This window comes from Musa acuminata, chromosome BXJ3-6 (assembly GCF_036884655.1).
Source record: "Musa acuminata AAA Group cultivar baxijiao chromosome BXJ3-6, Cavendish_Baxijiao_AAA, whole genome shotgun sequence".
NCBI classification, from domain to species: Eukaryota; Viridiplantae; Streptophyta; class Magnoliopsida; order Zingiberales; family Musaceae; genus Musa; species Musa acuminata.
Window position 1 is genome coordinate 4,821,796 of NC_088354.1, and position 239,071 is coordinate 5,060,866.

Genomic DNA, 239,071 nt, shown 5'->3' on the forward strand with positions numbered 1-239,071 from the left:
GACAACATGCAACCGAGGAGCATGACTCAGGCGGGTAGGCCACGCAGAGGTAGTCTCGGGCAACACACAACCGAGGAGCACGACTCAGTCGGGCAGGCCGAGCAGAGGTGGTATCGGGCAATATGCAGTCGAGGAGCACAACTTAGGCGGGCAAGCCGCGCAGAGGTGGTCTCGGGCAGTATGCAACCAAGGAGCACAACTTAGGCGGGCAGGCCGCACAGAGGTGGTCTCGGGCAACATGTAGTCGAGGAGCACGACTCAGGCGGACATGCCGTGCAGAGGTGGTCTCGGGCAACATGCAACCGAGGAGCACGACTCAAGCGAGCGGGTCGCGCAGAGGTGGTCTCGGGCAACATGCAGCCGATGAGCACGACTCAGGCGGGCAGGCCATACAGAGGTGGTCTCGGGGAATCTGTTCGGTGAGGAAGGTCGTGTGCTCTTGGTCCTCGGGCGCCCTCCTCTTCTATGAAGCCCGCTGCTAAAAGTCGCTCCACCTCCTCACGGCCATCCAGGCCTCCGCCACGATGTACTGGTTAGCCCGCTGGAGCATCTCTAGTACCGCGATGGGGGGTCGCTCCGCGAGGGACCAGGAAAATCTGGAAGGTTGCAAGCCTATCATAAATGCCTGCATTAACAGAGAGGGATGAGCGTCCAACAAATCCCGGATTTGCGTGGCAAAGCGATCCACAAAATGTGAGAGGGGCTCGTCCTCCCTTTGGTTGAGTCCGAGGAGCAGTGCAACGGATGGCTTCGGCCGGGCATAGGCTAAGAAGTTAAGCTCAAAGTCCCTGGCGAGCTGATCGAAGGAAGTGATCGCCCCAAGCTTCAGACTGCTATACCATGCACGGGCTGGCCCCCTTAGAATCGTGGGGAACGCCCTGCACATCAGGGTGTTTGAGGTTCCGTAAAGCGCCATTTGGGCACAGAAGGCAGCTACATAGTCCGTTGGGTCGGTAGCGCCGTTGTACGCGTCGAGAGAGGGGAGGCGAAAGTTCGAGGGGACTGCCTGATCTTGTATCTCAGGCACGAACGGAGACCCTTGGTGCGCGTTCTCCCCGAACTCTCCCTTTGACCTACGAACCTCCTTCTGCACTTCGTCGAGCCGACCGCTGGCTGACAAGTACAGAAATCATTCTCCACCGCTGGCTGTGTCACCTCCTCGTGTCAAGACTGAGTTAATCGCACTGGCCTCGTCAACCTATGAGGGTATCCATATGTCTCTGCAACACCCTGTGGAAATGATAGAGCCAGAAGCGAGCGAGCATGTCATCGCAAGTAGTGGCGGGTAGAGAAAGATGTTCTTAATCTCGATCAGTGAGGTGATTGATTCCCTCGTTGACTTGTAATTGGAGGATCGCTAGAGGAAGGACAAGCGAATGGAGTTGCCTACCACTCACTAGTACTTCGCACTCATGGTGATTCGCACGCGTTGACTTCTTGTCGTAGGTGGATGCCTACCTCACATGGTGGCTTCAAAGAAAAAACCATGAACAGTGAGAAGAACAAAACTCGGTGATCCTAAATGCGCCACTGCCATTCCTAATTTCCGCCATGGAAACCATGGGAAACTTAAGGTTTCGAATCATATGTGTTCTTCTGTTTTCATGACATCAATCCGACAAACATGAACGTGCAAGCATATCAACACGAGACTGATTATTTTGAGATCTATCGGACCTTTTTACTTCCGCCAGCAAAGACTGGAAGATTTTATATGAACACTCCACGACCATCTCACTGCTCCTTCACCCTGCAGGCAACTACGACAGCCACAGATGAAACGTCGGCTAGTTGTGCAAAGGGTTTGGCCCTGTCGGAACAAGTCGTTTCTCCACGCCACACCGGGGATCGATCTCGCCACCATCAACCGATAGTGGCGAATCCCGGCCATGACTGTGACTGACATTTTGATGAATTCTTGCATGAGGAGACGCAGAGAGATCAGCCTTCGTCGATAGTAGTATCTTCCTGGGGACCGAGGAAGGATGCTGGCTCCGACCGCATAGTAGTAGCAGCAGCAGCAGCAGAGTGAGGCATAAGAAAAGGAGGGATCTCTTCATGGCAGCGGCGGACTGACGGAATGAGAGAGATCGATCATAAATGGCAGCCGAGCGGAGCCAATCCGTTTGTTGAGTTCGTTGCTGTTATTGCGGGGAGGAGGAAGATTCCTTGACCGTGAAAGACGGCACAAGCAGCAGACGACGACGCGTGCGATAAGCAACGGCTTTGTTTACAGATCATGTGGAGATCGACATTGTTGTTTGCTGGCCATCTGTCTGCTAAAGAAGGACAGGGACGACGTGAGTTTGATCAGCATATATGCGCAGGGAACCAAAACAAACACTAGAAAGAAGGAAACAAGATTGCGAAAAGAGATCCACAGAAACTTTTGATGAAATCTTGAAGACACAAGGATGTTGAAAAAATAGAAACTTGTAGCAAAAGTGAGAACAATACTCGAAAGAAGGAAACAAGATTGTGAAAAGAGATCCACAGACTTGATGAAATCTTGAAGACACAAGGATGATGAAAAAAGAGAAATTTGTAGCAAAAATGAGAACAATGGGAGGGCAGTCTGTACAAAAATTTGGATCAACAAAACGAATGACAAAGTCTAGAAATTCAATGGAAAACACTCGAACCTAATTGGGAACAGAACCATTGGGTCGATCTTCTTCATGGCTAAGAGGTGGTGTTAAAGTAGATGAATTTTTATTGAAGATAATCAACAACAGAGAGCTATCCATATCCAAAACTTGAACAGAATATGAAAAATGCCCCAACAAATGCCCCAAATGTAACTCTTCGCTATTGATCATAATTACTCGGTGAAATAGCAGCTTCTTTGCACATCACAGGACCTGAGCAGCTGTGTTCAGCTTTTCTGCGATGCCCAGTTGTGCCCGAATGAGGCTTGACAAGTAAACCAATGCAAGGTTGTCCTGTAACAAAGGGAAAAGGGTGCATATTAGCAACAAAGAAAGCTGCTGCAGATGAGCATTACAGATGCAAACAAGCATTCACCTGAACTCTGTCATTGAAGACCTTGTCAAAAGCTATTGGAGACATTTTTGGAACTGAAGCCAAGGTGTCAGAAAGAAATCTCCCGATATCGTTATCCGGGTTCACCCGTCCTTCCTGATAAATCATGGAACACTTTGAGTCTTGGAGCAGGAAATCGAAAGGTAAAAGGACCATGGAGAGCCATACCACAACATCATCAACATATTTGTAAGCATCATCAATCAGAGCATATAATCTCTCCATTGAGGCTTCCATTCCTTCCAAGTCATTGGGGAGCTTGTCAACAGCAGTTTTCTTAAAGATGTCAACTGTCATGGTCGGAAAAAAAAAAAACAAAAAAAACAAAGCAGTTGGTTTGCATCATACTTTGACCCTCCCTAGAGCATTAGCTCATACATTGGACCATCTTTTTCTTAGTTAATTTGCAGCATATTAACTATAGTAAACTAATTGCAATTTCTCAACATTAATTTGAAAAATGAAACTACAAGAAATACATCGCGTATAGTTAATATAAGAATATATAAAGCTAAAACATCAAAGGTAAATTAAATTTGGTCGATAGTGCAGAATGAAAGCATCACATTTATTAAAAAAAAATGCTTAGCTTGTAAAGGAAATCATATGAATGAAGCTAACTAATTAAACTTCAATATGCAAAATATTTACTAAGGGCTTGCAGAGACATACATGCAGGGATGCTGCAGCACATCATTATCAATCAAAAAGAGATGAAAGAAAAGATAATTACCGAACTCAACCACAATTAATTCTAGAATCTTTTGAGGTCAAGTCCACTGCCATATGATTTGCTTTGATGCACTAGTTCAAAAAGCATACGTATGTGTGTGTGCTCGTAAGTGTGTAAAAATATATAAATTAGTCTACAGAAGATGTAGCTGACCAAAAAATTTGATCAGGCAGAGACTAGATGTCTTTAATTTTATCTTTAAGTGAAAACAAACATGATATCAATGAACCTATTCGTAGAAAATAAATCTTAGATTAAAAACAACTTAAACCCCTCAATTTTAATCTAGCCTACATGAATTTACCATTAATATTACAAAATGATTTACCAAAAGTTAAGACATTCCACTAACAGCCTGTCATAAACAGACTTTTGGCCAAACAAAGGTTTTGAAAGATCAAAAAAGGCCTACCAGAGAAAGTGCGTCAACAGAGATAAAAGACTTATCCTATTAGTTCCGGAACATAAGCTTGTATGAAAAACAATAACAAGAAAAGTGGAATGTCAAGAGTATTCCAAGTGAAAGTCTTACATCCAACTCGCTCGGCTTCAATCATCCTCAAATCAAGAGGAATTTCTTGAAATTGTGCTGCAAGTGACCTATCCCCAAGAGACAAATTAACAGACATATAAGCTTTTATGGAAGCCTCTCCATTGCTGAATACAGTGTCAACAGTAAGATGAACAGGTGGAACAGAATTCTGTGCTTCCCTGATATCTTTTGTGGAATCTTTAAGTTCTTTTACATAGAAGTCGTGTATTAATGCACTCCCACCAGAAACACCAAAGCCAGTTGAATACCTGCACGAGGTACATTATCAAGGTATATCAGCATGTGCTTTTTAACACCCACAAACATGACAATATTATCAGCAACTTGAAAGTTAACACCCACAAAGTATCTACTATAAAGGAGAAAGTATAAGATGCAAATTGATGAAAGTGCGGGCCAAATCAATGGAGATCCTCTAGAGATCAAATCTTAGCTAATTTACAATTAAAGGTGATGAGATTGGAAGAGAGAAGACAAAATCCACTTCAAAAAAGAAAAAGGAACAACTGACAACTTGCTGATGTAAACTTAAAGAAATAGGTGAATATTCAAGCTATATAATCATTGTATTCACCACCATTGCCAAAGAAAAATGTCTCTGTATATGTCAACCACCAAGTTACAAATGTGATTCTGAGAACTAAAAAAAACACTTATCAACCAAGATTAATTCAGTGAGTGTGCTAGTTCAAGATAGCAAATACTTCACAAAACCCAAACCATTAGCAACCAATATACTACCCTTGGGTACTACTGTAAATTGCCACCTTGAATAATTTTTGGAAGCAAAATTAATTGCATAATAAGCATGTTTTAAATTAATGTAGCAATAACAAAGTCATAAACATGTAAGCCAAGATAAACAGAGTATAAAAGAAATTATTGCCACCCATTTGATTAAAAAAGCCAACCCAAACACTTTATTACTCATAGAAAGTAAATCTTCTAACAACATATTTACCGACAGATGAAAAAAGACTGAGAGACACCAAAAAAATCATGGTAAAATATACAAAAGTACAAGGACATATCGAATGCAGCTGTGTGAAATATTTATATATACATATACAACAAAAAAATGCAGAAAAACCAAGGCAATTCCAAAATATTGAGGTACTTACCATCCAACCAGTACTTCCTTGGGATTCACTTTTAGGTGGGACATATACATGTTGCGATGGTACTCAACATCCAGTGCAACCTAAGCATGTGGCAACATTAAATATAAACACAGAATAACAGAAATATGCCAATGCACTGCAAATTCTTAGACAGTATCAACATACTGATAAATATCAGAAATCAAGTTGAAATAACACAAAGCTATTATAACCACCGTACCATATCGTTTAAATTCCAATCAAAGCTAGACTAACCTTGTGGAAATCGTGATAATTAAGAGCAGCACCAAAACAGATATTCTGCTTTTCATTATTGTGATATCGATAAAATAAATGTGCTGTTCATGGACTACCAAGACTACTTCAGAATTTCAACTACAAAATTCACCTACCCTAAGAAGAGTTTCCCTAAAAAATTTTATTAAAACCTACTAAAATTATGAATTTCTTGAAAGAAAAATATTTAAGTTTGACGAAAGGAGATTAAAACATCAAGAGGCCCAACTACAAAACTATAAAAATATTTAGCAGATATATTATAAATATAGTTCAGAGAATAATATTGTCTGATGATGGATGTTTCTTCAAGAACAGATGACCACAACATATTGGAGAGCTTATAATGGGTATGTAATGGAGCATACGATGCTTAACCACCAAGGTGCATAACATGTGATGATCCTTACTGAAGGTTAATGATGTAATGAGATGCATAGGTGAACCGAGGATGGGAGAAAGACCCTGTCACAGACCGCGACTTACCTGGTCCGCGGACTCGTTGTGGGGGACGGCGTAGGAGTTCTTGATCTCAACGACGCCACCGGAGACGGTGCCGAGGAGGGTTCCAATGACGCGGTCGGCCTGGTCGGGGCGCCGGACGTAGCAGTCGCAGATGCTGAAGAGGACGACCGGGTGCAACCTCGCCGACACGACCGGAGACGACGGCGGGAAGAACTGCAGCACCGCCATGAAGTCGGGACGCGGCAAGCCTAGGGTTTTCTGAAGCGGGATGACGTCTGAAGCACGCCCCTCGTCTTAGTGAGGTAATACGCTCGGCTCCTACTAAAGATTCTGGGCCGGTCTGGATTAAACCGGGCCTCATTGAACCGAGGCAGACCGAGCCGAGCGGGTCCTTTGATCTCGGATGACGCACGTAACGATATTGACCAAACTTACGAAGACGTTACTGCACGTACCCACAAACTTCACCAACACCCGACTAACTCTGTAGGCATCTAATCTTCACTTGACACTTTTACCCATCTTCGTACCCCATTCCGTCCTAAACCAATGCGTGCTTCCCAGTTTAAGTGGGCCATAAGATTAAATATAATATTCTATCATCCTCTGAGAGGAGATGTTTTCGGGGTGGACCCATCGTTGTTGTCGTGCCGGGCCCACCGATGCCAACGTCATTGGTCCACGCTTACACGATCTGAGAAGGAACAATTTGAAAGGGTGAGATTGACTCAGGCCGTTCCGGGATCGATGACGTCATTAGAAGCCGGGCAGATCCTGTTCCTCGCCTCGGGCGAGACAGGGGATCCTCGGCCCGCCCTTTCTCTCCGGCCGCATGACGCGGGCTGTCGGTCAATTTGGCAGCTCCGCATCGGCCTGCTCGAGTGGGGCCGCATTCCGCGTGGTCGTCGTGGCGTGTTGCGTCCACCTCCTTCCGAGTCTCCGCATTTCCACGGTCTCTTTCCACACCGGTTCATCCGTCACTCATACTTACCAGAATTTTCATTGGCCAAATTCATGTGGGCCTCACAATTACGAAGGTGGATGACGACGGGTCCACGAGAATCAGGTAGGAGAGTGTTAGTCTCTTTCATATCGCCGCACCTGTCTCACCCTAAATAACCCGGAAGGCGATGGCCAGGGAGACAGAGGAACCCTAAGCATCTCGTTTCGGTGAAGGGTACGTCTCTTCTCGCCGTTGTTTCTTTAGATTCCGCCGTGTGTCGCCGATATAAGACTCGAACAGTTTCTTCATCTGGGGAAATTCTTGTGATGATGCATTTCGGCATATGATATCTAATCTAGGTTTTGATTTCTCTATGTTGTTTCATGAGTGCTTTCTTCGTTGAGTTCGTTGATCGAGTCACTAGGAACGAAGCGACGGGTAATTTCGAACAGTTTGATCGAGGAATTTTAAGATCCCTTCTGATTGATGGATACTGTGGAAATTGTTCTGTGCGAACTTCTTTCCTTTGTAGTGTTCTCTTGATTTGGGGCCTAATATTCTTGATGTCGATCTGTTCATGCTTCGCCAGAGAGGGATTTCTTGGTAGAGATCTAACAAAATGCCTCCGGTGGAGTCGCCCCGCGAGGAGAACGTGTACATGGCCAAGCTGGCGGAGCAGGCGGAGCGGTACGAGGAGATGGTGGAGTTCATGGAGAAGGTGGTGAAGACCATCAACGGGCAGGAGCTCACCGTGGAGGAGCGCAACCTCCTCTCCGTGGCCTACAAGAACGTGATTGGAGCTCGCCGCGCGTCCTGGCGGATCATCTCCTCCATCGAGCAGAAGGAGGAGAGCCGCGGCAACGAAGATCACGTCGCCTTGATCAAGGAGTACAGTGGAAAGGTCGAGGCCGAGCTCAGCAAGATCTGCGATGGGATCCTGAAGCTGCTTGATTCCCACCTCACCCCTTCCGCCACCAGTGCAGAGTCCAAGGTGTTTTACCTTAAGATGAAGGGTGACTACCACAGGTTAGCTGATGTATATTTCTCCCAGAAAAAGAATGTAGTTGTACTAAAAATGAAGAATAAATTTGTGTATACTACTACTGGATTTGATTAACTATGATACTCTTTTGTGTTGTGCTTAGGTACCTTGCGGAATTCAAGACTGGAGCTGAGAGGAAAGAAGCAGCTGAAAGCACTCTTTTGGCATACAAATCTGCGCAGGTGTGTAACTTTTATTTATTAATCAATCTTCTTCTGATTCTGCCTTTTCCCATCTTTGTTTTGAAATAACTCCTTGCAATGCTGAGAATATGCATTTCCTTTCAAGAATTGAATTATTATTCGAGGTAGATCAAGGAAAGAACGAAAGGATTTTGAGTCCATGATTCAAGCTTCGGATCTTTTATTTTGTGCAATAGCATTATATCACATTCAGTATTATCGATTGCAGACAAAAAAGGGGTCTGTTTACAGAAGAAGCATGGCTTTCGATCTTTATTTACTGCTTATGTTTATCTTTATTTTCAGGCACTGCTTTGATCTCCTTCTTTTCAGTAATTTTCTTGGTTTGGTAAAAAACTTTTTCTTCTGTAGATATCATATAAATATGTGGATGTAATACTGATCATTGTAAAGATCATTTTTCATGTTTTGCAAATTCATTACTGGAAAATTATCCTTTCTGTCTCTTTTACAAGTCAGTTTTGTAAACTTTGCTTCAATTTTTGTACATTTGGCAAAACTTGCAACAGGATATTGCTTTAGCTGAACTGGCTTCCACTCATCCTATAAGACTGGGGCTAGCACTCAACTTCTCTGTGTTCTATTACGAGATTCTTAACTCTCCAGACCGAGCTTGCAGCCTTGCCAAGCAGGTTTATCTCACAGATCCCACGTGTCTTTTATTCAGAGCAATGTTATGTTCAATTGACATTCTACAACCATTTATTGCATTGCTGACTTGTATTTTCATCAGCATGTCAAATCTGAAAATAATTACTTTTATGAGGTGCATGAATTGCACTTCATCACTGTAATGGTGACGGGTGCTAACTAATCTTCAACAACAACAGTCATGATAAATTGATAAATTTATCATATGATGATGTCTTTGTTTGACACTTTGAGTATAATATGATAAATTTGGTCAGTCAAATAATAAAGGGTGAAGTTAGAATTAGTTGGTGTTTATAAATGAGACAAAAGAAGAGTTTTAGTTTAACAACTTTATACAATTTATTCCACTTTGTGCCATTTTATTTATTAGATGTATTATATTGGTTTTGATGTATACTCTGAATTTGGAGATTGCTTGTAAAGCTTTGTCATGCCAATACTTCAGAGTTTAGAATATAATATTGGGTGTTCAATACATTAGCATACTTGCATTGAACCTGAAATAGGAGATTGATTTCATTATTCTGCCAAAGAGTTTGGTGAAGCATTTTGTTAATTTATCTTTATTATTCTATAATAATAAACAAATAATTTTTTTTATAATTTACTGTTACAAGGAAACTTGATATTCTGAAAGGGAAACAACCAACAAATCTCTACATATGAAATTGTTTTGGACTTTTTCTAACTATGGCAGGTGAGGCTAACTATTCAGATGATCTATATGCAAAATTGATGAACCCTGATATTTCTGTATTCATGTTTCTAGGGAGCTAATTCAGGTGAACATCTCGATAGGGTTGGTTTTTATTAGTGGTCAATTAGTCATAAATTCATACAGTATTTTGAGATTCTATATACATCAGATATGATGCTTAAGATCCCATTGGTTGGTTCTAAGTGTCTTCTTAAGAAGTTAGCATTCATGTAACACCCCGATTAATCTCACATTGGAAGTTGACAAGATTAAGATTGACTTATAAAGGTCTAATATATATATTATTATCAATTTTAGCCTAAACATTTTGATCAGTGGTTTGAGTTTAATAAAGTTGATAGGTCAGTTAGCCCATTAGACTTGGTTGTGATAATTAATATGGCTTCCAATATCATCCAGTCAATAAAAGCCTACAAAATGCTTTGTGATAAGAGTTTTCTACTTTGGAAATGATACTTGTTCCACTTACATGAGTAGGTTAATAGTTGTTGATATCTTTCCTTTTTATGGTTTTGATCGATACAATGACTGTCTGATTGGTTATCAGACTAGGGATTGTTCATTGTTATTTTAAAGGTATGATTTTACGAAGTCAGATATTTGACATTACTGTGAAAGGCTGCAGATCTTTTGTCCTCTCTGTTCCCTAAATTCAATGCATCATTGCTGCTGTCGTGTCATATGTTAGGGTCGAAAAAATGTCCCATGTGAATCTGACCATGGTTGTAAGCTCCATTTATGGCAGGATAGAATTCCATTGCAAAGCCCATGAATAGAATCCATTAATTCAAACGGTACCATGTTTCCTCGAAGGTTCCTCACTGAGAAACTTCCAAAAGTTTGGTAATTAATGAAGCAAAGTGAACAAACCATGATGAGTCTATTTGGTATGTCTCAGCAAATAGTTGATTTGGTGTGTGACTGATGGAGCTTATTTTTGTTTAGTAGACCTGCAAATACTCTAATCAACTTGTTGCACTTTCTATTTCATATGTTGATTCCAAGCATTGTTTATTTGGCCAGCAAACTACAGACTACGTGTGGTCCTGTTGCTGATTAATTAATAAATTGTGGAACTTTGGATTGTTACTTGTAGTTTGGCATGCTAATGGACAGATAACCAAAAAGCACATATAAACAATGGGATCACTAACCAATAGAAAAGGTTGGTAGAAAAAGAGTCAAGTAAGATTGTGGTGATAATTCATCAGGTCATCTCACTTGTGCTTTGAGTCGTTCCAAGTTGACTTTAAGCTGTGTTTTGCCAAACAAATGCTGCTTAATCTGACAAGACTTTTGTCTCTTTTTTCATCTTCTTTATCTATACATTTTAGAAGTCAATCTAGAAAGCTAGATCGCTTGATGAAATTTGTTTCTATCTGGGTTTTCTAAGACATGACTGATGATGGTTTGTTCATCGTTTACCAGTCCAGTGGTTTGATTTGATCGACTCAACCGGAGAATCTTTTGGTTCACTTCTTGAAACTTTGAAGTTGGTGTCAATTGCAGGCATTTGATGAAGCAATCTCTGAACTTGATACCTTGGGTGAAGAATCATACAAGGACAGTACTTTGATTATGCAGCTTCTCCGAGATAACTTGACATTGTGGACATCTGACATTACGGTTGGTTTACTTACACGTTTGGTGGCACTGTTATCTTTTGTCATTCTATTACCTTTATCATCTAACTAATGTTGCCTGACAGGAGGATGGAGCTGATGAGATCAACGAAGCCCCAAAGAAGGAATCAGAAGAGGGCCAGTGATCATGAAAGTGTCACTTTCTCATGCTGATGCAGGATCCACCTTTCAAGTAGTAGTGAGAATGTTGTGCTTGTTGATTGTCCTCCCTTCTTTTGCATTGTGGGCAACGTAAAGCAACTATTACTTCATAGATTGGATTTTTGTATATCTCCATTTTGATTGTTTTAATGGAAGATCCTTAAGATGGGACAAAAAAAATGATTGTGGATGGTTAATCATCGACAACATGTTAATTTTAAGGAAAATGCAGGTGGGCCAAAAGGTGTCTTGCATTATGATTTGAGTGTTACCGGTGAGCTGGATGATATGCACCGACAACCGGGAATCTGACCGACGATCTCCTTGGTTCCATGGCAGACTTAGGTGAGCAAAGTATATTTGGATCTTTCTTCATATATTTTATTTTGACATGCCTAAATGTTTGCTAACGGAATGGATTATTCTATTATTTTAGAATAATTCTTTGGTCTGAGACTCGATGAGGCAATTATTATTATTATTATTATTATTTTGATATATAATTATTCTATTATTTCAGAATAATTCTTTGGTCTGAGACTTGTTGAGATAATTATAATTATAATTATTATTATTATTATTATTATTATTATTATTATTATTATTTTGACATGCAATTATTGTTGGCATGGGAGTTGACGGGGTAAATGGACCATTAGGAATTGTAATTGATAATAAGATAAAAGATTTTAATTTTGAGAAATTTTTAAAAAGTATCTTTATTTTCAAAAAAGTGTGTAGAGTTTTTTCTTTTTAATGATAACAACATATCAATCGGGTCTTGATAGCGATGGGTCTGATGGGGGTCAAGGAGATGGTGGTAGTCCTTACGCAAGCTTGGTTAGATGGAGCAAGAGGGGGAGCGGCGGTGGCAGAGGATGCGGCAATGCACTGCGAATGACAAAAGGGTAAAATAAACTTTTCACTAAAATATTAAAAAATTAAGATACTCCACACAAATTTCTCAAAACTTGTATGAGAGAGCCACCACACGTGTTTTTCGTTACCGATGAGCCCACGGGATCAAGTTCGCCTCCCAGGTCGAAATATCTACTTAGAATTTGCAGATGAATCGAATTATGGAGCTCTTTCCCTACCTTGATTCATATGCATTTCCCTTCATCGATAACTTCATAGATTCTTGAGAGATTGATAGTGTGTTCATCAGTAACTTCAGCGATTCTTTAGAGATTGATAGGGTGGCAAAAAAGAGAAAGAGAAAATAAAACTTTCTTCTTATCATTCATGACAAGAAAGATAATTACTAACTTCTTTTTTGTCATTTATGACGAGAAAGACAATCATGAGTTTTCTTCTTGTTATTTATGATGAGAAAGAGAGAAGAAAAAATAAAGCTTTCTTTTTATCATTTATGGTGAGAAAAACAATCACTAACTTCCTTCTTGTCATTTATAATGAGAAAGATAGGGTGACAAGAAAGAAGGAAGAGAAAATAAAACTTTCTTCTTATCATTTATGGCGACAAAGACAATCACTAGCTTCCTTCTTGTCATTTATGGTGAGAAAAAGACAATCATAAACTTCCTTGATGAGAAAGATATAGATTATTTAAAGAGACTAATAGGGTGACAAGAAAGAGGAAAGATAATATGCTTTCTTCTATCATTTGTTGTGAGAAAAATAATCATTAGCTTCTTTCTTGCCATTTATGATGAGAAAGACAATCACAAGCTTCCTTCTCAACGAGAAATACAATTAACAAGCTTCCTTGTTGTTTATGATGAGAAAGACAATCATAAACTTTCTTTTCGTTGTTTATGACGAGAAAGATAATCACAAGCTTCCTTCTTCTTGCTATTTATGACGAGAAAGATATTTGCAAGCTTCCTTCGTATCCTTTATAGCCATGTATAGAAACTGGCCTCTAACATAGAAAAAGAGGGACTTCCTTGAACTATTGATGCTCACACTCTTATACCTTGAGTTACTAACTTGAGTGTCGAAGAGACTAGGTCAGAAAACCTCTCTTGACATCGATCTTCATACAAGTGGCACCTCGAGAGCTCGACGTTCTCATCTCAGATAATCTTATGCATTTGGATCTGAATCACATCGAGCTGACTAAGACATTAACGGTATTTTTTTCATAATATTTTGGTGTTAGAAAGAGGGCATGATATCATAAAAATGTCTACCTACTAACCCTCTAATGCTTAAGCGACAAGGGCCCATCGTCGAACCATAGTATTTTCATTCGAGGGGCGCAATAGCCATCCTTTTCGTGCATGGACGTATTTATCTCGGCACAAATACTAATGAAATATTGGCATTCGTTCAATGACCTAAGGTCGACCTGGAGTCACCTGCTTGTCCCTACTGGGACATTTCTAAACCTCACCCAACAAGTGCAAATACTAATGAGTATAATGCAAGCTATTATTCTGCTCTTGCCTCAACTCACTCAACAAGCAATGCCACTGCCTCAACCACCGCCAACAGCTTAATCGACACCGACACTAAAGCTCGTCGAGGTTCCCCCACCTGACACAATGCTAATATCTCAAAAGCGTTGAGGCCTGTCGAGCAAGCATCTCATTCCCTAACTATGGAATTCAATGGACCAACATACCACCATCTTATGCCACCTGAATCCTAAACCCAATCTATAGATTTGATAAATGATTCCTTGATAATCCAACTACGATAAATGGACAAACGTAGAGGAAATGCGGTGAGAATTCTAACAATCCAGAGAAGAAGGGTCGGCTAACCCCACCTCAGGATGATCGCTATTCACCAATGACATCCAAGAAGAGTCGATCCCAACCAACTTTCGTCTCCAATTATTGAAGGCCTTCGATGGTAATACCAACCCGTTTGAGAACATTGCTGCTTTTCAAGCCTAGATATCGTTATATGGCACCTCATATGTCCTAGATATCGTTACATTAATTTCGTCTCCAAATTTTTTTTTCTCGCCATTTATGGCAAGAAGGACAATCACTAGCTTAAATGACGAGAAAGACAATTTCAATTTTCCTTCCCATCGTTTATGGCGAGAAAGGCAAATCATAAGATTTTTTCATACCATTTACAATAGGTATAAAAACTTACCTCTAACATAGAAAAAGAGAGATTTCCTTGAATTATTGATATCCACACTTTTATACTTCAGGTTATTAACTTAGAACATCAAATGGACTAAGTCGAGAAACCTCTCTTAGACCTCGATCTTCATGTAAATGACATCTCAAGAGCTAAGTGTTCTCACTTCGAAAACACCTCGAACAATCTTATGCATCTGGGTCCGAATCACATCAAACTGACTAAGACGTCAATGATATTTTTCCTTAAGATACAAGCAAGAAATGAGTTGGTTCGATTATATGTGCAATTTCTACTAAACTACAAACAAGAATACGAATGACGAGAGATCCGAAGATCGCATACTTTCTTAAAGAAAGAGACGTGATCCGACGAGCTCTGGGAGGAGAGGGAACAACTCAAAACCTTGAAGTCTTTCGAGACGAGAGAAAGAGGGCGAGAGGGTAGAGACTGAAGTGGAATGGGGAGAGTTTGAGAAAGCTATCATTGGTATAGATCGGGAGATCGAGATCAAAGGTGGGAGGAAAGAAGGCCATAAAAATCGAGGGGCGGATCACATTGCGTCGAGTCGAGACAGATACTTCTCGTGTCGCTTGTGAACCGACACATTAGGGACCACATTTCTCTGACCCGAGATGCCTGAGACCGCACCCTGGTTGAACCCATGTGCCCTATGACTAATTGATTGTGATGTACTCTGCAACATCCCCTGCTACTGATCTAAAAAACAGAAGAAAAAAAAAATACCAGAAGTAATTTCTTCAATTAATTATGATAAGAGATATATTAGTCTTTATCACCAATGTGAATGACAAAATTATGTCTTCCAAAGAAGCAAAACACACTCCTAATTTCGATCTATCCACCATGGGCCATACCAGAATCAATGATTTGGGATTTAGGACTGTGTATATTGATTTGAATTCGATGCATGAAAAAGATTACCCATGTAAGAAGCTGCAATGATCAGCCAACGGAAGCTTACTAGCCTAGAAATCTTCATGTTGGTGCTCTTCAATTCAAAGGAATAACAAAACTTGGAATTCATTCTTTCAGCTCTGCTCCTCACCATCTCTGCCATCTTTCTCCACTGCTGCTACTGCTGCTGCCGCCGCAGCCATCAACTCATCAAAATTTTCCATCTTCCCCAACAATATCTCAATCTGGGAATGGAAACACACATCAGAAACTACTACAATTTGTGTTATTGTTCAGTCAAATCATACCTTTGCTTTCTGCATTAGCCATCCCGTTGATTCATCCTTCACATCAAAGGTACTTGTTGTAATCTCTGGATATTTTTTATTGAAAGAACAGCTAGACACCAACTATGTCAAATATATAATTCAAAGGGTAATAAGATAAACTAGTGTTATATCTTACTCTTCTCAATAGCAAGACCATTGTTTTTGAGAATTTCTGCCATGGTGACTACAGTTGCAATGGCTGAAGAAACAATTGTAAAGAAGTGATCAGTATGAATGCAGTTTAAAAAAACTATAACAAGATTTGTAGGCTGTGTATGTGTGTGTGTCAGACAACCAGGAATTATGAATCTTTAAGCACAATTGCACAGCTAAAAACAAAATTTTATCAACTTAGCAACAACATATTCCACAATATTGATGCTACATGTAGTGTGAAAGATACTAATTTTACCACAAAAAAGTTAGGGTAAAAGAACCATCAATCAACAAAAACAAGACCGGATGCAAGATGTGAAATTCTGTACTAGCTTTTTGCTCACTTTCCACTACCTGAAGCTTTTAATCGGTCCAAATAACATAGGCATTCCACAAGCTCCCTAATTAATGTGAACATTCAAATCAAGGTTTTAAGTTTCAGGTACCCAACCCGCATTGGTCATTGGCTGGAACAGCATAGGTCTGGTATATCTCATACCATATGTTCTTTGCTTTTACTTGATTATATTTCTTTATACATTTTAATATCAATCATGCATCTGCCTGCGAAGGCACCTGAATATCTCACATGCCCTATCTGGTACATTTTTATCCCTATTCCATTGCACCCTTTAGAACATTGTATATGCAAGTACATACATTTAATAAAACATGACAAGGTAAGAATGAAATCAATAAGAAAATAACTGAGTTGCAAAAGCATGCAGAAAACACTACAACTTCACTTTTATTCTCTTTGTCGTATACAACAACAGACATATTATATGGTGTAAAGGTTAAGAATAGTATAACAAAGTGAGCACAAAAATATAATCAAGCATAGAAGCATTAAAGAAAAAAAGAAGTACCAGAAATAATGAGATTAAAATCAATAAACAGGTCCAACATTTTAACCAAAGTTGTAAAGCAAAGAATAAACACAACTTCAACTGATTTACACAGCGATGAGTTGATCAAAGTTAAGTACAGATGTTGAATGAACAGGCAGAGAAAAGTGATCCTAGATGAAACCAAAAAGCAAAATCAATAGCAAATTTGTGTAATGATCTAGTTGCCCAAAATCAAATTGAATGAAGAGACTCGATAAGTTGACATCCACAAACGAAGTGAGGTCTTACGAATGCTTTCAGAAAGAACAGTATGTTCTCGAAGCCAATGCAAACCAATAACCATAGAACTGAAAAAACAGAATCATTGAAGACAAGATAACAAGAGAATGACAAGAAAATTCAGAATTTGTGGAGCACTTTGGCTTACTTTTGTGTCAAATATGGCATTCTTATACTTATGCCAGTTCGACAAATGATTGCAACCATCAAGAAAAATCATCAAGACAATGACGAAAAGATATAGACTTGAACGGTTGTTATATAGCATGATCGAGTGGGGAAGAAAAGAAATCATACCCATTCCAAGAGCCGAAAGCTCCACTTCATTGTGCTGCTGCATGTATCTCTGCAACCAATAGTGCAATAGCGTTACAAGACATACAACGAATAAATCATACATGGAACATACAAGCACATGAAGCAAACACCACAACGTCCGAGCCCCAATCGCGGATTAAAGAGCAATGGATATAACTTGGAACCCAAGATTGTTAAGTCGATGAATTTTACCCCAAGAAAGGGGAAATTAAAGCTAGAAACGCAAACAAATTTCTTCTCGCCAAGCCACCACATCAACCAAACAATATCGATGACAGCACTGGGCGTTCCGTACCTTGGCGAGATTGACGTAGAAGAAGAGTGGCTTCTTGGTGTACAAGACCTGGATGCGGTTCTTCTTCTGGGAATCGGCGGCGACGCTCACATTGTCAACGCCGTCCGCGATCTCCATTGATGCGCGCTTCGCCTGCGAACAGAGACGATTCGAAACAACCCCAACCCTAACCCGCAACCCCAAAAGAACAGCACGCGAAACGGCGTTACGGAACACCAGAGGCGTCAAGTAATCGGATTCGGATCCATTCCACCTAAACTCCGGTACCGTATGTAGTAGAGACACCATCTGTTCGTAGAGGCATATGTAATCGGATTTGGATTTGTTCCACCTAAATCCAACCCGATTTTGATAAATAATAAAGGGTGAAACATTTATCTTTTGATGTGTTACTGAACCCAAATCACTGATACAAATAATTAGTAGAAGTAAAAGATGTTTTTGCTCATCAAATTAATGACATGAAGATCTTCATGATGAGAATAAAAAACTCATCCAACAAATTAAATTCAGATGGAAAGAGTGCACAAGCTGTTCCTTGACACAAAAACCCACAACATTTCAATCATAAATGTCTTTCTTTTTCTTTCATGGACCCTTTCACCAGGGTCACTATGAGATTACAACAGACTTGTTGGTGTGAGATCTCAATATCCAAAGACAGTGTGGTGTTTAGAACAATTCTCTACCTGCCTTCCTCATTGGCACCAATATTAGATCCTCTCCTACAAACAGTAGTGTTTTTCAGGATCTGCAGGAGAAATAGAAGTTGTCAGATAAGTTTTCATTTCCTGAATTAAAATGTCTTCAAGCAAAGTAACATAAATCCCAGACAACAAACTCATGAATAGCTTACAAACACTACTAAGCATCAGAGAAGCATGAAGTGGAGTGTAAATTGGCAAACATCCACTACACATCCAAAGAAATTGAAGGCCCAGTGGCAGAGTGTTGTTTCCAAAACAGAAATTAGGTGTCATTGTTAGAGAGAGTCATGAATGAGGCTTCACAAAGCCAGACAATTTGGCAAAGATTAGCCTTATGTCATACAAGATGTAAGCTGGATTACTGTCCCTGCCAAATCAGGCAGGTTGCCCGAATCACGAGGAATATGTAAAGATGTCCTCATGGATAAGAAAAAAAAAAAAGTCCACCATACACTATCATAATCTTTCCTGCTCTTTTATTCCTATAAATATATATACACACACAACAACAATGAAACAATAATAAATGGTTTTGGTATATGACAAGAAGTTGTGGCAAGATGAGAACAGTTTGGTTCTTAAAAAGACATCTTTTTGTGTACTCAAACCAGTGGAGGTAGATTCAAAATCTTTCAAGTTCTAAAACTATAGATGATAATATCTCATTTAATTCCTTTATTACACATATTTTACCCTACTTAAGCCTATGTTTATACTTTTTAGTTACTTTTGTAATCTAAAAAATTATAAGATTTCATTTGAATTTATTGTCCTTCGATGTATTTGTGTATGAACACTGTATATGCCCCCTCTGCACATACTTTGTGGCTTTATCCCTACTCAAACTGTAGAAACTCAATATCTACATTCAGTTTTACAAATATGGTCATTAACTTCAGAAACATATATCACGACAGTCGCAAACTAATAGCTTTAGGGAAGCAAAACTCTAGATTCAGGTCCCTTGAAATCTCATCCGAAAATTTTGGTTTTGAAATTCTGATACTAAAATGGTCACTTCCATCCAAATTCTACCCTCCAAATCCCTCCTCCATTCAATTCCAAACATATTTAGTGTCATAAATTTTTTAGATTTGAGAAAATCCCCTCCAAATTCCACCTTCTAAATCCCACCCTCTAGGATTTCACTCTCCAAACTTTAAGATCTAAGCTCCAATGGAGCCACAAAATTGTCAAATCCTAGGATTCCCAATCCTGCATGAAATCCTCAAGTCCCCCAAAAAACAAATATCCAATCATTACCTGGAATTTGGATAAGTTTCATTGAATAATTTGGATCTATACTAAAAAAAAACTTCTGACAAATTCTAGGATTTCAAATCCTCGTACAATGATGGAGTGTCAACGTTTGTAACAGTGACCATGACAAGGAGTGAATAAGACGTACTTGTCTCAGCATGTTGTTCTCATTCTGCAACGTGGACAACCTCTCCTCCAGTTCTGTGTTCCTGGCCTCCAAATCCTTCGCCTTGGCCTCCAAATCATTCAGGTAAGTTTTCTTCCTCTCCCTTGCTTGCTGAGCTGACACTCGATTCCTCAGCAACCTTTCGTGGAAAAAGGCCACATCAAAAGCAGTCAAACGGGCTATCACGTCAATAGATCCTTTCCGAAATATCCAAATGGAGGGCAGAAGAGGAACCATGTTCCAAACCTCTTCAACCGAGTGTGCTCCTTGTCGGCGGGGCGCCTTCCTCTCCGCCGCGGGACGGGCTGGGCGGCGGACTGGGCCCGGTCCGAACCAGCCATCGAAGCGGCCTCCCGGCCGGAGGTCGACGGGCCGGGCGGCTCGAATCCGAAATCCGGAACTCTCCTGATCTCCTCGTCGCTCTCCAGTCCTAAATCGGAGCCATAAACACCCCATTTCACCGACATCCTCGCATGAAGAGATTAAAAATCCAAAATGCATCTCGAAACTCGAATTAAGATACAGTGAAACTCCCTCATTTACCATAAAGCAGTAATATCGACGAAGCAAAAGCAACAAATTGGCACATTGATCAAATTAAACGAGAAAATTCAATATTTTGAGAAAGAAAAACAAGATTGCCAAGCAAAATAATGGATCAAACAAGTTATATCAGGACAAATCAGGCAATAAAAGATGAGACTTGCCTTCTTTGACTTCCATCTGAGGCGGGGGGCTAGAGGACCTCTCGCTGCTCGAATGAAGGGAGCTGGTCGCCTGATCCTGCAGCATCCTCCTCGTCGTCGGTGAAGAAGAAGAAGAAGACGAAGAGGAAGGAGGTTGCTTCGAGTACTCGGCTTCACTTCTTCGGTTCGGGGAAGAGCGGGGAAGGAGACCGAGCGAAGAACATCAAGGTGGGGGTTCGGGATCCAGAGATGCGCTTCGTACCGTCCGATCATAACGCATCGAACGGTGCCAAGCTAGTGAGCGTGGACGAAGGAGGAGCCGGAAACCGGGTGGGAATCCAAAGGAGCGGAGAAGGCGAGCGTGGAGGCTTTTGAACCGTTGGATGAGTAGCTGATCCGGTGGCTGATGGTTCCTCTCCTTTTGACTATAATAAAGGGAGCAGATGTCTTTTTTGCTTGTGATAGTACTCATTGAAGGTTTTGAGATATATTTCTTTTAATTTTTCTTATAGAATTTTTTTTTTGATCAGATAATTATCTCCCACTATATTCATGTTAGAATTCAGGACAAGACAAGATAATCACTATCATGAATGATGATGATCCAGGGGATGAAACCCATTTGAATTCAAGTATAAATGGTTTATGTAGCAAAAAGAACAGAATCTTTCATGACTTAGATTATGGATTGTGCATAGCTTAGACTAATTAAAACAAAGATTTATTGAGTCTGTGACACAATCTTCTTACCTGAGGTGAGGACATTGTGATCACCTTGACACACTCATAGGCCCTTTGATCAACTGTGGCTACTTGACAACTATCAAATTCTTTTACTTCCATCACTTGCTTGAATATTAAGAACTTTGATCAGCTGCAATGAAGTCTTGCAGTGAGCCTTGCCATCAGAAGCTTCAGACTTTAAGTTTGTTTAGTTTGCATCAACTCGACTTCAGTTTCTATATATTTATTGGATTTTTCTCATCAGAGAATGGGTAGCTCTCTGCATCTATATGCACTTGGAAGTATTCTGGGTAATCACAAAGGGGAGAGACTAATTCTTCTCCATTAGAATGCATGCAAGCCAAGAACAGAGCATGTAGAATAGATGCATCGTTTACAGATCCTCCAGATGAACAGAAGATAGTAATTGTGTCCAAGATATGTCTTCAAAAGTGCAAGTAATGGAGGTGCTAAGTAACAAAAGAGAGCAGGGAAAAGAGTGCTGCTAAAAGTGCAAGTAATGGAGGTGCTAAGAAATAAATAATTGGAGGTGCCATGGACTTTTGACCAGATCTATTTCTTAGCTGACATGCCACAGCTCATCTTAGGGAACCTTAGTTAGTAAAGCTGGCTCAAAAGCTAAAGAGAATCCAATGCGATTTAAAGAGGATAGATTTTGGCTACAAATGTATAAGCATGGCAAAAATGGCAGAACAGCATTACTGCTGTTATTGTTTTTTGTTAAGGTCTTCTTCTTATCTCTCCATCATGTATCTATCTCTTTCCAGATTCATCCTTTATCAGATGACAATGGTGCTTTTATATGCTTTAGATTAAAACTTCCAATCCTTGGACCACCTTCATTATGAGTCTGAGAACATATCCCACCAATGGAGATGACAGAATCGAACAGAAAAGATTTTGTGCTAGAATATATATATATCTTTCATTCATAATAAGATAGAAAGGGACTTCCTATTACCTATTTCAAAGATCACCATCCTGTCTTACAAGAAGCGAGGAAGCCCTTTTCCAACAAGACTCACCAAGACACTTATCCAAGTAGAAGAGGTGCAGCAACAAACTTCTGAAGTATGAGAAGGATGAAGGACACAGGACTTCAAAAGAAAAAGGAAAGACACTCAACATAGAACATGGGCTTTAAAGCCAAAGGCAGAAAAATAAGTCTGAGAGGTGGCAAAACTAGTACAACAACTTGAGATTACTATTGTATCATAAGCTCTCGTTCATCTCTTTTGGTCATCTTCATCTTCTCCTTAGACTTCGGTGCCTGCCATGAGGGGCCAAAGATGATCTCAGTTGGTGGTGTCATCAGGAATTAAGTTCAGAGCAAAGTGTGATTAGTGCAGTGGCGGATGGGTTACCGGAATCCCTCGGTGCGTTGCAGCGGAAGCATTCCATCCTGCTGGCGAAGTTGTGTTCATTGCAGCCCGACCTGTAAAGATGCAAGTAGAGATACTAAGACCGTTTTGTTTGGTTCTATCAGCATAAATAATGTGCCGATCATGCAGCAGTTTATGGTGCTAATGATGTAGACCAGACTCTAGTAAAAGGCTTGTTCATGAGAGGTAATAGTATCGCTTACAGATAGAGACATGCCATTTGGATTTCATGCCAAAGAAGTAGAGTTTCTTGGTCTAATCTATCGCCTTGGGTTTCTTACTGCTGCTCTGACTCAAACAATGAAAAGGAGAGGGGGACGTGAAAGACACCTGTTGCAGATCCAGTCGCCGGACTTCCACCCGGCGCGCCCACCGCCACCGCCACCGCCACCGACACCGCCGAAGCCGTAGCCCCGGGAGCGTGGTATGTCGCCGTCGAAGCCACCGCCGCCGCCGACCGCGGAGTCTTCCTTCAGGGCACAACACTTGAAGCAGCTGGAGCGGCTGGCGAAGTTGTGGGCACCGCAGGAGCAGTACCAGTCACCCGGCCGGACGTCGGAGCCAGTGAAGCTGAAGGAGGACCCGCCGCGGCCGCCGAAGCTGGCGTACTCGGAGCGGTCGCTGCTCGGCCTCGGGTCGCCGCACCGCTGGCACGAGTCACGGCGGCTGAAGTTAAGGTGCTGGCAGGACCTGCAGGTCCAGTCTCCCGGCTTCCTGTTCATCTTGCCGACTCCTACGCTCCAAGATAGCCAACAGAGACAGATCAAGAACTCATTTTAAGGATAAGAATCGACAAACATTGCAATCATGGAGACACCTCCATTAGAGAAGAGAGAAGGTACAGCGGTGGTGGTGGAAGGCTTACCCTGACTCAGGAGAAGCGAGTGAGTGCCGTATGTGATGTCGGCTTGGTCTAAGATTGCGAGGTGGGGGGTGGCCTTTTATACTTGCATGTCGGGCTCAATAATTGAGAATCTAAATGGGGTGTGGAGGCCCGGCGATGTTCCCACTTTTCTTTTCACTGCCACTTCTTGAACACTGCAATCACAGGAAGAATAAGAAGCATCAGAAGAAATAAAAATAAACCCCCTAAAAGAAAAAGAAGAAGATAAAAGAGCACTGTGAGGGATGCCAAAAGACCAGTAAAACATGGATTACTCAGCAGCATCTTTCAAGACATGCACATATCTTTGTTCAAAGACATGAGATAGATTTCAATTATTATGGACAAAATAATGCCTGCTAACTATGATTTCCTGTTGTGCAGCAATCTTTAAGATAGACATGAAGAGTACTGCGGCAGCATTATCTTATCAGCCCATTTACATGCTGCTACTGTTCCATCAAATATATATATATATATATATATATATATACTTAATGATTTATTATCTTCCTTTGGCATATCAGATGTACAAAATAGGGAAAAGTAAGAAGAGAAGGATAAAACAAAAGGATAGTTATGGATGGCTTTATCTTTTTACTCATAGTTGAGAGAGACTGAAGGAATTTTTGAAGAGGGAGAAAGCATCCTTTCAATGTTTTTCATGCACCAGTTAGGGATTTCGATAAAGAAAGTGGTCTCGGAGGAAGGTCTTGACCATCTTTTCACTTGCTTCATGTCCCTCAGCTTCTGCTTCCCTTGATTGTTATTTTGCTATCCAAGTTCAACCTCCCTTTTCTTTTTCCTGACCCCCACCCCTCTCTCTCTCTCTCTCTCTCTCTCTCTCTCTCTCTCCCCTTTGGTGTGGTGTGGTGTGGTGTGGTGTGGTGTGTTATATGTATGAGTGGGTCTGCTTTTGCTTTTGCTTCCCCCTACTTTCTCATGGAGTTAAGTGAAGAGGAGCCTCAAAACCATAGGATAATATGTCCTCCCTTGTGTTGGGTGAAGTTAAAGGGCAGTGGTGAACTGTGAAAAGAAAGCAAAGTGCTTGTGGGCTGATTCCATTCTCCTAGGGAAATGCTTCCATGCAATGACCATGACCAAGAATCCACCAGGGATCTTGATGTCACAACTTTGCCTTTTGGAGGCAAGTGAACACCATACTGCTGTCCTGTAGGGTTCTCCCCTACCTCATTGGACTGCACATATCTTTATCTTTCTTTTATTGCAACCTATTTGCACATCAAAAGGTGTATACACAGAATGTACTTAGACATGGGTATGATTCGGTTGATGCATTCTAGTTGGGTCTAACATTCATATTAAAACTGTAACTCACGTAAACCAGCAGAAGCCGTAGTCAACACAGGTTTTTGAGGATAGGCTATGATGCCATATGAGATTACTTTTCAAAAAGTTATTCTTTATTTATCTTTTGAAAGCTTAGTGTTTGTCAACTAGATGTGATAATATTTCGCCCTAATTATCCTATTTGGAAGAAGAGATAATTTCTTTCAAAGTAAATATATATATATATGATCATTTTGTTCCCACTTCAAATTATTTTTTTTTGTAAAATATGTATCAAAAGTGTATCGGATAAGACTCCTTCAATAATTAAATTAATATTTGTCCATTACATTTTGTAAAAAATAACTCAAGTGTTCATTTTTAATTTAGCAAGCTTGGAAAAAACACTCTTTATTTAGCAAGTGTTCATTCTTAATTAAAGAGAGCACTTCTTTTGTTACCACAGTTACTGTACTAGGATACTAAGTGCTCTAATAGAATATTTTCTTTAAATATCATATTAACATAGTGTCTTCTGGGAATTGACTGTCAAATGCTGATCACATTTATCATTCTTAGTGGGAAAGAAATAGTGAAGGATGAGAACATAGTTGAGATTTCAGATCTGGAAGCTCAAACATAGAACACAACATTGGCATATCATCAGTCATGTATCACATTTCCTGAAATAGCTAGTATACAACACCAAGAATTCAGTTCCCAACAAGGCTGCAAGGCTTAGTTTGGGAACCAGCATGCTGGAAAACTGAAGCTGCCTCTCTATAGTATAAACATAACATGGATTTACAAAGTAATTTCTTTGCTGCTCCTCCCTCCCTTCTAGCAGTAGAACATCACCCTCTTCACCTTGTCTTTAAGGGCAGGCAGGGGCTTCACAGAGGATCCATTTGTCTGGTGCATGCTGCGTGATGCGTTCTCGGATACCTCTGGATCCATGTAGAACCGAGCTCGGAAGGCAGCTAGATGAGCATAATATGCAGGTGGCACTGTTCAATAATGAATTAGATCAGTGACATCAATGTGCCATGCTTCAACCGAAACCGAAGGAATTCAAAGACGAAAGTATCCATCTTTTCTGATTCTTAGAATTCTAAACTAGATGGAAGAAACAAACAAAGAGTATCCATCTTTTCTGATTCTTAGAATTCTAAACTAGATGGAAGAAACAAACAAAGGCATTCAAGTTGCACGAAGCACTAGACTAGGTGTCCACTTGGATTAAATGTACCATATAACATTATTATCTTCATTTTACAAGGATTTTTCAGGGAATTATTCTGTTGTTGGAACAAGTTTGTTTGTATAAAAAACATGAATTTGAGCTGCCCTATTGTTAGCAGGGGCATAGAAACACTACCCAAAATTGAGAAGGCCCTGCTAACAGATTGACATGTTTATGATCAACAGCCAACTCATAGATTACAATTAATGCTTATGATTTGCTAGAAACTGCAGAAATGGAGAGGTCATTTTTACCGGTCACATTCCTGTTTCACAAAGTAAAAGAACTAAAAGAAACAAACTACTGTAAATATAAAAAAGGAGCAGGTCGTACCAATAGAAACAGACCGGGTGCACCGAGCATATCTGCAATCAGAGAGTAACCTTAATAAATAGAGCTAGTTATTTAAATCATATATGAAATACGTTGTCATTTGAATGACTTTACGTGTAACAGAGATTGTTTGTCAGCGTCTGCATTTCATCTGCCGTAAAATTGTTCTCATCCCATAGAACATGGTAGTGGGCTGGTCGACTAGTACCCTGCCAAATAAAGCAGGCCAGAAATTATTATTACAACAATCAGAAACTAAAGCACTTGTAACATGTCACTGAATGTAGGAAGATCATGTGCTTATAGTACCTATCTTTTCTGTTTACTTTTGCTTGGCCATTATTTTGAGGGCAAAGAATGTGCATGAAGGACATCACATATTATTTATTGATATATCAACAATCATTGTTCATTAATTTCCAGCTTAAAGCCTTAGTATAAATGAAAAAAAGAATTGTCAATTCTTACCACTACTATCTTTCAGTTCATGTGTATGACTGTCGAATATTTCTTTGAAACATTCTTTTGTCTTGCTTTACATGAATCACAATGCTAATATGGACATGTAGCTCCAGCCTCCAACAAATTTACCATCGTGCAATGCAAGCATGAATTGTTCAGGTAAAGAAAGATACAAGCTTTTGAAATTTCTTACCTGTATTCCTGCATGACTGCATAGGTAGAAGTCAAACTCAGCAGGATGACATATCTTAGTATCAACCACAGTTCCTGCCACACAAACTATCAGTCCTGAACCTAGTCTAACCAATGCAACTGTGATTACAAAATATAGCCAAAGTTTCCTTGAAAAGTAATTACAAAAGTTTCTCTATTAACTACAAATGTTCAGTAAGGATTGCCATAATTACCGGGTAGGATATTTCCACTCTTGTCTGTGCTACTTCTGTCTTTGTGATTGTTTGCAAATAATCTTGTATGATGGCGTTTTTGCACCACCACAAAAGTCACAGGAGGCTGGTAATTTGGTTCTAAGGATGCGCATGCCTGAAAAAGTGGATCAATAAGCAGCAGTATTTTGAGAGACAAGGTTCAGTTAAAACACTGAATCTTATTAACCTTGCGAATAGCATCTAGTTCATATAGCAAGACTTGATAGAACTGCCCTTCACTAACACCATCCCTGCAGAGAAAGTCAAAAAGTAAACAAGATTAGAAAGCCAATAACCTCAAGCGTTTGGCATTAGGCAAACCAATATCCACTAGGCTCCATAAAATAGACAACTACCTATAGAAGATTATCCTCAATGGCTTTTGTCCTGTTGCCTTCCGGAAAGATATCAGTAGTTCCCTGCAGAAGAAGATGAATGAGACATGTAAGCTCTTCTTGTTTAACAATGATATTTGTCTTGCTTCCTTCTACCAGAAGCTCCGAAAGATCTGCTAGACCAAATGAACGTCGAGCAGATATTTATCACAGGAGATCTCAGCACCACACTGAAAAGCAATTAATTAGACTAGGAGCATCAACCTGACATGAATTCCTAAGAACAAGGGACCACTCTTTTAACAAACTTTGGTGTGGGACTCTGTGAAATGTTATGCTTAAAGGAAAGAGATGCAAACCTGATCATGCCTCCTGTAACTGTACCCCGTTGAGGATCATGCCATGTCTTGAAAAGATCCTGAATGAGCTCTTGTCGATGTGCTTGAGCACAGACCAGTCCAGCATACTTTGTAACTTCGGGCCAGTCCTGAGAGGCAACAACCTGAAATCAAAAAATTAGACAAGGTGAACGGATGCCACAACCTGTAACGTGATGCATGCGAAACAAGTAATGCAGAATCTTTTTCATTACAGCAGCAATAGATGGACTAGAATCTTCTCCAGTCTCAGGATGTGTTACATCTGCTCCAAAAATGATAGTTGGTATATCGCTGACCAAAGGAATTCTCCAACTTATGGCATCTAATAGCACAGTGTTTCTTCCTCCCATCTGCACAAGTCGGAAAGATAAAAGCTGCACAAGGAGTTTGATAAATGGTACTTGGAGTATCTAGCAGTCCATTTCATAACACGGAAGATGACAAGCAGCTTCAGAAAGTACCTTGACATTTATTTTGAGTGAGACATTTGCAAGGTATTGTTTGCTGATCTTAAATACATGCTTTGTGAGGCAGCACTGGGAGATCAACCCCAAATCAGTTTCACATATTCGTTTAAGATCACCTGTAGATGGACAAACATAATTTTAAATCATGCTTTTGGCAAAAAGCAAACACAAATCCAAAAAAATGATGGATGTAAGATTTGCAACACACCGTATAAAGAACCATTATTATCAGGGAGGATGGCTATAAGAAGCTCTAGCTCTTTTCCCTTCAGTTTGTTGGTTGCTGCATTATATACATGCCTTAAGGCCTTCTCCACTTGGTCTGGCCTTGCAGAATATATTGGGATAACTGGTTCATGGTCAAATTCCTGTAAAGTGTGACCATGAGAATTATGTCCATGTTTCCTTGAATCTTTTCGTAGATGTTATGTGTTTCAAGATTAAATATATCATAATTGTATACTGCAATTATAATATAGCTAAGATATTTGAAAAAGAAATTGAAACATGAAAAGTTACCATGCCAGATACTTGGCACATCTGTGCTAGCTCCTGACAAAAACTACGAGCAGTATTTTCCTGAACACTCCGAGAAAAGTTAATGCAGGCCCAGTAATTTACTGTGCATCCATTGATCACTTTCTGCATTTGATAGCAAATACCGATGGGGTTAGATATGAAGACATTCTAGTGGGCAAGAACAATTTTACTTGGAAAATGTGGGTGACAATCAGCCCCAATAGTACTTCTGATTGTCCAAATCTCAGATCAAACCATTCACAGATGCAGACACCACTTCCCTGTGTGTCTGAACATTTATCTGAATGTAGCTTGATCCTAATCGGAGCCACAGAGCAACCGAAGATGAGGCAGTTAACAACTGCAACAGAGTTTAATTGGACAAGTACCTTATTCATCATATTCCACTGACCAACTTGAGGCAGGCACTCTTTTTCCTTCCCAGTGTCATTATACTTAAGCTTCATAATGCACATAGCATAAATCAAAATATGCTCAAGGACAGTTGACTACATAACAGTTGAAAACAATAATATCTCTTTGATTTCATTAAGTTGCTTGAACAACATATTACCCATGGAGCAGGAAGTACTCGAGCTTCCACTGAGGTTAGCTTCTCACTGATGTTGATTCCAAACTCCTTTGCATAGGGATCATGCCCATAAGCATTTTGACGAACTGTCTGAAAGGGAAAGATGGATGTGTAACAATTTCACATTATTTTACAGATTCAATAGAAACCAAAGAAAACATAGCATGACAGTAGTCTAAATTAAGAGAACACATTTTATTAATGTCGTAACCATAGACAAAGTCATCAACACTCAATATCTCACTATTATTATATATCTTAAGATCATTAATGATTAATATGTATTTCTATGCCTGACCAATTAAAGGTCAGGTAGCTTCCAGCATCATAAGCAGAATACAAGATGTCACGACCCAACTTGATGAGCTAAATGGCCCAGATGATGGACTCACTCTAGCCATATAAACCAATTCAATGCCTGGATGTGTGTCTACCTCCCATGAAGAAGACATGCCAAAGCATTTGAGAACATCTAAAATGACATCATATTGGACCCTGTAATTGACAATGAAGATCCTTAGCAAACAAATTAGATATGTGGGGATGAAAATTTTTTCCACCAGGAGGAAATGGCAAGCAAGATTCCATGATTAGACGCTTCATTCAATGCTATAACATACCCCTATATGGTCAATTATGCAAACAACCAAAAGAAAAGAAAACACACTTATCCAAACTGAAACTAAATTTGTGTCCTATACTTTTGACTTTCTAATACATCCCCGCCCTTTATTGCACCTTCCACCCCTGCATTTACTTTTTCGTGTTTGCTTGCTTCCTATTTATAATGTTAATTGTACTTGTAACCTTACTTTTAGAGCTACAAGCATAAAACCATATAGATGCATACCTAGTACCTGTGCCCTCATAAACAACGATAAACAGAAGTCCCCATGGCACTGAGGTGATTGTAGACTTTAAGCATATTTTACTTACCTGCAAAATATCAGTTTCTTGATCTCTGGGTCTCTGACATGTAACTTTTAGCAAGGAAGTAATTTGCTTCTCATTCAGCCTCTTTGTATATCTCTGTCCCTCAACTATCTTGCAAGCCTGTACGTAACATAAAATCAGATCTGAAATTACTTGATTAAGAAATTTGTTATGCTTGACCAATCTCACCTCCATTGGAAGATAATTTGCCTTCTTCTGATTTCCTACCTGAAGGCAAGGAAGATGAGCATACTGAATTGTAAACCCATACATCTCTTTGAAGTATTCGACCACAGATTTCATATTCATCTGATCATCAATTGGGAAGCTGTTGAGATGGTAGAGTCAGAACACTAGCAGCAAACATGATTACAATTTCAGCATAATAATTTTGCACACTGAAATGACACAGCAGGGAAACCCTCAAATGTTGATTATGCATCAATTTTGTGGAAAATTTACATATGAAGATTAAAGCAAACCTCATCAAGACATGTTATTAGCAAGCTGAGGCTTTCCTGGTGTATAGGAAATTCTAACTGACATTGTATTTTCTAGAAAATGCATTGACAAAAATATTATTAGAATAATACACTCACATCAGTTCATGTGTAGGTTGTGACGTTAGGCCTGAAACTCGATATTTCCTCCGCACATTTCCCCTGTGTGTGACCTCAACTTTGACACCTCTCAAGGCCTTCTTGATCTGCTTGACATTACCAACTATGCATGATTGATCTTGGTTACACTAGTACTAAAATTATGTTGAAAATAGCCAGAAAAGCAGCTGAGCAAAGACATAATTATTTGAAAGCAAAATACAAAGTTACCTTTGCATCATATCTGGAGCAAATTGTATGAAATATTAAACACCTAGTAAGCACTAAAGTCCAGATGTAGAAAAACAAGGAACTGTAGTTGTATAATCTAAAATTACTCTTTCCCTGATGTATACCTTTATACGATCAGCATCTGATAATGGTCTAGACAATACATCTTTGCCTAGGACCTGAGCTACAAACTCAATCACAGGAAGAGGATCGATGAAAGCAGTGGATGACGGATCTGAACATTCAATATAAATCACATACATTCAGAAAGCCAGATACAAGAGAAATATAGATTCAATTTATTTGTGCCCTATACTACAGTAAAAGGAAAAAAACAAATAGATACCGATATTGAGTGAGAGACCCATCTGGGTTGGTCTGATACTCTGGTAGAATCCACACCATGACTGCAAGCCATCACCCAGCCGTTGTGGTTTTCTGATATCTGGAGAATAAAAGCATCTTCCGACGGATATGTACCTACCAGCCATCACTTTGAACAATTACAAAGCATTCATACTCCTAACAAGATGAGTGTGCGTCTTGCAAGAAATGGCACCTTTGATTTGATAATTCCCTCAGAACAATATCAAGAACCTGAAGGGCTTCCCGGGGAGCATCAGTCTGCTGTCCAGCTATAAACTGGCGCAAATGGTGAAGGTCGGCACGGGCTACAAACTTGATCCCAACTCTGTACTCCTTTTCTCTTCACAAGTCACAACAAAATTGGCACAGGTAAGAGCCTCCTCAGTGCAATATTTCAAGTACCATTGAGAAAATAAAAGAAAATAATACTAATACAAATGACATGAAAATAAAAGGCAATAGTCAGTAAAACCTAGTAACCCCCATTCCATCATCATCCTCCACGAGCCTTATGATGAACTCCTTCGAATTAAAGGGCAAACTCCCTGCTGTATAAAGGCTCTTCCTTCCATCATAAGCCGGAAGCCTCGTTCCCAACTCGGTCTCCCTATACAGTCTCACCAATTCTGCAATAATAGCCCTGTTCATACTCCTACAACTTACTTCCGGTATAATTGTCACCTGCAAATGAAGTGCCCCAATAGAACAACATGTCATATGCAATACCATTACCAACACCAATCGATGATGTGACGAACAAGTATAAACACTTACATCATATTGATTTAAATCCTTATCAGGCAACTCGGCAAGGAAATGATTGGCCTTAACAATGCACCTGGTGCCTTCCTGTCCAAATCCTGGCCGCCGGCAGAAAACAATGCCCTTGCTTGACACAGGAGGAGCAACTTTTTCGAGTCCGGCTTCCGCTTCCAACTTCACCTGCCGCCCCGCGGCCTTGCCTCTCGCTCTCCCCCGACGGCGGCCCATGCTCTTCACTTCCTGTGGCTGGCATCCGTTGTCGAGCTTCTGCTGGTTCACGCTGTTGTGCAGAGGCTTCTTCGAGACAATGTGCTTCTCGCCCTTGAGTGCACTCGTCATCTGCCGGCTGGGCATCGGGGCGGTGTACGGCGACGGCGAAGGACAGAAGCAAGCACCTCGTCTCTCTACATCAGCTAACATTGCAAGCCAGTACGAACCCACATGTATTTATCGAGCCTTCTGAGGGGCGCACCAGCAGAAAGACAGCGAAAGGCAAAGGTAAGCTCAGCTGCAGAAGGTTTAAATAAGGGGATATAATGAATGCTTTGCAGCGATAGCAGGAAGAAGAAGCAGCAGCAGCAGCAGTAGCAGAGATGTGGTATAAACAGAAGCATTAATATCTCATGCAGAGGTGCAGAGCAGATCTACAGTACGCAATGTTTTAGGAGCTCAATCTAAGCAAGAGGAAAGAGGAAGGAAGATGGTTAAAGCACAGCAGAGATACGTTGCAAGTAACGGCTGCCACGAGATGCAGAAGCAAGCAGAAGACCATCATCATGACCCACCTTCCACAGGCCATGGGACTGTTTGCATCAGCTCAACAAACAACCCAACCCCCTCTCTCGTCTAAAAACCCCATAAAAGGCTTGGTTCAGAGCATTACAGACATGGCCACAGGGCAAAGCTCCATTCATGTAACGCCGGTAGCTGCAATAACACAAGCTAGTAAAGTATTATAGTGAGATGGCACCGAGTTATTACAAGACAAAAGAAGGATCCACTGGGAGTATCAACAAGAAATGGCTGATCTAAGAACATTGGGGTGGCTTAGTCGCAGTCACACTGGGATCCCGACATGGGAGCCTTAGGAAAGGAACAGTGAGTGCGTGTATGTGTGTTTATGGTGGAGGATTGGGATGGGGACAGGAAAAAGGTAGTGTGGGGGATGCTACTGCAGAGGTGTCGTTTGCGGTGGGCTCCGATCTGGGCTACAAAATGGCTATAAGGAATATAGTGGGGAGCACAGTAAGGACAAGCGACTCGCTTCCCTAAAAGCCCATGGGACAAAGCGTAGCATTCAGTAGTCAGCCCGTCGTGCTGCAGCGGCAGCAGCAGCAGCAGCAAAAGCAGAGGGGAGAGAGAGAAAGAGAGAGAGAGACAGGAAGAGATCTCTATAGTTTATTACTGATGTAAGGGATAATGGTGGCAACGAGTGCCTTAAGTGGAACACGAGACACGCAGCGTCCTCAGTTCGATGTGTGGACTGTAGCCTGATCACCGTACATGACCAAAATAAATATCGTTCTGATGCAGAGGAGGAGGCTTGAAGAGGGTTTCATGGCGATTTATGACCGCTTCCGCAACGAAGTAGCTCGCTCACACCTTCATCACATGAGGAAGACATGTAGTCATTTGCTCCTTCGTCCAAAGTAAGAACATTGTGCTTGCAGAACAATCACATCAAGTTCACAGCCTCGTTTGCTGAGCCTAATGGGGGAAGAACAGCATCGTGTGGTTTCTCTGAGCTTCTCTTTTGTCTTTGCAGCGTTACCTGAAGCCGATCTAATAGGTAGCGAGGTGTCAGGCTAGAGTTCATGAAAGCAACCAAGGTGGGAGGCATGATGTGATCGGCACAGGGGAAGACATGTATGTAAAGAGAGCATTATAGGGCAACCGGAAGTTGCTTGCTGCAGTGGCGTGAGCAGGATGAAGGTCATATCAACCCCATTTCTAAGACAACTACGTCGGATGAGGTGCCGAAAAGGGCAAGAGTGATACGAAGGATCCAAAAGAAACAATCACCACCAAGGCAAAGAAGATAAAGACAGTGGTGATGCGAAAGGCAACAGCCAGCCAAATGACAGCAGAAAGACCCTCAAGAAACATACTAGTCCTGGAGAGGAAATGGTGGACGCCAAAGAAAGGTTGTTTGTGATGATGACGATGATGGCTGATGACGAGATGAGACGAGACCCACGAGATCTCCATGCTCCCACGCAAGGCGGATGGAGTTTCACGTTTGCAGCGAGGCGTGGGGAAAAGGACAGCTACAGGACTGCAGGGGCAATCATGAGATGTTATCTCTGTGGATTTGTGGTGAGAGAGAGCACAAGTGTAAGAGGGAAGAGAAAGAGTAGGCCTGAGAGGAGAGAGAGACCGAGAGAGGGGGGCATGAACAACCTTTTGCTTCTTCACACTTTACTTGCAGGCTGCCTTGCCTCCCTACCGTTCAAACAAGAAAGAGAAAAGGAGAAGCCTATTTCTCTCCCACCTCCCTCTTTGTTCTTCTGAACCACCGAACACCAACAGAGTCACAGAGAGAGAGAGAGAGAGGCGCAGTGGCTTTTAATGCCGGTCGTCTGTGGGTATCATTCATTGCCAAACATCGGCATGCTTGGAGGTATGGCTATGTGATAATGACTACCGCTATTCTCCAAGAACAGAGACCTAATCACCGCTGGGAATTGCAAGCTTAGGCAGCCAAAGAAGCAAGAAAACTAAGAAAACACACACACCACTTGCACTGCAGAACAGAGCAAATGGGATGGCGAAGGAAGGAGGAGAGAGAAGAAGCAAACCTGCTGGCTGCGACAGGATCTCTCACCCTCCACTGCTGCTGCTGCGACTGCACCACCGATAAAGAAAGAGCGAGGTCTTTTGAGGTGGGAGCGTGCGATTGCAAGAAGCAACCTCCTCCTTGGTCGCGTATTTTTATAAGCTCGCCTCCACGCTTGCCGACTCGCGCGGTGGGATTATAATAAGGCACACCCCATCCGTCGCCAAAAGCAAGAAGGGCTTTCCGATCTCCTTTCTCGACACAGGTACGTGCTCTTTTGCTGGTGCGCGCCTTCCTTCCTTCCTCCCCCCTCTGTCCGTGGCCCTCTGGTGCGTCGTCTAGGGTTGAGAGCTAGACAAAGAACCAAGGCGAGGAAGATATGGGGGCGTCCATACCGACGCAGCGATTGCAGAGAATGTGCGTGGGACGGAGGAGCGAAGACCGCTCGGGAAGCATGCGCGATGAGGGAGACGAAGAGCAGTGTAGGTCATAAAGTGCGCGTCTTTGCTTTTGTAAGCATACCAAAGCTATGACCATACGTTCCCATAGCATGCGCGATGAGTTGATGTAAATATACTTTTATGTCTCGAAAAATTATATGTATCCTTTTATAAATGTAAATATACTTTTATACTCCTTTTTATGTCTCCGATACGGGAAGAAAGTAATATTATTTTAGACGTAAGCAAAGAGTTCTAACTAACGAGAAACGGTGGATTAACTTTTGTACTACATTTCTTTGTCTCCAACGGATGCAAGTAAAATGTTCTCAAAAAAGGGTAAAAATAATCCTCCTATTTTCACTTTTTTACATTAACATCTTCTTTTCATTTATTATCATATTTTTTTAATTTTTTTAAAAAATAAAATTATCCTTTGTCTTTCGACCATAATCGTTATTGCTTTCGCTCATATACGCCCACACTTGCTTGTTTCACATCTCCTTTCCAATTACGTATTCTCTTTCGTTAAATCTTAGGATCGCTATTAATAGACCAAAGTAAGAGGGGAGGAGAGACGAGGATGACGACAAGAGGCATGATGACTATGGCAATAAAATAAAAAATATAAAAAAAAAAAGAAAAAAAAAGGATGAAAGAAAAAAGAATGGGAGATGAGGGTACATGATCTTCATAATGGAACAAAGACGACAACGAATGTAGAGGCACTACAATGAATTGACAAGATGAGGATAAAAAATAAACCAAAAAAGATGACACCAATCGGAAAAAAAAAAGACTTTTTTTAAGAATTTACCATAAATTCTTTTAATTTATTAATAAAAATATCATGATTTAAATTTTATAAAAAAATCATATTTTAGGAATGTACTACTTTGTCAAGTTAGTAATATCACCATATATATTTTAGACAATTTTATTAATTATTTTTACAATATTTTAAAGCTAATTGTTTATATAAATATAAAGAACAGTAAATTTGAATTTTATATAAATATAAAGAATTGGGAAGGATGCACATAAAAACAAAATATTTTGGGGATTAATATATGAAAAGCCAAAATAAAAGAGTTTAGAATTGAAGATCTGAATGTGAATACTAATTGGGTACTAATATTTTTTTTTATTTCATTTGCTTAATATAAATAAATACAACGAATTTAAGATGAGCACAGACATGATAATTAAAACTAATACGATGCATCGAGATAATATGTTCCTCTGACCCCTGTAAAAGTATAATTTTATAGTAATTAAAAAGAAATTAAAGTTGCAAGCTTTTTCTCTCTCTACTTTCCTTAAAAAGAAGAAGACAAAAAGGTTCCTATGCACCGGCAAATGGAAGAACTCATCCTATCCTCGTTCGACAAATATGGGTGACAAGTTTGACATATCCTACATGAAATGAGGCGCAATGAAGAAAGATATGAACATGTTGGGATGAAGAGAGAGAGTAGCAAGTCAGAGAGGGAGGTGACCATGCCACCACTATCTGAGTGAGGATCCACCACTGCAAAAGAATGAGAAAGGAAAAGCTGTTCATGGTCAGTGGTGTCAGTCCACACAAAAGGGGATTAAAGTGGTCTTGCTGCGTGTTTCTTCAATAACACAAGCATCTCATCTCCTCCACTAAAGCACTTGACCCCTCCTTTAGGGGCAGGAAAATGGAGTGCTGCTTTGACCGCTCTTCTCATGGCCAGTTGCTTTTATCATGCATGCATTTCTTGGGGGCTCCTTTATATACATGACCGGCAGCTTTGGCAAAAGCCGAGCACACAACTGTTTGAGTGCGTCGCCAACGCTGCTGCAGTTCCTCATTCATGGCCGGCCTGCCTGCCTGTCACGCCACGCCCTCAGTCGCCTCCACGTGATCCCATGCTTCCAAGCTTTCTCCACCGAGTGAGTGCCCCTCGGCAAGGGAATGTTGCCTTCGCCCTTTTATTTGGGTCTGTCAAATCAAAGGGATGCAGATGGAGTCGTCGCCTTCCTTACGTGTATTGGGAGGAGACTATGGTGGACATGTAAAGGTGGTGATGAATCAGCCTTCTGGTGCAGTGCTGCTGCATGCTTTGGGGTCTGCTCAAGCCTCTGATGGTCTGTTCGGTCACCAGCTTGTCCCCAACGAGGAAGTGGAAGGAAGGGGGTGCAGACATGATTGCCTGAGGAGTCCCCCCTCTTGAAGCCCAACCTCCCTACCACACTGCACAAAACATTCAAGCGCGAGGTAAGAGTTGTTTTTTTTTTCTGGCTTATAGACAAGAAAGATCAGCAATGCAACTCCTAATGCATTGATTGTGTTGCTTCAGATTATGGCACATATGGCAAAAGGATATTGTTGCCTGCACCAGACCTTTCAAAGAGGCCATGAGTACTCCTCAAGAAATGGGTAACTTTTGTCAACAAAAGTTCAGCAGCAGATAATTGTTGTTTCATCTGACACAAACTTTAAGTTTTGTCATAGTTCCATTAAAGTTCATATGATCTCATTCTTCCCTTGAGTTGGCTTATCAAGGTCCAATTGCAAGGATACATGATCTCAGTCCAAATCTAAGCTGATCTGATATGAGTGCTGATTACTGAGATGAGCACTTTTCTCATTGCTTTAGGACGAGATGAACACTTTTAAGTAGCAAGGTATTGTGAAAATGTGTGTAACCTGTCAGAGCTCACTATCAGCTGGCAGAAATTTATATTTCAGATGTGATCTCAAAACTTGTGCCACATGACTCACATAGGATGCAGGATTCTCCTCTTCCAACCAAAATGATGTCATTTGGACTGATGTTTTGATGTCCTGCACAGCCAAGCACGAGGAAGAATCAGTACTCTATCATACTGCAGGGATTGTGTTACTTGTAAGCATGCACAAGAATCAGTACCAAGGATTCATCAATGACTAGCCATGTCTAAATAGGTCAAGGGCTGGTCGAAAGCTATGCATATGCTGCAGGATGTCACAAGAGAGGCCACTATTTGGATCGGAAATTTATGGAAACACTTTTGACTATTGTCAATTGTCACTTCACCAAAAAAGTTCAAGTGTTTGGGCCATATATATGTGTTCTAGAAATATTTATTCAAAATGTGTAATTGTGTTAACAAGTATTTCTCACAAAAATGCAGTTACTGTTACTTTCACCATATATTTATCTGTATGTGTTATGTAAAAGCAGAAAAATATAAAAATATCTAATCTAAAAATGATTCTATCATTGCTCTTCAAAACAATTTTTTTCTTGCCAACATGCCTTCTGTTTAGTTTCAGCAGTTCAATATTAAAAGAGCTCTGTTACCAAGTCAAAAGATCAGAGTATCCTTCTATACCAATCCTTACATAGTTATGTATAAGAGTTGATATTTGGAAGTCATTAGTTTTGTTGGGTGTGAAAACCTAAATTTAAGAGAGTTTTTTTTCTAAGATTATAAAGGATATCTCAATTCTCAACCACTTATCATGTCAGACTCAACTTAATCATAGATTAATCATGGTTTGGTTGCTCTTAGGTAATGACCTGTAATATACATTGCCACATGTGTAGCGTGTGATTATGAACACAACAAAATTGTGATTCAAAACCTGATCAGTGACCTGATAAGGATGTAATCCATTTTCTTGTGATCTATACTTCATTTTCCTTAATTATTTTAACAATGGATGCATTCCAGTGTGATCTAACTCTTGTTGTTTTAATAATCCTGATTCAGTGATTTAAATGTGAATATTAGAATCATTTACACTCAAAATAAAGCAAAACAAAGAAGTGCAGTCAGGTTCTACTTTTTTTCTTCTATCATGGATGATACCAACAGGTGGCAAAGTGCAGCAGTTTTTACCCTTTCTGTTGACTGGTACATCAATGCATCAAAAAGTGTTACTTTGGAATGCATTAGCTTCTGCAACATAACATTTGGAATCAGAAGCAGAGATATGGCAAGCAGCAAATACAAAAGACACTGGCTTGGTTCAGGATCTCTTTCAGCCTTTCAACTTATCTTTTTCTCATTTATATCTTGTTAATGTGTCATCCAAGAAGAGAATACATGATTCACTTGCACCTGCCGTACTCTGGCAGATGCAATAATTTCTGAAAAGGATGCAGATTCTTGGCTGCACTACACCAAGGATTGCAATCAACATCTATTGTTTTCTTCCTCAACTATGATGTTTTGTGGTGACTGTCCTGTCTATGACCAGGATCAGTCTGTGTCTTATCTGAAGGTAAACATCTTGACTGTTTCTCATTTTTACCTGTGCTTCATGAGCCTGAGAGTGTCAAAACGAGCAGTTGACTGATAGAAGATAGTAGATACATAAATGAGTCACCTTGAATGGAGATGCTGTGTTATTATGCAAAGCGAACATGATTACGATCAAAGTTGTTTTATGAAATTACTGATAAGACTGTATAGAAGGGAATGGAGAACATTTGGCAAGTTGAGAAGCCCCACAGATTGAGAATGAACTTGATAAAGAGTTCCACTTTCAGACTGAAAAGATGATGTCCTTGAACTCTAATAGAAAAAGAAGACTTTAAAATTTTCTGCGGCTTAAAAATCCAGAGATAAGAACAATAAGGTTTGAGAAATACTAAGGAAGATCTTGTCCCAATCTATCAGTATAAGACCTATTAAACTGAGTTTCGTGAGTTAAAGTCATCATGATAAAGCTGGAATATAAAAGATAAAATCTTCACTCAGTTATTTGGTTAATTTGTTAGGTCGACATACATATTTGCTATAGTAATACTGAATTAAAGATCTTATGAATCTGAAAAATACCTCAGCAATCTTCTTCTTATTAGGGTTCGGTGCAGGGATAGGCCAGGCTTACTTTGGTGAGTGACCCAATGGGTCACACATGGGTCAAGCAAAGATGAACCTATTGGGCTATTAGGGCATCATTAAGCCTTAACATAAAGGCTCAAATGAGAAGCAGCAGAGCCAATCAATCAACTTACACATGAGAGTAGCAAACGGCTTAAGAATCTTAACTATGCTTAACTATACTTTGACATCAAGATTTTTCCAGCTTAAGAATCTTGTAATGGTAACTCATCCATTGATTTAATTTCCCGGCAGAATTTAGAATCCTTAAAAAGGTCTGACACCTAAACCAAATAAGAGTATACCGGGTACGCGATTTAATTATTTCAGCTTCATTTCTGCCGAAATGATCGTTCTGTACAGTTCAACTTCAGACCAGAGTCCTTGTTATCTTGTCCATAGCTTATTTTTTGGGTGTCAAGTGTTTCTATCAAAATTCTCTTCATTATATGAAAGGAAATTCTAGATGCAGGAATTGTCTTCAACAGCTGTGCACTACAATCTAAAAAGCAAGGCTTGTATAAGGAATCTCTTAAACTCTTACCTGGCAGCAAGTTGGAGAAGTCATATTTGACCAAGGTTTTGTCCCTGAAAAATCCCAAAATTCTATCCGATCTGCTTTGTTCTTTTCATGGCACGTTATGGATCGGCTCTTTGCAGCATTTGTGCAGGTTCTAGTTTCATGACCCATGTGAAAAAGGCAGCCGAAACTACATTGGAGAACTTGATTCCAGCTGCAATGTTGACAATGCATCAAAAATCAGTCATCACAAAAAAAACTTTCTGTATAAGAATTTACATATATTCTCTACTGGGTTGCTTACTGGTAGAAGTCACAAAATAAACAATGCATAGAGGATTGCTCTCCTATGCTTAAGCCTTTCAATCTATATATATATATCTACAGAACAACCCTCCATTCTAGAACCAAGAAAGGTCATGTAGACAGATGATTTGAGTTGTAAGCTTCCTGCAGATGTGAGGGCTGAAGATGTTGCATACTCTACGGGCAAAATGTATCACAATGTGTTGTTCAAGCCTAAGAACCTGTCCACCTTTTATTGTTGCTCACACAGTCGAATGATTCCGGTCTAGGTTTTTTTTTTTTTTTTTTTTTTTTGTGCCTGATACGAAATCTCTAGAACTCCGAAAGCAACCTACATGATCTCGGTCGGCCTCTCCTACACAAGAAAAAGTTCAATGTTCTCAGTAATCAATGCAGATACATAACTTGATGCACCACCGGAGATGAATCTGATCCATTCCAATCATTTCCGTTTTTCAGATCAACCTCCCACGGCAAATGCTTTAAGTACCTCTTAACTCAAATACTTTAGCCCCTTCACAAGTAATCAGACTTAGAACTTGCTAATGAAGGGAAGTTATTCACTTGCTTCCTCTTTGGATGATTAACAGTACATCAGGATAGTCTAAATGCTTCAAGAACTGCCCAGGTTCACCTATCTGAAGAAAAACTGAAGTGTAATTTACATACTATAAGCAATTAGCAATTTTCTTCTAGTGTTTCCATAATCAAGATAAACCTGTTGAACATGACCTGGGGCTATGAATAACTATCATATTAACATAATGCACTGAACTATTGATCTCAAATTTTAAGCTCAAATTACATGAGGTATACCTATCTAACACTTGTTGTGATACTCAAGCCTCTTTCTAGGTCACTGGTGAATCCATGCCATGATGCATATTTACAAGTAATCCTTCCCTATTCGGATGAGCCTAAACCACTGTTTTTAAATGTCTAAGTGCAATTTAATGACAGCACATTTATTTAGTCCCTCTTCACAGAGACTCAAAGTCTTCTCCTACATCCACTGTAAGTGAGCCTAAACTGAGGTAATAGAATTGCTTGGATCTCCATATATAAGATTGTCATCATAATAAAGAAAACCACCATTGATACTCTGAGAAGAATGGGCTAATGCAAAAAGACAGATCAATAACATGTGAGGAGACAACATGGAAAAAAGAAGAAAATGTAATTTTGACTTCTAACCTAACTTGCAAGCAAGCATATGACATTTCAACCCCTAAATCCATTTATATATATTTATATATATATATATATATATATATATATATATATATATAGGTAATAAAAAATACTTACAAACAAGTAACTGACTTGCCAACTATCAAATGGACCTTTAGGACAAAAAAGGGGCAATCTTACTTTACCAGAAAGAACTTAACGAGCACAAAAGCCTCAATTAGCAAACTAACATATCAAGGATTCCACACAATGTCAGGGCCGTTCTTTTTCTTCTTGGCTTGCCCTCACCTTTCCAAAGGCAGGGAATCATCCTCGTCTGTAGATAACTTGAGCTTTAAACTAAGGAAGAAGATAATTAGAGATCTAAATGCAATCCTATCTCCATGGCCCAAAGGGAATATTCCCTGCTCGCATTAGACAAAAGGTATATTCAACAGGAGAGATGCTGGGGAATATGGTCGAGAGACACAAGGAGGGAAGAAAAAAGAGAGGAAATTAGAGGACAAGTTTAGAGAGAAAGCTTGAGAGAATCCACACAAAAGGCATGGGTTGGAGGCTTGTACCTGAAGACTGATGCAGAAAGCGACCAACCCTCATAATTGCACAGCGAATTCGATGCAGCTCTTCTCCTTCTCCCCCCTCCCTCAATGCATACAGGAATCTACTTACCTTCCTGCCCACTTCCTCTAAAGCTAGCAGTAGTAGCAGGATGGAAGATTCCCCAGCCCACAGCACTCTTCCCTTTGCATGCTTTGGGGGTGAGTGAGGGGTGAGTTGAGCTGCCCCCTCCTTAAAGCATATTTTATGGACTTGTGTGTGTGTGTGTGTGTGTTGGTCACCATTAATATATTCCTTGCTTATGGAGGCCCCTATGACAGTAATATTCTTTTAAGCATGCATTACATATCCTGCCTTTTAGCCTTCCTTGCATTCTTTGTGAGTGTGAAGGGTTACACAGCCAGTGTATACCTTTTGAATACAAAAGAAAGAAGAGGAACCTCTCTTTCCTTTCAAATGGACTCTGTGTGTGTGTGTGTGTGTGAGAGAGAGAGAGAGAGAGAGAGAGAGAGAATCTCTGCATAACTTGTTTAAATTATTTATGTGCAGTATATGCTCCTACAGCTTTACTGCTCATTTGTTAGTTTAATCATTGCAGAATCATGGTCTCCTCCAAATATTACTTTGACATATGTTGTCTAGTTGCTGTAGATCTTTTACACAAAACATGGTTAGACCTCAAGTTGTGTGTGTGGATTTGCTCACCAAAAAGGACAAGGAACAGAAGAAGAAGAAGAAGAAGAAGAAGAAGAAGAATCTTTTTTGATGCAGTTGATTTGAATTAGTACAAGGGGAGTCCGAGGGTACCAAAACCAGGGCCAGAGCACATGACCCCTTGGCCACCTTGATTCCCTTCTCATGAACCTCTACAAGCTTTTGCCTTTGTTCTTTGCAAGAAGTTACCATGCTTTATCTCCTGCTTTTTCTTTTCGGCTCCTCAAATCTCACTTTATTCTCCCCCCTCAAACTCACCCTAAAAAAGAGGGTCATCCCTCCTGATTCCTCTTGCGCAAACAACACCATCATCATCACCATCTCCCCCCTCATCTTATCTTCCTCTAGGAGAGCTGGCATTAATTAGCAGTGGCCCTGGACATGGCTTCACCAGCTGAGCTTAGCCTAGACTACAAGCCCAACAGTTACACCATGATCCAAAAGCAGATAGGAGAGCAGCCTGACCAGACCCAGAAGATACAAGACTTCCTCGCCCGCCTCGAAGAAGAACGGCATAAGATCGATGCCTTCAAGCGCGAGCTGCCCCTCTGCATGCAGCTTCTTAACAATGGTAAGTAAACATCATGTCTCCTCAATGAATTGTTCGTGGCAGACTGATTGGTTTCAGAATTCTCCGCTGTCCTCCAGCACTCTGCTGTAGTGGAATCACAATGGTGCAACCGATGCTGACCTACAATGATTCATGGCTTACATCTTCTTTCTTGTCACAACAGCGATCGAGTGTTACAAGCAGCAGCTGGAGACATATCAGACAAACCAGGGGCCGAGGCCGGTGCTCGAAGAATTCATACCTCTTAAACACATGAACATGGACGGGTCCGACAAGGACCCCAGCGCGCACTCTGAGAAGGCGAGCTGGATGGTCTCAGCTCAGCTATGGAGCCCGCCAGTCGACGCCGCCAAGCAACAGCCGGTGCCGCCGCCGAAGGAGACAGAGCAGGCCTTCGATGTCAGCCCCAAGCTCTCACTGGATACCAAGCAAAGGAATGGTGGCGCCTTCCTCCCTTTCTCCAAAGAGAAGAGCAAAGCCGCCCGCTCTGCCTCGCGCGCTCTTGCGGAGCTCGCACTCGCTTCCCCGGAGAAGGTGGTGGTCGAGGACAAGAAGTGCGTGGAGTTGGAGAACGGAGGTGTCATCACTAGAAGAGAAAATGGCACCGGAGGAGGGGGAGCAGAACATGGCAAGGGAGGTAGCAGCAGCGCAACCGAGGGCCAGGCGGCCGCGCCACCGACGCATAGGAAGGCCAGGAGATGCTGGTCACCGGACTTGCACCGTCGCTTTGTCAATGCTCTTCAGATACTGGGAGGCTCCCAAGGTAGGAATTGTAAATATATGCAGATGTTTGCGAGAATATATGTGAAGGTTTTCTTCTCTATAAAGACAAGTTTGGACTGTGGCTTAATTCCTTTCCTCAAATATGTATGAGTTTAACCTTTTGATCTGAAACTTGGAACAGTTGCCACGCCAAAGCAGATAAGAGAGCTGATGAAGGTGGATGGATTGACCAATGATGAGGTGAAAAGCCACCTGCAGGTGAGATCTCAAGTCCATTTTGCCACCATCTCTCTGTTCTCTTTCTGGCTGTAAAGTGACAGGTTTCCTTTTCCTTTACTATGTGTGACAGAAGTATCGTCTTCATACGAGGAGGCCGGCCCCGGCGCCGCAGGCGGCAGCGGCAGCTGCGCCGCAGTTGGTGGTTCTGGGAGGCATCTGGGTCCCGCCCGAGTACGCCACATCTGCTGCCGCCGCTGCGGCAGCCGGCCCTGCCATCTACGGTGCGCACGCGGCCCCCGCACACTACTGCGCCGCCACGCCCGTGCCGCAGGAGTTTTACCCGCCGCCCCCACCGGTGGCGCATCACCACCACCTGCACCCTCCCCTCCACCGCGGGGTCGCGGCCTACAAGGGGAGGTCCTCCGGCTCGCCGGAGTCGGAGGTGAGGAGCGGCGGGGAGCGGTCGGAGAGCATCGAGGAAGAGGAAGAAGGGGAGGAGAGGGAAGAAGACGAAGAGGAGGAGGAGGAGGAAGAGGGAACTCCATCGACGGAGGAGAAGGCGCTGTTGCCGCTGCCGGTGAAGGCAGAGGACGGGAACGGCGGCGGCAACGTGGCCCTCAAGTTCTGACCGCTTCCGCCTGTCGGAGTACGTCCTACATCATGTGGTAGATAGCTTGCGGAAAGTTGAAGCAGCGGTAGGGGGACGGAGATGGAGAGTTGGTTGTCGTGTTGTGCCACGGAAAGAGTGCGAGAGTTGGAGCGTTTTGGAAAGGATGAATTTGTCGTCGTCTTAGTGGGAAAGCTTGGGAAGCCGACGAGAGCCGCCTGTGAACCAACTGCTTAATTCTGCACTTGATATAGTATTGATATATGAACTGAGTAAGTTACTGTGTCGACTTGTTCTTCGAGTCTCGACCACCATTGCTACTATGTTGAGCTCGAGCTAGTAGGACTGCGGTTCGAACTCAGAGGAAGAGTTAGCCTTCATCTGGACCCAATCTCAGCTCCAACAAAGATTTAAGACAGTATTGACCTAATTAATAATTTATATAAAAATAAAAAAAAAATATTCATAAATTCATAATGATTACCGACTTAATAAGTCGTGTTATAATCTTACTCGATCGTATATAGAACAATCAAATATCCTCCGAAAAATAAACGAATACACAAGTAAATGATCATGATCGAAAGTTAGCTTGTATACAATTATATCCTCAAGCATGGTGTCTATAGATTATAAAATCAAACTTATTTTATAGTCTTATCAAATCATGTGTCATCAAGAGTTTTAAGATATTGAGATGAATTACAATATTTTATTTCCATAATCGCTCATGAATTATTGTAGTGGTTGAAGTAATCTAGTTGGGATAGAATTAATCGAATCCATACATAATAATATAATTAAATTAAATCAAAAAATAAAAAAAAATATATTTAATCTCTACATAAAATAAAAGTAAAAATAAAAATTAGGTGGGAAAGCCATTCATATTTCAGATTTTATTTGTTGAGAGATACTAATTTTTAGCATCTTTTTTTCCTTTTTGGTCAAGTTAAAGATATTAACAATTATTTCCATTCGTATCGATTAGTGCATTATAATCTTAGGTTCGAATTCACATACGAACTTAACGATAAATTAAAATAATATTTACATCAATTAATTATCATCAATAAAATAAAATAACTATAACTGGTTTTGATGTCAGAGTCAGTCACTAAACTGATATATTTCTTTTTTTTCATGAAAAAAATTACTAATTAATCTAATCAATACATAATAAAAAAATGATAAATTAAAATCAATACGAACTTAACGATAAATTAAAATAATATTTACATCAATTAATTATCATCAATAAAATAAAATAACTATAACTAGTTTTGATGTCAGAGTCAGTCACTAAACTGATATATTTCTTTTTTTTCATGAAAAAAATTACTAATTAATCTAATCAATACATAATAAAAAAATGATTAAAGCACACGCCGTTGCCGGGGATCGAACCCGGGTCACCCGCGTGACAGGCGGGAATACTCACCACTATACTACAACGACAAGGTTGTCTACACTAACTCTAGAAAATATATATACATAATAAATGAATTTTTCTCAAGTCATTTTTCATGCATTAGAATTGATGGCTTTAAATTTATTGTTGCAGTTGACCTTTTTAGTCTAAATTTCTTTAAGAAAATATCTACTATTGTATTATATTTTAATCTCTTTAATCGTAATCAAGGATTTGAGTCTTTCATGGGACGAGGGAGAGTTTTTCTTTTCTTTTTTATTTTTTACAAAAGAAACATGCTATGTCTTAACTCAAAACTCAAGTAAGTATGGGGTCAACACTACAAGGAGCTAAACAATACCTTAGCCAATCCCTATTTCATATACCATCAAATATATGTGCATAATTAGAGAAAAATATTTTTTTTATTATGTTTATAATTTAATGCTCTAAAGAGACAAACATATAATTAGAAAACAATATCACCGAATGGAACAATTTTGATCTAAAGAGCATACATCTCGGAATTGAGGTTTTATTGCAATATGACAAAGTACAAAAGAAGATATAAAAATGTATCAATTTATGATTATTTTTATTTCTTTAAAACAAAATGCATAGCTTTATTTTACTATTCTAAAAATCTTATGTCATTCGTATCAAGTTTTTTATAGCCATATATTTTTTAAAATTATTTTTTATGAAAATATGAAATATTGTTTCTTTATCTATTCTAATAACTATCAAGTGCTAAACTAAATTAACTAGAGAACAATGAAAGAGGAGAGAATGAATTATCTTACTTTTAAAGAGTAATTAGTTTATCTAAAAATGCGCTCTTTTGAAAAATGACTTTTTTTTTGGAAATTTGCTATATGTATGTGTGTGTATATATATATATATGTGTGTATATATATATATATATATATATATATATATATATATATATATATATATATATATATATATATATATATATATATATATATATATATATATATATATATATGTGTGTGTGTGTGTGTGTGTGTGTGTGTGTGTGTGTGTGTGTGTGTGTGTGTGTGTGTGTGTGTATGTATATTGTTGCAATAATCCCTAGTGTACTTAGTCCAAGCTCATGTACAATAATGATATGGATATCCTCCCACGAGAAAGATGAAGGCATCATTGGCCAATATGAAATTGAAAAGGCCACAAAGAACCCCTCTTGTATTCCCATCTATCACTGCATGATATGATCATTATTATTAGCATCAACATGAATTATACACAGCATTATTAGCCTGGGGGGCACCTTCGTTCATCGTCGTATTGCTCGTAAACAAAGCAAACCACGTACGTCCACATCAGAAGACACCAAATGCAGTATGTTTCATCCCTGAGATCCGCAGTGTATATATCTTACGTTCATCATGCGAGCTCTCAGTCACCAAACCATCGCAAGTTTGTCTGCAACATCTTCATCCATTTCCAATGGGGCACCGTTGTGCACTCCTATTCCGATGCTACGTCTTCTTCCTGTTCTTCCATGGTTTCGCTCTTTGGGTGAGTGAAGGCCAGCTTCTTCCCATCGTCGATGACCAGGGAGGCAACCCTAATGGCCTGCAAACCTACATCGTTCATGTCGAGAAGCCCGAGGGAATAGAATTCCTCAGCAGTGAAGATCTTCAGCGGTGGCATGAGTCCTTCCTGCCCAACACCACCCTCGACTCCGGCGAGCCGCGGCTGCTATACTCGTACAGGGAAGCCATCAGCGGGTTCGCTGCGAGGTTGACGGCGGAAGAGGTGAGGACCATGGAAGCCATGGATGGGTTCGTGTACGCGCGGCCGGACAAGGTGCGGCGGATCCAGACGACGTACACGCCGGAGTTCTTGGGGTTGAGCCAGTGGAATGGCACATGGCGGACGACCTCCTGGGGTGAGGGAATCGTGATTGGGGTGATCGACACCGGGATCTTCCCCTCCCACCCTTCCTTCAGCGACGACGGCATGGCGCGCCCACCGAAAAAATTTAAGGGGTCCTGCAGCAGTAAGAGCGGGGTGAAGTGCAACCATAAGATCGTCGGCGCGAGGGCGTTCCAAAAAGGCAAGAAGGTCTCCGCCATCGATGACGACGGGCACGGCACACATGTGGCTAGCATTGCGGCGGGCAACTTCGTCTTCGACGCCGAGGTACTGAGCATGGCGCTCGGCACGGCCTCGGGCATGGCTCCCAGAGCTCATCTTTCCATCTACAAGGCCTGCTTCCGGGGCCTTTGCCATGACTGCGACATATTGGCAGCGATAGAGCGCGCCATCAAGGATAAGGTCAACATAATATCCATGTCCATCGGCAAAGAAACGCCGGATAACTTCACAGACGACCCCGTCGCGCAAGGCTCGTTTGCAGCGCTGCGCCACCAGATATCCGCCGTCACTTGCGCCGGCAACTACGGCCCCAAGAACAGCTCGCTGTCTCACGAAGCGCCGTGGGTCCTGACCGTCGGGGCGAGCACGACCGACCGGAGGATCAGTGCGATCGTGAAGCTCGGCGACGGCACGGAGTTGGCTGGCGAGTCGGCGTACCAACCGAGCTCCTTCAATTCCTCCGACTTGAAGCCGATCGTGATCCCCGGCGCAACAGGAGGCTTTCTAGCCAGATACTGCGTCAACGGATCTCTGGACTTCATCGATGTGTCTGGCAAGATCGTCGTGTGTTTTACTGGTGAGATAGAGAACATCGAGAAGGGGAAGGTGGTCTACAAAGCCGGAGGCGCCGCCATGATCATCATTAACAGGAAGAACGAGGGCTACACCACCGACGCTGAGGCTCATGTCCTCCCGGCCAGCCACCTGACATATGAGGACGGATTGAAGGTCCTGGAATACTATTTGGCAGCCATGGACTCGGCCATGGCCACGATAGTCTTCGAGGACACCGTCTTCGGCCAGCGGCCGACTCCGGCGGTCGCCTGCTTCTCATCCAGGGGACCGGCAGTGACAAACGGCGGCATCCTGAAGCCGGACGTCCTCGCGCCCGGCGTGAACATTTTAGCCGCCTGGCCGTTCAAGGTCGGGCCATATCCGACGAATATAGTAGACCCGACCTTCAACTTCCTCAGCGGCACGTCCATGGCGGCACCTCACGTGAGCGGGATCGTGGCGCTCATCAAGACCAAGCACCCCGAGTGGTCGCCCTCGGCGATACAATCGGCAATCATAACGTCGGCCAAGAACCTCGACCTCGACGGCAACTACATCGTTGACGAGTACACCAACACGACCGCCGTCATCTTCGCGGTCGGCGCCGGGCAGGTGAACCCCTCGGGAGCTGTGGATCCGGGCCTCCTCTACGAGATCAACACCAATGACTACACCGGCTACCTCTGCGGCCTCGGCTACAGCAACAAGGAAGTCACGGTGCTCGTCGGGCGCAAAGTCAAGTGCTCCAACGTCCATCCCATCCACGCCCAGCAGCTGAACTGCCCCTCCCTCGCCGTCCGTCTATCTCGCAACAACAGGGAGGTGATCACCCTCAAACGAACCGCGAAGAACGTGGGCGACGTGGCCGAGGACTACCGTGCCCAGATCACGGCGCCGCCGGGGGTGACGGTGGAGCTCTCCGCGTACGAGCTTCGTTTCTGGAGGCCCGGCCAAGAGGCGAGCTTCCAAATCAGAGTAAGCGTCAACTCCACAGAGTCCGCAGGAAACAGCTCCTTCTCCGGAGGCAAGCTCGAGTGGATCTCGGACAAGCACGTGGTGACGTGCCCCATGGCCATCTCATGGACGTGAAGTGCATGCGCTCGCCATGCACGTACGAAATGACTGCGCTTCCATTCCTTGCAATAAATGTCGAATAACTGCAACAACACACTGCTGGTTGCTTACACTTCCTGTGAATGTTACTTCATTTTGCTCATCTTTTCTATGGATTAATGCATCATCATGGTTGATATGAGATACTAAGCCTCAATTTTCATGGAGAATTTAGTATATTTACCAGCACGAGCAGCAGAGAAGTATAAATCTACTCTTTTGAAGTTTACTTATCATGTTCCTTAAAAGTTAATGACTCGATAAACTATTTCTTTGAAGCTCATGTTGCCTAAATCTGCTTGTGTCTGAAAATATAGTAACCACAAATTAAATGTATGAAACAATGAATTGATAGGAAAACAATCTCAATTCTCCCAGTGAGGTATATTCTTACAATGCATGTCAGGTATCAAGACAACAATGTATTTAAGACTGTATCCATGTGGTGTTTCACAAAATCACATAAAAATGTAGTGCATCAATTAACGTAGCTGTTAAAAGCCTTGAAACTTTATAGCAAGATTTTATGGATGGTGGCTAATTTTAATAATCTTTAACTGATATAACATAAAGCCGTAATGTTTTAATTATTTCGAATTCAGTTACATGGGTCATTTATTATTGATTTCTTATTGATATTGTCATCCTAATTCCTAAATATCATTTTTCCCGTTATAATCCTTATTATAACGCAACGATCTCCACTATTCAACCGGGTTCAACTTCTATCGTCCGTAGGATCTTCTTGCCGTACATGGAATCACCTCCCTCCGATGTGGATCCAACGGACATGATCTGGATGATCAATGTAGTGCCTCGGATACAGGTTAGGTTAAGATGTTCCAAGGCCATCCGCAAACGTCCGTGGTTTGGAGTCTGGCCTCTCACCGGGTGTCATCGGTTAACCGCGGTCCTACCTCGCTCACAAGATAAAGATATTTGCTTGACGGGTTCTACTTTAACCCCATCATATACCTGTTTGTTCAGTGGTGATTTGTCCTTGGTTGTGTGGGACCCGGATGAGTAATCTCAAATGATCCATGACTTAGGTAAGTCAATCGGTAAACGAAAATGAATAAGCGAGTATTTTTATTATATATGTGGAAAATAGACGCTATCGTGGTGGCTTCGACGACGTTATCTGTTTACCCTAATCTCACTCTTTACCCGTTTGCCGTCGCCCGGCCTCTTCGTCTCCTCCTTCGACTGCTCCCTTTCTTGCATCGATACCCTAGAAATCGATCCTCTTCGTTCCGATACTCTGGGATTTACTTCTGGAAATCCTTTCTCATCATCATCCTGTAAATTTTCTTGACCGACCACCCGTCGCCGGCCTTTGCAATCCCCGTGATTCGATTTCTTCTGATCTTTCCCCCAGTCGTAAATTTGGTTCCCTGCAAAAAATCTCGCTTTTTAGGAGATCTCATCAGAACTCGTTGCTAAAATCGAACCATTTGGTTGATTGTTTGTTACACTTCATCGAAGTGTGGATCTTGAGAAACTCGATCCCTGTTCTTTGATTTGTTGTGTAAGAGGTTATATAGTTCCGGGGTTCTTGAATCCGTGAGATTTGGGAGCTTCTGCGGATTTTTTTTCCATTGAGGTGGTCTTTTGCAGAACTTGAAACCGTAGGTTGGATCTGTATTAGCGTTGCGCAGGGAGAGATGGCTGGCGGTGGAAGCAGGAGGGACGATGGGCCCTTGAAGATTAACAGCACCAACGTTTTCGCAGCGCTCGAAACCCTTAAGAAGAAGAAGAAATCGAACAAAGAGACTAAGAGCAAGGCGGGATCGTCCAAGAGCCAGGCGAAGGAGCCGGAGCCGCAGGTGTTTTGGACTCCGACACCATTAACGTCAACATCTTGGGCCGATGTTGACGATGACGATGATTACTTTGCGACCACAGCGCCTCCCCAGTCCGTCTGGGGGTCGTCGGAGCAACAGCAGAACAAAGAATCTGTTGCAGTCGTAGAGGAGGTTTGTGCAATAAACTTGTTTGTCCATATGGCTACTTGTGTTGTAGATTATAATTGTCGAAGTAGTTGTTTTTTCAGCAGTTTTTTCAACTTCATGACATGAATTATAATTTTTTCGGGTGGTTCAATATAAATATGTTTGAATTATGAGCTTTAGAATAGTTGAATACAAATTTATCTGATATACGAATTCCCATTTCGGGACTTTGGTGCGTAAGTTATCTTCAAAGTCAGTCTCCTAGGGAGATGGTAGAAACGACTTGACTTGGTGACTTGGTCTGGGCCTGAAGGAGGTGCAGGAACTGAGATCAACCCGAACCTGAGTCTCAATACCGATGGAAGGAGTAGAGGGTTCCCAAAGTGCCGAGATGCATTGCTGTGTGCCTCCAATGCCTCTGCGAAGAAAGATTGTTGGATTTTTTTGAATCGCGGTCCCAATGCCTTAGTAGCCTTAGATGGTAGGATTCCAAGGTGGAGAATAGAGAGAGTCTCGATTGAGAAGGAAAAGAACATCCTTTTTATAGTCAGGGCCTCTTTACTAGTGATAAAGAAAATATTCTCTAAATCATTCTTGATTGGTAGAATATTTTTTTGTCGTTTTGGGTGATGTGGCATATTTGAAATGACTGATTTTGTTGTTATCTACCACATCGATGTCCACATGTCTGTGTTCCCAAAAGATAATTTTTCCCTAATCAGTTTAATATCTTAAATTCATGTAAGAATGATTACGATTAAGAACCTTTTATCAGATTAAATACTTGCTGCCTGTATAATATCTATCTTGCAAGCTGTTTGTTTCTGCATCATGTTCACAATATTTTATTCTTTCCAACTGCATGAATTATTCTCTTCTTTGCAGCTTAAATGTGGTGCCGTGTTATGTAGCAGATTAAGTTGTATATTAATTTTGTGATTTCATTGTAATTTCTTATTTGTTAATATATCCTTTTGGTTAATATTGAATTTTGTCATAAATTTTGATTTATAACCGGATTTTCATTATCTATTCTAAACTTCTCATGGTCAAGTCAGTTTTGTTGTACTTTTACTTAACCCTTTCATGAAGAATTAATTTGTTTTTTTGTGTAAATTAATTATTATTTGTAATCCAAGCACAACTCTCAGTTGGAAATTGTAGATCAATGTTTTAGCATATTTTTCCTATCGAGTGGAGAGCTGGTGGCAGAAAAAGGAAGGCATATTGTCACATCATTCTAGTTAGTTCTGCTTATCTAGACAAGGTTGTTTGGTAAATATTATCTATGTTTAGTTTTAGGTCAAATTTGATATCTCATTTCATGAGAAGAGATGAACATTATAAGAATGGACATGATTATTGCTCGGGGGATTTCTTCACTAGTGATTAGAGTTAATGATTGTGAAGTTATACCTGGAGAAAGCTTAATTAGTCTACACAGGTTATACCTGGAGAATTCACTAGTGATTTCTTAAGAGTATTTGATGCCTTGAGAAAGCTTGATTAATCTACACAAGTTAATAGTATCAGATGTATGTTTTGGGAAATGGAAGGGGGAAAACAGCAAATAGTTATGTAATAATTAGACTGTGGAGTTTCAAAGATGGTAATATAAGGTTTTCTAAAGTAGGATGGAGAAGGAAGCCATGTGGACTTTGAAGTCTTTTAAGATTATGCTCATGACAAACTAGATTCTTGGATAACTGAAGGTAGAGGTGTAGTCTTTAAGAGAGAGTTGGTGATGGAGTGTAGAAGATTAAAAAGCAATCACTACAAAAGGAACATGTTAATATTTGCAAAAGTTACAAAAATAAGGAGAGGTTTAGAAAATTAGTAGCAAAAAAAAAGTGAGAGAGAGAAAGCCATAAGTTTGACAAAATCCTTGACTTATAGTTCTTATAGTAATCTAGGTTTTAAAGATGAGAAAAAAAACATTTAACTGAATTGATAAAATTAGTGAAAAGAAGAGATTTGGATAACTTAAGATGTAAAAGGATGAAGACTTTAAGGTACTTGTTAATCATATGAAGATTAATAAGAAAAATATGTATATAAATTATTTAACAATCATTTTATAGTTAATTTGATTTTAGATATAGTGAGTAGCGGTAAAATTAAAAATCATAGATTGGTTCCTAAAACTATAATAAATGAGATAAAGGAAGATTTAAAGAGGTTGACACTAGGGAAAAATATAGGGGTTGGTGGCATCCCTTTTGAGGTTTAAATGAGACTAGCAGATCAAGAGTGGTTTAAGTGAGTAGTTTATTTTAGAAAATTGAGGATTACAAAGGTGTTGGATGAATGAAGAAAAGGTTTCTTAGTATGAATTTATAAGAATAGGAGAGATATATACCAGGAAGTTTTGATTATGAAGGGATTAAATGAATGAGTCACACTATGAACATTTGGGAAAGTGTGACTGAAGAAAGAATAAGATGTCGAACACGTATTGTCGAAAATCAATTTGGTTGTGTATCTCTAAGATCAACTGTAGGTGCTTCTACTTTATCGAGGTAATCAATGACAAAAAATACAGAGATAAGAAAATTGATTTTTTTGCATCTTCATAGACTTGGAAAACCCTACAATACAGTTATGAGTGATTTATTGTGGTGATTTTTTTTAAAAGAAAAGAGTACCTAGTATTATGGGGATGTTCCAAAGAATATATAAGATAGACTAGTCAATGATGTTAGAAATATAGGGAGTGTTTCTGGTGGGTTTTCATATAATTATAGGATTGAATCTAGGGTCACCTTGAGTCTTTATTTTTTTTCACATTGGTAACGGATAAATCTACTATTTGTATACAAGATATTTGAAGTAAGTTAAGTTGAGATTAACTTCAAGCCTGATTATGGAGGCAAACCATTGAAACTAAAGGATTTAGATTGAGTAGGTCTAGGATTGAATAAATGAAATGTAATGTGAACAATACTAAGAAAAAATTGAGGATGTCACAAGAATGGATGATGTAGAAGTTTTGATAAGGAAAAGTGTATATCTTGGATCTTTTGTTCAATAAAAATGAGAGATTGATGAAGACTTTATCATGGAGTATAAACTAAGTGGTTAATCATCATGTTTTCCTTAGACTAGAAGAAAAATTTTGTAAAACAGTTATAAAACCAACTATATGGATTAATGTGTTGGATAGTTAAGAAATAACATGTACAAAGTTATTATAGTTGACATAAGAATGTTGAGATAGATGTATGGAGTTATGAGAGAAGATAAAAATAAAAAATTGTTTTCATCCAATAACAATAATAACAAATAAGTGTAGCCTTAGCAGAGGATAAAGTGAGGAAAAATTGTCTAAGATGATACAAAAATGTTCAATTGAGACCTTTAAATCTGTTGATAAGATGATATGGCAATTAGGATTAGTGTTGTAAGGAGAGGTAGGAGGAGACTTGAGAAGACTATTAGAAATAGTAGGAAGATTTGCATGCCCTTGATTCACCTAGAGATATAATATTATATAGATTGCAATGGTAGGAAGAGATCTATATAAATTACCCTAAATAGCTGGGACATTACAGCAACTTCTTGTTGTCCAAAGCTTTTGCTTCATGGTCTTGAGAGCTAAGCAAGCCCTTGTTACAATGTTGTCACATCTATTACATGGTTATCCGTATCATGGGTATAATTATGTGTTGTTCTATTTTGTCTAATTTCTCTCAACAGCGTGATGCTTTATCTATTAATTTAGTTCCGGATGTCTAATATTAATGTTGTTGGATATGAACACGCACTTAAATACTTAATGTTCTTTTTCTTTTGCAATTAATACAAAGTCTACCATATGAGTGAAATATGTTATGCAATTGTAAGGAAATTTTGAGTACACCGTTTTGTGCTTAAGACAAGTTTTTCTTTCGAGCCTTGCTTCAATGAGGCCTGTTGTGGGCCTGTGCTTTTGGTTGTGCCATGCCCTTTGGCTCCAAGAGAACTTAGCACATCAATGCTCCTCATACCATTTTTAATTGTGGATATCTATGGTTTACAAGTTTGATTGCAAATTTATTAACAAATTATTGTTTATAATGTAATGTTTAATAATGTGTTTTAAAGATTTTTTTAGTTTAACTGTCATTAATTTACTTTAGAATCTTCAAGACTTGTTGTCTTTGTGGATTTGTTTAGGAAAGTGAAAGCGAGGATAATGGTCTTGATAGCGGTGAAGATGACGTTGAAGAGGAACCTGAAATTGAACCTGAGATTGCTTTTGCAAGTGAGCCAATAATAGAGAAACCTGCGCCTGTTTCAGTACCTGCGAAAGATGCAGAAAGGCAGCTATCAAAGAAGGAGCTTAAGAAAAAGGAAATGGAAGAACTTGATGCAATTCTAAATGAGCTTGGCATTTCCGGCAAAGACGGCAATTCTGCACAAGATGAGGCAAATGGTAGACTTTTACATTCAGTAGAATGAGATATTACAGTATATATGAAATTGGTTCATGCATATATAATATACATCTATATACATACACATGCAGTCAATGTTGTCTTGTTTAACATGCATATATATACCTCTTTTAGTTTGTACAAATGATAATCTAGTAATTGTTTCTGTGATGAATGTGTATTTCCTGCTAAAATTTCCTCGATCTGTCAATTTTCTCAGATAAGAAACAACAGGAGCATAGTGGTGATGGAGAGAAAAAGGAAAACACAGGTGCTCCTTCAGAAAGCAAAAGTTCAAAGAAAAAGAAGGCCAAAAAAGATAAATCTTCCAAGGACACCAAGGAACAAGAGGAACAGCTTGCAGATCTCAATAATAACAAGAAACCAGATGAAGTCGCTGAACCTGGAGAAGAGGATACACCTACGGTTGATATGAAGGAGAGGCTAAAGAAAGTGGCTTCCTCTAAGAAGAAGAAATCGAACAAAGAGATGGATGCTGCCGCAAAAGCTGCTGCTGTCGAGGCAGCCGCGAGGAGTGCGAGGCTTGCAGCTGCAAAGAAGAAGGAGAAGAGCCACTACAATCAACAGCCAGTGCGGTAATGTTCCTCTCTTCTACTATTATGAGAAGCCACTACAAATGTTTTCGCCGAACTCTAAAAAATAAGTAATGGGATGCCCGTAAATGACCTGATCATATCACTACCGATCTCTTTTGATTAGACTGTAGGCTGTTCCGATCCTTTTTGTCGTCCTTATATCTCATGTAACGAATTGTTTTGGTATTTTAATGATCAGTATCTCATGGACATTTGCGATTTCAGCTAGTTTCCAATGCTTGCGCCTTTGCCTCCGGTTTCCTTTGACGGCCGCAAAAAGAACCAGTAGGTTGTGGGTGCCAATCTCTTTTGTTCTCTTAGCAGAGGCCACCAATTTGTTGTTCTTCAGTACATGGCCATCATATCTCATGATCATAGCCGAGACATTCCCATACTTGTCTTGCTGACAATTATTCTATCTGTGGTGGTCACTGAAAACTAGTTTTTAGGTTTTTTTTAAATATAAAATTATTATATATCTAAAATATTTCTATTATACTCATTCATCAAAACTCTCTACTTCTTATCATCACGATTTTAGCGATGAGCCACTAATCCTTGGATAATACTAACAATAGTGGCATAGAATTTGTTGTTAGAGATTCTGATGGGAGGTGTAAATTTATTATTGCATCTGATTCCAAGTTAACATTTTGACCAAGAATGTTTTCTGAACATTCATTCATCCGATCATGTATCATCCGAAATATTCTAGTCTAAGATGGTTACACGTATACAATCTGTATTTTCAAGTTGTATGTTCTATTGGGCGATGACATCATACAATATGTGTTTCACAAGCCAAAAGTGATCATAAAACCTAACTAAAAACATAAATAAACTAAAGAACATAGACAATACCAAAAGTGATCATAAAACCTAACCAAAAGCATAAATAAAACCACAATCATAAATAAACTAAAGAAACAATACCAAAAGTGATCATAAATAAACTGAAGAGCATAGACGACATCAAAAGTGATCATAAAATCTAACCAAAAACATAAATACAATCATAATTATAAATAAACTGAAGAACATTAAACTAATATACATACACGACATAAAAAATGATTCAAACCAAAAACATACATAAACCGAAGAACATAGACGACAACCGATATGTATATTGGTATCGAAATTTATAAAAATACTAATAAAAATATTAAGACTAAAACTCATCAAAAAAAAAAAAATTGATTATATGAGAATGAATCGAAATTATTCTACCATATCAAATCTAGAACCTTGATTCTTCCCAGAATTTGTGTTACATTTTGATGTATATAAGATTAAACCGTGGATCATACCAATCAAATTATTTCTTTCTAATATTTATTATGAAAATAATAATAATCAAAATCAAAATGAAAATAATATTAGTTAAAATCAAAATAAAAAAATATTAGTCAAAATCAAAATAAAAAAATATTAGTCAAAGTCAAAATCAAAATCGATACATGTGCTTGAATCGAAAACGTGGAGGAACAAGCAAGAAACCTGCCGTGGTTCACGTGTTTCACATCAGTTACTCATCGATTTCGTAGCACCCTCCACCTTTCCCAGCGAGCCAGCCGATTCAACTCAGTTCCTCACTCGGAAGCCACCACCTTCCCCGGCGACCCGATTCAACTCATACTCCATCGACTCCCTCGCACCTCAGACACAACCAATTATTATGCGGGAGAGAGTTTGATTGCACATCAACCTATTATTATTGAATTATATCTGTCATCATTTTTTGCGTATATCTTTCTCATATGCATCCATATCAATGAGTTTGTAAATTACACAAATGACAATTTTATTGGTGACCCCACCTGTTACACGTGACCGATCCAAAACCACATCGATTGCACATGACCGACAGGGCCACACGTGATTAATACAATTGAGTTTTCAGCATATATCGAGTCGATAAATGTGGGTTCCCGAATCGACGTACCCGAGAATGACGTATGACCATCCTCACAATCATCGATGATCCTAAGCCAAAGGGGCTTTCTATGTGCATTTCACTCACCGAAAACTCCTCGAGGGGTTTTCTATTTGGATCCTTCCGGACGATTAGAACTATGATAAGATTGACACTAGAAAAATATAGATCGGATGTGAAATCGATTCAAGCTCGTACAATCAAAAGTATTATAGTGTTCCACAGTCAATAGCACAGACTCGTCTCTCTTTTAGTATGAAATGAAGACAAAGTAGTTCCGTTCTTCCCACGTCGCAGTTGCAGTCCGCAGTGTTTTATCTTTTGGCGTGGGTGATCGATGGTTTCATTTGAGGCTCGCGATCTCCTCCACGAACGCCCTCAGATTGCGATCCGACGACCCGCCTTCGCCTACCGCCTCCCGTGCCTTCTCCTTCCACATCTCCGCCCTCCTCCTTATCTCCTTCCCCGTCTCCCCTTCCCCCATCACAGTCTCCACGCACCTGCTCAACTCTGCCCCTTCCAGGACTCCTTCTCCGTCGAGCTCGCCCCTCACACCCGTTCCCCACAGCTCCACCAGCCTCGCGTTGGTGCTCTGGTCCGACCACTGCGGCGCGGACACCGTCGGCACCCCGCATACTATGCTCTCCACCGTCGAGTTCCAGCCGCAGTGCGTCACGAAGCACCCCACCGCCGGGTGCGACAGCACACGCACCTGCGAGCACCACTCCACCATGATCCCTCCCTCCTCCTCCACCTCCCCCTCCAGTTCCCTTCTGTTCTCCTTCTTCAACACCCACAGATACGGCCGCCCGCTCTCCTTCAGTCCCCGGACTATCTCCTCGGCCTGCCGCTTCTTGATCACCGCGAGGCTTCCGAACGACACGTACACCACCGACTTCTCCGGCTTCGAGTCCAGCCACTCCATGTACTGCTTCTCGTCGAGCTTGAAGAGATCGGCTCCTGTGCTCCCCGTGCCTCTTGCGGCCTCGGTGCCTTCTAACAGAGCAGACGGCACCGTCGGCCCTATCGGTATCAATTTCATTTTTTCGGTAGCCACAAGCGCATCGGATTCTAATTCGTCGAACGTGTTCGCCAGAACCCTCGCCGTCGAGCGAGCTTTTTCGCTGTCCAGCACATCGAACGATTCCTTAAACATCTCGATGACTATGAAGTAGGGATCGTCGGGGCTCGTAATCCTGAGAAAGGAAGGTAGGTCGCAAATCCTGAACGGTGGCAGCCCAGGCAAGTTCACCTGGAACAACGGGTCTTGTCTGTGCGACGCAATCAGGCCATCATAGCCATGGAAGTAGTGGTAGTAAAGCGCGAAGACGGTGGCCGGCTGTATCCAGTAGAGAACAGAGGGGAGGCCGTGCTCATGCGCCACATCGGCGGCCCACGACAGAAGCAAGGTGTAGATGACACAGGTGACAGGTCGGCCGCGTTCCTCGAGGGACCGGATGATGGCGGAGAGGGTCTTGGAACTGACGGATCTGGTCCGAAGCGGGTAGGCCTTGACGTCGTCCACGTCCGGGTTGAAGCCGTCGTCGTAGCCATCGGAGTGAGGGACGTAGGAGATGAGGCCGTCGTCGACTTCTCCATCAGCCGAGCTGGGAAACATGCGGCGGTGGCCGGACAAGGCAATGGAGAAGGTGATCCTGGCGCCGGCGACGCGCGCGAGGCGCCGGGCGAGGTGGAGGGCAGGGTTGATGTGCCCTTGAAGCGGGTAGGTCACCACAAGGAAATGCTGCTCCATTGAACTGAGCTGCCGGTCGCCAAACCGTGAGGAGGAGGGCGAGGAGTTTGTGGCCCTTGGTGGATCCACCGTGGGATGGGCGAGGTAATATAGAGGGAGTCGAGGCCTTGCTGTGACGTGTGGTCTTACCCGGAGAACCCCTGCTCGGTGGTGGTGACGTTTGTGGTGACGTACGAGGAGGCTTTTTTATTTCGTCTATACCATCCGCACGCGAAAGACTGCTCGAAGAGTCGTCCTCCTCCGAATAATATTTGAATTTTTTTGGCTTTTCTCAAAAGATACCTTCGTTCTTATTTTTTTTTATTTTGATATATATATATATATATATATATATATATATATATATATATATATATCTGTAATACCATAAATATCTCTCACCATCTCCACTGACAATTCATCTCTACAGTTTATGACTCCGTCCAAAGATATATTCGTCTGAATCGTTATAATATTTTGAGATGTCATTGTGGTATTTGATTCCTGACTCCTAATTCGTGTCTTAAGTTTAACATAAGTTTAAAGCATTATAATGATGTTTTAAAATAGTATTATTGGCTTTTTATGACTTGAATGCAAGTTATGTTTATGTTATTTTATCAACATTGTATGCAATGGAAAGAAACGTAAAGATTTGCATCATTATCTCTTAAATAGTGTATTCCTACTGAGATATAATGTTTCTTATATATGAATGAATTATCCCTGCATCTCTATTGTGATATAATATTTTTATATATAAATAATTTTTTTATAACATATATAAAATACCTTAATATGAATTATGGTATATCCATTGTATGAAAGGGAAAGAATCATAAGAATTTATATCAAATATCTCAAGAGTTCCAGGTTATAATATTTTTGAATAGATTTAAGTGTTTTTCATATACTGTAAGTTTATTAAAAATATTATAAGTTATAGCCACCTTCATATTTATTTAATTTTATTTATAAATCCGTAAGAATATATTTTTGAAACTCTTTTTTTTTATTGAAACTAATTTTGATTAGGTTTTGAGTTTTATAATTGCTTCTCATAATGGATAGATTTATAGTGCTTTGATAAAGGTATCAAAAATATCACAAGATACACAAAAACATTATAATCGACGAGAAGTTATCCTATTTGATTGATATAATTTTTAAACTAATAAGGATAATAATTTTAAATCTTATTTTTTTATATAAGTTAATTTCTATTAGGTTTTGATTATGAAAAGAAGAGGACTTTCTTGAAAATTTTGAAGAGCTAATTATAAATTACTCATGTAGTTAGTTACCTTCAGTATCCTGATCATTATACTTTCAAAAGTTATATTGAAATCCTTATACTTACAAAAATAAAATATTTAATCTTGTTTCTTCTCTCGTTGTCGATTCTATTGACTAAAATACTTCCGAGTGCTTCACTTTCGAACAAAATTTCTAAAGACGAGAGAAAAAGTGGAGCAATTGAATAGTAATGTCTCGTTTTGTTCGAAAGTGATACGTGGAGCAATTGAATAGAAATATCTCATTTTGTTCGAAAGTGAATAATTATTTTGTTGCCCTACACAAACAATTCGAAAAATATGAACAAGCAAGGTTGTGACAAGTTCCCATGTGACATCATTATGACACCGAGCATATGTCATCCGATCGTATGTCATCTGAAATATTAAAAACATAAATATAAAACCTAATTAAAAGCATAAATAAACCAAAGAAAACGACACCAAAAGTGATCATAAAACTTAACCAAAAATATAAATCAAACCATAATCATAAATAAACTAAACTAAAGAAACAACACCAAAATATCATAAATAAACTGAAGAAAGTAGACGATATCAAAAGTGATTATAAAACCTAAACCAAAGCATAAATAAATTGAAGAACATAGACAACAATTAAATGTGATCATAAAACCTAACTAAAAACATAAATACAATTAAAATTATAAATAAATAGAAGAACATAAACGACATAATGAGTGATCATAAAACATAACTAAAATCATCAATGAACTGAAGTACTGATACAAAAAATAATCCAAACCAAAAGCATACATAAACTTGAAGAACATAAATGACACACGACGATACACGTGCTTGAATCGAAAACGTGGAACAAGCAAGAAACCTGTCGTGGTTCACGTGCTTCACATCAATTTCTCATCGATTTCGTAGCACCCTCTAATAGCATATAAAGAGAAATAAACTTTTATATACGAACAAATACAAGTAGGCCGAAACACACAGCGAAATTAAATGGAATTCACAATAAAATAGGATGTCAAGATTTACGTGAAAAACCCCTCCGACTTTAAGGGTAAAAACCACGAGATAAACTAGAGATAATCCACTATAAGAATAATGAATATACAAATCTCAGAGTCTTTTGCCTAAAACCCAAACAACAATCTCAAGAGAATAATTAGGATACAAGGATTATGTTACTGTGCATAATATCCAAATTCTCCTCAAGTAATCAGAATCTACTTTAGATTTGATCTAACCTGAGATGAGAATACTGCCTTAATGATTGAAAACAATCTCTCTATAGTCCTTATTTTCTTTCCTTTTCTTCTCTTATTTTTCTGCCCTTTTCTTCTCTTTTTTGAATCAAGTTGCTGCTATAATTTTCTGCCTCGTTGTTGCAGCTTTTTTTTTTTTTTATTTTCGTAGCCACACCATACCGCCCTTATTAGATCTAGGATTTTAGTTAAAAGGGATGTGGGCTATGAGCTGTTAAAGCCCACTATAGGCTGAACTTATGGGCTGTCAACCCAACAACCTCCCCCTTCAGCCCATAAGGGAGGCTGTCCCATTACTCCTAAATATGAAGCCATGTCGACCAGCTATCGGTATATCTACTGCCTTTTTTTTGGTAAGGTTTTTGTCAACATGTTTGCTCCTTTGTCATTTTTGTGAATTTTCTGAAGTTGTAACTGTTTTTTTTCAAGTACATTTCAAATCTAGTAATATCTGACATTTATATGCTTTAACTTGAAATAAAAAGTTGGGTTCTTACACAAATTGATGACACTCTAGCTATCACAATTCACCATATAGGTTTCCTATTTCAGTCTCAATTATTGTAAGAATTCTTTTATCCATAATATTTCTTTGCAAACCTATATATCATCAATATATTCTACCTCTGTGGTAGAGAGAGCAATACACTTTTGCAATCTGGATTGCCATGACACAGCTCCCTCTATAAAAGTAAGTACAGAACCTAATGTATATTTCTTCGTATCAATATCTCTTATCATATCTATATCTATGCAATATAGGTAGCCCACCTCCAAAGCTTAAACAAACCTTAGAGCTCCCTTTGAGATATCTAAAGATCTACTTCACTATTACCCAGCGCTTTTTGCTTGGATTTGTAAGAAATCTACTAGTAACACACATTGCATATGCGATGTCCGGTCTTGTATATATCATTGCATACATTAAACTTTCAACTACTGAAGCATAAGGAACATTTTGCATTTTCTCCTTCTCCTCATCGATAAACTCTGTTTTGAGCACAACTTGAAGTGGCCTACAAAAGGAGAACCAACTGGCTTTGCATTACTAATACTGAACCTTTTCAATACATTCTCGATGTATTTCTCCTATGACAACCAAATCTTCTTCGTTTTTCTGTCACGGGAAATCTGCATGCCCAATATCTATTTTGCTAGTCCCATGTCTTTCATTGCAAAAGACTCACTTAGTTTTTTCTTCAACCTATCAATTGTAAACATATCTTTCCCAAGAATAAACATGTTATTAACATAAAATAAGAGAATAATAATTTGATATACATATAATGATCTAAAGTCATTCTTTTATATTCATTTTCAGTCATAAATGAATCAAACTTTCTATACCATGGAGCTTGTTTCACACAAAGTTTTCTTTACCTTTAACTTTAAAATTTTTGATTACTTCATATAAATTTACTCCTCAAAATCATCACGAAGAAAAATTATCTTCACGTGTAATTGCTCAACGTCCAAGTCTTTAATAACATTAATACTAACAGCAACATGAATAAAAGACATTTTAACCACCGGAGAAGAAATCTCTTGACGAATATAAGCAAAAGGGGTTTTTTATTCGGCTCCTTCCGGACGATTAGAAGTATGATTTGAAACAAGATTGACACTAAAAAAAAATATAGATCGGATGCGAAATCGATTCGAGCTCGTACAATCAATAGTACTATAGTGTTCGTAGTCAATAGCACAAGTCGTCTCTTTTTTAGTATCAAATGAAGACAAAGTAGTTCCGTTCTTCCCACGTCGCAGTAGCAGTCCGCAGTGTTTTATCTTTTGACGTGGGTGATCGATGGTTTCATTTGAGGCTCGCGATCTCCTCCACGAACGCCCTCAGATTGCGATCCGACGACCCGCCTTCGCCCACCGCCTCCCTTGCCTTCTCCTTCCACATCTCCGCCCTCCTCCTTATCCCCCTCCCCGTCTCCCCTCCCCCCATCACAGTCTCCACGCACCTGCTCAACTCTGCCCCTTCCAGGACTCCTTCTCCGTCGAGCTCGCCCCTCAAACCCGTTCCCCACAGCTCCACCAGCCTCGCGTTGGTGCTCTGGTCCGACCACTGCGGCGCGGCCACCGTCGGCACCCCGCATACTATGCTCTCCACCGTCGAGTTCCAGCCGCAGTGCGTCACGAAGCACCCCACCGCCGGGTGCGACAGCACCCGCACCTGCGAGCACCACTCCACCACCATCCCACCCTCCTCCTCGACCTCCCCCTCCAGTTCTCTTCTGTTCTCCTTCTTCAACACCCACAGATACGGCCGCCCGCTCTCCTTCAGTCCCCGCACTATCTCCTCAGCCTGCCGCTTCTTGATCACCGCGAGGCTTCCGAACGACACGTACACCACCGACTTCTCCGGCTTCGAGTCCAGCCACTCCATGTACTGCTTCTCGTCGAGCTTGAAGAGATCGACTCCTGTGCTCCCCGTGCCTCTTGCGACCTCAGTGCCTTCTAAGAGAGCAGACGGCACCGTCGGCCCTATCGGTATCAGTTTCATCTTTCCGGTAGCCACAAGCGCATCGGATTCTAATTCGTCGAACGTGTTCACCAGAACCCTCGCCGTCGAGCGAGCTTCTTCGCCGTCCAGCACATCGAACATTTCCTGAAACAACTCGATGAACATGAAGTAGGGATCGTCGGGGCTCGTAATCCTGAGAAAGGAAGGTAGGTCGCAAATCCTGAGCGGTGGCAACCCAGGCAAGTTCACCTGGAACAACGGGTCTTGTCTGTGCGACGCAATCAGGCCATCGTAGCCATGGTAGTAGTGGTAGTAAAGGGCGAAGACGGTGGCCGGCTGTATACAGTAGAGAACAGAAGGGAGGCCGTGCTCATGCGCCACATCGGCGGCCCACGACAGAAGCAAGGTGTAGATGACACAGGTGACAGGTCGGCCGCGTTCCTCGAGGGACCGGACGACGGCGGAGAGGGTCTTGGAGCTGACGGATCTGGTCCGATGCGTGTAGGCCTGGAGGTCGTCCACGCCCAGTTTGAAGCCGTCGTCGTAGCCATCGGAGTGAGGGACGTAGGAGATGAGGCCGTCGTCGACTTCTCCATCGGCCGAGCTGGGAAACAGGCGGCGGTGGCCGGACAAGGCGATGGAGAAGGTGATCCTGGCGCCGGCGACGCGCGCGAGGCGCCGGGCGAGGTGGAGGGTAGGGTTGATGTGCCCTTGATGCGGGTAGGTCACCACGAGGAAATGCTGCTCCATTGAACTGAGCTTTCGGTCGCCAAACCCTGAGGAGGAGGGCGAGGAGTTTGTTGCCCTGGTGGATCCACCGTGGGATGGGCGAGGTAATATAGAGGGAGTCGGGGCCTTGCTGTGACGTCTGGTCCTACCCGGAGAACCCCTGCTCGGTGGTGATGACGTTTGTGGTGACGTACGACGAGGCTTTTTTTATTTCGTCTGTACTATCCGCACGCGAAAGAATTCTTGAAGAGACGTCCTCCTCCCAACATATTAACTAATAATATTTGAATTTTTTTGGCTTTTCTCAAAAGACACCTTCGTTCTTTTTTTTTATTTGATATTTTTTTTTTCTGTAATACTATAAATATCTCTCACCAACTCCACCGGAACAATTCATCTCTACACCTTATGACTCCGTCCAAAGGTATACTTGTCTAAATCATTATAATATTTTGAGACGTCATTGTGGTGTTTGTTCATGATTCCTTATTCATGTCTTAAGTTTTTCTATGACTTGAATGCAAGTTATATTTATGTTCATTTATTAATATTATATACAATGAAAAGAAACATAAAGATTTACATCATTTGTTGAGATATAATGTTTCTTGTATATGAATGAATTACCTCTGTTGAGATATAATGGTTTTTTATATGTGAATGAACACTATAATGGCATTCCAAAATAGTATAGTTAATTTTTTATACATATATAAAATACCTTAATACAAATTATGGTATATTTATTGTATGAAATGGAAAGAATCATAAGAATTTCTATCAAATACCTCAAGAGTTCCCCGTTATAATATTTTTGAATAGATTTAAGTGTTTTTCAAGATACTCTAAGTCTATTAAAAATATTATAAGATATAATCATCTTCTTATTTATTTAATTTTATTTATAAAGCAGTAAGAATATTCATTTGAAACTATTTCTTTTTTTATAGAAATTAATTTCGATTAGGTTTTGAGTTTTATAATTGCTTCTCATAATATTTATGAATAGATTTATAGTGCTTTGATAAAGGTACCAAAAATATTGTAAGATACTCAAAAACATGATAATCGACAAGAAGTCAGTTGATATAATTCCTAAACTAATAAGGATAATAATTTAAAATCTTATTTTTTTTTATATAAGTTAATTTCTATTAGGTTTTGATTATGAAAAGAATATATCATTCTTGAAAATTTTGAAGAGCCAATTATAAATTATCGATGTAGTTAGATACCTTCAGCATCGTGATTCTTATGATTTTAAAAGTTATATTGAGATCCCTATATTTATAAAAGTGAAACATTTAATCTCGTTTCTCATCACATCATCAATTCTACCAACGAAAATACATCCGAATACTTCAATTTCGAACAAAACTTTTGACGTGGAGAGAAAAGGTAGAGTAATTGAATAGCAATGTTTCATTTTATTTCCCAATAAAACCTCTCTCTCTCTCTCTCTCTTTTTAACCCTATTTTAACGTCATTTTTCGTATACGACAGCACATGCGGTATTTCTATTAACAAAATCGATGACATGAGAAAAACTAATATTAAATATTTTACATTCGTATGTATATAGATTTCAATATAATTTTAAAAAATATAGAGATCGAGATGCTAAATGTAACTAATTATATGAATAATATGTAATTAACAATTAACCAAAATTTAAAAAATATATCTTAAAAAATCTTTAAAAAATAAAATTTTATCCTCACATATCTTAAAATCTTAAAAATAATCTTGTAATTGGACAAAATTTTTGTCCGGCATAATTAAGTATGTCACACTGCCGTGTAAGTGACTGTCTCACCAAAAACTCGCCAACCTGTTCCCTTCTTCTGGCATGGATCACATGCTGAATCAATAATAAAAATAATTGAAGACCAATCATCTTGACTACCCCAACACATAATACATGGAGGAGGGAGGTTGTGGCTCGTTCCATCCGCTGACCATTCCTTCGTCAAAGACATGGGAAGGTGCAACGGATCACTGCAAGTAGACCACATCCATCGAGGTTCCATGTCACCGCAAGGTGCACTCCATCACTAGCCTGAGCTAGCAATCCTCCTCGTGGTCCGGTGTTGATGGTCTTGTTGCTGTCACCAGTAACGTGAACAGTAGCAGTGGTAAACGAAATAATATATATATGTATATATATGTGTCAGACCTGTCCCTGCAGCTTACAGCTGGTTTCTCTCATCCCTCTCCAACCTAGAATCTTAATAAAATTGAGGACAGTCATGATTCATCTATTATTGTGAAACAATGCCTAATCAAAGGCTCTCTTCCTCAATTGATATGGCACTGCTACCAAAGGTTCTCAGTAAGCACAAGCGTCTGTTTCTCGACACTTTGGCTTGTGGTCTTCATAAAAGTGGGTTCGAAGGAGACTGCAATTGGTTTGGCTTTATGGCGACTGCGCCATTGAACACTCGATAGCTTCCAATCAGTAAGCGTCCGTGCTGTATCCGACATCTCGATTGGTCAAATATGTGGACTGCGTTGGATCGTCAGGACAGACGTCACTTACGATGTGGATTACCATCCAAGCCTCCGCCCCCTCGCGGTATTATATCGCCACCAATGACTTGTGAAGCCACGCCGTAGAACAATGGAGCCACACTTTCTTGTAGTCACATACGCCGCCCAGGGCCACGTCAACCCTGCTCTCCAGCTGTGCAGGCGCCTCGCGCGTGTCGCCGGCGCTAGGGTCACCTTCTCCACCTCCATCTCCGGTCACCGTCGCATGTTCCCCAGCTCGGCTGACCAGGAAGTCGACGACGGCGTCGTCTGCTACGTCCCTTACTCCGACGGCTTCGACGGTGGCTTCGACAGGGAGACCGGCGATCGCGACGAGTTCCGTCTCCGGGTCAAATCCGTTGGCACCAGGACGCTTGCCGCCATCGTCCGATCACTCCAGGAACGCGGCCGCCCCGTCACCTGCATTATCCAAACCCTGCTTCTGCCGTGGGTCGTCGACGTGGCTCGCGACCACGGAATCCCCTCTGCCCACTACTGGATCCAGCCGGCCACCGTCTTCGCCATGTACTACCACTACTTCCATGGCTACGATGGCCTGATCGCCTCCCATGGCCACGACCCGCAGTTCGAGGTGAGCTTGCCCGGGCTGCCACCGGTCAAGATCTGTGACCTCCCTTCCTTCCTCAGCATTACGAGGCCTGACGATCCCTACGCCGCGGTGATCGATATGTTTCGGGAAACGTTCGATGTACTGGATCGCGAAGAAGCCAGCTCGACGGCGAGGGTTCTGGTGAACACCTTCGAAGAATTAGAAGGGGATGCGCTGGCGGCAGGTGCTGGACAGGTAAGGCTGATACCGATAGGGCCAATGCTGCCGTCTCCTCTGCGGCTGGAAGGCACGAAGGAAGCAAAAGGCATGGCGAGCGCAGGGGCCGATCTGTTCAAGCCGGACGAGAAGCACTACATGGAGTGGCTGGACTCGAAGCCGGAGAAGTCGGTGGTGTACGTATCGTTCGGGAGCCTCGCGGTGATGAAGAAGCGCCAGGCGGAGGAGATCCTGCGGTGGTTGAAGGAGAGCCGAAAGCCGTACCTGTGGGTGGTGAGGAAGGAGAACAGAGGGGAACTGGGGGACAAGCTGGAGGAGGAGGGGGAGGGCGGGATGGTGGTGGAGTGGTGCTCGCAGGTGCGGGTGCTGTCGCACCCGGCGGTGGGGTGCTTCGTGACGCACTGCGGCTGGAACTCGACGGTAGAGAGCATGGTGTGCGGGGTGCCAGTGGTGGCCGTGCCGCAGTGGTCAGACCAGGTGACGAACGCGATGCTGGCGGAGCTGTGGGGCATGGGAGTGAGGGGCGATCTTGACGGAGAAGGAGTTTTGCAAGGGGCAGAGCTGTGCAGGTGCTTGGAGACGGCGATGGGAGAAGGGGAGAGGGGGAAGGAGGTAAGGAAAAGGGCGGAGATGTGGAAGGAGAAGGCACGGGAGGCGGTGGGCGAAGGCGGGTCGTCGGATCGCAATCTGAGGGCGTTCGTGGAGGAGATCGCGAGCCTCAAATGAAGCCTTCATCCATATGGTCTGACCAGCGAGTAAGAGAGGAAGAACCTAACGTGTTATGTCATTTAGTGAATCAGATAAGAGGTTGTCTCGGCGGAGATTGCACTGTCATTTTACTGTATTGATTGGAACGTAGATGTGCCATGTGGATGAGCCTTTAATCATGGGGCCATGACAAGGAATTAGTGTGGCCAGGTGAATGAATGCTGTGAAGACAAAATTGGCATGTCAGTCCAAGATAAGCTGACGGGCCTCGAGCATTATCGGTCCACTTGAGGGAGCCATCCGTAACATGCGGATTACCCGAGGAAACTACTAATCAAACTTGGCCAAGCCTGTAGAGGTACAATAGAAAATGCCAACAAAACTAAGTACACGCCCAAATCCAGTAACAATAGAGTGAAAAAAAATCTTGTATAACGCTACGAAAAACGAGTTCTTAACTCAGAAACTCTACATAAAAGAATAAACCAAATAACACTTGGAAGAAGATAAATTTTCTAGGGGTAAGGGTAGAAAGCTACAAAACCTCGAGAGGCATAACGCTAAAATATTTGCTTTCACTCACGGTGGCAGTAGGAGCGTTGGACCCTGTGATCTCAGCTTAGTCGCCTACCACAGCCTATTGGATCTGATGAATGAAGACCCATTCATCAAGAAGAGAGGGACATGACGACACATTTACAGGACCACCAAATTTCTTCAAAGCAAAAAATAAAGAAAATTAAGTTTAAGAGAACAGTCAATAGGAAATCATGCAACATTTAAGCGAATATTCTTTCATTTGAAGGACGTTTCTCAAACAATAAAACAAAATCAAAAGAAACAGCAGAACTTCATATATGACAACTGAATTCAATAGCTTGATTGAGATAGTGTTGCCTGCTAGGCTGGGAAAACCAAGCATCTATACTTGTACCAATATTTCTAGGAATGCAGTGTAAAGGCAACCTGTAGCTTTCATGCTATTTCATGGACCTGTTTATACGGATTGACATTTCTAAAAAGACAATGAACCACGAGGAAAACATCTCAGGGCTGGACAATGGCAGAGCAAGCACAGTTACCTTCTAGAAAATTTTATAGATAATTTTCCTTCGTTTGACAAGAAAAAAAAAGAAGGAAAACACAAGCATTGGTGTCAAAAGCTGAATTTATCAGTGAAGCAACATGTTAGCTACAAGCGATGAAATTTGACTAGTTACCATAACAAACACACTTTAGATTCTCAATGACTGCACAAACTTTATCCAAGATCACATCTAGATTTCCATATGTAGTTGGAATGACAAGAAGCTATTGTGACATAAAATATCTAGTGACTAGGCATATGCTGATAGTACATGAAAAATAGCATCAGACAATTGACACAGATATGCAGGTAATGCGAGCAATAATCTGATGTATTTTACAAACGGAAACCATCAAGTACACAAAAACCTGGTTGGAGTTATATTATCTCTCAAACAATTTTCCATCCTTGGGCAAATACAAAAAAAAAAAAGGCCCAAACATGCTCTCAACAGTGCAACTACAGAGCTGAAATTAAAAGTTGACTCCAGACTAGCAACAAAGCAGTTTACACTACAGATGAAGATTAAACTTCTGCAGCAACTGTCAGACAATATGGAGTAATCAATTGGAACATGGTCGCTACAGAGACATGATTTAGTAATATAACTTGGTTGAGGCTCTAATCCAACACTTCAGGTTAAAAAACACCTTATTTCTCTAATACCAGCAGCAATGGAACATTTCTATAGAAAATGTGAAAGTTGAGGATGGGAAACAATAAATCACCAGACAAAATTTCAATTTTACAGCTGCTCAACCAAAAGCGTTTAAGCTGATGGATTCCCTTCATTACTCATACCCCACTGTTCCTCATTCTCGTTCCCATTGACAAGGACAGCACTGTCTGTAGAATCATCTACATCAACTTCGACGGGATCCTCTTGACCCTCCTCCACTCCATCCTCTTCCATCACCTGCAAATTGTTTATCATGGACATTGCATTACATAGCAGCGGGACGAGAAAAGAAATAGATCAAAACAAGTGTGAAATCAAAGAACATATCCTGGGAAATGAAGAGAAATTTTCATTTACTTCGAGGGTTTTCAAAATCCCTAAAATACAATATTAGTAGAACTTTGCACAACTGAATGATATGGAGTTGTTGTCATGAATTAAAGCATGGTGCAATGATGCCAGATTTGGCAATCTATATATAGTTGATAGAAATAATTGTTTTACTGTATATCATCTCATAATTTAAGTTTAAACGTTTTTCAGATAAAAAGACATATGACAGAGGTCTTATTTTGTCTGGATTCCGAATAGAAGGTAATATATGTTCACTGTCCTATAAATAACCAACTGTAAGGTGTACCATCAAAACTGTGAAGGAAAGAATGGATAAGTGATGCCAGGCTTGACTACTGTCATATGTTCACTGTCCTATAAATAACAAACATATGTTCATTGTCCTCTCCAATATTGTCTTTTTATTCAATTTTGCCATATTCTTCTCTTTTCTAATGTTCTGCTTGAAACACTTCTGTGACAACAGCTTTGCTTTGCTTAAATCTGATACCCATCCTTCTTGATATCTTTATGTTGTGATCTATTAAAATTTACTTCCCACTTTTATTAACTTCTAAAAAAATTCTTAGTGTTTCTCCCTGCCGCAGCCCCTGCCCTGATCAGTTTTGACATGATCTGCCTGAGCCATACAAGTATAATTCTGCTAACTGGCTGCTCTAAATAAAGTACTTGGATCGATCGAAACCTATATCACCTGTTTTGGCATTCTCTATATACATGCTCTAATTAAACTTGCATAAGAAACAATATGCTATTGCAGGAAAGATTAAATGCATCCATACCATGTGGCCAGAATCACCATTTTCAACAGGCAGGCTCTCTTCAACAACTTGCATGCTTTTGAATGCTTCAACGGGAATAATGTTTGATTTTTCAACATAGCTCAAGTATTCCTCAGCAGGAGGATACTTACCCCTGTTATTGACAATAGCATTTACAGTAACTAAATTCGTACCATTTAATTTGTAAAGCAGTAAGTCGACTACAAATTGGGTCCAAACAAGCAAGACATCTTCAGAAGCATTAAAAACTAACCAAAATATGACATGAAAACATAACACTAAAATTGTCAGTTCATATAATTATGCTCTAATGTCTATTTCCAGCGTGCAAAAGATTTAAGTTAAGATTCTTGCATAACCCTCAAAATCCATATATCTTTCCAACCTTAAAACCAAAGTTTCAATAAGAATCATAAAATTTTTAGGTCTATTTACCTAGGCTTCCACCTGTCAACCAAAGCTAAACACCCACAGCCACTTCTCAAAAACTATTATTCTAGCTTAATTTATGTTGCCAACAAGATAGAATATAAAACACAACAAATAATGGCACCTCTTCCCGCCACATAAATCAACTTCTAATTCTAGAATCATGAAAAAATACTTATTTGTTTCATAATTTGACTTGCATAGCTACTTCTATATAATGAGAAACAAACGAGTTCACAAAACTTATTGGATTTGGTGCACATATAAGAACAATGAACTAGTTAGACATCAAATTCTGGACCTCTAGATAGAAATTTCTCACACATTCAGATAGAAAGTTTTTTTCAGGCATTTCCAGATGTAAATCCCATTTGCAAAACTGTGTTTTTGGTGAAAAATAGTAAGAAACCCACAAAGTTACCTCATGTGATTAGTAGGCAATAAAAGATTTGAAACAAAAGTATCTCCTTTCTCACTGATGCAGATAATCAATGAGCTTTACGACCAAATATAAAAATGTTTTTTACTTGTTTACTTCTATATGAGCAAGTGCAAGGATTGAACCATCTTATTCTAGCATCCAAAGTCCAATCAAACACAATTGTTCTTGTTGTGGACATGAGCAAGTTATATAATTAGCCTGATCCCAAATCTATATCCATTATCATATGACATAGATGACAATGTTCCTAGTCTTGCAAAATCATAGTAGCTCATACACCTTATATATACAAAACAAATGCCTTTTGGCTATAGCAAACTAATCAGAAATAAGTACTTTTTCACATGCAAAGAAAGCTAGAAGAAATACAACATGATAGGGACCTGTTATCTGCAAGATTTGACTCAACAGCCAGAGCAACCTGCCAGTCCTCGAATAAATTAGGGTATTCTTCTGGATCAGCCAAAGAATCTGCAGCTTTTGTATTGACCTTTAACAAAGTGAGAGTAAATGTTATGAGGATCAGCCCAGGTCATTTCAAGTAAACTGTGATGATTCTAACCACCGCAGAATGTTATTCACAAAATTATTTAGTAGAGGAAAAATGAAACATGCCTTGCTGAGATCTTTTTTCCAAATTGATACAATCTCTGAAACTTTGCTTGGAAGATAAGACCTTGCCATCAGTGCAGCTTCTGGAATACGGTTACTGCAAAACATGACAATTTAATAATGCAGTAGTGAACAAAATATCATACAATATATTACAATCACAAGATAATAAAAAAAAGATTTTGCTTAATACAAGTGTAAAGCAAAAGTACCTCTCCACCAATAACTGAAGGCAATCCTCTAATTTACCTAGCATGAATAGACAAAGAAATGCAACATTATTCTTTCCTTGCTCCTTTGCAAGAGATGAAAGTTTTGTTATCCCTTCAGCATCACCAAGAGCTGAGTAAAGAAGCAATAAGCCACTCAAATCCATAGCGTGTGATAGACATTCCTCAGCCATCTCTAACTGTGAAGCACGAAATGAAATATAACTGAACAAGTACACCAGATAATTCAGGAAAAGAACTTCACAATAATTTCCAGGGATGAAACTTCTCTAAACTTAATATGCCGAGGTGACTATATATCACAACTTGAAAGTCAAACACGCAAATTCAGCACCAGTGTAACTGTTAACTGTATCCTATACTGGAATTGGTAAAACTTCAGCATAGTTGAAAGCAAATAGGGCCTAAATGCTCTAGTTTAAAAGATGTTGGAGTTTCAATTATTTCTCAATATACTGTCTGAAAAACATCAAGCCAGCCCACTATCAAGACCCAAGGGATCTTATACTGTGAACCTGCTCATTCATAGGGCCAACTTGGCCTTTGTCATCAGACTGCAACTAACTCCTTGCCGCTCCGACAACCATATTTGGGGACCAATAATGGGAATATGGGAGATTGCTGGAGGGTCCCATTTATATTTGTTAATGATAATTTTAATCATTTAAAAAATCATTTTTATGTCAAAGGAAACCCCTTCTCAGCATCACAATTGGTCATGCTATAACTATGTCATGTACCATGCCAGCTGCTGACTGAAATTAATGGCTTTGCTGGCACATTATTCCAGGCTTGTAATATTTGATCTTCTTCAATCAATACTTTTTCCCTATAATCTTCTCTAGCTATACATGCAGGCTAGACAATGATCATAACATTTCATTGAGTGTATCTTATAAATTTACAAAAACATGAGTACTATTAAAAGCATAATAGTTGGCACATGATAGTTCAATGTATCTGCACATAATAATTTCAAATAGCAGGCAAAAATTAACCAAAATTGTAAAAGGTTACAGATTTACTTTCCCAGTAGACATAGCCAATTCCCCCAACTGCTTCCACTTTGACTCACTTTGTACTTCCATGGCAATCGCCTGCAGAACAAACTTTTGCCTTCAAATGAAAAAGAAAAATAGTAGACCTAAACAATCACTCTGGGATGGACCTAACATAAAGAACAAGCATGTTGGAACTGCCTATAGTTACATGATTATACATTGTCTGTATACCTTTGCAATCTCCAATCTACCAAGCTGAACAGCTAAATCAAATTTGTAATTAGGATCTGTTGCTACTTCAAGAGCATCCTCTAGCATGCCCCGAGATTCCAGGAAATGAGCCACACTAGCAAATTAAAATTTCCAATTAACAGCCAAAAACAAACATAAAATAATATGTTGACACATATATGAATAGACAATGGTACACAATATGAATTGCAAACTCTTTTAAGGAACATGTACCTATTATGATGTTCCTTTGGAATTGATGGCAAAACTTCACTTGCACGTTCTAAATCCCCACGCATAACAAGAGTTTTATACTCGATTAAACTGAGGAGTAAGGTGTAACCTATAACACTGAAAATGAAAGAAATTATTCATAAATAAAAATTATGAAAAAAGGAATATTCAGCAATCAACTATGATGGCAACTCACTTGAACTCCTTGTCAATAAGATACACCCGACTTTGACTAGCAAGATATCCCAGCAAGTACATAGGCCGGTCCAAATGGAACATGGTGGTGACCTGAATTTGACAAACCAACAACCATAGACACTGTAAAATACATTAATACATGCATCTATATCAAGATAAGAAAATATGAATAAGTACCTCTCCACCAACGCAGTAATTTAGTCGCCAAGAAGAATTATTATAAATGAAACAGTCACCAACCCATATCCCAGTTCGAACACGCTCATTTACTTCATGAAGAAGCTCAAATGCATCTTCAACACCTTCGTCATCTACCGGTTTTCCACTTTCTAGGTAAGAGGAGACGATATCTCTCTGTGCGAAAAGCAATATAGTGAACATGCAAATGGCATGATTTTTTATGCATGTTTACGAGAAAAGTGAAGCACCAAGCAGCAAACATATATACTGTAACTATGTTGCTTATACATGTAAAAGGATAGATATATTTGCCAAAGGAAAAAATACGTAAAACAACTTACATTGTACTTCAGAATGTAGAAGGATGTATCACTAGCTATAACCAGTAGGTCACCACTATCAGCCCAATAAAGATTCTGCAACACTCAACAAAAAAAATATTCCAGGAATCTGCCTAAAGCCTGGCAACAAACTACAAAAAAGAAAATCATGAACTTACTTTAACATTGACATCAATCCGACGTATCAATCTGCACTCAGACCAATCATAAAAACAAATGAAGTCATTGGAACACATTGCTAACAGTGTCCCACCATAAATATGCTCTGCAGAAAAGGTTGGACGAATACTTTTTCTCTCCTGAAAGATGAAATAACATCAGAAATCAAGGGACAACTCAGTCTTCTGGTGATCATAAACCATAAAGCATCATGCTTCATAATAAGATAAGAGCACAGGTACTGCACACATGAAAAACCATTTCTGTGGATAAGAACTTTAGAAGTGAGACCAACAGAAGAAAGATAATTTCAGCAAATTGAGAATTCTAAAATCAGAAAGCATAATTTTTTTGTGGATCAACAATAATAGGATTTAATATATAACTTGTTTTCATCCACACCTACGTATATGAACTTAAAAAGCATATTCCATCTGACATGATTACATTATATAAGAATATCATTGACTATATTTTTAAGTAAAGGACATATCTACGCAACTAAATATACCCATAGAGCAAAGACTTATAAAGTGCCAACAGAAAAGTGAAGATAAAGGACAGACCTGGAAGGTCTTACTAAAGATCTTGACTCTTGATGTACTTTCCCTGATCGCATACTCTCCGTCAGTGGACCAGACAAATTCCAGAGCAGATCCAAATGATCTATTCCTCCATGCCAATGCAGTATATATAATGTATTCTCCGTCTCCACAAACGACAACAAATCTCCCATTTGGATTATGCTTCAAGTTCTGAATAAATAGAAGAACAAATATTATAATGCACTTTAAATAGAAAGCAGCAAGTCAAATAAAAAAACTACAATTGACAAACATGATCCTCAAAAGAGTATTGTATCAACTTATTTAAGCAATTCCAAGAGCAGGTTCTGGTAGAGATAATCTCCTTACTAAAAGAAGCATTGATTAACGCAGAAGAAATAGCACTTGGGTGATTTCAATGATAATTGACTAATAGCCAAAAGGATTTGCTTCAATCTCTTGGTGAATACACAACTAAAGTAGTCAAAATTATTGGGAAGTCACTACTTATAGGTTGGAAGTCATACGATCTTAGAGGAATTTAATTAAGAGAGCAAACACCAAACAGAACAAATGGATATGAAGCAAGGATTTGGGTGCCAATATATACTATGAAACATAGCAAGCAGACCAGTTGTACAGCTTAGCCATATAGGTTCCAGTAAACAAAGTACTTCCAAGAGCCCAAGACATGAAGCATGTTGAATGCATTATGTCAGTGGTAGCTCCATTGCATAACAAGGTTCTGCAACAACCAACAAGCAACTCCAACCCTACTTATCCCATGATTATCCACTTGGGCACACACACACAAATATCATAACTATTTCAACAATTATTGAAAGAAATTGACTTCACTCCCAAAATCGAGAACAAATATTCAGCATGGTGGTGAGTGGTGACCACATCTCACATGGGGGTAATTAAGCTAGTATTAAAAAACAATGTGGCATATGATTCCAATGATAATTCTATATGCACTCGATAGCTCACATTCGCTACTACAAGATATCAACACTGGTATCATAACTAAAATGCTTATCATACATACATGAAATATTTGAATATTTGGACAGTAGTATGATTAGTATGTACCAAAGGATACACAAGCAATCAACCTACGAACCAATGCTATGACTTAAAAACTAACAAAAAGTTCCTTGATATGTTGTATATGTAATCCAAGCAACAAAGTCAGTGTTCCTGCCTGGTAATTCTTACAAGTTGGTAGCTTTTCTGAATTCTTTTGAGTGAATTTGTCCAATTAAACTGACAAAAATCACTTATCTAAAATTGCTGAATGGCAAATTAGAAAAGAAAAAGAGGTATTTGCAAAACAATTGCTTCTAGTTAAACTCACTTGAGGGTAGAGATCACAACTACCTAACTCTTTGACTGCCAAAGGTAACCTTTCGCCATCTGTCACCTGTGAACAGAATGAATTCCATAACCTTTAACATTATGCAAAAGTTCCATATCTTTTTTAAGAGCACGCTAGAGCTACCTAACCTCAAAATCTGCTCCAACTGTCTTAATATTAACTGTCTGAATCTCATTGTGCTTCGCCCATATGATTTTTCCACTGCTCTCCATACTAGCAACTGGTATTTCACGGCCAATCTTCACCATAATGGTTCCTTCATCATATCCTATAACAACCCTGAATCATAATCCATATGCACAATTTAGTAAAAAAAAGCAATATTCATCAGGAGCTGACAACAACATTTTCCAGAGAAAATTTTGAATCCTCAAGTAAACCGCCTACAACTTTTATAAAGTTGCAAAGACTTCCTAACTATCACATTGCCAATTAATGTTGTATCAAATGCAACTCTAACAATTGTTACATTATTAAAAAAGAAGACAATGTTTGTCCATACCTCCTTGATCCTTTCATGTATCCTACTGCCCAAACTCGTTCCAGACCGTAATTTAGAGTATTTTCAAGTCTGTAAAAGTATAGAAAAAGATCCTGAATGAAGAACAGAATTTTAACTAACTACAGAATATGAATTGGTGCAAGCTCACTCAATAACAAGTTAACATACAAATTAAATTATTTAGGACTGAATTAGGTCCATGAGTTTTCCACCACTAAAGCTATACTTCTTTAGAAAACAAAGATAAAGCACATGCCATAAACGTTGGGTGAAAAACAGTCAAATACAAAATTCTATGTATCTTGACTACCCAACATCATTAGCTGAAAACTGTTTGTTGAACAAGTAATTATAGATTGTTTATCCATTTAACTTCCTAGGAAACAAAATTTGAGTTGGCACATATGCTATAAAACTATAGACAAAAAAGTTTATGAAAATAGAAACAGCCAGACCTGATAAAATGTATAAAGATATATAAAGATTCCACATTAAATAAATCCTTTCGATCAGCTTTCACAAATCACCAATACACCACAAAAGGTTTGACAGCAAATGTAACAAAGATTTTTATCTTAACAAATCTATGCAAAACTTTAAAAATAAAGGATCTTGTTGCTGATTGAGCAGTCTGACTCTGCTCCTTCAACTTTCAAGGTCTTCCAAAATCGTCAGTCCAACAATGGCAACATGAGACATGGAAGAAGAGAATACTGAGGAGTTTATTATCATTTATTAAAAAATTTGCATCACAGTTCAAGACACCTACTAGTGGCCTATGCGAATGGGCATACATCCATATTACTCATAATAGGCCACTCAAGTTCATAATTTACATTAATAGTCAACCCTTCCCTTTTATCTGATTTAAAACTATTGGGTCACCAAAAATCCTCCCACTTGTATCCCTGAGGTCAATCAGATTTATAGGAGACCACACCAACAATATCAAATTATGGAATAATTCCAAATATAGGACTGATCTAATTCAAATTCTTTTTTTTTTTTTTGCTTTAGTGATTCATAAATTTACTTCCAATATTCAAGATAGAAGTTAAACCCAAATGGAGTTAGTTTCTAAAGAAAAAGAATCTTCACAGTTCAAATGAGCAAATACATATAAGTTTAACAGAAAATGATGCACATGCAGTTTAAATCTATGTCCATAACACTTACCTATATGTAGTTGCATGCCATATTCTGACAGTTCCATCCTCTGAACCTGTTATTATTATTGGAAGTTCAGGATGGAAACAAACAGCTGAAACATTATGCGTATGGCCTTCAAGTGTTTGAACGCAACTCTTGGTTTGGTAATCCCACACCTGATTAAACAAAACTTATTAACATAAAAGTTCAGAATATAACATGGACAAAGGACCACCAGAAAGCACAAGGCAGACCTTTGCGGTTTGATCATCAGAACCAGTAATCAAATAAGGCCTATCACCACCAGTAAAATAATCAACACAGTTTACTCCTTTCGAATGAGCATCTAGAGTAAAATTTGGATCAGGAGAACCAAGATTCCATATCTGGAAAAATCGGAACAAGCAGTGTAAGTTACTCGGAAAACCACAGAAAACTTAACGCTACAACACCAAAGATCTCAGAACAATACCTTTACTGTGCGGTCCAAGGAGGCACTTGCGAAAGTATTAGTGTCCTTTGGATTAAAGGTCACTTGCATCACATAGTGAGAGTGTCCTTCGAAAATTTGGGTACACATCCAACCCTTGTCCCAGTCCCAAAGCTTTATCAACATGTCATCTGATGATGACAACACACAAGGAAGCGTAGGATGTACAGCCACACACCTTATGTAATCTGTATGTGCCTCAAATACTTTGATTTTGTCCATAGTATTGTAATTGTAGACACGAATAAACATATCATCTGCACCAGCCACAACCCACTGCTTGCGTGCTATAAACTTTGCTGAGCGGACTGAAATTCAAGCACATAAATGTTGAGAATTTACAGCAAAAACTCTGAGAAACAAGAAAGTTTAGATAAAAGCAGTTTACCTGGTAATTCAGTTACTTCAAAAGATTTTACCATGGTCTGCAATCAACAAAGTCTTAGTTAAATTGTATCAGATCAAGCCAAACACCAAAATTTTAATGATGCAAAATGCATATCGTATTATTAATTTCAGAATTTAAGGGCAAAATGACATCAAAATTGACCAGCACATGTGATGTAGAATGTGCCTTCAGTCTCATAATGTCCCATTACTTTCTTCACTCTTAATGATCAACCGAGTTCTCTAAACTCTGTGGAAACCTAATTACTTTAGGATCAGTCAAAGATCGTCATTAAGGTCATGATCTTGAAAGTTAAAAACAACATAACACAATTTCAGTCCATATGTTGGTGAAGATGTGTACAACAAACTGCCAGCATCCCATGTCTGCTTGTTAGTACAGTATGTAAAAATACTATCATGAACTACTGAAAGAATGTTTTTCAAAGTTAATCACACCAAACAAGAATACAAATACCAATGCAACATATCAAGAACAAGTGACTTGCCTGTGACTGATAGTTCCAGATACAAACAGTACCAGAATAGAGACTAGCAAGAATCCTGCAGGAAGAAGATGTTGCAGGATCACATATCATAAGATCATATGGAAACTTGCATCATCCATATCCATAATCATTAGGGATTGTTGCACAGAATAACGCATACATCCTTACCATGGCTCTGTTGGATGTAGATCTACCGATTTCACCCTTTCCGACCTTTGAGAAAGTTTCCTCTGATCCACAGATGACCATAAACATAATTCAAGACAAAACCAATCAAACGTAGCATGCACTCGGCATTACGAGTCAGCCCAAACATAAGATCTACTAGTGTTCCACATGCATCAGTCGAACTTACCTTGATTTCCAGTCTCAGAGGCTGCAATTTTCGCGCAGGTACCAAAAAACAACAAAAAGAAAAGTGAAGGATCATCAGCCACGACTTAGAAAATCCAGATCTCAAGATAATTGAAACATCTAACGATGAGAATCACGAAATCCAAGCAACAAGCCACCAATCGAACTACTCCAGTCGAATCAGAGGTGATTCATGCCAGATCTAATATTACTACGAGAAAGACCGCGATCGATAACACAAAATTCGAGCGAACGTACCATCTTTAGACCGCAGACGGAGCACGAAGTCGCGAAGTGGGGTAAACCTGCGAATCAGTGAGCCCGAACCCTAGAAAGCTAGGGTTTGAAAAGGCCGAGATCGGTGAGGAGGGAGGGGAGGAACAGCTGCGATCCGGTGAGACGTCGGAGAGAATGGATCGGGACGAGGAGGATGGTTTTGGCTCTACGGGATCTCGAGACACCATCAAGAGCGAGGACATATAGAATCGGGAGATTGCTATTTCCGTGGGCTGTGTTGGGCCTCCTAACATTGGGTTAGTGTTGAGCTTCGGAGAAGTGGGCCGTTCAAGGTAAGAGAAACGCACTTCGGGGCCCTACTTAACACACGAGTTGCTGATGTGGCATGCGTCCAAATGAGCGTATCGTCTTCCTACGTTAGCTACTTGTAACTTCAGTCGTCGTGTAAGAGGTGCGTGCCACTATCGAACTGACGTGACCGGAACCTTCTTCACTCGTATACCACGAGAAATATGTCGACATTATTCTTTGAAGCAGATATTTAACAGAACACGGCTACATGTAAACCCACGATATTATCATTTAAAGAAGTTGTAGCTTGTAATTTTGACGACCGTTAAAAGTTACAGCATGTTTTATTAGGTATGGTCAAAATTTAAACATTTAAAAATTATGGTTATTAATTTGAGTATAGAAATGATCGAGAAACCTCTCTCGATATTAGTTTGTGACATCTTGGAATTTCAATATTTTCATCTCGAAAATATCTTGGATAACCCTATGTATACGGGTCCAAATCATGAATAACAAAATGTCAATAATATTTTTTCTCGTAAGTGACTATTCTAAATTCTTTTTAAATCTTCCTATATAACAATATTTTTGTGATAGAGATCAAATGCTTAATAATTAAATTATATTATTTTCTTTCCTAACTCCTTAAATAATTTACTTAGCGGTTTGTACCATAACGAATAAACAAATATAGATAATTAAAAGTGATTTCATCCCAACAATCAAAATGATACGGAGAGCATCACCAATCAATCTTCACTCAATACATGACCTTTTATATAGTGTCTAGGTTGAAAGGAGAAAATTAAAAACTATCCTCCATCTATCTGTCCACGTGAATAAGAAAATAAGAAAGATTGTTATAGGCTATCCCTCCTTCTTATCACCCACATGGATAAAAAGTCAAAGGAAGGTTATTAGAAGTTATTAAAGGCTACATTTGTATGAAAATCTATGGGTGACATCACATGCGTAGCGAAAGAACAAAAAATAAAAATCTCAGATTTTTCAAAAAAATATTCGTCGTCGTGCGAAGATTTGTGTACAAAAACCCACAAAATTAAAAATCACGTATGAGATAGTTGTGTTACTTAGGGAGATCATATATCCCTGAATTCCTATAGATCTATGGGAGAGGATGAAGGAGGTTAAGCATCATCCTCTTTAGTAGTGATCCACATTGTAGGGACCGCGAAGACGCTCCTCAAATCGTTACTCAAATCTCCATACCTAAGGAGGAGAAAGAAAGAAGAGAATATAAGGTGGTAGCCAAAAAGGCCTAGCCTATGGCCCTTTAGTTCCCTCTTATATATAGAGGTCCCCTATCGATTTAATCCTAATTGATCCTACCATATTGGGTATTAGATCTCTATCCAATTACCCAAGCCTCTTAGATTAGTGAGTCTCTACCCAATAATCTCTTATTAGCTCTTATTATATCTTATCTATATGATCTAATAATTCAAGGGCTTAATGGATATCCAATATGATAGGGGCTCCGACGGATATCTCATAACCAAACTTATACTAGTCGCAATACCTATCATATGAGTATGACCCTCTAGGCTCAATATCGAGCTGGTCATAAGTCAAACATGTCAAAACTCCTTTTGGCTTAGTGAATTACTATCTCAATAATAATTTACTTGACTCATTGATTGTGGACCTACTAGGCCACTACGTCATAGTCCTCAAACGGAGAATTCAATTATTTAAATATATCTATCCTCAGTTATCGTGTATCTATAGTCTCTCATTCATCTAATATCACAGAGACCGTGTACCGGGCATGGTGTTGTCAGACCCATATGGTTTCTCCTCGAGTCTCGCTCTACTCAGATTCTCTCGGAGAACTCTTTCTCTCTTAATTCGAATTACCTTGACCAATGATTTGTTTGAGCAAGAATACATATGATATTTCTCTTATGATACTGAGAGGGAATGATCCTTTATCGACACTCAATAGCTATTATAAGGTTAGCTGTCACTCCCGATGATTGGTTGTGCTAGATTTGAAACTTCCAAACCTATAAGTCTGGTATCACAGAGTAGAGTATTTATACTGGACATCCATGGTGTCTCAAGTCTAATGACTAGGTACACTACTAGGATGACAGAATCACTATTTGATAATGAGGTATTATCAACCATCCAACATTTCATGAGCGGATCAATCAGTGAACTCATTCTCCAATAAGCATATGCACTATAGCCTTAGTGTCCCCATACAAACAGCTATGAGGCTAGTTGCCTCAATCATATGGATGGCTATAAAGCACACTAGTATGTCCGATTATCTCGATATCCCTATCGAGTAGCCTATGACCAAGACTATTTGAGATTTGTGTTTAAAGGTGAATCAGCCTCATTATCGTGATCTCATCATGATCTGATTCTTATTGCATAAATCCATGAATATCACAATATATTTATGCAACAAGCAATATAAAGTGAGAAAATATCATAATAATAATAAGAAAAAAACTATATGTCACATCACACGTGCGATCACTTTTGTGATTGGCATACATGGCATCTCTTTCAACATCTCTTACAAATCTATATGAATTCAGAAATATACGATCTTTCTAGGTAACACAATCTTATTATATGCGTGGTTTTTGATTTTATGTTTTTTGTGCACCAATTTTCACATGACGATTAAACATTTTTGTGGAAATCTATGATTTTTATTTTTGTTCTTTTACTACGTATGTGATGTTGCTCCTAGATTTCCCAATAGTGAGATTAGTTGCCTCAATCATATGGATTAATATATAGTACACTGATCTGTCCAGTTATCTCGATATCCTTCTCGAGTAACCTATGACTAGGAATATTTAAGATATATGTTTAAATGCAAATTAGTCTCATTATCATGATCTCATCGTGATCTAATTCTCATTATATATATTCAAAAACATCATAATATATTTATCATATAATGTAAAGTAAGAAAATATCATTATCAACATTAACTAAAAAAGATTATGCAGTAGATTACACATGTCATTACTCACGCGATTGACTTGCAAGATACCTGTAACTAGCATCCATGACACATAAGTCGAGAAAATCTGCTCCGATGGGAGACACAAGGGAAAAATGTCTAAAGCGGGGAGGTCGAGTGTTGGCCCCATCATTTACTTGATGTGGGTAAGCCACTACCCAACATAACCTATTGGCCTAAAGACTATAAAAAAATATGGGCATATAAAGTGAGGTTGACCCTCCTCCACCCGAGGTGGGTCCCTCTGCGATGGGAGAGGTATGTCGGCGATGGGGAGATTTGTAGCATCCTTATTGTGAATTTATTATTGGACATGAGTACCTTAAGGATAAGTAGAGGAGGAGCCCACATCCATACTGCATGTAGCCCTCCTCTAGCAACCCGCTTCACAACAAGCTAAAGAAGAGGGGCGGGTTAGTGACAAGGTGCTTCGTAGCAACCCCACTATAGACCCGCTACATGATGTGATTCCTTCGACGATGAGTAGAGGAGGAGCACACCACGACACCGCATGCAACCTATCTCAACTCCTCTAGTAGCTCGCCTTGATGGTAAGAAGAGGAAAAGAGGTAGGTCGATGATAGGGGGGCCTCATAACATTCCCACTGTGGACCTGTTGCTCGACATGGGTCCCTTAGGGACAAGTAGAAGAGGAGCCCATCGCTACACTGCTTACAACCTACCTCAGCTCCTTTTGCAGCCTACCTCAATGCCGAGCAAAAGTAGAGTGATAGGTTAGCGACGAGGGGCTTTGCAACATCCTCACTGTAGACCCGTTGCATGATGTGAGCCCCTTAGGGATGAACAAAAGAGGAGCCCACTGCACCATCAGCAGTCTACCTTGGCTCCTTTCATAGCCTGCCTCAATGACGAGCAGAAGAAGGTGGGCAGGTCGATGATGGACTATCACTAGCAGTGATCGCTCCTCTCGCTTACGATCCTCACTGAGATAGGGAGGTAGGGAAAACTCGATCCTCTCCTTTGCCCGAGGGGCTAAGATTATCAATTCAAGGTGCAAGTTCGGCACCTCTCGATCTTATTTGCGTTTGCATAATGCGCGAAGTCAGAGAACTGATCAAAGAGTCATAAGCTTAATGTGTCAAGTGAACTAGGCTTCGCACTTCAGATCCCTCTTACGAGAGTCGTCGAAGTATACTTTAGGGAGGTGGGGGGAATAAATGATAGGGAGAGTATCGTCAACTAATCCTCATCAAATACATGGCCTTCACATGGTGTCCAAGGTAGAAAGAGAAAACAAAGGCTATCCTTCATCTGTTTATCCACATGGATAAAGGTCAAACGCAAACGATTATAGGTTGTCCACCGCCTATTGCCCACATGGATAAAAGGTAAGGGGAGATTGCTAGAGGTAGTTAAAGACTATCTCTCAATATAATATTTCATTCCCTTACGATCAGGTATAAAAGTTTATCATCAACACAAGGGAAAACGGAGAATTATTTTTTGATAACTCGCGTTTAGACTCACCTATCTCATGTTACTAATTTGGGCGTCAGAAGAATTAAATCAAAAAACCTTTTCTGACATTGATCTTTATGCGAGTGACACCTCGGGAGTTCAACGTATTTACCTTAAACAACTATGTGTATATGAGTTCGGACCACGTCAAATTAATTAAGACATCAACAACTTTTTTTCGTGATACAAAGGAACAATAAAATATTTCACTTAAATAAAATATCTCACTTCTCTAAGGGATATGTGTATGATTAAGTTGTACCACATCACTTAAGTATGGAAAGCTTTTTGGTTAAGAATGATATGAATCTTAAGCTTACTACTTCATCTGGATGTATTGTTCCTTGGTTAAGAAGCCTATTCTATAGCTTCCATTTCGTCCTTTAGACACCGAAAAGAAATCCTCTTTTCTGCATCAAATTTTTGCTTATTTCCCAATTTGATCTTTAGCGTTGTAATCTTAAGCGTCTCCTGTGGAGAGAGAGAGAGAGAGAGAGAGAGAGAGAGAGAGAGAGAGATGGCATGAATCATTGATGTTGGACTTCTTAGCATATGAATGCAAACACACCCCACAAGATTCTTACCATCTTGTTCTCTGCAGGACCCCGGAGGGGACGGCGAACCTCGCCGAGAAGGACCGGGACAAGTTCTCCGGCTCCTCCTCGGCCGCCCACCCTTCGTCGAAGTTCTGAGCGTAGGTGAACGGATCATAAGCGGCCGGCGCCGGGTTGAAGACCTTCCTCTTCTCCCTCGTGATCCTCCGCCACAGACCTCGCAGCCTCGTGCCGGCAGTGGACCAGGACGACCGGCGGGTTGGCGCGGCAGAATCGTCGTCCCGTTCATCGCCCGAAATACGGGCGAACCCAGCGGCGGTGCTCCGGAGGCTGCCGCACCGTAAGACGATGTCGAGAGGTGGGCATGCGCAGGATCTCTGCCGCTGGAGCCGAGTACTGCAATCCATTGCCTTGCCTTCGTCGCCAACCCCTCAATCATATTTATCGGCATTTCTCAGACCGAGGCCATGATAGCGTCCACGTGGAAGAATCTTTGCCGTCGACTTTACCGTACTGTGTTGATTAGTCGCTCAAGTCGGTCATGATGATATTGCATGGTTGGGGCACACTAAAGCTATGGACGCGGTGCTTTCAGATGCGCGCGCAGCCATGATGGACGCCGCGTTCGATCTCAATTAACCAGCGTGATCTGTGGTGTGGGCCCACATCCAGCATCAGATGAGCCGTCGTTCATGACCGTCTGATCAGGGATGGTTCCCCGACAACTTTTTAATGTCACAAAAGAGTCAAAATGTCAATTAAGAAGATTGGTCAATGGTCAAACATTTCGCCCATCAATACCTTCACACACACGCACACATTAGAGCAGAGATATTTAAATTTAACCGACATAAATATCCTCTAAAAACTTTATTATGATGATAGGGATTTTAAACATTATATATTTTTGGTTATATATTTATAAAATTATTTATAAATCTTAAAAATGATAAAATATTTATATAATCGATTACAAATAATTAAAACTTATGATTTTATCATTGTTACGGTGTAAAATTTTAACATATTCATCATGTACTTAATCGGATCTATCCTTTTGGATCAACCCGGATATGATTGATCAACGAGGTTAGACCTGTTTTATTACATGACATCAAGTTCCTAGTTGTGAAATAAAGGATACAAAATAAACAAATTTCTATATAGCATTTATGAACAAACTTTATGTTGGTAGATTCTCTTACAAAAGGTTTACCACCCAAGGTCTTTCGTGAGCATATTGCTCATATAGGTATATCAGAATTTGAAAAAACTTTAATTTAGTAGGAGTCTATCATATGTTTGTTGTATGTTATATTTGTATAGATATTTTCTGAATAGAAATAAAGCTTTAGTTTATTATACTTTGTACATTATGACTATTAAAATTATTAATGATCTCATAAAGATAAAGTTAGACAAGTTAAAAATCGATATGTACGTATCACATTCATGTAATTTTCATGCTACATATTTCATAATTGATCTATTTCATTTGGTTATATTAATATTAGTGATCATTGATGGGTTTAGCTATGATTGATATAGCGAAGATCACTTTGATCTTATATTAATATGATTAACAAATGAGATTATGTCATGTTTAATAATGATAATAGTTTTGAGCTCATCAAGTATAGTATATTTATATGGATACATATGTGATCTAGTGGGAGATTGTTAGAATTTTAAGAGTCATACATTTATAATTAAATATGTTAAGTTATTATTTTAATTAGTCAAAATTAAAGTGATCTAATTAAAGTAAAGTTATTTGATAAAGGGATATAATTATTATGAAAATTAATTGTGTGGATACGATGAAATAAATTAGGAATATGAAACTCTTGAGGCATAATTACAGATTTATCAAATATGAATACAATCATAATTGTAGATTTATCGGTTATGAATATAAATAGGGTTATGGTCCCCAGTTGTAGTATCGAATGAAGTTTTTCTTCACCCGTCAAAGAAAAATCTAAAGTTCTTATAGATACTCTGCAATAGGTCAAATCACCGATTAATTCAGAAAATACTTTAATGGATTCATCAAGTACGTTTTCGTATTAATATGTTTCTTAATTATTATAGGATTTCATGTATATTATTATGGATTTAAAATATTTATATAAAAATATTTTAAAATCTTATTTTGGATATATAAAGCATGTTCGATTTGTTGGTTCTATAAAATATTTGTTTGATCTATATTTAATTGTTAAAGTTTCTAACAATTGATTGTTAAAGATCCACCAATCAGCTCTTGAAACAATCATATGTTTGCGTCATGTTATTAGAGCTTTTTGGTCATCGATACGGAAAGAACTTCTCTAGGAAGCGTGCAAACTGCAAGCATTGAAAGCCTCTAAGATGGAAATAAATCCATGTACTCTCTCTCTCTCTCTCTCTCTGGATTTTGCTTTAGTTGTATAATTGTTTCATTCTCGAAGAAACACAGACAATTGCCATCTCTCTCTTTATATATTGTATTCAGGCAAGCATCTGTGTCAATGTGCAGAAATCCAGCAAGTGTGGCATTGGCATCTGGATTTTGTATGGTTTCTCGATATCCATGCACATATACACCAAAAAAACACACAGAAAAAGAGTGTCCACATCGTCACACCATTTATAACACCTCTTCTCCCTTTTGATACACTGCAAGTTATCCATGCGGCGTCTTAAGCCGGGACGGCCCACCAACCTTGACCTCGATGGTCTTCGGCTCCGGTGGCGGCTTCTTCCCCACCCTGACGGCGAGCACGCCGTCCTGGAGCGCCGCCGTGATGGCGTCGAGGTCGGCGTCCTCTGGCAACGGGAACTTGCGCACGAACTTGCCCATCCGCCGCTCCATGCGCTGGTACTTGGCTTCCTTGCTCCTCGCTCGGCGCCGCCGCCCGCTGATGACCAGGGTGTTGTCGTCCTCCACCTGGACCTTCATCTTGCCTGACTTGGCCCCGGGCATGTCGATCTCAAACACCAGCGCACCGGGGATCTCCTTGACGTCGGCCGGGGTGGAAGCCATGGCCCTGCGGTCGCGGACGTTGGCGCGGGCAGGGGCACTGGCCACCTTCTCCACCTCCTCCGAGAAGTCCATCAGGATGGGATGATGGCCATCAGGTGGACGTTCTCCATGACCATCTCGAACTCCATGCTTCTCATATCAGCCTTGTACTGTGGCATTTATAGAGCGATGCGAGGAAGGAGACGGCCTCCAGCGATACCCATGCATGGTTCGGAAGGCCTCGGGAGGGCACATGGTGGTCATGGTGACCCACGTGGTTTGGGTGGTGTGTAGGTGGTGTGGTCCGTGTGGGGACGTGACGGATCCTTGTCGCCTGCACACCTGAATCCGACAAGTTTTCTACCGAATGCAGTAGAGTAACTTCTCCACTTGTTATCCGAGGAAATAGGTTTCGACACGCTTCAGATCCGTTAACTCGGATCCGAACCCATTGGAATATCCCCAAACTCGGCCAAATACTAAACCGATCAGCGGCACGCATCTCAAAGCAAGTGGGTCATGGATCATTACCATCGTATGGAAATTATTGCGCGGCAGAGGAGGCCCTTTTCCCATGGCTTCGAGGCGGCTCTCCAAGTCCCTCCCTTCCGTCTCCGCCCTCGCCGCTCTACGCCAAAACCCGGACCGTAATCCAAGCCCCAATCGTGCCGCGCTCTTCGATCTCTCCTCCGTCTTCGACCCCTCCTCCCCCTCCGCCGTCGCCTCCGCAGTTCATCTACCGACGCTCTCCCTCTCCGCTGCCATCGCCCCGTCCCGCCTTGCCCGCTTCTTGGAGTCCCAGCTTCAGCCCTCCTTCACCCCCGCCGAACTCCTCCGCCTCCTGCGCCGCCGCATCCGCCATCACCCCGCCTACGCCCCCTACGACCTCCACGTGTTCCTCTGGGCCGCCGGCGTCGACTCCTTCCGCCACGACCACTCAACCTACGAGTGGATGACGCGCACCCTCGCCGTCACTGACCGGCTCGGTCCCTTGCGTCTCCTCCTTGGGCATATGGTCGCCCACCCCTGCCCCTGCGCCGATGGCATTTTCGCCTGCCCTCGCCTCGAGCCCACCTTCCGCTTCGCCATCCACGCCTTCTGCCGCGCCGGCCACCTCAACGATGCCATCTCCGCCTTCGAAGACGCCCGGAAGTCCGTCGACGGCCGCCCCAGCACCGCGCTCTACAACGCCCTGATCAACGGCTTCGCTCGGCAGCGGGAGCATCAGAAAGCCGTCGACTTGTATAAGACAATGCTCAAGGATCGTGTCAAGCCGGACTCTTTCACCTTCAACATCTTGATCAGCAGCTGCCTCCGATGCTCGGACCTCGATTCGGCACTGGATTGGTTCCGAGAGATGAGGGCGAGGGGATGCGAGCCGAACGTGGTCAGTTTCAATACTCTCATAAAAGGCTTCTTCACGCAGAAGAGATTTAAAGAGGGAATTGGGGTTGCTAGGGAGATGCTTGATCTGGGTTGTGGGTTTTCGGTTGCTACTTGTGAGATTCTTCTGAATGGTCTTTGTAGAGAGGGCAAAACTGAGGAAGCAAGTCAGCTTTTGATGGAATTATTGAAGAAAGGAGCTGTTCCTCAGGGGTTTGATTGCTTTCATTTGGTCGAGGCACTGTGTAACAAGAGAAGTTCAGAAAGAGCCTTGGAAGTGGTATATTCTTTGTGGAAGGAGGGCAAATTTTCGAGCAACGTGACCTGCACTACTTTAATCGAGGGATTGAGAAGCTCAGGCAAGATAGATGAAGCGTATGGTTTGATGGAAAGAATGCTGCAGGAAGGGATGGTTCCTGACACCATTACCTGCAACACTCTTTTGGAAACACTTTGTGATGTTGGAAGGACTTTGGATGCAAACCGATTGAGAGTCTTGGCATCAAAAAAGGGTTTAAAGCCTGACAGTGTGATGCTCAGCATACTGGCTCATGGATTCTCAAGAGAGGGGAGAAAAAGAGAGGGTGAATGTGTTGTCAATGAGATGCTGGATGCTGGATTTATACCAAACATTGCAACCTATAACAAATTGATGGAAAGGTTGCAAACCAGAAGGAAACCTCACTCTTCATAGTGGCAAGACCAAGCAAACCTGATGCGCTTCATCACCTGTTATAGGTCTCACCTTTTTCCATAGACTTTCAATAACTGACTTAAGGAAAGTACATGGCATCACGTTGAACATATTCTTTGACAATCAATGGAAATTTTGACCTGCAGAAATTCTGAGATGTGCAAGGCCTTGAATTGCAGCCTCTTATTATTCAAGTTCGTGATCTGAAATCACACTGTGAAACAACATGGAAATTAAGCTCCTTTTCTTTGTTTGTTGAAAATAGATGCCAGCATTTATTGTGCATTGATATGCCTGAATCCAACATCATCTTATTCAAATTACAATTATCACGACTCACATAATTATAATTGCATGTAGACCGGCAACAGGTAGGCGGAAGATGTAAGATTCAATTAGTATGGTTGATGACGTGAGGGAGGAGAACCAAATAATGGAGTCCTAGAAGTTCAAAAACATAGGAAGGATATACTGTAGATTGAATTAGTATGGTTGAAGATGTGAGGAAAATAACCAAACAATGAGTCCTAGAAGTTCGAAAACACAAACTATGGTATACTGACACCGTCTGAAGACCTCTACTGTGTGTGCGCGCACGTGCTTGAGTGTGCATGGTGTGTCTGAGAGTGTCTTGTGCTCGTGTGAGCATGTGTGTGGGTGTGTGTACGCATGCGTGCACTCATGCATGTACGTGCTTGTTTTTGAATGCATGTACGACAGATAATAAGATGGATTGATCCTAAACTACTCTTCAGGATCAATAATCAACTGAAGTACTGGATTTGAGGAACAAGATGCAGAAAACTTTTGCTATGGCAATCTGGTTCATGTGAAGAAAATGGTTCTAGCTATGTATATTCAAGTTGGGATTAGCATATGTGCTTATTTGTTTGCTATTGGATTAGCTAGTGAGGCAGTTGAAGACCTATGGTTGGGACATTATGGTTTATCATTGTCAGGAATAGTCTTTTTCCTTCATTATGCCTTTTCCATTAGTTCATAATTTCTTTTCCCTGGTGACCCATGCAGGATGTACTTTTCCACTTGCATGTGCCTGTTTTCTTGCTGATCTGCCTGAACTTCCCTAGTTTTCTTATACATGTTTTAGCTTTTTACAGGTCCAATTACTTCTTCTGGCCTTGAGTAGAAAACAAAGTGAAGGATGCACTAAAGAGGGTAAAAAAGTTAAAAAGAATTGCTGCAGAAGAAACGGCAAACATTTGGAAACAATCAACAAAGCTGATAAAGTGAAGCAATTGCTTCTGAAAGAGGTCCTGGATACTCATAAAGCAGTTGTATCAGGCAAGGTGTCATCTGAGAAATAAGATGCTTTTCTTAAATGGCAAATGGTGCAGCACAAATTAGAGTTTGCCACTGATAAATTTTCTAAGCCAATAAGATAAGTGAGGGAAATTCTAGTAATGTATACAAGTGCAATCTTGATCAGACCTCAGTAGATGTCAAGGTTCTCTGACAATATGCATGGAACAAGAAAGAGGAAGTTCACTAGAGAGGTAAGTTTAAGCTTAAATTATTTTTCCGTTTTTTAGTTTGAAACTTTGTTGGATATTCTCCACTCTTTATTTTAACTAACACACTGTCAATTTGATTTTAGTGTTATTGGCCATTCCTTGCCCCATCAATCCACTGTAGAGGAAGAGAAATCTAACCAATTTCAATTTTGTGCAGGTTCAAAATTCTTAGCCAACTTTGTCATTGTAACATGATTATTGTTGGGGCTGCCTGGATTATTGTCATATTGTATACCGTTACATGACGCCTAGAAGACCAAATATTCATTTGGAATGACAAAGACTCAACTTCTATGAATTATCTGATACCAAATTCTTTTTGAACATAGCCCAGGGACTTGCTTTTCTACGTGACAACAAGCCTGAACATCTCCTGTCCTGTTGTGCCTGATGGTTGCATCGTGTGCAAAAGAAACTATTCTTCCTGGTACATCTTATGACATGGATCCTGGATAGCAAGGAACTGGCAGTGTTTGTCCCAGCAAGCTCACTGACAGGGCTTACCCAATGGCCCGATGACGTGGAAAAGGCACTGAAATGAGGAACATTATCTGATGTGCTTGACCAATAAATAGCAGATTGGTCTCTTGCTGTGGCAGAGTTTAGCCTGGTTTTCTTTACAGAGTTCAAGCCCGAGATGGTTGCATCCTGATTCAGAGAAATTTCCAGATTTGAGGATATATAAAAATCGGGGGAATGGTTATTTTAAATCGAGGCAACACAATATAGATGCACAAAAAAGATTGTATCTATCCAATGATACAGGTAAGCTCAAATTGGATTCCTTTTCCCTAACTTTTCAGGCATTTCTGAGTGTGGGAAATAATGGATGATCATCAAAGGCATGGAGAAACATAAGATATCCCCCTGATCAAAATCAGGCTTCCTCATACCTCCATAACCCTGAATAACACTTTGCATTCTGCCATACAAGAACAGAAGTCGCATGCAGCATTTTGAGTGAATTGGATCTTGATGTTTTACTCTTATGCTAGTAGTGTACAATTGTGATAGCAGCAATTAGTTTATGATACCAATAATATTTTGTAATCATTAATTAATTGTTGCTGTCGCAATTGTATGATAGTATAAGAGTAAAACAGTTAACTATCAAGATCCATGCACCTTTAGGGAGGCATCATTCAAACAAAATTAGAAAAAGAAATAGGGCTATGCAATTCACTCGTAAGCGTGATGTTACTATCATGCTAGCATCACACTTATGGTAGCATTTTTGTAATCAGACAGAATCAGAATATCCTCTTTTAGCTAGCAAAGAGTATTATTATCTATCTGATTGCAAAAATGATTCCAGTTTCACTCCAATTTAGAGGGTAATGGTAATACTTATTTAAACTGTTGATTAATCTCAATGTAAAAGTCGGTTTTCAGGTTCATCAAAACTGTTGTTAGGATCATTGTATCACCAGTCAAAACATCTGCATGATTTGACAAACCATGCCAAACAACATTTTAAAGACCTCACAATTGAATTCAATAATCTCAATTCAGTAATCCATATAAGGACATTATAAGTATAAATTTAATCCTTACATGTATACCACTTAGTTTTTCTGTGCCGTGAGATTTCAAATAAACAGTTTTAATTTAGTTTGCAAATTGGTTTTTTATAATATATTTTTTCATTCTATCATTAATTGGTGAAATCAGATAGTTCAATCATGTATTTAAAACAGTTTGAATTTGATCAAGAAAAAAATCATTAATTTTTTTTAATTCTGATAATAATTTTCATATAATTTCTTCTTAATTCGGACCTCAAGCAGAGAAGGTCGGTCGACGTGGTCGGGTCGGATCGACTCGGTCAACTGCGATTCACCCGCCCGAACTTGCCACCTGAATTCGGTCCGAAGTCCAACGTGTGTAATGCGTAGAGAAGACTCGACTCCGCCTTATTACCAGCAGCCACTTCTCTGTCTCTCTCTCTCTCTCTCGCTCACGGACACACTACAGCTCTCCCTCTCTCTTTGGTTATTGGTTAATCACAGTGATGCCACAGTACCACCACTCCAGTCCCTATTTCGACGACGATGACGACGAAGAGCTAATCAAGAAGAGGAGGAAGCCGCCGCCCAGGCCCTCCCCCTTCCTAACCCCGTCCTCGCCGCACCCACCCCGCCGCGCCCTCCTCATCCTGGTCATCCTCTCCGCCGTCTGTCTCATCGTCGGCATCGCTGGGATCGCGTTCGCCGCCGCCGCCATCCGCCGACCCCCGCGCATCGTCACGGTCTTCCGCTGCGGCCGCGCCGAGGACACCCTCCGTACCTTCCGATCCAAGTCCCTCGCCGCCACCGGCCGGCCCGAGGAGGGCGTGGCGGCGAGGCCCAAGGTGATTGGGGTCGTCGGGGTCCTCACAGGGTTCTCTTCCTCCGATCGTCGGGCTGCGCTTCGGTATACCTGGTTCCCTCGTGATCCTGACGCCTTGTCTCGGTGAGATCTGTTTCTGATCCGATCGTTTGTGCCTCTTTACTCGATATCTAAGCTGTGATCTTGAATTTTGAGCTGATAGACCACCAGGTTTACATGTGGTTAAGGATAGAGTATTTTGAGGTCTAAGGATATTTTACGATCTTGAATCTTGAGCCGATGGAATACTAGATCTAAATGTAGATCAAGAAAAGAAGGTTTAGATGGGTTTTTCTACGGTGCTTTAACTGGAATTGTCGTTGCTGGTAGACACTGCTACTTGAAGATGAGTTTTTGACGATGTGAGGCAAGAAAGGCCATTGAGACATCTCGTAACAAGTGTCGAATTAAAAGGAAACAAAGAGAGATTAATTTTGGTGTAGTCCTTGCATGTCTTGAAATCGATTGTCCTTTGAACGAACAATTTCACTGACCTTCTGAGTTCGGACTTTTGTTCTTAAATAAGCATCCATCAGGGAATGGATATCTTTCGTAGACATGGAAATCAATTATGAAAAATCAATGATCACATTTGATGATTTGAGGCCTAACAAAACGACAAGTGATTGCCATGTAGAAAGACACAAGAAATAATATTTTCTGTTGAAAAAAAATGAATATATTTGCAGTAAGTTGTCCTGCTTAGATAAATTTCAAGTATATGTTATGAATAAGATTTTCCCGTTTGCATATAAAGACTTACGAGTCTTTACTGATGTTTGTCTGCTGTTTACCTTTGTCATGATTAGCTTATATAATTTCTTGTATAGAGCAAAGCTATCACTAATGCACCCTAGTTATTTCGCATCAACTTGAGATACACATGGTGCATATATTTCTATCAAGTAAAATATATCATTGATCATGAATAGTATATAAGAGATGATCTTCCTTAGTATAAGATCTGCAATTGGGGTTAGTTTTCTTCCTTCAAAAACATATACAATCAGTCACATCTTTTCAATCATATTTTATTTTTAGCTTAGCTTCCTTTTTTTAATCTTTGCCAAAAGTGGCAACTGGCATAGAAACATATAGGATGCTGTTACATGATGACTAATTACAATTGCAAAAGAAACCCTGAATAATAGAATAATACAAAAACAACCAACAAAATCAACTGGCTCCTGCATCAAATTTTGTGGAGAACTGCTCCCAATTTACAATGAATGCCTTATATGAATTTAGGGGAACCATATATAATATATCCAATGACCTTAATCACATAATGCTTTATGTCACAAAATTCAGTCATTGGCAGAAAATTTAGGAGATATAATGTCCTAACACTTCTATACACGGCTTTTGTATTGTGGACCACTACTGCTATCATCCTTAATTTTGTAACTCTGATGTATGTATGTATCGTGGATATATTACTTATGATGTCTTTTGGCAGTTTGGATCATGCTACTGGACTGGCTTTTAGATTTGTGATTGGGCAGACAAAGGATCCAAAGAAAAAGGCAGTGCTGCGGAAAGAAGTAGAGACGCACAATGACTTCATGTTTGTAGATGCTGATGAAGATAACTATAAGTTGCCCTATAAGACGTGAGAGCCAGTGATCTTTGGTATATTTTTATTGTTACAACAAAGTGTGATCTTTAATCCTGTTTCTTTTTCTAGGGTAGCATTTTTCAAAGCAGCTTTCAACCTTTTTGATGCAGACTTTTATGTGAAAGCTGATGATGATATTTATTTGCGGCCAGGTAAATTAGACTGTTTTGAGTATTACTGAAAATGTTCGTCTAATATAACCTGTTCATTTTATATTCATTAGATCGACTTGCCACTCTTCTTGCTAAGGATCGAGCACATCGTCTTACTTACATTGGTTGCATGAAGAAAGGCCCAGTTATCACTGACCGAAATATGAAATGGTAAATGTAAATGAAGAATAATTCTTTATGTTTTCATCATTTTAGTATTATGCAATAGTCCATGTTTCTGTACCCCCCTCAATGCACTTTGTTTATAATAATTGCAGGTTTGAAAGTTCAGGCCATTTGATTGGGAATGAATACTTTCTACATGCACATGGTCCGATATATGCTCTTTCTGCTGATATTGTAGCTGCTTTGGCAAGTGCAAGAAATGATAGGTCAGTCATATCATATTTTACCTTCTTTAATTTTTGCGTTTCACTAATCCGTTATCGCGAAGTTTTGTCTAAGAAAAAAGACCATTCTTTTCTTGATAAACATCATTAATTAATTTTCTGTTATTAGTTTTCTGCTTTATGTTTGCACAATGTAGTAAAAGAAACCAATACTTATAATTTTTCAGGTGATGCTAATCATTTATTGGTTTAAATTCATACTGTTGTTACAAATGTTAGGATCTTGAAATTTATACATATTTAAAAATTTCCAGAAAGTTTAACCCACTAATATGGCTTTTTTGAGGGCCTTAGTTGGAAGCTTCATCAATGTTATAATTCTTCATGCTTCTTTTTGTTATATGTGTTTGTGATTGCAACCATCCATTGAGGATCAGAAGTTAATATTTCCACTTCCAAAACCAAGGGGCAAGACTTAAAAATCCAAAATCCAGTGGCCTGGTAAAAATTTCCATCAATGCTGCTTTTTTGAGGATTCAGATAATAAGTAAATCAATCATCATTGCATACTTTGTTGTGGCGTATATATCCCTTGCCAAAATAGATATGCTATTTCCTCAATTATGTAGACTTTGTTTTAGCTAAATTTGTTCATATGCATATGGAGCTGGCCTGTATGTTCATTTAATTTGCTGAACAAATTAAAGAGAACATATACAAATACAATTATTATCTCAGCCGGTGAATTCATTAGCTTTTTATTTATTGATAATTAAACAAATTTACCAGAAAAGTTAAATCACAGTGCACATAGCATCTTGTCTAGCAATTTACATTGTGTATCCATTTACGTGAGAACACAAGATGGGTTAAAGGGTAAACCAAATAAGGCTGAGAAGTAAAAAACCACAGAGACTTAGCTTGACAAGAATCTGTCATTTTATGCTGTACTACATTAGATGTTACTTAAATTCTTGTGATTTATTCTTATTGGGTGTCTGTACTAGGCACTTGCAACTGTGGCTTGGAGGCAAACTTATCTTGCTTGTATTTATACTAAGCTGTGGCAAAGACATGTTTGATGATAGTAGTGGAGTCCTAGAAATTATTGTTTTTTCCTTGTGGTTTAGGCGTTTCTCTGTGCAGACCTGTCCAGAAAATCTCAAATTTATAAGGACTTTTTTTTCCCAGGTAGTTGTCAGCAGCCTATCCGTCGTAACCTAAAATATCCTTTTATGATTATATGATGGTTGCCTTTGTGCATTCAGATTAAGTAGCCAATGTATGCAATGATACAAATAAGCAAATTTTCTTGCATATTTTCATAATATTTTCTTCTGCTGAGAGAAGCTTTCTTGCTGTTATGTTAGTATGTAAATTGTATCAAACCTTACAGGATATTTAAAATTCCTAGAGAAGGATGAATATTTTGTTCACGTCTAGGGACCAGCAAGATTGACTATACATTATGCATGGAAGTGGATGAACTTGTTTTTCTTTAAAGAAACTTAAAACGTTGCTCTTTGCACCCTAGGGACCCTTGTTTATCAATTCCATGATGCATGCCGCATGGTTATAACTTGTGACTATCAGCTACTATAATGTTTCCATTTATTTTATGGAATTTGACTGCTCAATCATTTTATTTATCTTTTTGTACTGAAAATATAGATATGTTGATTCTGATTTCTTTTTCAGTTTGAGAATGTTTAACAATGAGGATGTCACCATCGGTTCATGGATGCTTGCCATGAATGTGAACCATGAAGATACCAAAGCTTTGTGTGAACCTATATGCACATCAACATCTATTGCTGTCTGGAGCAACCCGAGATGCTTAGGTATGTATAGCTGTCAGAGTTTACTATGTGGTATTTGCATATTTGCTATCAAATACTGGTTTGCAAAACCATGGATGCATTTGAACTATAATGTCAAATTATGGTGGAAGATTTGAAGTCTGCCTCGTGTATGGTTGCACACTCAATTGGAAGCATTTTTCTTTTTGGTTTCAGATCACAAAGTTGATTACATGTAATATGCATGCGTGCCAAAATTCATTGATCTTGTACATAGGTCCCTCGGTTCTTTGAATATTCTATAAAGAAAGATAATTCTTATATATTGCATAACCAGAATTTTAGTATGCTTGCATCCTGATCATTCATTATATACATTTTGAGTTTGTCGTAAGTATATAAACTAATTAGAGTTTTGCTTTACCTTTAAATAAAAATAGTCACTTGGTGTTGTCAGGCTATATTACTCTAAATTTGAAAAAAAAAACTGATTTCCTGATTGTCATACATGCAGGTACTCTAAATTAGATTCATGACTATTTATCTCCTTGGACGATTTAGATCAAGATTTTGTATGATTCTTCTCTTTGCACATCGGGGTGTCGAACAATAGCATTTCAGTTAATTGTAGGATATTTTTGGCAGTAAATAATTTACTTATGGTGCATAAACATTTAAGAGTCAAATAGTTCATGTTTTCAAGTATTTATTGAACATGATAGATTTTATTTGTTTGTTTTCTCTAATCATATATATATATATATATATATATATATATATATATATATATATATATATATATATATATATATATATATATATATATATATATATATATATATATATCTTTTCAACTTCATTCTTCCACTCTTCTCATTGGTTTGCAGAAAAAAACTTTCAAGTAGATGCTATAAGTAGACAGTGCTCTTTACTCAATAAGTCTTACTGACTTTTTACTTTCAGATCCATGTGACCTTAAAGAGAAACTGATGGAGCTTCAAAACGTCAGTATGTGCTCAAACAGCTCGACATTGCCTCCTGAAGATGACGAAGATGACTAGTGCTAGTTTGTTGTCCCAAAGAATTTTTGCATGACATATTCAAGAAGGGCTCACTCACTGGCGACCAATCTGTATGATAGAAGCACGCATCATTTCTTGTTATCTCCCTACATATAGTTGAGAGGATCTCGATTGCTTTCATACTGTTTGCTAATTTGTGACTATCCATACGGACATGTACAACTTTGATGTGTACATCACGTTCTTACCAAATTCTTTTTTTGGTTACATTAATTACGTTTGAGGTGAGAAGTTTGATATCGTTTTCCTCGTAATGGTGCAGACAAAAGGCCAACAATTTTCAGATGCCCCCTTTTTCTCATAATGGTGCAGACAAAAGGGAGACAATTTTCAGATGCCCACTCTAATCAAAATCATATCTTGGAGGTAACTTGCGATGCCACCCACTGCTTCATGTCAATTTCATTGTACTTCCACATAATGATTTGAATTCTAAGATTCTAAAGTAAATGTTGACTAGCAACTGCGTATGTGTTGATAGAGTAAGTCTCATCTTTACCTGTCGTTGGTTCACAACAGCCTGTGTTGGCCAACCTGGAGAAGAAACAAAAGAATCATCACAAGAATCTCTTACACTCGATCAGGCTGCATTACTTTGTGCTAAAATACTCTTTAACTAGGCGTTCAGTTTCAAATACATGCGACTAAATCATGCTTAACTTGTCCGAATGTTCCGGTGAACAACAAATTTGGAGGATATATATCAAACCTAAATTCAAACATAAACACCGGTAGCAAGGAGCAGGAATAGAGATCCAAAACCCTGCAGCAGGCAGAAGACACATTAGACTAATGCTCTGTGCTGATAGTTTATAGCTCAAATAGGAAATCATTGTGTTTTCTTAATTACCAAGAAAGTGGATGCCGTGGCGGCACTCACAACCTCCTTCAACAGACTGCGGCTCCTGGTAGATGAAGTAGCTTCGTAGCTGATGTGTGGTCATGTATTAGCAAGAGAAATGAACTCAACCACCAAAATAGTGTAGAGTTGTATGTTATCGAAAATCCACATCGATCCTTCCGCTTTTACTGTGTCAGATCTATAAATACATCTAAGCATCTGTATATGTTTCCACATGATTCAAAACAATCCAGATTGTCGATGCAACATGTTTGAAAACCTAGCACGAGTCTATACTTAATATCAGGGAAAACAATCCATCTGAGCAATAGTATTCCACTGAAGCTCTTCAGAGTGCTACATTGAATATATAACCAATAATATAAAACTAATATTTGAGCCTATTATCAACCCAAGCTAGAAACCACATGTGCATTGCCCTAAAGGAACAATAATCAGAAGGTGCTCTTTAAGGATGGGTAATGATCAAAGCTTAATGGTACGAGTTGTGAGACTAAATCGAATTGTCATGTTCTCATCAGGCCAAACATGATATGATGCCTGGGATCAGTGTATCACTGAATGAACAACAGATCCCAACATGGTCCACACATTAAAAAAGCTCGTCGTTCTAATACCATATTTGACTTGCAACTCAAGTCCAAAATCATGTGGGTTATACCCCATGATAAAAGAGTACTAAGAAGACGAGAATAGGTTGCATATAATTCATATACTAAGCGATACTTCACCCATACTCGATGTTGGACTAATTGGACTGGGGTATTAATATCAATCTAGTACCACTGAAAGAAAAATGTAAGTTCAAACAAAACTATACATTTGACATGAGACTAATGCTAATATCTCTCCAGAACATAGCGATGGTATAGAAAAGGTACTGAAATCTTGCAGTCAATTTGACAATGATACTAATGCTAATATCTCTCCGAAACAAAGCGATGGTATAAAAAAGGTGCTCAGAGTAAGATGGAGAGACATTTATCCCTGCAAAGAGCTTACATGAGGCTTCACAAGCTTCCGGACGGACCAAAAACACTACTTTATCAAATAAAGCCCTCTCGCTTGTAGTGTTTGTGTACTATTGAACTCCCAAAAATAATTATCTAATAAGAAAATCTCCCAAAAAATTCTTGCAGTCAAACAATTCAAATATTCCTATGTAGATCAAGTTCATTAGGCACTCCACACCAGAAGCTTGAAGCATACACATGATCCACATGCTAAAATTCTAATTTTGAGTCCATTGCTATGTTACGAGCATTACCCTAATGTCTGCAAATATATACTCGGAGGAAGAAGGTTGCATACATATATTCGTGCAATCTGTTACTATGCCGTTCAATCTTTGATGGGTTAAATTGATAAATGTGATGGAGAATGCGGCTTTCCTATCGAATGTAATGAAAAAAGGGAGAGAGGGGAGGGAACGCGAAGGCTTACATGAAGAAGGATGCAGTGACGAGGAGACCAACGAGGAGAAACAGCGCGGAGAGCATCGGGTACCACTGGATCGGAACCGGGCTCGTGACGGGTGTCGGTGCCTGAGAAGAGACCATCCGGAGAGTGAGGGGGCAAACAACGAACACACGAGCGACCTCGGAACACCGAGGATCAGAACCCTAGCGGCACTCGGAATCGAAGGGGTAAAGATCTCACAGGCCGAGATCTAGAGGGGAGGAGAGACTTCTTACCATCTGAACACGAAGAGGCGGAAGCGGAGGGGGAGACGGAGGGGTAGACGAGAGCGGTCGAGATCGAGATCGGGATTCCTCCGATCTGAATGCACTAGGAGCAGCAATTTAAGGAGGGTCGAAACAGTGACGGCGACCCAGGTAACGCTGCTTTAAGATTCGTGAGTAATCACACGCAGCGATTAAAGTCGCACCTTTTCTGGAACTTTCTTAGATTCCTAAGACGAGTATTTAAAAAAATCCAGGAAAAAACTAAAATTTCATATATATCCCTCCAAATTCTGACCGGTAAATTGGTATTCTAATTTATTTAATACTTTATAAACATAGTAAGAACATTAATTTTATTTAATTAAAATATATTATTTAATAATAAAATATGAATGGACAAAATATCAAATCGATATTAACTTATCTAAATCCAAATCTATTAGGGAATATATTAACGGTCAACCATCATTTGGCACATAAGCATCACGCAGAAGCTATCGTGAAGGAAAAAGGTTTAGGTCACCTCTCGCTCGTTTGCCCACGTGGACAAAAGTGCACTATTCGGGGCTATCTCCCCCTATTGTCCACATGGACAAAACGTCAAGATGCAAATGTTGAAACGATTATAAGTTATCCCCTCGAAGGTCAGGTATAAAAAATAATCCTTGACACGATGTCGAGAGGGCTCTCTTAAAAAAAATTCTAATATTCATCAGAGACCTCGATTATTAATTTGAGCGTCAGAGGAATTATGTCGGAAAACTTTTCCTAACATCGATCTTAGTGCAAACGACACCTCGGGAGCTTGACACCTTTACGTTAGTACCACTTTAGACTCTCTTATGCCATCAGGCTTAGACTATATTGGGTTAACTCAGACATCAACAATGATTTTCCCTAATATTTTGATATTAAAATGAGGGCCTAATATTGCAGGAATGTTCATCCGTCAATTCTCCTAATACACGCTCTAATGAGGAGGCCCTACCTTTGACATATATCACTTTTACTCAATGGGGCAACTCTCATCCTTCCCTCATGTGGATGTGTCTACTTCGATGCAAACGCTGGCACGGTACTGGTGTCTGTTCAATGACCTAGGCCATTCGTCGTAGGGATGACCTTGAGCCACTTGTTTATCCCTACCAAGGTGTTCTTGAATTTCACCCAACAAATATAGACACTAACGGACATGATGCAGGCTATTGTCTCGCTCTTGTCTCAGCTAGCCCAACAAATAACACCATCATCTTGGTCGCAATCAGTACCTCAACATCTACTAGCTTTAGTACCTGTCGAGATTCCCTTGCTTCACATGGTGCCAACATCTCAGGATTGTCCTAGGCCTATAGAATTGCCGACCGAGGGAGCGCCCCGCTCCCCAGTCGTGGAATAAAGTGCACCACCACATCATCGTTGTGCTCAGCCTCAACCTGAGACCAAATCAACAGATTCGAGGGATGACTCCTTGAAGATTTAACTATGGCAAATGAACCAATACTTAGAAAAGATGTAGCAAGAGTTCCAACAATCATGAGAAAAAAGTTTGGTTGATCCCACCTTAGATCAGTCCTCACTCACTCAAAACATTTAGGAGGAGTCAATCCCGATGAACTTTCACCTGCCATTACTAGAGGTCCTTGATGGTAGTATTGACCCAATAGAGTATACTATCACCTTCCACGCCCAAATATCATTATAGGACACCTCGGATGCCCTGATATATCACACCTTCCTTACAATGTTAAGAGGCCCAACATAAGAATGGTACATTCACTTGAAACCTCTCTTGGTCGGCTCTTTTGCTTAGTTGGCAAAGGAGTTTGAGTTCTACTTCATCGATAATGTACACTCGAGGACATTGATGATAATGCTTATTAGACTCAAGCAAATGAGAGGAAAAAAATACATTTTTCGACTTTGTCGTTTGATTCACTAACGAGATTCGTACAAGAAACCCATCCATCGTTTATTATATAGGCCTTCATAATTGGGCTTAAGCCCTCTCATTTTTTCTAGTCATTGGTAGAGAGGCCACTGGTGACGATGCCCGAGGTGCTCCAAAGGGCTAACCAATATATTATCATGGAGGCAATGATCTCAAGTAAGAGCGAGGAGATGCGCAAAAGGTTGAGACAAGAGTGACTACCATTGAAAAAGAAAAAAGAAAAAAATGACCTGGTAAAGAAAAAATGATCAACCCATTGAAAAAGAAATGACCAACTCAAGCTGCCTCACTTGAGGTCCAAGCTGACTTCCTTATGCTAGTCATAGGTGCCCTATGATCGACCTAGTAAAGAAAAAATGATTGACCCGTTGAAAAAGAAATGGCCAACTCAAGCTGACTTCCTTGTGATAGTCATAGGTGCCCTACAAGCTAATCACGTGAATGATGACACATGTGACATAATACGTATTTTTTTGTTTATTATATTATTTGATATTTTATCACTTTATATATATATATATATATATATATATATATATATATATATATATATATATAGTGATGTCCATGGATCTGTGCAATGAGAATCGGATCATGATAAGATCACGATAATGAAACCGATTTGCCTTTAAACATAGATTCTAAACAATTCCGATCATAGATTATTCAAGAGGGACATCGAGATAACCAGACATACTAGTGTACTGTATATCCATATATATGATGGAGGCGGTTAGTCTCATAGCTTCTCATGTGGGGACATAAGAGTTATAGTGCAGGTACTCATTGGAGAATGAGTTTACTGATTGAACCGCTCACAGAATGTTAGATGGTTAATGATATTTCATTGTTAGACAATGATTTTATTGTCCTAGTAGTATATATGGTCCTCAGAATTGAGATACCGAGGATGTCCTGTATGAATATTCCACTCTTTAATACTGGACTTATATGTCTGAAAGTTCAAGATCTAGTATAGCCGGTCATCGGGAGTAGTAGCCAACCTTACGAGGGCTATTGAGGGTCGATAGAAGATCATCCGCTCTCGGTGTCATGAGAGGAATATCTCGTATATTTTTACTCAAACAAATCCGTAGCCAAAGTCGTTCAGATTGAGAGAGAAAGAGTTCTCTAGGAGAATCCAATTAGAGCGGGACTTAAGGAGAAACCATGCGAGCCTGACAGTACTATACCTGGTATACGATCTCTGGGGTATTAGATAGATGAGGGACTATAGGTATACGGTAACTAAGGACAAACATGTCCAAATGGATTAGATTTCTTTATATTGTTTGTGGATTATGACATAGTGGCCTAGTACGTCCGTAGTCAATAAGTCGAGTAAATTATTATGAAGATAATAATTCACTGAGCTAAAAGGAGTTTTGATAGGTATGACTTACGACTAGCTCGATATTGAGCCTAGAGGGTGATATACATATGATAGGTATTGCGACGAGTAAAGGTTCATATGATACCTTAGTGGTTTCTGTGAGGATGATTAACACTCATGTAAAGAGGGTCATAATTGGCACAATAACTCTATCGATATTCTCTATTTTGATGCTTTTCAAAAACTTAGGATCCTAGCTAACGATCTCACCCTTATGACTTCTTCATTGATGGTGTTCACAAGCAATTCCACCTCTCATCTCGGGACTACGAACCTGCATGTCACAAAGGAAAAACTCGAAGCCTGCCATAACGAAAAGACTCAAAATCCACCATGGTAGAGAAAGAAACCGAAGCCCACTACAACAAATGAATAAAGAGAAATCCGCTATGACGGAGACAAAGGTTGAATATGCTTGAGACGGGTGAGTTAGGAAAACCCGACCAATGTAAGAAGAAATATGCTATAGCAAAGGCACATGCCAAATATGCCTGAGATGCATAAGTCAAAAAATCTAACTTGCGTTGGAAGAAATCAGTCACAATAGAGGCATAATCCAAATGCGCATGAGATACGTGAATCGAAAAAACCCTACCCATATGAGAAGAAATCCACCACGGTAGAGGCACAAGCTGAATATGTCAAGATGCATGAGTTAGAAAAACTCATCCCGTATAAGAAGGAATCTATCATGACGAAGGGAGGACTTGAAGATCACAATGACAGAAGGATCCAAAATCCACCATGACGAAGAGAAGACTTGAAATCTACCATGACAGAGGGAGAAATTGAAGCCCAACATGATGGAAGGATCTAAAATCCACCATGGTGAGCGGATCCAAAAGCCACCACTATATAGAGAGGACTTGAAATCTATCACGGCAGAGAGAGAACCTAAAATCTAACATGAATGAGGCATAGTGTGAAATGTGCTTAAGGCATATGAGTCAAAAAACATGAACCACACCAAGAGCAATCTACCATGACGAAGGTGAAGGGTAAAATATGCTTAAGGTGTGTGAGTCGAAAAATCCAATCCACGTTGAGAGAAATTTACTATGATGGAGGCTTAGGACGAAATATGCCCAAGGCATGTGTCGGGGAAACTAAACCTACATCAAGAGAAATCCACCATAATGAAAGTGTAGGGCGAAATATACTCGAGGCATATGAGTTAAAAAAATCCAGCCCACGCCATAATAAATTTATCACGATGGAGGTATATAGCAAAATATGCCTGAGACATATGAGTCAGGAAAACTTAACTTACGTCAAAAAAAAATTCTATCACAATGGAAGTGCATGACAAAATGTACCAAATGCGTGTGAGTCGAGAAAATCTAACTCGCACCTCGAGAAATCCATGATAGTGGAGACCCAAGGTGAAATGTGACCGAGGTGTGTGAGTCAGGAAAACTCGACCCGTGCCAAGAGAAATCAACTGCGGTAGAGGCGTAAGGTGAAATATGCCTAAGACATATGTGTCGAAAAAATATGACCTACACAAAGAGAAATTTGTCACAACGCAAGTGACTTGCATGAGAAGGAACCTGTCATAATGAAAGCACAAGTCAAATATGTCTAAGATGCATGAGTTGAGAAAACTTGGTACACACGAGAAAAAAATCCGCCATGGCAAATGCACGGGTCAAATGTACTCGAGATGCATGAGTTAGTAAAACTCGTCCCACGTGAGAAGAAATCTGCTACGATGGAAGTGTATAGTGAAATGTGCTCGAGACACATGAGTTGGGAAAACCTACCCCATGTGTGAAGAAATCCACTATAGCTGAGGCACAAGTCGAATGTGCCCAAGATATATGAGTCGAGAAAACCTATCCCGCATGAGAAAAAATTTGTCACGGCAAAGACATAAAGCAAAATGTGTTTAAAGCACATGAGTCAACAAAATTGACCCTACGTCAAAAGAAATCTATCACAACAGAAGCCACGAGTTAGAGAAGCCTAAGGTGTGTGGGTCAAGAAGCCTGACCCTCATCACCCCAAGAGGCATGAAGGTCAGAAAGCCCAATCGCCTTAGCAAGAGGCAAGGAGGTCGGGCCTCTTAACCTCTACCTCTATCCTCACCTAAGGTGCGGGGGTCAGGAAGCCTGACCCTTGCTTCTATAAGAGGCAAGGATGTTGGGCATATATCCTCGCCTAAGGCGTAGTGGTCGGGAAGCCCGATCCTTGCTTTTGCAAGAGGGGTGGAGGTCGAGATGCTTTATCTCAGCCTTTACCTGAGGCACAAGGTCGAATGCCTGACCTCCTCCTTCGCCCAAGGTATGGATTTCAGATGCTCGACCTCCACTATCATGTGAGGCGTTAAGGTCAGGATGCCCGTCCCCCACCATCATGTAAGGCATGGAGGTCAAGACACCCGATCCTTATCTTTGCCCAAGATGAGAAGGTTGGGATGCCTGACCTCCGTCATCGCATGAGACATTAGTTAGGAAAACCCAACTCACAAGAGGAGATCTTAAACACTCTCATGTCGGATGAATTGAACGCTACACTTCAAACCCCTCTAACAAGAGCTCCGAAGCATACTTTTGGAAGGGGAATAAATGATAGAAAAAAATATTATAATAGTCAATCATCCTCTTACACATAAGCACCAGGTAAGAGTTATCGTGGATGAAAAATGTTCTAAGTTACCCCTCGCCCATCCACCTGCATGGACAAAAGTCTAAGACAAACCGTTCGAGATTGTATCTCCCCTACCACCTACGCGGATAAAACGTTAAGAGGGAGACATTAGAATGATTATAGGTTACCCCCTCTAAGGCCAAGTATAAAAGGTAATCTTCAGCACTACACCGGGGTCTCACTTTCCCAAAAACACTCATACCCATTAGAGACCTTAGTTATTAACTTGAGCGTTGGATGGACTATGCTAGGAAACTTCTCCCAATATCTGTCTTAATGCAGGCGACGCCTTGAAAGCTCAACAACTCCACTTTGAGTCACCTCTAAGCCACTTTATACACTTATGCACCTTTGAACTTGGACAAAGTCGGGTTAACTCAAATGTTGATGACCATTCTCCTTAACATAGACATATGATTATTTAAATACTCAAATTATCAAAAGCTTTATCAAAACGGAGGATGAATTTTTAAAAAAAAATTATCTTTTTGGATTTTTTTTAAGCACCCCTCAAATTTATAATTCTAAAATAATATTTTTAATCTAATATTTAAAATATTTTTTTTTTCTTGCTAGGGTGAATCAACCCAATAGAAGCACCCTTTTTCATAGGACAAATTGATCTAGTTATAATATTATTTATAATTTTTTTAATAATATAAAAAATATAATATAGTATAAAATATTATAATAAAAAGTATTTGATAAATTTTATAAAAAAATAAATTTATATTATACTATAATATTTTTAATAATACTAAAAAATACTATACCACAGAATAAAAATTCTATTAGGCATTACATATAATTTCAACATCACTATGAAAAAATGATAATGTAGTATAAAAATATTATAATAAAAAATATAAAAATATTATAATTGGATCAGTTCACCCTATTGGTTGGAAAGAAAAAAGGAAGGAAGAAAAAGGTAATGGGGAGTATTTTAGGTTATTATATAAAATAATTATAAGAAAGTTATGAAAATATGAATATTTTATCTAAATGACTTAAATAAAGATATCCAAAAAAGTTATGAGCTGCTTCCATCTTAGTCGATCAGATCTTAGTTCCCTTACAAAAGCTCACTGACCCACATCAGATCTGAAACTTTGTCCTGGCGCTTGTCTCCACAGAACTGAGGGATCCTATCCAATATAACTTTTAAAAACATTCTTCAATTCCTTCATATCTGGGAGAACAACAACCTTGTTTGCATATGAACCGTTCGATCGGTTAAGAGTAGTACAAAACTTGGAGAAGATCTTTCATCCGAGCCTAAGCCGTCGTCCGACGTTGACCGTCATGTGACCGATCTCCGCGTACCATACTTCGTTCCACCGACACCGACACGGACACCTAGATGTGCTGTGACCAGAAATTATACTGGGCCCATCGGGTAAGAAAGAGAATGCCATCGTAACAGGTAGAGAAGTATTTTTTGGATACAAGCGAAGAGGCGACGCCGTTTGCAACCCTCGACTCTTTACTTGACATTCGTCGACCGCCTCACGACAGAAATAGCGCGAGCGGTGGAGGAGGTGAGGAAGAAGGAGGAGGCGGCATGGGGAAGTACTCCGCGCCAGTGGTGGTGACGTACGTAACCCTAGCACTATTGATCCTCTTCCTCCTCTCCCTCGGCCCGAGCCGCCCCCACATATCCCACCGCCGCCTCAAGCTCCGCCCAGCCGGCGGCACCCCGGCCGCCGGCGACCGCCGCATCCCCTTCGACCCCATCATCGCCGATATCGAGCTCCGCCGCGACGACCGCGAGTGGGAGAGGGCCCATTTCCCTTCCATCGTTGGCGCCCCGCCCGCAGAGGCCCAGCCGGAGTGGGAGGGCTTCATTGATGCCGAGGACTACATCAACGACGAGGGACGGTTCAACGTATCTCACCGCATCTCGCTGCTCTTCCCCAAGATCGACGTCGGCCCCGCGGACGGGTTCCTCACCTCCAAGGAACTTGCCGAGTGGAACCTGAAGCAGTCGGAGAAGGAGGTGATGCACCGGACACGGCGGGACTTGAAGCTCCATGACAAGAATCGTGATGGGTTCATCTCGTTCCAGGAGTACGAGCCGCCAAGTTGGGTGCGTCGATTGATTGGTTAGTAAAGATTAATCTTTTCTGACCGATCTCTGATTTCTTCTGATTCATGCAAACTTCTTTTAATTGATTGTATGCCCTAATTTGAGAAAAGTGAGATTCTTTGGGCGATCATTGGTGTTTGACTTGTTTCTTATTCATGCTCTGCTCCGCTTCGTGTTTTGAGGATCGCATGAAGTTTGATCTGAGGTTTGGACTATGGATAGAGAGAAACGAATGGACGGCTAAGAATATCATATTTGAGTGTTGATCAAGACATTGATTAATTATCACAAAAGTGCTTCCATTTTAAAATTTGAAGGATCTGTGGCATAAATGTTATCTTCGTTTCAAACTGTACAAGGGATAAACAGGACGAAGGAATGATATTACCGAATAGGAAAATAAAAGAAAATAAGTCTATCTAATAGATGATGTCATCGGTGAATGCAATGCTAAAGAGTTTACTGTAGTCTGGTTGGTACTTTTACTTTACAGGATGAGTCGATCCATGTATTGGGAGTAAAAGAGGACAACTGGGTGGCAGATGTTGACAGTAATAGTAAACACAGACTAACAATCTCTTCTTTTACTGAATATTGGTTTTCCATGCTACCAATGTTTAGGAACTAGTAATAAACCAAAATTAAAGTTGATATTCGAGAGGAAAATCTATCGAGATAAAGAAATTGTTGTGTAAAACCACATTATTGCTAGGATTTCATCGGTTTTGTATGTTGGTTACCTGTCACTTCAAATCCTTGACATGAGATTCCTCTTTTCCCTCTACCATTAGATGATGTGGAAATTAAGTCTATAAGTTCTGTCATGCTTCTGAATCAGCCATGGTATCTTGTTTATGCTGAATGGTACTAAATTTTACGTTAACTTGTGGTAATGTGTATCATTACCTTTATGAAAGGTACAAGTTCCATAATGGATATTGATCTGTTGGGAAAGATAACGCGAAACCTTTTAATAATAATCTTAGGCTGATTCAGAGGTATGATAGAACTTGTAGGCTTATTTATGAATATATACTTCAAATTGTCCATTCTCAGACAGTATTGGAAATATTCAAATTTTAATTTTTATTATATCAAGTTTTAATGTATCTCGAAGTATGACATTTATGAATATGTACTTCATTTTGTTTGGTGAGATTGGAAGTGCATGCAGCACATGGAAATCAATGGGTATTTGATTCAAATTATACTTGATCATTAGCCACAAATTTGACAGCTAACACACTTACAGGAGCTCAGAAGTGCACATTGAAGGATATGTCCTGTGAGAGTTGAATATTATAGTGTTCCTTATTTGCTGCCTTAAAATCTTTTGCAGATAATGAAACTGACGATAAATTTGGTTGGTGGAAAGAGGACCACTTCAATGCTTCGGACATGGATGGTGACAGCCTTCTCAATTTGATAGAGTTCAATGAGTTTGTTCTCTGATACCTTTTTTGGCTTTGCTTTTCATCTCTTACATTTTCACACTGACGCTCTTTTAATTGATTCTGCAGCTTTCTTCATCCGGCTGACACAAGTAATCCAAAGCTGATTGAGTGGTTGTGTCAAGAAGAGATAAGGTGCTAGAGCTTATCTAGGTTTACTTTTTTTTATGGATCATGATATATAATTCTTAAGGGTATTTATGCGACCTTCATCTTGCATCCGTAAGAAAGGTAGTTATGCAGCTGCATTACCAGTGCATGCTGATGTCCCAAATATGTTTAGGCTTGACTGTTACAAAATATTAAACGTACATAAATTATAGTATCCCAATTAATGCACAATTTTTATTAGGTTGGGACAGGTGGAAAATGCATCTCTGTTATTTGTGATCTCTTTCTAGCTCTTTTTACCTTCTCAAGTTGATAGAAGCAGCTGGTTGCCAGTAAATGCAGCTGTACAAGTATCCTTGAAGACATACAATATAAACTAAAACTTTTATGTGTATCATTCCTCAAGCATGAGCTTAGCTTCTATCATAACTGTTCAACTTCAGACAATACTTCCTGGTCTTTTGAGGCGATAACATAAATCTGTTGTGAAATTTCCTAATGGGTTTTTCTCAAAGTATTGTGCTAGTAGACCTCTTATGCGACTTATTGCATCCAGAAGATGCACCATCAGTCTGTAAAACAAGTTTGACTTGTATCAGCTTTCACACTAATCACTAAAAGGGGTCCCATCAACGAGGAGGACAGGGATAGGCAGCCTTGGCTTTACAAGCAGGGGATTGTTTCAACAACTTGACCCTGGACATGTAGGTTGCAAAGGGCAACCTTACCATATTACTCATGGAAAATTTAGATACCTTTTTGTCATTCTAACTATTGGTAATAGTTGGCAGAATCCTTACATGGTTCACTCTTTCTTTCTCAGGGAAAGAGATAAAGACAAAGATGGAAAACTCAACTTTGAAGAATACTTAACTGGCTTATTTCACTTGATCAGAAATTATGAAGTTTATAGTTCAACTCATGAGACAGATGCTTCAAATGAGATACCAGCTAAAAAATTATTCACACGACTCGACTTGGACAACGATGGGTATGTCTTAATAAATGAGCAATGTTGAAATTGTATGAAGGCATGTAGCTTATTTTGTATCAGTCTTAGCAAGTTCCTCTTTCAGTTTTCTGTCAGCAGATGAACTGAAACCTGTCATTCATGATCTTCATCCATCAGAGCGTTACTATGCAAAACAACAAGCAGATTATGTGCTTTCCCAGGTATGGTTGCTTAATGCTCTGGAATAAAAAAGCTCTAAAATTTGAATGTTTTTATCAAATAAATTGATGGTATTTGACCCTGGTGGATACAATACTTCATTTCCTAGAAATGAAGAAAATAATTCTTTAACTGGAAAACATTAGTAAAAAAAAGGTTTATTTCCATAGTTCCTAGGTCAGGGTCTGTGGTTTCTGTGGGCAATGTATTTGCGGAAAAGATTAAATTGTGGAGAAGGGTTTTGAACTTCTATGTGCATCTGGTTTCTGCATAGCTTGATTGCTCCCTTTTCTTTTCCTGGTGATGGTGTTTCAGAAACTTTTATGGTTTGTCATGGATTTCCTACAATGCGTTGACCTCATGTTTTCTCATACCATCACTCTGCGATTGTTATCTTGCACTTTTTTTATACTCTTCTTCTATATGGTGTTAAATTGGTGGATATGCTGCTGTTTGCTGACAGCAACCACTAAGGTGCTTGTTTCTGAATGACCGTAACAGGTGTGAAGAATGTATAATCCATTGTGTCATTGTTCAGTCTATTCTAGACAAAAAAAAGGTAAAAAGGAGCACCTTTTATCTTTTCATTTATTATGCACACCTGTTGTCTCGTGCAGATGGTGGGTTTGTCTCATTTCACCTCATTTATTTCATGTGCTTAAGATTATCATTTTAACCTTATTGTTTTATGGTCTTAGACAACATGACTTGTTTTCTCTAGACACCGTTATCCCTAACGACCTCTTCAATCTGAAAAGGAGGGCTTACAGTTGTTCGTGGGTGTTTCTAAGTCATCTTTTGCAAACTCTCTCTTTCTGGTTTGAGTACAATAATTATTCTGTTATACTTTATCTAGCTTTGATACATGCAAGCTTTCTTGACCAATCCAGGCTTTTCTGCTTTTGTTTTAAATTTTTTGAATGTACTCTAGCTGCTCAACTTATGGTAACTGAATAATATTTGGCAACTGCAGGCAGATACAAACAAAGATGGGCACTTAAGTTTGCAAGAGATGCTTGATAACCCTTATGTATTTTATAGTGCTATCTTTGAGGAGGAAAATGATTTTATCCATCATGACGAACTCCGTTAGTTCTCCAGGTACGTTTTGTAAGTAACAATTTACCCGGTTGCACTTTGTGATTAACATATGACATGGATTCTACTTTGTACAGGTTTGATATGCAAGGAAATATAAAGGATTCATGCCCTTTTTCTTGTTCGTGTGTTAATAGTCGACAATTCTTTCTTGTCGTCCGACTCTTCTACGCAATCCTTTTTATCACTGTAACCAATATTGGTCGCAAACTGTTCATTTCTAGAATTATTGTACATTCTTTTGACAAGTTGGGTTTCTGCATACTTACATTATATACATATGGTTTCTTTTTTGAACAAGATTACCGATGTTTCTTCTAGGAAATCCCATATAATGTACCACAGAACAGCAAACAAAGTGTATTTAGTACAAACTAATCCATTTCCTTAACTTGCTATTCATATGAATTTTGCATCTTCCATTAAATATGTGATGTATCGCAAATGCTTCACTAGTTGCAGGGTTGTTGCTACTGACAGTAATGACACCTTTGCTAACTTGCTTCATGATACTGAGTCTTGATTTGGAATCCAAGATTTGGTTGAGCTAACATTGCAATCAATTCTGCCTCTTCTTGTGTGTACGTGTTGGTCCAAGTTTTAGTGCTTACTGGTTTCCAAACAATACAACAAGTCAATCTTACATAGAACACGAGGAAAGAAATTCATACGTATAAATCATTTTTGCAAGCGTGTGGACCAAACGGAAAATGACCTATCGATTGTGGGAAGTCTTGCATTGGACGTGTCAGCTTTTACTCTTCCAGACTCGCTCATCCCGAGAAGGCAGCCAAATAGAAAGGTCAGCTTTTACTCTTTGACGACACACGGAAGAAGAAGTAGTCTGTTCTCGCCCTGTGCTCTCTGAAAGAGACTTGTGTGTCCATTTACGTGAGCGGTGATAGCGATAAATGTGGTGATTTCAACGGGAAGAGCACGAGCTGCTCTCATGCAGACTTTGCGGGTTGTCTGCAGAGACCAAGGAGCCGGTTTTCCGGGGGCAGAGCAAGTCCACACCAGAGAGAGAGAGAGAGAGAGAGAGAGAGAGAGAGAGAAATCCAAAATAGATGTGGACACCAAGTCAGCCCTCACGCATGGACTCGATTTTGGTAGCATTAGACGGTGCAATCACTTTGATGCTTACATTCCAGATTGATTAAGGAAACTAATGCATGTTGAAAGAAGAATGTAAAATGAAGGTTAATCGTAGATTATCTCATGTAGTTAGATCGATTTTTAAATTTTAAAAAAATTATATTAAAATATCTATAGTTATGAAAATGAAACACTTAGATTTGATGATATCGTCGATTTTACTAATGGAACATAAAAATAATAGGTAAAGATAAAATTTCAATCATTCCCATTAATGATGGTGGATGACGATGTTATTGGGAGTGACGGGTGGCTATTGTGGATGAGAAGAATGACGACGAGAGACGAGGGCTACTCATCGACATCGATGCAATTGCTGAGCGACAAAAGGGTCACTTGGCAATTGCGTTGACGCTGGCGTAGTGAGTGACCCTTTCATCACTTGACAACTACGTCGATGCTAATGTAAATGCAGAGGGGTGCCGCTCGATAACTACGTCGACGTTGACGCAATGAACGATCCTTTCATCACTCGATAACTACGTCGACGTCAACGTAGATATATAGTGGTGCCGCTCGACAACTGTATCGACATCGACACAATGAGCAAACCTTTCATCGCTTGACAATGCATTAGCGTCGACGCAGATGCAGCTCATCCACAGGAGCCATTTGTAGCTTGCAACGATGTGATCGTCCGTCATCGCCAATGTCATCTACCACCACCATTTTCGTGTTTCCATTAGTGAAATCGATAACGTTACAGTAAATAAATCTAGATGTTTCACTTTCATAATTATAGGGATTCCAATGTAAATTTTTTAACTTTATGGACCAAGATACTAAAGAGATCAAACTACATGTGATAATGTGATAATATGTAATTAGCCTATAAAAGGATAAAATTAATGTTTCAGAAAAACCCGAAAGAATATAATTAATATTTTTAAAATAAAATATCATTATCATCTAAATTTAAATCATATTATCCTTCCACTAGAAATTTGACTTAATTCTTTTCGTGAATCGAACAATAAAGCTGAATTAATTAACATAATTAAAAATAAAAATAGAACGAGCGATATTTCTTCATATCAAGTAGGGTCGTTTAGAAACTAGAACGATTATTGTTCCAAAAGGATAGTTATGTAACTATCCAAAATTAATTTATACTAAGTTGGAAAGTCCTAATATTCAATTTCATTATATTAATCTTAAACTTAGATTGGTTTAACATGAATGGGTGCAAATACATTGGTTAGGCAAAATTAGAACGGTTGAAAAATATCTGGAAAAGATTATGAACAACAAAAACTCATAATTCAAGGATCCTTATTAAGCATTATATTTGTAGAAGGGTCAACGCAAAATTTTGACTTCAACTTGTCTATTGTCAGTTCGCCTCATCTCTTTCTTTCTCTCCTCACATTCTCTATCTTATTGCTTGATACCACAGCTGTTATCCTCTCCTGTCTCCTCAAGACATAGCTGCCATTCTTTCTTGGCAATCTTTTGGCAGCTTATTATACCCCATTCCCATGAAATTAATGGCACACCAATTCTAAACTTTGACTACCAGTCAAAATAAAGATAAAAATAACTAGAAAAATTTCGAGACTCCTTTTCTGAGTGATTGCTTATATCTTATTATTTGTTTTAGATTATGGTATCCATTATTTAGGGTAGGATGAATATGCAGAACAATTATTTTTATCTTAAAAAAATAAAATGAGAAAAACTTGCTTAGGGGGATTAAACACATACTAAGGCCGATATAGACGAAGAAGAGATAATTAATATGAGCAATGTGGGAAAAGATAAGATATCCACATTTCCCTATACTTCATCTAGATCGTCTCTTCAAACCATTGAGCCATGGAGGTCTTCTCCCAACCTCCAGAACCTTTTTGACAAACTTTGGAAAGCTCCGTCGGTCGCAACAAATGAACAAAATGAACAAGTCAAGCACTTTTGCCAAGGGAAGTGGTGATGCAAGTCGGAGGAAAAAGGAGTTGTTCTATCGCTTCCTTGTCTGAGCTCGTACGTGAGGAGGCGAAGGACGACGTTCTATGGTTGACAAAAATACTGGTGCAAATCCAGACGGAGACTTGACCGACGCAAAAGGTCTGCCAAGGAAATGTGAAATGGTCAAACGATTTACCAGCTCGTAGTCTTCTGACATGATGGTGGCGTGCTTGATTGTCTCACCCATCACCATCATCCTAACTCGTTGAATGACATGTAATGTCTCTAATATGAACAACATTCGTACTGCAGTCACAAAATTACTATTTTATTCTGCTTTGTGAATATGGAAATTGGCATTGACTTTGTCAACTCTCAGACCATCAGATTAATATTTAAAAAAAAGAAAATATAATTACATACATAATAAATATTTTAATAGGATGATTATAAGGAGTGTCAAAAGTTTTATATGATCAATAATTATTAGGACAATAATGTTTTATACATCTGATATTTAAAAAAGTATATATAATATTATAGAGATGAAAATGTTAAGAGGAATAAGATAAAGGATAAAATAAAGAAAATTACTTAAGTTGATAAAATGACTACTACTAGTGGTGGTAAGATGAGAGCTAAAGAGACCTAAAATAAGCTTTAATAAAAATTTAAATAATTTAATTTAATTAGGGATATGACTTTTTATCAATCTTAATTATGATTAAAAACAACCCCAAATAATTTTGACTTGATATGTTTATTATTGTTGTTGATTGATGTAATAAAATTCCATGCTAGTGAGTGACAAGGTAAGATGATAATGCTATCATTAAATTCTGATTTGATATTAACTTACAATGGGGGTATATTAGTAATTTACTCTATCCCAGGTAAGCGACAGAATCCGATCGCTCTCTCAGAGGGAGGTCATAATTGCAAGGTCTTAGGGTGGTGACACGAGCCATCTTCTTGACTGGCCCAACAAATCCAACGTTGAAGGAGTACTCCATAAAGGCTTCAATTTGTCCCGTTTGACCCTCCTCTCCCTCCGCCTCTTCGACTGTGGAACCATAAAGTGGAAACCTTGGCATGGTCCAAGGCGTGGCCTCGTGGGGAGGCATCGCCCCCAGTATTTCCGACCCGGAAGGGAACACTCCCAATCCTCCTGCACTTCGTCGTTGAAGGGGCCAAAGGACTTTAATGCCTCACGACTGGCTGGCTTACCTCGGACTTTGGGTGTATAAAAATGGGATGAGGATAGTCCATCGGAGGTTGTGGTCTGTTGCTTTGGGCGGTTCTTCTCTTCAACACCAGGGTTGCTGGGTTTCTCCTCTTGGATCCGTAGGTAGCAAGAAAGGAGCTTCTTTTTCTGCTAAAAATTTGATTTTTCTGTTCTTTCTGTTTGCCTTTCTTGTGTCATCCTGTGATCTTCTTTGGGCTATGTTAGCGATTGCTCTCAATGTTTTAAGAAGACATGTTGACGAGAGAGAGAGAGAGATTTGAATGCTCTTGATTTAACTCTATGTTTGATTTGTTTTAGGGAGCTTCTTTTCCTGCTAAAAATTTGATTTTTTTTGCTCTGTTTGTCTTTCTTGTGTCAACCTGTAATCTTCTTTCGGTTCTATTAGCAAATGTTTTAAGGAGACTGGTAGATGCTCTAGTCAGACGAGGTGAGACAATTAATATTAATAATCCAAGAAGTGATAAGAAAACTATAAATAAGTATTCGAATGCTCTTGAATTAACTCTCTATTTGATTTGTTTTCTCGGTTTGTTCTGCTCTGGTTTTGCTTGGAGTGTGGTTCCGTTTTGCATGATTGATCTTGGAGTCATTTTAACTTGCTGTTCATATTTGCAACTTGTTTCTACTGCTTTATGTGGTTAGGCGTTATATGGGTTCTGAGATAGATTTTGGAATTGGCCATGATGAAAGATACAATATCTTTTAGATATGTTAGAATGGAACTTACCTTTAGCTTTTGCATAGTATGAATTGCTTCTATGTGAGGTTCGGCAGCCATATAGTGATAGACTATGTTTTCACATGCTGCAATTGTTAGCTGATAAAATGCTGATCTCCTTTGCATGTGTAATTTATGCAAACTTAGCCTTTTAGTAGAGGGAAACACGTGGAAATGTATGGTTGACATGATAGTGTTATAGAAACATTATTTTCCATCATTTTTTGTGGCTTCCTGACTAGGAAACTTTTTTATCATCCAGATTTTAGATTCTTTAAACTTCTATTACTGTATATGATCATTCATGTAACAGTTACTAATGCTAGATTTTTCGCTATATTTGCCAGGAGACTCACTGTCCCTTCATAATTTCAAAGTCTTCCTTTTAGAATTATGGTTTTATCTCTTTCATTGCCTCGTGGATCATGGATTGAAGTTATGAGGAGCATGTTCTCAAATTTGGCAGAAGAAATTGCAGATGTTCCAACAATGTCTACCGACTGCTCTGAGAAGGGTGGCAATATGTGGTTAACTGGTTTCCAAAGGAATGATTCAAGACCCAAAATGGCATCTGCTGGTTCCTTGACTGCTTCACTAAGCTTCAAAGATTGGGAATCAACCGATAGTAAGCTTGGAACTGCTGCTTCATCTGAGGATCAGGACAAGGAAGATTATAAGAAAGAAACTTCATCTATGAGAAGCATAGAAAATGTTGCAGTTCCCAATTCGAACACATCAAATTGCTTCTTGTTATCACCAAATCCGATGAATGAGTTTGATGCAGCAGCTGTTAAACTCCAAAAGGTGTACAAGAGTTACCGGACTCGAAGAAATCTTGCAGATTGTGCAGTTGTGATTGAGGAATTATGGTTTGTGTCTAGATCTTTGTCCTCATTGAAAAGCTTGTACCGTTGTCTTGTGAACTTTGACCATTTTTGTTCGACATTTTCCACTAATACTGATCTTTTCTACAGGTGGAAGGCTTTGGATTTTGCATCTCTTAAGCACAGTTCTATATCATTTTTCACTGATGGAAAACCAGAGACAGCTGCTTCACGTTGGGCTAGGGCACGGACTCGGGCAGCCAAGGTACTGATCGTGGTCATTGTTTTGAATTTGAGACCCGTGGGTGCTGATCCATGTGTGCATGAGTTAGTTTATAATTCCTATTATTTTTATTGTAGAACTAGTCTGTAGTGACTGTAGTAACCAACATATTACCTTCTTCTGCAGGTTGGTAAGGGTTTATCCAAAGATCACAAGGCACAGAAGCTGGCACTTCAACACTGGCTTGAGGCTGTATGTTTGTCATTCTTGTGTTCCTGTCAACTTTTTTGCAAATTGAATTGGATCGTATTATCTGCCCTCACATATCATATGAAATGCAGAATAAAAAGAACATAGTGCTTCCTCTACTTCTTTTCATTTTAAGATAGATTAGTTGTGTGATTTGGTAACACGTCAACCCTCTTAACTTGAAAATCTTGCTTTGCAGATTGATCCACGACATCGATATGGACATAATCTAAACCTATATTATGATGTCTGGTTCAAAAGCGAGAGTACACAACCTTTCTTTTACTGGTAATTATATCTCAGTATCATCCATTTTAGCTCAATTATGCATATTTAAATACACTGTGATGCTAATCTTTTAATTTTGAGTTGCAGGTTGGATGTTGGAGATGGCAAAGAAGTCATTCTAGAAAATTGTCCTAGAATCAAGCTTCAGCAACAGTGTATTAAATATCTTGGACCGGTATGCTCTATAATAGTGTAAAAAGTTTCGATCTCATGCTTAAATTCTGATGACATATCCACTTGATTCAAAATTTTCTTGCCAGAAAGAGAGACGGGCATACGAAGTCATCATCAAAGATGGTAAACTTTTCTATAAACAAAGTGGGATATCTGTCAACAGTGTTGATGGTACTAAGTGGATATTTGTTCTCAGCACATCCAGGACATTGTATGTTGGGCAGGTATATTTCGTACATGTGGCCTTGTATTACAATCTTCATCTTACAGAACTATGTCTGGAGTTCCTTGCGCTGGATTGCTATTATCAACCTCGTTCTATCAATTTTATGTTTCTTTTGTCTTCTCTGTTTTTGGTTCACTCGGGTCCCTACTTCCTAGTAGGTCTTCCTTAATAGGCTTCCAGCTTCGTTAAGAATTTTTATTTTGATTGTAGTTCTGAAGTGACATTTAATCCTATACCTTTCCTTTTTTATATGAACAGAAAATAAAGGGTTTGTTTCAGCACTCAAGTTTTCTTGCTGGGGGTGCCACAACAGCTGCAGGGCGATTAATTGCAAAGGAAGGGATTCTAAAGGTATATCTCAGCAAATAAAATTAGCACAAGTTTATTATTTTTGTAAAGGATAATTATTTCTTAATGCTTGATGTGGATATTATACTATTTCTAGTTAGTGAAAATGTTAGCTAAATAGATTTGGAATTCCTTTACCGCAGCGTATATGGCCGTATAGTGGACATTACCTCCCAACTGAAGAGAACTTCAAGAAGTTCATCAACTTTCTTCAAGACAACGACGTCGATCTGACTGACGTCGAGGTAGATCCCTATTCCCTCCTATTTGTATATATGAAACTAGGAGTAATGAATAGTGCGTGGAATTCCGTATCATTATAAGAAAGATCACAACTAGTTAAAGATCTCGATGATAATCACAAATTCAAGAGAAAAGACTATAGTATATATCTCAACTGGTTCATCACTAAAAGCAAAATCTTATAAAATATCCTCTCAAATCTTGATTTTTTGTTAACATTTGGATTGATTTATGCTCCATTATTCAGAGATATTCGATCAACGAAGATGATGAATGCTCCTCACTCAGTCAGCCCAGAAATGACATAGTAACCGATATTGACGAAATGGTCTTGATAGCAGAGAATCCAAAAATGCTCCAGACTAGAGACGAGAGTAAAACTGAGACAGAAGAGGCTCAGAAGCCTGAATACCATGAGACCAAGATCAAGCCGACATTTGAATTGGGCAATCACATCCAGCGCAACTGGACAACCGGTGTTGGCCCTCGCATTAGCTGCGTCAGGGACTACCCTGTAGATCTGCAATTCAAGGCGCTCGAACAATTAAACCTTTCACCTAAGGTCACCCCCTCTTCTGTCGGAAATAGTGGTCCTATCCCCTCACCTCGCCCATCCCCTGAAATTAGACTTTCTCCTAGGCTTGCTCAGATGGGTCTACCTGTCCCCATGATCTCTCTTACTCTTCCTAAATTCCAACACAACAATAACTAATGACCAGGTGCACCAACTCCAGCCAAATTGCCCAGGCAGAGCTTCATTTGTCATCTGAAGAGATTTTTGATGCCATGGACTGTGGCACGTGCTACCTTAACAACTTGTGCACTGACAAACACCATAGACTGATGCTTGCACATATGCGAGGAAGAAGGTCACCATACTCGCAGACCAATATCTTTCTGTACTAAGTTTCTGATACTTGTATTTGTCTCCTACATGTCTAACTCTTTTTTCTCTTTCTGGTGTTGTCATTAGTGTGAGGTCCAATCAAAATACAATTTGTTTAAGTGTCCATAGTTTTTCATAGCAGGTGTGGCATTAATTTTGGAGAAATTTCTCTGAGAAGAAATAAAGTTTCTTGTAATTCCACTGTCTTGACACTTAATGTGTATGTTACTTTTCTTCTTTTTTTCCTTCTTTACTTTTCAAAACCATGATCTTGGAGATTTGATGCATCTCTGAGTGCTTAAGATATAATAAACGTGGGGTTGAAATGAATTTGCATGCTATCATATCGAATGCAAGTTATGAAGCATTTGAATATAAGGATCTTGGTTAGGCTGATACAGATGTGCTGTTGGTTGTTTACAAGATTTGACTGAGAGATCATGTCATTGTATTCTTACCCTTCTTTTCTAGCAAATCATGTCATTATGTTGCAACTCACATGATGCCTAGAAACAGGGAATAAAGAAGGATAAGAAAGGTTCCAAACTTGGACTCAAAAAGATGTAATTGTGATAGCTTTTGGAGCAAAATAAGATGACCAAAGCACAAAGGTCAGAAAAAGGAAAGAAAGAAAAAAAAGGCTAAGGTCACTCTTTGAAACCCTAGTATGTTTTTAGAGATGAGACAGTAAAATTATGTTCATATCTTGTTTTGTTCTTTATTTTTAACATACTATGGTTATAATTACAATTTGTTGAAAGATTGAGATAGATGATGATGGAAAAATCTAAAACACACTTGATACTGTGATAAAGATTTTGGTAGCTCAACAAAAAATAAAAAGTAGTGGAATGCACTGGCCACTATCTTTTTATTTGTCATGATATATCATTCACAACATCAAAGAAGACTTCTATAATTTTTGCTATGGTCATTAAAATAATTATGAACATTAGGTCAATATCCTACAAAATCCAAGTCCTAGTTGAATCTTCATTCTGAATTTTCAACTCTCCCAATATTTCAAGGTTTGATCCTTGCTAGATAAGGGGAGTGGCCTAACTTGCCTACAACTATAAGAGAAGCAACATAAACGTATGTCAAAAACAATGATCTGAGATCATGACAAACACAAAGAAATGGAGCAGTCATCTCACTGTTCTCAATTAGTCTTGCTCTGAGAATCTGAACAATTGTAAGACTCTCTTAAGCCATATTTTAGTGGTTTTCTTTTCCTTTTAGATATAATATGGACAATTCTCTGATGAAAATAATGGATTGTGATTTATTCCCTCTTGTTTCAAAGGCATACACTCATGGTTCTAAGAAAATAGCATAATCTTCATGGTTCAGAACCTTATTGCTTCTACTTCTCTTTTTTGAGTATGAAATCACTTGCAGAAATCATTAGATTTCTCAGAAAAGATAATTACAAGATGGTGTCAACACAGCTGCTATTTGTACTGCTTGAAATACCTGAATTCTCAAGCAGATCAAATTGACTGAAACAGGATGACCGAAATCCTAGAACAAGGATAAGATATCCTAGAATTAGATTTCCCATGGAAAAGGACATCTAGTTCAGATTCCCTAGTCAACTGCAGCTCAAATATGCAAGTCAATCTTTGTTGCTTATATATAACAAGCACATGCAACCCAACACAAATTTGAGCAAATTAAATGTCATGTATCAGAACAACCCCATGAAACTGTGCACACTATCCTACCTCCGGAAGAAACCAGGATCTCCTTTCCGACAGTAAAAAGCTATAAAGACAAAGAAAACCTTAAGCTGATCTCAGTTGATACATTGTTTCATTCATGTGTGAAAAGATTGAGAGCGCTATGAACAGTCCTTTGATACTAAGGATCGAAAGAGTTGGATGATATATAAACACGAAGTACGAGAGGATGGAGATAGAGGAAAACCTTCCTCTTCTCAGACCAACAACAAGGTTCCCTAAAGAGATCTAGCTCAAAGAAAGGGAAGAGCACATTTGCTTCCTCTCTGACATGAAGGGGGGGCTCGAGGAAAAGCTTCAGATGAATTTAATTACATTGTGTTGTGGCCTGCTTCTCATCAGAATCTTTGCAGTCAATTCATTACAGTGAAACTGGTTGTGCCACTTCTTCTTGTTCCTGGAATCTGTACCGTATTAGAACAGTGAAGTTTGCATACAAGATTTCTTCTTTTATCAAGAATTTAATCTGTGAATGAAAATTAATCTTTGGAAGAGCCTATTCTAAATTTCAGTTTCAGGATCTTGAAGAACAAGAAGATTGTTCTGTTCTTTTCTTCAAGATAAGGCAGTAACATGCATCCATGGACTCACTTGATCTGTTCTTCTCTCTAGCCTTGTCAGATTGATCACAGTTTCTGTTTCCTTAATTGAATTTGCTTCTGGGAAGCTTTGGCTCATTTTTCGACTGCTATCGGTATCTAGAGTTGAATGCCTCAAACATTTGTTCATATGTAAGGGCGCTTTAATGTTCAAGTCAAGAAAGAACTCAAAGGAATATAATGAATATATCTAATTTAGAGAGTTTAGAATGTTTAAGAGGTATTTTTGGAGGCTTGATGATATTATATTAAAGAATATATTTTTTTAAATAATCACATAGATTCAATATGCTTATGTGATGTTACGTCTATTGACTCATTAATTATGTTTTATAATCGTTTGATTTATACGTTTGGGATATTTTTGATTAATTATTAAAATTAATTATGTTACATTTGACGCTTACATGAGTGAAAATTATAGGTTCTTGAATTGAAATATTTTTCTAATTTAATAAAAATAATATAATATATATTTCACTATTTTTTAATTTTTAAAAATTCTAGAGAGAGAGAGAGAGAGAGAGAGAGAGAGAGAGAGGAGCATCACAATCCAACCCAATTCATGAAAGCCCAAAGCTAACATGGGCTGGGCTTTTAAGCCACGACATATAAAATGAGGGCCTTTTGTTCATTGAAATGATTGATAACTATAGAGGGAAGCACCGAAAGGGCAGAAAAGAAAGGCATACTACGCCTCATTAGGGCGAAAGGAGACGGGCGACAACGAAGAGCGACATAGCAGAAGATTTCTCCTCTTTCGGTCGAAGATTTGCATCTTCTGCTCTCCCTTCCGTCGTATCAATCTCCGTTCTCATCTTCGCCGACCGCTGGAAACCTTCATGGGAGTAACCCAAGTCGAATTGCACCTGCCCCGATCGCTGATGTCGCGCGGGTAGGGGGCCGATCCCGCCGGAATTGCGGTATGGGGAACGGCGCCGAGGACGCGGGCCCGCCGGTGGGGTCATCCCCGCCGCCGCCGCTCGAGTGGAAGTTTTCTCAGGTTTTCGGAGAGCGGGCGGCTGGGGAGGAGGTCCAGGAAGGTATGGCCTTTCGCATCTCGTTTTGCTGAGCTTAGGGTTTCTTTGGGATTTTGTGCTTTTTCCGAAGATGCTCTTTTTTTTTTTTTTACTGGTGCGTCGATTTGATTTGTTTTTGAAACAGTGGAAGTGCCTATGGTCGTAATTTTTATTCTTATGAGTGAAACTGGATTTTTTTTTTGAAGTATAAAATTAGATTCTTCTTGTTGGATATGTTCTCACTTTTAATATATATATTTTTTGCTTATGAACTTTTTAGTTAATAGTCTTCCATTTAAGCCAAGAGATAATTATGAACTTGCTGCTTGTCGCTGTGCTTCTTTGTCGAAAACATTGGTTGAGCTTTGAGTAATTTTCATGCTTTGTCCGTTTAGTCATGTCATACCCACGCTTTGTGTGGCGTTATCTGTTGGCTGTTAATCTATATTAGTTTGTCTTCTGTCGTTTGCTGCTCTAAGTTTCTTTATTTGCGTTAATAACAGATTCTTTTCATAAGAAATTGAATATGATGTCTTAGTTGAATTTAAGACAGTAAATTAGTGGGCACTGTACTGAAGAGGTGTTGTTTGGACTTTAGTCTTCACGTGAAATAAAAGGTTCCACATGTGCAACGCTAAGTGAATTATACAATTCTTAACATTTCTCCAAATGTGATAAAAAGAAAAATTATATCCATCACTGCCTCTGGATGTTGCTTACATTATAGCATCCATAACATTGATTTCATAGCCCTCCTTATATATCATATACAGGGTTAGTGCCTTTTCCTCCCAAGTCGTAGTCTAGCTGTTGCAATCCATGGGCATTATTAAAATGGAACTTAATGTATGAGGCATCATTTCGACATCAAATCGGTCCGTACATAATGTTGCTGGTTGAACCAAGATTTTTGAGAACTGCTTGTGTTGCTATTTCAGGACATAATTATTTACTCAATCTTGATATATAAGATGGAGTGCAAGGATTAGACATGTCATATGGAAAGAGATACCCGCATCTTCTGTGTTCATCAATTATATACTTGGGTTGTAAGCTTACTGGAAGATGAAGGTTACTATCTCTAAAAATATAAGATATTTTTAATCTTGTTCAAAATTTCATAATGGAACATTAGTAAACTTTAGTTGATAATATTTATTGTTTACATGTGTTAATTGATTAGCTGATTGAACAAGGGGGAATGATACTTGTTGTATACGGAATTCTTTGTACAAAGATATATTATATTCCTATGCAAGCATGCATTAATTATATTCCTATCTTTGAAAGGGTAGAATGAAATGAATTAATTATATTCCTATGCATTTCTCTGTGTGCTTGTGTTTCGTTGTTACATTATACAAAGATAAACCAGGTGAAGACATATAGTTAAAATGGATCTATTGAGATACAGTGAGGTTTCTTTCCTACTGTTAGATATCAAAAGATATCTTGAATGCATGGATTAAAAACATAATTGAGTGAGTGGAGAAGATGGTGGTTGACGGCTTTAATGATTAAAAGAATGATGGACCAACTCAATCTATGTTATCCATCAGAGCTGAACTCCACTCAATATGAAAGATGGTGTACCTCATTAGCTGATCAAAGCTGAAGACTTGGCAACTTAGGAAGGTCTGTTGGTGCTAAAGATATTTCTTGCAGGGGGTTATTATTTTAGATCCTTACCATCAAGGATGCAGACTACGTTCTTTGCGAGACAGAAAGCAGGGAGTTTAAATTATAATTTTTGAATTTAATTTGTCATATATTGCATCAGGAGTTGGAAGGGCTTTTCTTCTATACCTAGAAGCTGGCTTCTATGACTGTGTCTAATATGTGCATAATTTGGATAACAAAAGTGTGTGGAGCAGAATAAACACCACCATACTATGAAGCTATTAAAGACATTTAAGGGGAAGTTCTAGAAAGATATTTTTCTTTTTTTTAATCACAAGCATATTTTTGATCCTACGGGCAGTGATATTCAACCACATGATGATCATTGTGAGAAGGCTAACTGAATTCTACATGTGTAAGGTGTAGGACTTGTTAAATAAAATTTAGAATTTGATGATGATTTTAACAATGGTTTGCTGCAGGGCACTAGAGACAATGATGGTTTTTTTAATCATTTTTCTCATAGTTATTAATATATTCCTGGCTTCTCCTGAACCTGTGCATTACTTGCAGACCTTTTTGTTGTTTGTTTTTTTGCAGTTGATATTATTTCAGCCATTGAATTTGATAAATCTGGTGACCATCTTGCCACCGGAGATCGAGGAGGACGTGTTGTTTTATTTGAAAGGACGGATGTTAGGAATGTACGTTAATTGCCTTATCTTCAAGTCACTGCCTGTTTTTGCGATATTGTGTTCTTCATTTGTTATTTTTATTTTCTGTGTTTTTGATCTTCAGCTTGGCTCCCGGAAGGACCTGGAGGCGCAAGATTATCCAATTAGTAGGCACCCTGAGTTCCGCTACAAAACCGAGTTTCAAAGCCATGAACCAGAGGTCTGAATGACCAATTTCTGAAATATAAGGATTTTACAATGTTGAATATAATTTGATTTGAATTTTTGTGTTATCACTTCAGTTTGACTATCTAAAAAGCTTGGAAATAGAGGAGAAGATCAATAAGATCAAATGGTGTCAAGCAGCCAATCATGTTCTTTTTCTTCTTTCTACTAATGACAAGACAATTAAATACTGGAAGGTAGGCTTTATTCTCATTCAGACTGTCATTGTTACTCGTTTACTTTGATCACTGATCACTGATGAGAACTATTTACTTTTTGTGAATTTGTAATACTCTTTGAAATCAAACATTGGATCTGCTTGTTAACTTTCTGATTGCGTATAAATAAGCTGGCCACCTGATTTGTGCTCTTCTACAAGAGTTTTTTTTTATATGTTTGCTTTTCTCAATCTTGTATTAGTTTCTCATATTGACCGTACTTAAGAGTTACATTTAGGATAGCATATGCTAGCTACCTGAACCACGGCAGTCAGCAACAACGTATTAGCATGGCATTGCTGAATGAGGGTGCACCAAAACTGCACTGAGCTCCAGAGTTACTATCCAACCATGTGGATTTACAATTTTTTTATGCATGATATCCTACCTCTAGGCTTTTGATTGAGGAGCAATTGTAGTTTCTGTGCTGCATTAATAGATTATAATTCCACTATCATGAAACTGAACTAAACATCATAGTCTTGGTACTTTTGATTGTCTTGAAACTTTTTACCGTTTGTGGCTGCTGAGAATTGTTGACTGCATTTATATGGGCATCCAGAATTTTTTTTTGCACTCTTTCTACAGCTTCATTTAATTTTAAAGAGTATAGAAAAATCATTGCAACCTTCTGTTTTTTTGCTTTATACCTATTTTATTGTCTCTAGTACATTCAGTGTCATGTATTATTATTGATGCTTTCGTACTAATTTCAACTATTTGTTACTAAGTTTTACTTCCAACCTTTTGGTTCTGACATAGGTTTGACTAGATTTTCTTATGATGTATTGTACTTCATATATCGTTCTTTTTTTCCAGTAACATCTACTTGTCACTTCTTTGTATACATTGCTTGCATCTGCAAATTTGTGTCTTTCCTAGTTTTCTTTTCACTAAAGAAATATATTTCAAAGAGAAAAACAAACTGTGCTGAAACAAGTTTGTGTATGTAAATATAGGATCTTGTCTAGTTTGTTTGTTTCAAATGAAAATGCATACAAGTGTTCAAAGAAACTCAATGCTTTCATGTTTTTGGTAATAAAACATTTGGATCCTTGAACTTTTAGTGAATTATAATGAATTTTTCAAGAAAAAGAACTTTGATACTCGTGATAATTAAATTTGAGATTGAGTTTTGACCTGTGATACGTAAAACAGATTCCGAATTTGGAGTTGGCCACTTAAAAATGCTTGCTTTTCCATCTTGTTATGCTTAATACCTTATTGTTTGTAGTTGATTAAGTCAAGAAGATTTCTAGTTACCTTTTTGTTTATGGTTGTTTTAAGCTATGAGTATGCCACTCTTCTCGAATGATATCCTGTTTTGTTCACTCTCTTTTGCTCTCTTTTGTTCTGTTAATATTTGTTGCCTTTATATCTGTACAGGTGCAGGAAAAGAAAGTCAAGAAGATCTCTGAGATGAATGTGGATGCTTCTCAAGCTGTACAAAATGACAACATTGCTAGCTCAAGTACGATTAGTCCTAGAGGATATCTTCCAAATGGCAGATGTCCAGAAAGGCCCCATGGTCAGTTGAATAATGACTTGTCCATGCCTCCTGGAGGGTTTCCATCACTACGTCTGCCAGTGGTAGTTGTGCTTAGCCGAGCCTATTGTTCATAATGAAAGTTGATTTGTAATTTGGATGCATGAGTGAAGAAAAGACATTCAGATATGAAGTACATCCATTCAGAAAATTGACTGGGTTGCTATAACTAACTGGCACATCTAAGTTGCATATGCCTTTTATCGTTCCAGCATTTTATGAACTGGTGGCTTCTTTTATTTGTCTGCATCCCTTTCTGTCATGTCGTTTTGTGAAGTATGGTATTACTGCTATAGTGAATAATGGTCACTTTGTATGTTCATTTGTATTCGTAGGTGACAAGCCAAGAGACAAGTCTCATTGCCAGATGTAGAAGGACATATGCTCATGCTCATGATTACCATATAAATTCCATTTCAAATAACAGGTGAATCATATATATTATAGTTATTTTAGTGTCCTAGTTCCTTATCCTTTCTATTTCTTTCATGCTCTTGCTGCTTTCTATCAAAGCTCATTCAATCTTTCTTTTCATCTTATTAGCTGAATTTGTTTCTTATGGTGTGAATAAAGTATTAATGAGCTGTATCTGGTGCCATTATGGACCTATTGATGCCATTACCTACTTCAGCTATCCAATCGATCTTTTCTAGGCAACCTACATCTTCTTTTAACTAAACAATCTACTAAGTAAGATGCTTTTAGGAATGATATTCACTTGGAGGCAATTTTTGATGTTTTATAAATAGCAGAGCATAGATGCGGAATCAATAAAACTGCCGACAAAGTGAAGCAATGTAAACAATAATCTCAATTTTTTTAACATGAACAAGTGAGTATGCTGTTATACCCATTCTATTCTCTTTTTAATTGGCAAACATGTGAATACATACAAACAAAGCTAGTAATGTAAACATGTAATTCACTTGGAGGCAATTTTTGATGTTTTACAAATAGCAGAGGATAGATGCGGCAACAATAATAATCTCACTTTTTTAACATGAACAAATGAATATGCTGTTATACCCAATCTATTCTCTTTCTAGTTGGCAGACATGTGAATATGTAAAAACAAGGCTAGTAGTAAAGATGACACACTCGGTTGTCTGATATGAGCAAATGACTGTTCAAGTTGGTGTTCAAGTTGGTTCTGACATTGCTTCTGATGATATGGTGAATTACATGGTCACCTAAGGTATCATTTTGAAGTAATGGATCTGAGGCAGATGCATATAGTTTGAATACAGTGACCAAATTGCATATCCCTTTTAGTTTTAACTTGATTTCTGTTGTATGGTAGCTTGTTGGAATGCATTGTCAATTTGCGAGAGCTATTATTTGAAATTTGAATTTGGGATTTGGATCTATCTTAATGGCGGCAAAAGATCCATGTAGCCAATTCTAAATAGTTGGGACTTGCTGCTTTGTTGTTGTTGTCGTTGATCCGTCTTCTTATCATGTTAAGACAAGCTCCATAAAGCATGTTGTAAGAAAGATATAATTAGTCAGTTATGAGATCTCTTTGTCAAAAACGTTTGTAGCTATTGATTTTTAATGATTATATGAATACAAAAAAGTACCTTGAATAGCATTATAGATATAATATTCATAAATTCACTTCATAAAAGCTTTTCACATCCAGTTGATGATATTTTATTCATTGTTAAGATGAATCCTTTTTAGTAATGATCTACTCTGTCGCACTACAATTATAATTTTTAATAATGTGCATCATGATTCTACGTAGTTTCTGGTACTGTACGAAGATAACTTGAGATTTTACATGATTCTAATAACATGATTCTACATGATAACTTGATTGAGAGATACGTGGAGCTAATTTTCTTTTCATTATTGCTATATACCATTTCTGAGGTGCAAAGTTCTGATTGTTTCCAATACATCTGACAAATATAGTGGACTCTGGCAACTTTTTGTGAGTAGAGACGCCGTTTCTAGACTCATAGAATGATGGCCATATTTGGAAGTTAAACCGAACATTTTGTTGTGCATACTTCTTGTTCAAGATTTTCATTGAAGAATAAAAATTCTAACCGTAATATGCATGTTCATGTATTTATATTGAACTCTGGATGGATTCAATGCTTAGTTGTCTTCATCCTTGCATTCGTGCTGGCATTTCAGGATATCCTTTTGTCATTGGGCTGCCCAAGTTATAAGATAGTGCCTTTGCATCTGATGATTTTCTTTCCTTTGCTTGTGCTGACAGTAACTGAGATTCCTTGTGCAAAAAAGCCAAAAGACTTTGAACTCCTTGAATTTAAGTTGAAATTCTGTCAGTGAACAGGTCAGGCCTTTTTAAAAACTTCTGTCCATGCCAACCAAACATGGTCCAGTTGATTAAATTAGCGGCAATGTTTAAACCAGGAGAGTTACTTTGAAAGCCCTATTAGATTTAGCTGGGAAAGGACTCAAAGAGTCCTTACTCTACTGGAACAGATGTTGGAATATGTGTATTGTCATCCAGATTTTGTCATCTGTATGAACTGTATTGTTGAGTTTATAGGCCCCTTTAAGGCACCAAACAAGACTGACCAGTTCAACAACAGCAGTAACAGTAGCACTTACATATTTTAGGACTTAACAATATTATATTTTCAGCATATATCTCATGCATTTAGGATTATTCTAGACTAGTTTACAAAACTAGTTGGATTAGAAGACTTTGGCATCAGTAGCCGTAACGATAGACAAGGATGTAAGAGTTTAAGATTAATGTATTGATGATGTCTTGCTTCTCTATGCTAAATGCTAATAATGTTCGTCTTATTTCTCTAGTCCCTAGTTGATGAACTTGCTTATATGCTTTAAAGGACAAGTTCTCTTGTCTGTGCCAGATGATTAATGTTATCAACTTTACCTGCTCTATTGTTCAATTATATTACATACTGCAATATTTTTTTTTAGTTGCTAGATATGGTTGAAAGCTTACCGGTGTTTTGAACTTCAATGAAACAAACAGCTGATTTTCTTTCTTCTACTCAGTGATGGTGAAACATTCATATCAGCTGATGATCTGAGAATAAATCTTTGGAATTTGGAGATCTGCAATCAAAGCTTTAATATTGTTGATGTGAAGCCTGCAAATATGGAGGATTTAACTGGTATTACTTCTTGATTTTAGTTGTCTAAATATATAAGTTTTAGAGGCTTGAATAGGCAATTTTAAGCTATAGTTAGCCATGTCGTGAATCTTGAACACATTTTCTACTGAAAATAAAACATAATTGCCATCCGTGAAATTGTTCATCGGTATATTTATATTCATTAGTTGGGACATCATGACATCTTCTTGTTGTCGTAGTTGTTGTTATCTGCGTATTCTTATAAATCCATCTTATTTTTTATAATTTGGAATAATTCATTTCATGAGCTGTTTTTTTATGGAAACAGGCAGTGGATCAATATTGATTATGCTATCAGTCAACTTCATTTTGTGTGGATTAAAATGAATTTTGTATTAGCTCTCTCTTAAAACAAGAAGCTGTTTCATCAGCTGGTCTTTTAATGATTGTTTCTGGCCCAAAATAACATTGACTTGGCCTGAGGACTTGAGATTGACTCATATATGGCCTTAAAAACCACAAAAAGTCTGCCCACAATTTTAAGTTGCAAGCCTAATATGAAGCAAGTTGATTAATGAACCATTAGAACCTTAACTAATTGGGAATTTAATCTGTGCCGAAGATTTTGTAGCTGCTTGAGAATAATTTGCAGTTCTGTTACTCCATGTTGAATAAACAAGTGCCCATATATGTTGGTTGTGTTTTAATTTATCCTTTTATGAGCTATATGTGCATCACAATAAATCGTGGAACTAGTTTTTCCTAGTGATTTCAATAGGCGCTCGGGCGCTCACCTAGGCGCTCGGGCGAGGCGAGGCCTGAGTGCCTCGCTTCATGTCCAGGCGTCTCGCTTCAAAGAGGCACTCGCCCGAGCCCAGGCGTTGGGCGTTTCGGGTGAGCGCCTAGGTTAAACCAGGCGACCGAACCAGATTTTTAGATCTGGTTGGTCTCTGGTGCTTTAGTTAGTTCAATCGAACCAACTAAATCACCGATATCAGGCTCCCTCTCGTGATTTCCCCGACTTCCTCAACCCTAACACTTACGATTTTGCCGCTGAGATTTCTTCTTCGCTGTCGCTACTCGCCACTACTGTCGCTACTCGTCGCTACCACAATCGCTGCTCGTCGACTGCTCGCCGCTGCCACAATCGCTGCTTGCCGCTGCTGTTGCCGCTCCCGCTCCAGCTACGGCTGTCGCCTTCTACCGTTGCCATTGCCTCAGCAGCCTCGGTCTTCTCACACTCTTCTCACTATACTATTAACAGTATACTGCTAATTGTATACTAATAATAGTATTTTTGTTTATTATATTAATAATATATTAATTTGATTTTAATACTATTAATTTTTTATTTAATAGTATATTTTTATTTAAAAAATAAAAAATATTATTATGATTTATTTATTTATTGTGATTGTGTACCCAATTTTCTTAATTTAATAGCATATTTTTTATTTAAATAATTATATTAATTAATTATACTATATATTTTTATATTTTAGCGTCTCGCTTCGCTTGGGCGAGCGCCTACCGCCTCGGGCGTTTTTGGACCTTGGCGCCTAGCGCTCTTAAATCATTGGTTTTTCCATTGTTAAGCCAGAAGCGAAGACACCGGCTCATCTTCAGCTTCTGCATTGCTTTTTGAATGCCATTTGGATGTGTGATTTTATGAGGAAAAAAGATGGTGACATTAAGATTCTTTAGATGCTTGCTTGGAACTTCTCTCTGGAACTTGTAAGATGTGGCTTCATGATGTATGGCAATTATATTTCAGATTATTTGGTTTCTAACCTATCTCCCATATTGTTTCTCTTCTAAAGTCCCTTTGCTCGTCCAATTTTGCTGGTATTTCATCATGTTATGTTCACAATGTACATATATTATGCCCTTCACATTTGCTGTTTCAGTCTTTTGATACATTATTACCTTGACTTTTGGTTTTGGAGTTATGATGATTGTTTTTGAATCGTAAATTCTGTGACATTTTAGAGGTTATAACATCTGCTGAGTTTCATCCAACCCATTGTAACATGCTGGCATATAGTAGTTCAAAGGGTTCAATCCGTCTTATAGACTTGCGGCAGTCGGCTTTGTGTGATAACCATTCTAAAATGTAAGTATTTCCTTCTTGCATATTGTATTTCACCTATATTGGGGTTGTGTCTTAAATATACTCTACTTGTCGCTAAAACAAATTTTGGCCTTAAATTTTTTATCTCATCTACTATAGCTAATAAGAGACCTTTCCAACAGGTTTGAGGAGCACGAGGCACCTGGCTCAAGATCTTTTTTCACAGAGATCATTGCCTCAATTTCAGATGTTAAATTTGCAAAGGATGGAAGGCACATCCTTAGTCGTGATTATATGACTCTTAAGGTTCTTCCTTTTCATTCTTCTACCTGGTTTTGGATTAATACTAGAGCAGTTTAGTATTAATTAGTTCATTATTTTGGATTAGATAAGATGTTTTTTATTTGCTAAATAATTAACTATGCATCAATTGCATCAATAACAATAATAGTTTAAAAACGATAGACACTAAGATGTTTGTGGTGCCCATGTCTGTGTTATTAATCAATACTTGTACTTAATGCATTTCAGATACTTTAAATTATATTAGGATACAATAGGACATTTGTACATCTACACGTAAATGTAGGAGCTAATGTCGTCCATACAAGGCTTCAAGATATCTTGAGCATTGCTAATAGGAATGTAATTTGGACTTTTGATCAGTTCATTATTATCCTTTATATGCAATCCTTTTTTTTAGATCATTGCTATTTATAAAATGGTTATTATACGTCTTATAGTTACATATATGATGATCATATATATCCTCTCAAAATTTTATGAATCATAACAATTCAACAAATATAAATGTATTAATTGCTGTGTTCATCCCATGTCATTTTGTAAATTTTTAAGGTCTGCTATGTTATGTCCTATATAAAACTTGTGTTGGTGGCCTAGTACTGTGTCTTGTTCATCATGGCCATGCTTCGGAAGCTATTAGCATTGTGGGTTCATTTTTTTTTTTCATTTTTTTGTGCTTTTGTTGTTTTGAGCTTTTCTTGTAGATTCTAGAGTAGGAATATCTGTGGATCTGATTTATTTTATTTTTATTATACTTGTAGACATTGATGAGATTGAATAATTTTGGCATTCTATATTTCACACCACAGTTATGTAGGATGCAATAACATCCTAATTGGAATGAGCAACAGGGATTATGGTGTTCCAGGGGATTAGAGAGGTTTTATGTAACTATGGGTCAATTCTAACACTGAAGTTTCTCGATCTTAACCAAACACTACTTAACCCAACCAAACATGGGGCCGGAAATTTATCGACCTTAATCCAACTTAATTTTGAGTTGGATTGGAATACTTGGGATGTGTGTATAATTATGTATAGCTACAATATGTAAACACAAAAAAGATACTAAATAATAATATATAATATATGTATTTTTTATTGTCTGATTGGGATTGTCGGTACAAGTTGAGTTCTTGCTAGGCTTGGCTGTGGGTCTTCAATAAACTCCAATCCAACCCACTGATTCTTGTTCATTCCTTTTTCCTTTCTTTGGAGTGATAACATAAGCCAAATTGAGGTATTGTCAAAACTTCCTACCCAAATTCACACGTGCATACACACACACAGACGCATATACAGAGAAAAACAATCCTGTCCAATGTTTAAATTGGGTCGGTTCATCCCAAGTTCAGTCTTGCAGTCCTACTGTGTTGCCTCTCCAATCACCACCAGTATAGGTGATGTGGAAGGCACAAACCTGTGGAGAATGTATTGCTCTATATTGAGTTGAACTGTTGACAAATGATTTGAACCTCTTATTTGTGGATTGTGTTCTTGCGTTATATTACTGCTTGTATTGTCCTATATCTGGTTAGGGATAATAGAATGTTCTCCCATGAATTTGTGAAAAAGAAAGTCATAATTTTGGTTCTTGTTTCTCCTTTTCTTTTTAAGAAATTGTTCTTTGCCTCACATATAAATCTCGCCTATCCATCAGCTGTGGGACATCAATATGGAGTCGGGTCCTGTTGCTACTTTTCAGGTCCATGAGTACTTAAGGCCTAAGGTGAGTTTTTGTTTTCAAAGTTTGTGTTCTCCCTTTAATTTGGATTGACAGTGTTGTATCTAATACCAAGAAAGGAATAATGTGACCTAATTTCTCATTGCCCTGCAGCTATGTGATCTATATGAGAATGATTCTATTTTTGACAAATTCGATTGCTGCCTAAGTGGTGATGGGTTGCATGTGGCAACTGGTTCTTATAGGTATATATTTGCAATTATTCAGTGATATTTTGTGTTTCTGTTTATGATGTGTAATTATTACCTTTACCATCATTTCAATTGCAGCAATCTTTTTCGTGTGTTTGGCTGTATTCCTGGAAGTAATGAAGCAACAACTCTGGAGGCCAGTAAAAATCCAATGAGGTATTTTAGCTACTATTGAGTTTCTTATGGTTTAGGGTGCATTTACTTGTAGTGTAGGCTCTATTTGCTTGGTAGCGAAGGAACTTTTCATTGATATCATGGTTAAAATTATTAAAAGACAATCTTAATCATGCCTCAGCATTATGTCTGTCCAACAAGCCCTTTTGAAACAAATTTACCTAGAGTGTGGATTGTTTTACTGCATGGAAATAGAGCAGGATTGTAGAACGTTACTAGCCTTGAATTGAGCAGGGTTAGACTTCTTATTATTAGTTGGAATGAAATATGCTTATTTGGACTATGAAACACATATACAATATGTATATATTTATACATCGATGCACAAATATTATACGAATGAGGGTTCAAGGTTCGTTCACAAGCATGACCTAACCACAAGTATAACCATCTATTGAATGTGTATGTTCTTTTTTTTCTTTGTTTTTTTAGGACATTCATAATGTTGTTGTTTTTCCATTCCTAATTGTAAATTTTTATCCTGTTGTTTTTTTTGTAAAATAGTTTTGATATCAACTAAGATAATTTGTTGTCTAGAATTTGGAATATATTGTATATTGAGACCTAGCATGCCATACTGATGTCTATTGTGACCAAGAAGTCTGCGACCTCTGCAAAATGGAACTTGGTTTGTGGCACATTCTGAGAGTTAAATCGTCTTCTTTTTTGTCATCCATTTTTCTTCGAGGAACTAAGAGGTATATGGGGATTTCTGACATTTGTCCCCTCGCTCTCATTTTTTGTTAAAACCAATATGATCTAATTATGGTGGATCTTATAATTGAAGAGAGTTTTCATGATCTTATTTTATCAAATATGATTGAAGCATTTAATATGGCTGACCTTTACCTTTTTGTGTTAAATTATATAGGCGACAAGTGCAGACCCCCTCAAGGCCTGCAAAATCTCTGGGCAGCTTTGCCCGTGTTGTCAGACGAGGTTTTGCTTATTCCCTAAGAGGATTTTTTTCCTATAAATTATTTTTTAAAGCGCATACTTTGTGCTATATGCTGTCTCATGTTTGAGTTGAATGGACACAGGAGCAGAAAGCCCAGGAGTTGAAGCTAATGGAAATTCATATGATTTCACAACCAAATTACTCCATTTAGCTTGGCACCCAACTGAAAGTTCAATTGCCTGTGCCGCTATGAACAGTTTGTATATGTATTCTGCATGAAGATGGCACCGGAAGGGGGAGTCTCATTTTGCAAAATTTATTTCATTTTGGTTTGCTTCTGAAGGCAACACAATGAGCAAGACGCAGGACAGTGGAATCTCGCACGCTTATATCGGGACCAGAAAACACAATGCAAATTGACGAGGCAACTTGTATCTTCCATTGCAGGGGCAGCGTATGTTTTTTTTATCTCGGAAAAGATGAAAAATATCTTTTCTAATCATATCCTATTTCAAGGGTCCCAAGTAAATGTAGCTAGCTCCCTTGCAGCTAATACAGACGGCATTTCCATGTCGAAGTCACAAAGGTGCTGTTCAGCATCTGCCACCAAAGGGCATGGGTGCTTGTATTGTTGGACTTGCATGTCAAGAGTTTGTGAAAGTTGTCATCATGATTCTTGTTCAAATCTATATTGTACACTTAGATGATGTCTCAGCTTCTTCTTGATATCTGGATTATTAATATTTTTGTGGACTAGCAATTCCACAGATGACATAATATCGTTTCTCTTCCATTTGTTGAGCTGTCAAATAAGAGCAGGCCTGGATGCCTTCTGATGTGTGATCAGTTGTATCCTACTTAAGGTCTAGTTTCTTGTTTGTAGGTGAATGCTTCATGTTATCATGTTTCGATCTGTAATTGCTGATATTATTAGCCAGCAAACACAAGTTGCCATAATTATATGATCCTACAAAATAATAATAATAATTATATGACTCTATTATGTTTCGTTCTTTGAACTAATCTTCCGCATCAAAAGAAGTTTTGCATCCTCACTCCCCACCCCCCCATTGCTTTGGTTTGATGTTAGGTTGTTGGAGATAGACATATTATATTGGTATTTATATAGTTATGAAAGTAAAGTATGTCTGTTTATTTATTTTAACTTTATCGATTTTATCAATGAAAATATAAAAATAAATTATATAAAGGTAATTTTAATGTTTTAGTTGATGATGACGAATGACGATATGACTAGGGGTTGTGAGTAGTTGTTGCGGATGAGGAGAGCGACGATTAGAGGTGAGAGTCGTTTTGCATGTGTGTCGATGTTGTAGTTATGGAGTAGTCGTTTCATTATTCTGCATCAATGTCGACATCAACGTAGTTGTGAGTTACGAAAGGGTTGCTCGACCTTTGCATCAGTGTCGATGTAGATACAGATCAAGTCGACGCAACTATCGAGCGACGAAAGGGTCATCGACATCAACGACCCTTTCGTCGCTCGGTAATTACATCAACGCCGATGCCGTTGTCGAGTGGTCCTCATCTCTTGTCGTCGTTCTCCACAACCATCAATGGGCCCTTGTGGTATTGTCATCCGCCACCACTGATATCGCTCGTCACCATCAATTGGAATATTAAAACAATTATTTTACCCTTTCTTTTCATTGGTAAAACCGATGATGTTAAGGTAAATGAATCTAGATATTTTATTTTTATAATTATAGAGATATTAATATAATTTTTTAAAAATATAGAGATTGAAATGTTAACGACAAGGAGTAATAAATAATAACCCTCAAATCTATCACATTTATTTTTAAATATATATTATATGCAATCCATTATAGCAAATTTTTTGTCATAAATTGATCAATGAAAGGATAATTTTGTTTTTAAATAACTAGTTCTTTTAAAGATTGAACGGAGTACGAAGAGTCGGTGAACACAACAGCAACTCCTATCTATGAGAAGAGTATCTATGAGAACAGCATCCCTGTCAGATCGTTCCTTGATGTCTTCTTCTTCTTTGGAGGCCTTTTTAAGTTCAGAAATGCCGCTCCTCCTCAAATCGGAGGAAATACACGAAGATTTGATGATTCGAGCTCGAGGAAGACGAGGAAGAGGAGGAGAAGAGGTTCTCCGATTCGCAAAGCGGCAGCCTCGATAAAGACCTGCACAGAAGAAAATAGAGTAGATGACCGGTGAACGAACGAACACGGATAAATTATTGTTTATCATTCCGTCGAAGCATAAATACTGAGATCAGACAATTCTACAAAATCCTTTGTTACGCCGAAGCATAACTACTGGGATCAGACAAGCATAATTGAACGAATACTTTAGTAGTATGACGAAGATAGACAACTTCGTTAGCCGCATGATCTCTCTTTTTGTTGATTTCTAGCAGAATAAATCTCTCTGTCTTTTTCCTGAATCTGAAATATTACATGTAGCTGGTAATGAGAATTGAAGTTTGGCCGAACGTGGCCAGAAAAGATGCATCACGATTTATAATTACGGATGATGAATCGTCGATCAAAGATCCCGAATCTTATTAGAATAAATCCGCATCCCTATTTCATATTTTTCTGAAAGTGACAGTCTTTGACTGTTGTTAGCAAGTTCTTGGAATTGAATCTCTCTTTTAGCTTAGCTACTAAACTATATCCTATGAATCTCACCTTTTTAACTTAGCTGGTAAAACTGTTAATAGCAATGTCATGGGTTCCATTTTCATCTTCTTCACCACCTTACTTGTCCTTACATGTCACACCAATATCTTCTTCATTTATTGTTATCCATAATGATTCGTTTAACATTCACAAAAATTATTTTTTTTAGAAAGAAAGTTACTATTCATAGTCTGAATTTACTATTGACAAGCCTTATATGCTATTGATAACTTTTAAAAAATAATAAAATATTATTTTATTATATATAATTCTTGTATTATCAATTTCAATTTTTTTTTTCCTTTCCTACCTACCCTTATTTTATTTTACAATTATTGTCATCACTCATCATTGCGAGTGATAGCTTTAGAGACTCAATATAGTCAAGCAAGTGATGGATTTGAAGATATAAATTCTCTTATATTCAAAGAAACTATATGAGACTTATCGTTGGATAGATTTTCTTCATGCAAATAAACATCAAGATTGATTTGCCAGAGTTCTATGGTCGACTTTCACCTAAAGAGTTTCTTGATTAGTTGAATGTTGTTGAGAAATTCTTTGAGTACAAGGAGACCCCCCGAAGATCGAAAAGTAAAATTAATTATTATGAGGCTTCGAGATTATACAATCTGGTGGGGCAAGGTACAAGAGATGCACTTTTGAAGAGGGAAAACAAGGATTTCATCTTGGGAGAAGATGAAATCTCGACATATTGAAAATTTTTTCCATCTGATAAGTACACCGAGGAGGCTTCTAAAGAAATTACACTCAAAAAATGTGAAAGCTTGTTAATCTATAGAGCATATAATTAAGTGTGCTATCCATGATGGTAGAAAGAACACTTATCTTTTTAAATCCAAGGGAGTTAGAATTATACTTTTACCGCGCAAATAAGAGTTTGCTTCCAAACCTTTAACCCAAAAGTAAGAAAATAACTTTCTTACTTTAATTAAGCTTACGAGAGAAAGGAAAGAAAATAGAGTTATATTTATGTTAGTTGCTAAATAATATATGCAACTCGTAGAAATTCCATATAGGAAGCTATTTTGGAGGAATTCAAAGAAGAACTTTCTAGTGGTCTACCTCATTTTCGAGACATTTAATATCGAATCGATTTAATATTAGAAGCAATCTTGTCAAACAAATCTTAGATGAGTCCAGAAAAACATGAAAAGTTGAATAAATAAGTTATGGCTCTACTATACAAAGGTTATACTCATGAAAGTTTAAACATATGTACTATTTCATCTTTATTGATTTCGAAGAAGGATGAAACTTGGTAGATGTATGTTGACAACCAAGCTATCAACTAATCACCATAAGTATAGATTTCCTATTCCATATGTAGAGGATATGTTTGATATATTTGGTGCTCAACTTTTCTCTAAAATTGATCTTCAAAATAATTATCACCAAATTCATATTAAACTAGGAGATGAATAAAAAACTAATTTCAAAACCAGTTATGTAATATGAACTTTTAAATATTCTAAATACTTTCACGTGGGTAATGAATCAAATTCAACAAAGTTTATTATTGTTTATTTTGATGATATTCTTATATATAGTCGTAACAAATTTGATCATATTAATCATTTAAGAATTACCTTATCAACCTTGAAGGCAGAAAAGTACTCCTTTGACCTCTAGTTTAGCATTCCTAGGTTTCATCTTAACCCTTGCAGGTATTTAAATGGATTCTAAGATTGAAAATATCTATACTTGGCCAACACCAACATTCCTATAAAATGTTTGGAGTTTTCATAAATTGACATCCTTTTACTATTGATTTATTTAAAATTTCAATACTATTATAACTCCTTTAACTAATTATATAAAAGGAGTTTTTCAAAAAGACACATAAGGTAAACAATAGTTTTGAACTAGTAAAGGCAAAATTCTCTACTGCTCATATTCTTACATTACTGATTTTTTTAAAAAATATTTGAGATTGATTGTGATGCCCATCATGTGCGTATTGGTAGAGTAATTAGCGAAGAAAGATATCAATTTAATTCTTTAGTGAAAAGTTTAATAATACAAGAAGGAATTATTCAATATATGATATTAAATTTTATACTATTGTTTAAGCACTGTGATATTAGAGACCTTATTTAATCCAAAGAGAATTTATCTTAAATTTTGATCGTGAAATTCTTAAAAACATAAGTTCTCAAGTAAATCTCAATAGGCAACATGCAAGATGGGTAGTATTTTTACAAGAGTATAGTTTTGTCATAAAGCAATGAAATATGTAATAAGGTTATAGATGCACTGGGAAATATTTACGCTAATGATGAAGATTTTAGAATATAGGAGTTATGCATGAAGAGTGATTAAGAAGATTATGTTATCAAAAATGGTTTTATCTTTCGTGGAACTTGTATTCCTAAATATTCTCTAAGAGAATATATTATCCAAGAATTACTCTGATGAATTAGGAGGTTATTTTGGGAGAGATAAAATAGTCCTTCTCGTTAAAGCAAAATATTTTTAGCCTATAATCTATTGAGATGTTGCATGTTATGTGAAAAGACGTAGAATATGTTAAACTTCAAAAAGATAAATTCAGAATCTTGGTATAAATACTCATTTATCAATTTCTAATGCTTCTTCGGAAGACATTATTATGGATTGATGTTGAAAACTCAAAAAGGTATAGATTCTATCTTTATTTTTATTGATTAATTTTTTTAAATAAAATATTTTATGCATTAAAAAAAGACCATGTATGCTTCTTATTTTGTATTATTTGTTTGAATGACGTGGTTAAACTTCTTGAAATTCTTAAATCTATTAATAAAGATACTAAATTCTTTAGTCATTTGTTTGATAAGTTTATGGAAGAAATTTAGCACTAATCTATTATATAATAATACTTATCATCCTCAAATAGATCGACAAATTGAGAGTGTTAATAGAATCTTGGGTAATATACTGTGATGTTTTGTCGTAAAAAAACCAAAACAATAATATCTCATATTACCTCCTGAATTTATTTATAACTCTATGATTAATCGTTATATGAGTAAGAGTCTATTTGAGATTATTTATGATCATATTTTACCTTATTATCTAGGCCTTGCTAAAGTACTTGAATCACGTCCCACAAGCATATTTTCTAATAGGGGTTTGCAATAAACATAGAGAGAAGAAAATTGGTCTCCGAGTTCTCAAGATAACTAATGATAATGCTTATAAGATTAAACTTTCTCTTTACGTTTATACTTACTCTATATTTAATATTTATAAATTATTATTTTATCATGACAAATAATGACAATAACTCATGGATAAATTATTTTTCATTCGGGGAGGATGATATCGAGCATTGAATGCTTCCAAGTTCTAAGACAATCAAGTTTAATCCAAATAAAAAATAATAATTAATATCTTGAGACAATTATAAATATTTAAAATTATAAAGTATAATGTATCATGAATTTAGTAAGTATTATAATTTATGCTTGATTTAAATTATGATTCATTAATTAGATGGTTAAAAATTTTAATGTATAAGGGATCTATAAAGGGGGAAGAAAGTAAGAATGATGGGGTATTTTAGTTTATAAAACCTTATCAAACTTTTATATTTTAAACTATTAATTCTTAATATCTCTTAATATAGATAGAATTCTCTTTTCTCATCGGCCTATTATTATTTTTTCTTTCATATTAATTTATAAATAAATAGTATTAAAATATTTTTAAAAATTAAAATAAAATTATAAATAATAACATCAAGAAATTTTTTTATAATTATCAATATATATATATATATAATCAATATTATATGTTCCCCCTTGCCCATCTTGTCGCTGAAGGCTGGTAGGGCTGCGGGTATGTCATGTGTGTAAAGAGATTATTATTTTATTTGGGTTACATCAAGTGTCCTACTCCCCCCTTTGCCTTGGGTACGAAGCAACCTATAGATTCACCTCCTCGCCACTCTCTCTCTCTCTCTCTCTCTCTCTCGCTCATCCGCAAGCTTCTTCAACTTCGTGGGCAAAAGGATCATCATATCGGCACATCCCAATGCCCATGTGAGCTCTTATTCCTCGGTTCTCTTTTCCTCCAATTCCACTGCAGGAACAGGGAAAATATCCTGTTTCCATCATTTCATGCTAGAAAATATAGAGACCCAACTCCTCCTTTATTCACCAAATGGTTCAATGTTGTTGGTACACATATTCTGCCATGTAGTAGTTCTTGATGAAGTGGGTGGTCTTCCCTTGGGGAGACAGATCAGACTTGTCTTCTCCCTTGGATCCCTTGTTCGATCCTTCTGTCGATGTTTCATAGTCTTCAGTTTGGTTCTTGGTGATGTGCAGTAACAGCAGCCATGGCCGTTTCCTGCTTTTGCTTTGGTAGCTGAACTGCCAAAATCCAAAAGCTGGTCATCTCCCTCCCTCCCTCCCTCCCTCTCTCTCACTGTAACTCTGTGTGTGTGTTTTGAGAGCCTTTTCCTTTTCCCCATGGGCTTCGGTTAAAGTGGAAGAAGCCGTAATATGTTGTTATATCTAAAGAAGGTCTTTTATAGATCAACAACCCACTCCCAGTTCCTCCTTTTGCAACTCTTAGCATATCCTCTTCTCTCTCTCTCTCTCTTTCCTCCCCTCCGCTTGTAGTCTTCCGCTTCTTTCCACACCTTGGCTCAGCTGGGTTTCCTGAATTGGATCTGATATTAGTTTCAGATGGGAATAGTATTATTCTTCCTCCATGAATCCCACTTTTCCTCTTGAAGGTCGTCTATTTTCTCTTTCTGCACCACTTGTTCTAATTGTTGTTGTTGTTGTTGTTTGCAAACGGTTGAATGAGTGTTGAATCAGACTATAACTCTTTCCTCTTCATTTACTTTTAGTTTCAGTTTCTCAATTCTGAAATCAGGAACATATTAAGTATGTTTTGATAGGCTTAATTAGCATCAAGATGACCATCGGCAGGTGATCATGAAGATATGTTCATGAGATTTCCAGCAAGCAAAATTTTGATGCCTGTGTGAAGCAGCCATGAACACAAGTCCTAAAGGCTCAGTCAGCGGTTCCAGTCTCATCGACGCCAAACTCGAAGAGCATCGGGTGTGTGGATCCAAGCAGTGCCCTGGCTGTGGCCACAAGTTCGATCAAAGACCGGTATGAATCTGTCATTCGTCTCATGAATCCTTTCAGCAATTATAAGCAAAGAGTAATTGCGGTTGGTAATTGCAGGACTGGGTTGGATTGCCGGCAGGAGTAAAGTTTGATCCGACAGATCAAGAATTGATAGAGCACTTGGAAGCGAAGGTTAAGGAAGAAGATTTGAGATCCCACCCTCTGATAGATGAGTTCATACCCACAATTGATGGTGAAGATGGCATCTGCTACACCCATCCTGAGAGGCTCCCAGGTTATACAAGTTACATGCAAAGCACTTCTCTCTCTCTCTCTCTCTCTCTCTCTCTCTCTCTCTCTCTCTCTTAGATCAATTATTATTTTATGCACTTTTCACTTGGTAGAACTATATGTAGTTATTGAGGTATACATGTTTGATTAATGTTAGTCTCTCCTCCATAAGTTCATGGCATCTACAATAGTTTTACAGAAAGTAAAATGATTTATATCCCTGGTGATCTTTTTTTCTGAATTAGATGCCTCCCTCTCTCTCTCTCTCTCTCTCTCTCTCTCTCTCTCTCTCTCTCTCTCTCTCTCTCTCTCTCTCACACACACACACACATTCTTAAGTTTGTCCAACATCTCATAGGTTGGTTGGCTGGTTTCAGCTCTCAAGATAGTTGCATCTGACAAGAAAATCTCAGCTATGGTCACACCTACCTTCACTGTCTTCTTTGCCTTGGCTTCAGGTGTGACAAGGGATGGCCTAAGCAAGCACTTCTTCCACAGGCCATCCAAGGCTTATACCACAGGCACAAGGAAGAGAAGAAAAATCCAGTCAGAATGTGACCTTCAGAAGGGCGAGACCAGGTGGCACAAGACTGGAAAGACGAGGCCCGTCATGGTCAATGGGAAGCAGAAGGGGTGCAAGAAGATCCTGGTGCTGTACACCAACTTCGGGAAGCACAGGAAGCCCGAGAAGACCAACTGGGTCATGCACCAGTACCACCTGGGAGAGCTGGAGGAGGAGAAGGAAGGGGAGCTTGTGGTGTCCAAGATATTCTACCAGACCCAACCGAGGCAGTGCAACTTGTCAGAGAGGAGCACAGCAGTTGCAGCAGCCATGGAGGGCATGGACCAAAGAAGGGATAGTGGAAGTGGAAGTTGCTCCTCCAAAGAGGCTGGTGTGTCTGGGTACAGTGGCATGGAGATGCACCAGCACATGAAGCCTGATAACTTTAGCTTTGCTCCTTTTAGAGAAAGCTTCAATGAGGTAATTCCCACAGGCTTTTGTTCATATCAGTTCAGCAGTTCTCATCCATTTTGTTGAGTTCCATATGCCTCTTCAAGCAATTCATAGTCATCTTAGTTTTCTGAAGGATGCTAACTTCTTGATGCTAATCTTCAACATTAAGTAGTCTTAGTAAGAGAATATCTCGGATAAGGTTCATTCACTTCACTTCAATTAAATCTTAGATAGTCACTTTGTAGTTGGTGAATTTACTGATTATTCAGAGTTTTAATTAGAAAAAAAAAGGAAGAGAACTCAACTTGGAATTCCTTTTTTTTTCTGATTTCTTAGTGAGGCATGAAAATTCAGAAGAAATCACATATATGACTTGATTGTTTCTTCAAAATCTATACACGAATGTGGTGTTCTTTGTGCATCTAAACTTAGTTGATGGCACATCTAAACTATCTGGATAACGTAAAGAATAGAGAAGGGCATCTTAGATGAACTCTCACATCAGTTCATTCAAATCACAAGCAACACTTAAAAGCATGGCAGTCTCACTTGGTGCACCTTCCCTACCAAGAACAAGGGGGGAGAAAGAGAAGCAAAAGGGACAGAAGACACACACACACACTGAAAGCGAAGTAGGGAGGGATTTGACCTGGAATTGTTTGGTGAGTGTGCAACAGGTGGCCATGGGAGAGCCACCGAAGGCGAGAGATGAGCACGCAGAGCACGAGCGCCGCGCCAGGCCGCCACCACATTATCTGGCCCAGGAGAAGCAGCAGCAACAACGACGGCAACAACGGCAGGGGGCTCCGGCAACATCTTTCCACATTACCAGGCCGATGAACCCCATCTCGACCGTTATCTCCGCTCCTCCACTCCACCACGCGTCGGTCGTCCTCGGAGACCCATTTCATGTCTCAAGGATCCTTTTCCAAGCTGATAAGTCTCAGGTATGGCAATTGAGTTTGGAAGATAAAATGTGTTCCATTCTCTGTTAATTATATTTATCCTCTTTTCTTTTCTTTTCCTTTTTTTTTCTTTTCTTTAATAGTTTTTAAAAAAATCTTTTTCTTTTTGTGGGAAAGACACAATTTTTTAGTATAAATCTTTATTTTTCAGTCCCAGAAGAACTGATCTCATGAGTGGAGTCTGATAGATTCTTAATATTTATTTGGGTATTATACCCCAAATAAATTTGGTATTATATTTTACTCTGGTTTAATTTCTTTACAAGATGAAAACTAACTTAGTTATGATCATCAGCAACAACAACAGCAGCAAGCACAGAGGCAGCAACAGAAGCTGGAAGGTGGATCTGCTTCTGGCCTGGAAGAACTGGTTTTGAGTTGCACCTCAGCTGGACATAGAGGCGTAAGTAGAACCATCAATGAGAACTTATATTTCTAAAGACATCCTTTCTCTTTTTCTTATCTCATTGTGCTGTCAAGTTACTACTACAGGAAGACCAAAAATACTTAGCTTAACTAGGAATCAAATAAGGGAGAAAGCAATTTGTTTCTGCTTGAGCAGCACATACTAGCCCAAGAAAATTCTTCTAGTTATATAGTTTAGATGTGAGGCAAACTGGAAGCAATTTGCATCATATCTCTTCTGATTTGATTCAGATATTAGTTTGCTGATCCTTTCTTTTTCTTTAGCAATTTGATTCAGATATTAGAATCTAGATAAGAGTAAAAGAGAAAGAGAGCCTTCTTAATCAGTGATCAACTTGGAAATTGAATCTAGACAAGGAACTTCCTGGCCTTTCTTTAATACCAGGAAAGTGAAAGAGAAAAAGCTTATGTTGTTTTGCTGCCTGGACTAAAGGAACATGCCATTATTCTGGAATATTTAATTTAAGAAAGATAAAGGAAAAAAGAAACATGAGTCTCTCTCCTACTTTTCATGTCTGCTAAACTTGAATCAAGTTTCTTTGCATCTTCTGATTGCATGTTGCTCTCAGAAAGAAGAAGATTTTGCAGTGGGATTGATATTACACTAATATTGTGTAGATAAACCAAGACATGGTGTTTTCTTTGTGTCATCAGTTAATATTTTTTTGCCCCTTGAAGCATATTTTAGATATCAGTTTGCCAAATTTACTATTAACTTTCACAATTTAGCTTATGTGTGTACAAATTTCAATTATGGAAATCAAAATGAGTCTGTCTTTTTGACCTTTGCATGCTCTCTCTTGTCAGGAAACATCAATCCCACACTCCCAAGAGACAGAATGGCAGTACTCATACTGGTCATCTGACAACCCAGATCATCATGGGTAATGACAAAAAAGAAGAAAGCCAGAGAACTAACCAAACACCATCACCATCATATCTCATCAGTGGTCACACTATGCATGTTCAGGTTGGACAGAAGCAGAATACATTTATATATTATCTATATATAGAGAGAGAATGAGAGAATAGTGTTCCTTAACTCTAGTAGCTGAAGCCTCAGTAACCAAATACTAACTACACAATAAGCCAGATTGGGCAGGAACAAAGTAGAAAGAGTGTTTTGTCAAAAAGAAAGAGAAGAAAGTGATTGAAGAGAGACCAAGAAAGAAGAATGAATGCTGCTGCTGTTTGCTGACAGCAGCAGGATAAAAATGCCTGGAGTGAATCAACCATGCGTTTGAGATTAACAATCTCATCATGCCCATAAAGTCTCCATCATCAACTAATACCCATGTTTTGATTGTTTTTAATTGTATTTATTACAAATGTGTCAAATTTTTAGCTTTGTTGTTCATGTCTATTTTACTTTGTATGTTAAAGAGGAAGGTAAGAAAGACAAGAATGAATGAATGTTTTCTCAAAGAACTACTTATTCTTGTAATTGTTTATCAACGGTGTCTTCTGGGAACTGAAGGATTTTTATGTTTCTTTGAGATTGATGTCGATTTTGTTTGGTTATAAGTCATTGAATTGGCCTCAGACAGATCCTCCAATGATATGTTTACATGCATACTCACAAGAACAATTCTCCAGGATGCAAGAAATATCTCATCCTGCTTCTGCTCACATTATATATATGTTGAAACCCAAGCCACCTACCTGTCAATCTAATCTAACTAAACCTAACTATGTTGGAAGATATCCAAACTCAATTTAAGTGAGTTGGGATGTTATTGCTCACATTACATCCATGAATCTGATGTCTTGTTGTTTATGTTCATTGAGTGACATCTTATTCTTCTCCCACTTCATGTCCATAGTCATTTACTTGTTGTACTGAGACAAGTGTTGCCTTTAGATACAACAAATTTGAATCCAAGCATAGCAAGCATGCAGCATGCAGATGCGAGTGTCCCTCTCAGCAGGAGATAGAAAAGAGTGCCATGTCTTCTTCACTCCCTCCTAAAGGCAATGCTCATCTTCTTCTCTTTATTGAAGATCTTGGATGCTCTTCAAAGGGCATTCGGAGTCCCATAAATAACTTGCAAGAAGAGTTGTGTAGTGGTTTGGAGAATAACAGAACATGGGCTTCCTTTATGGATTCTTGCAAATGAGCTACTTTTTAGGATGGTTCTCTTCCTTTAATGCTCCAGTGCAGCTCCAACCTATCATATTACATACTTTTAGGGTTAGGCATGTTAGGAATAAAGACATGATGATGCCGATGATGATGAGCACCTTGTCTCACACCCAGGAATAAGCAGGCATTGAAAATGGTGGAAGAGAAAGATGAAGATGAGTTCTAAGATTCTTCTTGTGGAGTGACAGTAAGCATTATTAGCATCTCCTACATTTTGGCCTTGTCAGGTCACACCATGTTCTTTTCTACTGGATTGCAGGAAACATTCGATCAGCATTCACCTGCAAAACCACTTTGTTCAAAGTTCAGCCACATGAAGAACTCATAAAACCTTACAATGGTGAAATGGACTGAGGATCGACTTGATCCAAACTGCAGTGCATTGCAAAGCTCATAGTTTTTGCTGCTGCCTTTAACTGAGAACACTCAGATGGGAATCTCACCAACCTACCTGGAAAAGAGGGAGACAAAGACAAGCACTTGAGGAAACTTTTGTTTAATTTGGTGATCTCCACCAGCCTAATCCAGTTTGCCTCTGCAATGATGGTTCAGATCCTTGGATTCTCAGTGACATCAGTTTGCATTAAGTTAGCAATCATGCAGTGATGAGAAGATGATTCCTTGCTCATCAGAACAGCCGGCCTACCTTTAGCCTACCATTTGAAAGAATGAACGCAAATAAAGAAGAACAGCTGCAATACTAAACTACTACTGTTAAGGTTTGTGTGTGTGTGTGTGTGTATATATATATAATGTGTATGCATGTGTATAAGTATGTAATGTCATGTTTCAAGCAGGGGGGAACTTAATTTTTACTGGGCCTTATCAACTATTAAGCACAAAAAAATGGGAGCCCAATGGGCCTCTATAATGCATTAAATCAAGCCCAAATCTAATGCAAACAAAGAAAAAAAAAAGAAATGGGGTATTATCTAATTGTTAAAAATAAAATAAAATAATACACGTTAAGCCAAATCTATTTTATAAAAACTCTGAATTTTTTTATTAAGAAAGATATAAACTTGTATTACTGAAACAGAGGAATTGAGTTGCTTGATATGTTTCGGAATCTTCTCTTTCAATTAATTCCTTGTGGAAGGTAGCTTCTTGCGAGTTAATTTTGAGGGAAAAGAAAGGTTGAGATCAGTTGGATTTTGGACTGACAAATTCAAGCCGATAACATCTTTCCAATTAATGTGACGTATATGAAATATTAATTAGGGGCTATATAATTAATTACATGATATTCCGCAAATTAGAAGGATCATTTAACCCGTTCTCTTAGTTTGGGCTCCGGACGCTGCGTCGAGATTCGCAAAGGGAAGATCGACGGTCATCACTCAATCATCTCCCTTGTTTGATGACGTATAAATATGCCAACCGATTGGTTGGTCGACTTACGACGACCCCGTCTGTAGAGGCTACAGAGGAGAGGCGAATCGTACGTCGACGACCACCTGATGCGTGAGGTGGTCGATCAGCACCAAACGGCGGCTGGCGGAGCCTGGGCCCAGACCGCTTTCTTTCCTCAGGTACTTCCCCATCTCTTGTTCCCCCGTTTCCTTGAGCGGATCAAGATTTCGATGATTTTTGTGGTCGATCGGTGCATTCGGAGTCACCTGTTCCGTCTGGGGCTGTCGCCGGCGCTATTTCCTGGTTCTCGCTCCTATTGCAAACTTTGGGCGTTCTTCATGAGTGACCTCTTATGAGATTCCTCGATTGTGATGTGGATTCAATGTAAAAACCCTCTCTTTGAGATAAATGTTCTTCATTTAGCTGGTTATCGAATGATCTAGTCGGCATACATAGTGATTCACATGTATAAACCCCTAACCATTTGCATTCGGAGACGAATTTTACCTTTCAGTGGATGGAATACTATATTTGAAATATGCTGCAGTTTCCTGACACTTCCATCATCACTAAATTGCGTGTAGGTTATCTCAAGCTGAAAACAAGGCCACTATCAATCTACTGTTGAATCTAGGTTTATTATTCTTTTAAGGAATATGTGTGATTCGTTTCTATTTCATTCTATAAAATTGGCTGCTTTCCCCTAAGTTATTAAGGAAGCTATTTCCTATATGCTTTGAACAAATTTAGTCAGGTGTCTTTCGATTCAATCTCTTTGGCATCCTAAAGTTTCAAATATTTTGCGCATTTCTATCTTTCAAAGAGCCTCAGATCTAGCACATATGGTATATGCTAATGCACCATTGGTCACTGAGGTTCACAAATCTAAATATGGAGACTGTTATGTCATCATTTTCATTTGTCTCCTCTGCTCATCTTGAAGTTGCTATTTGGCAGGAAAACAGACTGCCAATTATGTAAATTCTCATATTTTAAGTTTTACATGCTAAAAAGCGAAATTTGGTTGTTTAGTTTTATAAGTCATAAATTTATTGCAATGACGATCTTCTACAGTCTAGTGGGACAAGGCAATATGAATCATGTTCAGATTCACCTTAGAATAAGCACCTACTGACCCTACAGATTGTGGTTTTAATCTTTTAGTTTTTTCAGGACATCCAGTTTGGTTTCCTTTTCATGTTTGCTACATGCAAGCAGGTGTAATCCTCCCATGCATCAATCAAAATCTTAGTGATGATAACTTGATATGTAATATTGTGTGTCTTTTCTTTTACTTGCATTTAAATTATTGATTGTCAGGATTCTGGTGGTGTTACTGTGAATAAAGCCGTCTTTGATCACTGGCATCTATGATGAACCCATGACTCCTGGACAGTGCAGTCTTGTGAGGTTTGGTGATTATCTTCCTGATCAAAGATCCCGAATTTGACATACAGTGTTTGAACCATTTGAATTAGCTCATCTTAAGTCCTTATGGCTTACAGTCTACCTGACACTGCATTGAGTACAATGAATGCATAATCTGTTGCATGCTGGTAATGAAGCATCGTCATTAGTCAATTTCTTTACAAGAAGACAATGTTAATTAGACTTTTTTTTGCATGATTAATCATGTTGGACATGGTGACCTGCATGTTGAGGATGTCCAGAAAAACTTGAAGAGATGTAGGTTGTCTCTGTGTGCTGGTTATATATGTTGATGGTATGTTAGCTTGTGCTGGTCTTCCATTGTGTCTGCCATGAGTTGCTTTTCATAATTACCATCTTCGTTGAAATTGTTGCAAAGAAATGAACTTCTTTAAACAAAATGCAGACTAGGAACATGATTTCTCTTTCTCTTATGATCTTATAAATGTCAAACAGTCTATGTGATATTAGGCATGACATCCCAAATGGAGCAAACTATTTTTGTGGTTACATGGAGCATCTTATAATGTATAGCTAGATATTGTCTTTTGTTCTTCATCTCCAGAAATTATCGCCCCTTGGTTTAATAAATATCATTTTAAGCCAGTCATTCTAGTAAACACACACTCGGGTGTCCATTCATTCATTCACTCACATTGCCACTTTCATGTAGTAAAATGGTCTTTCTCTCATTCTATCTACTTTATAGAATGCCTATATATAGATGCTATGTAAGAATGTCACTTTTTTTCTCTGGAAATCAACATATGTCTCATAAGTTGAAGTTTAAGACTTGATCATGTTTGCTTCATGCTTAACCAGCTGAGATTGGCTTCTAGGAACAATAACAAGCTCAAAAGTTTAACATCTCAAGTCACTTTGTGTGTAGCGTACAATGGCCGTGTACGCAAAAGGTGGGTTAGGAGTTAGGACAGCAGAATGAGATGCGGATGCACTTACAATTGCCAGAGATGAGTTCTGAGTTGTGGATGAACTTGGCGTGATGACTGCCGTCTCTCCTGACATCAGGATAAGGATAATTGGTAACTCCTAGGCATGGGATAGAGAGATGGCAAGCCATGGCAGCTGCCTGTTTGGTTCCATGCTTCTTCCTTCAAGACTTGGATGTATGTGCTATTGGAGGTTCACCTTCACTTGTTAATCCTATCTACTCATGTCATTAATAGTATAAGAATGTAGTTCAAAAGAAAAAGAAGCATTTTGGGTGGAAATACTTGTCAATGATGAACAAATAAAGATAATTCTTTTTTGTCATTGGTGGATCATTTCAAAATCGATCCCATTTTTGGACTGGTGTGTACTATTAGCTGGACATGATCCGATTTGATTTTCCAATATTTTCAATATAATATCCAAGTTGGATATTTCAATAAATGCAATCGTCCAAGTCACCCCTGAAACTTATCGGGGGTGACTCGGTCAGGTGGAAGCAAACAAAACGGCTCTTAATCATCACCCTCTCGCTTCCTTCGTCCCTCTCCATGCACGAGTGTTATCGTCCTGCAACAAACAGCCATCACAAGGCACGCGAGCGTTGCGACTCCCAAGGCAGGCAAAAACAGATACGCATGCAAACAAGGAAAAAGAAGAGGCGCGTAACTCTTCACGTGAACAGTAGCTGCTCCCCTTCTCCCTCCTGTGTTTGCCACCCCGATTGGGTCTATAAAAGCTTCGGCTTCTTGAGCCGTCTGTCGTAGTTGTTGTAGGAAGTAAGTGATGAGGACAGCGGCGGCAGCGACAGCGGTGGTGTGCGCACTGGCCGCGGCGGCGGCGGAGGTCGTGAGGCGGAGGACGCGTCGGTGGCCGCGGGCGGAGGAGATCGTGAGGCAGCTCGAGGAGGCGTGCGCAACGCCGACCGAGAGGTTGAAGCAGGTGGCTCAGGCGATGGCGGCTGAGATGCACGCCGGCCTCCTCGCGGCAGACGCCGGCGGGAGCAAGCTCAGGATGCTACCCAGCTTCGTCGACAAGCTCCCGACGGGGTACGCCCTCTCCATCCCTCCTCCCAACACATCATCTTCTTTGAGATCTGGTGCGAAAGACCGACTCTTTGAACAACTTATATCGACCACAGCTCTTCTTCTCTTCTTTTACAACCTTAGGGATGAAGAAGGACTGTTTTATGGATTGGACCTCGGAGGAACAAACTTCCGCGTTCTTCGAGTACAGCTAGGTGGGAAGGAAAGAGGTATCATCGAACAAGAAAGCAAAGAGGTTCCCATTCCCCCGCACTTGATGTTTGGAAGCTCTGATGTGAGCAATTCACCTGCTGCTTCATACTGTTCTTCCAGATTTCTTTACCATGACTCCGAGTTGCTCGTCATTGGTTTTTCTTTTAGGAGTTATTCGATTTCATCGCGATAGAATTAGCAGACTTTGCTGCCAAAGATTGTCTCATAGAAGGTGGCAGACAGAGAGAGATTGGCTTCACATTCTCTTTCCCAATGAGGCAGTCTTCAGTTTCAACTGGAGTTCTTGTCAAGTGGACTAAGGGTTTCTCTATCGATGAGACTGTAAGTCCTGTTTAACCTACTATATTAGCTGTAACAGAGGAAAGACTTCTGAGAATATTATATGATGATAGCTGACCTAAATTATCTATGAAGTGATTGATATGATTCTCACTCTTTTCACTTAAATAGACTCAGTATCTATCGTAGACCTCTTTGTTCTCCGTATAATTTGAGTTCTGTATCGATCGATCTGTTGGATTCAGGTTGGAAAAGATATATCTGTTGAGCTGACTGAAGCCATGGAGAGGCAACATCTTGACATGCGCGTCGCAGCGCTGGTAAATCCTAACATCTTTCCAGTTGATCCACCAAGAACATTAGTTGCATTCATCCATCGGATTCTGCGATTTAAGATGCATTGTGCTCTGGAGATGCAGGTAAACGATGCAGTCGGCACATTGGCAGGTTCCAGATTCTACGATAAGGATGTTGTTCTAGCTGTCATTCTTGGAACTGGAACAAATGCAGCCTATGTAGAAAGTTCAAGTGCAATCCCCAGGTGCCATGGCCTTCAACCTCAATCAGGGGAGATGGTGATTGCTTCGCTTGATGATTTCTCATTAAGTTCACCCTTGAGATGCTCTCATTAATTCTTGTGAGCTTAATGTATGGATTTGCAGGTTATAAACATGGAATGGGGCAACTTCCAGTCATGTCACCTTCCCATAACAGAGTATGACCAAGCATTGGACTGGGAGAGCATCAACCCTGGTGAACAGGCATGTATTCAGCCATGATATCCATCATCTATGTGCCGATCTTTAGGACTCATGGTGTGCTTTGTCTTCCTTGTTCTTCAGATCTTTGAGAAGTTGATCTCGGGGATGTATCTGGGAGAACTTGTGAGACGAGTCCTGTTGAGATTAGCAGAAGAAGCTGCTCTGTTCGGTGATACTGTTCCCTCTAAACTCGAAGAACCTTTCATACTAACGTATGTACTAAGCTTGCAGTGTCCCCAAATAGTTTCTGCTGCCATTTATGTTTCCAACCTTGATTTGTAATTGTGCAGGACTCCGGTGGTGTCTGCCATGAATCACGATACGACATCCAATCTCGGCGTCGTCGGGAGCAAGTTGAAGGAGATATTTGGGGTACTTGTCTTGTTCTTCCACTTGGCCACCATGACCGTGAGATCTGTTTTCATTTAAGCTTCCCTTCTGAGTTGTATCAGGTGGATGGCACCTCCATGGACACAAGAAGAATGGTTGTAAGGATCTGCGACGCGATCGCGGAGCGCGCGGCTCGACTTGCTGCCGCAGGGATAGCAGGTGTTCTCTTGAAGCAGGGGAGGGTTGGCAGTGATGATGGGAAGAAGAAGGCTGTGGTAGCTGTGGATGGGGGGCTCTTCGAGCACTACAGCAAGTTTCGGAGATGCGTGAAGAGCACGTTACGGGAGCTGCTTGGAGAAGATGACTCCGAGTCTGCTGTGATCAAGCTGGCCAATGATGGTTCGAGCATTGGAGCTGCTCTTGTTGCAGCCTCCCACTCTCAGTACAATGCAATGAGATGCGTGGAGAGCACATTGGAGGAGATGCTGGGAGAAGATGACTCCAAGCCTGCCGTGACCAAGCTGGCCACTGATGGTTCGAGCATTGGCGCTGCTCTTGTTGCAACCTCGCACTCTCAGTCCGATGCAATGAGATGCGTGGAGAGCACATTGGAGGAGATGCTGGGAGAAGATGACTCCGAGTCTGCTGTGACCAAGCTGGCCACTGATGGTTCGAGCGTTGGCTCTGCTCTTGTTGCAGCCTCGCACTCTCAGTATGAAGCAATGAGATTCGTGGAGAGCACATTGGAGGAGATGCTGGGAGAAGATGACTCCGAGTCTGCCGTGACCAAGCTGGCCACTGATGGTTCGAGCGTTGGCGCTGCTCTTGTTGCAGCCTCGCACTCTCAGTATGATGCAATGAGATTCGTGGAGAGCACATTGGAGGAGATGCTGGGAGAAGATGACTCCGAGTCTCCTGTGACCAACCTGGCCACTGATGGTTCGAGCATTGGAGATACTCTTGTTGCAGCCTCGCACTCTCAGAACAACGCAATGGGATGCGTCCAGAATACATTGGAGAAGATGCTGGGAGAAGGCGACTCCGAGTCTGCTGTGACCAAGCTGGCCACTGATGGTTCGAGCGTTGGCGCTGCTCTTGTTGCAGCCTCGCACTCTCAGTATGAAGCAATGAGATTCGTGGAGAGCACATTGGAGGAGATGCTGGGAGAAGATGACTCCGAGTCTGCTGTGACCAAGCTGGCCACTGATGGTTCGAGCGTTGGCGCTGCTCTTGTTGCAGCCTCGCACTCTCAGTATGATGCAATGAGATTCGTGGATAGCACAATGGAGGAGATGCTGGGAGAAGATGACTCACAGTCTCCTGTGACCAAGCTGGCCACTGATGGTTGGAGCATTGGAGATGCTCCTGTTGCAGCCTCGCACTCTCAGTACAACGCAATGAGATGCGTGGAGAGCGCATTGGAGGAGATGCTGGGAGAAGATGACTCCGAGTCTGCTGTGACCAAGCTGGCCACTGATGGTTCGAGCATTGGAGATGATATTGTTGCAGCAGCCTCTCATTCTCAGTTCAATGCAATGTGCTCTAGCAGTTATGAAGAAGGCTACTGATTCCAAGATGCACAGTCTCACAACCCCAAATATCTTCTTCTGTTATTTGCTGCAAACAATTTGGTGCTGCATTGTGTTAAATCATACAAATGCTTCATGTTTAATCTGTTTCTCTAAGATGGATTTGTCAGTGCATAGGAAGTGACATGCTTTAAGACATGTCAAATAGTTCTTCAAACAAGTCGGGAGTGCTCGTTGCAAAATATGTGCTCATGACAAATCAAACAAGACATCATAATTGATGAATAACTAAGATCAGAACAGCAGAAAATGTCTTGAAACTGAACTCAACCAAATACAAAATCATCCTTCTGAGACAACTCAGAAAATGTGGATTAGGTGACCAAGAACGTCTATGATGAACAGTAGAGTACGGTAGCAACACTTGCTGTTTGACTTATTTCTTCTTCCCAGCCTTAGCAGCATCTCCAGCCTTTGTCTGGACATCAAGAATGAAGAGTAAGCATCTCCAATTAAGCCAAAGCATGGTGAATTTACAAGAACTTAAATGCCAAAGAACACTGCAGAAAAATTGCAGCCTGGACCAGAAACTGAAACTGTAAAGGTTGTTCCTTGGTGATTTGCTATACCTAGAAAGGCCTACTATTTGTCCATACAGAAAGCACTTTTACAGTACTACTGATGTAGATTGTAAGATATCGAGAAGATCAGACAGCTTACCTTCTTAACACCACGGACTTTCTTCGCCCTGTTCTTCCTTTCCTTCATCTGTTTCCTTGATTTCTCTACTTTTGTTGCAAGTCCATTCTGTCAAAACACCATATATGTAGATCAGAATTAGCTTCAAACATGCCAAAAAAAATAACAGTGGTTCATGACTAGTAACATTTATTCCTGAAATCATTCGAAGGTAAAAACAAAAGATAGATATACATGCAGACATCCAGGGAATTATGCATGCAGATAATAATGTCTCAGCTAAGACAACATATCCCCCCATCCATTCCTCTTGGCTCATTCTGGATTGTAGATCTTTAAAAAAAGTTAGATTGCTCAGACGCATTTTTAGTTTAATATAAGAAGAAACTTAGAATTTTAATTATTGTAACAATGTAAAAATATAACACTTTTTGTTTCGTCAAATATAATTAGACAGCATACCAGACGTCCAAATTTACCCAAAAGAAACTGACATTCACATGTAATTCAGCAACAGCAGAAAAAATAAGCAGAGTCAAAACAAAGCACATAAATAAGGCCAATCTGCATTAAGTATATATATCTGAAAGTTGCATCATATGCAGTTAAAAAAATTGAAAAAAAGGACATAACACAGCCATATCATATCCACAGCCTAATCATGGAACTACAAAAACCATAAAATGTGCAATATTTTTTTATGGAATAAAATGGATATTAAACAAAATCATAAATTAAAAGGCACAAAACTGTTAACAAGTATCAGTCTACAGGCTGGCATTGCATCAAATAATCTCTGAATTTTTCATGTGATAGCTCCTACAACCTGTAAGAGGAGACAGGAGGATGGCAAAACATATTAATCCACCTCAAAATTTTGGGCTCGGCAGATTACGGTTAGCAATTCACTTTTCAGTGTGCCACTTTGGCAGCACAAGTATTCCAAACAATAACCACCAAGCAACTTTGAATATAAAATAAAAAAAGAAGATAACAAAGGTCCCCAAGATGGCAATTTCTTTATGGTGTTCTTTCGTGATATCATCAACTAAACTGAGATTATGCCAACCATTGCAATTAGAAGAAATGCTTTGTAGTATTGTCAAGCAATAAAAGAAAAGGCATGCAGGTAAAGAAACAACAAAATCAAACAGCAGTCTATGAGCGAAATAAAAACAGGAATAAGAAATAAGGGATTAAAGAAAAGAAGCAGACAGCAATGCACATATTTTGTTATAAATTTCAAGAATAACTGTTGCTCTATCACCTTTACTTTCTACATACATTGCCCTCTAAAAAAAGTCCATCCAAGCAACACAGAACATCTCATTTGATGGAAAATATGGCACAACATTAGCCCTACATCTTCCAAAATCCACACCACGACCAGCCTTCCAACATCAGGCATCCTCTTAAAAATCCGATTTTTTTTCTAGAATATTAAAGACTAATCTACCAAAACAGTTCAGGAGACGAAAGACTCAATCTAATGAAAAGAGGGACCAGATCAAGCATTACCCATAAATAAACAGGCTATTCAATACGCAACCAATATCTAAATAACCAACAAGCAACTAAACTTCTGGGCTCGCGAAACTAAAATATGGAAGCATACCCTAATAAGCCGATACTTGGGCTCATACTTCTTGGCGTTCTCTACGGTGTCGTAGATCAAACCGAATCCCGTCGATTTCCCTCCTCCAAAGTGCGTCCGGAACTTGAACACAAAGATCGTGTTGGTATCGTTCACCTCATACAGCTTCGCCAACTTCTCCTTCAATTCCGCCTGCACCATCACCGACCACAGAGCAAGCAAACTCGCTTCAGAAAATAGCAACGTGCAACCCTAAACGTGACGTAACACGTGGAAAGTCGCCCACCTTGGAGACATTTGCTCTCCCAGGATGAAGAACGTCGATGACCTGAAAGCAACCAATGAAGACAAGAAAGCGTCATCAAAATAGGATCTTTGCCCGGCAATCCAAGGAAAACAGAGGGTCAAGACTGCGGAACCGACGAATTGCTTCCTGGAAAGGAGGCGATTGGTCATGAATTTCCGGGTTCGAATAGTAACAGCCTTCGTATCTGCCATTTTCTCCTCCTAATGCAGCGAGCAGCGAGTACCGAGTAGCGAGCGGCGATGCAGCGGAAGAAGGAGGCGCAACCGAGCCGTTTCCCAAACCCAAACCCTAATCTCGGCAATGCCGCTTATATACACGGCCTTTGGTGCATACCGATCTCAATGGGCTTATACCAGAGAATATAGCCCAATACAATAACATTGGCCCACATAATTGGATCACAAATTGGGTCATATAATTGGGCCACATAATGGCCACAACATATGCTCGGTCGCATGGATAAAATTACTATCCATACATAACAGGATGATCATAGTGTGTGTATATATATATAGATATATATATATTCATTATATTATATATTGTAATATAATCGTTGCTTTACTTATCAAGGACTGCGGATTCAACCTGTCTTGGCCTCGTGCAACACGTGAATGATTTCAAGATGTGAATTTACATTTAGATCATTATTTTGATGAAAAACTATGGTACCTCATGTTCACCAATTGATTTTTTTGATTGGATATACTTGGTACAGAAAATAGTGGATATAACACTTAAATGTAGAAGAGACTTTAGTTTCAATTAAAGTCTACTTTCATGAGCATCATAGGTAGAAGTATCAAAAGTTAAGATTTTGATTGATGATCCTATAAAATTATATCGAAGATTTTTAAGTTAGTAATGGATTCTAAGAATTCGAGAGATATACAAAAGTTAAATAACATTATCGAGACTTTTAAGGCAAAGTCTCTTCCATGCTTTTAGTGGGTTCGAAGGATTTGAAAGATAAACAAATAGTATTGTTACGGTATTATGTCCTAAGTTTAATTAGGACATAATATTTCTTTGGATTCATTATTGATTCTTGGTATTGGCTTTGGGGGAGGTACTAAAGGAGTAATCAAATAGGCTATCTCTTTGTTGAGCTTATTGGACAAATTGTGATAAAAATGGATAATAGAATGTATAATTTTTATGAGAACTTAAACTTACTAAGTTAGGCTTCAGTAGGGATGACTAGTGTAGCATTAGCTACTGGTGAATTCAAAATAGACTTATTGAATAAGCATATAAAAGCTAAGGGTTTGGAAAGAGAAAATATTTCCTGGCACTCCCATCCAATATTAGATTCAATTTTCTTCACTTTATGATAAAATCAAAATAATATTATATTTTAAAATAATTTTTTTTGATAAAAATATGGAGCAAATATATATGTGGTGATAAATCATGCATGTCGTGTATCATAAATTAATCATAAGAGTTGATTGGGATCTAGTGAGGAAATGTTACATCTATCAAACTTGCTTGTTGAATGGCATCAATATGCAAATAAATACATGATTGTTGATTATGAGAGGTGGAAAAAGAAAACTTAAATGCATGAGAGAGACCTTTTCCTAATAATACAACTCTTCCAGTGTTCCCACCTTAGTTTCCAAACCAGTCCTTAGCAAGGTCACTGTCTGCCCTAGCCATTACACCACCTACACAAACACCAAAAAGCAATGACAACCATGCAATCAATTTGGATCCAAGTTTTCAAAATGATTTAGTTGTCAGCTATGCATCTCTCTCAAATACCAAGAAGCCTTTCACTCCTCATAATTGCTATAGGAAAGAGCCATCCATGGATGCATTACTTACGTAAGAAGCATGCTTAGCTGGTCCTCAGTGAGTGATGTTGATGGAATCAATGTCCTTCTGGTTGCGACAAGATGCATCAACACATGAAAAAGGACATCATTTTTCAGTGTTTCTTCCCTCTTGATGCTTATTGAATTATTGCTTGCTCTTTGGGTTTTGTTGTGCTTTAGTTATGCCATTCTCTTTGAAAGCATTCCTCTTATACACCTTATTGTGGAGTTTCATGCAATAACTGGACAAGATTCTTAGATTTTAGAGTCAGAAACTTAGAAAACATGTTGATGTTTGAATAAGAGTTTGTGCCTTCAATTTTCTTTGATGACAACTAGAGTTCATATATAGCTTGGTTGTGCACCAATATGATTTGTTGACCTAAAGAATTGACTCCTAAAACAATTTAAGACTTGTTCTATCAGGTCCTGAAAAATGGCAACTGAAATCTAAGATCCTCATGATTAACATTCAACTAAGTTGTATCAAGTCCTGAAAGCAATCATGAATTGTTGTTCTGGAAAGTTCCAAATATTTCACTCTGATCCTGTGGAGGGCAATGAGCAAAAGTTCATAAAGGATTTGGTGAGTACAATGTTTTTTCTTTTAGCTTTTTGTTGTAAGGTTCAGAAACATGAAACATCTGAAAAGGAGCAGTTAATTGATATCCAGCATAAGTCCATCATAAGATCAACTCTGCAAGTACATTAGCAAGTGGCTAAGAGGTGAAGTGCTTTTATTATTTGATTGTAAGTGTCAAATCGGGAAATTTATGTTTATCAAGGATTTCAAGATCACAAAAAAATTATGTAGATCAAACTGCCCTTTTAGATCTAAAAGGTGTGCAGACTGCAGAGTAAAATCCAATAAGGTGTAATCCTACAGGGGATTTTGGATGCTCTCTGTGAAATCATGAAGGTTTTTGGAACATGATCAGGAGATCCTTTCAAGTCAAAGAGACAGAGTAGTAGTGCAGAGTGTAATCTGCATTAGGTGCAAACCTGCATTCCGATGTCAGACTTCAGAGCTCAAAAGAAATCCATAGTCGAAGTATAGATTAAAGGAGAGTCTCTTCTATGTATATGATGCCTCGAAAAGGGAAAGAGAGAAACGAGTATGGGAAAAGAGCTTGACCAATGCTCAGATCCACCAACGTCCAGAGTTACAATCCCATTTACCGCTCTACACTCGACTCCTTTCCCTACAGAAATCAATGGTGGTGCTAAAAGAAAAGACGATGTGAGCAACACGGACTCACATTCTGTTCTGTTCTATGTGGGAGGCTTCAGAGAGGACTATATATGAAGAAGAACATGTCATGCTCGTCCCATCAATGGTTCATGGCGGTGGTGACTGTGTTCTGGCGTCACTGGAATCCTTTGCTGAAGACGAAGCTGCTCGTAGAACCTCCTGATGAACTCCTCTGCCTCCTGGTCGATTTGCTGGTAGGCTGCTTCCTCATCTTCCGTCAGTGGAAATGGTGAGTCTGTAATCCTCAGTTGTCGCGCGCCCGCCGGTGATGGAGACGGCACGACCGACTCGGCATCAGATATCTCGAAGTCCAGTGTCTCAAATGCAGTCGCTACCGCCGCAGCGTCGTAGTCGTAGTCGTAGCGGCGGTGGCGGTTCCTTCGCCTGATGGCATGGAGGGAAGGGTACGAAGGAGTGCTGCTGCAGCTGAACTCCACCTCCCGGGGGCTGTAGAAGGCGCGGTCTGGATCCATGGACCGGCAGGAAAAGCCCGAGTACATGGCAGCGACGCCATGGAGGTGGCCGTGGTGGTGGAAGGTGACTAGGTGACCGAGGGCTTTACCGGCGTTCTTGCCACGCTTGAGGAGGAGATGGAGATCCACCATGAGCTTGTGCATGGAGAGGTTCTTCCTGTGCATGTAGAACACAACCCTCACAATGTGCCACAGCCTCTTGGCTGCACTCGACGACTCCATTTGGAAGAATGAGAGTCTATATGGAGAGAGAGCGAGAGAGAGAGAGAGAGAGAGAGAGAGGAAACTCTTGGGTTTGAGAGAGAGGGGAGGAGGAGGGGAAGGGTATTTAAAGATGGAAAAAAAACCTTTTAAGGAAGAAGAAAAAAGAATATGAATATATATATATATATATATATATATATATTCCTTCCAAAGTAAGATTAAGTTTCTTAGGGTGTTGTTTTTGCAATTTTAAAGAACTATTCCGAGGGTAATTAGCAACTTTAATGGGGAAATGAAGGACTTCATCGTAAGTTAGAGACAAGGAGGAGAAGGAAGAGAAGCTATTTGACCAACTTGAGAAGGTGGATGTGTACACCACAAGATCTGTGTCGAAGAACCAAACAAGAGTGGCTCAATCACTCTCAGTACGCTTTTGATGGAATCCATCCATCGAGTCAATGAAGGATTTAATGTAGATGGTGATTTCTTACAACTTATGTACCCATCCTTGTATTCAAATGATCATTTGTTTCATGTGTAGTCCGTCAAATGATTGATTGAGTCTCATAACCTAACTTTTTTTTAAAATATATATTGTATTACACTCATCGATAATAGTTAAAAATATTAGACATATATTATTATTTTAATTTCTCTAATGCGACGAAGATTTGAACGAATAAAATAGAGAAATTACATATTAAATGCATCGGTGTTCAATTATTTAAAGATCAAGTGATAAAATTACATGTTATATGCATATATATATACAATAAATAATATAAAGTAATAAATGTCAAAAAATATAATAAGCTAAAAAACTGTTTGTCAAGTCACACGTATCATCACTCAGGTGATTGACTTGTAAAGCATATATAACTAACACAATTATTCAAAGATCAGATGTGTTTTTCAATCATAAGAACAAAAAATTATCCATCATGGTTTTTGTGACTAATTTGATTATTATGTTTTTTTCTCATCATAATTGTAACGATCGCTAAAATATCGATCATGTTAATCGTAAAATAATTGAATAGTGGGGTTTTATATAGCATTGGTAAGCTTTGACATAACTTTCACAATAAGTTAGGCGATCTCAAAATGCACCTGTCATCCATCCTTCAATTTGCCATGGTGTTGGAAGGAGTCCATAATCTTCATCCAAGCCTTTCAGGAACAAAGGATAAACGAAAACATCTCAAAGATCAAAATACTTCAGAAAGAGGAACTATAAGAAAATGGTCATTTCAGCTCTGCTGCATTGTCTCTCATGGATTGAGATGTGATTGGAGTTTCCCCAGTTTGCTAAAGTTCAAGAAATTTTGTCTTTGTGATTGCAATCTATGCCAAACTGCTTAATTCATCATGTAATCCTATCTAAAATTAATGTTCTGCCTGTGTTTCAGAAGAATCTACTACTACTGTCAAACTTTCAACAGTTTCAGCTGACAAAGAATCGAGGCCTAAGAACTGTATCTTCTCTTTGTTTCATCGATGAGCTCAAAAGAGAGTTGAGACTTGTTTGCTGTATATATATCCAACCTCACCAACTTCTACTAATTCTTAGTTCCACTCTTCTGCAGACTCGAGAAGCAGGCCATGCTGTATTAGCTCATTGGCTCATATGGTGTATTAACATGTAAAACATACAGTCTAAATGAACTTTTGAAGGATGCAGCTTCATGGATGGATTGAGAAATGGACCTAAAGAATTGATTCTAGAGAGTGAGGTCACCATGCTCCCCAGACTTCCAGACATATAGGCAAAATCCACCTGGATCTCGATTGTTGGGTGACATATAAACCTTGATTATTTGTAGCTCATGATACTTACTCTCCAACAGGAGCGAGATTTAGGCCATATTCAAACATATATATGGGAGTGTTCAGTGTTTGGTCTCAGCATGAAATGCTGTGCTTTTATCATGCATGACTCCTCTTTCTTCCTTCCATTTTACTTGCCTTGAAGCGGCAATTAAGTGTGTCTAGAGCTGTGGCTGTGGCAGGATCTCAGCAGAACCTCTTTCGGTTGTCATCACAGCCTCAGGCTTCGATAACACTGTGAATAAAGTGTTTGTGCATGACAGAGCATGTGATCCTTCGTGTGTCTTCAGCCTCATCTTTATCTCCTGGTGGAAGGACTGCAACAAAACAAGTGAAGCCTTATCTCTCTGCACCCATTACTCGTAACCCCACCATCAATTCCCAAGTGATCCAGAACTCCATAGAATGTCCCCCTGGTACCTTCCGACCATAGAGGAAAAGGTTCGTCCTCTCAAACTCCTTCTGAGTTCTATTGGCCCTTCTCTCCGCATGCATCGGCGTTCTCGTGAATGCCATGTAACATTCATGTACCAATCCATGGCCCGGAGGAAACCATGTCACCACGCAAACTACTACGTCCGTGCATACATGGCTCTGGTTGATCTACACGTGAAACCTTTTGCATCAAGATTTCGACCCAAGTGTCTGTAATTTATTGCCAAGTTGAAAGCATCTTGTTCCATCAGTAAGTTTCTAGCATCAATACAGTTATCCGTTCATCTCATGACGTTTCTTTGTTAATCCTTCCTGACCAGCAAATGCTTTATCATATGATAGATCACCATGATGCTGCGGTTTAACTCCATATGAAAGATTGAGGTCAGTAATGATGGGATCTCCATAGCCATGCAATGAAAAGGTGCACCAGTTGCACGAGAAATCTAGGGCCTTCAGGTTTTGCTCTCAGTGACTGCTATAAAAAGGGCTGTAGGTTTGAGTTAGTAACTCACTTTGATGCCAAAGCTGATCTCAGGCTTCATTTCTGATCTCCACATTTGTTTTTGAAGCTTCATTACTGTCTTGAGTAGTAGTGCTGATATATCTCGTTTGGCTCAACTCATTCACAGACCGCCATGGCAACCAATGGAGAAACGCTCATCGCTCCCTGCTCCAAGAACAGCTTCCACCACCACCAAAGGCCTCGGCGGATCTCCATGGAGGGCCTGCAGAGGGCGATATCCGACCTCTCCTTCCAGCTGAGCAGAGAGGGCGTGGAAACGACGCTCCCACCCATCTCCGAGGTGGAGGACGCCCAGTGCGAGTGCTGCGGCATGTCGGAGGAGTGCACGCCGGGGTACATCCGCCGCGTGCGGGAGAGGTTCGCGGGGAAGTGGATATGCGGCCTGTGCTCCGAGGCGGTGAAGGAAGAGGTGGCGAAGAATGGTGGGAAGGAGGAGGAGGCGCTCGAGGCGCACATGAGCATGTGCGCGAGGTTCACCAGGCTCGGGAGGACGCACCCGGTGCTCTTCCAGGCCGACGCCGTGAGAGAGATCTTGAGGAAGTCCTCGAGAGGGGCGAGGGGGCAGTCCACCGGCCATGGCGACAGGGACATCGCCAAGAAAGGCAGCATCGCAAGGAGCTCAAGCTGCATTGCAGCCATTACCAAGGAGATCAACAAGCGCAGAGCAGCCAACTGAGCTCTGCATGGGCTCGACGTAGGGTTTATTTATGGGTCACTCTCCTCCTTCCCTCAAACTATGATTGATGCGTTGAGTGTTTTAGTTGGATGGCCAATCCATGTTCCAAGCTCAAGGGTTTTTTCTTCTTTTGGCGGAAGGTTCACCTTCACTGACTTTGACCAATTTCACTGAAGTGGTGGTGATCTCTCCTAATATTGTTTGTACCCTTGAAACATGGCCACTTTTTCTTCTCTCCATGAAGAATGGTTTGAGTTTAAGATGGCTGTACATTGGGAGTCGCTAACCTGCAATTCTAACCTTTGTAAGCCCACTTTGAAGACATGTTCTTCTTCCTTCGAGTCCATGCAAGCCAAGGGGTAGTAATCCAACTAGATATGTTCTTAAGCTTGTACTCCTCTCACAGTGAGATGGATGTAAATCCTAGTGTTGGCAAGACGTAATGAGAATAAATATGACTTATTGAATCCTGTTTCTGTCCATTCAATTATATATTTATTTATCTTTTTCTTACAAAGGTAATTGGATCTTTGAAGATTTACTGTAAAGTTTTTATAGCTAATTCTTGTTTCTCTTCCCCTCCTCCCTGCCTTTGATGAGATCGTATAATTGTTTCGTAAAGATCAAACATGAGTCAATTCTCAGGCTTTCTTGACTTTTGTACAAGATACATTGAACCCAATCATGAGTAGGCCACCTTGGATGGTGATATAATAATAATAATAATACTAATAATAAATAAATAAACATTAAAACAAAATGATTTGAACTCGCAATAAATTTCTTTTTTCGGCAGCCTCTATATATATATATGACGTAATGGGAACGGCGTTGCTTTCTCCACCGTTGGATCTGTTAAGCGCTGATGAGGCGGCCCCACCCTCGAGACCAACCTCCTCATCAAATCTCCCTCGCCGTCTCTGCTCCACTGAAACCCTAAACCCCCAACCGCCCCAAGTATCGCCACCTTCCTCCTATTGATCCCGCCGACTCCCTCCGTTCTTTCTCTGCCCCTCGTCTTTGATTCCTTCCTCGCGTTCTTTGTGCCGCCGTCGAGCTGCCGTCGCCGTGTAATCTCATCCGAACTCCCAAAGGTTCGCCTGTGTCTCCCGTTTTCTTTAGGTTCGCGTTGGTAGTCGTTTTATTGTTTCTCTCTATTAATTCGAGATCCGTCGTGGATGCTCCGGTCTTTGCGCGATTTCTGGTCAAGATTTTCCTTGAAATTGCCGGCGAGCAGGCAACTTGAGGAACTTCGCGGAGCAGGGATGACCGTTCAGCAATTTGGTTGCTTCTGCTGGGAAGCTAATGTTGGTCGAATTTTTTTACGTGGTTGTAAGGGGGCCACAACAGTTATCTTAGTCTTTGGTGGCCGTTCAAGATTCGATTCTTTGAGTACTTTTGGCTGTCGTTGAGCTGATTGCGTCTTTCAATCATGTTTGTGATCATTGGATGAATCAAGAATGACATCTGTTGGAATCATTATATCTTCCGACATAATTGCCAATAACTTGGGTTGCTGTCTTGCGAATTGAGGTTGATTAACGATATTAGAAATTGTTTATTTACTGCTAGCGACTGATCTTGATCGTATGATGAGTCAATTATTGTAGATGCTTGGTCATGAGTGGCAAGATTTTTGTAAAATATGACAGTTATGTGGTTGAATGTATTGGGTTCTTGTTGTTGTAACAGCGATACACTGGTATTAAGAGGGGGAAGGCGGAAGTCGATATGGACAGTATATGCCCCATAAGTTTTGGAGAGCTATAATAACTATTTAAAGGCATAATGACAAATACATGCTTCATATGGCATTCTAAGATATAATTAAAGGTTTCTTTTATCACTGTTGCTGCCATTTGTTTAAAATTTAAGTCCTTGGTCTATGATATTCTTTAGGATGTTCTTGCACTGACAAATATGAGACTTCTATATTTGCTTTTTAATGGATTGTGTTGTAGGGTACAATATGTCACTTTGTGTTGTTCATCTGGAAATGGCAAACATAAAGCACTTGCATTTCTTAAGAGTCGCTAGCACTCTAATGAAGTAGTGCCTTTTTCAGTTGGGTGATATTGATTATTTACGTTACTTCATCTTTTTCTAGTCACAATTATGTTTTAGGCACCAAAAGAAATTATCCAAGGATGTCCATCTGATCACTACAGCCATATCATCTGAGCATCCTCTTCAACTTTAAATGATCAATTGTAGGTCTAAGCTGTCTGGTCTTGGAATAGTATAATTGGTTTCATGCATTTATTTCTGTGTTGTATTAGATGATTTATAGATCCTTAGTCCATTTTTACATGGATATCTAAATTCATAAAATAGTGATATCTAAATGCATAAAATGGTGACTACCCTGATTCTTAGATGGCTTAGTGCATCTACGTGTTTGTAGCTTTCAGTTTTGTTTATTGTTCTGTTCGTTAATGTATCATACAGGGTAGATTTGGTTATGAAGTTTGGTATTTGGTGATCTTGTACAACGTGAAGCAATTTTTTTCCAAATGGCTACCATTGTTGAATCAGCAAATTCAAACATTGACCGAGCAGAAGAAATTAAGCTTTCAGCTAATGAAGCATTCAAAGGTAAATGGGAATCTTTCATTTTGCTTTTTTTTTATCTGTATTCTTCTTTTGAATCTCACATTTGGTTATCGTAATTTCTGTAGCATGTGCATGAATGGGTTTCCAACTTTTTCCAAACACTTAGCATCCAAAGCTTTCCCAATAACAGGGAAAGTTTGTATTTAGTTCATGTGCAAAGTTAGAGCAGCTCATATACTTCACCTGGGTATTTGTGCAAATTTTGTTGTGTTAAAATTCAAAATTTGCATGAAGATCTGAGCAGTTTATGAATTCCTCCCTTATGAAGCAATAGAAAAGGAATTCAAAGAAACACTTAATGTTGACATGTTTTTCTTACTGATTTTAAGCACTAGAACTTTTCAGGTGAATGCTACCAATGGGCACATTTTTTTTTTCCTGATTTTTGGATTCAAAAGAGCAGATCGTATTTGATATTCTTTTATGCTCATGCAATCTTTTGCTCTCTAAGAGTTCTTTGCACGTGGGTATGAATAACTATTATGACGACACTAGAATCTGAATTTTTTTATGTGAGTTATGTTGTTATATGTTAAATTGTAGCATATGATTGTTATGTTAATTATGGTGTTATATTAACCCATTGGATCCTATAGAATAAAGTGATGGTCTATTTGGGACTGTTATTTTTTCCTGTGGTTTATATTACCACCTTCCTCATGTCTTCTTACTTGGAGATAGTGGCACCAGCTAGATTTTATTGAACAGGCATCATCTTCAATACATGACACACATGTGATGCATTATAGCCTCTGATATGTTGACCTTATATATAGTGATACTTCATTAGGTAGAAGTTTTGCCATCCTTGTGTCAAAATCTGAGGATCATTTTGGTGCTTACGAACAAGAGGAAAGCTGGTACTAATTCGAAGATTGGAATTTATACGAGTTTTATTTTCAAAAAAGTTGAGCCATTCTAAATTTTTTGTGTATGGTTCATGTTTAGAAGTTTAGCGAGTCCCTAATATGGTGTATGAAGGTTTAGATGCATCTTTAGTAGTATTAAAGCATTACTAATGCATCTTTTGTATTTTGTTTTCTGTTCTCATGATGATTTGCATTTTTTGTCAGTTATCATATCTTTGATACACTTCTCTGTTTACATTCAGCCAACAAATTTTCACAAGCCATAGATCTGTACAGTCAAGCTATTGAACTGAATGGAAGCAATGCTGTATATTGGGCAAATCGTGCATTTGCACATACCAAACTTGAAGAATATGGCAGTGCTGTGCAAGATGCCACAAAGGCCATTGAAATTGACCCTAGATACTCGAAGGTGAGAAAGTTTAATAATTGTGTTCCTGTTTTTGTGTTGAATTATTCTTGGTTGTTGTCATTCTGATTTTCTTTGGCAGGGTTACTATAGGCGTGGTGCAGCGTATCTTGCTATGGGAAAATTCAAGGAAGCTTTGAAAGATTTTCAACAGGCACATTCCTTATCTGAAACTTCCTCAGTATAAGTCAAAGACATCATACACGCTTGTGACACTGATAAAGTTGAATGATGTCATAGTTTTTTTGTCTGAAATTGCATGATTAACCTTTTTCTTTTTGAAAATTTTCACTGCTTAATTTTCTTCTAACATCTAAATTAGGTTCAAGTGTGCAACCTTTGTTCAATGATCATCTAGCTGCATCTGCTCTGGTTTTTCTCATTGTTATTCATGCGATGAATCTTGGTTATGCTTTCCTTCCATGGTCAGAATTGCTTGATTTTACTGATTGCATTGTGACACAAAACAACTCCTGTTGTGCGGTTGCACAATTTTCTTGACATATGTTTGCATTATTAGGTGAAAAAAATTTGTCCAAACGATCCTGATGCTACTAAGAAGTTGAAGGAATGTGAAAAGGCTGTTCAGAAACTTCGTTTTGAAGAAGCCATTGCAGTACATGAATCAGAAAAGCGCTCAATTGCAGATTCTATAGATTTTCACACCATAGGTAAATTTTCACAACTAAAATGAATTTTCTTGCTTGCCCTTTATCTGCTTTTTATATTCTTGTTTGCGTTTCTTCTTACTGTATATTTTTAGCAATTTCCTGTCCTTCAACTGTTGTTTGGTAAAGAAAGATTTTGTTTGATATATTCATATAATGTTTTGGGTCTCTTATGACATTTATTACCTTTATACTATATGATTGTCAATTAACAATTTTTTGATGAAATTGTGTATGCTTTATTACTTCACAAATATGCTTGTAAAATCTTTGGTGAAACTTTATTAAGTTACATTGAAACAAGAATTTCTTCGTAGTATTTGTGAACAGTAGCAAGCTCACAAAGAGAAAAAATTGCATTCTCAAACAAGGTTAATATTTATCAATTTCTATTTTGTGGTTGTGATTTATATTAATGATTTTTGGCTGAGATACAAGCACTTCTAAGCAGTGATTTCAAAAGGCGCTCATCGAAGTGCTCAGGCAAGGCGAGGCCCGAGCGCCTCATTTAATGTCCAGGCAACGTGCTTTAAAGAGGTGCTGTCTGGGTGCTCACCTGAGCCCAAGCGCTAGGCGCTCGGGCGAGCACTGGGTTTAAACCAGGCAACTGAACGAGATTTTTAGGTCTAGTTTGGTTGCATTTACGTTAGTTGGTTCATAGCCTCCCCCTCGCGACATCCCTCAACCCCAACCCTACTCGCGATTTCGTTGTCGACATTTCCTCTCTACTATCGGTCTCCGCTGCCGCTGCCGCTGCCGCTGTCACTGTTCTCCGCTACCATTGCCGCTACTCTCCATTGCCACTGCAGCTGCCTGTGCCTCTCTCCGTTGCCGCTGCTACTGCCGCTATCACTGCTCTCCGCTGCCATTGTCGTTGCTCTCCACTGCTGCTGTCGCTGCTCTCCGCCATCGTTGCCGCTGCCACCCGCTGTTGCTGCCGCTGCTCTCAGATAGGAGCCTCCTGTCCACGACTCAGTTCTCAACGTGACTCAGCTTCTCACCTCGGTCACCTTCTTACACTCTATTGTTAACTGTAGAGAATATTTTAAAATATTAAAATATGTATTTTATATTTTTAATATTTTAGAGCGTCTCGCTTCGCTCGAGCGAGCGCTTAGCGCCTCAGGCGGTTTGGGACCTTGGCACCTTTTGGCGCCTAGCACTTTTTAAATCATTGCTTCGAAGCATGTTGATTGAGAAACTTAGATTTGGAGGCTGTAATAATTCCCTTGTTGCACTAGTTACTATAGTCATTAAGCATCCTTATCAATTAGCTTGATTATTGAGATTGGGTGGATTCATTTAGCTTTTCTATGATCCTAATGGTATTTTATCATCATGGTCTTCTGAAACACCATCGTGTTACCAGAGGTGGAATCACAATACATTGGTGCAAGAATAGAAGGTGAAGTGGTAACCTTGGAGTTTGTGAAGAAAATGATGGATGAATTCAAAAATCAAAGGCGCTTACATAAGAGGTGTTATGGATGTTTCTATATATACTTTTGAAGTTACTGATTTTAAGGTACTATATTCTTCCATTTAACAAATCATCTGAATTCATTATCACAGGTATGCTTACCAGATCATCCTACAAGCTAGAGAGATGTTACAAGCGATGCCTTCTCTTGTTGATATCTCTGTTCCAAATGGACATCATTTTACAGTGTGTGGTGATGTGCATGGTCAGGTAATTATGTAAACTGTTCACTGGTGTGGAGTATTTAAGCCGTATTATCTCAATCAGAGGTTTCTCTTCTGGAGTTTTTTTCCTTGCTATTAATTTTTTCCCTTTTTTAGGAACGTTTTAGCTGGTTTGACAGTCTTCAATTTAATGAGCCCATGAAATAGTGAAGAAATGTATTTCTATTATAAGCGCTTGAAAATTCCTTTAGTTTTATCTTATTTTAAGCTGTGTGCTAGCTGTAAGGGTGCCTGTTTTACTTAAGCTGTCGTTTTTGCCCACTGAAAAATTTGCAGCCAAAAAATGGTAGTTTGAGCTCAAACTTTGACCATATGTTATATTCTGCAAAATCTAGAGTTAGGCACAACATTCACAACTTTAAACATGCCCAATTGTTTAAGGTAAAACCAATAAACAAAATGGAAACAAATATGAGTTTGAACTAGTGGATTTTCTAGCTTGGATGACCTTGTGTTGCTCTTTTCTAACCAGATATTTACCTCCCAAATGATGCATATCCATGGAATTTGCTTGCTTTTGATCAGTTCTTGTGATAGTTACAATTATAAATTAAAAGACCAGTATTGGTTCTCAACTACCATGATCATGTTAGTTTTGAACAAACTAATCACTTCAACTTGTTTGCACCTGTAACCTCAGTTTTCATTAGTGTGTTTTTACTTTCTTGTGTTAGAACTATAGTTTTTCTCGTTGGTTACATTGTTTTGTAATATGTTATTCTGAATTGCATGCTTTTTATCTCTTATTAGTCCTGGTTAAGTTACTTCTGTCTACTAAGTTGTCTTCTTTGCACTAGTGCAGTTTTATGATCTATTAAATATTTTTGAGCTTAATGGGCTTCCTTCGGAGGAGAACCCTTACCTCTTCAATGGAGATTTTGTGGACAGAGGATCCTTTTCTGTTGAAGTTATTCTGACGCTGTTTGCGTTCAAGTGCATGTCTCCAACAGGTTAACTCTCACCATTAACTTCTCTTTATTCCCATTTCATATCCTTACCTTAAAACAACTTTAATTTGATAGTATAGTGCATTAACAATGCATTAACAATATCCCATCCTATTTAATGAGAAGTTTACACAAAAAGTCAATGACAAGTGATTAAGATAGCATCCATAAATCCCCGAATCTAGAAGACACCGCAATGTATAATACTGATAGATTTCTGAATTTACAAGCTATTTTGCAATGTGGAAGTTAGTTTATTAACATAAGGTATTCGCTTTTCCAAATTTTCAGCAATGTATCTCTCAAGGGGAAATCATGAAAGTAAGAGCATGAACAAAATATATGGGTTTGAGGGAGAGGTCAGATCAAAATTGGGCGAGATGTTTGTTGAACTCTTTGCTGAAGTGTTCTGCTGCTTGCCTCTGGCACATGTTATAAATGACAAAATCTTTGTAGTTCATGGAGGTTTATTTAGTGTTGATGGTGTAAAGCTTTCGGACATTCAGGCAATTGATCGATTCTGTGAGCCCCCTGAGGAAGGTACATTTACTAACTCCTTATCTTTTAGTTTTTCTGTTTCATAAATTGAACTCTGTTTCGCTCTCATGTTGACATGAAAATATTCTTTTGTAATTTTTAACTGTTGAATCACTAGTTTTGTCTGTTATAGTGTTCTGTTTCTATGGTTGTCTCACGAGTCATTGCTGTTTTCTCTCTTCATTTATTTTTAGTAAACAATTTATGATTAAACTCAAGTTTATGGAATCAAGGGTGTGTTCATGCCTGCTTCAGAACCGATAGTTCAGATTTAAAATTACTATGCCAAAGCAGGTCCCTTAGCTACTATTTTGTTATCAGATTGGATGCAAAAACTTAGATCTATTTTCAGACATGTTTTTGCCTGTTTTCTGCTATGGTTGTCTTCTTGATTTATCATAGAAGTACATGGGTTTGATGGATTCTGTCCTAAGGTTTGATGTGCGAACTGCTTTGGAGTGACCCACAACCTCAACGAGGAAGAGGTCCCAGTAAGAGGGGAGTCGGACTTTCCTTTGGCGAAGATGTCACGAAGAGATTCTTACAAGAAAACAATCTTGGTAATGCATCATATGTTTTGGCTCTCATGTTATAGAATGCTGATTTTTGGTGCTTACACTCCCTTTTCCACAGATCTTGTTGTTCGATCCCATGAAGTTAAGGATGAGGGTTATGAGATTGAACACAATGGAAAGCTTATTACTGTATTTTCTGCTCCAAATTATTGTGATCAGGTGATTACAATACTAAATTCGCAGACACCAATAAGTTTTCTATGTTTTGCTTAATATTGTTATCAAATTGACTCACTTCTAGAAAAAATCCAAATATTTAATTATTTTGACATGCTTTAGAATTAAAGTTTGCTGATAGTACTGCAAATTCTGTAAGATGACAAAACATAAACAATTATTGTACTTGACTATGAAATATTGGGTAATATTTTATAGAAAGCTTCTTGATGAATATGGTGATGTAATTTTTTCATGAAGCATATGTTACTATAGTCCAATATGGTAGGAGGTAAGCTTTTCAATTATATATGTAAGACCTTTATGGCATGCCTTGTAATGTTTTCTTGATAGTGAGTGTTAATTCTCATAATGTTTTCTTATTAAGTTCTAATGAGCAAGTTTTATTTGATCTAAATACAAGAACAACACAATTCATAATGTTCTAACTATTTGGGTTGGCTACATGGATCTTCTTTAGCCATTAAGTTAAATCAAAGATCATTCAAATCTAGTAAAGTCTTAATAGGTCAACCTACCTTTCCTCACACCTATAATACTAATTAATTCATCTCGCCTAGTCACAATATCTATAGGACTGTTTTGAATATGGTCATAAGGTCTTAGTCAATTACCCTTATTTTATTTTTTATCAGGACTTAATCCTACTTATTTATGATTGCAAATATTTCGTTTATTTTTCTTAGTAATTCCCACATTTATGTCTATGTTCTTATCTTTGCTATACAATTTTTTAATTAATATTTCTTAACTGCCTAACAACAACAGTTATGAAGCATGGTCAGCCTAAAAGTATCTTATACATTTTTTATTTGAATCTAAGTGGCATTTGTAATCATACAAAATCCGCAATACCCCTCTTCACTTCAACTATCCATTTATGTTATTAATAATATCTTTAGTCTTAATAAAAAAACTTTTAGTTTCTAGATTTATCTCCTCCATAACTTCTATTTAGAAATAATTTTGTCAGGATCTCATTAATAAAGTGCTAAAATTGGTACTGCTGGAATTAGTTTGTTCAATCTGAATCTAGATCTTAATGATGTGCTAAAGCTAGTACTCTTTAGAGCTTTAAATTAACTTTAGTGATTACTCTGCATTTGACATACAAGAAGTATCTGTTAACCTTCACGTACATTGATTGACAAACAAGGTTTATTCATCTACATCTGTGTCATGGTATATGATTTGTTAGACGAGCTTGAATATAGACAGGCTGGATGTAGCTTGTGTTGCTCATTCTTGGTTCATTTAATTGTCAAGTAAGCACGGTAGGTGAGTTTTCTCAGATGTGCACAAACTGATGGGGTACACCTGGTTCTCTGTATGTATATAGTCTTGGATGTGATTGGTCTAAATGGCCTGTCTACTTATGTTTCCCTTTTTCCTATCTCGCAAATACTAGTTACCAGTTCGTTCTATACAAGCATGAGAATTTGTCTTGCACGCTGTTTAAATTCTGCATAGTTCTTTGGTTTGCTGGACTATTGTTGCTATATAGTTAGTACTGAACATCATAAACTTTATACGGTCTGGAGGAATTTTAGAAGTTCTCTTTCTTATTGGAGACATTGTACAATGTCAGCATTCCATGCTCTGTTTTCTGGTTTTAGGGTCATCTATCTTGCTATCTTGTTTGAAAGCTTTGATGGAGATATTAAGATGTTACAATTCTGATGCAGATGGGTAACAAGGGTGCATTTATTCGTTTCACAGCCCCGGACCTGAAGCCAGACATTGTTTCTTTTTCAGCGGTGGTGAGTGTGCTTTTATTGTCCCTAGTTCTTTACTCCATTGGATGATGATCTCCAGATCACACAATCTGCTTCTCACATACTTGCATACTCACCTGTACGCATCCTTATATTCAGACATGTCGCATATCTCCAAACTTAGCATGCACGTATTGGTAAATTGGAACCTTGGCTGATCTAGCAGAGAGCCTTGAAGTATTATTCTCTAGCATCTTGTTAACTTGCGGGTTCTGACAATATGATAATCAAAACTAGGATTCATCAAGCTCAAGTTAGACCTGATTTGATCAATGAGCTTACCATAATGTGTGTCATGGATCCGAGTCATATGATACGAAAGTTGTCTTTGTTTTGTTTACTTCGATTTCATGGACTACAGCACTTATTAGTGCACCTATGGATTACCTCTTCTGCATTGCAGTTTCTGTTTTATGTACAATAACGCGGGTTTGTCACAATTTGCAGCCACATCCAGACGTGAAGCCTATGGCTTATGCCAGCAACTTCCTGCAAATGTTCTCATGATCCATCAGTTGAAATGGTGCACTAAGATCAACTTGAAATTTTCCTTTTTTTCCTTGCTTTTCCTAATCGTCACTTACACTCGCCACAGCTGTGGCTGGGAGGCCTGAAGCAGAACCTCAGTGTAGGGTGCAGCTGATGTTATATTGAATATAAATGTTTTATCTCGTTATATCAGTACTAGCGATAATTGTAGGACTGCTTTTTTGTTATTATTTTTGGGGGTCTTGTCATCATTCTTTCACGAACATCAACGTCCAAACGTTGCAGAGGTGCACATTCATCAACTCCTGCCTGCTCTGTAAATGTACAAGTATTTGTGTCCATGATGTGAAATTAGCCTTATGGATTTTGTGCATTATGCATTTCAATTCTTCTGAGCTGCATTATCAGAATTGGCATTTAGTACCAGTTGATGAGTTGTGAATTATGTCAATTGTATTTTCCGAAATTGTCATGAATCTACTTTTGCTGAATCTGCTGCAACTGAACTTATATAGCAGCAGGGCTGCTATATAGATTAATTATGTTCTTTTTGCGTTTTTACCAGATGATGCATTCTTTTTAAAATTCTCAAACCACCGTTTCTTATTTTTAATGTTCTAAAAATGCTTTTTTAAAAAGTTTTTTTTTCCTCTCCAATTTTTTTTTTTCACGTATGTTTTGTGGGTTGATTTTTATCCACAAAACAATATATAGTATTTTGTTTTTATTATACAATAATGTTACAGCATTTTTGAAATAAAAATATTATAGAATGGTTTTTTTAAAAAATGTTATATAATATTTGTATAAATAAAAATAACTCATAAAATATTGCTTGCGTTAGAGAGTATATTTTCTTGGCCAATCCCCTAAATTTTTTACTTCGCTAGTGGCTTTCAAACATTGCAAATTTCTTGAATTCGTTCGTTTACATTTTAAAATTTATATTAACATCTTATACTTGAGAAAATAAAGCATCAATGTCTATTATTCTAACATCATTGATTTTACTAATAAAAACAAAAGATAAAAATATAATTTTAAAATTTTAATCGATGGTGGTGGACAACGATGCAATTGGGGTCACGAGTAACTATTGTAAATAAGAAAAGTGATGACGAGAAATGAGGATTGTTTTACATCTATGTCAATGTCAAAACAGTTGCTGAGCAACGATGCTATGCATCTATGTTAGCATCGACGCAGACGTAAAGCAATTTCATCTCTCGTCATCGCTCTTCTGATTCACAATAACCATCCGTGACGCTAACGAAACCATTGTTCGTCACCACCTACGCCGATCACCACTATCAATTAAAACATTAAAATTATTTTTTTAACTTTTTGCCTTTATATTTTTATTAGTAAAATCAATGATATTAAAATAAATGAATCCAGATTTGACTTTCATAAGAATATCAATATAACTTTTTAAAATGTAAGAATCACGACGCTAAAAGTAACTAACTACATAAGTAATATGTAATTAACCCCTTAAACTATCAACAACTCCTAAAAGCTATACCTCTATCTTCAATTTTTTTCAAAAATCTAATTTATTAGATTCATAATCTCATTAACCATCATAATTCAAATAAGATTAATATTATTCTATTCTATTCTATTCTATTTTTAAAATTTTTTTATTTCATCTAGTTCTAATAAAATTGTCTCCTTTTTTTCTTTCATTTTCTACAACACATATCTAATTCCATCCACCCACAAATATTATAATTCTTATATATAATTAAAAAAATCTATTAACTACAATTGTGACCTCTTTTATAACAAATGTTCGTTTCTCTCTCTTCTTAAAGTCAGTACTATAGGTTATCTCGTCTGGATGACAATCTAACCCTATTTAACATTGGATAATATTTAGTAAAATTCAATCATTCATCCGAGTAATATAACATATTGTTCTTAGTCTTAACAGATCTTAATTGCACCTTTCACTGAAATTTCTTCAAAAAGCTTTAGATCATAGTCATGTAGAAATATTTTGACTTGGAAACATTTGCATCGACCACTGGAAAGACATGAAGCAGAATGGTCTTCAGATTATTAACCCTTCAGCATTCATCTATCCATCTGCAGAACAGTCATGTGAGTTGATTCAGTGATCAGCAAGCCACTCACAGTAGCAACATGCTTATACTTCTAATGACAACACTGAAGAAAAAGAAAAGAAAAGAAAACCGTAATTGATAGACATGCATAGATAGATGATAAAGTATCAAGGGCAATCTATGATCTTTATCACCAGCATTAAATTTCATGAGGAGACAACGTGCATAGGGAGAAAAAACATCTAAGGGTTCCATGCATGGATACCCTCAAGAAGTTCAATAAGAACAACTAATCTGTTCTAAACAAGCTGTCAATTCTTGATTGGAAATTTGGATCTGCCAATGTTATATGCTTGCACAAAACAAGTTTCCTAATAGGTATTAGCTCCGAACTTTCTTATGGTTGAGCTTTTCTCCTGCACTCCAAGCCTTTGTGGAGCCAACATTACCGATAGATATCTTATAGCAGATGCTTAATTCCTAGAACCGAATTCTACCCTCCAACTCACAATCTGTTTTATTTGTATGACATGCAACTTATCATCCAAATTGTCCTCATCTGCATGCAAAACAAAATAAAGTTCAATTTATCATCTAAGTAGCATGCAAAACAAAATCCTATCGTGTTACTAGCTTAAGACCATATTCTTTAACTGATTTCTTTACATGTATTGCAATGGAACTAGAAAACCATCCACTTAATTAATTTGCAGGGTCTCCTATAATCGGCATTCAAAGTGACCCTATTGATCTGTTTGAAGAACCAGAGTTACTTATATGTACTGCTTAGTGACACCTTAACCCCATGTATTTGGTAAAAAGCTCATAATCATGAGATCCTAAAGCATTTCATGTCCTTTCTGTGCTCACACAAAATAAGACTTCCATAGTTCAATATCTTAAAGATTGTCGCCTATAACAGAATCTCATACCATGATAAAATGGCATGAGGGAATACATAGTTAAAATATTGAAAGGAAAATGTTGAGATGGAAAAGTTGTTACACTTCTTAGAAGCGACCATCCAGACATGATAGACACCATGTTGGCTACAATCACTACCCAAGAGGCTAGTAATGAGAACATTTAACTTGCTGTGAAGTGATTAATATTTAACCATTAGGGAACCTAAACACAGATATGTCTGAGTCATGGGTTTATTTGTCCCAAAATCTGTTGTTTATACTAATGCTTATGGAGGTTGTGATTTCTCTGTGTTGACATCAGTTTATACAGTGATATCAAGAGGTGCTCAAGCACTTGCCTAGGCACTTGGGCAAGGCGAGCGCTGAGCACATCGCAATGAACCCATGCAAGGTGATTGAACCTGGCAAAGCCTAGGTGGGTGCCTGAGGTCATGCGCTAGGCGGCTTGGTGATCACCTGGCCCATTCCACTCAAATTGAGCTAAGATCAAACCCAAATCAACCTTAGATCAAGCCAGATTGAGAGAATTGGTCTGGCCGAGCTTATCAGAGTGGATGAATTGGTTCAACCAAACCAATTCATTAAATTAACATCTCTTCCCTCTCCTCGTCATGTGATGGTCCCCATCTGACTGTCACTTCAACAACTTTTATCCAATGGCCTACTGGTACAGCTGTGATGTTCACAAATGGACACCTTCATCTTCATATCTAACAACTCTTCTCGATAGCTATTTTTCCTGCAGTGATTTTCACCAGTAGCCACCTGTCTTTGACGGTTATTCTCCAACTGTTTGCCACTCTGACTTTCACCTATGACCACCTGCGACAGCTCTTTTCCAATTGTTGCCACTGCTGTTGCAATTTTCACCGATAACCACTTTGATAGCTCTTCTCCGATCATTTCACCTCTGATAGCTCATATCCGACCGACTGTGGGTCCTGCTAAGATCTTGGTCGATGACCACCTACACCTCCGCCTCTGACAGCTTCTCTGACCCACTGTCGTTGTTGCTGTCCTTGTGATCTTCATTGACTACCTGCTTTTCTCTTCTGTGGTGATTTTTTTAGAATTATACTCCTTCAATCCAATTAGTAATTTTTTCAATTAAATTACAGACCACTTCAATTAGCTTGGGCAAGCACCTAGCACCTTTAACAACACTGAGTTTATAAGGATCCATTTAACTTTGAGAGTATTTCTTTGGATTGTGAACCATCGAAAAACAGTACCACCAGAATTGATACTAACAACTATAATTCCTCTCCTGGGGTAGAGGGCCTAATATGTGTATCATACATAAAAAAGTAAAGCTCTGAAATATAACTGAAACACAGTTTTATAATTTATTATTGCTTGAGTTCTTTTCCTTGGAAAATTTCTAGTATAGATAGAGGGGAGACATCAAGAAAGGACCCAAATGTACAGCCAATGTGCCTATAGATAAAAGAATTGCATCAAACAGGTCAATAAGAGAGACTGACAAATAGGGAATAACAAACAACAAGCCTACGGTTCAAAGTTTTCCCAAAGCAATGCCTATAGCTATTAGAATGCAAAAAAGCTGGAACAGGAGTATTAGACATCAAAAGCTCGAACTGTCTCCTTTTAATGCTAAAATTTGTCCGTCTTTACAAGTCCTTTCTGCTAATACAACTATGTGAAGTGGCCACACAAGCCCAATATTTTAGATCCTCAACATACTAAATCTCAAGCTTCCAGAGAGTTTTTTTTGCACAATAACTAATTTCATGGGATCAACTATGAAGATCATGGATGCACAAATTGTGAACAAGATATAAGAAAAAAGGAAAGTCAGTCTAGAGAAGTGCATAATAAGAATTATATGTCCAATAACACGAATTACAAATGACATAATGAGACATAGTATAAACAAGCTTGAATTCTTCTTCTATATACATGTTGCCACAGGTAGATGGAAGAACATACTATGACCATGATGCTGCAAAATTTCTCACCAATACAGAATCACAACATATATCAAGTATCATTACGCCAAATTTATTCTACGAGATCCTGAGTTAATGATCATTATACAAGACAGCAACTAAAACTTAATTTAATTTCCTCATCAACTCTTGCTGTTTATAAACGCAAAGCGACATGCCCATCAAAATCGCCAAGAAAATCCGATCCAAATCGCATGACCGAAGTCACCAACAAAACAAAGAGCGAGCGCGAACAACCACAACGCCGAAGGCCAATTGGGAAGCCAGACATCGGAAAAAAAAATCGAAAACCCTAAAACCTCGTAGCTAATCTGTACGCAATCAGCATTGGAAGGGTCATAAAGACTAATGATTGATCCAAGAACGACGAAGAAAACCAAAGCGAAGCCCTCGTTACAAGATTCAAAGCCCCAATTTATTATTCCGTCAAAATCAAATCAGCGCACAAACCCTAGAACTGAGGAAAGAAACGGAGAAGGAAACCAAGAACGAACCAAGCGGATGCAATAGAGGAGCGAGGAGAAGAATCAAAGTCTTGACTCGAATCGCGGCCGGAGACTCTAATAAGAGAAGCGGGGGTTGGAACGGGACGATGCGAGGAGGAGGAACTCCAACGAAGAGCGACCGACGACACGAAACGGACACACCAACGCGGGTGATGTGAACAGCCCATTACACGATATTGGAATTACTCATTTACCCTTACAAATTACAACCCGCAACACGTCATCACTTCATCCACCTTAAATCTCATGTTGACCACAGAGCTAACTATAGTCAAATTAGTTTGAATTAGAAAGATATTTAAAATGTTTTTTTCCCTTCACAATAATCATTTAAGGAATATATATATATATGTATATTTATTTATTTATTTACGTTCCTTTTTCCTGTTGGTTTCTCAATGATGGACCACTAGATGTTTGATAAGAGATGATCCAACAGTGCAAGAGAAGTGCTTCTCGAGGGAGACATTGGTGTTGGCTCTAAGGCTCTCCCTCCATGAGTTAGGGGGTGTCTTCCACGCTGAATCAACCCCATCATCTGTGCTCAGCCACACAACAAATACAGCAACAACTATTTGGTAAGAAGGCATGAGGAATATGAGCAAAGGCTTCCTTGGAAGGAAGAGCTACCTGTTGTTGCTTTCATCCGTGCAGCTTCCATGAGCTGGAAGAATCTACCGATCAACTCTTTTCCTCCACCTAATGAGAGCAACAGGCACAGACTCTGTCATGGTGGTAACCAAGCCGATGCGTATAGCATTGTCCCCTCCAAGTGGTGGTGTCATGGCTGACATCAACAAGAGCTTCCCGACATCAACTTCTCCTTGGTAATAGAATATCGACGAGAAGATGTAATGCATAGATATATCGATTTGACTCCGCGCTCTTATCACTCGCTTGTTCGTCTTGTTATCCGACTATTATTCTACGTTAGCACGCGGAGAGAGAGACATCTAGAGAGAGAGAGAGAGAGAGAGAGCACCACGTTCGTCAATATAAGGGTAGCCAAAACCCTCAAACTTTTCCTGCATTAAGACAGAGCACACCACCATGGCCTCATATTGCAAGACAATACCACTTCTTCTCATCTTCTTTCTTTTCATCTTACCATCTCTGCAAGCCAGGAAGCTGCTTTCCTCGGGGGAGGAGCAAAAGGTCAAACCCTCGGAAGCTGACTCCCCCATGCAACATCTTCTCCCAGGAAGAAGCTCGCCACCGTCTTCTCCGAACAGAAGCGGTCGTGGCGCAAACAAGAACGACGACGTTGGATCAATGCTGGGATCAGTCCCCAGTCCTGGCGTCGGCCATTAATTAGCTTCGTAGAATAATACTTCTTCCTTCTTTCTTCTTCCTCAACCTGAGTTGGAGTTTATTCCATCCAAGATTTTCTTAAGGTATATTCAAATTTTCCTTTTCTTGCTCTGTTTGGCTTCAAGTAATGTGATGCATCAGAGAGATGAGAAGAAGTGTATATAAGACAAGTAACATCACAGTTGTGACACTTGAGCTGCTTCTATCTACTTGCCTGGCTGAAGTATCTGTTGCGTGCTTGTGTATGTATAACCTAAAGAATAAGAGTTGGCAACATGATTGCATGTCATGGCTGCAGGTTCTACCTACAAGCATCATTGAGATTATTAGCTAGACTAATCATTAGTTTTTCTTGCAACCCACAAAGGATTCAATCATCAATACTTGCCTTCCTTTTCTTCTCCTCCAAAGATCTGAGACAGCTCCAACTCATAGCAAAGAAAGAGAAGAATGTAGTGAGAGGCCATTGTCTTCATCTGTGGTGCGGTAACAACTAGAGAGACGAAGCAATAGATGAATGAGTTACCACAGATGCTGAGCTATCATTGTTTCCAAACAGATAGTGCCAATAAACCTGAGATCTTAAGTGCTGTATAGATGCTAACCAAAAGAAGGTTTGTATATATCCAAAGCCTAATTCTAAAGCTTGTGGGAGACTCTAAGAATATTATAGAGCTTTTGAGCCACTGAGCCTACCTAATCTTGTCATCAGTGTTAGTAGCAATCTGGTGATTAATATAGCTAGGCGTGCAACCTGTATTTATAGATTCTATCCTGCTAATTGTTTGAGAAAAATAACAAAATACTAAAGAAAATGTCACAAAGCCATCAGTGGCATGTTCTCAAATCATAGGATTTCACACAAAAGAATCCAACACAACTGCATACAAGATTGCCTACTGTATCAAGGTGAAAACATCATCATTAACACAGATCAATAGGCAATGGAGTTCCAGAACTGCATAGTTTAATTTTTTCTGAAGGAGAAGTGACTCCTTTAGTGCTTTTGATGGTCTGAAATGTTACGAAGTTACTCCATCCATTTGCATGGTAGATGGCTTTGCTCGATATGATTGATTGGAGACTGTACAGTACCAGTAGAACAGGTCTTCATGTCACTGGCTCAATGGCACCTCCTTCCATTCATCATGCCATTTACTCTCGAACTATCTACCACTTCGATCAGCTTAGTTCGGATAACACGCTAAGTAGTGACCACTGTCAACCCACCTAAAAGCCAGCTTAAGCTGAAATCGATGAGAAAAGGGAAGAAGAGAAAACTTAAACCAAGTCATGTCACACCAAAACTTCCATTAGAAGCACCGACGGAAATGCTTCGGTAGTCCATATCGGGGCGGGAATTACACGCCAACACCGACGACAAAGTCAACAAGTTGTTTGACCTTTTGGTTCCAAACAAGTGCATGATGCATTGGTCAACCCCTAGTGTGGCATCTTTGTCGGAGGAATACGGCGACATGAATCCGATTCGAGTTGAGAAGAAGGATTTGTCGCAAGGTTTAATTGGTGGCACCGAAAGTTTCAGGTGGTGTGTCTTTTCTTCACTATTGGGTTAAAGGTGTATTTAGAGGAGACTTTTGGGAATGCCTTTAACCACATGATGTGGATTTTAGATATCAATATCTTAAAAATGATCGATACTAATGATACAATTAAAATTAACCTATAAAGATCTGTTTAGTATATTATTAACACCGACATCATCATCTTATTGCCATTAGAGATATTATGTTATTATTATTATTATTATTATTATTATTATTATTATTATTATATATATATATATATATATATATATATATATATATATATATATATATATATATATATATATATATATATATATATATATATATATATATATACACACACACACACACTATTATCCCATTCATCTTCGTTACATGACATTTGTTCTTGTCACGTACACATGCTTTGAACAATTACTCGTCATAAACATTACATTACACTATTTTGTACATAGTCAACGTGTTGACCTACTTACTCTGCCAAAACATCCACATTGACGCTTCAGCACAGCCGTCGATGACCAACAAACTCGATCACGACCGTCCGTCCAAGCCTGGCTCGTCCGTGATCAGGTAGACCTTGCACTGGATCAGCGTCTGGCCCAACCTGAACCCCGGCTCTATGGTGAAGCCAACCGTGGTTGCTCCGCCGCTGCTCTCCTCCTCTGCCACTACGCTCTCCATGTACACATCAGAGAACCGGGTCCGTCGTCGGACCTGGAAGATGGACCGCTTGGTCTCCGGCTTGAACGAGAAGAAGAGGCAGTGGAGGAGCCACACTCGTCTCGCCATCTCGGCGAACCCGGCGAAGAACTCGGAGGCTGGGAAGCCCCACCCGGAGCCCACCGTCTCCCTGTGGTCGAGATCGCCGAAGAAGGAAGATTCCATCTTCGGATGCACCAGCGACAAGTACTTCGCCCTGCATAGCTGCGCTGCCGGCGACGGCGGACACCCTGGATTCTGATCCAGTGCGATCGACTTCAGCCGGGTGAAATCGTCGAAGAATTGCCGGCGATCCCAACCCGAGCATTCTTCCAAGGAAGAAAGACCGAAGCTTTGGTGGCTGAATCCAGAGAACATCCTCCGGCAGACGTAGGATTCGAAGGCGAAGACGCGGTGGCCGGGGATTCTCCGGCGGAGCATGTCTGGTTGGATTGATCCTGCGGCGGCGTCGAGGTCCCATCCGGCGGACTCCATCATCTTCACCATCAGATGGACGAAGGATCTGATCGATTTGTAGGTGAACCGCAACGCGGTGAGGAAATGGGTGGGGTTGAGGCCGGAGAGGTGGAGGGCGTCGATGGCGGCGAGGGAGCGGTTGGGGTGGAGTTTAGCCTCCAAAGCCCGGGCCTTGCTCTGGGATTCGAGGAGCTCGGCTCGGAGGGCGACGATCTTCGCGTCCTTGAGCTCGAGCTCCGCCTTGAGCTTGCGGATGGTGATCTTGTAGGTCTTGATGAGGTTGCGCAGCTCCTGGAGCTGCGCGGCGAGGGCAGGCAGTGAAATGCGGCTGGTCCGAGGGTCGACCTGGTTCTTCAAGTAGCACTGCTTGAGCTCCGAGATACGCCTGAGCTCAGCGACGACGACGGCGTCCGCCGACTCTATGGAGTCGGGATCGTAGGGGTACTGCGCCACCTGGAGCTGCGCGTAGGCGGCCTTGACGGCCGAGACGCTCGCGAAGAGGTTCGCGAGGAGGAACTCCATGGCCTCTCTATCACTGGAAGAAGCATCACTCTTCCGCTGCTGCTGCTTAGTCTCCGCTTCAGCTCTCTGTAAGCTATCGCCGTGGCAGTCAGAGAGACTGCCAGAGTACCCACCGAAGTCCCGCGTGAGCTTCGGCTTGCGGATCACATCGTACTCGCCACCAACAGAGCGAGCGGCGGAGAGGCGCGGGCGAAGGATCTTGCTGAGCGTCCGGGCAACTGTCCCCAGATCGGTCGGCGGCGGCGGCGGCGCCCCCTTGGCAGGCTCCATTCCCTCTCCAAATCTACAGAGAAGTAGCCGCAGCAGCAGCAGCAGCAGCAGTAGCGACGATTCTCGAGAGGGGAAAAGTAGGTGCAGTGACAGTGTAAGGCAGTGGGAACAGCCAGAATTGACAGCACTAGTCGAGGAAAGCAGCGGCGACAGAGATACCTTTCGATAAAGAAATGAACACACCTTTAACTACTGATTTAGATACAACATATAAGATGTATATTGCATGTATGTTAAAGGGATCATACAGAAGAAATGTAGATGTCACCTGCAGAAACATAGAATAATAAACATGTTGATGGAAGAATCCAAGGCCATGTTATGCTCACATGTCCTGTTTTCTCTTTGATTGATGTGCCAAATTGAATGATCAAGCATCATCTGCTGCTTTGTAATCCACACATATCAGATGTATAAAGTTCCTGCTAGTGAGGAGCCAATGCCAAACCAGTGATGATCTAAATGTCACAAGCTGAGGTAGGTTGGTGAAGCCCAAGTAAAATACAAGTTGTTTGGGAAAGGTGAGGGTTTGGGGGAAGTCTTAATGGTGGTGAAACCCAAGAAAAAATGTCTTCAACTCTGACTCTCTGAATGATGAAGTATATATAATGTTATCTAACACCATTAAGTTTTATAGCAACTGTGTGTCACTCTGAGATCACAGCAATGGCTGATTCATTTAGAATGAACTTTAATTAATGGAATCACTTGTTTTAACTAATCATATTGTTAATGTTTAATTTTATGGTATTTTAGAATGAATTTTAACTAATGGAACCACATTTAATATCAGTCAATCACTTAATTTATCCTCCTAGTTAACAACAGACAGAATCCTCTTGGTGTAAATAGTTTTCCTAATGGTTGCACTTCTTCTTATAAGGATAAACTCTCTCAATATTCTTTCAGGCCGGAGAATGATTCTACCAATAATATTCATGAACTTGGGAGGCCATTTATGACTGCATTAATGAGAACTACCTTCCTTTACTCGTTCAATAGATCATCGGAGGTAATTCTTATCTCGGATCTCTCATTAAATGAGATCCGATTGGATAGCATGGACAAAATAGGTTCTTCTATCACATCAGTTTTTGCGAGTCTATTATCGACCTAGTTAGCCATAGCTAACATCGTCTAGGCTTTACCTAAGGATCATACAAATTGATCTTCTTCAACCTCCCGTCGATGATTAAAAACCCTAGCGTCACTTTGTTATTTCTACATTTCCCTTGGTGCAATCGAGCTAACCTTCTCGATGTTCAAAACCTTAACGCTAGTCTCTTGATCCCAACATAATATTTAATAATAACTCTATTAATAAATTTTTTTATCTTTTAAGTTAATTTTAATTTTATTCATTTGTAACGAAGGATTAATTAGAATGTTACAAACTTCTTCTACAAGAGGATTTTCTGTCGTGATGGGTCATCTAATTCTATCTTATGAGTAACTCTTTTTTATTTGTATCATGTAATAGGAAATGTGATAACCTCACGTGATAAGATAATTAATCTATCAATTTTATTTTGCTACTAATCAAACTCCCGTTAGTGATAACCTTATAATTTTATTTTAAGATTGATAAAAACACACAAATCAAACTCCTATAAATTAATCTAATTCCAGGTCTAACTATTCAACTCTCACTATATATATATATATATATATATATATATATATATATATATATATATATATAGAGAGAGAGAGAGAGAGAGAGAGAGAGAGAGAGAGAGATCAGAGACGTCAACGAAGGAAAGCGTTGCTTTGTTGACCTGGTTTTGGATCTGCAACTCAGCTTCTTTAGATCTGCGTCAAGGCTTCGCCATCCGTCCGGCTTTTCATTACACACCAAAACCGCGGCGGCGGCGGTCCAGCCTGCGTTGCTCCATAGCTAGCCACGAATGACCAAAGATCTCGTCCCCGATTACTGCTTTCTCGGTAAGAAATCCTCGCTTGAACCATTCCTAGCTACAGATCCCTCCACCATGCTGTCGGCCGGCCACCACCACCTCCTCCTCCTCCTCTTGGCTATTCCTCCTCTTCTTCGAGCACAGTTGGATTACCCGTCCGCCAATCTCTCCACGATATGGACCAACGACCCCTCTCAGCTGTCGCACACCGTCAACTTCATAGACGGCTCCCAGGTCCGCTCCATCCTCCTCCGCATCAGCCCCAGCTTCTTCGGGCCCACCTTCGCCTGCGGCTTCTTCTGCAGAGAACCCTGTGTCGCCTTTCTCTTCGCCGTCTTCGCCGTCTACACCAACAGCGGCGGCGGAATCACCCTGCCCACCTTGGCTTCCCCCCAGGTCGTCTGGTCCGCCAACCGAGACCGCCCCGTGGGCGCCAACGCCACACTCCATTTCACCGCAGGCGGCGACTTGGTTCTCCACGACGCCAACGGCACCACCGTTTGGTCCACCGGCACCTCAGGCAGGTCCGTTGTCGGCATGAACATATCAGTGTCTGGAAATCTCGTACTTTTCGATCAAGATGGCAAGCTAGTCTGGCAATCCTTCGATCATCCAACGGATTCGTTATTACTCGGGCAGACACTCAAAGAGGGGCAGAGGCTTGTGGCCAACACCTCCATGACCAATTGGACGCGAGGTCAGGTATACCTCACCGTTCTTTCCGATGGCTTGTATGCATTTGTTGATTCTACTCCTCCTCAACTTTACTACCAGAATAAGATCAGTAGCAATAAAGCAACCAAAAATTCAACGCATATCAAGTACCTCAATGGCAGCCTTGTCGCCCTGTCTACTGAATCGAATAACTCAGACCAAATGATTTCATTGCCTTCGGCACCGTCGCTTCAGTTCTTGAGGTTTGAGTCCGATGGGCATCTTAAAATTTATGAATGGAGGGATGAACCGAGCCAGGGATGGCAGGTGATAGATAATCTTCTGCATTTGGATGATTGTGCTTACCCGACTGTCTGCGGGGAGTATGGAATTTGTTCTAATGGACAGTGCAGCTGCCCTAGTGGAGCAAATGTGAGTTCGATCTACTTCCAGTCGGTCGACGATAGGCAATCTAGTCTCGGTTGCTTCCCTGTGACTCCTCTATCTTGCCAATCCATGCAACAACATAGCCTTTTAGCTGCTGACAATGTTTCTTACTTCAATTACATCGACAGTGATGCTGCAGCACTTGAAGGAATCGATGAGGAGCGCTGCAAACAAGCATGCTTGAAGAATTGTTCTTGCAAAGCTGCTCTTTTTCAGTATGCTGCAAACGTTTCAAATGGCTACTGCTTTTTGCCATCACAACTTTTTTCGTTGCAGAACAACCAGCCTTCCATATCTCACTATAATTCATCTGCATACATTAAGGTGCAGATGACCACTGCATCTCCTACACCTGATAATTCAGGCAGAAACACCACCCCCGGAAATAAGAGCTATAGTGTTGGTGTTATATTAGGCATTGTTGGAGCTGTGCTTGCGGCATTTCTCATAGGAGGCATCATCATTGTGTTTGTTCGAAGAAGAAAGTCCACGGAGGAAGAAGAGGATGACTTCCAGCAAGTTCCGGGAATGCCAACACGGTTTGCTTTCGAAGAGCTGAAATTGGCGACGGATAGCTTCTCCAAAAAGCTTGGCCAAGGAGGGTTTGGATCTGTTTACGAGGGGCAGATAGGAGACGAGAAGATTGCAGTGAAACAATTGGATGGAGTCGGCCAAGGGAAGAGAGAATTCTTAGCAGAAGTTGAGATAATTGGTAGTGTTCATCATATCAATCTGGTAAGGCTAATTGGCTTCTGTGCAGAGAGATCACATAGGCTCCTGGTTTATGAATACATGTGCAATGGATCGCTCGATAGGTGGATCTTCAGCAAAGGCCAACGCGGCACTCTCGATTGGCAAACGAAATGCAAGATTGTTGCCGATATAGCCAAGGGATTATCCTATCTTCATGAAGAATGTAGGCAAAGGATTGCTCATTTGGATATCAAGCCTCAAAACATTCTATTAGACGAAAAATTCAATGCCAAGGTCTCTGATTTTGGACTGTCCAAGCTCATCGACAGGGATCAGGAGGAAGTGATGACCAGAATGAGAGGGACACCGGGGTATCTCGCACCTGAATGGTTAACGTCAGTTATCACTGAAAAGGTCGACATATACAGTTTCGGTGTCATGATCGTTGAAATAGTTTGTGGAAGAAAGAATTTGGATTACTCTCAGCCAGAAGAAAGCATTCATCTGATCGGTCTCCTGCAAGATATGATCAAATCAAATCGATTGGAAGACATTATCGACAGTCGTAGTGATGAGATGAAGCTGCACAAGAAGGAAGCCATTGAGATGATCAAGCTAGCAGTATGGTGCTTACAGGGTGACAGCAATAGAAGGCCTTCCATGTCGACCGTGGTAAAGGTTTTGGAAGGTGCAAGGAATGTAGAAACCGATCTGGACTATAATTTTTTCATGAATACTTCCATAATGCCAAGAAACGGAGATCATTATGATCACCATTTGGATGCTTCGCCTGCACCATCTGCATCCCTTTTATCAGGTCCAAGATGAACATTGACGTATTCAAGGCAATTTAACTTGTGTTCAGCCATGTAATTTCTCATTGAAGCCTGTCTATACTGTGTTTTCTTTGAATTAAATGGGTATTTTGGTTGTTCTTCGTTCATATCTGATACTACTGGTTTTCGATCGATTTTGTAATTGCCGGCAGCAGTCAAACCACGAAATTTCCACGAAGTCCAACTACGAAAGCTCCATGCCCCCACTCGGTCGGATGACGCGAGGTGACCGGCGAGGGTGGGGAGATCGACGAGAGGGGATTAGGATAAATGGGAAAGGATGAGAGGAGGAAGACGCGTTTCGGTGGTCGCTGGCTATGCTGACATGATGTGAACAGAGCATGTGTAGCAAAGAAAGGAAGAACTCCACTATCCATCTGTTTATCTTGTGTTCCTGACAAGCCAAGACCATGTCTTCCCTTTCCTTCCGGTGTTCGGTTTCTTTAGATCTGAGTTGAAGGCTCTGTCCATCAATCCACTTCTTCCGCCGCCGGTACTACGTTGTCTCCTAGCCATCGCTGCCTGCATTCTCTCTGGTCAACTTTGGGTCAAACCTCGCCCGATCAGTTTCTGGCTATATTTCCCTCGGCCATGCCGTCGGCAGATCATCTCCTCCTCCACCACCATGGACACCACCACATCCTTCTCTTACTGCTCTTGGGCTTCCCTTCTCTCCTTCGCGCGCAGCTGGATTACCCGTCTGCCAACCTCTCCACGATCTGGACCAATGACCCCTCCCAGCTGCCGCACACCGTCAGCTTCGAGGACGGCTCCCAGGTCCGCTCCATCCTCCTCCGACGCAGCCCTAACTTCTTCGGCCCCACCTTTGCCTGCGGCTTCTACTGCAAAGATGCCTGTACCTCCTTCCTCTTCGCCGTATTCGCCGTCTACACCAACAGCGGCGGTGGTATCACCACGACCAACTTGGCTCCTCCCCAGGTCGTCTGGTCCGCCAACCGCGATCGCCTCGTCGGGACGAACGCCACACTCCACCTGACCGCAGGCGGCGATTTGATCCTCCGCGGCGCCGACGGCACGGCCGTCTGGTCCGCCGGCACGTCCGGCAGGTCCGTCGTCGGCATGAACATAACGGAGTCTGGAAATCTCGTGCTTTTCGATCAAGATGGCAAGCTGGTCTGGCAATCCTTCGATCATCCAACGGATTCGTTGGTTCTCGGGCAGACGCTCAAGGAGGGGCAGAGGCTTGCGGCCAACATCTCCATGGCCAACTGGACGCGAGGTCAGGTATACCTCACCATTCTTTCCGATGGCTTGTATGCGTTTGCTGATTCTACTCCTCAGCTTTACTATCAGAACACAATTACTGGCATTAAAACAACAAAAAATTCGACATATATTAAGTACCTCAATGGCAGCCTTGCAATGTTCACACAGTCTGGTATGCCGGACGAATCGATCTCATTGTCTGTAGCGTTGTCACTTCAGTTTGAGGTTTGAGTCTGATGGGCGTCTCAAACTTTACAAATGGAGCCAAGGATGGCAGGTGATTGCATGTTCTTCACTTGGATGTTTGTGCTTACCCGACCGTCTGCGGAGAGTATGGAATTTGTTCGAATGGACAATGCAGTTGCTCCAGTGGAGTGAATGGTTCAATCTACTTCCGGTTGATCGATGATAGGAAATCCAACCTGGGTTGCTCCCCTGTGAATCCTCTGTCCTGCCAATCCATGCAAGATCATGGTCTCTTACCTGCTCATGTTGTTTCTTACTTCAGTTATGCTTACAGTGCTGCGAACTTTCGAGGAATTGATGAGGAGAGTTGCAAGCAAGCATGCTTGAAGAATTGTTCTTGCAGGGCTGCTCTTTTTCAATACTCTGGAAATGTTTCAGATGGCAATTGTTTTCTGCCATTGCAACTCTTTTCGTTGCAGAACAACCAGCCTTCCACATCTCAGTATAATTCATCTGCATATATTAAGGTGCAGAACATTGTTGCGTCTCCTGCATCTAATAATACTAAAAAGAGGGATGTCGGTATCGGAGTTTCAATAGGTATTATTGGAGCTATGCTTAGCGCATCTCTCATCGGGGGCATGATCATCAGATCTGTTTGGAGGATGACTTCCAGCAAGTACCGGGAATGCCAACAAGGTTCGCTTTCGAGGAGCTGAAATTAGCGACAGAAAATTTCTCAAAAAAACTTGGTGAAGGAGGGTTTGGGACTGTTTACCAGGGGAAGATAGGGGATGAAACGGTTGCAGTGAAGCATTTGGATGGAGTCGGTCAAGGGAAGAGAGAATTCTTAGCAGAAGTTGAGACAATTGGTAGCATTCATCATATCAACCTGGTAAGGCTAATTGGATTCTGTGCAGAGAAATCACATAGGCTCCTTGTCTATGAATACATGTGCAATGGATCACTTGATAGGTGGATCTTCAGCAAAGGTCAACATAGCACTCTTAATTGGCATATGAAACGTACGATAATTGTCGATATAGCAAATGGATTGTCTTATCTTCATGAAGAATGCAGGCAAAGAATTGCTCATTTGGATATCAAGCCTCAAAATATACTCTTAGATGACAGATTCAATGCCAAGGTCTCTGATTTTGGACTGTCCAAGTTGATAGACAGAGATCAGGAGCAAGTGATGACTAGAATGAGAGGGACACCGGGGTATCTGGCACCTGAATGGTTGACATCAATAATCACTGAAAAGGTCGATATATACAGTTTCGGCGTTGTGATCATTGAAATTGTTTGTGGAAGAAAGAATTTTGGACTACTCTCGGCCCGAAGAAAGCGTTCACCTGATCAGTCTCCTTCAAGAAATGATCGTATCAGATCAATTGGAAGACATCATCGATGCTCATAGTGATACCAAGCTGCATGCAAAAGAAGCCACTGAGATGATCAAACTAGCAGTATGGTGCTTACAGAGAGACAGCAACAAAAGACCTTCCATGTCGACCGTGGTAAAGGTTTTGGAAGGCGCAAGGAATGTAGAAACTGATCTAGACTACAATTTTTTTGCAAATACCCCAATAATGCCTAGGAATAGGGATCATTATGATTACCATTTGGCTGCTTCACCTGCACCACCTGCATCTCTTTTATCAGGTCCAAGATGAAAGACCAAATTTACAAGGGCAGCTCATTGTGTTGGCATGTTCAAAGCATGTTAACTTGTGTTCAGCTATGTAATCTCTCATTGAACCCTCTGTAACCTGAGTCATCTTAAAATAAAAAGGCATGCAGTGGTTGTTCTCCATCCATATGTGTCACTGTGAATTTGAAAGCATGCATGTGTTTGACATTGATGAAAGCATTTGCTCTTCATGAAACAGAACACTTCTTTTAATTGCTTTCTGTTCCTATATGATATTGATGAAGTCACTGACACTATAAAGAATGCTTGTTTGACAATGATATATGCACAAACATGAAACAAATTTGTGCTACCATCACCCATAACATTTTACGTAGCAATCTAATCCATTTAAACATCAATTTCCTATTGCATTCTTCTGCAACCGATCTGTCCCACACCCTGAAAGGTAAGTAGGATGATCCAATCCACAACAATACCGGGATTCAGATCTGAGACAGGAGCAAGAGAGCCACAGATCCCAATCCAGCTAAACCGAAGCAGGAGATCAGCACAAGATGACCAGAGGGCAGAAAAGCCTCAGCCTTTTGCCATCGAAGTCGATCCACATGACTGAAGATGACGACGACCACGTCCCTCTCATCATTGAACACATGCACATACCGACATCCACGTCCTTTTCGGTCTCCATCCCTCCACCTCTACGAGATGGAAACACCACAACTCCTCTTGCATCCGCTTCCCCCATCTGTAGTCCATCGACTTCGCTCCACCTCATGTCGAGCCCATACATGGATCAATCCTCGCCCACTGCCAATGTCCAAGCGGTCTCAAGAAGGGTCTCCGACGGCCTGCTCATCAAATTCCCGGACACGTCGGAGTTCGACTTCGAGTACGAGAAGAGCAGCCTGTGGTCGCCTCCGGTGCGGTGCGCCACCTCCCTGAGCTCCGAAGGCGAAGTGCTTGCAGAACTGAGGGCCTCTACTGCTGGGCGCCGTCGTAGCCCATTGAACAAGGTCAGTAGAGAAGCGAGATCTCTAAGACAAACAGATTCATCATTGGATTAGATTGCTCTCAGAAATCAATGTGAAGATTACTTTGTTCTAACAGCTGGTCTTTGATCTGTTCATGGCTGTAGGTCTTCCGGTGCTTCCACAGCGAAGAAGGTCGGTGGCATGGAGGTCGATGAGCTTCTGAACATAGTTTGCATGCGGTCAATGATTTCTTTAGGCTTGATCTCAGATGCTTTTTTTTGGACTCTAAGAAACATCTCTATCCCCAAAATCATCTTTTGATTTTGAAACCTATCAGACTTCAAAGGAATAAAATATTTATATGTGAATGTGAGTCTCAATGATGTCTCTGTCTCCAGATACATTCTTGCTGGATGCAAGATGCAATGATTATAAACGTCTAACAATTAGAGTTGTATTCTGCTTGTTGATTCTTAACATTCTTCCATTTTGCTTTTCACATACAGGGAAATCGAGTGGGTTGACTTGGTCAACAACTTCATGCACAAAGTAATTAAATATCACAGTCAATCTAAGTGCATGGATTACAGTTGACTATTAATTTGACCGTTAACACATTAAGATTATACTGCAGTTAGAGAATGAACACATTAAGATTGCTCTTCCGACAATGTCCGGGAGTTCCTGTCTTCCCAAGCAGCTACAGAGCTTAGAAGTTCGTCCATATCCATCTGTGCAGCATCCATCAGCTGCATGGCATCCGCAGGGCCACCTTGATGTGTTCTTTGATGTGCTTCTGCATTAATATCTAAGCTAGCAAAAATGACACCTTATCTTCTTCCAATCAGTGGTTGGTAAACATTGACAGCATCAGTCATAGCATACATTGAGTTTACTCTGGACCAGCGGTGAGCGATAGAAAGTAAAGGACAGCTTCATTCTCAAGGCATCATATTGTCTGTTCTCTTGCATGCAATCAAACAACAATAATAATACAGTCTCAATTATTTAGGATTAACTACATGAATCTTTGATCAATTGTTTACCTCCTGGCTTGATCTGAAAGCTAATGACCGAGGATGGATGCAATTGAAAGATGAAGGTCATACAATTAACTGTTACAGTTTTCTGGCAGAAGAATCACTGCATCAAATGATTTCTCAGTTCACCTTCCTGCAGTCCAATCTGATCTCCCCGTCCGTCCCTGTCAGCGGGCTGATGTTTCCCATCTTCACCACGGCCGCCGCGAAGTCCTCAGCAAAGGCGTCCGGGTCGGTGCTGTACTGCTGCACCAACGAATCTTGCATCCCGTTGTTGAAGAGCTCCTGGTCCGAGTGGAGGAGGCCCCTGTAAGCGACGAGGTTCTCGTAGTAGGCGTTGTCGAAGGAGTCCGCGGTCTGGGTGTCCAGGGGGGCCAAGTTGTCGTCGTCGCCGGAGGAGGGGCAGCTCTGCTGGAGGTCCGACGCGAAGTCGGCGTCCACGTTTGTGTCGTTGTAGATATGGTCGCGGAAGTTGATGCACCGGGCTTGGCCGATGGTGTGTGCGCCGGAGAGGGCGGTCATGTCGCTGGCGCTCAGGCCCTTGGCAGCGAAGGAGGATATGAGCTGGGCGAGGCTGGAGGCAGGGCTGGGGAGGTCGTTGTTGGCCGCGCTTAGGCTGGCGGTGGTTGCGTCCCGGCGACCCAGCGGCACGGTCCAAGATGGTCCACCCAGCTGCAAGGAATTCGAGAGTTGTGAGCACAAAGTGTGAGAGGATGTCCACGGTGGTGGCAATAGAACTTACCAGACCGACACCATCGCGGGCGGCCAGCGCTAGAATGTCGGCACATGAGACTGTGCCGGGGCAGAGTAGCTCGACTGCGGTTTTAATGGTGTCGATGACATCGAAGCCACGCAGGGAGTTGGCGTTCGGCCCTGCGTTCTTTTCTCCGGTGAAGGTCGCCGTGTCATCCAGCAGAACTGACGCGTCACACCCCTGAGAAGACAAGGAATTCATCTTTCTTTCATCAGCCCTGGATCAAATTCCTACAGTACTGTTCCACCAGCAAAGCAGGGGAAAAGAGTTATACGTTCACGAAGCAGTCATGGAAGAAGAGCCGAAGAATGGACGCCCCCATCCGCGGCTCGAGGAGGACAACCGGCGTCATGGCCAGAAGCACCACCGTCTCCAGGGTCGGACATGTCTCGCTGTAGAACGTAGGCGACAGCTGCCCGCTGGAAGCGGAGACAAGCAGGAGGAGAAGAGCCATCCCGAGGAAGCTTCTGCAGGCGGCGGCCATGGTTGAACGAAGGGTAAACCTCGAGGTAACTTAAGAAAGAGAAGCTTGGGATGGCCTGCTACGTATATATTGCTCGAGGTTGGATGAATGAGTCTGAGATGCTCCGATCGACGGTAGACATCTCGATGCCCGCATGCATGGCCTGTCATGAGATGACAGGACGACCAGTCTTCATCTGCCACGACTCGTTGGAGAAGGGAGGTTGAGGTGTCAACATTTCTCCTTGGACCATGGCCATTTATTGCTCATGTTGTTTAGCTTGGGGACGATGGTCTGATGCGTTTTAGGATGATAATTTTACGTATCTTCATACGTTAAATTACGCGTAGAATTTGGATTTCTCGTGATGAAAATGATGATGGTTTCTTCAATATCATCAAACTATCACATATCATTCCCTAACATTTACGCGAAGTCGATGAGACAAGAGGTAGGGCCCAGTTAGGCAAAGTTAATTGAAGGCTTATGCCGACAACAACACGATCAAATGTAATCTTATCTTTTGCGAATCTTGCAGTGAGTGTAACAGTCAACCGCCATCGACGACGTTGACCGTGGTCGACGAGGGAAGGCAACCCACGTCAACTTTAAAGCTCATTGATGAAGCAACCAAAATGACTAGTTTGAAGTACAACATGTTATTATGATTCAACTGAGTTGATGATGCCAACCCAAACAATTTAATCTAATAATGACATTTCCTAATAGGTGAAGAATGGTCAAAGCAACATGACTACGTGTCATCGACATTACGATGGATTAAACGCATGTGTTACATGATAAGCACACGTTGTTTCGTGTGATGATGATGGGTCGGTTCATAATTAGTTTGACTTGATTTAACCCGGTCAACTCTTGGGTCGAGTTGGATTGGAAATCTTGACCCGAGAGCGGTCGGGTTGGGTTAATCAATGATCCGGAAAATCCAATTCAATAGAAAATTAATCTAAAACAAAATCTATAAATACTTTTTTATTTAAACCGTATATATAGGTTTATCGTAAAATTTATAATCCCGTAAATTCCCATGAATCTTAACCCCCCATTAAAAATTGACATGGGCCTTATTGGGCCGAAATCTTTCATGGTCAATTAAATTGGCCCATTCGTTAACTAATACCTTCGTTACTTCGTAGTGGCACTTTCGGAGTTTTTGGTCGGGTCAGAGGCAAACACAAAACCCTAAACAAGATTAGGGTTTCAAAGAGAATTGTACGCGTTTATATTTAGGGTTTCGTTTGGTCGATCCGCCGCCGCTCGAGCTGTTCCTGGTCGGCTAGGCTGTGGTTCCCGCTCCTGATCTCTCGTTCGCAATGGTTGTGCTTGTCGTTTTATCGGCGCTTCGCTTCCCCTTTTTCGCTCCTCTTCTGATGGATTCGTTCTTCTCGTCCTACCCCGCAGGCTTCCGAGAAGAAGCTGTCGAACCCGATGAGGGAGATTAAGGTCCAGAAGCTCGTCCTCAACATCTCGGTCGGCGAGAGCGGCGATCGTCTCACCAGGGCCGCTAAGGTTATTTCTTTTTCAATCAATTCATTCTCAGGTCGAAATCACTTTGCGAATTACTTCATTCTTCCTCTTTCTAGATTGACAATTTTTGGTTTCTAGGTAGAAATTTAGATTTTGATGGCGTACTTATGATTTTTTATTAGGCTGAGGTGAAATTGGTGCATATTTGAAATTAAAGCTAAATTTTTTGATCTTTGTGTTTATATGATATCTTTTTGCTTCTCCAACACCAGTCCTTAATAGCCATATAAATCTGCTCTCTGAGTTCTAAGTATAATATGAATATGTCTCTGTAATGCATATGTAAAATTTACTATCTGCACAAAATTTTCTAAAATTAGAAAATCTCGTCTGCAATTGCCACTATAATGTCGGTTTTGTGTGGCTATCTTTTAGATTTCTAGTTCGTGAATAGCAGGGGATACAAACTGTCCTGTTTGCCATGTATCATTGCTAACTGGACTACACATTGTCTTTTTCTCTATCCTGTGTTTTCTGCTCGCCAGACTGTTAATGTTGGTTTGAAGTTAATGAGTATTGTATATGTGCTGCATTGTTGATTGCGTTGATTTCATAATTAATTGTGGGTTGATATGCATACAGAGTTTAAATTCTTTGTCTGTAGAATATGCCGAGTTCTTTTGCTTATGGGTCTTGTTTCCTTTGCTTATGTAGGTTCTGGAGCAGCTGAGTGGACAGACACCAGTTTTCTCTAAGGGTAATTTTGTTTTGCCTAAAGAGTGCATAAGCAGAATAATTTTGAGATTCTTTTTCTGATGGGCCTATGCCTATGGTTGATATAATTCTGCAGCGAGGTACACTGTCCGGTCCTTTGGAATCAGGCGTAATGAGAAGATCGCGTGCTATGTCACGGTCAGAGGTGACAAGGCAATGCAACTTCTGGAAAGTGGACTAAAAGTGAAGGAATACGAGCTGTTGAGGAGAAATTTCAGTGACACTGGCTGCTTCGGTTTTGGAATTCAAGAGCATATTGATCTTGGAATTAAGTAAGCAGTTTCTTAGTTGTTTTTTTGTTAATTTTGCTTTGAGAACCACTGAATATGAACTATAAAGATCTGAATTGTCTGTCGGTGTTTATATTTATAATGTGAATCTGTAAAATCATCTGTTAGAAGTTAACACCTAAGTTGATCATCATTTCCATCGGGGTACAAATTTGATGATGGGAATGTGTTTGATTTAAGATTTAACTATGAAACTTTGTATAGGCAATCCACCTGTAGCTAAATCAGTGTTTGTATATGTAGATTTCAACTGTTACTGTTCTGTTGTCATGTGAAAGTCATGGGAGATAGCGTTTTTTGGCATTTTACTCGTGAATTTTCTGAGTGAAGAAATAATAAACGTTAAAACAATTTAAAACAATTTTACCTGCCCTTTAGTGCAATTTGTTTGCCGTCCTTTTTAAGGATAGATATAGATTCACTGTTTTGCTTTTTTATTTGAGCATAGTCATTCAAAAGTGAAGAAATTATAGGTTTTCCTTTGTATCCAACCTCCCATGATAGTTTTACTGTTCAACTGAGTTTGGAAGTTTACCTTTTGGCTGTGAGCATAAGTTTCTGTAGCATTCTCTATTTTTATCAGTGCATTGGTAAGTTATAATCAGGAATTGCTGATTATAAAGAGTGTGGTGTAGAAAGGAGAAAGAAATTTGAGGATAGATCATAAAAATGTGAAATTGATGAACATGAATATTTTAGTTGCTTGTATTATTAAAAGCATGACACTGATTGATTTTTGCCTTGGCTTTGATGTGCATCATGACCTGTGTAGTGTTGCACTTGTCATGTTTCAACTCAACAAAGCCGTGCTATGCTGATCATGTGCATATCATGTTGACTGTTCTCTGTATTTGGGCATCGTATTGAAATTGATGGGTTGCTTTGTGTCAATGCCCCATTGGCATGGTACATTTCATATGGTTTAGCACCATCGTGGTGATGTTACGTAGCATTCAAGAGGCTGATGACTAGGTAAGGAAGAAGTTTATGATCAAGGGAAACTACAGCTGCAGGCACTGAGACTATCACATATCAAAACTAGGAACCTGTCAAGAAGATGAAAACTCAGGTCGTAATGTGCTTATCATATGGCGTTAATATGGTAGATCATTGATCTATAGCTTTTGTGAGGCAGATTATATAGAGGTCTATTGTTTTACAGGATGAAAAGTTTGTTAATCAACAGACTCCATGATCTGGTTTAGGTGAAGAGACTACAAGTTTTTTCGCTGTTGGGGAAAAAGCATGACTGCCCATGTTTCCACGGAACATTACATGTATGTGATGAACATGTCAGAGAACGACCAATTTTTTATGATTTGGATTTTCTTTGATGAGCAGAGGGCTTGAAGTTTGCTTTCAATCAGACTGTCCTGTGAGCAAAATTGTTGGGTTTGAAAACCTGATAGCCCATCTTTGTTATGCACTGTCAAATGTTGACCTAGTTCCATAAAAATCATAGCAGAGGGGCACATAAATCAAATTCAAATCATTGTGGAAACTAGAGTAAGAATTCGAAGAAAAATTGATATGTTAAAAGTCTTCAAATAGGATTATAGGTTCACACCATGGCTTGCAGGTCCAAATTAGGAATGGGATAAGCATGGTCACCGATGGCTGTGTGTCAAAAGGCATGCTTAGAAAGTTCATGTAAGCCTACTTGTAATTAATGCTTATTTTGTTATTCTTACTGAATGTTAATTTATTTTACTTTTACAGGTATGACCCCTCAACTGGTATCTATGGTATGGATTTCTTTGTTGTCTTGGAGCGTGCTGGTTATCGTGTGAGCCGTCGTCGCAGATGCAAGTCCCGTGTTGGCATTCAGCACCGCGTTACCAAGGAGGATGCAATGAAGTGGTTCCAAGTGAAATATGAGGGTGTCATCCTCAACAAGTCTCAGACAACCACGGGTTAGGGTTTGGTACAACTGAAACTTTGAACTTGTTCTAAGCCAAATTAGCTCTCATCTGTTTTTTTTTTTTCTTTTTCATTGTTCCAATTTTGTGTTTGGAGAAAATTTTATGCTATTTCCTATATGTTGCTGTTAGTGTTGAAATTGGTCATGGACCCACGGAATCATACTTACGTTTTTACGAAATACATGGCAGTCTTGAGAATTGTACTGCGTAGCTTAATCTCAAGATGAATGTGTTTTCACGTTGGCGTTTCAAAGTTGATTTTTCACTAGAGTCAGTTGATTCTTCACAACTCTAGTGTTAGATTGCAAAGCGAGAGCTGGGTGCTTTCTCGATTCAATGAGATCCGAAAAGAGGACTTTTGTAAAGTAGTGTTCTTTTGGATCTTGGAACGAAAGGTCAAGAGGAATTGTCTTTGAATGAATGATATTTTTCCCTCCAGCCTGTGTTGATGTGGAGTTGATTGGATTTCGCATAGGGAGTTTTGAATGATATATCGACAGCAGGTGTTGGGCAAACCAACAGCATTTGATTTGGGGGTTGCAACAGCAGGTGTTGGGCAAAGCAAGCGCATTCTATCAAGTCTGTAGTTAATACATTTGGCTCGATGAACTCAGAACCAGTGATGTATCAGAGACATATATAGTCTGTAGTTAATACATTTGGCTCGATGAACTCAGAACACTATTTTGTTGTTCCAAAAATAAAAAAATATACATATATAGCATTTGATTAAAACATAAACATGTTACAATATTAGTTAGGATGATTTTATTGAAAGAATTTCTCATTTTTAATTTTTTTCCATCATATGATGCTCCATATTTTTGTTTTTTCTTATATAGGTTCCCTATTTTTGTAATTTTGTAAATGCCCTTCCCCGCGCCACTATGCCTTTGCTCATCGTCTTTTTCTCTCTCCCTTTACTCATTCTTCATTTTCGCTTTCCTCTCCTCTCGTCCTTCTCCATCGTCTTTTTCTTTCTCTTTGTTTCCCATCTAACCCCTCGTCTCCTTTCGCCCATCCTTCCCTTCGTCCTCAAAGGCAACGAGGCCTCGTGCTGCGAATGGGAGCAGAGGCGACAGAGGATTCATGGCGTCACCTCGTGCCACATCACGTGGCGGACTTGTGAGAAACCAGAGATTGTGTGACACGTGTGCACTAAGAAAAGTTCAGAAAAAGAAAAAAAGAGGATAATTTTGAGGTTAGTTTTTTTGTAATAAAAGCTCTAACACATTCAACATGCAGCAAACCATAACACGGGCAGGCAGCCAACCTCCTACCGATCCAAACAGATACGATTAGCTAAAGAACTTCCAAGTTTCTTGGGTTTCTTCCAGCCAACAGGCACAAAGAAGAAGAGGATCATGCCCCGGTTGCCTCAGACCAGAAGTCCAGAACGGCAGATCAGCCCTTGGAATTGTGAGCTCTCTCTCTCTCTCTCTCTCTCTCTCTCGGTCATCACCACACCGACTTCTCCACGTCAGGTTGATCGCGGCCTCACCGGCGTCTTCGACGGACTCACCCTGAAGCAAAACACACAGGGATTCATCATATAGTCATCATGCGAACCATCGGTTGCCAGTGAAGAACCTTCGGTACCTGATCGGGAGACCTCCCAAAGCCACGCCGCTACAGTTGAGAGCTGAGATCGCGCTTTCTGCCTGCCATTCACATCATATACGTGTTCATAGTTCCCAAGAAAACCACTTCAATAAATATAAACAATTGATTTCAACACGCACGCCACCACTTTGTCAAAAGGAAAGATTGATTTCAACTGATGATTTCCTCTCCTTTTACATAATTTACTTTTTTATGGTATTAAATTTGATGCCTAAAGTCTGGGGAGTTATTTTGGTCTACAACGAAAAAAAAAAAAAAACAATGATAATAGAAAGCCTTAATGTCCCAACTAATATGAGGTTAACTACGTGGATCTAATCAAGCGATTAGAATTCGAATCGACAGTTCAATAATGAACAATCACAAATGACGACACTCGATGGTAATTACCTGGGCAAACTCGACGAATGCAATACGTGTCGAGTGTATGTTGTCACCAAGAAGCCTCAGACGAGAAACCTGGAAATAAAAACACTGATAAGAACCGCTTTTAACAGTTAACCAAAGCAAATTCCAGTTTGATGATAGTTGGCTGACCTCACCACAGGATTGTTCAAAGAAAGCTTTGACTTGTGGCTGAGTAACCTGCAACAGAAGGATATGCTCATGGGGTAGTATAACAATGCCGAAACTAGTTCTCCATTATACATGCATAATTGCAACCATAAAATCAGCTTTCGCATAGTTATTGTTGTAGGATAATCATAATAGCACACCAAATATAAGGATTAAAACAAGCAGAAGACGGTCTACCTTTTTATCGATGTTTGTACAGTAAACTGTTCTTATGACCATTTCCTTTTCATCTTCGGACTGCTCCATTCTCAACAATTAGTAAGATTTTAAACAGATTAAACAATAGTATGGAGGTCATAAATAAATCTCTATATCGTAAAATTTTGGTTATCCTAAAATGATATCAATAAGCTAAAACCAGTAGGCAAGGCAGGAAATGAAAAAAAGGAACTCACCCTAGGAAGAAGTTTTGGGTTCACGGGCATAATTGCAGTCTTTGAAGGTAAGACTTTGACTGGATAATAACCAAGCATAGTTCCACCAAGATTTAGAGCTGTCCTTGCACCATCTATCAGCATATATCAATTGTTAGAAAAAAAAAAATCAAATGATACATTATCCAGAAAAGAGTAGGTGTCATGTGCAGTTACCCTCATCCGAGAACTCTATAAAGGCAAATCGCATCACCGAGTGAGGGTCACCGCAAATTCGGCAATCCACCACCTTCGGTACATAAATTTTACAATGATAAGAGAAATGACAATGGATATAAGCAATACACTGTGACTTTGTGATTGTAGAATTTGCGGGAAGGAAACTAAGCAAGATAGTTTGCCATCATCAAAAGAAAAAGGTACTTCGACAAAAATCTAACTTATGGACACCCTTCTCCTTCTCCCTGACACCAAGCCAACTTGTTTCGATATAGTCTTTTCAACTTCTCTTCATGTACTGGGAGACAAGTTAGGTTTTTCATCAACATAGCTGCTGAGGGTGTTCAATTTGTTAAATATTTTTTTGTGCAAAAGCTAAGAACATTGTCTTCAGATTTTTTTAAGCAGAATTTGACTTTGAGAACTGCAGGGTTTGGAGGATTTAAACTCCATTTATTATGACGAGTAATTCATTGTTTTATTTTACTAGATCCAAATCCCCAAAACAGGCAAGAAATAGTAAGTGATGCAGTCAAACAAGTTGTTAGTCAAAGCAGATACAAGCAGGAAATAGTAGGCGCTATAGTCAAGCAAGTTCTTATTTGAATTGGATGCTAATATGTTTTTGTATAAAGTACTTGGTCCAGGTCCTTTCTTCTATGAAATTATACAAATACAGAATATACAATCATTACAGTCTTACACAAATCTAATAATATGATTGCAAAAGTTTTTTTTGGCTAAAACATTGACATACTGATTGAATAGAAGGGAAAAGAGAATGATGTGATTGGAAGAACAAAGGATATCAAAGCAAAATTGTTAAGAAGAAAAGAAAAACAAAATGGTTTGTTCAAGGGATGCCTCTCTGGCTGTGAGGATCTCCAGCCAAATCTTTGATATTGAATCTATATCATTGATGAGTGGTTCACTGAACTTTTGATGTTTCTTCGACTAGGTCTAGTATGTATATATTAAGCCTTTGAAATTATTTCATGCAACATGCTCCTATTTGCTGAAAATCAAAACAAGCCAATCAATTCCTACTTGCTTCCCAATGTGAACAAAATGTCCACATGTTTCTTCCTTTTGGCACCCAGATTACGTTAAAGATATTAATAATCATTTTAGGTATAGATGATACCATCACCTTGTGTTATAAGCTAACTCCGCTTATAGAAAGGTATAGGAAATCCCATAATTAAAGGGTTCTGAATCCCATAATTAAGGGATTTATAATTTCATAATTAAGGAAATGAATTAGTATCAAATCAGCATCAAATCAATTAGTATCAAATTAAGAAAATGAATTAGTAACATAATTAAGGGATTCTCAGTCAATATCAAATAAAAGCCCATATTATAGGAAATGAATTAGAATGAAATATTGTATAGAATCAATATAATCAATTTTCTTAGTTGTACAGGTTGTAATAAGCTTATATATGTCTTCCTTTGTATACAGAAAAAATTAATGAATGAGAAATTATATTCTCTTGTGTTCATAGTATACAGAAAAAATCAATTTTTCTTCTTTCTTTCAGTCTTAATTGCTGACAGTATTTTCCTCTATTCTGCCACTCTTCGGATCAGCCCCAACTATTTCTTATTTTTGGTTTGCTTGTGAGGAACCTACACTACTATGTCTGGAGGAGAGAGGATGAAACTAATGCTTCTATCTCCGACAAACAACTTAGGTGACAATCCATCCTCGCTAATTACAATGCATAAACTTAACGGACAAAACTTTCTTTGTCAGTTTGTTGGCCCCAGCCTGTAAAGTTGCATATCCGAGGAAGAGGAAAGATTGACTATTTGATCAAATCAATAATGACACCTACAGAGGATGATCCTAAGTTTGAAGTATAGGATTCTGAAAATTCCATGATCATGTCATGGTTGATAAACTCTATGGAACTAGAAATTAGCTAAACATATATATTTTTACCAACAATAAAGAAGTTATAGGATGTTGTGGTCGAGACATATTCTGATATGGGGAATCCAGCCCAAGTATTTGAGATTACAAGCAAGATCAGAGAGTGAGCTTAAACAAGGTAATACTAGTGTTACAAAATACTTTAATACTTTGAAAACACTGTGGCAAGAGCTTGATATTTTTTCTGATTTTGAGTGGTCATGTGCTGCTGATAGTTTTTGATACATAAAAATGCTTGAGAGGGATCAATCCTTTTAATTTTTGGCAAGTTTAAACAAAAAATAGATGAAGTTCGTGGATGAATATTAGGAAAGGATCCATTGTCATCTCTCCAAGCTATATTCTCCAAAGTTATGAGGGAGGAAAGTAGAAGACAAGTCATGATGGGATCTTCCACTCCATTTATGATTGCAGAAAATTCTGCACTTATTAGGACAGTTAAAATTAATTCTTTTGTTAATGCTGTGCAACATAATCAAAGGGAGATGATAAAAGCAAAGTATGATGTGATATTTATAATAAACCAAACTAAGACACACAAGGATTTTAAGTTGACAATCAATTTGCCACCACCTCTAAAGGAGACGAAATGCCTTTGTTCAATAAGGAACAAATTGAGCAACTGTTTAAGTTTCTAAACCAGTCCCCAAATCCTAATCCTTCTCCTTCGTCATCTTGCTCTTTGGCCAAGAAAAGTAATTATTTCATAGTTTTGTCTACTTTTGGTCTTAAGGCTCCTTGGACCATAGATTCTAATACAACAAACCATATGACTAGCCTTTCACACTTGTTTTCCTCCTACACACCTTCTCCAATAAACTCTAAAATAAAATTTCTTGATGGATCACTTTCTTCTATGGCAGGAAAAGACACAATTGCAATTTCAAATTCCTTTGTATTAAATTCTATGCTTCATGTTCTCAACTTGTTTTGTAACTTGTTGTATATTAGCAAACTCACAAAGGATTTACATTGTGCTGCTAAATTCTTTCATTCTCACTGTGAATTTCATAACTTATATTTGGGGAAGATGACTGGTAGTGCTAAAGAGGGCGAAGAACTTTATTATCTTGAAGATGACACTACTTGGAATGGACAAGCTTAGTTGACAATAAATAGTAACACTCCTACTAGTAGTGAAATAATGTTGTGGCACTATAAACTAGGCCACCCAAGCTTTCCTTATTTGCAAAAGTTTTTACCTTCATTGCTCAAAAATAATAATAGTTCTTTATTTTAATGTGAAATTCATCAATTTGCTAAACACCATCGCACTGTTTTTCCTTCTCGGCCATACAAAGAATCCAAACCACTTAGTCTTATACAGAATGACATTTGGGGTCCTTTTAAAGTGAAATCTGTTCAGAACCAAGTGGTTTAAAACATTTATTGATAACCATACAAGAGTATGTTGGGTTTACCTCTTAAAAGAAAATTCTCATGCTGAAAAAACTTTCAAGAACTTTCATACCATGATCCAAAATCAATTCCAAGCAAAAATACAAGTTTTGAGAACTGACAATGGTAGAGAATACTTTAATACTATTCTTGGTTCTTATTTGTTAGAGTATGGAATAATCCACCAATCTTCATTTGTAGATAGCCCCCAACAAAATGTTATTGCCAAACGAAAAAATAGACACCTACATGAAGTAGCACACTCTCTTTTATTCACTACATATGTTCCTAAATATCTTTTAGAAGATGCCATTCTTACTGCTTCATATTTGATTAATCGAATGCCTATCATAATATTTAGTTTCCAAACACCTCTTGATCGTTTAACTCTCTTCCACCAAAGGTATTTGGGTGCATTGCTTTTGTCCACATTCATAACCATCATTAAAGTAAACTTGAGCCACGTGCATTAAAGTGTGTGTTCATTGGCTACTCCCCGAATCAAAAGAGCTAAAAATGTTATAATCCCATATCGAAAAAATATTTGTCACTATGGATGTCACATTCTTTGAAAACTAAACATATTTCTAAAAAAATCATCTTCAAGGAGAGAATTCTACCCAAGAAGAATGTTTTTGAGAACTGTCTCTACCAATCTCTATTTCTTGTCAGATTCATCTCCTACTTTCACTCTATCAAACTTACCTAGCCAACAACTAACTAGTCCTATTGATACTCTTGAATCCAAATCTCCAACACCGTAACATGCTATTGGACAATCTAGTTCAGGGAGAGATATCACTGTGATTGCACTTGAGCTTCATGTGTATTCAAGACAGCAAAATCTAGAAAAAGTCGATGTTCACCCTCCTGAATACTGCCAAGAGTCTAAACCGATAGCAGATCTAAACATAGACATAGGTAACTCTATTCCTTCCTCAGATGTTGATGTTCCCATTGCCATTAGAAAAAGAATTAGATCTTGTACGATGCATCCTATCTAAATATGTATCCTATCATAGATTGTCTCCAACCTTTAAAGTTTTTACACCTCACTTGTCTAGTTTAGAAATTCAAAAAAATATACACGATACTCTATTAATTTCAGAATGGAGAGAAACAGTTATGGAGGCGATGAGATCTCTTCAAAAGAATGATACTTGGAGTGTGGTGCATCTGCCAAAGGAGAAGAATCCAGTGGGATATAAATGAGTGTTTACTATTAAATATAAGACAAATAGTTCTATTAAAAAACACAAAGCCAGATTGGTTGCAAAATAATTTACTCAAACATATGGTATTGACTACCAAGAAACATTTGCTCCGGTTGCGAAACTAAATACTATTCAAGTATTTCTATCTTTTGCAGCTAATTTTGAATGGCTTTTACATCAATTAGATGTGAAAAATACCTTTCTTAATGGAGAACTAGGGGAAGAAGTATACATGGATCTACCACCCAACTTTGAAAATTTGTATGGCTCGAATAAGGTGTGCAAGCTAAGAAGATCTCTTTATGGTCTTAAGCAATCACCACGTATATGGTTTGAGAGGTTCACAAGGTCAATTCGTGGCCATGGTTACACTCAAAGTCACTAGGACTATACAATATTCTAAAAACACGTAGATAAGGGAGATATTGCTATTCTTATAGTTTATGTGGATGATATTATCCTAATAGATAATGATGTCTCAGAATTGGAGAAATTGAAGTATATCCTAGACAAAGAGTTTGAAGTTAAAGTTCTTGGATAGCTAAGATATTTCTTGGGCACGGAAATAGCAAGATCAAATAATAGGATATTTTTTTCAAAAAGAAAATACACCTTAGATCTTCTAAAAAAATAGGGATGCTTGGTTGTAAGCCTTGGGACACTCCAATATATCTTATCATAAATTGGGATGTCCTTCTCAAAGAGCGATGGTAGATGCAATCAAATATCAGAGATTGGTCGGTAAGTTGATTTATCTAACTCATACTCGCCCAGACTTGGCATTTGTAGTGAGTCTAGTGAGTTAATTTATGCATTCACCACATGAAGAATATTTAGAGGTAATATATAGGATCCTTAGATATCTGAAAAGGACTTTAGGCAAAGAATTATTATTCAAAAAGGTCAATCATATGAGAATTGAGGCCTTCACTGATGCTGATTGGGCAAGATAAATAAGTGATAGGAGATCAACTTCAAGATATTGCACATTTGTTAGAGGTAATTTGGTTACTTGAAGGAGCAAGAAGCAGATAGTTATTGCTAGAAGCAATGCTAAAGCAGAGTTCAGAGCAGTAGCACAAGGTATTTATGAACTCTTATGGCCAAAAAATGCCCATACTGTGACAATAAGACTGCTATCAACATTGCTCATAATCCAATGCACCATGATCGAACAAGCATGTTGAAGTAGATCGACATTTCATAAAGGAGACAATTGAAGAAAGAATTGCCTGCATGCCTTACATTCCTACAAAGAAGCAACTAACATATATTCTTATCAAAGAGCTTCAAAGATCTTCTTATGAGGATCTGACAAGCAAGCTGGGAAAGATTTACATCTTCGAGCCAGCTTGAGGGGGAGTGTAGAAAATCTCATGATTAAAAGATTTTGTATCCCATAATTAAGGAAATGGATTAATATCAAGTCAGCATCTAATCAATTAGTATCAAATTAAGGAAATGAAATAGTATCATAATTAAGGGATTCTCAATCAGTATTAATCAACCCACATTATAGGAAATGAATTAGAATGAAATATTATATGGAATCAATAGAATCAATTCCCTTAGTTATACAGGTTATAATCCACTCATATAGATCTTCCTTTGTATATAGAAAAGATCAATGTATATAGAAAAGTTCAAAAGTCATAGATGCTTAAGTTAAATTTTGCTTCAACAGACTGCATTACCTATGTAAAATCAGTTATTTTTAATAATTGTGATACAAGGAAAGACATAGTTTAGCATGCATATAAGAATAAGATTTCTTTTTCCTAAGGGAAAATGAAACCAATAAATTTGCAACTGTTACTCCCTTATTATCTAACATGGCTGCAAAGTTAAAACAAAATAAACCTTAAATTGTCTGTCGCCTCTTGGCCAGAGTACTGTGCCCTCATCAGCAAGCCAACAACTTCATAGTCAATTAAATTATCATTCTGAGACTGTACTTTGGAGAACAATGATCACAAGGTTACTTAGTTGCTTCTCCATTTCTTACCAACTTGAGAAGATATAAAGAAATTGCATCAACTCTTAACTCCTTTAACAAAAGATGCAGAAAATAGGAACTTGGATTGAAGAAGAATAGATGCAAGAAAAAAAAAATCATGTACTAAATGAACAACCAGCATATCATAGAAAACCTTGGTGAATGAAGTTTGAGAAACTTACTTGTCCACATGTAGCAAATATTTCAGCAAGCTTCTCTTCAGTCACCTGATGCAGGTTTTACATAATTAATATCAATACAAGCACCAAGCCAGCTTTAGCCTTTAGGAATGATGACAAGAACAAGAACTAGAAGAAGATTATAACACTAATAAAGGACAAAAAGAACACAAATATATATATATATATATATATATATATATATATATATATATATATATATATATATATATAATATAATATAATATAATATAATATAATATAAATTTAATGGACTCACATGACGATCAACATCAGAAATATATACAGTTCGCTTAACGCTTTCTTCCCTCTCAGCTTTCCAAAGTCTATCGTTCATCCTCCTTAGCCCCTGGTTATGACCATATCTTCTCTGACATATAATAACATTACAGGACAAATCAATCACACAAATCGACCAAAAGCAAACAAAAAGAAGTTAAAAGAGAACATTAACAACGAAAGTTAAACAAATCGAGATGTATTGCCAACAATTGGACAAAAGAATGAAGTAGATCATGATACGCTTCATCCAAATCACACATTTTTCTTTGCTTCCTTCATTTCTTTCTCGTAGATGCAATGATTCCGGGATACATTAAACCCAAAACCCCGATATACCCATCAATCATGCGATCTAAAGATCAACGGGAAAAAGACGCAAATCCAAAAATCAAGACAGAGAAGTTACTCTGCGATTCGGCTGATTATTCGATGACCCATCGCTGATCGAATCCATACCACCATCAAGATTGCAAAGCAGACCATTACTATAGAAACCACCCGAGGCCATAAAAAAGGGCGTCACTGCCGACAGCCGGGCGGCGGGGGCAGGGTTAGAAGAAGGGACGAACTCCTTGGCGGCTGGGTTCAATTTGGAGAGCAAATCCACCAGCTCCCGCACCTCGCTCTGGTACTCCGCCTCCGCCCCGTCTGCCGGCGGCGGCATCTGGTGGCGCATGAACTGATCCTCGGACCCGATCGCCTTCTCCGCCACCGCAGCCATTTGTTTATTCCCCCCCCCCTTCTCCACGAGAAGCACAAAACGGCTGCAAGAATCACCGATGACCGATCGAATCCCAACAATTCGATCAAGCAAAGCAAAAGGAGCAAAACTCGATCTTTACTCGCTCGCACTCCCGTTCGTTTGATGAGGCGAGAGAGAGAGAGAGATGGGATGGGATGGCGATCGGGCGCGACGAGACACCGCGATAAATAGAGACTTCTTCCGGCATATGCCATCGCCAAAACAATAATAAAAAAACAAAAATAATTATTATTATAATTTTAAAATTTACGTTTTCCTCTTCTTTATTTATTCCATTTAATTAAAATAATGTATACTTTTTTTATCACGAGAAGCAAGGGATTTTTTAGGGTTTATTATCTCAATAATCAATATAAACCACTAAGTTTTCTTAAAGTCAAAGGAAGATTAAGCAATTGAGAGGAAAAGGGGTTTTGATTATCTCCATAATTAATATAAAAATTTTATACTAAATTTTATTAAATATAATAAAAAATTATATCGTTATATTTTTATTTCAAACACTAAGTGATGAAGATAAGTTTTGATGGATCTTGATTATTAATTCTTGATATTTTTATCAAGATACTCGATTTAAGATCGATAAGTTGGATATGCCATTACTAAATTTATCATTAGGTGAAATATTTTTTGGCATAAGTTATATTCTTGTAATTGATTGGCACAGAAATTGAGGGGTCGGATAAGATTAGGATATAGGTAAGTCTGTCACATATGTCTTTTCCCGTTTCATGCACTCATGTTACACGTTTAACATGTTTATTTAGTGTGTCTGCGTTGGATGACAATTGTGGACTCATATTTGTTTATGTGGTGCATGTAATGTAGATTTATCTGATTGGAGATTTTTCTTACGATTTCTATATGTTGAGAGCGATGTGGAACATCTATTTCGTTTCGTACACTCATTTTATATGTAGATCTTGTTTATTTGGTGCATGTAATGGAATTATTTGAATGGGGTCATCCTTTTCACTATTCACGCACTTAATTTGCATGCATATCTTTGTATTAATATAGGTTAAATATAGCAGAGAGATGAGAATTTGAACCCAAGAGAGAGAAAGTAGGTGGCGATGCATGAGGAGTATAGGGTCAAGTGTACGATGGACCACATCATCCAAGTTTCCAAGGTGAGTCTATCAAGATATGAGCTAATGATGATGACATGTTATATTTCCTTTTCACGTTGGAATCGAAGAGGGTGGGGGGCCAAATGTGTGACACGTGAGTAATGGTCGGTAGATGGTCAATGTCAATGCATGTAGGTCTTTGATTAATATGAACTACGTATCAATGAGAGAGAGAGAGAGAGAGAAGGATCACATGGACACCCATTACCTGTCCACCTCAGTCAAACATCACATCTTATCCTTGGAGAATAATGAGGATAATTGGATGGAAATGTTGGGAGTCTGTAAGAGATATCTAACTAATACAATAAAATTTGACTTGCATCTACTTGTCTTGTCTCTGGAACAAGATGAGATTATCATCTTTCTTATGTGATCATAACTCTTGACATCACTAACATACCTACCTCTCATAATTGTAGGGTAGAATTCTAAGTTTTGAGAGCCATGAGAAGTATGTTGATATTTCAGTATGTTCTTAAAAATGATGAGATTTTGTGTAAACCCTCAATGAAAAGAAATAATATTTGAATTACTCTTGTTGGGATATCTAGTTATCATAAAATTATTGAATATATAATATTTATTTCTTGGATATCTTTCTTGCTTCTTTGATGATGGCCGGGATTTCTTTATCGATCATTAATGTTGTTTTCTACTTCATTATTCCACATTCACGTTTGAGAGACCTCCAAATGAATTTCTTCGATGTAAAATTTATTATTTAAATCATAATATAGAATAATATGGTTTATATATATTTTTTTAAATGTAAATAGCGAAGATGGTATTAGATCCTTTGATCTGTTATATGTCGGACATCATCAACATCATCATTATCATCATCATTATCATTTTTAACGTAAGCTCGTCGGGTCATCGGAGGAAGGTTAACTTTGTAGTCCAGCCCAAGAGGCCCAATCTTATGGGCCCAAGCAATCCAGCCCATCGGACAGGATCTAAGAGCGCTGAACCATATCATGCGATGGGATTTGCTAGGATTCTTGCTGCTGATGTAGTGCTCAAGTAGCAATATACTTAGGCCACAAACTTGAGTTAGGCCAACTTCTGCAAGAGGAGTTTTGGCAGGATTCTTGCTGCTGAGATGCACCCAAGAATCACATCACGGCTGGACTTCACACCATGCTAACTTCTGAAGCTTTCATGGAGATCTTATGTCTCTCTCTCTCTCTCTCTCTCTCTCTCTCTCTCTCTCTCCAAATAGAAAGAAAGAACTGATGCGTTGCTTTCGCACACAGCCTCATTCCTCGTCAATCATAAGACGCCGCCGCTTTTCTCTTTCGCTAAGCAAGAGATCAATCTTGTTTGTTTATGAATGGCGGCTCGGCTCCACTCCAATCTTTGTGGGCTATCTCCTTATGTCTTCTCTTACTGCGGCCATGAACGACAAGAGCAATACTTACGTACCGATAGGACACGTCGACCAGCTTCCCCGAGGCGAGAAGGCCAGCGGAGAGGCTCCCCGGTCTTTGGCTTCCGTGGCCAGGCACGTCGGCGGGGCATGCCTTCATGTCCTGGCCAGCCCTGGCACCGGGACGCTCGTCTTCGCGTCCGTGTGCCTCGTGTTGGCTTACAAGCATAAGAAGAGTAAACTGACGGCATCGAGCACTGCGGCCGCCGCCACGATTCCCGAGGCCCCGCAGCAGTCCCCGCCGACCCCTGTTACCCCTGTGTTGTACCGGTCGGTGTCGTTCGGGATGCTGTACGGCGGCGAGAACGCGATGCAAAGGATCATGCACGCTCACGAGGCGCGCCTCGACAGCACGAAGCTGAACAAAGCTGTGAACGACTTGAGCGCGGAACTCACCAACGAGCGAAAGGACTACAGTAAACTAAACGTAAATAGACTACGCACACCCTCTCTCTCTCTCTCGCACGCTCGCCTCGAGTGTTTGATGGCCAGGTTGCTGTCCTTCGAACGTTCTTGAGCCGTTTGAGCGTCCATGGCAGGTGCTCGCAGCAAGTCTTGAAATGAGCGGAAGGGAGAAGGAAGCGATCAAAATATTGGAGGCAGCTTTGGAGAAGAGCGCAAACAACAAGGAGGAGATGCACGAGATTGAGATGTTGTTGGTGGAAATGCTGATATACGAGGTGCAATCATCTCGCACTCTTTTATGATCCATTGCTTAGATTGCTGGTCTATCTTTCATCCACACGACATAAAATCAACGATGATTCTGAACATGAAGCATATTAATGTTGTCATTACAGCATCATTTATTGATCTTTTTGAAAGATATCTTTGAGCCAACTTTGTTCTGTCATATTTGCAAGGGCGACTATGTAAAAGCTTTAGGTTACACGACCCTCTGTGGCGAGGAAACTTCGGCTGCGGATCCCCGAGTTCCTCTCTATAAGGTGGGTGAGAGATTGCCTATATGCCAAAGAAGGTTGACATTAATCTGACAAGAAGCGGTTTGTCGCACGTAGGCGGCAATCTTCGCCTTGATGGGCAAAATGTATCGTGCTAAAGAATGCTACGAGACGTTTAAAGAGATCCAGAAGAACTACAACCGGCTAAAGTTCTACAAGGACGGATCAACAGTTCATTTTATAGTGCCTGAGTTCGACCAGTTCATGACGATCGTAAACAACATCAAGAAAGAGATTAAGGATGCTCATTCAACAACAACAGTTGCCAGCAAGGGCAATCAAGGGACTCAACAAGTTCAGCCAGGAGGAACAGCGGTCGACCAGGCCAAGGCGACACCACAAGCTCCGCAAGGAGGAACCGCTACCGATCAGGGGACTCAGCAAACTCAGCAAGGAGGAACTCCGCAAGTGGGGACTCGACAACCTAAGCAAGAAGGAACCGCTACCGATCAGGAGACTCAAGCTCAACAAGAACTCAACAAACTAAGCAAGAAGGAACCGCTACCTGATAAGTAGACGAGATTTCCTTAACTGTTTGAGGAAATCTCTCTCTAATCTGAGGAAAATTCTCCCTGTATAAAAGGAAGGGGATATGTTAATAACAATCAACTTCTTATACAACTTGTTTATCTATTTATTTTCTAACATGGTATCAGAGCAATTCCTCCTTGGCGACAGCACTATCGTGGAGTCATTGAAGAAGCACAAGACACAGATTCAGAGCCAGTGCTAACGAGCATCGTCTTGGCTCTGCTCATCCACTCCTTCTCTTCCTTCATCGCCGGTCTTGCTTTTCTTCGTCGGCCTTGCTCCCTCTCCTATTTGTTGCCTAGACACTCTCCGTCGCCGTCACGCAAGGAGGAAAACATTCTCTCACTGCCTCCTCAATAGCGGTGAACGGCGAACGGTGGTGTCTTCCTCGCTCGGTCTTCCTTACTTAATGACGGCTGCCGCGTCTTCCTCCTTCACTGTCGCAGCCACTTCCCGGCCAGCAGCGGCCGCAACCGCTACATCTTCCTTCCTCTACCACAGCAGCTTTCACTGTCGCTTTCCTCTATACATCTAATTGCTGCAGATTTCTCTCACTGCAGTTTCCTTGAGTACCACTACAGATTTTCGCGGCCACTTCCCGACGAATCGCAGTCTTGAGTACCGCACTGTTGTAGATTGCCCAATCTACTGCAGCAATCTATAGCATCAGCCCCTTCCCTCATTCTCCACCTTGTGTGACCTGAGTATCACACAAGGTTCGCTGCATCTCTTCTCAAAAAAACAGAAAAAGTCTTCATTCACTTCTTCTGATGTTTCAGTTCTTGTAGGGACTCCCACTTCTTGTTTTTCTACAGGGCTTATCTCCATCAATGCTGCTATGTTGATCCCCTTTAAGTTATCAAAGGGTGGCAACTATGCGTCCTGGTGAGCTCAATTTTTTAATCTTTTATTTGGATACGACTTGTTAGGTTACATTGATGGCTCTTTCAGTTGTCCTCCGGCCATGCTCAACATTCCTGGCGATCCCAGTCCAGTACCCAATCCAGCTCACAAACTGTGGCTACGTCAAGATCGTCTCATCCTCCAAGCTATTCAAGCTTCAGTTGCTGGATCCGTTGCTCCCTTAATATCTTCATGTGTGACAGCTGCCGATGCATGGTCTACACTGCAAACCACCCTGGCAAATCATTCGCGTACTCGCAAACTTAGTCTTCTATTATGGTGACAAAATAAGAGGGAAGTACTATATCTGATTATCTACAACATATCAAGGTTATCATTGATGACTTGGCCTTGATAGGTCATTCCTTATGTGACGAAGAGGTTGTCATTCACACCCTCAATGGTCTCGACACCGACTATAAGGAATTGGCTGCTGCAATTCGGGCACGCGACTCACTAGTCTCTTTTGAAGATCTCTATGATAAGCTGACTGACTACGAGATATACTTGAAGCATGCAGACAAACTGCCTGGATCAACTGTCACAACTCAAGTCAGTTACAAGTTAAAATGGAAGAGCACTCGGTACTTGCCGAACATCACCGAAGGTTTGACTAATGCGCCTCTTGATTCTGTGAGTTCCATGCAACACCCCTCCTATCCTCATAGTCATCACTTCTCGCAAAGTGACAACTCCAGCCATCATTCATCTTGGCGTCCTGCCCTACCGAGCCATCAAAGACGGGTCGTTTGCCAACTGTGTGATAAAGTCGGCCACTCCACTAAAGTTTGCCGGTCTCGTCCCCGCCTCCCTACTCCGTCACACTGGCCTCAGGCAAATCTCCTAACTTCTCCGACACCTAGCCAGTCCAACTGGATTGTCGACTCTGGTGCCTCTCATCACATCACCGCTGATCTTCAGAATTTGTCTCTTCACAATCCCTATGACGGCGATGAAGATATCATCATCGGTGATAGTAAATGACTTCCTATAACTCATACTGGTTCCACAACTCTTAATTCTGACTCTAATACATTTACCCTTGATGATGTTTTATGCGCCCCTCATATTACACGCAACCTCATTTCTATTTCTCAATTTTGCAAACATAACAATACTTCCATTGAATTCTTTCCTGATTCATTTCTTGTTAAGGACTTGAGCACGAGGGCATCATTGGTCCAAGGCCCGAATAAAGACAACATTTATGAATGACCGTCAACCTCTCGAATAACCCAGCCCATTGTTCATTCTTCTGTTGCGGCTCCAATTGATGTGTGACATCGTTGGCTTTGTCATCCCTCGTCCTTTATTCAGCAGAAGTTATTATCTCGTCACTCTCTTTCTCTTTTTAAGTCCACTAATTCTATGATGCATTGTGATGCTTGTCTTAGTAATAAGAGTCATCGGCAGCCTTTTGGCTCATCTTCTATTTCCTCCTCTAAACCTTTTGAAATTATATATACTGATGTTTGGGGTCTTGCTCCAATCTTATCTTTTGATACTTCTTCCGGTCTCCTTTTATCACAACGTAAGTACATTCAAGATTTGTTATTAAAGACAAACATGCAGGATGCAAATGCAGTTACAACCCCCATCTCTACTAGTGGTTCTCTCAAATTATTGGATGGAAGTCCTACTACGGAACCCACTCAATACCGCCAAGTTGTTGGCTCTTTACAATACTTAGCTCTCATGCTTCCAGACATCTCATTTGCTGTTAATAAATTATCACAGTTTATGCAGCAACCATCTATTCTACACTGGTCTGCGATCAAGAGACTTCTACGATATCTTAAAGGGACCCTAAATCATGGACTCTTTTTTCGTAAAAGCTCTCCCCTTCGTCTTCATGCCTTTGCCGATACTGATTGGGCATGTAACCTTGATGATAGAACATCCACATCGGGATATATTATCTTCCTTGGTGCTCATCCAATCAGTTGGAGTTCTAAGAAGCAAAAGACAGTCTCCCGGTCTACAACTGAAGCTGAATACCGTGCCATTGCTGCTACCACTACAAAACTCAATTGGATCACGAATCTACTCCAGGAACTCAACATCGATTCCACCCCTACAGTATATTGTGATAATATTGGAGCTACCTATCTGTGCGCTAATCCGGTCTTCCACTCCCGCATGAAACATATTGCTATCGACTTCCACTTTGTACGCGATCAAGTTGTCCGCCGTCAGCTTCGTGTTTCTCATGTTCATACGGCTGATCAATTGGTCGACTCATTTACGAAGCCTCTAGCTCATAAACTTTTTGCATTACATCAGTCCAAGATTGACATCCTTGATCGGAGTACCATATTGCGGGGGCATGATAAGTAGATGAGATTTCCCTAACTGTTTGAGGAAATCTCTCTACTCTATTGAGGGAAATCCTCTAATCTGTTGAGGAAAATTCTCCATTCTAATCTGTATAAAAGGAAGGAGAATAACAATCAACTTCTTCTACAACTTGTTTATATATTTATTTTCTAACACTATCAACTCAGCAAGCTCAACAAGAAGGAACTCAGCTGGGGACTCAACAACCTAAGCAAGAAGGAACCGCTACCAACCATGGGACTCAGCAAGCTCAACAAGGAGGAACTCAGCAAGTGGGGACTCAACAAACTAAGCAAGAAGGAACTGCTACCAACCAGGGGGCTCAGCAATCTAAACAAGGAGGAACCGCCGCCAACTAGGGACTCGGCACGCTCAGCAAGGAGGTACAACTACCAACCAGATGATTCGCCAAACACCAGACTCACGAATGTCTCTGCCGCCCTAGAATGAACACATTCTGCCTCCTCTGCTGCCGCTTACTTAATAGTAGTCTTGTGGTATGAAGTTATGCGAGTCGCCGGTGACAGCAAATTGGAGCCTCTGATGCCAAACTTCCTTTTCTTCTTCTTCTTCTTCTTCTTCTTCTTCTTCTTCTTCTTCTTCTTCTTCTTATCTCAAACTGTCGAAATAATCCAATAAATAATATTTGCTTCTTAAGAATCGTATACGCTATCAAAATGACCATGTCATTCATATCCTTATTTAGCTGACAGAACAATTATGTATGTCATCATATCAGTTATCATACATACATGTATTGATTTTGAGACTTCATCAAATGAAGTCTTTGACGAAGCTGCTAAGAAAAGAATCTAACCAATCAACTCTATGCAGAAATCGCTAATTGTAGATGGATTCAATACATACAACAAATCAGGCCTCCCCCAGTTATGTACAAGTATTATGTACAGTCCGAAGCAATCAACTCTGCCATATCCCACAGCACAGGTTTCATGTGTGTGTGTTCTTTAGTCGTTGGATTCTCCCCACATCTTTAACAGGTAGGCCTCGCAACTGCTACCCTTTATGTCTCGCGAGGAGGCTTTCTTGATCGTCGACGCCGGCGCACCGGCGTCGTGGCGCTTGAGGTTGTGCCTGTACTCCATGGCTATGTGCTCGAACACCTCCGATTCGAACATGTTGATGTCGATCTTGGGGATCATGAAGTCTCTCACGTAGGCGAACGCCAGCTGATCCCTGGGGTTGAAGGCCTCCAGCTCGTTGAACAGTAGGCAGGAGAAGAGGTTGCTCTTAAGTCCATGCCTCCTTATTATGAGTGCAGTATCCGGAACATCTGGATCATGACATAAATGACACACCTCCTTGTCAGTGCATGGAAACAGGGATGAATCAGGAAGAGAGACATCAGTCCTCCACTCAAGACGTCCTCTGGTTGGTGCATTGTTTGCATAAACATCAATTGGATGTCTCTTCTGCAGGAAGATGAGATCAAGATGCCAAGATTTGGGCAATGAGCACCTGTCGTGTAGGGATGCTTTCTAGGCGACCATGGCTGCAGCCCCATCTCGCAGTAGGTCTCCATTTGCACCCTCAAAGACTTGACGTCTGCCCATTTCTTCCACCTCGCAGTCGCCATCGCCTCCTCCATGGTGTGGACGTTAGACGGGTGCTTCGAAATCGCCATGTCTGCGTCCTTTGAGACAACAAGAGAATGAATCAGCAGCAAAGGATCCACCGTGAGCTGCAGCTTCGCGTCCAACCACACGCTGAACATGGAGTTGGGGAAGAGCCTGTGCACTAAATGCTTGGGAATCACCCCGTTCATGGCAGCGTTGTCATAGGGCAATTCGCTGACCGAGACACTCACGATTCTCCATGCTCCTATCATGTCCACTTCCCCGTTGATGTTGGTGAGGATGTTGTGGGCCGCGAGACCTCGGAGAGTTGCATCATCAACGAACATGAAGAAGCAAACAGTTTCCAATGTTTGAGCTCCTAAGCCTTTGGGCTGGCGGATCTTGTCGTGGTCGCCGAAGATCGCCGATGCTACGACCACGCCGTCGCATTTCTCCATCGCCGACCTGTCTGGATTCGAAAGCACAGCAATGTTGCCATGTCAAACGTAGGAACAGAACAGAAAATATCGATTCGTACATGAATATATCGATGGAAAAGCTGAAAGGGAAAAGGATGTTCTTCGTCATGATGACAAGGAAGCGTATCTTCAACGCAATAAAACCTTTTTGACACCCACAGAATTCTCGGTATTCATCGGTCGGTAATGGCTTTCTAACTGCATTTCTCCAAGAAATGGGAAATAAGGATCAAGGATCGAGCAAATTACACGTCAAGAAACGATTTTTTTGGGCGAATTATTCGATTAATTGCTGATCCAATACTAGGAATATCCAAATTCCACATTCAACGGCATCAAATCACAACAAAAACATGGATTATTCTTTGATCTTGTAGATGTGTTCAGAAGGAACAGACCAGATTCTCTGATGGGGAATTCCCGAAGGAATCCACACGGGACCTCCACCCGATCGCCGTTGGTATGGTTGAAGAAAGACATCCTCTTCTTTGCGGAGAAATTTCCCGCAAAGCTGTCGCCTTTACCCTGAAAATACCGCAGAACAGGGGAACGAGGTGAGGCGGCAGTGGCGGAAGAGTTCCGGCAGAGATCGCGAATCTCCTGCAGCACCGTCCCATACTCTGCACCACGGATCAAGGGAAAGGGTTCAAAATCGAATCTTGGATGGAGAAACCGGATAATTCATCTCGAAAAGACCCTAACGGACCGGAGAAGGGAACAGGGGAGGAGCACGCGGAGCGGGTGGTGGGGAGGGCGTACTTGTGCTCCCCGTAGGAGGGCGGGTAGGCAAAGAGGCGCGGCTTGGGAAGGGGCGGAGGGGTGCGGAAGAGGCAGCCGGTCTGGGAGAAGGCGACGTAGAGGGCGAGGGGAAGGGTGGTGAGGAGGTAGAGCAGGGAGAGGCAGAGGATTTTGGATTGGAATAGGAGAGGTGTTGTCAGATACACACGTCCCATGGGGTCAACAACCTTTCTCACATCACACACGAAGCCTTCGGTTGGCATTTGTTGTGTTACTTATACCCTCCTCTCTCTCTCTCTCTCAAATTAGCAAAGCTTTTCCTCCTCTTTTCTCCATTGTTGTCTTTTATGTTGATCCAATATGAACTGCAAGATAAAATCTAGATGAATTCAGAACGTATTTCCTTGTCAGCACCACAAAAAATAATCCATTATATGATCATAAATGCATGACAATACGAGACTAACCCACTTCCCAAGCATTCTACATCTTCGGAGGGCAGTACGAGGGAGACACATTTCAGATGCCAAGTGCAGAAGGAGATCGGAGTGTTGTTAGTTTAAAGCTGTAGCCCCGGAAGACGAAGAGGGCGGTGGGTTTTGGCTGCGTTAACTCCTTTTTGGTGCCAGAGAAACCTTTGTTTGGAGTTGCATGGTGACAGACTGGAGGTTGGCAATTCCAGCCAGCAGAATTAAGTTCCTCCCTACGAGGGACAGAGACAGCTTTTGCATCTTCTTTGAAGTGCGTGCAAGATTCTTTATTTTCTTGAGAAATGATCATTGTTGCATGTTAATCTGACAGATCTATTTGTTATGCTTAAAATAGTTCTTGGAGTTCACTGCGGAATGAATGGCAAATCAATCCATGTTAGAGTTGTAAGAACACATGCAAATGATTCATATGTCATTTGACAGATCATATTCATATGATCACACATAGATACTAATCAGTCCCAATGTATAAACATGCTAACTATATGACTTAATTGGAATATTTTTGTATTAAAATATTTAATCTTTTATGGCTGAGAGCAGTTATAAACAAGCGATATGTTTTTATTCTAAACTTTTCTAAGTTAATTATGAACTCTCAAGCTTTTTACTTTTTTTGTTTTTCCTCGAGAAAACACTAATTTGATTGTTAAGTATCGACACACCTTTAATATGGAAGTTTTAAGAATTCTCTAAAGTAGGATTAAGACGATCAAACCTTTTACAACTATGAAATAATTTCTCTTTCGATCAAATTGTTCAATAATCCCGAACATAATCATTTTATTTTGACTCTCAGATCACACTTCATCTAGGTCAAAAGACAGGACGATGAGTACTTGGAAACCCCATAAATTCTTTGCACAAAATAAAAAATATAAAAAAATAATTTAATTAGGTTTTAATTGGTTTATATATAATTTTTAATTGATTTTTTAAAGGTAATAACGGCACCAACATTGATGTGATATTAACATGATTAAACCGTTATAATTGCCGTTGCAAACGTTACAGTGGCCGTTATTGGTGAATTCAAATTAAGCGGGCGCGAGAGCGCCAAATCATCGTCTCCGATCGTCCCCTCTTTCTCTGTTTCTTCTCTTTTCCGGATCGAATACCTCGCGGTTGTCTCCTATATCGATATCTTGTCCCAGATCGCGCCGATGATCTCCTCTTGAGGTTCTCCTCTATCATCATTTTATATGCTTTGTGCGTCGTTTCGGAAGATTTCTGCTCCTGCGATATAAATGATTTAGATCAGGTCATGTTTCGCCCTTTATTTTGAGAACTCGATCCGTTCTAGAGGTCAGCGCTGCTGTTGGACGCAAATATCCAATCCCCAAACGTTTAATCTGATTGTTACTGCATCTTATTTCAATCTTAACATTGATGGGTAAATACAGCACAATGTAGGCATTGTAGTTTGATTCCTGTGTTATTGATCATTGTTAGTCCTTTACTCTCCTTTTTTGGTCTGAAATTGTTCTTAGCATTCTCATACAGCAGATTTACAGATTCAGTGACCATAATGGATGCAACCTTGAAGTAGGTAGAAGAGCTGATATAGAGACTTCCATGTAGGGGTAAACACTGGACCATCTATATCCCTTTGTTTGGAGATAATAAACTTCTTCCTTTGTATAGGTTGTGCTCAACAATACAAATAAAAGAAAATAAAATAAAAAATCAAAGAATAAAATTGTATTCTGCATAAAGTGCCATTCTCAGCTGATTATTTCTGCAGCTTGCAACTTCTGGCACCATATACAATTAGGGACTGGAAGAAAGATTTTGCTTAATGGTTTTTGACCTTCTCTTGGCATAAATGAGGTCTACTTGAGGTTGTATATGTTAAGGTTAGTGCTAAAATTGGTGACAGAAAATTTGGAGATCATGTTATGTTACTTGTGTAGACATCATCAACCTGCTATAGGAGAAATAAATGGTCCCCGTCTCGAATAACTGCAATGTCATCTATTTCTGCATCATCTTGATTGACGACCATTGTAGGTTGATCAACGTTGAACTTCTGGCCTGCACTTATACGAAATTAATTTTAGATGACAATGAATGATCTTAGTTCACATGCAATAGTTAATCCCCTATTCAAGGTATGAATAATTTCTGCTATCTTCTGATTTGTAGTAGCTTTATATTAGAAAGAAATACTTAATGTCAAACTTTCAGGTTTTGCATTGCATATCTTAGCTAAGTTAAGCAATACTTACTAGTGATTTTGAAGAGCTCCTCAAGAGAATCAGGTAAGTTGATGAGTTTCCCCATGAGTTCTCTTGAACTTCTCGACTTTGTTTTATGCATATGAATGACGACTCTTTTGCTGACGGTTTGCCTTTTATCGGTATCAACTGAACTACAACCACTCCTTGAAGATGCATTCTTCATTTTGTAAGGTATCTTTGAGTGCATAAATATCTGGCTCTGCTCTTCATAGCTTTCAATTGCACTGTTTGTGTTATTGATGTTTGCGAACTGTTGATCCTCCGTCATGGACATTCCGTTGTTGTATCTCAATGACAATTTGCAGATATTATTATTTTCGGCATTCTCTGCCAAATCCATTGGTGTCCGATCACTGACGTCTAGTCCATCCCTGTTTGCTTCCTGATCCAGTTCGACAATTTTGCTGTTTCCCATTTTGTCACACCTACGCAGTGCTGCATGTATGGGTGTATGGGTTAAATTTACATCAGTCCCATACAAATCATATGATGTGTCCCATCTATCATTCCCTGATACTGTGCATGGGTTGTTTCTTCCTTCCATTGATTCCCACGATGGTTGTTCTTGGAGTTTGTAGTCCTGGTAGCAAGAAGAGAAGCTCCAATTTTCTCCTTTTAACATCTCTTTGAGCAAATGACTGCTCTCTTCTACTCCAGCAGATGGGCTTTGTTCTAGTTTCAGCTTCTGCAAAATGGTATCAGAAGCATGAGCTACCATTTCTGTTAGATGAGGCATGTTTAGGATGTAGAGTCCAAATAATACCTGCAAAAGATTGTTCATAATGATGATTCCATCTCCTGCATTTTCCTGGATCATGTTCATGAACGTGCTGCTGCTCAGCCTTAGAATTTGTGAGAGTTCAACAGTGCGTGCAGTATATGGTTGTGGCGTGTGACATAGAACACCTATCTCCCCAAATACTTCCCCTGCGGCAACCCTTTTATGAATCTGTTGACACAGATGCATCATATTTAGAGACATGCTTTTGTTATGTATACTTTTGGCTAAAAAGGAAAAAGAACGAATTAGTAAAGAAACATAGTAACATACTTGCTCATTCCCATGAATATTCGATCTCAAATCCTGTTAAGTCAAGTTAGCAATTGGATCAGCATATTGCTTATTACTGTAAACAGCTTGACATGAGCACCATGATTAGTTCATGAAGCATCGAAATCTTTGCTTACCACTGCTCCTGTTACCAATATGTAGAGATCTGTTGGTGTCTCTTTGTGCAGGATAACATCTTCCCTTGGTGGAAAATACTCAGCCTGCATCTCTGTCACCTATTTCATACAAGAAAATAGTATAAATATCTACAATATGGTCAAGATGTTTATGTCACTGGAGGCAAGTTGCATACCAGTTGATAAAGGAAGTTGCGGGAAACTCCACGGAAGAGGTAGACTTGTTGTACAATTGGATAGAACAAATAACATGCTATACTTGTACGAACACCCTTGGGGAGACTATTCAAGGTTTCTTGCTGTTTTAGCCCCTCTGTTTTGAATCTTAAGCATATGTGAGAGAGCATTTGACACCTTATGTTCTGGGACAAATGATTTCTTGCAGCAAACTCAGAAGCAGCTTGGATTGTGTCCCTCTGTTGCATCAAATGATCGTCAGAAGCAGATGACAAAAGACAGCAATTACCTCTTAAGGAAACCTACGCATTTATCCTTAGAGCTTCTCTAATCTAACTTTTGCCTAGCATTCTTTCTGATTCAGGTAACACCTTTTTGTTGACCTATATATGGTTCAATCGATTTCATGTCTGACCTTGTTTCATAACAAAGTAATATACTTGGCTGAACATTCAAATACAATATTGAATTCTCTGTTACCTACTGCAAATAGTTAATTTATTGACATTCCTGCAGGTAGAACAACAGCAAAAATTGAAGTTAAATTAAGAATCACGTTACTTATTGACACTTGATGATCTTCGTCTAACGAATAGAAGCTGCTAGTAGAGAAATGAACTTATCTTTGTACCTTCCTATCTCCTATCAGGTAACATGACATTAGAAAGCAGAAACGGAAAGAAGAGCAACACGTACGAAGTTTCGGGTGCGGTTGGTTCCATGAACAACGAGGTTCGTCATGTTTCCGATGAGGTAAGCTGTCAATGCCAAATTAAACAGCATGTAGAAGATGTAGAACAGCATTTCTGTCGAGTTCTCAGCATGGATGTCTCCATAACCAGTTGTTGTCAGTGTTGTAATGGACCAGTAAATTGCAGTGACATATCTGGTCCACAAGCTTTCTGATTTGAAGTTGGGCATTACTGCTCCTATTGATGTTCTCTCTGGATTCGGGTACCGGTCAGCAATTAGATAATTGAAGCATCCAGCACAGTGCACAGCAAAGAGAGTAACCTGAAGCCAGACGAAGAAGTTGCAGATACATTATTTACCCACCATTGTTGTTTGGACATGGAAAGGAAGAGAAGAATACAGATGAACTTACTAAGATGAGCTTTGTGCATCGAGTCCAGAAATAGTTGAATCTGATATCCTTCTCAAGCCTATTGAAAGAAAGCAATATAATGATCATCCGTTTTCACTGTTCATCCTATTCTGAAGATACAGAAAGTATTGCAGACCTGGAGAAGAATGAACTGATTCGACGTAGCCGCCATAGTCTGAGCATATTGAGTATCTTAAAACCAAGGCCATTCACACTGCTATCAGAGAGAAAGCTGATTAGTTGAAATGGAGCCGTGGATAAGATGTCGAAGATGAACCAGGAGGATAGATATCTGCATGATAAGGGTCCCAATGAATTCTATGCTTCTGAAGGAGAAAGAAATAAGTATAAATAGCTTACTAACCTGGCTGCAATTTTCTTTGGATCATCAGTCAGGAGATATGATTTACGATCAAGATAGGCAACAAAGAAGGTGAGTATAATATCTACTGCAAAAAAGCTATTCAGGATGTTCTCAACCCAGAGAAGTTTGGCTGGGTAGTGTCTCAGAAACGCAAGTTCATATGGGCAAATCCATGCTGAATAAATAACCAGGGGGATCAGGAATATCTGCCATGCTCTGAGGAGAGAACATGTAACAGGTAGATCAGCAAAGTTTATCCTATATATGCATGGAAGAAAGAAAAGTCGGACGTGCAGTGGAAACTTCACCTGTACCGAGGATTATAAGGTGATATTATGAACTTTCTTAGCTTGACTGATTGGTTAATGTTTGCTCCCAGAGATGGCAGGAGGTCGCTGGAGAAGCTGTAGCTGCTGCTGCTGCTCTCCTGGAAGCCATCATAGCAGAAGGGCTGGAAGTAGGACTTAGCTGCACAAAAGAGGTCCATGCTTTCTTTGGGACGGTATGTGAAGCTAACCGTGTATGGTGAGGAGTAGTGGGTTGATTTATATACAGAAGCAACACGGAGTTGACGGTCTAAAGGTTTTTCTTTGGGTCCCAGATAATGGGCAAAATAAAACAGAGGACCATGGTGGACATCAACCACTAGACACCGATATAGACCACTGACCATTGCAAGCGTGTAGAGTTTCACGTGGATATACAAATAGGATCTGACTTTAGAATTCAAGTATTATTAGGATTCCGAATAGTGCTAGGATTAGTAGTGGAATAATTCCTCATACGACTGGCAATAGCAAATGGATGAAACAGATTAATGTGTGTTGGGATTAGGTTTTAATTATGTGTGTTCAAGTATAATTAGGATTCCAAATTGTGCTAGGACCACAAGTGAAATGATTTTCTAACTGAACATGTGTGTGTGACTCATTTTGACTAGTTGATACTTAGCTCCAAGGACCGTAACGATGGACACAAAGACCAGTCTAAAGAAGCCAGCTATAAATGATGTCTTGACTCTTTCTCAGGATATTGAGAGAAGTCTATATGATTCAATTACTTCAGGCATTTAATTGAACCCTGGTTAGTTGTGCACCTTATGGTTGAAGAATGTGGTCCAATAAGTGGTTGATTAGATTTGCTTCTGATCGAATGCTTTCATTGCATAGAGGACACTCTAGTAGGTTTCAACTGGTTTTCTCTAAACAGTTGTTTTAGATTTCTATATGTTATTTTCTCAAAGTTGGTTTGTGAATTTGAGTGGATGTTGATCAACCTAATGTAAACCTTTCATTTTGGATAATAACTTGCAGGACAAGTGGCAGGAAGAGGACTTCTTTATAGGACCATCAGGTAAGATTTAAAAGCTACAGGAGCCACAAATGGAATGATTGAATTGCAAATCTTATACTTGGGATGTGAAGAAGAGGTTTATTCAACTGGAGCCTACCTTGTGGGTCAGCTTAGGTTCTTCTCAATCCACAATGGTGTGAGTTGGTTCAGAAAGCAGATAAGTATTTCCAGGACCCTCGATGATGCAGAAGATTTTTGATGTAGAATGACGGGGGCCACAAAATGGTTGGATTTTGTTCATGAAGGTTCAGGACGGCAAAAGTCAGAGAGAGAAAGAACAGAGGGTTGCATTGTGTGGATGCTCTTTCGAACTGCTCACGGGACAAGTCATATGATGCAAGAGCTTTTAGTTGAATCTCCCCATCTTTCTAGCCCAGAAATTTCCGGAATCAGCTTCTTTGCTTGTTATTGAATGCCGTGGTAATACGATCACTTGATTTGTTGTCACCTTTTTCATGTCCATTTATTAACCAGACGTGGTTCTTCTTTATGTAGAAGTTGTTCAAAACTGAATCATTCACATGATCCACACACGCCAGGAAAGAGAGAGAACAGAAAGCCGTTCATGCGTAATCTGCATCATTGAGATGAGCTTCTTCTCAGAGTCACATCCATTTCTTGACAGAGATCAAGCTGGCTTACTGGAGGAGTTAGTCTTTGGAATCACGCAATGGATATTCCTATTTTGTGAACAATGATCTGGTATTGCTAAACTAGATTGCACTGTCAATAAGGGGCTCTTCTGAGACAATATTTTGATCTTGCTGCTGCTGACATATATCCTCGTGTTTTTTCCTTTTGCAGGTAGCTGATACAACGTCTCCATGGATGCAACTTTTCCATCCATATCCACTGTGAGTAGACCTCCCTTTGAACTCATCAATTTGGTCCTCCATCTTAGAAGAATTCCAAATAATTGCTCTCTCTCTCTCTCTCTCTCTCAAATGTCATATTCTTCATTCATTTTGCATTCCTGTTTACTTCCCTAGTCGAAGTCACTTGCGTGGTTTCCTTGCACCTTCTCTTCATCATTATTTGCATCTTCTCTTCACCTAACGAAGAGTGATTTCAAAGGTTACTGGAATTGACAATAACACTGAGTGCTCACAGGTAGACACACCACATGAGGGTTCCCTTCTTGTAAACTACCTACTCATAAGAGTAGTTTAAATCAAGATTTGCTTAGGTTTGTTCAGTGAGGTGTCATGCGTCGGCAAGCGCACAGACTACATGTGACCGAGCTGTTACTAAAACGACCAATGTTGTTGGTCATACCACGCGTTTCTTAGATTCTGTCCATCTGCAACAGAGTTTTGTCGGCAGGCGTGTGTTGGATGCGCTGTCATTCTCTGCCGATGTCGTTTGTATCTTATGAACTTCCACAGCAGCACCTGTCTCTTAGTTCTTTTTTCCTCGTCTAATTCTGTTCAGCAATAAAGAACCATCCCACCTGGATAATTACCGAGATCAAATTTTTGGACACTCTCAAGATTTTCCATTTGATCCTCATAATTTTAAGATGGATGGAATAGTCGATCTCAATCATTAGGCATCTATTTCCGATTGACCTTCATCATGAAGTATGTAGCAGGGCACTTTTTACCAACTCCTACATGAGATTAAGTGCTGTAAATAGGTCACGAAGAGAATGGCTCTTTTCTTAAAAGTTATCTACCTTTTCATCGAGTTTTAGGAGAACTAACTTGCATCCAGGGAGATCTTTCATTACCTTCGATATCTTTGATTTCAAATAGCAGAAAATGACCTCTCATCTCACATGCGTAAGACCATCTTACATGGACTGATAGGAGCCTGATGAATCAATCATTTTTTAATGTTAATATCTCTCTCCAAACTTTGCCGTACTTTAGGATTCTCATTTGATGACTTCTCTTTTATCCCCGCCCCCCCCAAAAAAGTTAAATCTAATTTCCATTCTCTGCACGTGGCTGCTTTGATTAATTTCAATTGCATATGACATGTCGCAACTTGATTGATGATATGGTCAAGTGGCGGTGACCCCCTTGTCAACAACCAATGAGACAGCCCCAGCCATGCCCTCTAGGGTGGTTGGGTAGCTGAAGAACACGGAGCCGTGCCGGTTCTTCGAGTGAGATTGCGATAGGAAGTAGAACGTGGACAAAGAACAAGGCACTCTAGGAATCCGACTTGTCCACCTAGCTTGAACTTTCCTTATTGATTGTAGGTTCCCAAAGAAGAGGCCAAAAGAATGGCAACTAGAGATTGGAAAATTGACCATCTCTGTGGTTATAGTACGAATTGGCTAAAATTGACCATCCTCAAAGTGCTATAAGACCCCCAGATGAACTTTCGAGCGGCCTACGCTGTCCTTCTATAGAA

General features: G+C 39.6%; 35 protein-coding genes, 2 long non-coding RNA genes, 1 other non-coding gene and 2 pseudogenes across 57 annotated transcripts; 19 read left to right on the plus strand and 21 right to left on the minus strand.

Annotated features, from left to right (window-relative positions):
- Positions 1-478: 478 nt before the first annotated feature.
- LOC135640743 (uncharacterized) lies at positions 479-916 on the minus strand. The gene has a single exon (XM_065155460.1). The coding sequence runs from the start codon at positions 914-916 to the stop codon at positions 479-481; it is 438 nt and encodes a 145-aa protein (XP_065011532.1).
- Positions 917-2,695: 1,779 nt separating this feature from the next.
- Positions 2,696-6,493, minus strand: LOC103987015 (eukaryotic translation initiation factor 3 subunit F). The gene is made up of 6 exons (XM_009405190.3): positions 6,212-6,493; positions 5,450-5,529; positions 4,308-4,576; positions 3,211-3,332; positions 3,025-3,138; positions 2,696-2,942 (listed from the first exon to the last, which is right to left on the minus strand). The coding sequence occupies exons 1-6, from the start codon at positions 6,416-6,418 to the stop codon at positions 2,853-2,855; spliced, it is 882 nt and encodes a 293-aa protein (XP_009403465.2). The 5' UTR covers positions 6,419-6,493; the 3' UTR covers positions 2,696-2,852.
- Positions 6,494-7,241: 748 nt separating this feature from the next.
- LOC135639684 (14-3-3-like protein) lies at positions 7,242-11,770 on the plus strand. 2 transcript variants are annotated; one of them, XM_065153546.1, is made up of 6 exons: positions 7,242-7,367; positions 7,723-8,159; positions 8,279-8,357; positions 8,888-9,010; positions 11,260-11,376; positions 11,459-11,769. In XM_065153546.1, exons 2-6 carry the CDS (start codon positions 7,753-7,755, stop codon positions 11,516-11,518), a joined length of 786 nt encoding a protein of 261 aa, XP_065009618.1. In that variant the 5' UTR covers positions 7,242-7,367; positions 7,723-7,752; the 3' UTR covers positions 11,519-11,769. The 2 variants fall into 2 exon arrangements, with proteins under 2 accessions (XP_065009618.1, XP_065009619.1); XM_065153547.1 differs by lacking the exon at positions 7,242-7,367 and adding an exon at positions 7,441-7,571 and having other exon boundaries at positions 11,459-11,770.
- Positions 11,771-15,365: 3,595 nt separating this feature from the next.
- LOC103987017 (uncharacterized protein At2g34160) lies at positions 15,366-17,915 on the minus strand. The gene is made up of 5 exons (XM_018827330.2): positions 17,747-17,915; positions 17,431-17,479; positions 15,984-16,046; positions 15,827-15,891; positions 15,366-15,763 (listed from the first exon to the last, which is right to left on the minus strand). Exons 1-5 carry the CDS (start codon positions 17,861-17,863, stop codon positions 15,653-15,655), a joined length of 405 nt encoding a protein of 134 aa, XP_018682875.2. The 5' UTR covers positions 17,864-17,915; the 3' UTR covers positions 15,366-15,652.
- A 250-nt stretch (positions 17,916-18,165) lies between these two features.
- Positions 18,166-20,906, minus strand: LOC135640656 (transcription factor HY5-like). Its single transcript, XM_065155333.1, has 4 exons — positions 20,587-20,906; positions 20,126-20,309; positions 19,862-20,018; positions 18,166-18,497 (listed from the first exon to the last, which is right to left on the minus strand). Exons 1-4 carry the CDS (start codon positions 20,669-20,671, stop codon positions 18,432-18,434), a joined length of 492 nt encoding a protein of 163 aa, XP_065011405.1. The 5' UTR covers positions 20,672-20,906; the 3' UTR covers positions 18,166-18,431.
- Positions 20,907-22,244: 1,338 nt separating this feature from the next.
- LOC135640657 (uncharacterized) lies at positions 22,245-23,680 on the minus strand. The gene is made up of 4 exons (XM_065155334.1): positions 23,557-23,680; positions 23,022-23,424; positions 22,674-22,744; positions 22,245-22,579 (listed from the first exon to the last, which is right to left on the minus strand). Exons 2-4 carry the CDS (start codon positions 23,411-23,413, stop codon positions 22,566-22,568), a joined length of 477 nt encoding a protein of 158 aa, XP_065011406.1. The 5' UTR covers positions 23,414-23,424; positions 23,557-23,680; the 3' UTR covers positions 22,245-22,565.
- Positions 23,681-25,490: 1,810 nt separating this feature from the next.
- LOC135640062 (protein argonaute PNH1-like) lies at positions 25,491-35,751 on the minus strand. Of its 7 annotated transcripts, none has more exons than XM_065154179.1 (23): positions 35,313-35,751; positions 32,527-32,973; positions 32,225-32,433; positions 31,946-32,092; positions 31,733-31,866; positions 31,512-31,621; positions 31,156-31,262; positions 30,746-30,884; positions 30,560-30,676; positions 29,606-29,713; positions 29,421-29,492; positions 29,032-29,154; positions 28,721-28,880; positions 28,507-28,628; positions 28,258-28,395; positions 28,025-28,167; positions 27,687-27,749; positions 27,518-27,581; positions 27,310-27,445; positions 27,096-27,169; positions 26,555-26,649; positions 26,441-26,472; positions 25,491-25,871 (listed from the first exon to the last, which is right to left on the minus strand). In XM_065154179.1, the coding sequence occupies exons 2-23, from the start codon at positions 32,932-32,934 to the stop codon at positions 25,705-25,707; spliced, it is 2,868 nt and encodes a 955-aa protein (XP_065010251.1). In that variant the 5' UTR covers positions 32,935-32,973; positions 35,313-35,751; the 3' UTR covers positions 25,491-25,704. The 7 variants fall into 7 exon arrangements, with proteins under 7 accessions (XP_065010251.1, XP_065010249.1, XP_065010248.1 ...); XM_065154177.1 differs by having other exon boundaries at positions 32,527-33,022; XM_065154176.1 differs by having other exon boundaries at positions 28,258-28,419; positions 32,527-33,022; positions 35,313-35,448.
- Positions 35,752-38,416: 2,665 nt separating this feature from the next.
- Positions 38,417-43,402, minus strand: LOC135639967 (uncharacterized). The gene is made up of 3 exons (XR_010497112.1): positions 43,156-43,402; positions 41,120-41,309; positions 38,417-38,545 (listed from the first exon to the last, which is right to left on the minus strand). It is a non-coding gene; the product is annotated as an uncharacterized LOC135639967 (long non-coding RNA).
- A 507-nt stretch (positions 43,403-43,909) lies between these two features.
- Positions 43,910-46,269, plus strand: LOC103987021 (transcription factor NIGTH1). Of its 2 annotated transcripts, none has more exons than XM_018827234.2 (4): positions 43,910-44,435; positions 44,599-45,198; positions 45,340-45,416; positions 45,511-46,269. In XM_018827234.2, exons 1-4 carry the CDS (start codon positions 44,246-44,248, stop codon positions 46,003-46,005), a joined length of 1,362 nt encoding a protein of 453 aa, XP_018682779.2. In that variant the 5' UTR covers positions 43,910-44,245; the 3' UTR covers positions 46,006-46,269. The 2 variants fall into 2 exon arrangements, with proteins under 2 accessions (XP_018682779.2, XP_009403477.2); XM_009405202.3 differs by having other exon boundaries at positions 43,915-44,435; positions 45,508-46,269.
- Positions 46,270-47,370: 1,101 nt separating this feature from the next.
- On the minus strand, positions 47,371-47,442 carry TRNAD-GUC (transfer RNA aspartic acid (anticodon GUC)). Its single transcript has one exon. It is a non-coding gene; the product is annotated as a tRNA-Asp (tRNA).
- A 1,387-nt stretch (positions 47,443-48,829) lies between these two features.
- On the plus strand, positions 48,830-51,332 carry LOC135639506 (subtilisin-like protease 4). Its single transcript, XM_065153276.1, has one exon. The coding sequence runs from the start codon at positions 48,869-48,871 to the stop codon at positions 51,164-51,166; it is 2,298 nt and encodes a 765-aa protein (XP_065009348.1). The 5' UTR covers positions 48,830-48,868; the 3' UTR covers positions 51,167-51,332.
- Positions 51,333-52,320: 988 nt separating this feature from the next.
- LOC103987023 (uncharacterized) lies at positions 52,321-58,377 on the plus strand. Its single transcript, XM_009405204.3, has 3 exons — positions 52,321-53,166; positions 57,298-57,556; positions 57,778-58,377. The coding sequence occupies exons 1-3, from the start codon at positions 52,855-52,857 to the stop codon at positions 58,155-58,157; spliced, it is 951 nt and encodes a 316-aa protein (XP_009403479.2). The 5' UTR covers positions 52,321-52,854; the 3' UTR covers positions 58,158-58,377.
- A 1,860-nt stretch (positions 58,378-60,237) lies between these two features.
- LOC135639661 (phloretin 4'-O-glucosyltransferase-like) lies at positions 60,238-61,892 on the minus strand. The gene has a single exon (XM_065153516.1). It carries the CDS (start codon positions 61,840-61,842, stop codon positions 60,433-60,435), a length of 1,410 nt encoding a protein of 469 aa, XP_065009588.1. The 5' UTR covers positions 61,843-61,892; the 3' UTR covers positions 60,238-60,432.
- A 4,023-nt stretch (positions 61,893-65,915) lies between these two features.
- Positions 65,916-67,639, minus strand: LOC135640152 (phloretin 4'-O-glucosyltransferase-like). Its single transcript, XM_065154330.1, has one exon. It carries the CDS (start codon positions 67,581-67,583, stop codon positions 66,174-66,176), a length of 1,410 nt encoding a protein of 469 aa, XP_065010402.1. The 5' UTR covers positions 67,584-67,639; the 3' UTR covers positions 65,916-66,173.
- A 2,415-nt stretch (positions 67,640-70,054) lies between these two features.
- On the plus strand, positions 70,055-71,783 carry LOC103987026 (cyanidin 3-O-rutinoside 5-O-glucosyltransferase-like). Its single transcript, XM_009405208.3, has one exon. The coding sequence runs from the start codon at positions 70,183-70,185 to the stop codon at positions 71,602-71,604; it is 1,422 nt and encodes a 473-aa protein (XP_009403483.2). The 5' UTR covers positions 70,055-70,182; the 3' UTR covers positions 71,605-71,783.
- Positions 71,784-72,977: 1,194 nt separating this feature from the next.
- LOC103987027 (coatomer subunit beta'-1) lies at positions 72,978-84,322 on the minus strand. Its single transcript, XM_009405209.3, has 24 exons — positions 84,121-84,322; positions 83,864-83,884; positions 83,677-83,738; positions 83,509-83,563; positions 83,001-83,037; positions 82,595-82,920; positions 82,377-82,508; positions 82,150-82,298; positions 80,974-81,042; positions 80,600-80,750; positions 80,451-80,516; positions 79,112-79,300; positions 78,545-78,685; positions 78,387-78,461; positions 78,043-78,219; positions 77,864-77,955; positions 77,668-77,784; positions 77,434-77,548; positions 77,227-77,298; positions 76,184-76,380; positions 75,975-76,068; positions 75,743-75,849; positions 74,489-74,621; positions 72,978-73,589 (listed from the first exon to the last, which is right to left on the minus strand). The coding sequence occupies exons 1-24, from the start codon at positions 84,121-84,123 to the stop codon at positions 73,443-73,445; spliced, it is 2,727 nt and encodes a 908-aa protein (XP_009403484.2). The 5' UTR covers positions 84,124-84,322; the 3' UTR covers positions 72,978-73,442.
- A 7,713-nt stretch (positions 84,323-92,035) lies between these two features.
- LOC103988244 (17.9 kDa class II heat shock protein-like) lies at positions 92,036-92,581 on the minus strand. Its single transcript, XM_009406798.3, has one exon. The coding sequence runs from the start codon at positions 92,534-92,536 to the stop codon at positions 92,105-92,107; it is 432 nt and encodes a 143-aa protein (XP_009405073.2). The 5' UTR covers positions 92,537-92,581; the 3' UTR covers positions 92,036-92,104.
- A 421-nt stretch (positions 92,582-93,002) lies between these two features.
- On the plus strand, positions 93,003-95,779 carry LOC103987028 (pentatricopeptide repeat-containing protein At2g36240). 3 transcript variants are annotated; one of them, XM_065156644.1, is made up of 2 exons: positions 93,003-94,564; positions 95,639-95,779. In XM_065156644.1, exon 1 carries the CDS (start codon positions 93,018-93,020, stop codon positions 94,518-94,520), a length of 1,503 nt encoding a protein of 500 aa, XP_065012716.1. In that variant the 5' UTR covers positions 93,003-93,017; the 3' UTR covers positions 94,521-94,564; positions 95,639-95,779. The 3 variants fall into 3 exon arrangements, with proteins under 3 accessions (XP_065012716.1, XP_065012717.1, XP_065012718.1); XM_065156645.1 differs by having other exon boundaries at positions 95,629-95,762; XM_065156646.1 differs by lacking the exon at positions 95,639-95,779 and adding an exon at positions 94,667-95,615.
- A 2,280-nt stretch (positions 95,780-98,059) lies between these two features.
- On the plus strand, positions 98,060-104,184 carry LOC135641314 (probable beta-1,3-galactosyltransferase 12). 3 transcript variants are annotated; one of them, XR_010497722.1, is made up of 8 exons: positions 98,060-98,503; positions 99,879-100,031; positions 100,107-100,189; positions 100,261-100,360; positions 100,468-100,581; positions 102,238-102,380; positions 103,302-103,470; positions 103,683-104,184. XR_010497722.1 is itself a non-coding variant. In XM_065156647.1 (7 exons), the coding sequence occupies exons 1-7, from the start codon at positions 98,064-98,066 to the stop codon at positions 103,397-103,399; spliced, it is 1,131 nt and encodes a 376-aa protein (XP_065012719.1). In that variant the 5' UTR covers positions 98,060-98,063; the 3' UTR covers positions 103,400-103,661. The 3 variants fall into 3 exon arrangements, 2 of the variants coding, with proteins under 2 accessions (XP_065012719.1, XP_065012720.1); XM_065156647.1 differs by lacking the exon at positions 103,683-104,184 and having other exon boundaries at positions 103,302-103,661; XM_065156648.1 differs by lacking the exons at positions 103,302-103,470; positions 103,683-104,184 and adding an exon at positions 102,853-102,881.
- LOC135641315 (uncharacterized) lies at positions 104,015-106,111 on the minus strand. The gene is made up of 4 exons (XM_065156649.1): positions 105,977-106,111; positions 105,726-105,826; positions 104,271-104,349; positions 104,015-104,183 (listed from the first exon to the last, which is right to left on the minus strand). Exons 1-4 carry the CDS (start codon positions 105,977-105,979, stop codon positions 104,136-104,138), a joined length of 231 nt encoding a protein of 76 aa, XP_065012721.1. The 5' UTR covers positions 105,980-106,111; the 3' UTR covers positions 104,015-104,135.
- A 7,308-nt stretch (positions 106,112-113,419) lies between these two features.
- LOC103987032 (uncharacterized) lies at positions 113,420-118,177 on the plus strand. The gene is made up of 7 exons (XM_009405214.3): positions 113,420-114,062; positions 115,386-115,485; positions 115,567-115,632; positions 116,432-116,599; positions 116,685-116,781; positions 117,753-117,880; positions 117,955-118,177. The coding sequence occupies exons 1-6, from the start codon at positions 113,522-113,524 to the stop codon at positions 117,870-117,872; spliced, it is 1,092 nt and encodes a 363-aa protein (XP_009403489.2). The 5' UTR covers positions 113,420-113,521; the 3' UTR covers positions 117,873-117,880; positions 117,955-118,177.
- A 3,861-nt stretch (positions 118,178-122,038) lies between these two features.
- On the plus strand, positions 122,039-126,615 carry LOC135581985 (IQ domain-containing protein IQM1-like). 2 transcript variants are annotated; one of them, XM_065153950.1, is made up of 10 exons: positions 122,039-122,285; positions 123,249-123,770; positions 123,876-123,990; positions 124,135-124,200; positions 124,397-124,485; positions 124,573-124,660; positions 124,746-124,883; positions 125,144-125,236; positions 125,377-125,478; positions 125,724-126,615. In XM_065153950.1, the coding sequence occupies exons 2-10, from the start codon at positions 123,295-123,297 to the stop codon at positions 126,186-126,188; spliced, it is 1,632 nt and encodes a 543-aa protein (XP_065010022.1). In that variant the 5' UTR covers positions 122,039-122,285; positions 123,249-123,294; the 3' UTR covers positions 126,189-126,615. The 2 variants fall into 2 exon arrangements, with proteins under 2 accessions (XP_065010022.1, XP_065010023.1); XM_065153951.1 differs by having other exon boundaries at positions 122,039-122,281.
- A 2,743-nt stretch (positions 126,616-129,358) lies between these two features.
- Positions 129,359-143,182, plus strand: LOC135641007 (serine/threonine protein phosphatase 2A 55 kDa regulatory subunit B beta isoform-like). 2 transcript variants are annotated; one of them, XM_065155945.1, is made up of 14 exons: positions 129,359-129,746; positions 131,943-132,046; positions 132,141-132,236; positions 132,319-132,438; positions 133,846-134,052; positions 134,341-134,432; positions 137,012-137,130; positions 139,081-139,204; positions 139,345-139,468; positions 141,129-141,197; positions 141,306-141,397; positions 141,482-141,559; positions 142,449-142,516; positions 142,618-143,182. In XM_065155945.1, the coding sequence occupies exons 1-14, from the start codon at positions 129,629-129,631 to the stop codon at positions 142,752-142,754; spliced, it is 1,548 nt and encodes a 515-aa protein (XP_065012017.1). In that variant the 5' UTR covers positions 129,359-129,628; the 3' UTR covers positions 142,755-143,182. The 2 variants fall into 2 exon arrangements, with proteins under 2 accessions (XP_065012017.1, XP_065012018.1); XM_065155946.1 differs by having other exon boundaries at positions 133,846-134,049.
- A 5,901-nt stretch (positions 143,183-149,083) lies between these two features.
- Positions 149,084-154,353, plus strand: LOC103987034 (NAC domain-containing protein 75). 3 transcript variants are annotated; one of them, XM_065155316.1, is made up of 7 exons: positions 149,084-149,199; positions 150,100-150,288; positions 150,364-150,541; positions 150,996-151,519; positions 152,170-152,439; positions 152,753-152,860; positions 153,691-154,352. In XM_065155316.1, the coding sequence occupies exons 2-7, from the start codon at positions 150,166-150,168 to the stop codon at positions 153,769-153,771; spliced, it is 1,284 nt and encodes a 427-aa protein (XP_065011388.1). In that variant the 5' UTR covers positions 149,084-149,199; positions 150,100-150,165; the 3' UTR covers positions 153,772-154,352. The 3 variants fall into 3 exon arrangements, with proteins under 3 accessions (XP_065011388.1, XP_065011389.1, XP_009403493.2); XM_065155317.1 differs by lacking the exon at positions 149,084-149,199 and adding an exon at positions 149,208-149,552 and having other exon boundaries at positions 153,691-154,353; XM_009405218.3 differs by lacking the exon at positions 149,084-149,199 and adding an exon at positions 149,567-149,900.
- A 2,080-nt stretch (positions 154,354-156,433) lies between these two features.
- Positions 156,434-162,955, plus strand: LOC135640748 (hexokinase-2-like; annotated as a pseudogene).
- Positions 162,956-163,168: 213 nt separating this feature from the next.
- Positions 163,169-165,808, minus strand: LOC135639801 (small ribosomal subunit protein eS24z-like). Its single transcript, XM_065153716.1, has 5 exons — positions 165,633-165,808; positions 165,496-165,537; positions 165,231-165,401; positions 163,637-163,723; positions 163,169-163,394 (listed from the first exon to the last, which is right to left on the minus strand). The coding sequence occupies exons 1-5, from the start codon at positions 165,705-165,707 to the stop codon at positions 163,353-163,355; spliced, it is 417 nt and encodes a 138-aa protein (XP_065009788.1). The 5' UTR covers positions 165,708-165,808; the 3' UTR covers positions 163,169-163,352.
- Positions 165,809-168,390: 2,582 nt separating this feature from the next.
- LOC135639429 (uncharacterized) lies at positions 168,391-169,355 on the minus strand. Its single transcript, XM_065153177.1, has one exon. The coding sequence runs from the start codon at positions 169,281-169,283 to the stop codon at positions 168,654-168,656; it is 630 nt and encodes a 209-aa protein (XP_065009249.1). The 5' UTR covers positions 169,284-169,355; the 3' UTR covers positions 168,391-168,653.
- Positions 169,356-172,041: 2,686 nt separating this feature from the next.
- LOC135639373 (uncharacterized) lies at positions 172,042-173,199 on the plus strand. Its single transcript, XM_065153110.1, has one exon. It carries the CDS (start codon positions 172,166-172,168, stop codon positions 172,727-172,729), a length of 564 nt encoding a protein of 187 aa, XP_065009182.1. The 5' UTR covers positions 172,042-172,165; the 3' UTR covers positions 172,730-173,199.
- Positions 173,200-173,649: 450 nt separating this feature from the next.
- Positions 173,650-183,878, plus strand: LOC135639570 (serine/threonine-protein phosphatase 5-like). Its single transcript, XM_065153388.1, has 13 exons — positions 173,650-173,823; positions 175,178-175,324; positions 176,454-176,623; positions 176,703-176,774; positions 177,141-177,291; positions 178,658-178,766; positions 178,861-178,978; positions 179,795-179,942; positions 180,231-180,479; positions 180,911-181,036; positions 181,110-181,210; positions 182,914-182,988; positions 183,451-183,878. Exons 2-13 carry the CDS (start codon positions 175,243-175,245, stop codon positions 183,508-183,510), a joined length of 1,461 nt encoding a protein of 486 aa, XP_065009460.1. The 5' UTR covers positions 173,650-173,823; positions 175,178-175,242; the 3' UTR covers positions 183,511-183,878.
- A 1,491-nt stretch (positions 183,879-185,369) lies between these two features.
- On the minus strand, positions 185,370-189,117 carry LOC135640472 (uncharacterized). Its single transcript, XR_010497344.1, has 2 exons — positions 188,952-189,117; positions 185,370-185,583 (listed from the first exon to the last, which is right to left on the minus strand). It is a non-coding gene; the product is annotated as an uncharacterized LOC135640472 (long non-coding RNA).
- A 3,074-nt stretch (positions 189,118-192,191) lies between these two features.
- LOC103987041 (protein GRAVITROPIC IN THE LIGHT 1-like) lies at positions 192,192-194,088 on the minus strand. Its single transcript, XM_065153763.1, has one exon. The coding sequence runs from the start codon at positions 193,793-193,795 to the stop codon at positions 192,359-192,361; it is 1,437 nt and encodes a 478-aa protein (XP_065009835.1). The 5' UTR covers positions 193,796-194,088; the 3' UTR covers positions 192,192-192,358.
- Positions 194,089-195,564: 1,476 nt separating this feature from the next.
- LOC135641123 (G-type lectin S-receptor-like serine/threonine-protein kinase SD2-5) lies at positions 195,565-198,448 on the plus strand. Its single transcript, XM_065156191.1, has one exon. It carries the CDS (start codon positions 195,703-195,705, stop codon positions 198,331-198,333), a length of 2,631 nt encoding a protein of 876 aa, XP_065012263.1. The 5' UTR covers positions 195,565-195,702; the 3' UTR covers positions 198,334-198,448.
- Positions 198,449-198,782: 334 nt separating this feature from the next.
- On the plus strand, positions 198,783-201,573 carry LOC135641124 (G-type lectin S-receptor-like serine/threonine-protein kinase SD2-5; annotated as a pseudogene). Its single transcript, XR_010497577.1, has one exon. The product of XR_010497577.1 is annotated as a G-type lectin S-receptor-like serine/threonine-protein kinase SD2-5 (transcript).
- Positions 201,574-201,968: 395 nt separating this feature from the next.
- LOC103987042 (uncharacterized) lies at positions 201,969-202,842 on the plus strand. The gene is made up of 2 exons (XM_018827211.2): positions 201,969-202,427; positions 202,550-202,842. The coding sequence occupies exons 1-2, from the start codon at positions 201,969-201,971 to the stop codon at positions 202,598-202,600; spliced, it is 510 nt and encodes a 169-aa protein (XP_018682756.2). The 3' UTR covers positions 202,601-202,842.
- Positions 202,843-203,294: 452 nt separating this feature from the next.
- LOC135641125 (peroxidase P7-like) lies at positions 203,295-204,759 on the minus strand. The gene is made up of 3 exons (XM_065156196.1): positions 204,454-204,759; positions 204,168-204,359; positions 203,295-204,097 (listed from the first exon to the last, which is right to left on the minus strand). Exons 1-3 carry the CDS (start codon positions 204,661-204,663, stop codon positions 203,546-203,548), a joined length of 954 nt encoding a protein of 317 aa, XP_065012268.1. The 5' UTR covers positions 204,664-204,759; the 3' UTR covers positions 203,295-203,545.
- A 1,080-nt stretch (positions 204,760-205,839) lies between these two features.
- Positions 205,840-209,314, plus strand: LOC135641126 (large ribosomal subunit protein uL5-like). The gene is made up of 5 exons (XM_065156197.1): positions 205,840-205,979; positions 206,065-206,172; positions 206,845-206,887; positions 206,981-207,176; positions 208,914-209,314. The coding sequence occupies exons 1-5, from the start codon at positions 205,977-205,979 to the stop codon at positions 209,110-209,112; spliced, it is 549 nt and encodes a 182-aa protein (XP_065012269.1). The 5' UTR covers positions 205,840-205,976; the 3' UTR covers positions 209,113-209,314.
- A 970-nt stretch (positions 209,315-210,284) lies between these two features.
- LOC103987045 (polyadenylate-binding protein-interacting protein 11) lies at positions 210,285-219,815 on the minus strand. 3 transcript variants are annotated; one of them, XM_009405230.3, is made up of 10 exons: positions 219,344-219,815; positions 218,915-219,025; positions 218,638-218,682; positions 211,906-211,978; positions 211,711-211,823; positions 211,493-211,552; positions 211,277-211,324; positions 211,130-211,198; positions 210,716-210,777; positions 210,285-210,639 (listed from the first exon to the last, which is right to left on the minus strand). In XM_009405230.3, exons 1-10 carry the CDS (start codon positions 219,656-219,658, stop codon positions 210,597-210,599), a joined length of 939 nt encoding a protein of 312 aa, XP_009403505.1. In that variant the 5' UTR covers positions 219,659-219,815; the 3' UTR covers positions 210,285-210,596. The 3 variants fall into 3 exon arrangements, with proteins under 3 accessions (XP_009403505.1, XP_065012266.1, XP_065012265.1); XM_065156194.1 differs by lacking the exon at positions 218,915-219,025 and having other exon boundaries at positions 210,380-210,639; positions 219,344-219,806; XM_065156193.1 differs by having other exon boundaries at positions 210,380-210,639; positions 211,130-211,324; positions 219,344-219,806.
- A 2,397-nt stretch (positions 219,816-222,212) lies between these two features.
- Positions 222,213-223,829, plus strand: LOC103988249 (uncharacterized). The gene is made up of 4 exons (XM_065156192.1): positions 222,213-222,692; positions 222,805-222,945; positions 223,129-223,212; positions 223,285-223,829. The coding sequence occupies exons 1-4, from the start codon at positions 222,213-222,215 to the stop codon at positions 223,741-223,743; spliced, it is 1,164 nt and encodes a 387-aa protein (XP_065012264.1). The 3' UTR covers positions 223,744-223,829.
- A 4,005-nt stretch (positions 223,830-227,834) lies between these two features.
- Positions 227,835-230,087, minus strand: LOC103987047 (alkaline ceramidase TOD1). The gene is made up of 4 exons (XM_009405232.3): positions 229,761-230,087; positions 229,453-229,674; positions 228,478-229,044; positions 227,835-228,292 (listed from the first exon to the last, which is right to left on the minus strand). Exons 1-4 carry the CDS (start codon positions 230,053-230,055, stop codon positions 227,967-227,969), a joined length of 1,410 nt encoding a protein of 469 aa, XP_009403507.3. The 5' UTR covers positions 230,056-230,087; the 3' UTR covers positions 227,835-227,966.
- Positions 230,088-231,962: 1,875 nt separating this feature from the next.
- LOC135640456 (potassium channel KAT3-like) lies at positions 231,963-235,868 on the minus strand. The gene is made up of 11 exons (XM_065154909.1): positions 235,666-235,868; positions 235,358-235,573; positions 235,130-235,285; positions 234,994-235,051; positions 234,585-234,902; positions 233,888-234,127; positions 233,712-233,810; positions 233,575-233,607; positions 233,287-233,472; positions 232,512-233,208; positions 231,963-232,317 (listed from the first exon to the last, which is right to left on the minus strand). Exons 1-11 carry the CDS (start codon positions 235,842-235,844, stop codon positions 232,211-232,213), a joined length of 2,289 nt encoding a protein of 762 aa, XP_065010981.1. The 5' UTR covers positions 235,845-235,868; the 3' UTR covers positions 231,963-232,210.
- Between the last annotated feature and the right edge of the window lie 3,203 nt (positions 235,869-239,071).

What these genes read in the sequence shown, in the direction of transcription:
- LOC135639684 (XM_065153546.1), top strand. Translation starts at nt 7,753, where the DNA reads ATGCCTCCGGTGGAGTCGCCCCGCGAGGAGAACGTGTACATGGCCAAG. An exon ending in CTTGCAGCCTTGCCAAGCAG is followed by an intron (nt 9,011 to 11,259) that starts GTTTATCTCACA and finishes TGTCAATTGCAG; the next exon opens with GCATTTGATGAAGCAATCTC. An exon ending in TGTGGACATCTGACATTACG is followed by an intron (nt 11,377 to 11,458) that starts GTTGGTTTACTT and finishes GTTGCCTGACAG; the next exon opens with GAGGATGGAGCTGATGAGAT.
- LOC135581985 (XM_065153950.1), top strand. Translation starts at nt 123,295, where the DNA reads ATGGTTTTATCTCTTTCATTGCCTCGTGGATCATGGATTGAAGTTATG. An exon ending in CACGGACTCGGGCAGCCAAG is followed by an intron (nt 123,991 to 124,134) that starts GTACTGATCGTG and finishes CTTCTTCTGCAG; the next exon opens with GTTGGTAAGGGTTTATCCAA. An exon ending in TTCAACACTGGCTTGAGGCT is followed by an intron (nt 124,201 to 124,396) that starts GTATGTTTGTCA and finishes CTTGCTTTGCAG; the next exon opens with ATTGATCCACGACATCGATA.
- LOC103987015 (XM_009405190.3), bottom strand. Translation starts at nt 6,418, where the DNA reads ATGGCGGTGCTGCAGTTCTTCCCGCCGTCGTCTCCGGTCGTGTCGGCG. An exon ending in ACAACGAGTCCGCGGACCAG is followed by an intron (nt 5,530 to 6,211) that starts GTAAGTCGCGGT and finishes CCACATGCTTAG; the next exon opens with GTTGCACTGGATGTTGAGTA. An exon ending in TCTTCAATGACAGAGTTCAG is followed by an intron (nt 2,943 to 3,024) that starts GTGAATGCTTGT and finishes CCTTTGTTACAG; the next exon opens with GACAACCTTGCATTGGTTTA.
- LOC135639373 (XM_065153110.1), top strand. Translation starts at nt 172,166, where the DNA reads ATGGCAACCAATGGAGAAACGCTCATCGCTCCCTGCTCCAAGAACAGC.
- LOC135641126 (XM_065156197.1), top strand. An exon ending in GACACCAGTTTTCTCTAAGG is followed by an intron (nt 206,888 to 206,980) that starts GTAATTTTGTTT and finishes ATAATTCTGCAG; the next exon opens with CGAGGTACACTGTCCGGTCC. An exon ending in CATATTGATCTTGGAATTAA is followed by an intron (nt 207,177 to 208,913) that starts GTAAGCAGTTTC and finishes TTACTTTTACAG; the next exon opens with GTATGACCCCTCAACTGGTA.
- LOC103987028 (XM_065156644.1), top strand. Translation starts at nt 93,018, where the DNA reads ATGGCTTCGAGGCGGCTCTCCAAGTCCCTCCCTTCCGTCTCCGCCCTC.
- LOC103988244 (XM_009406798.3), bottom strand. Translation starts at nt 92,536, where the DNA reads ATGGACTTCTCGGAGGAGGTGGAGAAGGTGGCCAGTGCCCCTGCCCGC.
- LOC103988249 (XM_065156192.1), top strand. Translation starts at nt 222,213, where the DNA reads ATGTCTTCTCTTACTGCGGCCATGAACGACAAGAGCAATACTTACGTA. An exon ending in AGGACTACAGTAAACTAAAC is followed by an intron (nt 222,693 to 222,804) that starts GTAAATAGACTA and finishes CGTCCATGGCAG; the next exon opens with GTGCTCGCAGCAAGTCTTGA. An exon ending in CCCGAGTTCCTCTCTATAAG is followed by an intron (nt 223,213 to 223,284) that starts GTGGGTGAGAGA and finishes TGTCGCACGTAG; the next exon opens with GCGGCAATCTTCGCCTTGAT.
- LOC103987027 (XM_009405209.3), bottom strand. An exon ending in TCTGGAACTATCAGTCACAG is followed by an intron (nt 83,038 to 83,508) that starts GCAAGTCACTTG and finishes TGTTGATTGCAG; the next exon opens with ACCATGGTAAAATCTTTTGA. An exon ending in ATGGTGATTCTGGCCACATG is followed by an intron (nt 73,590 to 74,488) that starts GTATGGATGCAT and finishes AACAATTTGCAG; the next exon opens with GTGATGGAAGAGGATGGAGT.
- LOC135639661 (XM_065153516.1), bottom strand. Translation starts at nt 61,842, where the DNA reads ATGGAGCAGCATTTCCTTGTGGTGACCTACCCGCTTCAAGGGCACATC.
- LOC135641314 (XM_065156647.1), top strand. Translation starts at nt 98,064, where the DNA reads ATGCCACAGTACCACCACTCCAGTCCCTATTTCGACGACGATGACGAC. An exon ending in ACTGACCGAAATATGAAATG is followed by an intron (nt 100,361 to 100,467) that starts GTAAATGTAAAT and finishes TAATAATTGCAG; the next exon opens with GTTTGAAAGTTCAGGCCATT. An exon ending in GAGCAACCCGAGATGCTTAG is followed by an intron (nt 102,381 to 103,301) that starts GTATGTATAGCT and finishes TTTTACTTTCAG; the next exon opens with ATCCATGTGACCTTAAAGAG.
- LOC135640062 (XM_065154175.1), bottom strand. Translation starts at nt 32,934, where the DNA reads ATGTTAGCTGATGTAGAGAGACGAGGTGCTTGCTTCTGTCCTTCGCCG. An exon ending in CAACCTACACATGAACTGAT is followed by an intron (nt 30,885 to 31,155) that starts GTGAGTGTATTA and finishes CCATCTCAACAG; the next exon opens with CTTCCCAATTGATGATCAGA. An exon ending in AAGAAACTGATATTTTGCAG is followed by an intron (nt 29,714 to 30,559) that starts GTAAGTAAAATA and finishes TTTCCCTTTCAG; the next exon opens with ACAGTTCGTCAAAATGCTTA.
- LOC135641125 (XM_065156196.1), bottom strand. Translation starts at nt 204,663, where the DNA reads ATGGCCGCCGCCTGCAGAAGCTTCCTCGGGATGGCTCTTCTCCTCCTG. An exon ending in TCCATGACTGCTTCGTGAAC is followed by an intron (nt 204,360 to 204,453) that starts GTATAACTCTTT and finishes TTGTCTTCTCAG; the next exon opens with GGGTGTGACGCGTCAGTTCT. An exon ending in CCCGCGATGGTGTCGGTCTG is followed by an intron (nt 204,098 to 204,167) that starts GTAAGTTCTATT and finishes AATTCCTTGCAG; the next exon opens with CTGGGTGGACCATCTTGGAC.
- LOC103987041 (XM_065153763.1), bottom strand. Translation starts at nt 193,795, where the DNA reads ATGGAGCCTGCCAAGGGGGCGCCGCCGCCGCCGCCGACCGATCTGGGG.
- LOC103987042 (XM_018827211.2), top strand. Translation starts at nt 201,969, where the DNA reads ATGACCAGAGGGCAGAAAAGCCTCAGCCTTTTGCCATCGAAGTCGATC. An exon ending in GTCGTAGCCCATTGAACAAG is followed by an intron (nt 202,428 to 202,549) that starts GTCAGTAGAGAA and finishes TCATGGCTGTAG; the next exon opens with GTCTTCCGGTGCTTCCACAG.
- LOC103987021 (XM_009405202.3), top strand. Translation starts at nt 44,246, where the DNA reads ATGGCTTCACCAGCTGAGCTTAGCCTAGACTACAAGCCCAACAGTTAC. An exon ending in GATACTGGGAGGCTCCCAAG is followed by an intron (nt 45,199 to 45,339) that starts GTAGGAATTGTA and finishes AACTTGGAACAG; the next exon opens with TTGCCACGCCAAAGCAGATA. An exon ending in AGGTGAAAAGCCACCTGCAG is followed by an intron (nt 45,417 to 45,507) that starts GTGAGATCTCAA and finishes TATGTGTGACAG; the next exon opens with AAGTATCGTCTTCATACGAG.
- LOC103987023 (XM_009405204.3), top strand. Translation starts at nt 52,855, where the DNA reads ATGGCTGGCGGTGGAAGCAGGAGGGACGATGGGCCCTTGAAGATTAAC. An exon ending in CTGTTGCAGTCGTAGAGGAG is followed by an intron (nt 53,167 to 57,297) that starts GTTTGTGCAATA and finishes GGATTTGTTTAG; the next exon opens with GAAAGTGAAAGCGAGGATAA. An exon ending in TGCACAAGATGAGGCAAATG is followed by an intron (nt 57,557 to 57,777) that starts GTAGACTTTTAC and finishes CAATTTTCTCAG; the next exon opens with ATAAGAAACAACAGGAGCAT.
- LOC103987045 (XM_065156193.1), bottom strand. Translation starts at nt 219,658, where the DNA reads ATGGCTGCGGTGGCGGAGAAGGCGATCGGGTCCGAGGATCAGTTCATG. An exon ending in CATTCGTCGAGTTTGCCCAG is followed by an intron (nt 210,778 to 211,129) that starts GTAATTACCATC and finishes TGTGAATGGCAG; the next exon opens with GCAGAAAGCGCGATCTCAGC. An exon ending in TTGGGAGGTCTCCCGATCAG is followed by an intron (nt 210,640 to 210,715) that starts GTACCGAAGGTT and finishes GTTTTGCTTCAG; the next exon opens with GGTGAGTCCGTCGAAGACGC.
- LOC135639429 (XM_065153177.1), bottom strand. Translation starts at nt 169,283, where the DNA reads ATGGAGTCGTCGAGTGCAGCCAAGAGGCTGTGGCACATTGTGAGGGTT.
- LOC103987034 (XM_065155316.1), top strand. Translation starts at nt 150,166, where the DNA reads ATGAACACAAGTCCTAAAGGCTCAGTCAGCGGTTCCAGTCTCATCGAC. An exon ending in TTAGAGAAAGCTTCAATGAG is followed by an intron (nt 151,520 to 152,169) that starts GTAATTCCCACA and finishes AGTGTGCAACAG; the next exon opens with GTGGCCATGGGAGAGCCACC. An exon ending in CCTCAGCTGGACATAGAGGC is followed by an intron (nt 152,861 to 153,690) that starts GTAAGTAGAACC and finishes CTCTCTTGTCAG; the next exon opens with GAAACATCAATCCCACACTC.
- LOC135641123 (XM_065156191.1), top strand. Translation starts at nt 195,703, where the DNA reads ATGACCAAAGATCTCGTCCCCGATTACTGCTTTCTCGGTAAGAAATCC.
- LOC103987026 (XM_009405208.3), top strand. Translation starts at nt 70,183, where the DNA reads ATGGAGCCACACTTTCTTGTAGTCACATACGCCGCCCAGGGCCACGTC.
- LOC135639570 (XM_065153388.1), top strand. Translation starts at nt 175,243, where the DNA reads ATGGCTACCATTGTTGAATCAGCAAATTCAAACATTGACCGAGCAGAA. An exon ending in CAAGTGCATGTCTCCAACAG is followed by an intron (nt 179,943 to 180,230) that starts GTTAACTCTCAC and finishes CCAAATTTTCAG; the next exon opens with CAATGTATCTCTCAAGGGGA. An exon ending in TTGTTTCTTTTTCAGCGGTG is followed by an intron (nt 182,989 to 183,450) that starts GTGAGTGTGCTT and finishes CACAATTTGCAG; the next exon opens with CCACATCCAGACGTGAAGCC.
- LOC103987047 (XM_009405232.3), bottom strand. Translation starts at nt 230,055, where the DNA reads ATGCCAACCGAAGGCTTCGTGTGTGATGTGAGAAAGGTTGTTGACCCC. An exon ending in ATTCCCCATCAGAGAATCTG is followed by an intron (nt 229,045 to 229,452) that starts GTCTGTTCCTTC and finishes TTTCGAATCCAG; the next exon opens with ACAGGTCGGCGATGGAGAAA. An exon ending in AAAGCATCCCTACACGACAG is followed by an intron (nt 228,293 to 228,477) that starts GTGCTCATTGCC and finishes GTCATGATCCAG; the next exon opens with ATGTTCCGGATACTGCACTC.
- LOC135639801 (XM_065153716.1), bottom strand. Translation starts at nt 165,707, where the DNA reads ATGGCAGATACGAAGGCTGTTACTATTCGAACCCGGAAATTCATGACC. An exon ending in GGAGAGCAAATGTCTCCAAG is followed by an intron (nt 165,402 to 165,495) that starts GTGGGCGACTTT and finishes GTGATGGTGCAG; the next exon opens with GCGGAATTGAAGGAGAAGTT. An exon ending in CCAAGTATCGGCTTATTAGG is followed by an intron (nt 163,724 to 165,230) that starts GTATGCTTCCAT and finishes GTGTTTTGACAG; the next exon opens with AATGGACTTGCAACAAAAGT.
- LOC135641315 (XM_065156649.1), bottom strand. An exon ending in GTCACTGCATCCTTCTTCAT is followed by an intron (nt 104,350 to 105,725) that starts GTAAGCCTTCGC and finishes ACCACACATCAG; the next exon opens with CTACGAAGCTACTTCATCTA. An exon ending in CCACGGCATCCACTTTCTTG is followed by an intron (nt 104,184 to 104,270) that starts GTAATTAAGAAA and finishes TGCCTGCTGCAG; the next exon opens with GGTTTTGGATCTCTATTCCT.
- LOC135640656 (XM_065155333.1), bottom strand. Translation starts at nt 20,671, where the DNA reads ATGCTGCAGGATCAGGCGACCAGCTCCCTTCATTCGAGCAGCGAGAGG. An exon ending in TCAGATGGAAGTCAAAGAAG is followed by an intron (nt 20,310 to 20,586) that starts GCAAGTCTCATC and finishes GCTCCGATTTAG; the next exon opens with GACTGGAGAGCGACGAGGAG. An exon ending in GAGCACACTCGGTTGAAGAG is followed by an intron (nt 20,019 to 20,125) that starts GTTTGGAACATG and finishes TTTCCACGAAAG; the next exon opens with GTTGCTGAGGAATCGAGTGT.
- LOC103987017 (XM_018827330.2), bottom strand. Translation starts at nt 17,863, where the DNA reads ATGGAGATCGCGGACGGCGTTGACAATGTGAGCGTCGCCGCCGATTCC. An exon ending in GCTTTCGGCTCTTGGAATGG is followed by an intron (nt 16,047 to 17,430) that starts GTATGATTTCTT and finishes TTGTTTCTTCAG; the next exon opens with CCATTGCAACTGTAGTCACC. An exon ending in GGCTAATGCAGAAAGCAAAG is followed by an intron (nt 15,764 to 15,826) that starts GTATGATTTGAC and finishes TTCCATTCCCAG; the next exon opens with ATTGAGATATTGTTGGGGAA.
- LOC135640743 (XM_065155460.1), bottom strand. Translation starts at nt 916, where the DNA reads ATGGCGCTTTACGGAACCTCAAACACCCTGATGTGCAGGGCGTTCCCC.
- LOC135640456 (XM_065154909.1), bottom strand. Translation starts at nt 235,844, where the DNA reads ATGGACCTCTTTTGTGCAGCTAAGTCCTACTTCCAGCCCTTCTGCTAT. An exon ending in ATCAGTTCATTCTTCTCCAG is followed by an intron (nt 235,052 to 235,129) that starts GTCTGCAATACT and finishes TTCTTTCAATAG; the next exon opens with GCTTGAGAAGGATATCAGAT. An exon ending in TTATGAACAATCTTTTGCAG is followed by an intron (nt 233,209 to 233,286) that starts GTATTATTTGGA and finishes ACCATTTTGCAG; the next exon opens with AAGCTGAAACTAGAACAAAG.
- LOC103987032 (XM_009405214.3), top strand. Translation starts at nt 113,522, where the DNA reads ATGGGGAAGTACTCCGCGCCAGTGGTGGTGACGTACGTAACCCTAGCA. An exon ending in AATTTGATAGAGTTCAATGA is followed by an intron (nt 115,486 to 115,566) that starts GTTTGTTCTCTG and finishes TTGATTCTGCAG; the next exon opens with CTTTCTTCATCCGGCTGACA. An exon ending in TTGTGTCAAGAAGAGATAAG is followed by an intron (nt 115,633 to 116,431) that starts GTGCTAGAGCTT and finishes TTTCTTTCTCAG; the next exon opens with GGAAAGAGATAAAGACAAAG.
- LOC135639506 (XM_065153276.1), top strand. Translation starts at nt 48,869, where the DNA reads ATGGGGCACCGTTGTGCACTCCTATTCCGATGCTACGTCTTCTTCCTG.
- LOC135641007 (XM_065155945.1), top strand. Translation starts at nt 129,629, where the DNA reads ATGGGGAACGGCGCCGAGGACGCGGGCCCGCCGGTGGGGTCATCCCCG. An exon ending in TTCAAAGCCATGAACCAGAG is followed by an intron (nt 132,237 to 132,318) that starts GTCTGAATGACC and finishes TTATCACTTCAG; the next exon opens with TTTGACTATCTAAAAAGCTT. An exon ending in AAATATGGAGGATTTAACTG is followed by an intron (nt 137,131 to 139,080) that starts GTATTACTTCTT and finishes GTGACATTTTAG; the next exon opens with AGGTTATAACATCTGCTGAG.
- LOC135640657 (XM_065155334.1), bottom strand. Translation starts at nt 23,413, where the DNA reads ATGAACAGGAAGCCGGGAGACTGGACCTGCAGGTCCTGCCAGCACCTT. An exon ending in GGCGACTGGATCTGCAACAG is followed by an intron (nt 22,745 to 23,021) that starts GTGTCTTTCACG and finishes GCATCTTTACAG; the next exon opens with GTCGGGCTGCAATGAACACA.
- LOC135640152 (XM_065154330.1), bottom strand. Translation starts at nt 67,583, where the DNA reads ATGGAGCAGCATTTCCTCGTGGTGACCTACCCGCATCAAGGGCACATC.